Here is a 288,358-nt window from a genome sequence, read left to right as displayed (position 1 = left end):
CAACAGAGACAAAAAAATAGAACGCAATTTCTATAACAGGCTCACGGTGCTGTGCAAGATCTTTTTTACTTCATTTTTGTACCACTGACAAAGCGTCCAACTTTTTAACATGTTTGACCCTGAAGCGAAGGCGTATCTTATTCATTGCATTCACTCACTGCAACCAAAGGGCAAAAAAACTGAAGCTCCTAACCCTTCCGCCTTGTATCACGTGCACGGTGGAGTTTTGTTAACGTTAGGTAATGGAAATTTTAGAACATTTTGTTTCACTGTTTGTTTGGTGTGAGTGTTGCAAAAACCAAACTTCGCAAAACAAAAAAAATCGTCACGGCTCTATGTCACGGATCAGCTTCATCATTGATTCATGGAGCGAAAGAATCCTACTTCAACGGTGAAACACACCTGCCTGTGGTGCCGCACTGTCGACGCGATAAGCTTTGGTCGAAAGAGGGAATTTGAGCTCAACGGTGGCCACGGGTTTTTGGGAGATAAAGTAGAACAGGAGCAAAATTCGTCAACAGCGGCGATTGAGTGTGCTGTAGAGTTGTTTTAATAAATACAAAAAAACACACACACACACATACACACACAAACTCCACCATTCGCAACGTGCCTGGGAAACGTGCACGGGCCTAAACACAAGCGCCAACCGAAAGCAGTAATCAAACGCAGCGAGCTGGAGGTTGAAGTGCCGCAGCCGAACCTGGCGCCCGTGTGGAATGTTTCGATAGCATCACAAACCCATCCCGGGATCTACCGAAAAATCGAAATGCAAGTGGAAAAGCAAACACATCCACAACGCCGAATCACGACCGACTCCTTGCCCAGGAGATAGGAGATGCAGCAGCAAGGAATGAACCGAAAAAAACACTCTCTCCATCACCATCCACCATTCACTTCTGCTGGATTCAGGATGGGATGCGCCTTCTCTAAAACAACCCTTTCGAATTCCACCCAGTGTTGCCACACCGGCAGTGGCCGGCAGGAGGGTCCGGAGGGGGTTGATGGTTTATTCATGCACTCATGCTTATGCTATGGTGGCTGGAGATGAATTTAGAATTCCCGACGTGCGTTTTCCGGTGCTCGCGCGATTCTTCCGTGCCCGCCGGTTTGAAAGGATTCAAAATTGAAGTTGAGTATTGGACCGCAGTGTGTGTGTGTGTGTGTTTTTTTTTTGTTACTAGCTCACTCAAAAGCAAACACAGCCCCCTCTTTCCCCCTTCCCGGTCGGTGCGAAATGAAGATTGCGCACCCGAACTGGTGCCCCGGGACGACGACTGGCCACTGTTGTCACGTAAATGTTAGTGCACAGGAACGCACAGGACGCGGACTGTTGGCATCAACGCACGTGTGCGCTATCGTGACGGACGCATTCCGTTCGGCTTTAGCATCAAGCTACGTTCTGTTTCGTGTGGTTGTGTGTGTTTTTTTGTCCTCCCTTTCTCCCTTTCGACCCCTTACGCAACCAACTGCAGGATTTTAAGGGGTTTTTTTTCTGATGGTTTGAGTTTTGTTGGTTTTCATGAGATTTCTGTGGTTGTTTGTTCATTTGTGCCTTAGGCTGCTCGTCATTGCGGGAGTAAATTTTTGTCGAGTACACTGTTCATTGTTTAAGGTGTTACTGAGACGGTATTCAGATAAACATAAAAACAAAACCCCATAAACTAAGGGGTTTAACAGTTAACTATGATAACACCGGGTTAAGAACAGCCGTCTTTAGATAGAAAACTAGAGAGAGATTAATGAGGTCCTGAGCATTAATGTGAAGCAGACCTATAATAACGAACATATTAAACCTCATCGGACGGATTTGTGTATGAAGTCATTAACTCTAAAACTTCTTACATCATTGTGAACTCATTAAAACTGTTAACATTATCTTCAAAACATTAAGGTAGAAACCTCGTTGTAGATGGTTCAGCATTATTGTACTTGTGTATAACAAATGACATTTAATTTGTTTAAATGAGGTTTCAAATGTTTAGAGATGATGCAATTTCTAAAATTGTTTCGTGTTTCTAGTCCTTATCCTCATTCTTTACATTCCGAAAGACTAAATATGACAATGAAAACAAAACTGACATGAAGCATAAAGGAAAACCCCCGATGAACGAAATATTTTGTTTAATTCTTTTAGAGGTTTATCGTACTGGTTACACGATAAAGCGATAACTTTTTTTCTTCTTTAAGATTGTGTAAGTTTATAATTTTAACAACAATGGTTTGAATGTTATTATTGGATTATATACATAATAAAAATTATCTACGTTACAGCATGTACGCTAGCTAACCGATTTCTTACTATCAACATCCATCGTTCCTAATGGCAGACATTTATCATTCATCGATTCAGATCATCGATAGTGGACGCGTCATTTGTCACACAAACCAAATAAAAAAATCCCCTTTTTAACGTTCCTTACGAACGCCAGCCTCGTGTCAAAACATTTCGCGCAATATAAGACCGTGCAGAATTATGACATCGTTGTCGTCTATAACAAAACAATAAAAACATGGAACTTGTGATGGTAAGAAGAGCACAAAAAAAGTCTTCAACCGAAATAAAACCGTAAACTGAACAGCAAATCGTAACCTCCCGAAAAGAAGAACAACAAAAAATGCTGGACACTTGTAATAAAACCGAAGGCGAGCAGCAATGTGGACGTTGGGCAGTGATCCCAAACCAAAGGAACCAAGCGCGGGCGGTGGTGATGAAATATTCACCATAAACAATCAAGACAAATGAACAAGATCATCTCCGCTGCGAATGGACGCACTGACGAAAACTATTGCACATTTTCAATCACACTCAAAAGCAACTGACCCCCAACGATGCGCACACATCGGATCATCGGACCGTCGGTGAGTGAAATGGCTCATTTCCTTGGATGGAAGAAAGGCGACACAACGGTACGGACCAAACGGGGATTTGCGGAGACGGAGACCAAATCAGTGTCATCAATCAAATCAACCGAAAGGACATTCAACGAGAAAGGTTGCCGTTTGCCGGAACGAGCTGTGGCTGTGCTTTGGTATGAATTATTTATGATACTGGCTTACGAGCCGTTCGCTATGGTTTGGACCAAGCGCTGGTTTGGGCCAGCGACGAGTGTCACTCCAGTGCTGGTGTCTGCATGATGACTGCAAGCGTTCAAGTGTTGCAAGTGTCGCAGTTGTACGTATCAGACCTCAATTGAGCAATTCACTAACCAAGTAAATTATATTCACAACCCGAAGAGCCTCTTCTCTAAAAATCCTCATTTATAATAACCACGGATAGAGTTTCTAATTATTTGTCCAAAACATTCGCTTCGTTGCATTGAAAAGTGCATCAACCCGTCTTCTTAATTTTAAAAATAACAAAATTTTGACCAAAGACCCTCATTCACGATTGTTAGGTTATCTTTCTATCACTATAACAGGTTAATTTAATTGTTTCACAGCTCCATCATTATCAAACTTTACATTTCTATATCACAGCCCCTCGCCGTACCCATACGTGATTGGGTAGGCATACGCGAGGCGGCCATAAATTAGCCCTAATCACCATGGTGTGTCCTAAGCAAACATGCCAAAAGCCAGACGACCCATGGCCACCATAAATAGCAGGATCACGTCAATTGACGCCATCCGCAAGCTGCCCGAAAGCCTAGATGCTCCATCACCGTGTACTCCTCGCGGAAGGCTCAAGGGATCTTGGCTCAAGGCATAATCGACAGAGCCTTAGCTCTTCGATTGCTCATTCGCGTTCGATACGCTACGCGTCAGAGCGAAAAATCTCCCCTTTCGGCGTTCGCTATGAGCTACACTCTGGAAAATACGCTTTTCCATTTGGTCCCGATTGTCGCCTTTCCTGCCAGATAAAAATTTGCTCCTCACGAGGGGAAAGAAGGGTCGCCACAACATCGCCTGGAGGCGTGTAACGGCTCTCTGGACGAGAGGAAAACACGCAAGGAACAAAAAAAGACATCACCTTCTAATCGTTTATTCACGTTCGCCCAGGCTTGTTGTTCAAAGTGTTTCCATTTTTAACGATTTATGTTCGTTGGAGGCACTCCACCCACCTCCACCCCGTCAAAGAGCAAACATTTGTGCACGCCCGCCCGTAAACCATTTTTATGACGAAGCATCGAAATCGTTTCTCAGCATCCGCGTAACAACCGGAGGCGGCGGCGGCGACTGCTGTTGAGAAGCAAGAGAGTTCTCCCTACCGGACAGGAACCAAGGCGACGACATGTTTTTTACATAAAATCGAAATAAATTGATGATAATCGAATGCGCAACGCACTGGCCACATTTTACAAGCGCCAGAAACATGACGGAAAACCTACCACGATTTTTTTAAGTTCTTTTGTGGTCCTTTTTTATATTTTGGTTTTTGTTTTCTGTCCCGAGGGGGGGTATTATTTGCGGAAATAATTTAAAAATTTTAGATGCAGTTAACCCACTTTGGCAGTTTGGGTTTATGTGCTATCGGATAAGGGTTGGTTTTGACGTTGTCGTATTTTTTAGAATAATAATTCTGTCACACACGTTGCCATGTGTCTCGAATAATTTAGCATAATGTAAGCCTAAAATACGACCACAATGTTGTCTGTGAATTTTCTACTGGTTAGCTTATTTAATTTACACACGTAAATTTAGGAAGAAAATGTTTAAAAGATTAAGCTAGGCTAGTAATAACAAATATTTTAAACAAGCTGCTAAGCAGCACTTTGCTACAACACATATCAAAGAGAACATTTAAAATACTGTTCAATGTTTTAAAATGCAACAGTAAAGGCAAAACATTACATTGCAAATACGAGAACAGTCTACAACTACCGGACGCTTGTTTGCGTACGATGATTGGCTTCATATTTGGTCCGATTATTTGTCCACCTGCCAGGACAGGTCGATTAAAAACCGAACAAATTACTCCTCGATTAAACAACAAGGTCCTGCATGGAAAATGCTGGCATTCGGTTGACTAAAAATCAAGCCCCACTCAACTGTGTGCATGTGTGTTTGCCCTACGTCCTGTGCACAATTAGCTTTTCCTTTCGGTTCACGTGTCCACCTGTGTGTGTGTGTGTGTGTGTGTGTGTGTGTGTGTGAGTGTTGTGGCTGCTCCATCCTTCCTTTTGCTGAGGCTTTCCCGCGCTGCGACAGCATTAATTTCTGTCCATGCTTTATCCGTCGCCGGCCCGGATCGGCAGCAAAATGATTGCAATTTATCCTTCCACCAGCCAAATACACCGCCCATCATGCCCTTCAAGCACCGCTACGCTCCCCGTTTGACCCAGGAAAATTGGTAAGCGAACACACACACACAGATATTGCCGCCGTGAGGGACAGTTTTAATAAACATAATCGAAAGTGAAACCGTATGCTTCGCTCCGCTATCCACCGGGCGTAGAGAGGGCCAGCGAAATGGAACTAACCGGAACCGTTACCTCTGACCGCAACAAATGGCTGTAACATGTTCGGCTGTTGGAGAGTCCGGGGCATGTGGAATGCATGTTCTAAAGGATGGCCGTGTTTCCAGCTAGGCAGCCGACCAGCAAAGGACCAGCGAGCGGCGATGTGCGAAATACCGGGAAATGAGGATGAGCGCCAATGAACGCAATTTTCTCTACTTCCATTTTTCTTCCCGCACTGTACCGAGAGGGAAAGAGAGTGTGAGTGCGAGAGAGGCAGGGTAGCGAAAACCTGGCAAATGGCCTGTCCGCAACGAAATTGGGAATATTTATCTGACTACCTTTCTGTGTTCGGCAGCGCTCACGGCCTTACTCCGGCACGGCACACAGTACGACACATTTAGCCCGGTCCCGTGTGCAGTCACGGGGCAAGGGGTGGTGACAACCGGAGGCATGAGTTTCTAGCATACATTCCAGTGCGAAGGCAGCAACTATTATGCTCGGCACTATACAACCCGTGCTCCCCCGGAACAACTAATCGCTCGGCACAAGGTGATAGTGACAGCGCCCGTGCCCGTGCTGTGTATTGTAGATTAATAAAATCTTATGAAATAATAATAATTACAATTTTCTCGCTCGGTCGGTCCTATTCCCTCAGCACAGGAAACTAGCCCCTAGCTGACTTTGCCGTTCCCTCTTCTTCTCCGTGCAAAACCACGCTCATGCTCCAACACGTTAATGGCGCGCTGATACCCGCCCGTTTAGCGAAAACGACCTTCTCCTTAGTTTTGGGACGGATTTTTCCCTTCACGGAAAGTATCTAGCGGAGAGGGCACACCCACCCTCTCTACCAGCCAACGGTTACTTAGCACCACAAAGGAAGAGGAGTGTAAACGAAAAGGGGATGGTTATTTAAGCATACGAATACACGCACCTCGCATATGTGACCACCACTTCCCGCAGTCGTCTCCTCCATTCACACAATTAAAATCGAAAGGAACGCGAGCAACGCTGGAGTGGCAAAATTGGAACCAACCAAAAAAGCAATTAAAATTATGCTAAATGAGCTCAGCCCCATCATACACCTCCCCACTGCGCCTGACGACTGCTACGAGCGTCCTTTGCTACGAGCGCACGTATGCGGAAGGTGAATTATGAGACTTGCTCGCCACGCCACCGGCATCTTAATTATCATAAAAGCACACACTTAAAAGGGATAAATTCCTTTGAAATATCGTCTGGCCGGGGTGTGCTCCAAGCAGCACACTTTACTGCTGCGTGCGTTTTCTAATATTATGTTCCATGTGTCGTTTCAAGACGTGCTACCAAACGTGCCCGTTGTTTTGCATGCATTTTCATTATCTACCGTGTATCGATGGCTTCCATCGATATATGCAGACGATCCTTGACAAGTCTGTGAGCTTTGTCGTCGTGTCTGCCAGCTGCGTGCATCGTTTTATGGTGGTCTCCTTCTAAGTACCAGTTTACCCCATTTACCCATCGCAAAAATGAGCTCGTCCAGTGGGTGCCCCATCAGGTGAAAAGTCTTTGTTTGACGTTTCAAATTAGTGCTTTAATGAAGATGTTATCCCTGTTGGCGTGATTGGAGTGATGCACCAATACATTGCATCGAGGGCACATTAGTTCAGCATCGTACGTTTTCCTGTTTTAATACATGATTGCTTACAGAAGATAGTTCTCGGTGGCTAACAGACGATAATACAGCTCATCCTAGTTTGATAGAGTGGCTTCACAGTTACCTTCGGAATTGATGGAACATTTACATGAAATTGAGTAGCTTTCAATTTTTACTCGACTAATGTTTATTCTAAGCTCCCTTTTAGAGCTGTTCGATACAAATATTTGAGTACTAAATAAATCTTTTGTACTCATTGGAAACAGTCACAAGCCTTATTGCTGTTACATTAACCATAACGACATTTTGACATACTTTAAAATACTTGTCTAGTTCCACCAATCCAATCAAACCAATCAAACCATCGATTAATTACATAGACGAAACCATCAAACTTGAAGTCATTTGTTAGTGTCCATAAGCAACAAATAAAACCGTAGACCTTGGAGATGTTATAAATAAAAAAAAAACAATAAAAGATCCGTACCTGTTTTGGAATGGGTATGAAATCACTTAACAAAAGCAATCTAAACATAAAAAAGACTCTAAAAAAGGCTAAAATTGTTAGACAAAATTAAGCTGTTAGATCCTTAGAAGTTAACTTATAGTACTAATCGAATGCAGTATCACCAGTATTATTCAGTGAGCAACTGTAAATCGACAACCAAGTTAAGAATAGTTGTCCGTTTGAATTTTAATCCATAGTCGCCTCTCTTTGCTTACAACTCCGCACGCCTTCGTATTTGTTTTGCTTTATAATTTTGACCAGTTGTGTGCAGTCAAGTGTAAATTGATTTCCCAGCTGCTTCCTAGCAAATAATGTCCCTTCCACAATACACACACATACGCGCTCTAGTGTAGATTAAAACTTTAAACTCAACTCACCCACTGACGGGCGGATGAAAGTGGATTAAAAAAGGGACAGTGCAAATCCCGTCACGCAAATACCATTTGACAGGCCCGCTGCCACCGAGTCACACTAGAAAGTTTGACATTTACACTTTCTGCCCATCATCAAACTTCACCTACCAACCAACCCCGGACACGAATAGGGCAGGGGGAGCGGTTCAAAACTGTTTGCAAACCTCACATTCGCAGCACAATTACGCCTATGTGGCACACATGTGGCCGTGTTTCACGCCTCACCGAATCGGTCAACTCGGGTGAGGACGCTTCTACACGCTCTCCTCCCAGCAGGGAATCTTCACGGTGATTTTCATTGTGACACCCCCCGCGGTGGTGCAGAGTCGCTCGGGTCCTGCTGCCCCGTCGAAAAAGAATTCAACCTTGCGTTAATAATTCACTTAAAACGAGCGAACCATTCCACTCCCATCCCGCCCTTCGCCTGAGGCCGAACAACACACGCAAGAAGCGGCGATTGTGTGATAACGGTTGAAGTTTTGCTTTGAAGTTGAAAGCCAGGGTCCAGGAGTTTTCGTGTGGTGGATTACTGTAGACGCTGCGTGCCAAACAGGTTCCGGTTCCGATTCTAATTGTTCGTTATAAATTTTTGATTGACCTGCAGCCTGCGTCCATCGGTCAGTCAGCAGGCCAGTGGGTTGGGGCGTGTGTTTGAAGTGGTCAAGCAATCAACCCGATTAGCCGGGAGGGAGGATTGTAAAACTTCCGAGAGCCGTACCCGCCACACGCTCCTCTGTTTACGATACTAAAGGCTACGGTAATTTAAGTTTGACGATTATTACCATGCAAGGATTAGGCCGGATATTGCTGAGCAGAATATTAGGCAAGAATGTGGTGCCGGACGAGAAGATGAGATGTTAATTACTTTATTCCAGAATGTTGAGGATTAGCAGCGTTTTGGCGTGGAACCTTTTTGAAGCACACGCTGAAGAAGGATACAACGGCAACCATTTCCAATCGTTGGTATCCCAATTAAATGCATCTCAAACATATACATATACGCTGCTACTTAAAGTAGCAAACAAACATTCGCTACATGATTTACGACATCATGAAAAAGCACGGTACGGGGGTTTGTGTTTGTGAAATAAATTCAATTATAAATGACAGTTCTTTTCACATCATCCAGCTAACTGCCGGAACGTCCTACAATCCCACCTATCTGGCCCTTATACGGCCCCCGTCACCAAGCAACACACAACATCAACGCGAAAATGAAACACAATTGGGCGATGACATCAAACAAAGCCAACAAGGAGGACCAACCAGGAGATTAAGGAAGCACGCAGAAGGACACTGTTTACGGTAAACAACAATCTTCACCTTCCCCTCCCGAGCGAGCGTATTGACCGGAAATGATGCCACATGTGCACGTACAACACACAGCGCAACGAAATAGGGCACGAATCGGGAGGAAAATTGGAAAACACTCTAAACAACGGACGGAATGGGGATGAGGTAGTGATGATGGTGGACAAATGCTTCATCACCTTTTTCTTCAGCTATTTTCACCCTGTTTGTTTCTTCGCAAACACACACACACACACACTCACATGTAAGGGTTTTAAAGGCGTTGAAGCGAACAGAAGCCCTGCTAGGATGAACCCGGCCGCAAACCGAGCACAAAACGTAAACGCAGAGCAAAGATCAAAGGACTGTGGGGAACGTGTCGGATTTTGAAAATATTTTCCAAACAACACCCAATTTGTGTCCGGCTGACCGCTACTCGTTTGTCGGGGTGGCGGAGACAAGCGACGGAAGGTCGCAAGACAAGGTTTGCCTTCGGTTACTGCTACTTGACCTAATGAGGTGCGTGTCGACTTCGACGGAAGCATCTGTGTGACTGTCAACGTGTGTGAAGATACGCTTTTTTGTGTAATAAAAGACTTTTTTTCATGGTTTAGCTGTTTCCGAAAATTCCACAAAATCGATTAAATGTTTTTCAGCACATCGTAGTACATCGCAATATTCGTTGGCCGCTTATAAATAGAATGTACCAGAAGAAGTATTAAAACACTTATTAAACCAGCTCATATTACGCAATAACAGTGAAATTATGCAAACGAACAAGATTATCTGTGAATGTTTATGAAATGATCAAAGATACGAAAAAGGCAATATCTCTATTGACCATTTTGTACACCAACAACAGCTAATAGCACAATAGTATAGATTTGATTATTCATCGTGCTTGTCTGTCATGAGGTGAATAAAGATGGAAACATTACCCGCACACAGCGATAAACAGGACCTGCCCGAGTGCAATGTTTTCAATTAAACTCCCAAACAAAAGAACATTAGCACCAGAGCTCGACCAGCTACATTTGCTGTTCATTTTTCGTGGACAGCTTTCCACGACCGTTTGCGTTTACTGTTGGAAGAGGAAATAGCAATTTTCCAAAGGAAACCCAACGAACAGAAAGGCAGCACACAGCATCGCAAAAATAGCGTACGTGTATGTGTGTATGTGAACGTGTGCTGCGAAAACATAAAACGGGCCGTTACCAGAGACATTCGTTACACAGCCATCCGAAACAAACTCATCCAGCATTTCTCACCCGTCGCGCCCTGTCGAGGAATCTTGCTGACCCTCGTCCTGTGTCCAGTTGTTACTCTGGGCGACCACAAAGAAACCTCACAACAATCGAGACGACGACCGGTAAGGAGTCCTCGCATCCTCGTCCGTTTTGGGGTGTTCTGCAATGGCTTCCCTCAGTTTTGTCAGTTTGTCACAGGCAATAATCTGTCCGTTCGGGACTTCTGCAGAACTTGTACCTTGCCAAGACACAGTCACACCGTCACCTACACCACCAGACCAGACGGTAAGGATCTATGGGACGGGTGTATGTGAGCTGCCGGATTCTGATTATTTATTTATGCAGTCATTCACTCGCTAAATACTGGCCAGCCATTAAGAGGACAACCGAAATCAGGAGGCAACCGGGACAACCCGAGCAACGACAATACCGCTACCGGGGCTTCACTCTTGTGCAGCAGTGCTGGAAATTTTATTTACGACTTGTCACGCTTCACTTGCCTCTGGCTGCTGAGCGCGGAGCAGGAAAGGAGTCATTCGGCGAGAATGTCCAGCGCACTTACACACCATCCCATCTGGTTCGTTTCTTTCAAACTAATAAGTTAATTGTGTGCTCAGTGTATACACGGGACACGGCGAGCTATCCTGCTTGATCTTGCTTTGTTACTGCAAGACCATATCCTGCTGCCCTTCCGACATTAATTTGTCTGGAACTGTGTAGAGCTCGAGTTCTTTCCGAAGCCGCGCCACACACACCCAACTCTCACACTGTTCCGAGGGTCGGGGATCATTGCAAACAAAGAGACCACACACGTGTGCAATTATTGCAGCAACTAACCCGCAACGAATGATTATTAAAAGATTCTTCCAGAAGTCTTCCATCCGAACATCGCTGTTGGAGGAGGAGGATGAAGTCCTCTGTACCTGAAAGCAGAGGTACGGGTAAATCAAAGAACGTTTGCCGTCACGTTGCTTTGGTGCAAAGCTTTGGGGACGAAATTGGGAAGCTATAGTGCCAGCGGTTAGATGTTAATTGTAACCCGGCGGGTGTTTATCATCTTGCATACGGACACGGAGCTGGACTGTCAAACAAAGGCTAGAAACTAAGCTGGACGTAATTGTATTCGACCGAACATTGCATCCAGAAGCGTCTCGGCAGCCGGGAAAAATAATTTGATTTTGGAGCTCACCTCAAGTGGACGCGGGGAGAAGTGTGCTAGTATAAGTATATATGCAGTCATTTTACTGTGGGGAAGAGAAGTTTAAGGAAAATAGATACCTTATTTCGAAAAACGAGGAAAATTGTGCTATCATAAGCAAGATAACGGGAAAAATTGGAATTGGAACATGACATATGTATCGCCATTGTTAAATTTATAGACAGTACAAAATTAGATACCTTATCAATACTCGACTCATAAACATTTCAATAAAAATATAAAATGTTTCATTACCAACAAATTGTGTTCCAACTCCAACACACTCCAAAAATTTGAGCATTACGGTGCTACCAGACATACAGATACAATTTCACGCCAAGTACACATAATAGCCACAATAAATATGGCTAAAACATTTCACGCCTGAATGGATGAAATGGCAAAATTTTCACGCAACCCACACATGGAGTGAAAATACTCGCCGTGAACCTGATTGTGTGTGCATGAACCTGTCATCGAATATCATCAAATGTCATCGAATTTGGCTTCACGCTAAATGGGGCACCTCGATTATCAATAATCAAACATCTCTAATCTCCTTTTACTTCGTGTTCAAAGGCGGGAAGGATATAGATATTTTAATATTCTACTAAGCAAGCGAGAGGCGCGACTGATCCTGTGGCTGACACTAATTGCGATAAATATGGAAGCTTTCATCTGTGGTCTCTTTCTCGCTATTGTACTTTGCAACTAATGAAATGGATGCTGTGACCAATTAAGTGTAGGTGACCTAGAAAACAACACATGTTTCGTTCCTCTCTTTCTATCGATCTATCTAATCGATCCTGTTAATCCGTTTGTGACGCTGTCGCTAGTGTGAGAAGATTTTAGCTTTTTCTCTTTCACTATCTCTTTCTCTTTCTCTCTTTCTCTTTCTCTGTCTCTCTATCTCTCTATCTCTCTCTTATTGGGCGCTTATCACATGCTCTTAGCATAGGAGCGGAAAGGTGACGAGGATAGTGAGTACCATTTCTCTCTCTCCTTCTAAGGAGCTCTCAGGGATGCTGCGACCAATCGAAACGCTACCAGCGCGGACCCAAATACCAGGCATCGTAACAGGAGATCATCCAAATCAGGAGGTATCTCTATCGATCCACACTCTCACCATGTCTCGCTCTCGCTAGTGTGAGAAGATCGAAAGCTCCTCTCTCTTATTGGGCGCTTATCACATGCTCTTATCATAGGAGCGGAAAGGTGACGTGGATAGTGAGTATCCTTTCTCTCTCTCCTTCCAAGGAGCTTTGTGGGATGCTGCGACCAATCGAAACGCTACCAGCGCGGACCAAAATACCAGGCATCGTAACAGGAGATCATCCAAATCAGGAGGTAGCTCTATCGATCCACACTCTCACCATGTCTCGCTCTCACTAGTGTGAGAAGATCGAAAGCTCCTCTCTCTTATTGGGCGCTTATCACATGCTCTTATCATAGGAGCGGAAAGGTGACGTGGATAGTGAGTACCATTTCTCTCTCTCCTTCTAAGGAGCTTTCAGGGATGCTGCGACCAATCGAAACGCTACCAGCGCGGACCAAAATACCAGGCATCGTAACAGGAGATCATCCAAATCAGGAGGTATCTCTATCGATCCACACTCTCACCATGTCTCGCTCTCGCTAATGTGACAAGATCTAAAGCTCCTCTCTCTTATTGGGCGCTTATCATAGGAGCGGAAAGGTGACGAGGATAGTGAGTATCCTTTCTCTCTCTCCTTCCAAGGAGCTTTGTGGGATGCTGCGACCAATCAAAACGCTACCAGCGCGGACCTAAATACCAGGCATCGTAACAGGAGATCATCCAAATCAGGAGGTATCTCTATCGATCCACACTCTCACCATGTCTCGCTCTCGCTAGTGTGAGAAGATCGAAAGCTCCTCTCTCTTATTGGGCGCTTATCACATGCTCTTATCATAGGAGCGGAAAGGTGACGTGGATAGTGAGTATCCTTTCTCTCTCTCCTTCCAAGGAGCTTTGTGGGATGCTGCGACCAATCGAAACGCTACCAGCGCGGACCAAAATACCAGGCATCGTAACAGGAGATCATCCAAATCAGGAGGTATCTCTATCGATCCACACTCTCACCATGTCTCGCTCTCGCTAGTGTGAGAAGATCGAAAGCTCCTCTCTCTTATTGGGCGCTTATCACATGCTCTTATCATAGGAGCGGAAAGGTGACGTGGATAGTGAGTATCCTTTCTCTCTCTCCTTCCAAGGAGCTTTGTGGGATGCTGCGACCAATCGAAACGCTACCAGCGCGGACCAAAATACCAGGCATCGTAACAGGAGATCATCCAAATCAGGAGGTATCTCTATCGATCCACACTCTCACCATGTCTCGCTCTCGCTAATGTGACAAGATCTAAAGCTCCTCTCTCTTATTGGGCGCTTATCATAGGAGCGGAAAGGTGACGAGGATAGTGAGTATCCTTTCTCTCTCTCCTTCCAAGGAGCTTTGTGGGATGCTGCGACCAATCAAAACGCTACCAGCGCGGACCTAAATACCAGGCATCGTAACAGGAGATCATCCAAATCAGGAGGTATCTCTATCGATCCACACTCTCACCATGTCTCGCTCTCGCTAGTGTGAGAAGATCGAAAGCTCCTCTCTCTTATTGGGCGCTTATCACATGCTCTTATCATAGGAGCGGAAAGGTGACGTGGATAGTGAGTATCCTTTCTCTCTCTCCTTCCAAGGAGCTTTGTGGGATGCTGCGACCAATCGAAACGCTACCAGCGCGGACCAAAATACCAGGCATCGTAACAGGAGATCATCCAAATCAGGAGGTATCTCTATCGATCCACACTCTCACCATGTCTCGCTCTCGCTAGTGTGAGAAGATCGAAAGCTCCTCTCTCTTATTGGGCGCTTATCACATGCTCTTATCATAGGAGCGGAAAGGTGACGTGGATAGTGAGTATCCTTTCTCTCTCTCCTTCCAAGGAGCTTTGTGGGATGCTGCGACCAATCGAAACGCTACCAGCGCGGACCAAAATACCAGGCATCGTAACAGGAGATCATCCAAATCAGGAGGTATCTCTATCGATCCACACTCTCACCATGTCTCGCTCTCGCTAATGTGACAAGATCTAAAGCTCCTCTCTCTTATTGGGCGCTTATCATAGGAGCGGAAAGGTGACGAGGATAGTGAGTATCCTTTCTCTCTCTCCTTCCAAGGAGCTTTGTGGGATGCTGCGACCAATCAAAACGCTACCAGCGCGGACCTAAATACCAGGCATCGTAACAGGAGATCATCCAAATCAGGAGGTATCTCTATCGATCCACACTCTCACCATGTCTCGCTCTCGCTAGTGTGAGAAGATCGAAAGCTCCTCTCTCTTATTGGGCGCTTATCACATGCTCTTATCATAGGAGCGGAAAGGTGACGTGGATAGTGAGTATCCTTTCTCTCTCTCCTTCCAAGGAGCTTTGTGGGATGCTGCGACCAATCAAAACGCTACCAGCGCGGACCAAAATACCAGGCATCGTAACAGGAGATCATCCAAATCAGGAGGTATCTCTATCGATCCACACTCTCACCATGTCTCGCTCTCGCTAATGTGACAAGATCTAAAGCTCCTCTCTCTTATTGGGCGCTTATCATAGGAGCGGAAAGGTGACGAGGATAGTGAGTATCCTTTCTCTCTCTCCTTCCAAGGAGCTTTGTGGGATGCTGCGACCAATCAAAACGCTACCAGCGCGGACCAAAATACCAGGCATCGTAACAGGAGATCATCCAAATCAGGAGGTATCTCTATCGATCCACACTCTCACCATGTCTCGCTCTCGCTAGTGTGAGAAGATCGAAAGCTCCTCTCTCTTATTGGGCGCTTATCACATGCTCTTATCATAGGAGCGGAAAGGTGACGTGGATAGTGAGTATCCTTTCTCTCTCTCCTTCCAAGGAGCTTTGTGGGATGCTGCGACCAATCAAAACGCTACCAGCGCGGACCCAAATACCAGGCATCGTAACAGGAGATCATCCAAATCAGGAGGTATCTCTATCGATCCACACTCTCACCATGTCTCGCTCTCGCTAGTGTGACAAGATCTAAAGCTCCTCTCTCTTATTGGGCGCTTATCATAGGAGCGGAAAGGTGACGAGGATAGTGAGTACCATTTCTCTCTCTCCTTCTAAGGAGCTTTCAGGGATGCTGCGACCAATCGAAACGCTACCAGCGCGGACCAAAATACCAGGCATCGTAACAGGAGATCATCCAAATCAGGAGGTATCTCTATCGATCCACACTCTCACCATGTCTCGCTCTCGCTAGTGTGAGAAGATCGAAAGCTCCTCTCTCTTATTGGGCGCTTATCACATGCTCTTATCATAGGAGCGGAAAGGTGACGTGGATAGTGAGTATCCTTTCTCTCTCTCCTTCCAAGGAGCTTTGTGGGATGCTGCGACCAATCGAAACGCTACCAGCGCGGACCTAAATACCAGGCATCGTAACAGGAGATCATCCAAATCAGGAGGTATCTCTATCGATCCACACTCTCACCATGTCTCGCTCTCGCTAGTGTGAGAAGATCGAAAGCTCCTCTCTCTTATTGGGCGCTTATCACATGCTCTTATCATAGGAGCGGAAAGGTGACGTGGATAGTGAGTATCCTTTCTCTCTCTCCTTCCAAGGAGCTTTGTGGGATGCTGCGACCAATCGAAACGCTACCAGCGCGGACCAAAATACCAGGCATCGTAACAGGAGATCATCCAAATCAGGAGGTATCTCTATCGATCCACACTCTCACCATGTCTCGCTCTCGCTAATGTGACAAGATCTAAAGCTCCTCTCTCTTATTGGGCGCTTATCATAGGAGCGGAAAGGTGACGAGGATAGTGAGTATCCTTTCTCTCTCTCCTTCCAAGGAGCTTTGTGGGATGCTGCGACCAATCAAAACGCTACCAGCGCGGACCTAAATACCAGGCATCGTAACAGGAGATCATCCAAATCAGGAGGTATCTCTATCGATCCACACTCTCACCATGTCTCGCTCTCGCTAGTGTGAGAAGATCGAAAGCTCTCTCTTATTGGGCGCTTATCACATGCTCTTATCATAGGAGCGGAAAGGTGACGTGGATAGTGAGTATCCTTTCTCTCTCTCCTTCCAAGGAGCTTTGTGGGATGCTGCGACCAATCAAAACGCTACCAGCGCGGACCAAAATACCAGGCATCGTAACAGGAGATCATCCAAATCAGGAGGTATCTCTATCGATCCACACTCTCACCATGTCTCGCTCTCGCTAATGTGACAAGATCTAAAGCTCCTCTCTCTTATTGGGCGCTTATCATAGGAGCGGAAAGGTGACGAGGATAGTGAGTATCCTTTCTCTCTCTCCTTCCAAGGAGCTTTGTGGGATGCTGCGACCAATCAAAACGCTACCAGCGCGGACCTAAATACCAGGCATCGTAACAGGAGATCATCCAAATCAGGAGGTATCTCTATCGATCCACACTCTCACCATGTCTCGCTCTCGCTAGTGTGAGAAGATCGAAAGCTCCTCTCTCTTATTGGGCGCTTATCACATGCTCTTATCATAGGAGCGGAAAGGTGACGTGGATAGTGAGTATCCTTTCTCTCTCTCCTTCCAAGGAGCTTTGTGGGATGCTGCGACCAATCAAAACGCTACCAGCGCGGACCCAAATACCAGGCATCGTAACAGGAGATCATCCAAATCAGGAGGTATCTCTATCGATCCACACTCTCACCATGTCTCGCTCTCGCTAGTGTGACAAGATCTAAAGCTCCTCTCTCTTATTGGGCGCTTATCATAGGAGCGGAAAGGTGACGAGGATAGTGAGTATCCTTTCTCTCTCTCCTTCCGCTAGCTCTCAGGGATGCTGCGACCAATCGAAACGCTACCAGCGCGGACCCAAATACCAGGCATCGTAACAGGAGATCATCCAAATCAGGAGGTAGCTCTATCGATCCACACTCTCACCATGTCTCGCTCTCGCTAGTGTGAGAAGATCGAAAGCTCCTCTCTCTTATTGGGCGCTTATCATAGGAGCGGAAAGGTGACGAGGATAGTGAGTATCCTTTCTCTCTCTCCTTCCAAGGAGCTTTGTGGGATGCTGCGACCAATCAAAACGCTACCAGCGCGGACCAAAATACCAGGCATCGTAACAGGAGATCATCCAAATCAGGAGGTATCTCTATCGATCCACACTCTCACCATGTCTCGCTCTCGCTAGTGAGAGAAGATCGAAAGCTCCTCTCTCTTATTGGGCGCTTATCATAGGAGCGGAAAGGTGACGAGGATAGTGAGTATCCTTTCTCTCTCTCCTTCCAAGGAGCTTTGTGGGATGCTGCGACCAATCAAAACGCTACCAGCGCGGACCCAAATACCAGGCATCGTAACAGGAGATCATCGAAACCAGGAGGTAGCTCTATCGATCCACACTCTCACCATGTCTCGCTCTCACTAGTGTGAGAAGATCGAAAGCTCCTCTCTCTTATTGGGCGCTTATCACATGCTCTTATCATAGGAGCGGAAAAGTGACGTGGATAGTGAGTACCATTTCTCTCTCTCCTTCTAAGGAGCTTTCAGGGATGCTGCGACCAATCGAAACGCTACCAGCGCGGACCAAAATACCAGGCATCGTAACAGGAGATCATCCAAATCAGGAGGTATCTCTATCGATCCACACTCTCACCATGTCTCGCTCTCGCTAGTGTGACAAGATCTAAAGCTCCTCTCTCTTATTGGGCGCTTATCATAGGAGCGGAAAGGTGACGAGGATAGTGAGTATCCTTTCTCTCTCTCCTTCCAAGGAGCTTTGTGGGATGCTGCGACCAATCAAAACGCTACCAGCGCGGACCTAAATACCAGGCATCGTAACAGGAGATCATCCAAATCAGGAGGTATCTCTATCGATCCACACTCTCACCATGTCTCGCTCTCGCTAGTGTGAGAAGATCGAAAGCTCCTCTCTCTTATTGGGCGCTTATCACATGCTCTTATCATAGGAGCGGAAAGGTGACGTGGATAGTGAGTATCCTTTCTCTCTCTCCTTCCAAGGAGCTTTGTGGGATGCTGCGACCAATCAAAACGCTACCAGCGCGGACCAAAATTCCAGGCATCGTAACAGGAGATCATCCAAATCAGGAGGTATCTCTATCGATCCACACTCTCACCATGTCTCGCTCTCGCTAGTGTGACAAGATCTAAAGCTCCTCTCTCTTATTGGGCGCTTATCATAGGAGCGGAAAGGTGACGAGGATAGTGAGTATCCTTTCTCTCTCTCCTTCCGCTAGCTCTCAGGGATGCTGCGACCAATCGAAACGCTACCAGCGCGGACCCAAATACCAGGCATCGTAACAGGAGATCATCCAAATCAGGAGGTAGCTCTATCGATCCACACTCTCACCATGTCTCGCTCTCACTAGTGTGAGAAGATCGAAAGCTCCTCTCTCTTATTGGGCGCTTATCACATGCTCTTATCATAGGAGCGGAAAGGTGACGTGGATAGTGAGTACCATTTCTCTCTCTCCTTCTAAGGAGCTTTCAGGGATGCTGCGACCAATCGAAACGCTACCAGCGCGGACCTAAATACCAGGCATCGTAACAGGAGATCATCCAAATCAGGAGGTATCTCTATCGATCCACACTCTCACCATGTCTCGCTCTCGCTAGTGTGAGAAGATCGAAAGCTCCTCTCTCTTATTGGGCGCTTATCACATGCTCTTATCATAGGAGCGGAAAGGTGACGTGGATAGTGAGTATCCTTTCTCTCTCTCCTTCCAAGGAGCTTTGTGGGATGCTGCGACCAATCAAAACGCTACCAGCGCGGACCCAAATACCAGGCATCGTAACAGGAGATCATCCAAATCAGGAGGTATCTCTATCGATCCACACTCTCACCATGTCTCGCTCTCGCTAATGTGACAAGATCTAAAGCTCCTCTCTCTTATTGGGCGCTTATCATAGGAGCGGAAAAGTGACGTGGATAGTGAGTATCCTTTCTCTCTCTCCTTCCAAGGAGCTTTGTGGGATGCTGCGACCAATCAAAACGCTACCAGCGCGGACCCAAATACCAGGCATCGTAACAGGAGATCATCCAAATCAGGAGGTATCTCTATCGATCCACACTCTCACCATGTCTCGCTCTCGCTAATGTGACAAGATCTAAAGCTCCTCTCTCTTATTGGGCGCTTATCATAGGAGCGGAAAGGTGACGAGGATAGTGAGTATCCTTTCTCTCTCTCCTTCCAAGGAGCTTTGTGGGATGCTGCGACCAATCAAAACGCTACCAACGCGGACCCTAATACCAGGCATCGTAACAGGAGATCATCCAAATCAGGAGGTATCTCTATTGATCCACACTCTCACCATGTCTCGCTCTCGCTAATGTGACAAGATCTAAAGCTCCTCTCTCTTATTGGGCGCTTATCACATGCTCTTATCATAGGAGCGGAAAGGTGACGTGGATAGTGAGTATCATTTCTCTCTCTCCTTCTAAGGAGCTTTCAGGGATGCTGCGACCAATCGAAACGCTACCAGCGCGGACCAAAATACCAGGCATCGTAACAGGAGATCATCCAAATCAGGAGGTATCTCTATCGATCCACACTCTCACCATGTCTCGCTCTCGCTAGTGTGACAAGATCTAAAGCTCCTCTCTCTTATTGGGCGCTTATCATAGGAGCGGAAAGGTGACGAGGATAGTGAGTATCCTTTCTCTCTCTCCTTCCAAGGAGCTTTGTGGGATGCTGCGACCAATCAAAACGCTACCAGCGCGGACCTAAATACCAGGCATCGTAACAGGAGATCATCCAAATCAGGAGGTATCTCTATCGATCCACACTCTCACCATGTCTCGCTCTCGCTAGTGAGAGAAGATCGAAAGCTCCTCTCTCTTATTGGGCGCTTATCACATGCTCTTATCATAGGAGCGGAAAGGTGACGTGGATAGTGAGTATCATTTCTCTCTCTCCTTCTAAGGAGCTTTCAGGGATGCTGCGACCAATCAAAACGCTACCAGCGCGGACCAAAATACCAGGCATCGTAACAGGAGATCATCCAAATCAGGAGGTATCTCTATCGATCCACACTCTCACCATGTCTCGCTCTCGCTAATGTGACAAGATCTAAAGCTCCTCTCTCTTATTGGGCGCTTATCATAGGAGCGGAAAGGTGACGAGGATAGTGAGTATCCTTTCTCTCTCTCCTTCCAAGGAGCTTTGTGGGATGCTGCGACCAATCAAAACGCTACCAGCGCGGACCTAAATACCAGGCATCGTAACAGGAGATCATCCAAATCAGGAGGTATCTCTATCGATCCACACTCTCACCATGTCTCGCTCTCGCTAGTGTGAGAAGATCGAAAGCTCCTCTCTCTTATTGGGCGCTTATCACATGCTCTTATCATAGGAGCGGAAAGGTGACGTGGATAGTGAGTATCCTTTCTCTCTCTCCTTCCAAGGAGCTTTGTGGGATGCTGCGACCAATCGAAACGCTACCAGCGCGGACCAAAATACCAGGCATCGTAACAGGAGATCATCCAAATCAGGAGGTAGCTCTATCGATCCACACTCTCACCATGTCTCGCTCTCACTAGTGTGAGAAGATCGAAAGCTCCTCTCTCTTATTGGGCGCTTATCACATGCTCTTATCATAGGAGCGGAAAGGTGACGTGGATAGTGAGTACCATTTCTCTCTCTCCTTCTAAGGAGCTTTCAGGGATGCTGCGACCAATCGAAACGCTACCAGCGCGGACCTAAATACCAGGCATCGTAACAGGAGATCATCCAAATCAGGAGGTATCTCTATCGATCCACACTCTCACCATGTCTCGCTCTCGCTAGTGTGAGAAGATCGAAAGCTCCTCTCTCTTATTGGGCGCTTATCACATGCTCTTATCATAGGAGCGGAAAGGTGACGTGGATAGTGAGTATCCTTTCTCTCTCTCCTTCCAAGGAGCTTTGTGGGATGCTGCGACCAATCAAAACGCTACCAGCGCGGACCCAAATACCAGGCATCGTAACAGGAGATCATCCAAATCAGGAGGTATCTCTATCGATCCACACTCTCACCATGTCTCGCTCTCGCTAGTGTGACAAGATCTAAAGCTCCTCTCTCTTATTGGGCGCTTATCATAGGAGCGGAAAGGTGACGAGGATAGTGAGTATCCTTTCTCTCTCTCCTTCCAAGGAGCTTTGTGGGATGCTGCGACCAATCAAAACGCTACCAGCGCGGACCTAAATACCAGGCATCGTAACAGGAGATCATCCAAATCAGGAGGTATCTCTATCGATCCACACTCTCACCATGTCTCGCTCTCGCTAGTGAGAGAAGATCGAAAGCTCCTCTCTCTTATTGGGCGCTTATCACATGCTCTTATCATAGGAGCGGAAAGGTGACGTGGATAGTGAGTATCATTTCTCTCTCTCCTTCTAAGGAGCTTTCAGGGATGCTGCGACCAATCAAAACGCTACCAGCGCGGACCAAAATACCAGGCATCGTAACAGGAGATCATCCAAATCAGGAGGTATCTCTATCGATCCACACTCTCACCATGTCTCGCTCTCGCTAATGTGACAAGATCTAAAGCTCCTCTCTCTTATTGGGCGCTTATCATAGGAGCGGAAAGGTGACGAGGATAGTGAGTATCCTTTCTCTCTCTCCTTCCAAGGAGCTTTGTGGGATGCTGCGACCAATCAAAACGCTACCAGCGCGGACCTAAATACCAGGCATCGTAACAGGAGATCATCCAAATCAGGAGGTATCTCTATCGATCCACACTCTCACCATGTCTCGCTCTCGCTAGTGTGAGAAGATCGAAAGCTCCTCTCTCTTATTGGGCGCTTATCACATGCTCTTATCATAGGAGCGGAAAGGTGACGTGGATAGTGAGTATCCTTTCTCTCTCTCCTTCCAAGGAGCTTTGTGGGATGCTGCGACCAATCGAAACGCTACCAGCGCGGACCTAAATACCAGGCATCGTAACAGGAGATCATCCAAATCAGGAGGTATCTCTATCGATCCACACTCTCACCATGTCTCGCTCTCGCTAGTGTGAGAAGATCGAAAGCTCCTCTCTCTTATTGGGCGCTTATCACATGCTCTTATCATAGGAGCGGAAAGGTGACGTGGATAGTGAGTATCCTTTCTCTCTCTCCTTCCAAGGAGCTTTGTGGGATGCTGCGACCAATCGAAACGCTACCAGCGCGGACCAAAATACCAGGCATCGTAACAGGAGATCATCCAAATCAGGAGGTAGCTCTATCGATCCACACTCTCACCATGTCTCGCTCTCGCTAGTGTGAGAAGATCGAAAGCTCCTCTCTCTTATTGGGCGCTTATCACATGCTCTTATCATAGGAGCGGAAAGGTGACGTGGATAGTGAGTATCCTTTCTCTCTCTCCTTCCAAGGAGCTTTCAGGGATGCTGCGACCAATCAAAACGCTACCAGCGCGGACCCAAATACCAGGCATCGTAACAGGAGATCATCCAAATCAGGAGGTAGCTCTATCGATCCACACTCTCACCATGTCTCGCTCTCGCTAATGTGACAAGATCTAAAGCTCCTCTCTCTTATTGGACGCTTATCATAGGAGCGGAAAGGTGACGAGGATAGTGAGTATCCTTTCTCTCTCTCCTTCCAAGGAGCTTTGTGGGATGCTGCGACCAATCAAAACGCTACCAGCGCGGACCCAAATACCAGGCATCGTAACAGGAGATCATCCAAATCAGGAGGTATCTCTATCGATCCACACTCTCACCATGTCTCGCTCTCACTAGTGTGAGAAGATCGAAAGCTCCTCTCTCTTATTGGGCGCTTATCACATGCTCTTATCATAAGAGCGAAAAGGTGACGAGGATAGTGAGTACCATTTCTCTCTCTCCTTCTAAGGAGCTTTCAGGGATGCTGCGACCAATCAAAACGCTACCAGCGCGGACCCAAATACCAGGCATCGTAACAGGAGATCATCCAAATCAGGAGGTATCTCTATCGATCCACACTCTCACCATGTCTCGCTCTCACTAGTGTGAGAAGATCGAAAGCTCCTCTCTCTTATTGGGCGCTTATCACATGCTCTTATCATAAGAGTGAAAAGGTGACGTGGATAGTGAGTATCCTTTCTCTCTCTCCTTCCAAGGAGCTTTGTGGGATGCTGCGACCAATCGAAACGCTACCAGCGCGGACCCAAATACCAGGCATCGTAACAGGAGATCATCCAAATCAGGAGGTATCTCTATCGATCCACACTCTCACCATGTCTCGCTCTCACTAGTGTGAGAAGATCGAAAGCTCCTCTCTCTTATTGGGCGCTTATCACATGCTCTTATCATAAGAGCGAAAAGGTGACGAGGATAGTGAGTACCATTTCTCTCTCTCCTTCTAAGGAGCTTTCAGGGATGCTGCGACCAATCAAAACGCTACCAGCGCGGACCCAAATACCAGGCATCGTAACAGGAGATCATCCAAATCAGGAGGTATCTCTATCGATCCACACTCTCACCATGTCTCGCTCTCACTAGTGTGAGAAGATCGAAAGCTCCTCTCTCTTATTGGGCGCTTATCACATGCTCTTATCATAAGAGCGAAAAGGTGACGAGGATAGTGAGTACCATTTCTCTCTCTCCTTCTAAGGAGCTTTCAGGGATGCTGCGACCAATCAAAACGCTACCAGCGCGGACCCAAATACCAGGCATCGTAACAGGAGATCATCCAAATCAGGAGGTATCTCTATCGATCCACACTCTCACCATGTCTCGCTCTCACTAGTGTGAGAAGATCGAAAGCTCCTCTCTCTTATTGGGCGCTTATCACATGCTCTTATCATAAGAGTGAAAAGGTGACGTGGATAGTGAGTATCCTTTCTCTCTCTCCTTCCAAGGAGCTTTGTGGGATGCTGCGACCAATCAAAACGCTACCAGCGCGGACCCAAATACCAGGCATCGTAACAGGAGATCATCCAAATCAGGAGGTATCTCTATCGATCCACACTCTCACCATGTCTCGCTCTCACTAGTGTGAGAAGATCGAAAGCTCCTCTCTCTTATTGGGCGCTTATCACATGCTCTTATCATAAGAGTGAAAAGGTGACGAGGATAGTGAGTACCATTTCTCTCTCTCCTTCTAAGGAGCTTTCAGGGATGCTGCGACCAATCGAAACGCTACCAGCGCGGACCAAAATACCAGGCATCGTAACAGGAGATCATCCAAATCAGGAGGTATCTCTATCGATCCACACTCTCACCATGTCTCGCTCTCGCTAGTGTGACAAGATCTAAAGCTCCTCTCTCTTATTGGGCGCTTATCATAGGAGCGGAAAGGTGACGAGGATAGTGAGTATCCTTTCTCTCTCTCCTTCCAAGGAGCTTTGTGGGATGCTGCGACCAATCAAAACGCTACCAGCGCGGACCAAAATACCAGGCATCGTAACAGGAGATCATCCAAATCAGGAGGTATCTCTATCGATCCACACTCTCACCATGTCTCGCTCTCGCTAGTGAGAGAAGATCGAAAGCTCCTCTCTCTTATTGGGCGCTTATCATAGGAGCGGAAAGGTGACGAGGATAGTGAGTATCCTTTCTCTCTCTCCTTCCAAGGAGCTTTGTGGGATGCTGCGACCAATCAAAACGCTACCAGCGCGGACCCAAATACCAGGCATCGTAACAGGAGATCATCGAAACCAGGAGGTAGCTCTATCGATCCACACTCTCACCATGTCTCGCTCTCACTAGTGTGAGAAGATCGAAAGCTCCTCTCTCTTATTGGGCGCTTATCACATGCTCTTATCATAGGAGTGGAAAGGTGACGTGGATAGTGAGTACCATTTCTCTCTCTCCTTCTAAGGAGCTTTCAGGGATGCTGCGACCAATCGAAACGCTACCAGCGCGGACCAAAATACCAGGCATCGTAACAGGAGATCATCCAAATCAGGAGGTAGCTCTATCGATGCACACTCTCACCATGTCTCGCTCTCGCTAGTGTGACAAGATCTAAAGCTCCTCTCTCTTATTGGGCGCTTATCATAGGAGCGGAAAGGTGACGAGGATAGTGAGTACCATTTCTCTCTCTCCTTCTAAGGAGCTCTCAGGGATGCTGCGACCAATCGAAACGCTACCAGCGCGGACCCAAATACCAGGCATCGTAACAGGAGATCATCCAAATCAGGAGGTAGCTCTATCGATCCACACTCTCACCATGTCTCGCTCTCACTAGTGTGAGAAGATCGAAAGCTCCTCTCTCTTATTGGGCGCTTATCACATGCTCTTATCATAGGAGCGGAAAGGTGACGTGGATAGTGAGTACCATTTCTCTCTCTCCTTCTAAGGAGCTTTGTGGGATGCTGCGACCAATCGAAACGCTACCAGCGCGGACCAAAATACCAGGCATCGTAACAGGAGATCATCCAAATCAGGAGGTAGCTCTATCGATGCACACTCACCATGTCTCGCTCTCGCTAGTGTGACAAGATCTAAAGCTCCTCTCTCTTATTGGGCGCTTATCATAGGAGCGGAAAGGTGACGAGGATAGTGAGTACCATTTCTCTCTCTCCTTCTAAGGAGCTCTCAGGGATGCTGCGACCAATCGAAACGCTACCAGCGCGGACCTAAATACCAGGCATCGTAACAGGAGATCATCGAAACCAGGAGGTAGCTCTATCGATCCACACTCTCACCATGTCTCGCTCTCACTAGTGTGAGAAGATCGAAAGCTCCTCTCTCTTATTGGGCGCTTATCACATGCTCTTATCATAGGAGCGGAAAGGTGACGTGGATAGTGAGTACCATTTCTCTCTCTCCTTCTAAGGAGCTTTCAGGGATGCTGCGACCAATCGAAACGCTACCAGCGCGGACCAAAATACCAGGCATCGTAACAGGAGATCATCCAAATCAGGAGGTAGCTCTATCGATGCACACTCTCACCATGTCTCGCTCTCGCTAGTGTGACAAGATCTAAAGCTCCTCTCTCTTATTGGGCGCTTATCATAGGAGCGGAAAGGTGACGAGGATAGTGAGTACCATTTCTCTCTCTCCTTCTAAGGAGCTCTCAGGGATGCTGCGACCAATCGAAACGCTACCAGCGCGGACCCAAATACCAGGCATCGTAACAGGAGATCATCCAAATCAGGAGGTAGCTCTATCGATCCACACTCTCACCATGTCTCGCTCTCGCTAGTGTGACAAGATCTAAAGCTCCTCTCTCTTATTGGGCGCTTATCATAGGAGCGGAAAGGTGACGAGAATAGTGAGTATCCTTTCTCTCTCTCCTTCCGCTAGCTCTCAGGGATGCTGCGACCAATCGAAACGCTACCAGCGCGGACCAAAATACCAGGCATCGTAACAGGAGATCATCCAAATCAGGAGGTATCTCTATCGATCCACACTCTCACCATGTCTCGCTCTCGCTAGTGTGAGAAGATCGAAAGCTCCTCTCTCTTATTGGGCGCTTATCACATGCTCTTATCATAGGAGCGAAAAGGTGACGAGGATAGTGAGTACCATTTCTCTCTCTCCTTCCAAGGAGCTTTCAGGGATGCTGCGACCAATCGAAACGCTACCAGCGCGGACCAAAATACCAGGCATCGTAACAGGAGATCATCCAAATCAGGAGGTAGCTCTATCGATCCACACTCTCACCATGTCTCGCTCTCGCTAGTGAGAGAAGATCGAAAGCTCCTCTCTCTTATTGGGCGCTGATCACATGCTCTTATCATAGGAGCGGAAAGGTGACGTGGATAGTGAGTACCATTTCTCTCTCTCCTTCTAAGAAGCTTTCAGGGATGCTGCGACCAATCGAAACGCTACCAGCGCGGACCAAAATACCAGGCATCGTAGCAGGAGATCATCCAAATCAGGAGGTAGCTCTATCGATCCACACTCTCACCATGTCTCGCTCTTGCTAGTGTGAGAAGATCTAAAGCTCCTCTCTCTTATTGGGCGCTTATCACATGCTCTTATCATAGGAGCGAAAAGGTGACGAGGATAGTGAGTACCATTTCTCTCTCTCCTTCCAAGGAGCTTTCAGGGATGCTGCGACCAATCGAAACGCTACCAGCGCGGACCAAAATACCAGGCATCGTAACAGGAGATCATCCAAATCAGGAGGTAGCTCTATCGATCCACACTCTCACCATGTCTCGCTCTCGCTAGTGAGAGAAGATCGAAAGCTCCTCTCTCTTATTGGGCGCTGATCACATGCTCTTATCATAGGAGCGGAAAGGTGACGTGGATAGTGAGTACCATTTCTCTCTCTCCTTCTAAGGAGCTTTCAGGGATGCTGCGACCAATCGAAACGCTACCAGCGCGGACCAAAATACCAGGCATCGTAACAGGAGATCATCCAAATCAGGAGGTAGCTCTATCGATCCACACTCTCACGATGTCTCGCTCTCGCTAGTGTGAGCTGCTCTCTCTTATTGGGCGCTTATCACATGCTCTTATCATAGGAGCGGAAAGGTGACGTGGATAGTGAGTATCCTTTCTCTCTCTCCTTCCGCTGCCTTTGAGGGATGCTGCGACCAACGCTACCAGCGCGGACCAAAATACCAGGCATCGTAACAGGAGATCATCCAAATCAGGAGGTATCTCTATCGATCCACACTCTCACCATGTCTCGCTCTCACTAGTGTGAGAAGATCGAAAGCTCCTCTCTCTTATTGGGCGCTTATCACATGCTCTTATCATAGGAGCGGAAAGGTGACGTGGATAGTGAGTACCATTTCTCTCTCTCCTTCTAAGGAGCTTTCAGGGATGCTGCGACCAATCGAAACGCTACCAGCGCGGACCAAAATACCAGGCATCGTAACAGGAGATCATCCAAATCAGGAGGTAGCTCTATCGATGCACACTCTCACCATGTCTCGCTCTCGCTAGTGTGACAAGATCTAAAGCTCCTCTCTCTTATTGGGCGCTTATCATAGGAGCGGAAAGGTGACGAGGATAGTGAGTACCATTTCTCTCTCTCCTTCTAAGGAGCTCTCAGGGATGCTGCGACCAATCGAAACGCTACCAGCGCGGACCCAAATACCAGGCATCGTAACAGGAGATCATCCAAATCAGGAGGTAGCTCTATCGATCCACACTCTCACCATGTCTCGCTCTCGCTAGTGTGACAAGATCTAAAGCTCCTCTCTCTTATTGGGCGCTTATCATAGGAGCGGAAAGGTGACGAGAATAGTGAGTATCCTTTCTCTCTCTCCTTCCGCTAGCTCTCAGGGATGCTGCGACCAATCGAAACGCTACCAGCGCGGACCAAAATACCAGGCATCGTAACAGGAGATCATCCAAATCAGGAGGTATCTCTATCGATCCACACTCTCACCATGTCTCGCTCTCGCTAGTGTGAGAAGATCGAAAGCTCCTCTCTCTTATTGGGCGCTTATCACATGCTCTTATCATAGGAGCGAAAAGGTGACGAGGATAGTGAGTACCATTTCTCTCTCTCCTTCCAAGGAGCTTTCAGGGATGCTGCGACCAATCGAAACGCTACCAGCGCGGACCAAAATACCAGGCATCGTAACAGGAGATCATCCAAATCAGGAGGTAGCTCTATCGATCCACACTCTCACCATGTCTCGCTCTCGCTAGTGAGAGAAGATCGAAAGCTCCTCTCTCTTATTGGGCGCTGATCACATGCTCTTATCATAGGAGCGGAAAGGTGACGTGGATAGTGAGTACCATTTCTCTCTCTCCTTCTAAGGAGCTTTCAGGGATGCTGCGACCAATCGAAACGCTACCAGCGCGGACCAAAATACCAGGCATCGTAGCAGGAGATCATCCAAATCAGGAGGTAGCTCTATCGATCCACACTCTCACCATGTCTCGCTCTTGCTAGTGTGAGAAGATCTAAAGCTCCTCTCTCTTATTGGGCGCTTATCACATGCTCTTATCATAGGAGCGAAAAGGTGACGAGGATAGTGAGTACCATTTCTCTCTCTCCTTCCAAGGAGCTTTCAGGGATGCTGCGACCAATCGAAACGCTACCAGCGCGGACCAAAATACCAGGCATCGTAACAGGAGATCATCCAAATCAGGAGGTATCTCTATCGATCCACACTCTCACCATGTCTCGCTCTCACTAGTGTGAGAAGATCGAAAGCTCCTCTCTCTTATTGGGCGCTTATCACATGCTCTTATCATAAGAGTGAAAAGGTGACGTGGATAGTGAGTATCCTTTCTCTCTCTCCTTCCAAGGAGCTTTGTGGGATGCTGCGACCAATCGAAACGCTACCAGCGCGGACCCAAATACCAGGCATCGTAACAGGAGATCATCCAAATCAGGAGGTATCTCTATCGATCCACACTCTCACCATGTCTCGCTCTCACTAGTGTGAGAAGATCGAAAGCTCCTCTCTCTTATTGGGCGCTTATCACATGCTCTTATCATAAGAGCGAAAAGGTGACGAGGATAGTGAGTACCATTTCTCTCTCTCCTTCTAAGGAGCTTTCAGGGATGCTGCGACCAATCAAAACGCTACCAGCGCGGACCCAAATACCAGGCATCGTAACAGGAGATCATCCAAATCAGGAGGTATCTCTATCGATCCACACTCTCACCATGTCTCGCTCTCACTAGTGTGAGAAGATCGAAAGCTCCTCTCTCTTATTGGGCGCTTATCACATGCTCTTATCATAAGAGCGAAAAGGTGACGAGGATAGTGAGTACCATTTCTCTCTCTCCTTCTAAGGAGCTTTCAGGGATGCTGCGACCAATCAAAACGCTACCAGCGCGGACCCAAATACCAGGCATCGTAACAGGAGATCATCCAAATCAGGAGGTATCTCTATCGATCCACACTCTCACCATGTCTCGCTCTCACTAGTGTGAGAAGATCGAAAGCTCCTCTCTCTTATTGGGCGCTTATCACATGCTCTTATCATAAGAGTGAAAAGGTGACGTGGATAGTGAGTATCCTTTCTCTCTCTCCTTCCAAGGAGCTTTGTGGGATGCTGCGACCAATCAAAACGCTACCAGCGCGGACCCAAATACCAGGCATCGTAACAGGAGATCATCCAAATCAGGAGGTATCTCTATCGATCCACACTCTCACCATGTCTCGCTCTCACTAGTGTGAGAAGATCGAAAGCTCCTCTCTCTTATTGGGCGCTTATCACATGCTCTTATCATAAGAGTGAAAAGGTGACGAGGATAGTGAGTACCATTTCTCTCTCTCCTTCTAAGGAGCTTTCAGGGATGCTGCGACCAATCGAAACGCTACCAGCGCGGACCAAAATACCAGGCATCGTAACAGGAGATCATCCAAATCAGGAGGTATCTCTATCGATCCACACTCTCACCATGTCTCGCTCTCGCTAGTGTGACAAGATCTAAAGCTCCTCTCTCTTATTGGGCGCTTATCATAGGAGCGGAAAGGTGACGAGGATAGTGAGTATCCTTTCTCTCTCTCTTTCCGCTAGCTCTCAGGGATGCTGCGACCAATCGAAACGCTACCAGCGCGGACCAAAATACCAGGCATCGTAACAGGAGATCATCGAAACCAGGAGGTATCTCTATCGATCCACACTCTCACCATGTCTCGCTCTCACTAGTGTGAGAAGATCGAAAGCTCCTCTCTCTTATTGGGCGCTTATCACATGCTCTTATCATAAGAGTGAAAAGGTGACGAGGATAGTGAGTACCATTTCTCTCTCTCCTTCTAAGGAGCTTTCAGGGATGCTGCGACCAATCGAAACGCTACCAGCGCGGACCAAAATACCAGGCATCGTAACAGGAGATCATCCAAATCAGGAGGTAGCTCTATCGATCCACACTCTCACCATGTCTCGCTCTCGCTAGTGTGAGAAGATCGAAAGCTCCTCTCTCTTATTGGGCGCTTATCATAGGAGCGGAAAGGTGACGAGGATAGTGAGTATCCTTTCTCTCTCTCCTTCCAAGGAGCTTTGTGGGATGCTGCGACCAATCAAAACGCTACCAGCGCGGACCAAAATACCAGGCATCGTAACAGGAGATCATCCAAATCAGGAGGTATCTCTATCGATCCACACTCTCACCATGTCTCGCTCTCGCTAGTGAGAGAAGATCGAAAGCTCCTCTCTCTTATTGGGCGCTTATCATAGGAGCGGAAAGGTGACGAGGATAGTGAGTATCCTTTCTCTCTCTCCTTCCAAGGAGCTTTGTGGGATGCTGCGACCAATCAAAACGCTACCAGCGCGGACCCAAATACCAGGCATCGTAACAGGAGATCATCGAAACCAGGAGGTAGCTCTATCGATCCACACTCTCACCATGTCTCGCTCTCACTAGTGTGAGAAGATCGAAAGCTCCTCTCTCTTATTGGGCGCTTATCACATGCTCTTATCATAGGAGTGGAAAGGTGACGTGGATAGTGAGTACCATTTCTCTCTCTCCTTCTAAGGAGCTTTGTGGGATGCTGCGACCAATCGAAACGCTACCAGCGCGGACCAAAATACCAGGCATCGTAACAGGAGATCATCCAAATCAGGAGGTAGCTCTATCGATGCACACTCTCACCATGTCTCGCTCTCGCTAGTGTGACAAGATCTAAAGCTCCTCTCTCTTATTGGGCGCTTATCATAGGAGCGGAAAGGTGACGAGGATAGTGAGTACCATTTCTCTCTCTCCTTCTAAGGAGCTCTCAGGGATGCTGCGACCAATCGAAACGCTACCAGCGCGGACCCAAATACCAGGCATCGTAACAGGAGATCATCCAAATCAGGAGGTAGCTCTATCGATCCACACTCTCACCATGTCTCGCTCTCGCTAGTGTGAGAAGATCGAAAGCTCCTCTCTCTTATTGGGCGCTTATCACATGCTCTTATCATAGGAGCGGAAAGGTGACGTGGATAGTGAGTACCATTTCTCTCTCTCCTTCTAAGGAGCTTTGTGGGATGCTGCGACCAATCGAAACGCTACCAGCGCGGACCAAAATACCAGGCATCGTAACAGGAGATCATCCAAATCAGGAGGTAGCTCTATCGATGCACACTCTCACCATGTCTCGCTCTCACTAGTGTGAGAAGATCGAAAGCTCCTCTCTCTTATTGGGCGCTTATCACATGCTCTTATCATAAGAGCGAAAAGGTGACGAGGATAGTGAGTACCATTTCTCTCTCTCCTTCTAAGGAGCTTTGTGGGATGCTGCGACCAATCAAAACGCTACCAGCGCGGACCCAAATACCAGGCATCGTAACAGGAGATCATCCAAATCAGGAGGTATCTCTATCGATCCACACTCTCACCATGTCTCGCTCTCACTAGTGTGAGAAGATCGAAAGCTCCTCTCTCTTATTGGGCGCTTATCACATGCTCTTATCATAAGAGTGAAAAGGTGACGTGGATAGTGAGTATCCTTTCTCTCTCTCCTTCCAAGGAGCTTTGTGGGATGCTGCGACCAATCGAAACGCTACCAGCGCGGACCCAAATACCAGGCATCGTAACAGGAGATCATCCAAATCAGGAGGTATCTCTATCGATCCACACTCTCACCATGTCTCGCTCTCACTAGTGTGAGAAGATCGAAAGCTCCTCTCTCTTATTGGGCGCTTATCACATGCTCTTATCATAAGAGCGAAAAGGTGACGAGGATAGTGAGTACCATTTCTCTCTCTCCTTCTAAGGAGCTTTCAGGGATGCTGCGACCAATCAAAACGCTACCAGCGCGGACCCAAATACCAGGCATCGTAACAGGAGATCATCCAAATCAGGAGGTATCTCTATCGATCCACACTCTCACCATGTCTCGCTCTCACTAGTGTGAGAAGATCGAAAGCTCTCTCTCTTATTGGGCGCTTATCACATGCTCTTATCATAAGAGTGAAAAGGTGACGTGGATAGTGAGTATCCTTTCTCTCTCTCCTTCCAAGGAGCTTTGTGGGATGCTGCGACCAATCGAAACGCTACCAGCGCGGACCCAAATACCAGGCATCGTAACAGGAGATCATCCAAATCAGGAGGTATCTCTATCGATCCACACTCTCACCATGTCTCGCTCTCACTAGTGTGAGAAGATCGAAAGCTCCTCTCTCTTATTGGGCGCTTATCACATGCTCTTATCATAAGAGCGAAAAGGTGACGAGGATAGTGAGTACCATTTCTCTCTCTCCTTCTAAGGAGCTTTCAGGGATGCTGCGACCAATCAAAACGCTACCAGCGCGGACCCAAATACCAGGCATCGTAACAGGAGATCATCCAAATCAGGAGGTATCTCTATCGATCCACACTCTCACCATGTCTCGCTCTCACTAGTGTGAGAAGATCGAAAGCTCCTCTCTCTTATTGGGCGCTTATCACATGCTCTTATCATAAGAGCGAAAAGGTGACGAGGATAGTGAGTACCATTTCTCTCTCTCCTTCTAAGGAGCTTTCAGGGATGCTGCGACCAATCAAAACGCTACCAGCGCGGACCCAAATACCAGGCATCGTAACAGGAGATCATCCAAATCAGGAGGTATCTCTATCGATCCACACTCTCACCATGTCTCGCTCTCACTAGTGTGAGAAGATCGAAAGCTCCTCTCTCTTATTGGGCGCTTATCACATGCTCTTATCATAAGAGTGAAAAGGTGACGTGGATAGTGAGTATCCTTTCTCTCTCTCCTTCCAAGGAGCTTTGTGGGATGCTGCGACCAATCAAAACGCTACCAGCGCGGACCCAAATACCAGGCATCGTAACAGGAGATCATCCAAATCAGGAGGTATCTCTATCGATCCACACTCTCACCATGTCTCGCTCTCACTAGTGTGAGAAGATCGAAAGCTCCTCTCTCTTATTGGGCGCTTATCACATGCTCTTATCATAAGAGTGAAAAGGTGACGAGGATAGTGAGTACCATTTCTCTCTCTCCTTCTAAGGAGCTTTCAGGGATGCTGCGACCAATCGAAACGCTACCAGCGCGGACCAAAATACCAGGCATCGTAACAGGAGATCATCCAAATCAGGAGGTATCTCTATCGATCCACACTCTCACCATGTCTCGCTCTCGCTAGTGTGACAAGATCTAAAGCTCCTCTCTCTTATTGGGCGCTTATCATAGGAGCGGAAAGGTGACGAGGATAGTGAGTATCCTTTCTCTCTCTCTTTCCGCTAGCTTTGAGGGATGCTGCGACCAATCGAAACGCTACCAGCGCGGACCCAAATACCAGGCATCGTAACAGGAGATCATCGAAACCAGGAGGTAGCTCTATCGATCCACACTCTCACCATGTCTCGCTCTCACTAGTGTGAGAAGATCGAAAGCTCCTCTCTCTTATTGGGCGCTTATCACATGCTCTTATCATAAGAGTGAAAAGGTGACGAGGATAGTGAGTACCATTTCTCTCTCTCCTTCTAAGGAGCTTTCAGGGATGCTGCGACCAATCGAAACGCTACCAGCGCGGACCAAAATACCAGGCATCGTAACAGGAGATCATCCAAATCAGGAGGTAGCTCTATCGATCCACACTCTCACCATGTCTCGCTCTCGCTAGTGTGAGAAGATCGAAAGCTCCTCTCTCTTATTGGGCGCTTATCATAGGAGCGGAAAGGTGACGAGGATAGTGAGTATCCTTTCTCTCTCTCCTTCCAAGGAGCTTTGTGGGATGCTGCGACCAATCAAAACGCTACCAGCGCGGACCAAAATACCAGGCATCGTAACAGGAGATCATCCAAATCAGGAGGTATCTCTATCGATCCACACTCTCACCATGTCTCGCTCTCGCTAGTGAGAGAAGATCGAAAGCTCCTCTCTCTTATTGGGCGCTTATCATAGGAGCGGAAAGGTGACGAGGATAGTGAGTATCCTTTCTCTCTCTCCTTCCAAGGAGCTTTGTGGGATGCTGCGACCAATCAAAACGCTACCAGCGCGGACCCAAATACCAGGCATCGTAACAGGAGATCATCGAAACCAGGAGGTAGCTCTATCGATCCACACTCTCACCATGTCTCGCTCTCACTAGTGTGAGAAGATCGAAAGCTCCTCTCTCTTATTGGGCGCTTATCACATGCTCTTATCATAGGAGTGGAAAGGTGACGTGGATAGTGAGTACCATTTCTCTCTCTCCTTCTAAGGAGCTTTCAGGGATGCTGCGACCAATCGAAACGCTACCAGCGCGGACCAAAATACCAGGCATCGTAACAGGAGATCATCCAAATCAGGAGGTAGCTCTATCGATGCACACTCTCACCATGTCTCGCTCTCGCTAGTGTGACAAGATCTAAAGCTCCTCTCTCTTATTGGGCGCTTATCATAGGAGCGGAAAGGTGACGAGGATAGTGAGTACCATTTCTCTCTCTCCTTCTAAGGAGCTCTCAGGGATGCTGCGACCAATCGAAACGCTACCAGCGCGGACCCAAATACCAGGCATCGTAACAGGAGATCATCCAAATCAGGAGGTAGCTCTATCGATCCACACTCTCACCATGTCTCGCTCTCACTAGTGTGAGAAGATCGAAAGCTCCTCTCTCTTATTGGGCGCTTATCACATGCTCTTATCATAGGAGCGGAAAGGTGACGTGGATAGTGAGTACCATTTCTCTCTCTCCTTCTAAGGAGCTTTGTGGGATGCTGCGACCAATCGAAACGCTACCAGCGCGGACCAAAATACCAGGCATCGTAACAGGAGATCATCCAAATCAGGAGGTAGCTCTATCGATGCACACTCTCACCATGTCTCGCTCTCGCTAGTGTGACAAGATCTAAAGCTCCTCTCTCTTATTGGGCGCTTATCATAGGAGCGGAAAGGTGACGAGGATAGTGAGTACCATTTCTCTCTCTCCTTCTAAGGAGCTCTCAGGGATGCTGCGACCAATCGAAACGCTACCAGCGCGGACCTAAATACCAGGCATCGTAACAGGAGATCATCGAAACCAGGAGGTAGCTCTATCGATCCACACTCTCACCATGTCTCGCTCTCACTAGTGTGAGAAGATCGAAAGCTCCTCTCTCTTATTGGGCGCTTATCACATGCTCTTATCATAGGAGCGGAAAGGTGACGTGGATAGTGAGTACCATTTCTCTCTCTCCTTCTAAGGAGCTTTCAGGGATGCTGCGACCAATCGAAACGCTACCAGCGCGGACCAAAATACCAGGCATCGTAACAGGAGATCATCCAAATCAGGAGGTAGCTCTATCGATGCACACTCTCACCATGTCTCGCTCTCGCTAGTGTGACAAGATCTAAAGCTCCTCTCTCTTATTGGGCGCTTATCATAGGAGCGGAAAGGTGACGAGGATAGTGAGTACCATTTCTCTCTCTCCTTCTAAGGAGCTCTCAGGGATGCTGCGACCAATCGAAACGCTACCAGCGCGGACCCAAATACCAGGCATCGTAACAGGAGATCATCCAAATCAGGAGGTAGCTCTATCGATCCACACTCTCACCATGTCTCGCTCTCGCTAGTGTGACAAGATCTAAAGCTCCTCTCTCTTATTGGGCGCTTATCATAGGAGCGGAAAGGTGACGAGAATAGTGAGTATCCTTTCTCTCTCTCCTTCCGCTAGCTCTCAGGGATGCTGCGACCAATCGAAACGCTACCAGCGCGGACCAAAATACCAGGCATCGTAACAGGAGATCATCCAAATCAGGAGGTATCTCTATCGATCCACACTCTCACCATGTCTCGCTCTCGCTAGTGTGAGAAGATCGAAAGCTCCTCTCTCTTATTGGGCGCTTATCACATGCTCTTATCATAGGAGCGAAAAGGTGACGAGGATAGTGAGTACCATTTCTCTCTCTCCTTCCAAGGAGCTTTCAGGGATGCTGCGACCAATCGAAACGCTACCAGCGCGGACCAAAATACCAGGCATCGTAACAGGAGATCATCCAAATCAGGAGGTAGCTCTATCGATCCACACTCTCACCATGTCTCGCTCTCGCTAGTGAGAGAAGATCGAAAGCTCCTCTCTCTTATTGGGCGCTGATCACATGCTCTTATCATAGGAGCGGAAAGGTGACGTGGATAGTGAGTACCATTTCTCTCTCTCCTTCTAAGGAGCTTTCAGGGATGCTGCGACCAATCGAAACGCTACCAGCGCGGACCAAAATACCAGGCATCGTAGCAGGAGATCATCCAAATCAGGAGGTAGCTCTATCGATCCACACTCTCACCATGTCTCGCTCTTGCTAGTGTGAGAAGATCTAAAGCTCCTCTCTCTTATTGGGCGCTTATCACATGCTCTTATCATAGGAGCGAAAAGGTGACGAGGATAGTGAGTACCATTTCTCTCTCTCCTTCCAAGGAGCTTTCAGGGATGCTGCGACCAATCGAAACGCTACCAGCGCGGACCAAAATACCAGGCATCGTAACAGGAGATCATCCAAATCAGGAGGTAGCTCTATCGATCCACACTCTCACCATGTCTCGCTCTCGCTAGTGAGAGAAGATCGAAAGCTCCTCTCTCTTATTGGGCGCTGATCACATGCTCTTATCATAGGAGCGGAAAGGTGACGTGGATAGTGAGTACCATTTCTCTCTCTCCTTCTAAGGAGCTTTCAGGGATGCTGCGACCAATCGAAACGCTACCAGCGCGGACCAAAATACCAGGCATCGTAACAGGAGATCATCCAAATCAGGAGGTAGCTCTATCGATCCACACTCTCACGATGTCTCGCTCTCGCTAGTGTGAGCTGCTCTCTCTTATTGGGCGCTTATCACATGCTCTTATCATAGGAGCGGAAAGGTGACGTGGATAGTGAGTATCCTTTCTCTCTCTCCTTCCGCTGCCTTTGAGGGATGCTGCGACCAACGCTACCAGCGCGGACCAAAATACCAGGCATCGTAACAGGAGATCATCCAAATCAGGAGGTATCTCTATCGATCCACACTCTCACCATGTCTCGCTCTCACTAGTGTGAGAAGATCGAAAGCTCCTCTCTCTTATTGGGCGCTTATCACATGCTCTTATCATAGGAGCGGAAAGGTGACGTGGATAGTGAGTACCATTTCTCTCTCTCCTTCTAAGGAGCTTTCAGGGATGCTGCGACCAATCGAAACGCTACCAGCGCGGACCAAAATACCAGGCATCGTAACAGGAGATCATCCAAATCAGGAGGTAGCTCTATCGATGCACACTCTCACCATGTCTCGCTCTCGCTAGTGTGACAAGATCTAAAGCTCCTCTCTCTTATTGGGCGCTTATCATAGGAGCGGAAAGGTGACGAGGATAGTGAGTACCATTTCTCTCTCTCCTTCTAAGGAGCTCTCAGGGATGCTGCGACCAATCGAAACGCTACCAGCGCGGACCCAAATACCAGGCATCGTAACAGGAGATCATCCAAATCAGGAGGTAGCTCTATCGATCCACACTCTCACCATGTCTCGCTCTCGCTAGTGTGACAAGATCTAAAGCTCCTCTCTCTTATTGGGCGCTTATCATAGGAGCGGAAAGGTGACGAGAATAGTGAGTATCCTTTCTCTCTCTCCTTCCGCTAGCTCTCAGGGATGCTGCGACCAATCGAAACGCTACCAGCGCGGACCAAAATACCAGGCATCGTAACAGGAGATCATCCAAATCAGGAGGTATCTCTATCGATCCACACTCTCACCATGTCTCGCTCTCGCTAGTGTGAGAAGATCGAAAGCTCCTCTCTCTTATTGGGCGCTTATCACATGCTCTTATCATAGGAGCGAAAAGGTGACGAGGATAGTGAGTACCATTTCTCTCTCTCCTTCCAAGGAGCTTTCAGGGATGCTGCGACCAATCGAAACGCTACCAGCGCGGACCAAAATACCAGGCATCGTAGCAGGAGATCATCCAAATCAGGAGGTAGCTCTATCGATCCACACTCTCACCATGTCTCGCTCTTGCTAGTGTGAGAAGATCTAAAGCTCCTCTCTCTTATTGGGCGCTTATCACATGCTCTTATCATAGGAGCGAAAAGGTGACGAGGATAGTGAGTACCATTTCTCTCTCTCCTTCCAAGGAGCTTTCAGGGATGCTGCGACCAATCGAAACGCTACCAGCGCGGACCAAAATACCAGGCATCGTAACAGGAGATCATCCAAATCAGGAGGTATCTCTATCGATCCACACTCTCACCATGTCTCGCTCTCACTAGTGTGAGAAGATCGAAAGCTCCTCTCTCTTATTGGGCGCTTATCACATGCTCTTATCATAAGAGTGAAAAGGTGACGTGGATAGTGAGTATCCTTTCTCTCTCTCCTTCCAAGGAGCTTTGTGGGATGCTGCGACCAATCGAAACGCTACCAGCGCGGACCCAAATACCAGGCATCGTAACAGGAGATCATCCAAATCAGGAGGTATCTCTATCGATCCACACTCTCACCATGTCTCGCTCTCACTAGTGTGAGAAGATCGAAAGCTCCTCTCTCTTATTGGGCGCTTATCACATGCTCTTATCATAAGAGCGAAAAGGTGACGAGGATAGTGAGTACCATTTCTCTCTCTCCTTCTAAGGAGCTTTCAGGGATGCTGCGACCAATCAAAACGCTACCAGCGCGGACCCAAATACCAGGCATCGTAACAGGAGATCATCCAAATCAGGAGGTATCTCTATCGATCCACACTCTCACCATGTCTCGCTCTCACTAGTGTGAGAAGATCGAAAGCTCCTCTCTCTTATTGGGCGCTTATCACATGCTCTTATCATAAGAGTGAAAAGGTGACGTGGATAGTGAGTATCCTTTCTCTCTCTCCTTCCAAGGAGCTTTGTGGGATGCTGCGACCAATCAAAACGCTACCAGCGCGGACCCAAATACCAGGCATCGTAACAGGAGATCATCCAAATCAGGAGGTATCTCTATCGATCCACACTCTCACCATGTCTCGCTCTCACTAGTGTGAGAAGATCGAAAGCTCCTCTCTCTTATTGGGCGCTTATCACATGCTCTTATCATAAGAGTGAAAAGGTGACGAGGATAGTGAGTACCATTTCTCTCTCTCCTTCTAAGGAGCTTTCAGGGATGCTGCGACCAATCGAAACGCTACCAGCGCGGACCAAAATACCAGGCATCGTAACAGGAGATCATCCAAATCAGGAGGTATCTCTATCGATCCACACTCTCACCATGTCTCGCTCTCGCTAGTGTGACAAGATCTAAAGCTCCTCTCTCTTATTGGGCGCTTATCATAGGAGCGGAAAGGTGACGAGGATAGTGAGTATCCTTTCTCTCTCTCTTTCCGCTAGCTTTGAGGGATGCTGCGACCAATCGAAACGCTACCAGCGCGGACCAAAATACCAGGCATCGTAACAGGAGATCATCGAAACCAGGAGGTATCTCTATCGATCCACACTCTCACCATGTCTCGCTCTCACTAGTGTGAGAAGATCGAAAGCTCCTCTCTCTTATTGGGCGCTTATCACATGCTCTTATCATAAGAGTGAAAAGGTGACGAGGATAGTGAGTACCATTTCTCTCTCTCCTTCTAAGGAGCTTTCAGGGATGCTGCGACCAATCGAAACGCTACCAGCGCGGACCAAAATACCAGGCATCGTAACAGGAGATCATCCAAATCAGGAGGTAGCTCTATCGATCCACACTCTCACCATGTCTCGCTCTCGCTAGTGTGAGAAGATCGAAAGCTCCTCTCTCTTATTGGGCGCTTATCATAGGAGCGGAAAGGTGACGAGGATAGTGAGTATCCTTTCTCTCTCTCCTTCCAAGGAGCTTTGTGGGATGCTGCGACCAATCAAAACGCTACCAGCGCGGACCAAAATACCAGGCATCGTAACAGGAGATCATCCAAATCAGGAGGTATCTCTATCGATCCACACTCTCACCATGTCTCGCTCTCGCTAGTGAGAGAAGATCGAAAGCTCCTCTCTCTTATTGGGCGCTTATCATAGGAGCGGAAAGGTGACGAGGATAGTGAGTATCCTTTCTCTCTCTCCTTCCAAGGAGCTTTGTGGGATGCTGCGACCAATCAAAACGCTACCAGCGCGGACCCAAATACCAGGCATCGTAACAGGAGATCATCGAAACCAGGAGGTAGCTCTATCGATCCACACTCTCACCATGTCTCGCTCTCACTAGTGTGAGAAGATCGAAAGCTCCTCTCTCTTATTGGGCGCTTATCACATGCTCTTATCATAGGAGTGGAAAGGTGACGTGGATAGTGAGTACCATTTCTCTCTCTCCTTCTAAGGAGCTTTCAGGGATGCTGCGACCAATCGAAACGCTACCAGCGCGGACCAAAATACCAGGCATCGTAACAGGAGATCATCCAAATCAGGAGGTAGCTCTATCGATGCACACTCTCACCATGTCTCGCTCTCGCTAGTGTGACAAGATCTAAAGCTCCTCTCTCTTATTGGGCGCTTATCATAGGAGCGGAAAGGTGACGAGGATAGTGAGTACCATTTCTCTCTCTCCTTCTAAGGAGCTCTCAGGGATGCTGCGACCAATCGAAACGCTACCAGCGCGGACCCAAATACCAGGCATCGTAACAGGAGATCATCCAAATCAGGAGGTAGCTCTATCGATCCACACTCTCACCATGTCTCGCTCTCACTAGTGTGAGAAGATCGAAAGCTCTCTCTCTTATTGGGCGCTTATCACATGCTCTTATCATAGGAGCGGAAAGGTGACGTGGATAGTGAGTACCATTTCTCTCTCTCCTTCTAAGGAGCTTTGTGGGATGCTGCGACCAATCGAAACGCTACCAGCGCGGACCAAAATACCAGGCATCGTAACAGGAGATCATCCAAATCAGGAGGTAGCTCTATCGATGCACACTCTCACCATGTCTCGCTCTCGCTAGTGTGACAAGATCTAAAGCTCCTCTCTCTTATTGGGCGCTTATCATAGGAGCGGAAAGGTGACGAGGATAGTGAGTACCATTTCTCTCTCTCCTTCTAAGGAGCTCTCAGGGATGCTGCGACCAATCGAAACGCTACCAGCGCGGACCTAAATACCAGGCATCGTAACAGGAGATCATCGAAACCAGGAGGTAGCTCTATCGATCCACACTCTCACCATGTCTCGCTCTCACTAGTGTGAGAAGATCGAAAGCTCCTCTCTCTTATTGGGCGCTTATCACATGCTCTTATCATAGGAGCGGAAAGGTGACGTGGATAGTGAGTACCATTTCTCTCTCTCCTTCTAAGGAGCTTTCAGGGATGCTGCGACCAATCGAAACGCTACCAGCGCGGACCAAAATACCAGGCATCGTAACAGGAGATCATCCAAATCAGGAGGTAGCTCTATCGATGCACACTCTCACCATGTCTCGCTCTCGCTAGTGTGACAAGATCTAAAGCTCCTCTCTCTTATTGGGCGCTTATCATAGGAGCGGAAAGGTGACGAGGATAGTGAGTACCATTTCTCTCTCTCCTTCTAAGGAGCTCTCAGGGATGCTGCGACCAATCGAAACGCTACCAGCGCGGACCCAAATACCAGGCATCGTAACAGGAGATCATCCAAATCAGGAGGTAGCTCTATCGATCCACACTCTCACCATGTCTCGCTCTCGCTAGTGTGACAAGATCTAAAGCTCCTCTCTCTTATTGGGCGCTTATCATAGGAGCGGAAAGGTGACGAGAATAGTGAGTATCCTTTCTCTCTCTCCTTCCGCTAGCTCTCAGGGATGCTGCGACCAATCGAAACGCTACCAGCGCGGACCAAAATACCAGGCATCGTAACAGGAGATCATCCAAATCAGGAGGTATCTCTATCGATCCACACTCTCACCATGTCTCGCTCTCGCTAGTGTGAGAAGATCGAAAGCTCCTCTCTCTTATTGGGCGCTTATCACATGCTCTTATCATAGGAGCGAAAAGGTGACGAGGATAGTGAGTACCATTTCTCTCTCTCCTTCCAAGGAGCTTTCAGGGATGCTGCGACCAATCGAAACGCTACCAGCGCGGACCAAAATACCAGGCATCGTAACAGGAGATCATCCAAATCAGGAGGTAGCTCTATCGATCCACACTCTCACCATGTCTCGCTCTCGCTAGTGAGAGAAGATCGAAAGCTCCTCTCTCTTATTGGGCGCTGATCACATGCTCTTATCATAGGAGCGGAAAGGTGACGTGGATAGTGAGTACCATTTCTCTCTCTCCTTCTAAGGAGCTTTCAGGGATGCTGCGACCAATCGAAACGCTACCAGCGCGGACCAAAATACCAGGCATCGTAGCAGGAGATCATCCAAATCAGGAGGTAGCTCTATCGATCCACACTCTCACCATGTCTCGCTCTTGCTAGTGTGAGAAGATCTAAAGCTCCTCTCTCTTATTGGGCGCTTATCACATGCTCTTATCATAGGAGCGAAAAGGTGACGAGGATAGTGAGTACCATTTCTCTCTCTCCTTCCAAGGAGCTTTCAGGGATGCTGCGACCAATCGAAACGCTACCAGCGCGGACCAAAATACCAGGCATCGTAACAGGAGATCATCCAAATCAGGAGGTAGCTCTATCGATCCACACTCTCACCATGTCTCGCTCTCGCTAGTGAGAGAAGATCGAAAGCTCCTCTCTCTTATTGGGCGCTGATCACATGCTCTTATCATAGGAGCGGAAAGGTGACGTGGATAGTGAGTACCATTTCTCTCTCTCCTTCTAAGGAGCTTTCAGGGATGCTGCGACCAATCGAAACGCTACCAGCGCGGACCAAAATACCAGGCATCGTAACAGGAGATCATCCAAATCAGGAGGTAGCTCTATCGATCCACACTCTCACGATGTCTCGCTCTCGCTAGTGTGAGCTGCTCTCTCTTATTGGGCGCTTATCACATGCTCTTATCATAGGAGCGAAAAGGTGACGAGGATAGTGAGTACCATTTCTCTCTCTCCTTCCAAGGAGCTTTCAGGGATGCTGCGACCAATCGAAACGCTACCAGCGCGGACCAAAATACCAGGCATCGTAACAGGAGATCATCCAAATCAGGAGGTAGCTCTATCGATCCACACTCTCACCATGTCTCGCTCTCGCTAGTGAGAGAAGATCGAAAGCTCTCTCTCTTATTGGGCGCTGATCACATGCTCTTATCATAGGAGCGGAAAGGTGACGAGGATAGTGAGTACCATTTCTCTCTCTCCTTCTAAGGAGCTCTCAGGGATGCTGCGACCAATCGAAACGCTACCAGCGCGGACCCAAATACCAGGCATCGTAACAGGAGATCATCCAAATCAGGAGGTAGCTCTATCGATCCACACTCTCACCATGTCTCGCTCTCGCTAGTGTGACAAGATCTAAAGCTCCTCTCTCTTATTGGGCGCTTATCATAGGAGCGGAAAGGTGACGAGAATAGTGAGTATCCTTTCTCTCTCTCCTTCCGCTAGCTCTCAGGGATGCTGCGACCAATCGAAACGCTACCAGCGCGGACCAAAATACCAGGCATCGTAACAGGAGATCATCCAAATCAGGAGGTATCTCTATCGATCCACACTCTCACCATGTCTCGCTCTCGCTAGTGTGAGAAGATCGAAAGCTCCTCTCTCTTATTGGGCGCTTATCACATGCTCTTATCATAGGAGCGAAAAGGTGACGAGGATAGTGAGTACCATTTCTCTCTCTCCTTCCAAGGAGCTTTCAGGGATGCTGCGACCAATCGAAACGCTACCAGCGCGGACCAAAATACCAGGCATCGTAACAGGAGATCATCCAAATCAGGAGGTAGCTCTATCGATCCACACTCTCACCATGTCTCGCTCTCGCTAGTGAGAGAAGATCGAAAGCTCCTCTCTCTTATTGGGCGCTGATCACATGCTCTTATCATAGGAGCGGAAAGGTGACGTGGATAGTGAGTACCATTTCTCTCTCTCCTTCTAAGGAGCTTTCAGGGATGCTGCGACCAATCGAAACGCTACCAGCGCGGACCAAAATACCAGGCATCGTAGCAGGAGATCATCCAAATCAGGAGGTAGCTCTATCGATCCACACTCTCACCATGTCTCGCTCTTGCTAGTGTGAGAAGATCTAAAGCTCCTCTCTCTTATTGGGCGCTTATCACATGCTCTTATCATAGGAGCGAAAAGGTGACGAGGATAGTGAGTACCATTTCTCTCCTTCCAAGGAGCTTTCAGGGATGCTGCGACCAATCGAAACGCTACCAGCGCGGACCAAAATACCAGGCATCGTAACAGGAGATCATCCAAATCAGGAGGTAGCTCTATCGATCCACACTCTCACCATGTCTCGCTCTCGCTAGTGAGAGAAGATCGAAAGCTCCTCTCTCTTATTGGGCGCTGATCACATGCTCTTATCATAGGAGCGGAAAGGTGACGTGGATAGTGAGTACCATTTCTCTCTCTCCTTCTAAGGAGCTTTCAGGGATGCTGCGACCAATCGAAACGCTACCAGCGCGGACCAAAATACCAGGCATCGTAACAGGAGATCATCCAAATCAGGAGGTAGCTCTATCGATCCACACTCTCACCATGTCTCGCTCTCGCTAGTGAGAGAAGATCGAAAGCTCCTCTCTCTTATTGGGCGCTGATCACATGCTCTTATCATAGGAGCGGAAAGGTGACGTGGATAGTGAGTACCATTTCTCTCTCTCCTTCTAAGGAGCTTTCAGGGATGCTGCGACCAATCGAAACGCTACCAGCGCGGACCAAAATACCAGGCATCGTAACAGGAGATCATCCAAATCAGGAGGTAGCTCTATCGATCCACACTCTCACCATGTCTCGCTCTCGCTAGTGAGAGAAGATCGAAAGCTCCTCTCTCTTATTGGGCGCTGATCACATGCTCTTATCATAGGAGCGGAAAGGTGACGAGGATAGTGAGTATCCTTTCTCTCTCTCCTTCCGCTGCCTTTGAGGGATGCTGCGACCAACGCTACCAGCGCGGACCAAAATACCAGGCATCGTAACAGGAGATCATCCAAATCAGGAGGTATCTCTATCGATCCACACTCTCACCATGTCTCGCTCTCACTAGTGTGAGAAGATCGAAAGCTCCTCTCTCTTATTGGGCGCTTATCACATGCTCTTATCATAGGAGCGGAAAGGTGACGTGGATAGTGAGTACCATTTCTCTCTCTCCTTCTAAGGAGCTTTCAGGGATGCTGCGACCAATCGAAACGCTACCAGCGCGGACCAAAATACCAGGCATCGTAACAGGAGATCATCCAAATCAGGAGGTAGCTCTATCGATGCACACTCTCACCATGTCTCGCTCTCGCTAGTGTGACAAGATCTAAAGCTCCTCTCTCTTATTGGGCGCTTATCATAGGAGCGGAAAGGTGACGAGGATAGTGAGTACCATTTCTCTCTCTCCTTCTAAGGAGCTCTCAGGGATGCTGCGACCAATCGAAACGCTACCAGCGCGGACCAAAATACCAGGCATCGTAACAGGAGATCATCCAAATCAGGAGGTAGCTCTATCGATCCACACTCTCACCATGTCTCGCTCTCGCTAGTGTGACAAGATCTAAAGCTCCTCTCTCTTATTGGGCGCTTATCACATGCTCTTATCATAGGAGCGAAAAGGTGACGTGGATAGTGAGTATCCTTTCTCTCTCTCTTTCCGCTAGCTTTGAGGGATGCTGCGACCAATCGAAACGCTACCAGCGCGGACCAAAATACCAGGCATCGTAACAGGAGATCATCCAAATCAGGAGGTATCTCTATCGATCCACACTCTCACCATGTCTCGCTCTCGCTAGTGTGAGAAGATCGAAAGCTCCTCTCTCTTATTGGGCGCTTATCACATGCTCTTATCATAGGAGCGAAAAGGTGACGAGGATAGTGAGTACCATTTCTCTCTCTCCTTCCAAGGAGCTTTCAGGGATGCTGCGACCAATCGAAACGCTACCAGCGCGGACCAAAATACCAGGCATCGTAACAGGAGATCATCCAAATCAGGAGGTAGCTCTATCGATCCACACTCTCACCATGTCTCGCTCTCGCTAGTGAGAGAAGATCGAAAGCTCCTCTCTCTTATTGGGCGCTGATCACATGCTCTTATCATAGGAGCGGAAAGGTGACGTGGATAGTGAGTACCATTTCTCTCTCTCCTTCTAAGGAGCTTTCAGGGATGCTGCGACCAATCGAAACGCTACCAGCGCGGACCAAAATACCAGGCATCGTAGCAGGAGATCATCCAAATCAGGAGGTAGCTCTATCGATCCACACTCTCACCATGTCTCGCTCTTGCTAGTGTGAGAAGATCTAAAGCTCCTCTCTCTTATTGGGCGCTTATCACATGCTCTTATCATAGGAGCGAAAAGGTGACGAGGATAGTGAGTACCATTTCTCTCTCTCCTTCCAAGGAGCTTTCAGGGATGCTGCGACCAATCGAAACGCTACCAGCGCGGACCAAAATACCAGGCATCGTAACAGGAGATCATCCAAATCAGGAGGTATCTCTATCGATCCACACTCTCACCATGTCTCGCTCTCACTAGTGTGAGAAGATCGAAAGCTCTCTCTTATTGGGCGCTTATCACATGCTCTTATCATAAGAGTGAAAAGGTGACGTGGATAGTGAGTATCCTTTCTCTCTCTCCTTCCAAGGAGCTTTGTGGGATGCTGCGACCAATCGAAACGCTACCAGCGCGGACCCAAATACCAGGCATCGTAACAGGAGATCATCCAAATCAGGAGGTATCTCTATCGATCCACACTCTCACCATGTCTCGCTCTCACTAGTGTGAGAAGATCGAAAGCTCCTCTCTCTTATTGGGCGCTTATCACATGCTCTTATCATAAGAGCGAAAAGGTGACGAGGATAGTGAGTACCATTTCTCTCTCTCCTTCTAAGGAGCTTTCAGGGATGCTGCGACCAATCAAAACGCTACCAGCGCGGACCCAAATACCAGGCATCGTAACAGGAGATCATCCAAATCAGGAGGTATCTCTATCGATCCACACTCTCACCATGTCTCGCTCTCACTAGTGTGAGAAGATCGAAAGCTCCTCTCTCTTATTGGGCGCTTATCACATGCTCTTATCATAAGAGCGAAAAGGTGACGAGGATAGTGAGTACCATTTCTCTCTCTCCTTCTAAGGAGCTTTCAGGGATGCTGCGACCAATCAAAACGCTACCAGCGCGGACCCAAATACCAGGCATCGTAACAGGAGATCATCCAAATCAGGAGGTATCTCTATCGATCCACACTCTCACCATGTCTCGCTCTCACTAGTGTGAGAAGATCGAAAGCTCCTCTCTCTTATTGGGCGCTTATCACATGCTCTTATCATAAGAGTGAAAAGGTGACGTGGATAGTGAGTATCCTTTCTCTCTCTCCTTCCAAGGAGCTTTGTGGGATGCTGCGACCAATCAAAACGCTACCAGCGCGGACCCAAATACCAGGCATCGTAACAGGAGATCATCCAAATCAGGAGGTATCTCTATCGATCCACACTCTCACCATGTCTCGCTCTCACTAGTGTGAGAAGATCGAAAGCTCCTCTCTCTTATTGGGCGCTTATCACATGCTCTTATCATAAGAGTGAAAAGGTGACGAGGATAGTGAGTACCATTTCTCTCTCTCCTTCTAAGGAGCTTTCAGGGATGCTGCGACCAATCGAAACGCTACCAGCGCGGACCAAAATACCAGGCATCGTAACAGGAGATCATCCAAATCAGGAGGTATCTCTATCGATCCACACTCTCACCATGTCTCGCTCTCGCTAGTGTGACAAGATCTAAAGCTCCTCTCTCTTATTGGGCGCTTATCATAGGAGCGGAAAGGTGACGAGGATAGTGAGTATCCTTTCTCTCTCTCTTTCCGCTAGCTTTGAGGGATGCTGCGACCAATCGAAACGCTACCAGCGCGGACCCAAATACCAGGCATCGTAACAGGAGATCATCGAAACCAGGAGGTATCTCTATCGATCCACACTCTCACCATGTCTCGCTCTCACTAGTGTGAGAAGATCGAAAGCTCCTCTCTCTTATTGGGCGCTTATCACATGCTCTTATCATAAGAGTGAAAAGGTGACGAGGATAGTGAGTACCATTTCTCTCTCTCCTTCTAAGGAGCTTTCAGGGATGCTGCGACCAATCGAAACGCTACCAGCGCGGACCAAAATACCAGGCATCGTAACAGGAGATCATCCAAATCAGGAGGTAGCTCTATCGATCCACACTCTCACCATGTCTCGCTCTCGCTAGTGTGAGAAGATCGAAAGCTCCTCTCTCTTATTGGGCGCTTATCATAGGAGCGGAAAGGTGACGAGGATAGTGAGTATCCTTTCTCTCTCTCCTTCCAAGGAGCTTTGTGGGATGCTGCGACCAATCAAAACGCTACCAGCGCGGACCAAAATACCAGGCATCGTAACAGGAGATCATCCAAATCAGGAGGTATCTCTATCGATCCACACTCTCACCATGTCTCGCTCTCGCTAGTGAGAGAAGATCGAAAGCTCTCTCTCTTATTGGGCGCTTATCATAGGAGCGGAAAGGTGACGAGGATAGTGAGTATCCTTTCTCTCTCTCCTTCCAAGGAGCTTTGTGGGATGCTGCGACCAATCAAAACGCTACCAGCGCGGACCCAAATACCAGGCATCGTAACAGGAGATCATCGAAACCAGGAGGTAGCTCTATCGATCCACACTCTCACCATGTCTCGCTCTCACTAGTGTGAGAAGATCGAAAGCTCCTCTCTCTTATTGGGCGCTTATCACATGCTCTTATCATAGGAGTGGAAAGGTGACGTGGATAGTGAGTACCATTTCTCTCTCTCCTTCTAAGGAGCTTTCAGGGATGCTGCGACCAATCGAAACGCTACCAGCGCGGACCAAAATACCAGGCATCGTAACAGGAGATCATCCAAATCAGGAGGTAGCTCTATCGATCCACACTCTCACCATGTCTCGCTCTCGCTAGTGTGACAAGATCTAAAGCTCCTCTCTCTTATTGGGCGCTTATCATAGGAGCGGAAAGGTGACGAGGATAGTGAGTACCATTTCTCTCTCTCCTTCTAAGGAGCTCTCAGGGATGCTGCGACCAATCGAAACGCTACCAGCGCGGACCCAAATACCAGGCATCGTAACAGGAGATCATCCAAATCAGGAGGTAGCTCTATCGATCCACACTCTCACCATGTCTCGCTCTCACTAGTGTGAGAAGATCGAAAGCTCCTCTCTCTTATTGGGCGCTTATCACATGCTCTTATCATAGGAGCGGAAAGGTGACGTGGATAGTGAGTACCATTTCTCTCTCTCCTTCTAAGGAGCTTTGTGGGATGCTGCGACCAATCGAAACGCTACCAGCGCGGACCAAAATACCAGGCATCGTAACAGGAGATCATCCAAATCAGGAGGTAGCTCTATCGATGCACACTCTCACCATGTCTCGCTCTCGCTAGTGTGACAAGATCTAAAGCTCCTCTCTCTTATTGGGCGCTTATCATAGGAGCGGAAAGGTGACGAGGATAGTGAGTACCATTTCTCTCTCTCCTTCTAAGGAGCTCTCAGGGATGCTGCGACCAATCGAAACGCTACCAGCGCGGACCCAAATACCAGGCATCGTAACAGGAGATCATCCAAATCAGGAGGTAGCTCTATCGATCCACACTCTCACCATGTCTCGCTCTCACTAGTGTGAGAAGATCGAAAGCTCCTCTCTCTTATTGGGCGCTTATCACATGCTCTTATCATAGGAGCGGAAAGGTGACGTGGATAGTGAGTACCATTTCTCTCTCTCCTTCTAAGGAGCTTTGTGGGATGCTGCGACCAATCGAAACGCTACCAGCGCGGACCAAAATACCAGGCATCGTAACAGGAGATCATCCAAATCAGGAGGTAGCTCTATCGATGCACACTCTCACCATGTCTCGCTCTCGCTAGTGTGACAAGATCTAAAGCTCCTCTCTCTTATTGGGCGCTTATCATAGGAGCGGAAAGGTGACGAGGATAGTGAGTACCATTTCTCTCTCTCCTTCTAAGGAGCTCTCAGGGATGCTGCGACCAATCGAAACGCTACCAGCGCGGACCCAAATACCAGGCATCGTAACAGGAGATCATCCAAATCAGGAGGTATCTCTATCGATCCACACTCTCACCATGTCTCGCTCTCGCTAGTGTGAGAAGATCGAAAGCTCCTCTCTCTTATTGGGCGCTTATCACATGCTCTTATCATAGGAGCGAAAAGGTGACGAGGATAGTGAGTACCATTTCTCTCTCTCCTTCTAAGGAGCTTTCAGGGATGCTGCGACCAATCGAAACGCTACCAGCGCGGACCAAAATACCAGGCATCGTAACAGGAGATCATCCAAATCAGGAGGTATCTCTATCGATCCACACTCTCACCATGTCTCGCTCTCGCTAGTGTGAGAAGATCGAAAGCTCCTCTCTCTTATTGGGCGCTTATCACATGCTCTTATCATAGGAGCGAAAAGGTGACGAGGATAGTGAGTACCATTTCTCTCTCTCCTTCCAAGGAGCTTTCAGGGATGCTGCGACCAATCGAAACGCTACCAGCGCGGACCAAAATACCAGGCATCGTAACAGGAGATCATCCAAATCAGGAGGTAGCTCTATCGATCCACACTCTCACCATGTCTCGCTCTCGCTAGTGAGAGAAGATCGAAAGCTCCTCTCTCTTATTGGGCGCTGATCACATGCTCTTATCATAGGAGCGGAAAGGTGACGTGGATAGTGAGTACCATTTCTCTCTCTCCTTCTAAGGAGCTTTCAGGGATGCTGCGACCAATCGAAACGCTACCAGCGCGGACCAAAATACCAGGCATCGTAGCAGGAGATCATCCAAATCAGGAGGTAGCTCTATCGATCCACACTCTCACCATGTCTCGCTCTCACTAGTGTGAGAAGATCTAAAGCTCCTCTCTCTTATTGGGCGCTTATCACATGCTCTTATCATAGGAGCGAAAAGGTGACGAGGATAGTGAGTACCATTTCTCTCTCTCCTTCCAAGGAGCTTTCAGGGATGCTGCGACCAATCGAAACGCTACCAGCGCGGACCAAAATACCAGGCATCGTAACAGGAGATCATCCAAATCAGGAGGTAGCTCTATCGATCCACACTCTCACCATGTCTCGCTCTCGCTAGTGAGAGAAGATCGAAAGCTCCTCTCTCTTATTGGGCGCTGATCACATGCTCTTATCATAGGAGCGGAAAGGTGACGTGGATAGTGAGTACCATTTCTCTCTCTCCTTCTAAGGAGCTTTCAGGGATGCTGCGACCAATCGAAACGCTACCAGCGCGGACCAAAATACCAGGCATCGTAACAGGAGATCATCCAAATCAGGAGGTAGCTCTATCGATCCACACTCTCACGATGTCTCGCTCTCGCTAGTGTGAGCTGCTCTCTCTTATTGGGCGCTTATCACATGCTCTTATCATAGGAGCGGAAAGGTGACGTGGATAGTGAGTATCCTTTCTCTCTCTCCTTCCGCTGCCTTTGAGGGATGCTGCGACCAACGCTACCAGCGCGGACCAAAATACCAGGCATCGTAACAGGAGATCATCCAAATCAGGAGGTAGCTCTATCGATCCACACTCTCACCATGTCTCGCTCTCACTAGTGTGAGAAGATCTAATGCTCCTCTCTCTTATTGGGCGCTTATCACATGCTCTTATCATAGGAGCGAAAAGGTGACGAGGATAGTGAGTACCATTTCTCTCTCTCCTTCCAAGGAGCTTTCAGGGATGCTGCGACCAATCGAAACGCTACCAGCGCGGACCAAAATACCAGGCATCGTAACAGGAGATCATCCAAATCAGGAGGTAGCTCTATCGATCCACACTCTCACCATGTCTCGCTCTCGCTAGTGTGAGAAGATCGAAAGCTCCTCTCTCTTATTGGGCGCTTATCACATGCTCTTATCATAAGAGCGAAAAGGTGACGTGGATAGTGAGTACCATTTCTCTCTCTCCTTCTAAGGAGCTTTCAGGGATGCTGCGACCAATCGAAACGCTACCAGCGCGGACCAAAATACCAGGCATCGTAACAGGAGATCATCCAAATCAGGAGGTAGCTCTATCGATCCACACTCTCACCATGTCTCGCTCTCACTAGTGTGAGAAGATCTAATGCTCCTCTCTCTTATTGGGCGCTTATCACATGCTCTTATCATAGGAGCGGAAAGGTGACGTGGATAGTGAGTATCCTTTCTCTCTCTCCTTCCAAGGAGCTTTGTGGGATGCTGCGACCAATCGAAACGCTACCAGCGCGGACCAAAATACCAGGCATCGTAACAGGAGATCATCCAAATCAGGAGGTAGCTCTATCGATCCACACTCTCACCATGTCTCGCTCTCGCTAGTGTGACAAGATCTAAAGCTCCTCTCTCTTATTGGGCGCTTATCATAGGAGCGGAAAGGTGACGAGGATAGTGAGTATCCTTTCTCTCTCTCCTTCCGCTAGCTCTCAGGGATGCTGCGACCAATCGAAACACTACCAGCGCGGACCCAAATACCAGGCATCGTAACAGGAGATCATCGAAACCAGGAGGTAGCTCTATCGATCCACACTCTCACGATGTCTCGCTCTCGCTAGTGTGAGCTGCTCTCTCTTATTGGGCGCTTATCACATGCTCTTATCATACGAGAGGAAAGATGACGAAGAGAGTGAGTATCCTTTCTCTCTCTCCTTCCGCTACCTTTGAGGGATGCTGCGACCAACGCTACCAGCGCGGACCAAAATACCAGGCATCGTAACAGGAGATCATCCAAATCAGGAGGTATCTCTATCGATCCACACTCTCACCATGTCTCGCTCTCGCTAGTGTGACAAGATCTAAAGCTCCTCTCTCTTATTGGGCGCTTATCATAGGAGCGGAAAGGTGACGAGGATAGTGAGTATCCTTTCTCTCTCTCCTTCCAAGGAGCTTTGTGGGATGCTGCGACCAATCAAAACGCTACCAGCGCGGACCAAAATACCAGGCATCGTAACAGGAGATCATCCAAATCAGGAGGTATCTCTATCGATCCACACTCTCACCATGTCTCGCTCTCACTAGTGTGAGAAGATCGAAAGCTCCTCTCTCTTATTGGGCGCTTATCACATGCTCTTATCATAAGAGTGAAAAGGTGACGAGGATAGTGAGTATCCTTTCTCTCTCTCCTTCCAAGGAGCTTTGTGGGATGCTGCGACCAATCGAAACGCTACCAGCGCGGACCCAAATACCAGGCATCGTAACAGGAGATCATCCAAATCAGGAGGTAGCTCTATCGATCCACACTCTCACCATGTCTCGCTCTTGCTACTAAAATCCATTTCATTTTTTATTTGTATGTGTGATATTTGAAGAAAGAAGCATCGTTTATACAATCGAATAAATCTACAATGGAACTTTTGTAATGCAAAATGAGGTATTTAAAACCTTTTTATATTTATATTTATTATAAAACGGAAGAGAAGAGAAGAACACTTCGAGATGTTTTATGAATATTGTAATGTTTAGGCAAATTCTCAAAATTGTCGTTTACTTACCTCATCTTTCTGTGATTAGAATTTATTTGATTCAGTATAGTCACCAATCAATTAAAACAAAATCATTTTATTATTATTTTCCAGTGTTTTATTCATATAATCATCCTGCAAACCGAGAACTTGACATCGATAGGTAGCACACTGTGTGGCGCTTTTGTTAATTCTAACATTTTTTTATTCTTCTTATTTATGTATTTTCTTGTTGTTCTTTTTATTCCGAGCCATGTGCTTTATATTTTCTTCTTCTTTAAGTTGGTGTGGGTGCGTTTCTTTTTGCTGTCATTGTGTGTCATTTGAATTTAGTTCAGACCAGGTTTGCTGTGCTGTTGCACTAGACTTGCATATTCACTAGGACCTTTCTTTAGTATGCTTAGTATGCTAGTGATTCTGTTCCGGGTATATTTTAAGCAGTTACACTGAGTCCTACTCGTATGACACCATAGAGAGCTCACATCTTTGCATTTGTCTGTTAGACATGTGCATTTCCAGTTGTTATTTGTTTTTTTTTCTATTCGTACTCTGACTTTGACAGCATTTACCTGTGCAACTTTATTTCAAACCCACAGTGTGCAAAGATCTTCTTGCCATCACACCATCTTAACTAGTACACAGTGGAAAATTGGATTTGCTTCAGAAGAAGTGTGGTTTTGCGCTTCTTACATGGCTGTTTTTTGTGGTTTTTTAAGTTTAATTTTAGCATTAATAAGATTTTGTGTTGTCGTATATATCGTATATATTTTGTAGAATTAACATTCATGTGTTCCTCACTCGCCCTTCCAGGACCATCTTCCCATTTTTGTCACACACACACACTCACACAAATACGTCTGTGTACTCTTGTTTTTGTTCCACATCACGCCCATATACTCAATATAAAAAAGCCTTCTTTGTTTGGTTAGTTCTCAAAGGACAAATAACATCCTACACATTGTTTCATTTTCTGTGTTTTTTCGTGTGCCTCCATCCTCATGTATCTGTTCATCTTTCACCTTCGGCTTTCAGTCGGTTCCGATAGTTTGCTTGTATGCATACTTTAAAATAAGTAAAGTATTTGATAGTGGTAAAGAGGGGTATAAGAATTTATTATTTTCTTCATTCGTTTTCCTGCCACACTTGCACTTTTTGTCTCTCCTTTTACCATTTTTACTTTCTGACTTGTTGCATGAGTTTGCTTCTTGTGAGGAAATAGATTTTGTATTTGTTTATGTTCTGTTATTGTGTTTGCTAATTATTTTACCTCACCACCGTTATTATTATTATTATTTTAAAAAAAACAAAGAAACATTTTTCCTATGTTGTACACTTGTGTTTGGTTTTTCACTTATTTCTTGTCGTGAGAGTTTTCTTTGTTTTTGAAGTTTGTTTTCTGTTCCATTCTCAGTTTTGTTTCATTAACACACTTACATATGCACTTGCAATTTATTGGCAAACATATTCGGTTCAGTTACGTTGATCAATGTGTGAAGGTGCGCATGGTGGTGCGCGTTAAACTATCGAATTTCACTCAGACTGGTACTTGCAACTAGCGAAACATTTAGAGAAAAAAAAATCGTAAGAAAAAAAACGGAAAACGTTCCCTTGTTTCCCATAGCTAACTATTACCCACTGCTACGCCCTTGGCACGCATGTCTACAACACATACGTTACGCTCCAAGAAAATCCAATCCACGCGTGATTGGAAGTTCAGTTGAGATTGGGATGATAACTCGAACCGAGAAAGTGTCTTCAGTGTCGAAATGTTTATGATAGAAGGGTGGTGATGATTGATGAGTGATGAATTTTTACCAATAGTGACCAATTGTGATTAGCTTTACAAAACAAAAAAACAGCACATAAATCAAACGCAATCAACAAAAACCAATGCAACCACTGCACAAACCAACACAGTGAGGAAAACAACTCGCTTATTTCTTCCACTCTACCACCCACCCACCAACATCTTCTGCTCCCGCTGCTGGCCCTGCTTTATGTGTTCCCGCATTTGTTCACAATTTGTCAACAGTGAATAAACTTTGTCCTGTGCTTTTCTCCCATTCCCTGCCGTCTTCCTTGCTTGCAAACGACCATCTACCCCCGCCGCCCGTCCATATCTTCTCCCGCACCTAGTTGTACCGTTGGTTGAGTTTGTTTGTATTTCTGCTTCCATTTTTGGCCTGACTGCTGCTACACCTCCTGACACTGTTCACTTAAAAAATCCACGTTTCACAACAAATTACACTGCACTCTAATATAGCATTCTTTAAACCTGCTTTCTCTCTCTCTCTGTACCGTCCACCAATAGCGTAATACATAAATTGTTTCTCTCACTGTGAAACATAATGCTGCATAGGTTTTGTTTTGTGTAAGTGTGCGACATCTAATAAACCCTACCCACACACACACTCACACACGCACAACGTCGAGATGTTTGATGCTGCATGCAGTTTTGTATCTTGCTTTCTTTTTGGTTTAAATATAATATATTGGTTTCCCACAGCGAAACTGTTTGTATGTTTGTGTGTGTGTGTGTGTGTGGGGAAAAGGAATGAGAAGCTCTCTATATTAGCAAGCAAAAACAGATTGGGAGAGAAAAACATCGATAAATCTACTTAAATTCTTTTTTCCATGGTCAATTATATGTATGTTTGTTTGTATTAAGTGTTGCGTTTGTTTGTTTGTTTGTTTGTATGTTTGTTTCATTTTCTTAAATTATTCGAGACTGTGGTGTACGTACCAACAACTTTCACTCAAAAACCATACCGTTTGCCTTTAGCAAACTCATCCATCTCTCTCTATATGTCCATCGTTCTCTCCTTTGATGCTAATAGTAGTAGTTGTGGTAGTAGTAGTAGTAGTAGTAGTATAAGTAGTTGTGTAGTGTAGTAGTTTTAAAACTCGATCTGCGCCTTCAAACCGGCTCAACATGTGTCTATTCGTTTAGCAAAAAGGTACAAAGTATTCTCCTTTTATTACATTTTCCTCCTCTCATTTAGTTGGCTGAACATCATTTCAACAGAAAACAAAACAAAACAAAAATACCAAAAACCATTCTTTCCTACTACACGGTGTGCCCCTTTGGTTGTGCCAAAATGTGGTTATTGAAAATGCAAACACAAACACTCTTAACGGAACCGTGCTCTAAATATAGCTTTACTCCTCTCAATAACTTTATGCTAGCGTGCGGAGGAGCAGCCCCAGCAGCTAGGGTTTAACGAACAAAAATTGATAGTAGTAAATGAGCTATAACAAAAATGCTAAATGTTCATGCTTAACACACGGGCGATAATAGGGATGACGGTTAAGTAAAACTCTGCTGAGAGTTTATCACTTGTTTCCATTCCCTTCTCATCCCTACCCACTCATGCATAAGCGCGTGTTCGTTTTAAGTGTTAGCGCGCATACTAAGCGCGCTTTCCAAGGTACGTGACGTGTGTGCGTAGGGAGAACGCTCTACAGCGAAATGAAGAGACAAACAAGGAGATTAAATATAATTCACTAAAACGTTTACTATTGGGGGGTTTGCCTTCTGTTCACACGATACGACGACACAAACGACTGCCGTTTTTTTTTTTACTAATACTACCAACTGCTGTCCTTCACCTGCCATTATGTGTAGTGTTTCACCATGTATAGTAAAAGCATTCAGGTATGCTCGAATAAAGATTAATGTTTACTTACGTAGCTAGTGTAATACGCTCGGCAAAGAGACAAGCGAAACGACAAACAAAAGTTTCTAGAAAACGTGAGCTACGGGAAAAAAATTAAAATTAAAAACAGTAACCGTTCTTGCTAAAGCTGGTAAGGGGACACGGCGAAGGTTGGAGGTTTTTCTTCTAAGGTTTATATATCTTCGCCTATGCAGCCACGTGCACAATAATTGTTCCCCGTCGCCCCGTTCGAGTGGGTAAGGAAATAAAGTGACGCATTAAAATTACACTTACAAACAAATCGTCAAATAACGCTTGGTACTAGGACCGTACACATAGGACACACACTCAGCTAGTTACTTTTGCATCAAATAAACAACGTATGCAAAGAAATGCAAATTGAACGAAAAATGTACAAACGTTCGTATTGTTGTTCACGCTCATGTTGATTGTGGTTTACAGAAAAAAAACGAATAGGAAACATAAGTTATGCTTATGCAAAGCTCTAAATCCACATACATACATGAAAAAACATGCCGCAATCGCATCATTCCTTTACACTCTCAAGTCCGCGTTTAACCTTCTCGGCCACACTGGGGCCTAGCCTTAAATTGTATAGTGTAGTTTACTTTCGGTAGTTTAAAGATTCGATTATATCTCGGTAATTAATAATAATCAATAGAATTAATAATTTGCGATAATGATAATAATTAGAATAATTAGTAAAGTAATAAAAAAACAATTTGTACTTTCAATCAAAGAATGATACACATTCCTTCATCTTTCTTCGCTCGTCTCACGGGGTACCACCACCATCTCTTGCCCCCTCCTAAGCTGTCCTTTTTCTTCCGTTCCCTTCTCCTCTTCGACACTTCTTGACTACTTCTACGCATCTACGCTTCCTCCGCCATGTATGTGACACGCTCGCCCATAGTATACACGTCTGAAATTCCGCACGCTTCCATCGAATCAAACTACAAACAGTGTGAATTCTTACTGAACTTTACACTCAATTTGGAACTGTACTTGTTAAACCCAAGGACACATTTGTGTAAGAAACATGGAATCGCCCCTGAGGCAACATAAAATTCCACTTAAACAAACATCCAACTAGAACAAGGAAAAGGAAAACAGTGCGCGTCACTACTAGCCAGCGACAAATAAAAAAATGGGATTTTAAGTGGGTGATGGGATTGATGTGTGTGCTGCCAGGATTTTGGGTGTGTAGTAGGGTAGAGTTACGTAATGGCAATGGCATGCATGAACGATGGTGCAGTAAAACACAAAATAATCCTTTATGTATTCATTACGTACGTTCGTGTTTGTCATAACAGGAACATATTAGAATCATTTGTTTCGGTAAAATTCTTCCCACCAACATAAAACATGACTACCCCCCCTTTCCCTACTCACGTCGACAAACTGACACTATGAAACATGCAACAACATTTAATAAAATTTTGATAAATTAATGACAGAAATAGAGGACAAACGTATAGGGACGGTATGTGATTCTGTGTGACTTGCCAGGGTTGTGTAGTAATGCAACTCACATGCTCTCTGATATTTTGTTTTGTACACATCGTGAAGATTGTTGCGTTTTGTTCCTCGCTGCCCTTGCTTGATTATTTGTATTGATCTGTCAGCAACTGCATTTGTTTTGAATTGTTTTTCTTTTTTTTCTATACATAAATTAAACAATAAAACGATCAACAAAAATTTGCTAATGAGGTAATTCTGGTAGTTTCGTTTAATCGTTTTATTCTCCATCCGTTTGTGTACTCTGTGCATGCTAAGTTTGTATGTTTTAAAAAATCAAATTTTCGAAAAAAAAGATCAGCTTTACATGAACTGAAAATGGCATTGAAAATAGTAAATGAAAATAAAAGAAATACAAAACTTTGGCATTACAATAAAGTATCCGTTAGTGCAAATGTTACCAAAAATATTTCCTTGAAGATGTTCTTGCACTATCCACCTTCTCACTTTCCGTACTCTTCCGCTCCTTGCTTTCGAATAACAGTTTTTTATTGAGTTGTGCGTTGCTTTTATCGAGAGCAACTCTATTTTAGAAGGCCATCGTTGGATGTTTCGTATTGTATCTTTTTAACGCACGAGAAGTTCTGATCATCTGCCATTTGTGCAGCAAATGTCAAAATCACTTCCGCGCGAAGGGAAATCCATACTGAATGCACCCGAAGGGGATCGACTCTCTTTGAGAGTGCGTAATCGCCCGCGCATTCGTATCCAGATTATTATTCACAGTGACGAGCATGAGAAGTTTGTTTTTGTTTTACAATTACAATCACCACAAAATTTTGATGTGTGTTGTTTTTTTACGAATGATCATCTTAAATACTATGGGAGCAAAACGCACTACGAAAAAAACCAACAACGAACACGAACAACAAACAGAAGAAACAAATCGTTTCTTAGTGCTTAATTTTTATCAAATAGGTACAGCTTTCTCTCATATATGTCACACGTCTAGAACACTCACACAAACAAATATTAAAAAGAGTTATTATGTAGAACGTTCAAAAACGGACATGTGTAAGCCTAAACAAACGTATTTGCAAGTATCAGAGTTTGACAGTTTGACAAACGTTCATACTAACGTTTGGAATGGTTAATGTTAAATACTAGCCTAAAATGACACATTAATTATGAAGAAAACATTAAATCTAAATTTTGAATTTTGAAAGATTTTTGGATATCGGAATAATTTTAATTCTTAAGCATTCAAACTCTCACACAATTTTTTTTTGTTATAACCACACAAACACGTTACATAGATTTTTCTTCTTATAAGATAAAAGGATCGAAGTTGCCGAAAATTACACGCCAATTATTAAACAGGAATAAAAAGAATCGAATTGCCCGCTGTTGGTTCGCGTTCGTCATTGGTAAGTCCGCGGAGGTTTGCATCGGATTCACAGAGTGCAAGAGTTCCAGATTGAAATGAACGCGTTAGAGCACAAACAGCACTACGCCCATTGGATCACAAACTGGGAAAAGATCACAACGATTTGATGAGGAAAGGGAAAAAATTGCTTTTATTCGATGCTTGTTAGCTTTGCTTGATGCGCCATCGAAACGGTCACAGAATTTGCGCGGAAATGAAACTTCTCCTAGTGAAGCATATGCATTCCTTGATCACAATATGAATTACAGAGAAGTAATTGCTCACAGAGAAGTAATTGCTCACAGAGAAGTAATTGCTCACAGAGAAGTAATTGCTCACAGAGAAGTAGTTGCTCACAGAGAAGTAATTGCTCACAGAGAAGTAGTTGCAGGAGGTTTGATTTGAAAGATTGATCACAAGAGATTGAGTTCCGAAAAGGGTTTGTTTTAAAATCCCACCGTGGAAAAGGAAGGATCGATCACGCATTCTGTGTTATTATCACACTCTTACAATCACTGCTTCGGTTACGGGATCACTGGGGTGGATTTTCTTGGAAATGAATCACACAATACACGACGACGTGCGCGCGCTGTTGCTATGCACGAAATTTTGATTTTGTTTGCCGCTTCAGAAGCAAGCATATATCCTTTTAAGGAAGTGTTGTTTTGTTGGTTATTTTTTTGGTATTCCGAAACCCGATCACACACTGTTATGTCATCACATCGATTAATGCTTTGCTTCAAAGCTCTCCCCTGCACCAGGGGTAGAGATATTGAAATTGATCAATGCCTTTCAAAAGCGCTTACTGGAGTGGGCACCTCAGCAGCTTGAGCACAAGTGCAATCGGCACTATCTCTCTGCAAATCTGCAAGGCAACTAACGCAAGTAAAGCATTTGAAAGGATCATTGATCGATCATCACAACTGTGCTTTGCTTAGCTTTTTTGTTGTTGTTGGTGGTTTAAATTTACATCCAATTTTGGATAATCACAACGATTGATAGTGTGTGCTATCGGGGTGGTGGTGCTTGTTTAGATTCGCTCGGAAGATGGCGACATTGCGTCACAGTTGGTACATGTTTCACATCTCTACCGAAATTCGAAGCAAGTGCGAGGAGGTGGTGGTACGAGAATGCCACATTTGACATATTTTTGGTAACATTTGCCTTACACATACAGATGGTTTTTGCCCTTTATGATGCAGCTGTTTTGAAGGAGTAACACACGAACATAGTTAGGATAGTACAATAATCATTAGAAAATAAAACCAAATTGTAAATAAAAAGCTGTTCAAGGAGAGGTCCATTGAATTCATGTGCTGAAGGAAGGTTCGATGCAAGCGTTCTGCGAAACAATCTTTTAGACATCTTTACGCTCATTCGTCCATTAGTGGTACAGTGTGTGTGTTGATTGTAGTAAAAATATGGATTATTTTAGTATAAGTTTGCAATGATGGATACTCCGCCCGCCACTGGGCAAATGATTTTGTTCATTGCTTTGCGTTGCAATTATTAGTAGTATCAAGCTATCGCAAGCTATCGAAACGTATTGCTAGTTATACTCCACACTTTACATGTAAACGTAAACTTCCATCCAAACACATAATGATTTGTTATAGTGGAAAGGTGGTAATTGAACATGTAAAAATGCGTCGCAATCGAGAGCAGGAGAATGGGTAAAAATAGTTCGCTTCTGCTCTGCGTGCTGAATATTAAACGATGCAGTTTACCAACACATATATAACTTCATTTTTTTTGGGTTTTTTTTCTTATTTTTTTTTAATGACTTAAATATGTATAGCATGCGTGTGTATCGACGACGTGTCGTTTAGGTTTAGTGATAAGGTGCATTCGGACTAAGATCTACGAATAAAAAATGGTACTACAATTGAATACATGTGCTAGTGTTTGTAGGAATATTTGTTCGTGCCTTTTTCAACCTTCCCAAAGAGGGGAACTTTCCCCCTCTTCGCCTATGCCTAACCGCTAACTTCTAGGTACGTGTGGTTGTGTGTATTTAAACATCTCGCTATCCTATTCTTAAACAAACGAAAATGGAGTAAAAACAAACGAAAACTAATCATGTACACATCTATAACATATCTTAAATCTAGAGAAATACGTTTCTCCCAAAACGTCAGATGCTGTATAAATTATGACATACAACAGTGGTGGTTATGGATAAATATTGTTGATTTAATTGAAGTAAGATTTTGTTTAGGAAACGGATCAGTCCCCCAACACGGAGGACACACAGTGCATACCAGAGGCTAACATAAGTGGCCACATTAAATGGTTTTACTCAAAAAAATAGCCAAATAAAAACACCAATAAAGAAATTCTTTCAGGACAAGGTATGACCAGTCGCAAACTTAAAAACATGTGTGAGTGCTGAACGTTCGTGTTTGTGTAACTTAGTAGTGAATATGTGGTTTATATGCGGTGATCATGATCTTAATGACGGATGAATAATGATAAAGAAAATTATCATCTAGGGTGATGATGATCGTGATGATGATGAAGATTGTGATGATGATGATTATATGAACAGGATGAAATGTGATGATCTCTCTATTGATTTTTGTTGCGTGTTGTTGACAGGCGTGCCCACGCTCACTACCTATAATCTCACTCTCCAGTTGTGCTTTTGCTGTGTCACTTCTTCCGCACACAGTGTTGTGTATTAATGTTATTGTTACTACCCTTTGCCAAAAACTATCTTCATTTTATACATTCGTATCATGCAATGATGAAATTCAAAGATTCGAAAAACAAAAACTTATTAAATTCGTTCCTTTCATATATATTTGTTTTTCGTTGCCTCATAAACAAACAAAAACAAAGGACTTCATATATTGCTTTCCAAAACACACTTATTACAACATTGCAACGCTTGGAACTGTCCAGTCTTTCGCTGATTACGTCTTTTGTTTCACAATTTTCTTGTATTTTCCTGCTATTTCTCTGTGTGTTTTGAACTAATTACATCATTTATTGCATTTATGTTTGTCTGGTAGTTATTCAATAGTTACGCACTGCAACTTTGGAGCGTTGTGGTTCTATACTCATGCGCCACAGTGGTTTCACCCTGAAATATTCACCTGATTGGTTATGGTTTGATTGATTACTTGTTTTTATCATATACTACTCAAACCGTTCTGTGTGATTTAGCAATAGTACAAGATTCCTGATTTTTTTCTTCTATTTAATTATGTAGCTCCATATCCCGCCACACCTCCACAATGAGAATGTAAAGGCGGATGAGGGGGTTGTTTGTTAGTTTGACCCAAACACGCCTATATTCCTACATGCTATGGTATTTTGAATGTCACATAGATTTCTAATGGTACATACATTTGTTAGCAATTTGTGTCTATAGTATATGGTATTTATTATCAATAAATATTTTCAAATCACTTTCGTCTGCGCTTCCCTCGCTCTCAGCAGAAATGCATACCACAACACATACGCCCCCCGTTTGCTCGCTTTCTTCGCTGTACCTATTTTGATGATTACCTTTTATCATATTTTGTTGTCACATTGGTTGAAGTCCTTTCGTTACTTCTAATACCTAGCAGTATTTGTTTCAAGTCTCTTTGCATCAGTTCTTTGCCATACCGATTAGATTTAGGGGGGGATAAGTAAATGCTCCACTTAGTGTGTTAATTTTGTAGGTAGTATTGGTATTTGTGTGTATGTGTTTGTATATTTGTCGTTTCGCAACTTTTGACATTGTTGAGTGTTTTTGCATTCCCTTTTAATTTGATCGGTTTTGAAATGTGTGCATTTGAAGTAGATCTTCCATTCTGCCAATATAAAGTGTACTCAACGACATGAGCTTGATTCTGATTACTGTTTGAACAGTGAACAGATCGTGTATTTAGTGTGTATTTCTGTCTAATTTGTCGGTATGTGTCATGGGGTATTAGTGAAAGACGAAAACTCTACTGACATTTATCAATTTCAATGTATATATTTTAGTTAAACTACTATCAGCAGCTGTTTGGATTTTGGAGTGAAGAAAATAGAGAATGTCACTCGAAAGTGTTGATCACATCATCACACTAATAAGACGATCGCCCTTCAATGTTTCGCACTCGTGATCAGTGGGGCGTGTGAATCAAAATAGTGTTGCTATTCTTTTAATCAATATCTCTTTCACGTGCCACTATTTAAAAACGACAAGCTTAGAACATGTTATTAGTCTGCAAAGTATATATCACCTTTTCGCTTGCTTAATGTCGGGATTGGGGGCCGTTTTTTCATCACACGTGAATATCTGTCTTAATTTGGATTCTCATTTGCTCCTACTGAAAAGATTTATTCTAACGGATCTCATAATATTAAGTCTTTTTGACGAACACTTCATCGATTAGCAAGTAAAATGAAAATGATTAGTGTTCGATGCATTTTTGCTCTGGGTTGCCATACTAGTCGAATACATTTACATCATTAGTCCACATTCATGGGTGAGGGTGAAAAAGGATCCAGTCTTCTGTATTTCCGTTGTTGTTCCTAAATATTTTTTTTTGTTCAATGCTATACCGAATTTCGTGTTGTAGTACGCGTGTCTGTCTAAATTCCTCGATTGATTTACCTTTGCAATGATTCACCCATATCTATTACTGCATTTTAAGTATTTTTTTACGATTTGAATTTTTCGTTACGTTTTTTTTCTTCTCTTCTATATCGCGCGTTTGCTTTAATCAATTGCATGTTCACTATTGGGTGCTGAGAAAAGTTTCGCATCCAAAACGAACCGCGTCGTGTTCGCTTCTCCGGACGTTTTGCATTGGAATCCCTTTCTAAATTGTATATTTCATTTAAATACACACCTCCTTACAATAGAAAAGCATTCGCACACAAAAGTTCCTTACACAAGCATGTATGGATGTGAACTTCCGATCGAGGGAGTACAATTAGTAGAGGGGGATCGAACAGGGCAGGATATAATCAAAATGCACTTAAACAGTACAACAATGTGAGACGGACCAGAGACAAACAAAGAGGTACATAATATTTATACTTAGTTTTAGGTATGCGTTTTGTTTGGAAGCATTCATGTTCCAAGGAGGGCATTTCTCTGCTGGTATGCTCCAACAGCATTGGAAAGTGTAATTTGAGAGATTGATGCGCATTATTGTAGGAAGTAGAAGCAGATTTTCACTCAATTTGGTCCGCTTACCAGCTCTATGTTTCGCACACACATACGCACACACACGCTTCACCTTCGTCATTCAATCTTGCGCCATATTACTTGTGCATGTTGCTTGCTTGTCGACAGTATCAGTCGTTCATCAATGCACTTTACTCAGCCATTGGACCATAGGTAAAATCGTGTTTTACCTTCATTTTTTTAAATGCAAAACGGTACATAGAAGAGAGGTTTGTTGATTGAGAGTTCAGTAAGTAAAGTAATTATTATTACAAGCATTTTTGGATAGGAATGAAGGAATGAAAGAGATGCATCAATTTAGTTTCTGTGTAATAGGGGCGTAATTTTGCTCATCTGCGTAATTTTGCTTCTCCTAATTTGAAACACATTTCGACAAAAGTTTCGCACCTTAATCAAAGAGCGAAGGAGTGTTTTTGTTAGCGTTGAAAACGGGATTATTGCAAAACATCGTTGCATGTGATGTTTTCGTATCTCTAAAATTGAATATCAATTATTCTAGCGATAATATATTTATTATACCTGTTCGTTTCTCATCATCATCACACCACGTCAAATCGTCAAGTCAAAAAATGGCAGTAGTTTATGATTTTGCTTTTACTTTTGCGCGTTTGGGTTGGTATTGCGTTCTATTCGACCGTCCGGAAATATCCTTCAGTGTATCTCTATCACACCCATCATCAAGACAAGATCATGATCGCTTATAGCTACACACCAACGAACGTTCGCACATAATCAGCACACATTTCAGCACACTGTGTAGCAGCACTGGTTTTTCGAACTCTGGTATACCACCACACGTGCGAGTCCTTTTGTTTTGCAGAAGAACCTTAAGTATCACAATTTAAATAATAACGCACATCACACGCCTCACAGAATTGATTCCATAAAGTAGTTTTAGAAAGGTCGTGAGATTTACTTTTTTATGTTCACCTCCCCCACACCACTACTATGATGAAGTTGAGTCCTTATGTCTGATTTTAGAAGCTTTATGAACCCTTAATGGCTTGGGCAGGGAGGTTTGCTTCACCATTTTTACGCATTTATTTTCCCCCTTTACATTTCTCTCCGAATAAAAATGCCGATTAGAACATTCAATCATTGCCGTTGTTGAACAAAGGAGTGTGTTTTGTTGAAATAGATATTTTTTAATTACCTCCGGTTAATTTTAACGGTGCGCGGCGTATGTTTCTGAAGCGATTAGTTCTCAATATATCTCCTCTCCAGTCGACATAAACTAGTGATCAATAACCAATCTCCTCGCAGGAAATGTATACCTTGAACTGCTGCTTGAGGTAATGGATACATCCCCATTTAAAAAACAAAACGTCACACACATCATTCCTCATTACTCTAGTGGTAAAACTGATTGTGCGAAATAATTTTACATAGTAGAAAAACAAATGGCATCTGTACCAAAAACGAAAAATAGTTCAATCGGGAGTGCATATTCCCCTTCTTCTATTAACGAGAGCAAAAAACAAAAGCACAATGGACTAAGAACAAATAGTGCTAGTTTATATTTGATTTAATTTGTACTTCAAGCATGTATGTGTGTGTCTGTCTTATTTGTTTCACTTGCATTTTGTTTCTCTCTATCATGCAAAAACTGATTTCCTTCTACTCGGCTTACTCTGGCAGAGAGGAGGCAAGTACAGAGCAAAATACAAAACAATAGCAACATACATGCAACTATGCGCAAAGATGCTTTTTGCTTCATACCCCCCTACAAAAAACCAGCTAACTTCCAAAACATGGACCCGTTAGCTCCAAACACGCACGGTGGTGCGCGTTGTTCTGGTCTTTCATTTTCGGTGTTGTTACCGTCCGTGGAGAGTAAACGGAAATGCCAAAAACGCCCTTGGATAACGGAAAACATATTTCTTCTAGCAAAAAAGCTGAGTGACTCAACTCTTTCCGACCGCTCCTCCCCTACTACGCATGTTTGTACACATATTACTCTATCGAAAGCAAATTTATTGAAAAAAATGCACAAACAATCGTAAGAATACACGATATTTTGTCCGGTATACTGCTAAAAACAAAATCCATTCGTAAACGACGCGCTCGTCGTTCCTCATAGCAGATCTCATATATAGGGAGAGGTTTTCACAATTTACTAATATTACCTGAGCTATGTTTGTATTTTCCTTCCTGTTCAACAACTATTGCCCTAGCGGGTTTTGTAAATGGTGTTGAATTATTTTTTTTTTATTTTTGTTACCGAAGCATATGATGGCGCAGCAGATAGATTTGGTCGTCATAGAAAAGAAATCTTTCCGCAAAATACCACACAGAGACACACGCAACTCGAGTTCAAGTGTTGAGAGCGTGTGAGGCGCGCGCACTGTTCATTTGCTTTCGGAGTGAGTGTATTATGATTTCAGTTGCAAAAGAATGTATAACATTTTTTCTTATCAGTGATTGTTGCGTGGAGTGTTCTTTTATCCTTCAAACAACTCCCTATGGTCTGCACTTCGTCGAACTATTTACTCGTGTAGATTTGCTTCGTCTTGAGGTATATTGGTGGCATGTTTGTTTTTATTTTGTTTTGTTTCGTTTTTGTTTGTAAATTGGTTGTTGTTTTCTTCATGCAAGCAAAACTTCCTACAAGCAGGCTAGAGGTTTTAATCGGCTTCATATGTTGCAATGTATGCGGCGCTAGAACCAGAAGTAAAGGGTTCTGTGTGCTTGTTTTGTTTTTGCTTCGTTTGTTTTAGTTCGGCTGTATTGCTACAATCACCCACTTTTAGTTTGTACAAAATTTGAGGTTCAATGTGTTATCCATGTTCTGTTTGTTGATTTACTCTTCCCTTCTCTGACGGTATTCAGCGGTTATTGGTAAGTTGGGGCTTCGTACGTTACATATAACTACTACTTTAAATTTTTCTAAACGGCGTACACTTCAGAAAGAAAACGAGTCAATTCTGGGGTTGAATGTTTGACTAGTGTATGATCATTCGATTCGAAGCATGATGGAAGTATATCCAAATGCTACATTGCTTCTTTGCGAGTCAAATGTACAAACCGCGCATCGCAAACAACACACGAGACACGCGCGGCCCGCGTGCCAATATTCGTGATTAAGCCTTTCATAGTCCCTCCGCTGCGCTTCCACTGCCATTGTTATGCAGCGTAGGGGGGAAGGGGAAACAAAGTTACAAAACCTATGACTGTGACTCAATCAAATCTCGTCTTCCAATATATGGTTAGCACTAAACAAAACACTGAAGTAGTAACGAAAACTATATTAAACTAAAACGACCCACACACAGATCGTGCCACCGGCGTGTCGCATATCTATCTATGGTTTACTAATTGATTGAAAATATGAGATGAAAAATAACAGAAACAGCATTCGTAAAAAGACAGTATGCAACATCACACACCGTAAACTGGGATTTGCTTCTACACTTTAAGATAGATTTTCTAGTAAATGTATTAAATGTGTATTAGTATGCTCTGCGCTTATGTTGTATTTACCGGAACTAGCATCTACATGCAGAGTATTGGTGCGAACGTTTTATTCAGACACACGCCCGCCCAATGATTATATGCACTTCCGATCAATACTGCGAGGATACGACAAGAAAGCGAAACTTAAGGTTCGAGACAAACTAGTCAAACAGTTATGAAGTATGTAATCATTCCATCTTTTTTTTTATAGATAACGTATCTTAATTGTATCTGCTGCTTACTAGAAGCAATTACACCCCCTATTGTGCCCATTCGCCTTCAGTGGGTCGGTCGAGCAGCCGTATTTGTACGTGTTGCCATCAGATGATCTGAGTTGTAGTAAGAAAAGCGATCCCTCTCGTAGTAATATGTTCACCACATTTTACACACGAATTTCGTGCGATTTGCGCGTGTAAAGCGAGGGAAATTCGCTTTGTTTTTTGTTTATATTCATTATTTAAAACATTTTAAAACATAAAATTAACACATTTGATATTAATTTATGCATTCTAGCTGCGTGCAGCCCGACCCACTGAATACGCGGCACATATAGGGTGTGATTCTTACGGTGACAATGAGTGAACGGCTGACACTACCTCTTCATAGCGCCTCCCCGAACACAATTTGCCGCTGCACGACGAGAGAGCATGATTTAGAGCTAATTTAACTACATATACCACAACACCGTTCCGTCGGACGAGCGGTGGTAAGTAAGATGAATGGTTGTTGGGGCTGTGTGTTTTGTTCCTGTGATTTCATTTAAGTTTAATTAGACACGATGCAAAAAGGAATTATTTCTCTTACTTTAGTTAATCCTGGTACTTTTGTTTTAATTTTTTTTCTTGCATTAAGAAACTATGCTTTTAACGTACTTAACAAGGATATGTTCCAACAAATCGCTTTCGACCGAATCAATAGATAGTGCGCGCGCGTTTGGCAGAAAAGCTTCACTTGGGTGAAACTTGCGCTTAAATCGCCTATTCTATTCCACTTACATTCTAGGTCCTTGTTAAACAACCAAGACTTGTGTGTCTGCTTAGAATCAATTCGCCTCAGCAATTCTAAACGTTATTTACAGGCAAATTTGAAACAGAACCAAAACAGGAAACTATTTGGAAGAACTTAACTCTCCGTTATTGTGTTATTGCCGTTAAACAAAAGCCCAGCAAAAAAATAAATAAATACTGATCGCATGAACCTTCATTATCGCTGTTTGTTGGACTTATGCATTCACCCATACCTTTACACTTTGGTACTATGTAACATCCAAATTTTGTTTTCGCTTCGTGGAAGGGGGGACTGTTGAAACTGAATTTTGAAACATCCAATTAGTGCTCGGAAAAATGTTAAGGGACTGATGACAGTTTTCGTGTTTCCAGTCGGCATTTTTTATTCGTTCGAGAAATTTAAAGTTAGATCGTCTAATCTAAAGCGTGGGGTTTCACACTATCGTACATTCAAAACAAACAGAAAGTGTCATACAATGACAGCGTAACGCATCTGAAATTTATATTTGTTGTAGCATGATGTAAGTAAGTGAGGTGTGAAGGTGATAGTACTTTTATGCTTAGGTAAATTACGAGTCTAAAACTGATCGCTTTATCACTATAAATTCCAATTTCTTTTCGAAAGTTGTACAAAACAATGTTGTGTATGATTGTTGCCAAATAGATCTCAATGTAATGTTAACTGCCTGTTTGGCTGATAATGATAGAGCAACTACAAGCCAATCTATTTTGAAGATAGAGAGAGAGAGATTGTAAACGGGATATTATTACACGGGGATCAATCAGTCCTTTCGATTCGCTGCGAATTTCATTGGGAGTTTTATATTCCTTTTATTTTTGGCATTTTTTCCGAGCATTTTCCGAGTTGGCCACACATAGAGCCTAATTTTGATTTTACGATCTAATCCAATTTTTTATTCCGCATCCGCCTTCTAACAATCATTATTGACGACACACAGTACCACAATGTATGTTATTTTTCTTGTATATATTCCCATCCCAAAATATCTCAAAAACGCAAGTAAACCAGCTTCGCCCATTCATCTCCAACTATTCCCACTCATCCCCAACCCATCTACACACGTCTGGTTTGCCGTCAAAAAAGAACAACACAAAAAAATACCAAGTTTTAAAAACTCGCCTCTAAAATGCATCGAAAAAGGAACATCGTCCAAACGTAATCACCGCTAAAAGGTCATAGCATTCGATCACTGGTGGGACACACCGGCCCGAGATTCCGGGCGAGATTGTCTGAATCCACCATCGTCATATCGGTTTTCCTTACTATCAAAAATGTACATCAGTGTAGTGTGCTCACACCACACCACACACCGTCCCTGACCTCTGATTATTTTCCCTTGATCACAAGATGCTTATTTTTTGTCATTTGATGCCGTAAGTTCGTCCAAACCCATCCCCAAATTTTCGCTTTGATTTTTGTTTTTAATTCTATGGCGTTTCAGTTCGATCTCTCGCACACATACACAATTACACATAGCCGATGTGTCTTACTATCAAAGGAAGAGATGAAAATGGTTCCACGTACAACACAAAACGGTAAGTAAGCAATGCAAAATGCAAAACCCACACAAACATTCTCACACACATATTAAATTGCCACAACTACTGGCGACTCCATTCACACCCTAGCCGTTCGGGGAGCTACACCTCTCAGCAGTAGCTCTCTCGTGGCTCGCGAATCACACAAACAAGGGAAATTTCTCTTGCGAGGAAACTTTCCGAGCGCTTTCATACATATTGCTTTCTAATCGTGCACTGAATTCGTACGCTATTTACAAGTAAAAATGTACTCCAATTCATAAGAATGTTATATTACGCCTGGTTCACCACTACGGTACACTCTCTTTAAGGGTGAGAATACTACTCCTAAACGTTACCTTATCTGCTACGCCTTACACGCTAAAGCATTTCGCTTCAGCACACGGAGGACACGTTACTACGCACTCAAGACAAGGAGTGGTTTTGGTGTGTTGTGCTGAAGCGTAATGTTAACCTGACATTTTAGTTTCGTTTTTAAACTTATTGCTAAACCGTTCATTGCTTTTCATCGTCCATTTGTTTCCCTCTTTAACAAACACTACGGCATGCAGTGTTCTTCCTGGCGGCGCCGGGGCGGGGGTACAATATGTACAAGCGCCTTGAGAGGAGAAACAACCGCTCCCGAGGTACGCTATACACATTCACACAGTTTGACGGTATATGGTATTATTAGTAATTACACGTAGCTCTTCTCTCACCGTCTTTCTTCGCCGCAATGAGTTTCCACCCTTCAATGATTGTGTGCATTTGTCGAAACGCAATTCCTAACCTCGTCGTGTAGACCAACAGAAAAAAGTCCGACACACTTTTGGTAGGTGCGCTTGTGTGGTGCGTGGCTTACTAAGAAAGCTTGCCGTTTTCCCTCGCACCACCGCAACACCGTAGCCGATAAGCCTGCCGGACGAGATATATAGTCCCTGAGGTTACGAAGTACATAAAACTAAAAACAATAAAAAACGTTGTTTTGGTTTTCCCTTATTTTTCACGATTGTATTGTATTGCTAACATGTTGCGAGCGAGAACAAGCAATACAATTTTAATCCTAAAACCTTTTTTCTGTTTGCTTACGCTAAATGTATATTGTGTGTGTGCAGCGGTGGTAGATGTCGCTTAAAAGTACTGTTACAAGACACATAAACATTTAGATTTGCTTATGCGTTTTTTTTTTACGGAACCTAACTGTTAGCCACTGTTTGTTCGGTTTACTTATCCAAAACCGGAGGAGTTACAATGATGATTTACACCTTATACATCTTACGACTAAAAACGATCAATTTGCGAGATAGTTGTTGAGATGATAAATGCTTACAAACTAAAGGAAGAAACGATATTGTGGGAAACAATATTACTTTAACTTTTCGTTTGCTTTTCTCTCTTAACCATCTACTATAATAGGATAACTATGTAATATATGGTATATAAACATGGTGAACGACGGCTTTCGTTTGAGATAAGTTGTACTAAGTAAACAAAAAAAGTGTAAATAGTTTTTTTTTCAACAACAGAATTACACGTCTCCAAAAAGAACTATCGAAAAAATAATTAAAAAAATAAACAAACAAAAAATTAAACAATCTAACGAACAATTCTAGGCGATTCTTTACTATATTGAAGAATGGAAAGAAGATACTTTGAAACAAAAACCATAAAATAGAACTAAATAACAAAAATTGCTCTATGAATGAATTTCACCTTCGCATTCGCAAAAAATTCAAGCAAAACTGGACAGACAGCAAACAATAAAAAGGAGACCAGTCAAAAGAAACAAAAAACAAATTGTCTAATTAAATATACTGAGATAGTTCATGACATCTTCCGAACCCGCGGGCAGGAAAGATTTGGTGGACACTTCAGTGTTTTCTCCCGGTCGCTCGTTCGATTCCAAACCCTTGGCGACGGTGTTGCCGGCCTCGTTGCTGCTGCTCGGGACGTTGGTGGTGGAGCAAGCGGACCCGCCCATACGTAGCGATCGTAGGACACTTATATTGCTACCACTGTTCGCTGCACTATCGACAGCGTTCGACCATGGTCCCGGTGTCCAGAGAGAACTAAGCTTTGGTGTAGTGTCGATCGCCTCACCCGTACCACCGGGCAGTCTACCAGCACCACCAGCGCCCTTCGATTCGTCTGCTCGCAAGAATTGAGATCCAATCGCATACGGATCTCGGGCAGCGGACGGAACATCGGATCGCCAAGCATTTGCTACGGCATCACCAACCCGCTGCTGCTGCTGCTCGCAGCCTGTCAAGCCACCGATCATGCTGGCGGCTGCTGCCGCCGCTGACGAAGGTTCCGGTGCCGACCAGATAGACTCTAATGGCTCCAGACTTTGCTGAGGGCCACTGACCAGCCCGAGCTTACTTTCCCAAATATTCGTACTAAGATTGCCGGTCGAAAAGATGGAGGAGGAGGATGAGGGGGAGGTAGTTTTGGGAAGGAGTGCGTGGTCATTATTCTGCGCGGGTGTGATGGAGGGTGGCAGTAGTGATGGCTGCATTTGTGACGGCACCATCGTTGACGGTGTCACATAGGCAGTGGATGTTGTTGTCCAGGGCGTGTACAATTCTTTACTTAAGCTAGCATACAACGCGTTCGAGGTAGGGTTTGTTGTAACTGCACTAGAAAGAACCGATGGCGGTTTTAGAGATGCTGCTGCTGCTCCTGCTACTACTGCTGGCAGTGTCACTAACGTAGATGGCACCGTTGCTACCGACGGTGAGGGAGGCGGTGCCGGACCCCACAGTGATTTGTTGCCCCAGATGATGCTGGACATTGCCGAATTATTGGCGCAATCAAGTTTCGGTAACGTACCTGTCGGTTTGCAGTTTGGCTGTGGTTGGTGCGAATTCATCGCACCGCTGCTTGGCTGTATCTGTATGTTGCTGTTGTTGTTGCTGAGGTTGGTGGCAGCGGCCCGGCCACTGCCGACGTTGGAATCGCCACAGTAAGAAGTCGAAACGCCCGAATCGTTGCTCGTGCAGCTGATGTTGCTGATGGTGCTGCTGTTGCTGAGATGGCGCAGCTCCTGGATGAACGAGCTCATCGCGGCAGAGTCCGCGGATGCCTTGTCAGCAAGGGCGCTCGTCGACGCGGAGCACGAGGCGGACGATCCGTTGAACGGTGACTGTTGCTCCTGGCGCCCGGTCCCGTCCGCCAGCGAGCCACTGTTCACACTCGACTTCGGCGATTCCAACGTGGCCTCATGTTATGGCCACTGCTGGAAGTACTGCATGGGCTGCTTGGTGTAGCAGTAGGACAGCGGCTTCACGAAGTGGTTGTCCTGCGCCGAACAGTACGGACACGACACACTGTGGCTGTAGTCGCTGTAGAAGTTCAGCCGCTGGTGCGGCGACAGCATCAGTTTGAAGCAGTTGTTGCACTGTTGGGAAAGAGAGAGAGAGAGAGAGAGAGAGAGAGAGAGAGAGAGAAAGACACACGCAAATGCAAGTTGTTAATCGTCATGTCAATTTTGACTGGCAGTACACGCTTCACCTACCTTCAATCGTTCCGTGCAGCATGGCATCGCGGCAAAGATATCGTAGGAATACATGGTGCCCAAAACAAGCGACGAACCGTCCCATTTGTTTACGCAAAATCTGTTTTTAAAAATAGCGGAGAAAATCAAATTAAATATAATTCCAATGGACAGAGTGCGCACGAGGAGAACACTGACGAGATGTGTAATTAAAAATTAGTTTCGCCATTTTATTTGCCACCTGCGCGGCTCACAGCGAACGAAACTACCAATTGGAAAAGCCATCAATCATCCAGCATCGGCGAAACAACCGAGCAACGAGTTAACAACGCTGCTAAAGAGAAAAAGCGGAGACTAACGGCAATATGGCTCATGAATATTCGGGTTAATTGACCGTTCAGAACAAGAATTTCCATGAAATTAATTCGCTGATAATCCATCGCCTGCCGAGTGCGACGTTCGTTCGTTGGCATGATGCAATTTGATCGTTTTTCGTTTATTTTATCCACCCTATCCCCCCCTACTGCTCACAGCCAGCGCGTCATCTTCTCGATTAATTCACATCTCATCAGAGCCCTCGAGCCATCCAGTGAACGACGCTAAAACGGAAAAGTTTTATATTTACCTGCACCGTACGATACGGTTTGGCTCGACGCCTTCCAGGCACGCCATGCAGACGGATGTCAGATATTGAACACGATTCTCGTACTTCACCTGTGTGCAGACAAGAAAGAAAACCAATACAGTCAAAACATGTCCTCACGCTGCTGGTGTGTTATGTAAAGCGATCTAATAAAGAGAAGGTTCAGAGTGTGGTACGAGCGTGGTCGTACCGTTTGGCGTAAAGCATTTGCATAACTTTCAGGGGCAACACTTCCTTGCCGGCAGGTGGCCTTGCTGGCGGCGGGTGGGATGGACCGTTACGTACTTAATCGTTTATTAATTCATCGTATGGCAACATACATACTACTGCCCAACCCCACCCACCAGCAGTCGCCGTTCAATCGTCTGGTCTTTGTCTCCTTCTTTGTTCATGTTTCAGCTACACCTATCTTCCGCCCCCGGGGAGACGGGGCGGAAGCATTAGTAAATCATATACTGCCATCATAATCAGCTCATGGCTCACCTTATACCTTACAATTTTCTCAAACTACGATGGCAACGACGCGATATAGCTCTATTTGGTCATTATTTGATGGCGTTATGTACGTTTCAATGGAGGATTGTCAAATTTGGGTCACCGGTGACAATGACATTTTCGTCTAGGACTATTAGAAGTCAATCGTCTGCCTCCTCCTCGTAAGTCATCGTGTTACTTTTGCAGGTAGAAAGAATGTTAGCTCATTCTTAAGACGACGCCAGCCAATCTGGATTGATGTAGGAGTAGTTAAAATGGGGCACTTACCTCAATGCATCCTTTATTGTGCTGTTTCGGGCTGAGGAAGAACGTTCCATCGACCAGAGGGTAGCGGTCAAAGACTAGCATCGGTTCCTCGCAAAGTACACAGGCGACGCGACTCTTGTGCTGGGCAGCTAGCGACGACAGAATGAACAGACGCGTTTCATCGTTTCCGTGATTGCCTTCATCTTCAATCTGGAGTAGAGATAAAGAGAATAAAATGTAAAGCAAACATTAATAAGATATAATCGCTTACAAAGCATTGGTTATGTGGTTTAAGAACACGTAGCTATCTTTTAGTTGCGAGTTGTTGTGACATGAAAACCAATAACGGAATTATTATTAAAAAAAAACTATATTTAAGACAAAGTCTACAAAACGTTACGACATCATCCTATCGTATCACGTGTTGTTACCGTTCTTCTCCAGCAAGGGAAATGTCAACACAGCAGAATGGCAAAACCATCCCACGAATTTATCATTTCTGGATGCATTTTTGCTGGAACCAAGCAATGGGTCTGTCTGGCCTGTCAAGTGCGAGGCAAAGGGCAAGGAACGATTTGGCCGATGGAAAATCTGTTTCCGCTTGCAAAACAAACACGACTAGACCAGAAGAAATGGCAACTAGACAAAGTTTTTCTACCGTTAACTGCACGTTATCACTCGAAACAAACTCGGAGCAGTCAATTTTCATTAAAACCTTTTCTCTCTTTCTCCCCCTCAAGCGCCGTTCCGTTCCACATTGAACTCCTTTCTGCATTTCAACGACCGGATATGGACCGGCGACAAGAAAAAAGATAAACGACTGCTCCCACAACATTTCATAAAAGAAGGAAAAACACTTTCAAGTATTTTCCATGACTTTTAATGCTCTCCTCCTCCTCCCCAACAGTTTTCTTTCCTTGTGTCCGTTGCTTGTGTTGACGCCGGCGGTCGAGTCCTTCCGGCAAGGAAGCTTGCTGCATTGAAGGGAACACTATTCGAAAGGAAATTGAAATATCTCATTAAAATGCGTTTCCGTACAGAAGCGTTAAGCTGCTTTTCGAGCAATGGCACCGGGCATTAAACGTTCGGAACGGTTCATTGGCACACCGACAGGTGCCTCTCGTAGCGTTCAAGATGTCTTGGTTGATGAACGGAACATGAAATTCTGCCTTCTGGAATGACGAGGCTGCCCCGGCTGCATAGAACAAAGGCGCGCCACTAGGCGCTAAAAGTCGAGACAGTCAGATTCAAATAAACTGCTTCAGAACAAACGCTAGGCTCGATGGAAGGGACGAGCGTTTAGGGACTTTCGCAATGCGCGGAAAGTTAACCCAGAAAGGAAAAAGACGCGAATTCGAATCGAGCAAACTTTCTATGACTTCAAATCAGCTTGACTGTCCGAATGTGGAGCTTTTCGTCTCGCAGCTGCATTGTCACGCCATACCGTCATTAAGGTTAAGAGATACCTTGTGTAAGACATGGCGGCAACGCCATCTTGCTGCCCTTTCTTTGTTACTTTTAGCGAAGGTTCGTTTGCGATACTTCGATCACGAATGTGGTTATTATTAAAATCATAAATATCAGAATATTTCTCCGTAGGACTCTCTATGGCTTATGACAAAGAATGTATGGAATATTAATTACGTCGAATGTCCTGAAAAACGACAACCAAATACAGACGTTTATGTTACGCATAACGAACTATTTCTTGTTTGTGACTTTAACTCGGAGGAGATGTCGCAACATCAAAAGCGAGATGTAACCACTATTTAAACATAGGAAGACGATTAAATTCTGCTTTAATGTTCTATCAATAAAAATGTTTGATGTTCTTTATGCTATTACACTTCCTTCAGCACGCTCTGGCTTGGGACAAAACATCGATGGCACTAACCGTGCAAAGCGAGCAGGAAACTACCCAATAGCAAATTGGATCTGGAAAACTGTCACCTTCAGCGGAATGCACACCACCAGTGCCTCTTTTTTATGTGTCTGGAACGCTTCATCCCTTTCGATCACAAGTCGCATCCCACACGCGCGCACATACAGCAACACAAATACCTTTATGCTTCACAAAAATGCAACAGACAAAAATAAAACTCTATCGGAAGAGCAACGGCAAAGCATAGCACAACTGCACAAAGGTTTTTTAAGGAAGAAGAGCCAAACGACAGATGTACACCAGACGCAGAGAGCACAACATACTGACTTCCGTTACTGTTCGCAGGTCGATCGGTACGTACACACACTCGAAACGAAGAGCATCGTTCGCTTTCATTTTCTTTATAAGTTAGTTTATGCTGCTTCTATTGCAATCCATTCGCCGCTCTCAAAAACCGATCCGGAAAATGACTCAGCCAAAATAATGGACGCAATTCGTTGAGTGTGCAGCTTGAAGGAGGGAATGGAACTCTGAAGTAATACCATTGGCACAACACAACAAACACACGATAGCATCCTTTTTCCTCCATCAGGCAGCTTTCGTGTGAAGATGCGCCAGGGAAAATGCTTACGTGTATAAATAAAAGCAAACAAAGGATGCAATTTCAATCTATTTCTGCAGAATCAACTGCAAAAGATAATATTTATGCAATGTGTAAAGACAATATATTCTGAAGCATCGAATTTGAAATGAATACATTGAGCAGCAAAGAAAATCCATTTTTGTCTAATTCTATTGAGGACATTGCTGTTTAATCCCACCGAAGCCTTACCAGCGACAAGCAACAGTGCGTGCCCCTGAAGTATAATCGTCACAAAGCGCAACACAAGAAAATCATTACAGACATCGTAGTAGTAGTAGCAGTTCGATAAAACCGAAAGCAAAATAAAAGACAAACTACAAGTGTGTACACTTAAGCTCGCACAAAGCGAATAGCCAAACGAGGTGAACGGCACAACCAGCACAGCAAAACGGTGGGTTAATTTTTCGCTAAGCTCAAAATTAAACGATTTCGAAATCTGATTACGGTTGCACCGTTACGGTAGGATAAAAAGGACATTCGAGCGGAGGGGGGTGGGTTGGCCCGTAAATAAATGGTGCTTGGGGCGCATCTTATTTTGTTCATTTCACTACCAGCACGCCCTGCAGGTAAATGAGTGTACAACCAACCACCACAACACCACCATTCGCTGATTCCCAGAGCAAAATGGCAGCAAAGCTTTCCCTGAATCTTTGCAGCAATGATGTTTCCTCTTTTTATGCATTCCTTCTTCCTCAAAAACCGAAAGCGCTTTCGTCCGTCCGCAGTAGGTACACAACACACAGGTTTTGTGAACCCTACTTGAGAAGTTGTTTGCTCGTACAGCACACACCTTCATTTTCCCGCCAACAAAGAAAGGAATGGCGCACCACGAAGCTGCAGAACAGTATTCTTGTGCAGTTCGCCAAAACCACCCCGGCACAAACGGAAATGGAAATCAAGCAAAGAAAGGACTTGGCGGTATGGATACTCTGTGCTGCTCCTCCTCCAGCGAAGAAAACAAGCGGAAAGGAATGGATAAATATTATTTTAAATTCTCGTCGAGCGCATTAAGCACCTGATCTTTTGCTTTTGCCACTCAGGCACCATCACGCCATCCCCCCACGCCAACCAACCAACCAGCTACCTAGCTTTCGGCTGCTGCAACTCATGTCAACAACGGAGAAGCGTCGTACCGCTTTCAACTCCGCCAAACCATCTTTACCGAAGGATGGAGAAGGATGTTGGCTGTACGGTGTTTTTCCTTTTTGCGATGCAAACCAGACATTATTATTTTTCTTTTCTTCTTCCTTTGCGACAGAGTCCGAAGAAATGGGAGAAAATCGTAAAGAAAATCTCATTCCACCTGGCATTTTAGGTGCATGCATTTTGCAAGCGGAGTGGGGGTGGGAGGAGGGGTCGGAGTGTGACCTGAAATGGAAACCCGAAAGCAATCGGCAGAAGGTGTAAATGCTGTAGCAGCTATTTAAATATTTTAAACTCATGCTATGCATTTTTAACGAGGTCTTTTAAAACGACCGCTCACTTTTCCCAACTTCCACACCATTTCTTCATTCTCTTCACGGGGCTGGTAGTAAACTCATACCATCGGTTTTTGTGTTCGCCTAAGCATTGAGAATACGAGACCCGCTTGGTCGTTGTCTTCCGTCTGAAACGAACCATGAAATGGCAGAGGGAAATGCACCAAAACCCAACCAAACCAAGCCCCGGGCTTTACTGTGTGTGGTGGTGGTGACTGCTGTAGTATTTCTGGTGCGGTTATCGGATTTTTCGGGGGGCAACGAAACCGATAAAATCGTTTACCCCGTTTGCAGGTTTTAGCTTCTTTCTGTTAGTATAAACCAAGCTTCCACAATCGAAAGGAGCTACTTTGCCGCTAAACAAACCAAGCATCACAACCATCCTTCCCCAACACACAGTTTAGCCACCGACAGCAATGTGTTCGACGAAAATGGGAAATTAAGTATCGTACCATTCCCTATTCGAATGCTGGCGCTTATTTTCTGCTTTTCAATAAGGGTGGAATAGCAAATGAAAACTTTGATGTTGGGCTTTAAAGCTTCCCACCCATACGATTCAATATAGAACGGAATCAAGGTATTTCAACCAATTAAACCCCAGTGAGCCAGCCAGACCTAGGGATCAGCACAGAAAGTGTCCGATTTTTTCATCAGAATATTCCCAACGGAAGAAAGACTGAACAATTCATCAACTACGATTCCACCACGCGTAACTTGGTTGAAGGAGCACAGTTGAGAGAGAGAAAAGCATGAAAATGAATATGTTATGCGTCATAAAAATCATCATCAATGTCGTTTTGGAAAAAAGGAATCCTGTTGCTTCCAGAACGTGTGAAGAACTTACCACTGCACTTGCACGGGGGATAGACAAGATGTTCCCGAAATCTTCAAACTCTACTAGCTAACACATCTCTTAGAAGGCAGCACACACCACGAGAGACTCGCTGCTACCGAAGGCACACAGACACACTGTAGGAGACACATTTTTCACTCTCCAACAAGAATACCCGTCTCTACCCTTACCATCAAGTTACTATGAAGGTTCTTCAGAGTTAACACTCGCCCAACCATGTTGCGTGAGGTGCACACACACACACTTACACACCAAAGCACCATATTGTCACAATGGCAGCTTTCGAGAGCCGATTTTCTTTTATGAAATGTGAGCTCCAACTTCTGTGGGCCAACCATTGTGACGACACGTGGAGCCAAACCCCGTATGATTGGCACCGAGAGTACAGAGCACGCCGCCAAGACGAGAATAGCAGAGAGCGAGAGCAAAAAAGAAGCTGCAACAGCAAACTAACACGAAAATGATAGTCATCATCGTGAGTTTTAGTGCCATCTTTCACTCCCCGTTATGGTGCGGCGCACCAAAGGGAACTAGACAAGACAGCGGGTGTTGAGAAGTGCACAGGAAGCCGCAGAAGAACGTAACCGAAAACTAACCATAGTGTAAAATAGCGATTCCGCGCGCAGAGCGCATGCATTACACTTGTGGCTGCTGCGGAAAGTTTTATCTCACAGAGAGGGGGGCGACGAAGAACACAGCAGACGCAACGAATCTATGCGGACTAGGACTTGTTGCAGAAGGATGTGCCCCGGGACACACAGTTAGAACGAACTACTAGGTTCGTTTGTCGTTCGTCAATGGTAACACGCCCCGTTACGCTTTTCCAAGCAAGCTGCTTTCATTCTGCAGCTTCTTCACATTGGAGCAACGTCTTCTTTTTTTGTTTTCTCTGCACACAAAACGATTCTTATGCAGTAAAGAAACTCCCGAGATTTCTCTATACCTCACGATGATCCTATGATCGACCATTTCTCGTTCAATCTCATCATTTTCACTCCTCGTTGATTTCGATTAGAATAAAGCTGAGTGAAAGGAGTGTTTCCCCTCCCCGGACATCAGTCGCAACAGACGCCAAGACGTGCTGCGAAACGGGAAGAAGCTGACTGTAAAACCAGCTTGGGATTTGTGGCGTGAGAGTGTCGGAGCAAACTGGAGCAGGAGGCGAACCATTTTCACACGATAAAACCAGTCAGAGGGAAAGTGTAACGTGTTGCCTTCGATGGGATGTTACGACGCCACACAGTGGCATCAGATTTTCTGTGCCTTGGAGCAAGGAGAGTGTCCCTGTGGATGGTTCAGAATGAAGCGGAACTCTTCTAGGAATAGAGAAAGCCATACACACACATATGCCCGACTACACATTCTATAAGATAGCCACGCTTGAGAAAGTAGTTGATTAATAAAATCAATTTTAATGCACACAAAGAAACAAACCAGGAAGAGACGACTTCCCGGAAGTAAACAATTTAGTTCGTCGACACCATTGGAACTACTTTCTTCTCCCAATTCTAGATACAGCAAAACGAGAGTTCGCCAACACTACTGCTGCACTCGTTTCCACAACAACAGGAAACGGTATAAGTCATTGACTAAGCTTAAAATGCAATCAAGAGTAAAGTGTTATTGTTTGAGCGACGCCCGTCCAGATTATCGTCTGACGATGTTAACGGACGATAGCTTTGAATGGCAGCTATCGGAATAAACATCCTTAACCGTTCATTCGATGCTGGCACTACAACAAAATACACTGCACTGTTCTGCCATCCAAGCGATCTTTCCTAAGCATTTACTCGCTCCGATTTCCCCCGCTTGTTGTGTGTTCTTCAGTTGATCCGGAGTTCAGAAACTGCCTTTGTAGGAAAAAGTTTCATAGTTGAAAATAACTTCCAACGGACTCCGCGCCTGTTACCGGTATAGCTAGATTTGATAACGAAAGATGCACACAAATCGAAAGCGACTGCACGTCACGAAACGAAGAGAGTATCGCCTCTTCAGCTTGATTGAAATAAGATTACTAACCATTTCCTATATACCGATGTTGTGCTGTGCTCAAGCAGGCTTGTGTTAGTTTTTATCCTGGTGCTCTTTCAGGAAGCTACTGAACACGCGCATTGGGCGTCGAGACACACAATGACTCTTCACGACAGACAAGAAGCGTCTGACAGACAGATGTGTATTGAAGTGCAGGAGAGTTGGCATTTGCTGCTACTGCTACTACTGCAGTTTCCTGTGTCAACGACGTGAGTCATGACAATTCGACGAGCGAACGAGTTTCAAAAACATGATGCATTTGCAAACATCACACATTCTTCAATAAACAACGAGGTAACAACACAAAAAAAAAACCCATCACTGCCAGAAACATGTCTGCGTGTTCAAAAAGTGCCTCTTTTTGAGTTGAAAAGCACACGTTACTTGATTTCGCTTGTTGAATTTGGTGACAAACAGATCTTTCCAAGCTATTGTTGATATTCAGAGCTTCAAGTTTGTGCAGACAGTAAACGCATCGAAACGAGGGAGTTAAGTATATGGGTTTTCAAACGTTGCGTGATCGTTTAAGGATAAAACAGTTAAAACCTGTAGTACACAGCGCACGCAGACAACAGCAGAGCACAAATCATTCACGCAAATCCACTTGAAACAAGTTTCTCATGAAACCAACCGTTCGTCCATCCACCCGGGTGTGCGGAGAGGCGACGACATGCGAAGTCTTCACATCAACTGTAAGCCGCCGCCACCACCCAGAAGATAGTAACAGAAAAAAATGTAAACGAGTTATAACAAAACCACACAAAAAAACGAGAACTTGGTCCTGTGCCTGTCGTATTCCTCCTTTTGCATCCTCCTCCTCTGCCCAAGTTTGCGTGAAAGCGCGTGAGCAAAATTTTTAAAACATAAACCATCGCACACAAAATGCGACACAAACAGACGACCCTCTGTTTGCTGGGCTATGAGGTCGTCGTAAAAGGACAGCGAGGTGCAACGTCAGTGTGACAATCGGCCGGGTTGGGCTGTGTGTGTGGGGTGTAGTTTTCGTGGGTCTGTCTCGCAGAAAAAAAAATGCCGACCACCGAAAAGAATCGCTGCAAAGGATGAGAAAAGCATAACTTCATAAATATATTAAACTTTGTCTTTGGTGCCGGGTCGACGCAGCGACTGCCAACAAAGCCTCACTATAAACCACGTCGTCGCTGACAAACCAGAAATATCAACTTTCGAGTCCCCAACGCTTCGCCGCCCGCTGACGAAACCGGGCGCGCTAAAGACGTATGACACACGATGATCGTGTTCTTTTCGGTTTCAACGAGCCGGTTTCAAAAACTGCGCGACGACACACCGCATACATAGCGCTTGTGAGTAGGAGGGGAAAAATATGATCTTGACAGAAAGGAGTAACCCCTGGCTTCGGTACGGTTTGTTGGTGGAAGAAGCGTCCGCAGGGGAGGACCCAAGGAGGTGACAGTGTACAGGGACAGTTTGAAAAGTGGCTTTGCGTCTTTTTTTCTGTTTGTATTACTCTGCCTTTGCTGCAGCACTACAACAGATACTTCGGTAACGAAGGGCGTTGTTCTGTTGCAACAGGGTAGAGAGCAGCATAATCAACCATGAACGCATAAGCGGTGAAGTGCATGTAATGAGGTTTTGTAACTTTGTGGTATTATGTGGATGTGTAAAACACAACATAATATGATTCGTTCCGGACAAAATTATGATACGTTAAATGGTAATCGACTCGCCAGCTTTTTTCTCCCCTTTTCTATGTTGAACCACAACTAAAAATCACTATAAAGTAAAATGATTCTTCGTATCTCGCTTTTCATGTGGATAATCTGTGCTTTTGCCCACTATCAACACGAACACTGGAGCTACACGGGAAGCAAAACAAAGCACTGCGCAGCGCAGCAGGCGAATGTAAATGGTTTCATTTTAATGTGCATTTAATTTGATGGCACCGTCACAAAACGTGGTCGTGTACCGAGACACGATCGCGCACTTCACGGATGGATGTGTGTTCACCACCATCGCCGTCAAAATCGTTTGTCCGTTTGCGGTTTATCCGATGGCGACAAAAATGCTCGTAGAGAGTACACATTTCCCGTTTGATTTCCCCGTCCCCCAAACGACGACGCATCATCGGCATGTAACTTTCTCCCACCACACGCGCAATATCGCCTTTATCTCTCTCGGTCGTGTCTCCGGGTGGGGATCCTGGTGTGCATTTAAACGAGCAACATTATCCCTTCCACCGGTATACTCTACCGCAACACCCCCATCAGATCGGTGGTATTAGTGGCTTTTCAGAGCTATACCACTATCTTTACAGGACGACATTTTCATACCACAATTGTGAGCTCTTTAACCTCGGTAAGCGGAGGAAAACAGCATCCATCCTCTTTTTCTATCTCTCTACCTCTCTCTGTTCTTCTTGGGAATAGGAAAAAAAACAAGGCAAAGATTAAAAAAGGTTTACATTTTTCTGCATCGATGGAGACTGCAAACAGCAGCCGGCAGCAGAAGTGACGAAAAGCAAGGCAAAAAGGAGACGCCCGGTGATTCAGTTGATGAATTCAAATGACACTGTTTAAGGGGAGCACGTTTGCTGCACACTCACACGCAAACACTCACACACCCAGCTCGTTCCGCGGCGACATCATGCAGCAAAAATTATTGCCGGGTAAACGTAATTTGTTCCACCTTCACTCTCTTGGGGCCTGCCCCTGCTGCCTGCTGGGTTGCATTAACTTCGCCCCGCTGCTTCTCCCCGCCCAGCGATAGGAGGCGGACTCTCTGGCACGAACGAGCACGAGATGAGGTGACGATTGAATAATATTTAAATCAAAATGCAAATGGGTAGTGCGCGCCACACCGCACAACTGCCCACCATCATCAGGCTCATGCTGCCACAGATATGAACAGCGCGCGCTCGCCAGTGCGGTTTTGCAAAACTGAAGAAGCGCATTCATTATCATACACACAAAACTGAAACGACGTTGCACCGGGGAATGGAGGAAGCGAGAATGAAAATATTACCGCGCCAAAGCAAGTGAATTCACTCTTTTACTGTAATTTCACCCCTCAGTGTGAGTTTTTCTCCACCGTGTCTTGTGCATATAATTGAATGGAAGAGAGAAATGTTCACTATCCTAACGTAATCATCAATTATGACAGGGAGTTCATTGTAGCCGTTCCCATGCGCTCTATTTATAGTACGTACACTATAAAGCACAAGGACGATGGCCCCCAGGGACGGGCCCCGCGGCGAATGAAATTGAATCAGGGAAGGAAACTTCACACTATGCTGGCGTTTCTGTCAATATTGACACCGCTGCTGGCTGGCTGGCTCTACCAGCAGCAGGTTCTTGGGCGAGGGAAGTGAATGTCCCTTTCTGACGGCACTCTCTCTTCCACCCAATCCACACCCTGGAGTTCTATAATCGATCAAAGAGCTTCGACTTGCCATTGTTTCGCTTTGTCAATCGACCCAATCGATGGCAAAGGGGAGAAGCCGTTACCGATTAAAAGTAAACATACTTCACCCGAGGAGTAGCTTTAATTATTTTCCCGCCAGCCCTATTTACGTCGTATTTCAGCTACCAATCTATCCTCTACACACTCCTCCTCCCCGCTTGGTGTCAATTGCTAGCCGCTTTTGTCCGACGATAGCGACACACGTTCCCATTCGATACCCGTTACAATCTCGGGACGGATTGTTTAGTTACTTCTTCCCCTGCGCGGTATTAGAGAGTACAGACCCGGGGTCCGATAATGGTGTCGATAATTTATTACAAACCGCTCTCTCTCTCTCTGTTAAAGACAATATATCACTATTGCCGGGCTTCGTATGTTTTCCAAACCTCGCAGCAGCTCCGTATACTCCCGCGGCGCGACCAGGCATTTTCTTCGCATTTCCCCCACAACAAGCCGTCCTTGAGAAGCGCTTCTGAGATGACGTCCGGGTGGAAAGGGAGCCACAGTAAATTAAATCTCGACTGGCACCATCAAAGAATCGCCACGTTTGCTCCCTCTTTTCCAATTGATCTCGGGCTCAGGGAACGTGCTGGACCGATGGTTCCGTGCTAAAGCTATAACGCTTGCCCCGGGATCGTGGAAAGGCAGAAGAAAATTGAACACGAACAGCACACAACAACTTCCTTTCATTGAAACAAATTGTGTACAACTACCAGAGCACCACCACCACCCACAGCATCGAGTGAGTCTTTCTGACGCAGCGCGCAGAAAAGGGAAGATGAGTTGATTTTGCCGTATTATCTTTATTACTTTCGCCTCACTCCACCACTTCTCCCCCGACACACTGATCACACCACGCACCGGGGTTGTGTCTATCGGCGGCACAAACGACTTCGGTAAACATACCTGACAGTCGTGGCGCGCGGTGGTAGAAGACAGGATGACGTCTTCTCTCCTTCGCTCTCTGGAGCTCTGACACCTGAACACACCGGGCAATCCTTAGCTTTAAGCGAATTTCGGTAGCTTCGTTTCAATGGATAGGTAAACAAACGTGGCTCCTACCGCCGCCGCCGCCCAACCACAAAAACCACACAATATCCCCATGGCTCTGGTCGGTGTCTTGGTGGGGTGTATTCTAATCAGGGGGGCAAAGACCCATTCCATTCCAGAGGGGGACCAAAAACACACTCCCTCTTCACCACGGTTCGAATACGGTATAAGGGCGAACGCTGATGAGCGCAAAATCAACAATCTAAATCCCAATCCGGCTCCTCTCCCCCTTCGCTATATTCCATCAACCTCGTCCCCCACGCAGTGACGACACAATCGATTGGAAACGAGGAAAATTTCAGCCACGTCCACATTCCAATCGAATACGTGTCTCTTCTGCTGTAGCTTCAATATCAACCCGAGAGGGGAGGATGGACTGGTAGAAGTGAAGCACAAGCGTGAAGGAACGGCGGAAGCATGAAATACAAATGCAAATACGCCCGGCCACAGGACAATGTTCTTATTAGCATGATTATTTTTCCGCGTGGCGTTTCACAATATCGTTGACTTTCTTTTCAAATAACAGGGCGGAGAAAAGGTGTGCCAGCAGCACCGTGTCTTCCCACTTGCCGGTCGCATAATGTACATCATTCAAGTGCATTCGATCGTGTACCGATAACGAGTGGATGATGATGGTGATACGCAAACGTAGTGTTTGATTAGCATGATGAGAGGGGAAAAGGAATTTTGATTATTGTACGTGCAAAGCAGAGAGAAGTGAAATGTTTCTTTCGTTTTTTTTTGGAACAGGTACAACAATTTGGTGTTGAAGCGGCAAACAACAAAAAATGGCATCTAAAAATAAAGAAAGCTATTTTTATCATCAAAACAATCGAAATCAACTAACAGCGTCAACAACTAAATGAAAGGTAAAACCTCAATTCAACATCATTTACTATACACGACAAGTTCATCCACCCGCGTTAATGTGCTGTTCATTATTAGCGCCCGTTGGAAATGCTCTAACCTCCCAACAGGCGCTAAATTCTTTAAAAATATTCATCACATCCACAACACGCCCGAAACACACTCACATGTGGCGCACAGAAGAATGCAAAGTACCATCATCCCATCAACACCAATGGCGAGAAGGTAACAGCCAACAGTTCTTTTTCCAATCGTGTTCCAACGCACTTGCTACGCTTCCGTAGTATACAAAATCTCAGCCGAACAGCCGAAACACCGCGGTCGTGCGAACCGAAACTCTTGCTTAAATATTCATAACCGCATGGGCGAGTGAAAAATCCACACAACGTTGTCAAGAATCGGGTTAGTCGCTTTTGCTGCGGCAACCGTACACGCTTCATCACACATACACACACGGGGCGCTCTCCGCATAAAGCTCTTTTTCGGCACGAGTTTTCCATTCCCAGCATCAAAGAACCCCACAGAACCACCACAGGCTCCCGGGGAAGAAGACCGCGCGAGAAAACGTAAAAGGTATAAATTTATTTTATTTGCGTACGACGCTCAATAACTCAAAAAATGCATGATTCAAAAACGTGAAACTTCTCTCTTCGTCCCAACCACGCGGACAAGGGAAAGCACCGGCTCGAGAGAGACAAAAAGGATATCCACGGTCAAGCCCCGTCGGGTCTTCGTCTGCGGGTAAGTGGGAATATGTCATAAAACCCGGGGTGCGCTTTCGATAAGCAGCAGCGGGGCAAGCGCTTTTACACAACCCCGGGGACGGCGCGGGCTGTCTCTCCCTTTTCCTGTCAAAAGATCATTTCCACAGGTATCATAAACTAAACCTCGCCTCGTTGGCTCGTTGCAGGATTTGTGGTGCAATCATTTGCACTTCATTGAAATTCGCGACGCAGACACACACTCGGAGAAGCCCGGCCGGAATGCAACGTGACACACAACACCGCCACAGAGGCAGGTTGTAAAATTTACAACCGCACGGAATTGGGCACCGACACAGGGGATGATTGGGGAATGATTTGTACGACATATCGATTGAGACATTTTTGTGTGCTCCCCATTATACTGCTTTCCAACTTAAAACGTGTACGAGAAAAGAAGAAAAATGTTTAAAATGCGTACAAAAATTAAAAATTCTAAACCAAACCTGGTTGAAAACTTTTCAAATAGACGCTTAACCCTTTACACGCCACGGGACGTTCGTCGCTTAGTCAACACACTATATACCGCACATATCACATTAAGGCGATGGTCCCCCCATGAATACATTAATAAATGAAAACCGGCGTTCGTTCCTACGGCGCTGTGGGGTTCAAACTTAATCGATTCTACAAAATTTTACCACCCAACATGTCACGTGGCTCACTGCTGAAGCGTAAAACATTTAATAATACATTCACCCTCTATCGTATGTCACGTGATAATATCGTAGTGTGCCAATTAAATTTGATTTTCCACTAACGAAGCACCACACATAGCAGCCGAGCCGCCATCATCCAAGCCGCTATTTCAAGTGGTAGTTGAAACAGCACTCCCTCAATGGCGAGAGATGCACCTTCATTAGCTACAACTTTCCACCCAGCAATTGCATACCTTGCAGGCGCATACCACCATCACGATCGTGCACGAACGCGCGCGCCCACATTCACCTTTGCGTTTCACAGATACATTAGGACAGAGTGCAACTGCAACCAGCAGCAGTTTGGGGCAAAATTTATCGCACCCGAGCGGATCTCACATCCCACTCACATTTCAGCCGCCTCTCACTCCAAAGCGAAACAGAGCGCGCACAGGACAGACAAGTTCAGGAACTCTCCTTAAAAAGATTAAATTTATCTATCTTGCATCATATCTAGCACAGCCAGCACCACGAGGCAAAATGCAACGCTATAAAAAAGAGAGAGGAAGTAGTCAAGCATCCAGAAGAGAAGATCCTACACTTAATGTCTTACAATATTTCGACGTTTATGAGCGGTTGTCATGCCATTGCGCTTGGTGCTGGTGGTTGTTCCACTCTTGTTCCTAGGTGTTGGACTACTATACTTCGGACGGTACACTCGACTCAACCAGAAGGGACCAGATGAACGAAGACAGCAGCGTGCTGGGTGGGTAGAGATGAATTGTTGGTTGACGTTATTAAAATGTGATAACAAACTACTTTTACCCTCGACGTGGCACTCCACACACCGTTGAATGTTTTAACCAAGCGCAGCGCTGCTCCTTTGTCTTTGGAGCTTAAAGGACCCGACCCGGGCCGCACACGCGCTCATCCTCCTTTTTCCCGTTGTACGGCATTTTATATAGCCCACGATAACAAGTCCAAACTTCAACTGTGAGTGAAGCCAGTGCGCACTGGGGATGGAAGAAATCGGTGTTGATGCTTTCTCCCCCCTTTAGTCGATGCTGCTGGTGTACACAAAACAGTGCTACAAACGCCTCACTCAGTTTGGTAAGAGGTGAGTGAAGTGTTTCTCTGCCGGTCCTAGAGCACACCCATGGAGCAAATATCTCACCAGCATAATGCACCCTCTACCCTTTCTGCCTTTCTTCCCTTTTGCTCCACACCTCCATTCTTGCCAGCACGGCGGTGAAGCACACTCGAGAAGTTAGCATCCTTTTGGGAGTGTTTTACCGCTTCACTTTCCAGTTCATTTTCATTATCACAACGCAATGCCGCCGCTGCGCTACCGCACGTCCTCGTTGCACGCGCATCAAGAAGCCTCACACAGCCGGGCACCGGTGTCCCTGTGCGGAGTACAAAGCGCGTCGTTGTCCTCTTACCTCCAATTCTCTGTGCGGTGTTGGTGTTTTTTTGTTGGTGTCCCTACCACTCTCTAACGCTGAGTTTTGCAACAAGCGGAATTCGTGTGAGCGAAGCAGTAAAAAAGCACACAAAACCTGAATTTGCAAACGAGGAGTGCCGGGTACGGTTCATTTAAAGGAAAGGCCACTACACGATAACCGCAAAAAAGCTCACACCGGATACAGGGGAAGGGCACGCATTTCCCCCATCTTCTCTCCTCAAGCTGCAGCAGAAGACGGAAGGTAAAGTGTGATGTGGTATTATTTATGAGACTTTTCGCCGGCGTGCTGTTGAAAAAAGGGTTGGAGAAGTTGCGGCCGTTACCACCCGCGCGCGGCTCACCGGCGGGGGAAAAGTTTATCCTTCTCTGCCAGCTTCCGCGTCCTCCTGTGCATCCGGGCGGCTCTCGCTTTTTGCCATTCTGGTCGACGGGCACACAGGTTCGAAGGGTAATGGCACTTCTCTCTCGCTTTCGCCGTAGCAGTTGGTTGTGGTAAGAGTACCGAAACATTCCAAAATACCACACAACACTGCTCTTGAACGCTCCCAGACAAACACGCACACACGTTTCTGCCATTCATTCTAAATACCAGCCCCCTTGACACTTGGCTTTCCATTGGCGGCTTGGCTTCTGTCCGCGCGGTTCATTTCATGGCGCTCACAATGCTTCGGGCAAGAGTGCGTTGTTTAATGGGAAAAATATGAAGGAAAAGGTACACCGTGGAATCGAATCTAGAAAAACCGGGTAAAGAGTGGGCAAATACCATTTAAGTTAAGCACAAAGTGCATTTTCTCATATAAATGCCTTTGCCCATGCCGAGAATAAGCGAGTGATTCTTCCAAACCACTTATGGGAAGTTTTGGAAATTTTCATCGATAGTTCGGTACCCTTCCTTCTTCGTGTTTCTTCTTCTTTTCGTAACGACGTATCCTATTCCTATCACATAGGACCGCATATATCTATCCCCTTCGGGTATTGGAGTCGCTAATAGAACACTGAAGTACTCCGCAAAGAGCGTCGTCGTTAAATCCTTTTCATCTCCTACGTTCGAAAGTCTTCGTTGCACGTGAACAATAATAAAAGATTTTGAAATAATGTATAGTATCCTTCGATGTACACTACCAATGATAGGAGCAGCTTCCTCTTACTTTCGATATTATCTCAACCACCTTTTTGAGAAATATATGAAGATAGATATGTATGAACACACATTCCGAAGTGATGTGATAACTACGTCTTTCTTTCAAACGTGCAGATGTTCCTCCGAAACGCCACACACGTACCACCATAATTTCCGCTACCAATCATCCAACCAAGCGCAATATTCCTTCTGTCGATGTACGCATAAAAATAGCGTAACAAACAAACACACACCAAAAGAGAGAAAAATGCCAACAATATCCTGGGAGACAAACATCACTTTCCATAACAAATAGATATGATACGAGACGGCGATGGTGTTATGTCGCCCCAGACGAAACGACGAGAGATCGAAACACGTACATCCTCTCCGACAACTCACAGCCAGCCAGCCTCTGCCCGAGACGCATGTTCCAAGAATTGAGTGCGATCAGGCACCACAAAGGATCAACAGTCCGATAACGATACACGGTAGTAGTGTGGATATGGCAGGACAGGTGTAACAGTGCTTACACCACACAACACACACACACGACGCGTACCGAGGAGTTTAATAGTAATAACAGAGATGGAAGGATATAACATACCCCGGTATAGAACGAACGAACGAGTACTTCTTCCTGGCGCACATCGGAAGCCAAAAACCTGGTCTTGACGTCGTCGATGGGGAATTTATCGCCACGCGTGCCCGACGGACAAAAAGCGGCAGAGGGCAGGTATAGCAAGAGGGATTTCGTTGAATGATTTTCGCATGGCACTATACGAATGATCAAGGATTTCCTTTCTCTTTTTGGTGCAAATCCCAAACCTAAAAGGACGTGTCGATCCAATACTGTCGCACACACCAACCACCGAACCAACGAACGACATCCGGCGAAGACAATAACGATTATTGAGTACGGTGTGTGTGGGGAGTGTGCTGATGACGATGTTATTGAAAGTAAAGTTTCCTATACCGTGTCTTCGCTATTACACCGATCTCCATGGCAGGTGTGAGATGGTGTCGTTCATGCGGCGGATACAGGCAGCTTCCTATATAAAACCGAACGGACCCAGGCGGACATTCGCTTTGTTTGCGCACAGGTTTCCTTTGACGTGAGGGGAGGAGATCCTTTTAAGGTGCATGAAAGCAGGCTAGACTTAGTAAGAGAGTCTTCGCAATGCATGCCAAGTTTAGGTTGTATCATAAATATTTGGCTAGATGAGTGTCCGAATTTTATTGAACCCGATAGATGAAGTAATAAGATCAGTAAGTATTAAGAAGGGAACTCGACATCCAAATAATTTAACTCAGTTCAACATTACATACAATCTCCTCTGGCATAAAGCAGACGAAAACATAGTCTAGTCTATGATCATTGCAAAAAAGTGGTACTGTTTTCAATACTAATGGCTGGCATATTTCAATTTCATGCTATTGCTTTTTGCATGACAGATCAGATTTGTTATTTCACGGCAAAGCATTGACCTGCTAGGACCTAACAGCAGCTAACCAAATATGCTCCAGCTGCACGTCCTCTGTTCCTCACTAGCTTCCTCTCTCCTGTCCATGGCATACGGCGACATATATGACACTGAAACAATCTAATAAACTAAATTCTTATGAGGCACCGTAATTACAAATGGCATCTGACAGCTAGTAGCGCGCGACGTCCTTGTTCGCTCCCGAGGCGACTTTGGGGTAGTTCCTGGTGCGGTGGTGATGGTGCACACCATCTTCCGCATTCCACCTTCTGAAATTCCCAGCGCCAATGCAAAAGCTTCTGTTTTCCCTTTTTTGTCGGTTCCATTTATTACCCACCCCCCAAACCACCGGAACGCTGGAAGGGAGGAGAAGCGTCACAACCAGCTGTGGCCCACAAAGGACTTTGCCCAGCGTCTGGGACGCTTGCAGAGAGCAGAGAGTTTGCCTCCATTGCGCTCCCACCCTGCCTTCGGGAGTCCCCCTTCTTTGTCGCTTCGCCTCGGCACTCTGCAATGATGAATGACAGAACGGCAGCGAACACCTACAGCTTTCGGAAAAACCAACCAGACACCGCTCAGACGAACCCGTCTCGTGTCCCTTCCCGTCTCCTTGCCCGCGCCGCCTCAACCGGAACCGGAAGAGTGAAACCATTCCGCACACCGAAGAAGAGAAAGAGTTCCGGGTTTTTGTTCCCCGCGTACGATTTTCCCAAGCGGTACTGGCCGAGTGAGAGAAGAGCGCTCTCACCGAATGACGTTCCACTCTCTCTCTCTGGCTGAGAGCGCTGAAGGATACCGCTCCCGCTGCCTGCACAAGGAACAAATGTGAAACGAGGTCAAAAACCTTCCTACAACGTTATTAGGAACGGAGCGCGCACAAACGAGTCTTCTTCGTTCCTTGTTCCGGGGTCGGTAAATAGTGTGCGGCTGCGATAGAGTGAACCTTCTTCTTCCGGCTACGAGACGTTTGCGTCCCCCCCCCCCCCCATCGGTATCGTGTGCGTCCGTGGTGTATGTCGTTGCCCGCGTGGGGCTGCCCAACGCAGGTCTAGAACGAGTAAGAGAGCGCAACACACCGAAGCGATTTCCATCCCATTCAGGCGTACAGATCAGACTGTCTCTCGTGTGGGAGGATTGCAGAAAAATCGCATTTAGTGGGAAACTCTCGTGGAGAAGGGAAGAAGAAAGCTTGCTACACTTTTCCAAGCGTGGTAATGTGGTCCTGTGTGTTTGTGTGTGTGTCTTTGTGCTTCGTCATCGTCTACCGAAAGCCAACGAGCCGTATTTTTTCCTACTCCGTATGGCATCATGTACACGGGGGAGAACTATTGCTGCTTGTTTTGTATGCTATTGCTTTATCCATGTCCAAAATGAAGCTTTTTCACGTGTTCATTTTTTTTTCATCCCTTTCCTATTCCGGTTGTAGCCTTGATCAAGCTAAACGCCACGAAGAATCTACCCGTATCTCTGATTGAGGTACCCATGCAGAGGGAATGGGAAAATCTTTGCAAAACCTCTAGAATTGGTCCTCATCCGACATATCCCCTATTGAATGACAATTACGAAATGGAGAATCCATCGCAATAGAGGGCTTATCACAAAAAGTAGAAGTGCATATCGAGTAGAAGTGCGTACTAGCGACTAAGTCAAACGAATGACTTTTGAACTACTTTATCCAAGGTATTGCAGTATTGAAATTATTTTTATTTATTTATAGAACATGTATTAATCCTATCAGTCGTTCTGTGCTACACCGTCTGGTGTGCTCAGTAAGAATTCATCGAAAAAGCAGGAGGACCTGATGACCAATGGGACAAGTAATTCCATTAACTCACTTATCGGAATTGCGAAAAGGGAATTGGAAATAAATCCAGGATCTTGCGCAGGACCGAATCGAAACAGGAAAAAACATCCAACAGAGCACGTGTATCATGGTACTGTGCTTTCCTTCAAATGCATTAACGATCTCAACATACGCTCACTTGAAGTACGAGTGAAGAGGGTCGATATCAATTATTATCTTACCCTTACTACCAGTTGAAAATGTTACCAGTTAGGCGAATCAGAAACCAGTCGTACCTGTAAAGAGAGAAGAAGAAGCCAACGCGTCTATTAGTTACGGTGCTATACGATTCTATTAGTTAAGGTTCTTCATGCTTTAAAACAATAATTACAAATTCAGCACAGATATAATTTTTCCACTTGATACACAATAGCGCCGCGACGGCACTGCAGAAATCATTTCCATTCTTTGCCACACACGAACAAACCCATCTGCCTCGAGTGTACCGGGCGTGTATTCTGGGTTCGTGTTCTTCGCATTTGCAATTTAAATTAACCAAAACCCAGAAACTCTACACCCCAGGAACGAAGAGGAGGAGGAAGGCGCTATTCTGCCAACGTTTGCAAAGTCTGGAAAAGAAACTTTATCGTCCTTTTTTCCCGTCTTGCCTGTCGAGACACACACACAGACACAGGCACGCGAAAACAAAAGCTAACCGAATAAGAAAAACGGAAATCCATTAAAGTTGTGATTGATTAAATTCATTACGAAGGTCGCGTCCTTTACAGCTCCCGGCCCGAGGAGAGTCCGTCTCCGCACGTCTTCGTACAAGAACCTTCAGACAAACGAAAACCTCCTCTACCCGTGTGTATCGTGTCCCCTCTCTCCCGTTGGAAGATAGAGAAAACATTGCGCGCTAAACGTAATTAAACAAAACGTCAACCCGAAAGAACACACCTCCAACCCATAGAGCCTCACCACCACCTACGCACACTGTGTACAACGGGGAGAGGCCAGAACAAGCACAAGAAAATTGAGTTGTAACGGCGGCTTCTGGTTGTCGTTAGAACAGACGGGAAGCTTTTCCCCCCTCCGTTCTGCAAAGCTCCGAAAAGAGGAACGGAGCGTTTCGGGCAGAAGCGAGGCCGTGTTATCGCTTAATCCGCACGGCAAGACGCGAATGAAAAGCTTCTCATCTCATCGCGGTCAATTCGAGAGGTTGGCCACAAAACACCAAACCGACAAAAAACGGCACCGGAGGAAAGAGATACCAATAAAACTCTCGCTGGGCGCTGCTCTGACATTGACATTGCCACCTTTCGTAACTTGATAGGCCGCGCCGCCAACACTGTTCACAGCAACAGCACCACCACCACCCACCACACTCTTTGCTGGCAGGCGCGAGGTGGCTTTCTGTGGGTGGCTCTGGTGGTGGCTTATCGCGAACCATCATCCATCCAACACCGCAAAAATGAGGTTGTGGGTGACTGTTGTGACTGGCTGATGGTTGGAAAGTGCCAAATCTAGAGTGAGAGAGCCCTCTGCTGGGAGGGTGTTGATGGCAAGCTGCCCGTGGCGACGCAAAGGACAGGCGAAAGAAAAACAGCTGTTTTGTTTACTTTTCATTAAAACCGATTTACGCGGTCGAAGCGCATTTCAATCATGACGGGGGAGGTGGTAAAGGAAATGGTGGGGAGATGGTAGAATGGAGCACAACAAACACCCACGTAGACACCGGTGCAGAGACGTGGCGTCGTGTCAGAGAAAGAGCTGCGCGATGTGTGCAGCATGACGATTTCTACATCCCACTTGGAGTGAGAAGAAATTAGTTTCCACTCGAGCGAAGCGCGTCCAGAGCTGGAAAGCAGGAAAGACAAACTTTTTTGCTTTGTTTACTAAGCCTGCGCGCTGCTGTCGGTCGTCTGACAGAACGGCATTAAAATAAGGAAAGCTCAATTCGTAGAACATTGTTGAACAGAGTTCAACAATCAATTAAAAATCACTCGAAAAACATCGAATTGTTTAAGCAAAACGTTTCGAGCAGTGAGCAAATCTTCAACTCTTTACAATAAAATCATGGCCATTGTGAGAGGGCAGTAATAGTAACAAGACAAAAAAAAGTTACACCTAAAAAACCACCCATCCTTCTATATGTCGAGTGAAACACTGCACAATCCATGCTCAAACACTCCACACACAATCGGTGATTCTAAAATTACACCGCGCAAACGATGCCGGATTCAATTAAAAGTTATAAATTTTTATTGTGTTCAACAACTTTTACGACTACGGTGTCGTTAGAGCTCCTGGTTGAGGGGTTACTACTATGACGGGAGGATTTCGGAAGGGAAAGACGACAGATTTGTTTAATGAACTTCGAACTATGGCCAATTTGCAATTCCCTCAGGTTAAGGGCTATTGATCGACCCGTAGAATCGGTCGCCGTCGCTGTAAGGACGGAGCATCAGCTTTTGGGTGCTTTTCTTTTCAATGCTTTCGTTTTTTACTTGCGACACAACCAAAAAAAAGGACAATCTCCACCGTTGCTCAAATTAACCAATCTAGAAAGGGCACACGATCAGCTGATGGCGAAGTGTAGGGGAAAAAAAGGAAGACGCTAACAGTACGCCTGAAGTTGAAGAACCGGTGAGGTGAAGCTTCTCACTTTTCGTTCCCTGCGTTATCTTCTTTGCCGGGGAAAAGTTTTTCCTGTGCCCTGAGCGAAGTGTTCCGTTCATGGCGGTGGCGGTGATGGTGCTGGTGCCAAACGCTAAACGGATTTGCTTAATCAAGTATTAATGAGCTGTAAAATATGCTGCTGATAAATGCACTGCGCTGAGAACGCAGAGTGAGGAGGCTGAGGGTGTGCAGCATCCGCCAGAGCGCGCTGGCGGCCATCGAGAAAAAGTCGGGAAAAAAGAGATTAAAATAAAACCGAAATCTATAATGTGGGAGCAAAAAATAACTTCAACAAAGTCTTGTTGATGAGCTGCTATTTATGTTAATGCTACCGGTACTATTCACCCCACTGCAATGCCGGAAGCAGTCATTGCAACTAAAAACATTAAAATCAATGTTGGGAAAAGTGCTTAATAAAGCTAACAAACTCTCAGATATGAGTATCATTTTGATAATTTTGAGCTCGATAGATCAGATGTAGATGTAAGGAATGTATAACAAAACTGCAACATTTCAAATCGATTCCATCAAATTAATCACTACCAGTTGCAACAAACCATTTGCTGCTCGCGTTTGAGACAATTTATCGTTCGCTTGTTTCGTCTTATTTTCGCTAACTACACACAATTAGCCATTTCATGGTCTGCTCTCCTCGTCGATACTTTTACGATCTTTTTCGCACGCTCTCTCTCTCTCCTGCACTAATGATGATATAATTTCTAAAACATTAACCTTCCCGAACCATTTTCCAACACGCTATCGGTGTAGACGACTCGGAGAGCGCCGCTAGCATTAAGGGAAACACGCGGAAAAAGGAAGAAAGCCATTGGGAGGGGGTCTTCTTTTTTCCCTCTTTCAAACGTGATAAAGGTGTCTGGCAAACGACCCCATCATTCCCATCTGCCGGCAAGCAAACCAGAAGTCTCTACACACCCCCACTCACACACACACGCACAGCAAACTTTTGGATTGCTTTTTTGGAAGAAGAGGTCCTTGACGCGCTTCCTTCTCGCTATGGCGCAAATCTCTCCCGCAATGAAAATAGCACACCTAAACCATTTCTCCCCTTTTTTTGTGCAACACAGCAACACAGCTTTATGTTGATCCGGGACGGCCAGTTTCCACACATTTAGAAGGAAGCACACCATCATTTTCATCACTCGACCTCACCCATAAATATGAAACTCTAAACCCCCGCGCGCCGGTTTATAGGGAGAAGGAGTTCATATATGCGGACAAAAGGCAAAATAAAAAGGTGAAGCACAAATAGCCGCTGGTTTTTAAGCATCCAAAACCGTACACGTTGAAGAGTTTTGAACACTCATCCCATCCCAGCATCAGTCTCTATGGTAGCTTAGGGGACGATTGTACACACTGACCACCGTCGCCGCCACCGCCACAACAACACACACCTTTTTTTGGGGTATAGATGGAGAGTGAATGGTGCGCCGCTGCTTGTCATTAATAAATCCTTTATCATATTTTCCTTTGGGTGGTGGTGGTGGTTGTGCCTCACCGAGCGCCCGGGAGGAACAACTCTTTCAAACTTTCATCGCTGTCGAACCGATGCCGTGTGCTCAAGTTGGAAGGATTGTGTTGCCCCACAGCAGCACACGAGAAACAGACACATCACCACTCCTTCTCATCCCATAGTTCGTTTCGCCTGCCCCATATCCGATCGTTAAAAGGTGGAACACAAGATGGTGAGCGCCTCCTGCTGCTGCTGCTGCTGCTCCATCTTTTCGAGCGAGAGACGATCTCATTTAGACTGTAATCACGAAAGTATAAATCACCGATTCGAGCCATACCCTGGATACCCGGCTGCCAGCACAACCCCGTTTCATTCCACACCCTGTACACTGTGTTCGTCCACTCGATCTCAGGGAAGAGAGCTTTGTGTGGGGCTTCGTTTTTCCGGAAGAGAAGCAAAAAAATATCCAGCCCTGGAAAACGGTGTCTGGCCGGGGGAGGAAGGGAGAAGGCACCGTCGAGGAACATCTGAAACTGAAACCGAAATTTGCCATTGCCACAGCTGTGCCACACGGCGCGCGCACGTCCTGGCGATGCCGGGGCAATAAATTTTCAACACCCCATTAATCCATCGGAATGGAGCACCAGAAGCAGCGCCCGTAAGCGGTAGCAAATCTAGGGGCGGTGGTTGCCGGCAGTATCCCTCACCCAACACACGACTATGTCCCGAGGGTCTGTGTGTGTAAGTGTGTTTCTTATTCAGACGTAAAAATCTACCAAATTCCATGGTCAGCGATGAAGGCGGACAGCACACCAAGCGGCAAAGAAGGCACACAGCAGCCCAGACTTCTTCCCCCCGATTGAACCCGGCGCACTGGAAATGGATGGAAAATTCAGCCAAAACGATCATTAACCGACCCTGGCAAACACTCATGGGCGCAGCCCCCCTTGGACGGTGTTGGACGGTTCACCATCATAAAGCTTTCACACATCTGCCTGCTTCAAGCCGCTTGCTGGCCGCGTTTCCCCCCTAACGCGTGTCCTCTCCTTCCCAAGTGTTGGGAAAACATTGGGACCGACCCATGCTGGAGCGCAGGCGGCAATGACATGATATGGCATTTTCTTTTTTCCGGGTGTGGCGCTTCCATCGCAAAGGCAAATGACCTTCAACACTAGTCGTTGTATCGCTGCAATTAAACCGATAAAGAAATGTGTTTATGTGTGTGTGCGCGCGCATTTCAATAACACACAAAAGCCGCAGTTATCGTTTAGGCAAGAAATGGGAAGAAAACAATTGAAATGCATTAAATGCAGACGACGATTTGGAGGGGAATGAACATTGTGTCACCTGCTGCTCAACCTCATTCTCACATCGCTGCCCTCTCTTGCAACCCCCACATTAAAGACTTCCCATTTCTTTGGCATGCAGCCACCATCAGGCCGTCCTCCTGGCACAATCAAATAAGGAAATCAATTAGCTATGAATAAATTGTACCCAGTCAAGGAGCGAGAGGTGGTGGTAGTATTCAAAAAGTCAAATCAAACGAATCTTGAACTTGCACAACGTCAGCTCCACACACTACACCTTAAGAACACAACCCGCCCACCAACGACCAGCGGAAGTGTAAACCTCGTCACCTCGATGAAGAAAACAAACACAACCACCCCACAACTACGTGTTTCTCACCTTTAGAAGAGGGGCGCAATGTTGGAGAATTAGCGTCCATTAACAGCTTCTCTCCCCCCAACGGTAATGGCGCACACGGTCGTAACAATTGACTTGATGTAATTGTCATCCATTTCGTCATGGGCAGTAAAAACAATTTGGGAATGCTTTTAGCCACCCAAATGACACATATTAGAGCGGAGCCGACCGATTTAATTATCCATCCCACCACCACCAGAGCTGCAGTAAGGGAGGAGAGTGAGTCCCGAAGCTTTTGTGCTACGATGGTTTGCACTAACTGCACACAGTGATATCCTGCATGCACGCCAAAGAGCTTAGGTTCTACAAACACTACCAAAAGCAGACAAATTTGAACCATTTTCACGAGTTTTACGACCGTCAGACAGGGAGCAGCAGGTGGGGTGGTAACGATTACCCAGGATGAGACAGGCGGATAACCCTCGCCAGGTTGGGAGAAAATTAAAATCGTTATTTTTACTGCATCCTACTGACAACTACCACATCTGCGCTGAACCAAGCGTGGACGCTCTCTACCTCGCCAACTGCTAATCTATATTCCGAGAATTCTTCAGCCCCGAGCTCTCCGGGATCATTTTAGTCAATTGCATCCGAGAAAGGTGATGCTGTGGTGTTAATCTGCCTCTCTCTCACTCTCGTTTCACGTAGAATGCACGAATTCTAAACATAATTGAATTTATTCGCCCGGAACTAACGATATCCAATCCAACGCGGAGGGATGGAGGATCGATTTGGCACCAGCAAACCACACACCAAACGCTCAGGAAGTTAATGCTTGCGTGTGGAAAATGGAAAAAGATTTTCGGGCGCAAAATGGCAGTTGCTGAAAAACTACCCGTGGATAATTCCCATTTTTACAATTACAATTATCACTGGAATGGAACCATCAGAGTTTTGGAATGTGTGCTTAAGCACTTCGTCCCGCTTCTATCCTTACGATCGATCGAAGGTAGACGCGTTAGAAATAAAATTTACAGTAGCGGAACTTGGGGCAAGTGTGCCACCTTAAGCATTTCAAGTTATAACTCATTAAAACATGTTTTTCAAAAGCCGGTTTAAATCTCATAACCATTTTACATCTATTTTCTCACTTATAAATGAGTTTCGCTTGAAAAAAGTGCAAACAAAACAGTTTTTGAAGTGTTTTAAAAAGGATCCAAAAAGACGTTCTTTTTTGGGCTATGGGGCAAGAGTGCCACTCGTATGGGGCAAGACGGCCACCTGGTTAAAATAACCGTATTTCTTAGATAATTGGAAATTATTACGTTTGTACCACTAGTGTATGTATTCCTACATGTATTTAGTCACCAATGAACCCTTTTTGACCACCAATTGTACCACAATATGGTTTGTTACTGTTCTGTTTTTCTGGCGTGGAATCCGCTCACAATAGCGCATCATTCCGCAGCACGCTACAACAATGTTTACATTTTTGACAGCTCGCGCCTATGAAAGATGGTGGCACACTTGCCCCAAAAAGAGATGGCTCTTTTGCCCCAAAAGTTGTAACTTTTTTGAAATTGAATTTTTCAGTGACAAAAAAAAAAGTTTTTTTCAACTAACCCCACAAAAAATTATACGTTTTCTCAGCTATACGGTGGTGTAAATATTTTCTCGGTTGATTGTTCGCATGATTTTTGAGAGCTTATTTGGTTGGATGAAAAAATTATAATATTCTGCACAATTTTCAAGCTCAATATAAATCAGTTCAAAACAATGGGAAATATCGATTAGTCTATATGAAATTAGGCTCAGAATACTTGGTCATTGGCAAGCAACCAACTGTATACACAATTGATCATTAAACTAAAGTTTTTAAGAAAAAATGCTTGGTGGCACTCTTGCCCCGTATGGCACACTTGCCCCAAATTCCGCTACAAAACAAAAAAGGCTCCAAAACACACCGACCGACCTTTCCGAAAACAAAATGCGCGCGCTGGTGGCTCATGAAAATGCGATATGCACACGGAAAAACCCATCAAGAAATACATTTTCCCACATCGGGTCGCGGGTGGGGACCATTCCAGGGAAGCAAAGTTGTTAGCAGTTGCCTCAACACACCCACAAAAAAACCTCTCCTCTCTCAAGGTCCTCCCATCCTCTTAGAATGGGTTTGAATATTAAATTTCACAATATGACGCCCGTTAACGTTCTCGTCTGCACCTTCGCAGTACGGGTGAGATTACCGGGAGTGTCTGGGGAGGTCAGATGAAGAGGCTGGGTGACGCACAACATTATTGCCATTATTATTGGCTAGAAGAGATGATGCCAACAAAACAACACACAAAAAAAATGGGAAGCGACGACCCGAACCGCATAAAAGCCCGTATGGCTGCCGGCGCCACACCAAGAACAGATAATCCTGTCCAGACACCGGTACGCGGCGGGGTACATACCACCTCTTCTTCTTCCTCGGAGCAGCATTCGCCGCGGCTGGATGGTGTCATCAAGTTTAATTCCTCCCGCACGCCAGAGAAAAGGGTCCAAACAATATGGCTGTGCGCACTCGTCTCTCGTCCCAACTGGTGCGGTGGGTGGAGCGCATTCTCACAGTACAATGCCATTCATCAAGGAAGGAAATCAATATCACGGATGGAAAAGGAAAACTGGCGCTTGCCAACAACGCACTTACAACAACATCAACAACAACTGCTTTTTAAAACGATAATAGTGAATGCCTTTAATGCAGGATATTTTTCATTCAAGAGATTCTTATAGAATGTGAAAGGATATTTTAATTGAAAGGTTGAATTCCTGCACTGTTAAATGCAGTATTTAGGGGTGTAAAAACCTCATTGCAGTACATTAATAAAAGCACACAAGAATAATCATTTCAACTGTTGATTTCCACAGCGTCAAGATTGAACTCAGACAATTGAAATCGAATGCCAATCTTGGATCCTCCTTGGCCAATCGGATAACTTCATTCCAGTGCCATCAGCCCGAGGATGGAAAAGCTATGCCTGCACCACCCCCTTCATCATATCAAAGGACAATCGCCCAATCGATTTCGCACAGTCACATATACCAATTTAACTCACACGACGCGCACCACGTCAACCGTTTCCTAACAAACGGAAGAAGGATTTTCTTTGTAGCGAGTCACGCACGAGCGGACCTCCCAAACGCATTACACTAAGCAGACAAAAAAAACCTGAGAGAGCATATTCATCCTGTGTTCCTAGGGCTTAGTAAAAAAAAGGAAAACAAAAGCTTCGATGAGTATAAATAAATAACCAGCAGTGACCGATGGCTAACAGTGTGTTTGTTTGCGGAGAAAATGAAGTCTTCGGCTACAGCTAGCCGATCCTCCTCTCCGCGTATTTGACGGTTGGAAAATTCACTTTCACACGTGGAAAAAAGGGGACACGCTAGCCGATTGTACCACCCGTGCGTGTGTGAAAGAGCTTTTGGATTCGTCTTTAGAATAACAAACAAGCTCTCCCTGCTTAGGCAACCCGAATCAACTGAATTCAACCAAGCGAACACAGAACGAACGCATCCTTTGCTACGAGGACTTCCAGTTGGATGAATGGAAATCGTTGACCACATATCTCATACAAAACAAGCACCTCCTGTTCTTCGGGAAGCGCACTGTTCCGTTTTTTGGATTGTATTGCTAAGGAAACCTTTTTATTTAATATCCAGAAAACCCCTGACCCTGATATAGATTATCTTTACCTTCCCTTTGGGGTGCCATAACGCCGTAACGCGCACACACATTCATATTAATTTATTTTCATCTCCTATTGACTTGCTTGTTGATCCTATTGCTAAGCAGGAGGGCTTCTCCACATTGGTTTTAATAGTTAATATAAAAAAATCAACAACACAAAATGTATTCAACAAGATCGAACCGGCAGCCGTATCTCCATCGGCGAGATTTAATTAATTGATATGAAAATTGATTTCCATCATCGCACGACCATTGATACTTCCTCCTCCCATCAACCACACGTGTAAATATTATTCCGCTTCCGTACAAAACGTTTCCTCTGTCAATCGGCTTTAACGCTGAAGGAAATTTTGGCCGAAACGCTCTTCCGCAGCGCCGGGGATTTAGGCAGGATAAAAATCAGTAACCTTTTGACGTGTAATCGACCCTTCTCTGCCTCTCATCGTTTCGAGTCCACATGCGTCCACAGCTCACAGACTGATCATGCCACAAAACGGAAACCACACTAAACACACAATAGCTGCAAAAGACTCACCGGAAAAAAGCGAATCTAATGTGCCCCTATTGCCGCTTTTTGCACACAACGCACGCCCATTAGCTTCAGTAGAAAAGGGAGCAACATAAGCAGGATTACACGCCCAACTCGACACGAGACACACGACAGTACTACTGCTCCTGATGACAAATCCGATCGACCGGGAGTACAAAAGGCATGGGAATGTATGATTGACAGTTAGCTACTTCCGCTACGACGTTCGATTATCGATGCGCTTGTCATTCAATCATCATCAAAGCATGGTTCAGCTGTGTATTTTTGTTTTCTCTTTTTCTGTTGGTGCATATTTTTGTCAAGCAAAACTGTTTTTTCACTCTAAAATTGTTATCAAAAAATTGTTTAAATCTCTAAATATCTTAATTGTTATCGATATTTGCTGAGATTAAAAAAAAATCTAAATTGAGCTGAAGAAAACGATTTCAAACGCCAACTACACGAAAACATTGCAAGCATGAAAATGAAGGAAATTTATGAACATCTCTTATATTTCTTTTTAAATCTATATCTCAATCCCTCTACCTAAACGGCAACAGTCCCCGGTTCCACGACATCAAAACGCCACACACCACACGACGGAATGCCACGGACCAATCAATGGTCCCCCAAAGTCCTGAGCCTCGTCAGGAGTGCAATGAATCGAAACCGAATCAACAACTCAGCGCACTGACACGATTATGACGGACGGCAAAGAGATCGAATGTTCGCGCGCTGCCCTCGCAGACATCACCATTTGTGTCCTGTCAATTCGTCACCTGAAGGCGAATCCAGCTCCGGCAGACGACGACAACAGCAGCAGCAGCGCGACGGCGACCATCATCAATAAAAATCAAGCCCTTTAGTTTACAGGCAAAAGGATACATTGTAGCATACCACATCGGCATATCTCTCCGATCTGAAAACATAAAACAAGTGAACGTGGAGAGGAGAGGACACACATAGTCAGGACCTTACACACACCACCAGGTTGCTGTGCTGGCGGCAGCATTGGCATGGAGGGGATGAGAACACATGGAGGGGATGAGGAACACTTACAACGCGGCGCAGTGGTGCGCGCTTGACAAATTGGAAGCGACCACATGGCAAAAAATATCGACACAGCGAAGAATCAATATCCGCGTCATGCGGCGAAAAACCTGACAATCCGAGAGGACTTTGGCCCCGACAAAGTTGACGGCGTCGTCGGCGTCGGACTCGAGATGCCCGTCGGAGGTGTGGTGTATGTGTGTGTGTGTTAGGCAACAAGAGCATAACCGAATGATCTTTGCGTTTTCCTCTTCCACTGGGACGGGGAGCATCGGAATGACTGAAAACCAAATTGGATTCGATTAGACGAGTTTTTTGTTCGTTTTTATTTCGCCCGTACCATATCACTCAAACTCTTAACTTTTGGCTCCGGAAAACAAGCGAGCAAAACACAGCAGCAGCAGCCCCCGCCCGCAACGACAGGAAACATGGTAACAAAAGGTCGTAAAATTCAATATCGATTTACGAATGGGACTCCCCCCATCGTAGGGTCAAAAAACAAATGGTGGCGCAATAGTAGGGCGAGAAGCAAGTTTCTCCATTATGTTTGAAAGAGCGTGCATCTTCTCGTCCAATAACCAGACAGCCAAAAACAACCGATCCAGCCGCTTTTCAAATACTTCGACGAAAAACCGAAAAAAGGATTTATGTTGTTGCGAGATTAAAAAGGTATACAACAACTCACACACAAAAGCCCTTTTTAAGTGCTCTCTGCTCCCTCTGTATTGGTCGTTTTTCGAAGGAGGGCAATTATCGCCAACTGCTGGGAATATATATCCCCGAGACCTTGATCTCTAATCTTATGCCACTTAGCAGCAGCTTTCATGCAGGATCACCACCATCAGCAGAAGAGAGCTTCAGTATGTTTTACTCCAAAACTGACATTTACCATTGACAGAATCACACACAAAACCCTATCCCCCGAGGGGAGAAAAAATAGTTCTTGCCACCAATGAAAGCTAAGTGCTCGGAAACGAACGAGAATCTCCTATTTATCCTTCAATGGCTATTGTGTAGCAGTTCGGTTAGGAAAAGAGATCCGAAGCAGCATACCACAGCACTGTGCTCGGATGATGCTGGCAACAACACTACCAGCCAGGGAAGCAAGAAGCAAGCAAAGCTCTGCGGCTGTTGGCAATCAATTTTGCTAACGACCACAATAATCTAGCCTCAACGCTGAGACTCTATCGGTGTGTGACTCTGTGTGCGGCAGAGGGTGGTCGTCGTTTTTCCCGTCTTTCACATTTCATCACAACGCGCGTGTAAGAGTGTTGTGTGTAAGAAGATTGTCGAATTGCGCATACCAACACACAGAACACCACACTGCTAGACGCCGGTCGGACACACATGAATTAGCCCGCAAACCCACGCGACACACAGGACACCACACCCTTCTTTTCCCTACCGAAACGAGCCAAAGTAATGGCAGCATCTCCACAACATTAACATGTTATCAGCTGAAAAGATAATCGTTCTTCATCCTCCGCTTCTCTGGCACACACACACACAGCTCATACCGCAAAGCGACGTGCGAATGCGCATGGAGCATGTAAAGGAACCAGAACCACGACGAATTCCACCACGCGTGCTTGCCGATAAATTCTTGCTCCATAATGCACCAACAAGGGCAAAGAGGACGAAATGGGGGGAAGGATTTATCTTCTTGAGCTAACGGTCTAAAAAACAACAACAAACAAACTCAACACACCGTGCCACACCGACCGCGCCAAAAGCGATTTTGGGTAACGCCGCTCGAGAGAAAAAAAAACTCTTTTCTTCGTGCACAATATAGCATAAAGCTCATATTTACGTGAGCACATGCTCAAACAGGCACAAAAATGCACACACCAAAAAAATCAACCGTAAACGACCATTTCCATTCTTCACATTTTCCATTCCATCCAATGAAAAAGTGATAGCAACGCACAGAAACACTGAGCTTCCGGCGGCACAGTTCGCGCGCCGCCTTCTACAACGACTAAAAGTTTGGCCGTTGGCGTTGAAAATACAAACACGAAGGTGACGACGAACAACCCTTACCGGCCGCACTTGCCAACACAGCTCGGAAAAACCAAACCGAAGTGGAAAAGCCTTGGCATAGGCCTACAAATATCCACCATGCCAGAGAAACCAAGAGAGAGAGAGAGCCTACCGCCGGCATTGCGCTCAACACACATGCCAGCGTCTGGCCGAAGCGCCGAGCACACACACACACCGTCGCACGGGTGTTGTTTTCCGGCTTTTCCTTTCGCTTGGCCTTGAATGAGAAAACGGCGGGCCTACACTGTCTCCGGCCTGTCCAGACAAAGTCGTCTGGCTGGGCTGTTGTTGTTGTTGTGGGTTGTGTACATCGAGAGAGCAGCGAGAGACGAACGAACCCGAAACCTGGTCGGAAAAGCGCCCGCTTTTTCCTCTCAGATTCAAGCGAATGTTCACTCAAACGCTCCCCCGTCGTGTTGCTGCCGTTTGGTTGGGGGCTTATGGGTCAGGCCACGCCAACAATACTAAAAGAGGCCTCTACCGAACAAAGTGATGACTCGCGTATGTGCGCTGTGGCGTGTGCTGAAACGTTCGACCACCACCCCAAGACACAAACGGTGTGACATGTTTAACGCGATTTTTACAATCGATAATATTAAAGCGGAAGTACTGCAAGCGGATGGAAGGCGTATGAATAAGGATTAGCGCGCAGAGTAGTTAGAAGCATAACCAGAGCTAATGAATCCATTAATCGGTGTAATTTAACATTTCAAAGGCCGTGTGGTTTAAAAGGCACAAATTAGGCGCATGTTGAAAGTGTCATAATATTAAACTCTTTAACGCGCGCTGGTGGTGAGAACAATACCGACAGAAGGTGTTCTGAGCTCTGCTCCTGATGTTATGGAAATAAATTATCCCAACTCATTTCACGCCGGCCGCTTATGGAGTTTGTTTAGCTTAATATTATAAGCGTATGAATATTCTCTCATTTAATCACCCACCGCCTTTTAAAGCTCTCTCTCTCTCCTCGCTTTGCGACACGAGGTAGAATTGTAGAACGAACTTTTTACACCTGGCCGCTACCAATCCTTTCCCTTTCGAGCCCGTTCAAACATGTGCAATGCTATGAATAATTAATAAATTCTCCGATTTCATGCTTTAGCGTTGAATCTCGCACGGCACTGGCAGTACACTACTGTGCGAGGTTCTTGCTCGCTCGCAGCAATTTAAAACGACTCCTTGCGGGGCGCTGTTCGATTTAAAGGTAATAATATGTACAATTTACAGACCTAACCAACATAAACGATGGTTCTACCGATATCCAATTGTATAGGTATCGTCGTTGAAGTCTTGTGGAGCTGCCATTTTAAGCATTACGTTAAAAACCTTCATGTGTTTAAAGCCTTCGCAGCATAGCACCGCAACACACGAAGATTGTGATGCAAACTCCCATGCTAAATAATTCAAGCTTTCACAAGTCCCAGTCGCGCTACCGCCACCACAATGAAACAACCTGTTGCAAAGAACGTATTACTTCCAACATCGGATATTTTCAAGTGCAGATAACTTGAAGCCTTGGTCCTTTAAATTTTGGTAGAAATGTTGCAACTTCCGCCGCTGTTGAACGAACATGTGCTTGTAAGTAATTTAAACTCCAACAAGAGCTATTTTTGGCCGTTCATCAACCCACCCTCGCATTGGATTAACGTACTCGGGACTTGATTCGGGAGGCGATTGCTCCCAGAATCAACTTCCTACACCGTACATCACTCTAATGGATTTGCATATTTTATCATCGATCCCTCTCGTCCTGGCCCTGACCCCCCACACAGCCATACCTTCATTTCCTGAGAATAAAACGAAACGACACAATGTGTATGCACACAATATTATTTCGTATTCCGGGATCACTCATCCTTTCTCAAAGCCGCTCTGTCTCTCCTCCAAGGTAGGACCAACCGCAGAGGACACAGAGACTTGACGTGTGTACGGGGACGTCCACAGCACTTTGTTTTGCACAGCTTGGGTTTCTTGTTTTATTTCTCCGAATTCCCACGGTCTCTAATCCTCTTGGTCGGATGTTGTCTACACACAGCGTCCTACCCAACGTCTCCACATACCTGCCGCCCCCACCCACTGTGCCGGAGCTGTCCACAGCATTCGATGCGAATGGCATTTAGAGGCTAAACGCATAAGCAAATGGACATTTAAATTCCTGGCATTGCCTTGACTTCTCGGGAAGGAAGAGGAAGAGGTCAAACACATCTAATGTCAGTGACACTTTGGAGCTTACCAAAAAACCGCTCAGAAATTAAAACCCAGCCGAGCAGAGGACTGTTGTCGCTTTCCACCACCTTCGCTTTCATTTAAAGGGTCTCTTCTTTTTACGGAAGGGGGGTTTCGCCGCTGGGGCTAGTGGAGGGTATATGGTGAATAATTCAACTTCACATTATTCCGCTATCGGTGCCGTTGACCGAAAACGGAAAGCCCATGCCTTCAAGGGATATCAACATTTGTCCGGGGGTTTGGGTTTCTCTCTTGGCGGCTGGGAATAGAATTGCATATCTTTCGTACCACGGTCGTGGGGCTTATACTTACTTTTCAGACGGTATGCAAACATTCCCTAAGCAGAAAACTTCCGCTTCATAGTTGACGAAGGTTAGCTTTCTTTAAAGTGTGTGTGTTGGTTAAATTCTTCAATTTCCGAGCCTTAAATCGAGGTTCTTACATCCAACAGATTTTTTTAATCAATGCACAGGAATGTATGCAAAGCTCAACAAAAATGCGTCAGGAGAGGAGCGATTCAAACTACGCCGCAGACATATCGCATCCTGACGCGCGCTTGACGAATTCTAAGTTCACTTTACATGTTGCGCCCCTTTAAAAGATCCACATCTCCTCACCATCTCCCATCACTACTCGCATATCGCGCCCCAGCCGAAGAGGTGTTTATGCAATTCAAATGGATGTGTTGAACGCTGGAATTCGCTGATGGACGTACGCCGCGCGCGGCCGATAGCGTAAGCGTAATATGCTGGGGCCGAGATTGAGGCCGACGAATTGAAATTCGCTCACCTTGGCCGCCGGAGACAGTGGAATGACCGCAGTCGCGTTTGCAAGAGGACGTTAATGTACGCGAATGCGCGTCTACTACGAAAGGCCCCGACGACGTCGCCGTCGTCTTCGTCGTCACTGGGCAAATTATGCACCGCCAACAATGCAATGCGCGCGCCCTAAAGTATGTCATCTCCGTTGAAACGAATGACCAGAGTAGTTGTTGTGCAACAATCGTCCTGCCAACTTTTATCTCTCACCCGGTCACTTACGGGCGCGGGGACAAGCTCTGTCAAAACTCACAAAAAAGGGCGTGTGACGGATGCTTCTCTTCATTCGGTGATGCAATAAGGGAGGGGGGACCAGGAGGGACCATTTGTGAGTCATAAAAGCAACTCCGCACATCGTCACAAACAGACGATTATTTAACAACTCTCCCTCTCTCCTCCATAAAACTTCCACTCTCGGTTTCTTATCAAGCCCAATTGCATGATGTTCTTGTGTCTTCGTCTTCTTCCTTCCTTGCACCGCGTGTAACCCACTAAAGATTCGCATGCGTTTCACGCAGGCATACAATATATGAGGGCGCGCGCGTTTGCATCTATGTAAGGCTACCCCCTTTCGTAACCGCTGCTGCGCCTTGCGTCGGGGTTCAGCTGAGAGGTTATCGCTAGCGAACGAGTGATGCCTACGCCCAACCATGCGCGATTATGCACCAGCGACGACAGCCATCAGCATGGTTCTCTCAACAATCGCTGCCAAAATGCCAAACTTTTGTGCATACCGGCCCCACTCTGAACAACACACGCTTGACACACAACGAAGGTTTGATAAGAAAAAGACGGACACAAATCAAAATGTGCTCGTTGCCAAACTGGAGCAACAGCAGTTTGATGGGAAAGCTGCACAACAGGCACCGCAGCAAAGCAAAAGGATCAACAAGTTCAACACCTTGATTAGATTAAAGGTTCGAAATATTGTTTGTGTTGCTGTATCGATGATCTGGAAACAGTCACGGGTTGCAGTCACGCTCTTGGAGAGCTGTCACAGACTGAGAAACGTTGTTCTGATTCTGTCTGATTAATTATATCCCTCCCGAACTCCCCCTCTGTCTCCATGCCGCGCGCTACTGCATAATTTCAATCCCCCTGAAGGCACCTGAGCGAAGCATACAGCTCAACCTCGCATCTATGTACCTCTTATTCTCACCTGTCGCGCCTTATGGCCTGAAGTTGTGGGTTACTACACTAGCCCATTGGCTTTGAGAGCTCCAAGAGACAAATCGTGCTCACACACAAATTGCATATCGAATGAGATAATATTTTAATCCGACTCCCGCGTTCACAACCCGCTGCGCTCCAGGGGAATGGTGGCTCACAGGACGACTTACTTGGAGGAGAGGTCCGGATCTGCAATTCTTCAGTTTTGCAGCGCCAATGCATTATATGCACACGAGAGTCGGGGCAAACAAATGTACCTTGCTGCTACATCAACAAGGGCACCTCCGTTGCCTCACAACAGCCCGTCCCCGCCAATTCCCACTTTCTTGTCCACGGGATACAGAGCAAAAGGTACACACAAAGGGTGGACACACACACACACTCTGCGCGAAAAGAGTTGCATACCTTGACTTTTCGATCGATTTGGAGCATTCGGCTGGACGCGGATAAACAAACAGCAGCAATAACTTTTGCAATGCGAGCAAACACACTGATACGTATCTTCGCACAGTCACACACATATACATTCACGTCAAAGCTGTCGCTGTCAAAAAGGTACAGAAAACTCGATAAATCGTGAGATCGTTCCCATTGCTAGTCGTGTGGCACTGACAACAGTTTTCACGAGTGGAGCGGGGGAGGTGAGCTGCTGTGGCAGGGGAAAATATTCTAATGTATACATTTAAATACGTATGATTAAGCGAACCAGGCTGAAGGGTGTGTTCTAATGCATGTGAGAGATTGACCTAGAAAAGCGTCTTGTTTTGTTTTGTCGCCGTGCATTCGCGGTTAATAACCAACCCGCAGTCTCTCTCTCTCTCTCCCTTGACTTCAAACTTCAACTGCTGTAAAGTACATACCCCATCATCGTTACAGCAGCCTCTCCACACAACTTCCACACACCGCAACGGTCAAGTGATTAGCCTCCTCTCCTCGTGTGATTGCGTTCTTCGCACAAATATCAAGAGAGCCTCACCCAGGACTGGTGGTGGCGGTTGTTACATGTCATCTGGTGCACGATTTATGTAATACAGCGCACAGAACTCTCCTCCTACGGACACATCACCACCACCACCGGCGCTGCTATACTCACGGGCCAGTTCACGGACGTACATCACACGTATTGAGGTCGGTTTCGGATTTCTAAGACCTTCTGCACCTCCTCCACGCCCCTTCTGCGTTTTGTCTAATAGAAACGGTTCAGAGTATGCCCAGCCGGGGGCAGCCCAGCAGCAGCAGCGGCATCGGGCAGGAGAAGCTTAGGCCTTTTACCTTGAGCGCGGCCAATGCCCTCCCTGGGGGGTGTTTGTGCCGCGCGTATAGGCCCGGCTGCTGCACCAAAGTGCAGAGGACCTGTGCAACTCACCCCCCATTGCAGCAGCAAAACAAGGGGTGGTGGTGACCGAGAATAGTTTGCAAAAGACACACAACGACAACAACAACTAGCCATACTGGCGCTTGACCGACTACTAATGGTACCCCCGGCGGAATGACGCTTTTGCGCATAGCAAGCAGCGCGCCGGTTCAAGTGCTTGGTTGGAAAAGCAGTGTGTGTGCGGGGGAAAGGGAAGTCGACCTACTGAACATTTTACTAATAAATTTCAATAGTAATATCATTTTTACGATCAGTTAAGCTTTCCGAGCGGGACGACGACGACTTCAGGCCGCTCATATGCCCGACGATTCTCTCAATGGTGACTGTGTGGGCAGATCGGGAGAGGTCTATAAGGAACTGAACACCTTTTTGTCTAGCGGTGTTTGCCGTCTATCTGGAATGTGTGCCTCACGCTTGACGTGCAGTGCACAATCGGTAGTTGTTTCACTAATTAATCGTCCATTAAGGATAATTCTTTATTGCCAGCTAATTACAGTTGCACAGCATGAATTAACAAAAAAAAGTCACCAACCCCCACCAAAAACATAAAGCGCATGGAAATGCACTATGCATAGAGAATAATGGTGACACTGACTTTCAGGGTGCAAGTCACACACATAAATTTACCTGCGCCAGATAAAATGTTACTCGCGCAAAGCAAACGCACCAAACAAAGTTCACGCAGGTCTATACTCCATACATTACATATTACACCCCCCTCCTCCTCGAATGGGACGAAAAACTCCTGCGCAGGCCAATGCACTCTCATCACATAGGGTCGTGACTTTTCCTTTTCCCTCTCCTTGCATGCCAAATGCGCTTCTCGCATACTTTACGCAACGCAGCGATGACACACATACAACACACGGTACACACCGGCACTGTCAATATCTTTTTCGCACACCGTTGGGCGTTAGACGTTTGATGATGGGGACACGGAGGATGACACAGGGCGGGCAAACAAGAAAACAAATTGCATCGATACAAATAGCACCATTTCGGGGTGGGCGCGGGAGACGCATCAAAACGGAAGTGCGCGGTCGGCGGAAGCTATTTGTCTTAGCCCACTTTGCAACGCCCCTCCCCCCTCTGTGGGAAGGTGAAGAAGAGCGACACAACGCGGCATAGCCGGGGTATATACTTGTACAACCGTCGCATCGACAGCTGACAGCTTCACCGCCGGCCCTACGGATGTTCGCCGATTGGCAATGATGATGTCATCATTAGCGTGGCGAAGACACCGTTTTAGCCGCACCGCTCCCCCCGGTATGCAGTTTTATTTTCATTACGCTGTCTCGCTGGCGTGAGTGAATGGTAAATATTGAATTATACCGCCACACACCAGGATCAGAGTGGTTGCAAATATTGGGAGAGGTTTAAAAGATCAATTTGAAGGAAAAGACACTTTTTTCTTGTTGCAGACGAGCTGCAGTCGACGAACACACACTTTATGTCACAACATCACCTCATTAATGAAATGATGTTTTTTTAATCACGCACAATTCCTTTGCTGCATACAAGAAACAGAAGAAAAAACACACTAAAACCATAAGTACCTTGTCATGCGAAATTGAACAACGCTTCAATTAAAAATAAAACCCATCTGCTGCATCCAACAAGCACGAATTGCCCCCACAACAGCAGCCGCATCTCCAAAATTGCCTATTTTTAACGCTGTCAGTCAGTTTTAATGATCACTCTATTCGCGCTACCGGATCTTAACGTTTAACATGCGCTTAACCCCCTCCAAACACGGCAAACCAGACACTTGAAAGCGAAAACAATAAACAAGCAGACGACAGGCAGCAGCAAACAAACAAACAAAAAACAGCACTCCCAAATACAAGAATCGCTCATCAATCGAAGGGTGACAAGCGAGCGAAGTCTTCTGCAGGAAGAAGATTAGACAGAAGTAAAAAAAATGTAAAATAAAACTCTCCTGTTCAATTGGGAGTGTTTGTGTAAATGGGCAAAAACAAATGCAATCGCGACACTCGCTTTTTGCTACATTCTTCGTCCACAACCACACACGGAATACCCAGTACCCCCTCCTCCCCGCTGTACTCTTCTTTTGACTCCGACGAGAGATACATTGTAATCAGCTGTGTTTGCGTGTGCGACATCGGTCGCGTCTTAGGATTTGATTCCAAATTAGCGTCGTCCGTGTGTGCTGCTCTCTCTCTACGCGGAATTTCGCGCCGTCAAACACTGCCGAGTAGAGGCTAATGGCCTCCCGCCGGTGTGCAAAAATAAAAACAACAAATCCAGAAGCCGCTAGCAGTTCGATTTAGAGTGTGTGTCAAATCTAGCAAAAAGAAAGCAAGTCATTAACCAAACCGACTCCTAGATGACTCCTGGTGCTGCTCTGCTCCTTTCTCATTACATGCCCCCCTCCCAGCCCGATGTTGTAACGATGTTTCGCCGGAATGATGCCACTGCTGCCGGCGCTTCGTCCAAAGAACACGGGGAGAGATGATATCGTTAACCTGAAGTAGTACGGTGTGTATGAGTGGGGAAGGTTTGATTGCGTCTGGCACCGATCATCAATCATTTGCGAAACGATACGGCGGCACCCGGCCACACAAAAATATAAAATAATAAAGCTTACCATGACCTGGGTGGGGTCATAGGGGCTTACGCCTCTTGTTCAGGGAAGTGGTGACTTGAATGTTTCGTTACTAATCGGCACCAACCGTCCTAGCCAACGGCATTTTTTCCCACGAGGACGGTGGCAAGCAGTAAATGTAATCGATAATGTTTATTGAGCAGCAGTGATTAGCCTCACACACGTCCCAACAAACTGGGTTGGGGAGAGAGAAAGAGCTGGTTGGAAGGTCCTGCTATGGAGATCAGTGATTCTTCCTACCGACCAGCAATGCTCACTCGACACTCGAGACGAAGAGAAATGGAATAAAATTACTTCATCAGCGCTAATTAAGAAAGCGCAGAACAGTGCCCAACACGCTTGCTTTGGCTTTGGGAAGGGTACCTCGGCCGAGTCCTACCGCGCTAGTGTGTTGCATTCAATTACTGCCGCCACCACACACACACACATCCCTCGTTGACATACGCACTCCATCCTGAACCGAAATATCTTGTGCAAATTGGGAAACGAAAAAAAAACAGGAAACATCAAATTCTGCAGCTGCACTTTTGGGGCCAGTCACGTACTTGGGTGGTGGTGCACACATTTAAGCCACACATCCATTGGCGAACGTTTTCAGCTCTCGTCTCTCGTCTTCCTCCCTTGCCCCTCTGTCCTGTTTCTTCTTGTACACAGGCGCGATGTCAATTTTGCAAATATTTAAAAACGAAAAATGACACAACTCAAAAATGTGGCCGCCGGCAAAGACGCGCCGCCGCAGCAAGCGCACACACTTCAATGTCCGCCTGAATCGTTTATTCATCTCACTCGCGTACCGCTTGTCTTAACCAAGGGGGTTACACGGGCAGGCAATGGGGAAGGGATGATGAAACACTGGTGCGGTTACACAAACACACTCCACACGGCCCCTCTCGTTACCCACAAATCCTTCGACAAACACAAAAGTACCACAGCAAAAAAAAAAAAGACAACAAAAAAACTTGTATCCTCGCAATCCCTTTGCATATGGGCGCGACCGACTCCGGGGACGAGAGCAAAAGGGGGGAGGGAGGCAGGATTTATTTTACAAACAAATGAACCACCCAAATGCATCATTTTAATAACAATGCACATATACTACACCCCATGTCCCCCCGTCGGCTCCCGTCCCGTTTGACAAGCTCCTCTCCTCTTCTTCCCTCTTCTATGGTACACACCTGCTCCTTACAACACACTCTCTATGTGCGAGTGTCCTTCCCTTTCCAGCCCGAATCGCGCGCGTCTCGTTGAATTTCAATGCATATGCAATATCCCACCAACAGTGCGCTCACTGCACGCACAGTAAAAGCAGCAGTCTTTGGGTAACCGTAGGCTGGGTGGGTGGAAGGCAACCACATCACCAAACAGCGTTGACAAGCCGAAATGGAACATAGCGGACCATATTTTAATGCTTTTTTTCTTCTTGAAAACAAAAAATACGAAACCACACGCATAAGCCACAAAAAGGGGGTGTGCTGCAGTGACAGTACGTTGCTACGACACTAGGTGAAAAGAATCAGGAAAGCACCGGATGATATGAGACCGCGTACCAGCAGACTCCTGTCCTCCTCCTTCTTCACCGTTGAATGTTTTTGACAATGATTTTGAGTCGTTTGCGCTGTCTCGTTATTACATCTGTTATTACCGTGCTCGACGAAAATTGTCATTACTTTACGTTAACCAAAAAAAAAACTGTGGACGATGAAATAGGGGAAGGTGGGTGTTGATGCATTGTGGAGTATACATACTACCCTTGTATGGTTCACGCTCGGGGAGCTCGTACTCCATATTCGAATAAAATGTTGATGACATGTACAGGGGGAGGAGAAGAAACCACAGCTTGCAATTCACACACACACATACAAATGTACAGCTATGAGTCGGGTTGGTTGTCCAGAGCTAGTCCTTTCCGCCCTCCAATGGATCCAAGTAACAAAAAAAAACCCCACTCAACTGCATGTCCTATAATCCCCGTTGTTCATATTTGTGCCCCGGCCGTGTGTGTGAGTGCACTTCAAGAAGGGTTTTGTGGATGCACTTCTAGAAACCATGCAACGCTTTTAATTGTTTTCCTCCTTCTTTTTGTTTGGTCCCCGTTTGGCTTACTTACAATTGTACAAAGTGCCTGTCAGTGGCACGTACGAGAGAGCAAACATTGCAGCCCAAAACTCCAAAAACCGAAGAGGTTTTTGACGTCGAAAGGAGGTTAAATAAATAGCACACGGAGGAGAGTAGGGGGAGGGGGATATAAACGGGAAGGCACGGAAACATTTGCTGTCCAAAAAGAAAACCGCAAAACCGTTAATAGAACACTTCAACCAATTTTTTTTTGGGATTCCCGAAAACAAAAAAACATATCTACAATGGATATACAGGCGTACCCCGAGTTACGACCCTCTCGAGTTACGACGATTCGCAGATACGACGATTTTGATTTTGACAGTTAAAAGTAGTTATTGACATGAAATTGATACATATTTTTGAATTTCTGTGCAGATAACCGATACAAACATATTTCCTCAGATTCCACAACTCCCCCATCTTGAATATCTATATTGTGTAAACGGCTTTTGGAGGAAAAAAAATACATTATCGTTTATTGTTTTGAATAAAATATACGATTTCATAGATTCCGACTCTTCAATTTCGGTTATAAACTTTATATTCACAGATATTCGACATACGACTATTTCGACTTAAGCCTTGCTTTGGGACATTTTTTCGGTCCCAAATACAGTCGTATCTCGGGGGACACCTGTACAATGTAAGCGCTGCACTCGAAACACACATGCAAGACCAACCGGGTTCTCCGGGTTAAAAGCAATCAGCAGTGAAGGCTTACAAATGAATCGCATATAAATCATCCTTTCGATACGGGTCAATAAAGTGCGGGTTCGCCGCCTCTTCAGCGTTCAATATTATTTACACACGATTTTCGTCTTGAAGGATAAAAAATGTAGCCATTTTTTTTCAACCCTACAAAAATCGTCGATGGGACGACACCGCATATAGCACACCACACTCCACTCCACAAGTTCGATGCGCAGACGACGAACCCTTGAAAAGAATAAGAATGCGAAAGCGGATAAGGATCCCCCACCAACAGAAACTCGGTCACACAGAGTAATGCATTCACAGTGTAGCTGCACTTTTCATCTTTGTAAACCACCTCCCCCCCTTCCTACGCATGCACATTGTAATTTATGTTAAACAAAAAAACAAGACATTTTGATGATTCGCTCCCCTTCCACGGTGTGTTGGCCCGCGCACTAAACTAACTCTGACTGGCTCTGAGTGACTGACTGACTGACTGACTGGCTGACAAATGGGTATGCGTCAAAATGGGGTGGTGAAACAGAGCACACCCACTCCCCATCACATTCAACCCCTCCCCAAGGTGCCAAGTGGTAGCCAGCTCCACATGGCACAGTGCAGGTTTTGTGCACTTACAGAAAAACAAAACGATCACACGACGTCCATCCTTAACTAACCGAAAATGTGCTGCTGGCTTTACCACACCGCACGACCGTGGGGCACAAACATTGATGAATGAAACGCAATCATCATCAGTCATATTTCGGTGTTCGGTGTGCCGTACTGTGCCCCAGCTGCAGCAGTATTCTTCAGTGTCGTTACGTACACATCGTGCGCGCGCGGATCTGCATTTTTTATGGGCCATCTGCATGGTTGACAGTCGCATTGAAAATTTGCATTTCCCACACCCCTTGGGGTCGCGGCGAGCTGTGTGCGTACAGTGTCCCCACACACACGCACATCATGAATGCGCACACCGTACACACACGCACAGGAGATGATCTCTGGGCCTTTTTTTTTATTTTTTTAAACACAAACAATTGCAATGTTGCAAAAGAGATGTATGACACGACAACGACGAGTTTTCGGTTTTATTTTGCGTTTTCCTTTTTTTCTTTCTTATTTTTCGTGAGCCATATAACACCACTTCGAAAGAGCCAACCTCAATTTGTGCAGTGTGGTAAAGGAAAAGGCATACGCATACACGTACGTATACCACACAACGAGGCAACATTTTGCAACTGTCCCTACGAAGGCTGTCGTCTGCACAAATGCCTGCCCCGCCAGCCAGTGGGGAGGAGGGTTCATTGGCGTTCAAAGGAGAGAAAGTCAAAAACCCGAAACCCACTTTTTGGGAACCTGCAGCATATGTGCAACAACGGAAATGCATCACCCGCCTCCCCCTACCGCATTCGTCCTCAACCATTCCTATGTGAAGATGAGTTTTTTTCCATTGCTCTTCTCATCTCCAAAAAAAATAGTTCAAAAAGATGTCAACCGCACATCGGCTGCGCCGAGGAGGATCACATTGCCGGGAGTTGGATGTCTTGCGGCTACAAACAGAGTTGTATTTTTAGCATCCAACCAAGATACGCGCGGTGGGAAACTGCATATTGCCTGGGTTCGTCCCACCGAAACACACAAACAAGTTAGAGCCCGCTAGATATGAGGCCATGCCGCCGCCCAGTCGTTTTGCGAGATAACACAACGTTTTCTTTACCGTCCATCCTGAGAGCTCGAAAGCAAAGCAAACATTACAGACAGTCACAGCTAGAAGGAGGACGAGAGGTCGTAAAATCAATCACAAATGCGCTCGCGAGGAAAGTTTTGACTTGCATATGCTGCATCCCTTTATGTTCCCCCCTTCTGGATGTGAATCTTGCATTCCCACAGATCGGGCGTGTATCATTTCACTAAAAGCTTCCTATGCATGATCGTATCGTAAATGTTCATTGCTTTGCTCCAAACAACCGGAGAACATATTGGCCAACCAACACAAGAACGCATCTCTCGCGTCCCCAGAAGACATTTGAATATTCCCATGATGCGCTGGGAACTACACTACTACCCAAGAACACAACACAACTGGTAACTATTTCCATTTTGCATAAAGCGCATAGAGTGTGATCATTGGGACGGTAAAACTATCGTCAACGATAAACATCGTTATTCAGAGTTCTTCCGCTGTGGACAGGGCAAGCGGAGGCTAGTACATTCGGGAAGAGTAAATCGGTCTGTCAAACAATTTCAACTGCCGTTAGTGAAAACGGCTCCTGGGGGTAGTAGAGCGAGGGAGAGAGAGCGTTTTGTCAAGTTTGTTCACAACACACACCAGTTTTGACCCTTCCTTTGATATCTTGACTTCGAGCTCGAAGTGGGAAGCTTTTTCTAGAACTGAAGTCAAAGCCAATGATGTCGAACGAGAGATAAAGAGAGAGAGAGAGCTTTACTTCTAGCACCATCATTTGCATGCAGATGATTTTTTCACACGCCTCTTTTCGTCATTCGACATGTGGAAAAACGGAAAAGTGAAGCCGGCAAGAAAAAAAAAACACCCAAAGGATAACGACGCCTCACATGAAGTGAAAAGATATCGTTCGCCCCAACCCTTTCTGTAGGTTGAAGCATATGAAGCTAGCAGCCCGGGAGAATATCCTACGGAACCCAAAGAGAAATGAAGCCAAAGGCACACACACACACACTCTTTTCTGGCTTATGCTTTCGTTCCATCCGGAAGGACCGTAACTCTTTACTTCGCAGAGATAGCAACGGCAAGAGAAAGGCGCAACACGACTTAGCAACTGTCATTCTTGCGAAAATATTTCCCATACCCACTGGGCCGCCAAGCACTGCGCCATCCCCAGAGTTCTCATATCTACAAAGCCCATAAAAAGTTATAGTATGTTTAAAAGTTCATTCATGTGATAGATCTCGCACACACACACACACTGTTTCATGGCGAGGAAAAAGACGACACATAACGAAAACAACAAGTTTTCGGATACTGGAGCGAAGAAGACAGTTTGTTCCTTCCAACTTCTCTCCAGCCCAACAAACTGTGCCGAGGCGCCGCCGCCGCCGGAAAGGAAAGCTGGATCACGCAAACGACATTATTTAGAACCCTTTCACTAATGCCCATTTCTGGATGATCATATGTGTGTGTGTGCTATTCCTGATGCGCTCCCCTTCTCCAAAGTTTCGCTTTCAGTGCAGGCCATCTCTTCCAACCCAAGCAAAATGGTATCTTCGTGGTATTTTCTCTTCCAATGTACACATTTTGTTTCGTTCCTTTGAAACCTCCCAAATATAGCTGCTGCAAGGCACCTACCTCAATAGAGGATGGTGTGGTGCGGGCTGGTGTTACGGTGGTAGCATCGGTGAAGTAACAGATTGAAATTGATCCTTCCCGAAATCGTTTATTTATTCAAAATGGCTTTTTAAAAACACACACACACTCTCTCTCGTCTGTTGCCCTCCTAGAACAGAATATCTCTCTCGTTCGCTAGCAATGAAGATGCTGATTCGTTTTCAGCATAAGAATTTATTTTTACGATCACTTTTTCCACCACTTAGCTTAAGAAGCAGAGCAGCGTCGCGTAAAAGAAATCGCCAGGGCGGAGAGTAGGAGGAAGAGGACACCAAAACCATCCCGAAAACCGTTGCCCATTTACGTGCTTCATTCAATTTTTCGCTAGACTGCGGAAATTGTACCACTGTGTGTTTCGAATGGTGGCTGGGGAGCTAGTAGTAGTGCGAGAAAATGGCCAGTCCATCGAGGGGTCGCGTCAGGAATTTTCTGCACACGTAACAGAGGTTTGATTGCAAGCCCCGGATACGACTCAATAGAAATTGTAAAGATAAACAATTCGTGAATGAAACGAGCCACAGAGAACGGTGACTAACTTCAAGCTATGTTGATGAGAATGCAAAACATCAATGCTTGCAGAAGGGAGATATAAGCGACGGTTTAATATTTTTGACATCATCGCAGCAGAATACAACATGTCGTTTACTTAGAAGAGCGTATGGTTTTCGCGTATTTGACAATCAAATCATACCTGAAACGAAAAAAAAAACAAAAATGAAAAATTAGCAAATGGCTTACTAATCTGGTTCATCTTTAAACAAAACAGATAATGAATAATTTATTGCTCCAGGGATAATATAAAAACATTGCTTTTGATCAATGGCTGGACGACGACAGTTGGGATGAAATATGGAACACATCCTTGACCACACAACACACTTTGCCCAAAACACGTGCCTTAAATCGGTCCCCGTTGTAAGTGTTAGCCGAAGATCCTGTATCATCATTACAAACGCGCGGTTGTTTCCCCCGCGTGTTCCAGTGCAGCCCGGTAATAAATCACAATTCACACACCGCCAACTTACAACATATATCGCCGCCCGATTGTATCCCTTGTTTTTCGCTCACCCTAAAGGTATGAGCGGCACCACACTGCACACCCCAATAAAGCCAAGTTTCGGGAAACTCAATCTCAAACGATAACCCAATAATTGATTCTCTATTGAAAAAATTAACCCCACTATCATCGCAAGAGACAACTGCGCACCCCAGCCACTCTTTCCGACACCGGACGACGACGACGGAGCAACAATTTATGTGCTTATGCTTCTCACAAACCACACCACAAGAGAGGGAGAGACAATTGTGCTGGGAATTGTGGTCACGTAACAACACACTAAAATCACACTTTCTGGTGCCGGTGGACAATCTTCGCCTTGGGAAAATATGGAAGGGGGTAAAAAGGCAGCCGCGTTCAGGCAACCCATTCGCGTCGATACAACACACGATTATCCTTCTTTCTGCGCTTTCGAAAGCGACACTATTCCATTGGTGTGGTCAATTACACCACTTCCGGACAGCGAAAGGATGCACACAGACACATCTCCCCTTCGGCAGAGTGTGAAATATTTACTCGATATAGTGGCCTTCGCGTTTTTTTTTTCTCGTACTCTCCCTACACACCACACCAAGGACGAAAAGCTGCACCACACCACCGGGGTGTTGGGTGGTGGGTCATTGTTGTAGCTTATCGGTGGACGATGGCGCTAAAGTGCCACACGCGTGGAATGATTTACTGACATTGACCGCTGCGCGTCGTGTGTTGGCCCCATCGCACCGGATATTGTTGTGTATGTAATCTCTGTATGTGTGTCCTCTGTTGATCGCGATCGTAAATCACGTTCGCTCAGCAGTGGCGTGTCTTGCTGGCTGGTGGTGCTGGTCCTTCATCACCACAAGGATTTCTTTAATTTGGTGAAGGGAAGTAGTGGGCAAGGAATCGGGCGAAGAAAAGAAGCAAAATACCATAGTCATTGGCATTTCTTTTCACTTTGCGTGGTTAATCAAGAAACACACAGCCAGAGCTCCAACGGTGAAAAAGGATGTTTTTTACATGTTGTCATTACAACAACTGAAACGCTTTTATGTGGCAATTATTCCGAGCTCGTAAATCTTTTTTCCCCACTTCTACCCGCTTTGTGCCTTTTCTCGTGCTCTTGTTCGCTCTCTCTCCCTCGGATTTCCAATCTGCTAAACGTTCGAATTGATTGGTTCATTAGCAATCGATTTTTGGCTTTCGATAAAATATAACTCCACACACACGCACAAAACACCGGCTGTCATATAAGTAATACTGAGCTGGCAAAATAAAACAGATAAAAGGAAAAAATCTAATATCCGCTCGGTTTCAATTGAACACACAAAAACAAATTTAATATCCCAAGCAAACACAACCGGCTCTCTCCTCCCGCTGCTTAATACTTTCCAAAGCTCAACCATATCGAACCTTTTAACTTTGTGGCCATTTTTTGTTCCATTTCTATTTGTGCAAGCAAAATGAAAAAAAAAACGAAAAATCCACCAAACCGAACAAATCTATACACGATATATCCATAACAGTGACGGGTAGGGTAGAATAGATTTTCCAGTAGTAGCCAGTTTTCCCCGATCACCTGAACATGCTGGCTCGTGCGTGTGTGTGTCCTGTGTGAATACGATTGAAAGAAAACTTTCACCTCTAAACAAACACACACGCGCGCGCGTCCCGACCGACAACACAACAGAGGCTTGGTTCATTCGGTTTCTTTATTAGAGCTTTTTTTTTTTTCTTTTTAAAAGATGTGATTCCTCCATTGCACAAGCCTTATCCGTATCCTATTCGGAAGGGATAATCCTCAATTATGGCTGTTTTCTTATGACTTCTATCGTTTGCTTCGTCGTTCGATATTTCTCTAGCACCGATGCTGCGGCGCACACACACATGGAATGTTGGCCGGCCCCTTCGAACTTCGAACTCGAAGAGTTTTGCTTTATTTGGTCCTTTTCTATTGATTCCTTCTTTATATTTTTTTGCTTCCTCACACAGTTTTGCCCGGCTTGAAAGCGTCTCGAAAATGGCACATTTGTCCGATAGGAAACTTTTGACACAGCAGCAATAACCTGTGTCTTCGTTCTGCTTTCCTTCTGCCTTCCAGTTTCGCTGATGGTTGCGTGGGAAAGGGTCTAATAATGGTTGATCCTGCTGGAGAAAAGTTGGCAAAACAAACACGCTCTTTTCTCTCCCTGGCAGACGCCCACCGCACAGACCACTTCCCCACCCCTCCAACTGATTGCTAGCTCAATTCAGCTTCGAATATGAAAAGAAATCGTCAGCCACAGACAACGCCAATAATCGTTGCCCACCCATTGTACGGCGCCGCGTTGTAGTAACCAAAAATCAATCCGGTTTATTAATTTCCGATAATAACTGACGCAATTACACGATTCAAGCAGCTTAGAAACGGGTTCCAGCAGACCAACTTTTGCTCATCCACCGTTCGCGGCTTCGAAAACTTCCACTTCTGTGGAAGCAACTAATCGGCAATGTATGATGTTAGTAGAAGTACGGACTACTATCGTAGATGCTTGCACACACACAGCAGATGCATACACACCCCAACTCAACATTGGGAGACAAGCATTACGAGGTTGCTAAATTGAAAATATTGTCTGCGCTTATCGCTCATCCAAGACAATTTCAGCCTCACTCAACTTTAAGATCGTGCCATCAGCCATCTTGACCGTTTGTGTTTACCCAAACGAGCTCCTATTGCTTGACAAACTCAATGGGAGTCAATTTCTTGGCAAGCAGATGTTTTCTCATCTCGACGTCCCCGCCGCAAGACGACCACAAGTCGTTAACCTCTTTGGCGCTGTTCCAAAAGACGACACACACAATGCACACACAGCTCCTCGCCGCGCTTCTGGGAGGACGCTGCCTCGTCAGAGGTACTACTCTCAACCAAAAAAAAAATGAGTCAAGGAAGGAAACCCATTCCATACCGAAATAAATGCATTTTCATTAATTTTATCATCAGCAGTTTTCCGTCCGTCTCGGGCCGCACACACGCACGCCTGCAATAAGCCACCTATAGCAACAACAACGAGCACCAAAAATGCAAAACCTCGTCGCCCATCAATCGCCTGTGGCAAATGGTTGGGTGTGCTGCATTTCGCAAACCCTGCAAAAGGGTGTGGTGATGATGGTGGCGCGCTGCTATGGTGTATGCATTATGCGCATCGGTTGAAGAAGCCAATAAAACTAACGGGGGGACGGACACACAGCCAAAGCGACTTGTTAATAATTAAGCTTTACGACACGACGAAGATACAACTTTCCAGCCATCCAGACAGTGCCCCGCACTCGCAGTGGTGGTACACACATAGCAGAACGAAGAACGTACACAGTCCTTCGTCCGTCTGCGTTTCGAGCCGCGTTTTACTTACCGAAAATCACCCTGGACTCGTAAACTAGCTCGCGGAAACACCCAACTCTCCTTCAAATAGTCGGTGGCGAGACTTTACTTTAATGGTTACATTTTCCCGCCCTGTTGCTCTGCCCGACCAGCAACCGCAACACACGCTACAACACACCCAACTACGCGCGGCCACTTAACGTCCGCTGCAATGTGACCCCACTCGTTCTTCTCACCCAAGCGACCATCGTCATTGAGCGGTATAATTGAGTGCGTACAAACGATTTTGCATTCCATGCCGCTGGCGGGCAACGTGAGACATTTCTCTTGTGGACCAAAATTTCACTTTCCGCCAGTGTCCTGATGGTTATGGGTGATGATGATGTGGCTAATTAACACCACCGTGGACAAGGAATCATCGAACTCAAATATCGAGTCGTGAAGCAAATGGAGGACACCATCATACAGTGCACAGAACATTATTGTTTTGTGTAACTGAAGCAACATGTAAAGGCGAGCTAAAATTATCAGAAAACAACCGGAAACAAGCTGCTCAAAAAAGGAAAATATTGATATTTACAAGATGAAGTAACCATGGATAAAAATGTCTATTTGAAGATTGAAACACGAATGTTTGTCTTTTGTTTCAATTTATTCTTCTTGTGACAAAATTAAAGTTTATAAACAAATCCTGCACAATCCAATAACAAAGACGTCTGCCACACGCATGTACCCGTTTTCTTGCACACCTTAACGCTTGACAACGATTTTAATGACACTCCCCAAGTACCGGTGCTTTGGCCAGCACATTTTGGACGTTCTTGCAGTTCATTTACGAGTTCCTTCACCGGAAAACGGAAATTGTCATCCGTTTTTTTTTTGTCACATTTTTCCCACCGCCAACAACTTCATTATCCTGCGGTGTGTGCTTTTCTGAACCCCAACGTCTTGGAACATCCAAAGAAAAAACACACACGGAACAACTGAAGAAGAGTCGGCAAGACATTCGCGTGAGGAAATAAGAATAATGTTCCGAAACATTAAATTTATGATCCTATGGCGTGACAACGACTGTGGCGATCACGATGACGACGCGAATGACTCGGCATTCACACAAACACACACACACACACCAAAACCACTGTGCCAACGCACACTGTTTGGGAGATACGAGCCAAGGACTGCAAGGACCAAACGAACAGCAGCCAAGTTACCTTACACCAGCTTACGGAGCTACGCCACCACCCAGGGACACTTCAGACATCCCGGGAGTTTGGTTAAAAGAGCATCTACACCACTAAAGCACCGCATTCGCCTCCGGTTCACCACACGTTTATGATGTCAGGCGTCTTTGGTCGCGAGGAGCAATGCGAGTAGAAAGCGGATCATAAAATTACACTTACTTTGAATCGAAATTAAAGGTTCTCCTTTCTGGTTTATGAAAAGTTCTGGCGAAAGACATTCGTAGTTGTTACAGTTTGTTTACATTCAAGTACAAAACTATATCACACCCAGTTAGATTCAACTGCAACACAACTATTGTCTTCAACTAGTCATCAATTCTTGCCACAGAAATATCCTAGAAACATCGTGTGATAACCAGAGAAACTTCAAAATACTGCTTGGTTGCGTTTCTTCACAATCACTAATGCATCCCCCAATGGAAAACAAAAACGTCTTCCATCTTCAAAAGCTTAAAGTATAATTCATTGCCCTTCGGTGCTGTTTCCTACGGAATATCATTCAGCTACTTTTAAAATCTTCAACTGAGGAAGATCCTCTTCATACAACCGATTCCTACTACACACAAACTCCCATCATCCGGCGTAAAACGAGAAAAGGAGGAAATGCCTGAACTGCCAGACGACAAAGGCAACGCGTCCTGTCACTTCAAAGCGCTCTTCCAAAGTCATCGTCTCAATAAACAAACTCTAGCGGCAAGTCCTCGGTGTTGCGGTATGTTTCGGAGATGTGTCGAACCAAAAACGACGTACACACAGAGAACACTCTGAAGTCATTTGCACGTACGAATAATTAAATAGGAAAAAAACTATTCACCCCAAACGAGTGTTGAACCGGTTGTGTTGTAGTTTGGTTGCTCTTCTCCAAAAAGAATATCACACAATCAACTACAAAAATGGCCCTCTCCTTTCTAACATATCCCCCCTCTCACAGCGTGTGTACACTCTGAACGGGTAGAAATTAAGCGTCAAACGGCTCCGGATAAGGACGAAGTCCGCACACGGACGAACTATCGGATGGATCAAAGCGAGAAGCGACCTCTGGGTTAGCAGATAAGACCTAAAAACCACACCGAGAAGCACAATGGCATGTCCAAGCAATTATGGCATGTTTATACCGAGCTAGATTGTGTGATAGTTGAGGACTTCAAATTGTCAACCACTTTATAGGAGAGGTTAGAGAAAACAAAGCGCAAAAGCTCGTTAAAGCTGGGCGCTGTGTCAGTATTGTGTTGCAAGGTCCCGTCACACTCACCACACTCGTCCTCCCGGCTGGTATGCATCTTTTATCGGGGAGTCTGGGGGATTCTTTGAGCGTCGGGAAATAGCACATTCCACATTTTGGATTCAGTTCATGAGGACAAAGTACTTAGATAACGTCTAATGGCAAGCGTCATTGGAATTGTTAAATTATTGAATTATGTTGTACATCTCAGTGCATGTGCCTGTAATCCTTAAAATTCCCAGCAGAACAAAAGAAGTACAAAACAAAAATTCGCATTTTCTCATTCCACACGGAAAAGGAAGTTCTGTAATGTAAGCCATACGTTAAATCGAGCATCTAACCACTCGATATCGACCAGATAAAATCGTTGCCCGAGCGTGAAGAACTTTGGCCATTATGACACACCCGCGCGGTCAACAGACAACGATCCTGACCGGGGGGGAGGTAGTGAGACGAAGCATGTGGAGAGTGTGGAATCGATGCAGAAGGGCACACAAAGCAATCAATCGCTTTTCCGATGCCACCCACACCAGGCAATCCTCTGACAACCAAACCTTGGGACTTCGCTCTGGCTGCAGCAACCATAAGGATAACAAATTGTATCGCAAATCTGATTAATGAACGCACCAGACATACACACACATGCCACAATCCACAGTAGTAACAACAGCGAGTCAGCGATACGCGCTCAACCGATACCCCCACACGCCGGCAAAAGGAGGTGTCTAGCCGCCAGCCGACGGGAAAATTACTCAACCATAAACTAGCATCATCGTTCATTTTCCCACAGTTTCCTCTTGCACCATCATATAAACGCACGTACATACGCACACAGCAACCACACATCGGCGGTCAGTGATCGCAGACCCGGAAAATCCTCGACCGTGTGGATTTCATTTTTTTATCGGTTAATCCAACTGCTTCTCCTCTCCGCTGTATCCCCCTCTTCTTTTCCTCCTTGGACTAGGACCAGAGCAAGAAGAAATGACTTCATTGAAGCTTTTCCGCCGAACCTGTTTTGCTTCCACCAAAGCATTGCGGGTAAATAGAAATCCTTGTGCCCGAAAAGCAAGCAACCAACTCTAGCAGCATGGTGCTCTACACACACCTTTACCTTTGAAGGCACACCGCATCGCTTCCTTGGGCATTCGACACGTTCCTTCCTTCCTTTTTCTGTGGCTGTTAGAGAGACGTGAACAAGTTACGTGAAAAACATTTTAATGAAATACACTTTCTCACTGCGGAAATTGGCCACACACGTATATGACAAGAGCACGAAAACAAAACCAAAAAAAGTGGTCGGTGAAACCCGTGGGCGATCGTTTCCTTGCCCGGAATAACAACACACAGGGACCGCTGGTGGGATTCCCTAAATCACCAAACGACCACCTTTTTCTCTTCGGCAATCCAATCGGATGCTTGAAACATTCAAGATATACACGAACCGCGTTGGCGCGCGTCTTCTGGTGCCGGGGATAGGAGGAGTATAGGAGCAAAGGTAGTTGAAACCTAAATTACATTTTATCAGTTCGTTAGTCCCGATGTACGCGCGCGCGTTTAGACTTCGCTTCCTCTCAGAAGCATGCGGGAGAGAAGCACATATGTGGGAGGCGCAGGATATATTCGGAAAACAGTTCGATGATTGGCCGCAAGGACTTTTCCTGCGAATGGAATAAACGGAGACAACTGTCTGCGTCTCTCTTGCGCAAAGATGATATTATGGCTAGTTATGCCGATATTGAGCCGGTCGGTGAGTTGGGTGCTTTGTTGTAACAGCTGAAGTTAATTAATTCAAATATTCAAGCAAGAGTGAGTCTCTACGCATAAAGCAGACACAGAATACACACTCTGGAGAAGTAATATTGTAGAAAAAATAATAGAACTTCTCTGCGGTTTTGCTCCGATCGCATTTCGAAAATGGTTTTCGCAACTGTAATTGCCCCATTAAACCTCTGATAAATGGCACTTGACAACAGACGCTGATAATGAACAGCAAGTTGTTACGATTGTGGTTGAGACTATCGAGACTATGCTCCATATCTCGCCAATTCAAAGTAGGTGAACGAATTATTGAAACTGAAGGAAGTCATTTCAATTCGGCAAGTAATAAAATTTTATCCCCAGCGGCACAAGAGCTGCTGTGAGAATAATTAAACATAAACAGGTTGTTATTGTTGAATAATGGAATTTTTGTCATCATATTGTTCCAATTGAAAGTCTTAAGAAAAAAAAACAATTGCAAACGCGTAGTTTCTGTTCTATATCTGCAAATAAGCATACTTTGTTATCTCTGCTCCAATAAAAACACTCTTCTGCAGATCTGAAGTACAATCTTGGGGGAAATGAAGTAATACTTCAATCACATTTTCCAAACAAATGCACCCTATTTACTGTCGTAAAACTCTATAGCCATTCATTTAAAGCTAAATTCTGCGCAAGGAAAGCAAATACTCCTACCCTGATTCAATGTATTCTTCTTTCACCGCACTGCATTACAACGGTTGGTGTTTCCATGCTCCCCGGGGCAGACGGACCACGCCACACGTTTGCTGTTCATTGCAAATAAAAATAAAGCAAATAAAAACCTCGGATGCAAAACACAGAGCGCAAACAAAAATGAGCATCAAAAATAACACAAAGTAAAATGAATTATGCTACACACTTTACTTTATGCAAGATTGTTTCATACCCAAAGTTGCACTTCACGATTCCACATCCCGTCGCACCGCTAAATTCGGCGTGAAAAAAGTATAGCGAAAAACAAAGTGAAGTCATTTAAGCTTAATTCATTCTTTTTGGTATAGCCCTTAATGAGCTTCGCCTGTTGGCTCCTTTCGATCGGTTGGCACCCCCCCTTTGCTACTTCGAATACTGCAAAAAAGTGCCCAAGACATCCGCGAAAGGACACCTAAAAAATGTCTGTGTTTCGGAACTACCAGCAGAGATAGTACTCGAATGGCTCGTGCCCAGACGAAGGACAACATGGGGACAACAGACCGTGAGAATACGATCACAAATAATCGTCAGACTTCATTCAGCGACAGTACTACCCTTCTACCACCCTCCATCATCCCCCCCCAGTGGAAGATTACTTGGATAGAGACCTCACTTTAACGTTACGGAGTCGAAATGTTTTAGCGCCTTTATAATGCAAAATGAATGCTGCAGGACAAAACGACGAAAACCGGCCACCACTCTCGGGTGTATTGCAACTTGTGACAATCAAATCGCACCCAAAAATTCATGCCGCAAAAGTCTCATCAGAACAGATGACTGAGCGCGCTCTTACTCCTCCGGATACTGGCAACTGACTGGGCAGAAAGGATAATTTAGGAAGTTTTTCCAAGAGCTTCCACCACCCATCCGGTTTGACACAACGGAAAAATGTCGCATCCCCAGACCCGAGAGACAACGGGGAGAAGGAAGTGCGCTCCTGTTGTTGTTTTACCTTCTATTTAATAATCACAATTTAGTTGAAGATGCTCGCGCACTTAACTACCGTAGACACATACAGCGCCGTATCCGGCAACGAACGACTGTTCCGTCCATTCCCAAAACAGTTCCTTGTTCAGGGTTCCTTTTTTCTTATGATGCTTGTGATTACATAAAGCAACGCCAAAAAACGAACTGCAGGGAAGTTTTGCGTCCTTTTGTTGAATGGAAGGAGCGAAGTATGATGTTCGCTAGGAGCGCAATGAGGATGGGTTGTTGAGAAATGGTTAAAAGAGCGTCTTTTTTTTTCTCCTCTCAGCAGAGCTTCCCCAAATGAACATGCCATTTTTCTGTCCCTTTCTCCGCGAGCGAGTGACTTAAATGACGCTTGAGTGAAATTTAATTTAAGTATTTTACTCCCACCGTTTACGTGCTGCTGCTGCTGCTGCTGGTTCAAGCGTATTGCTGTGATTGTATATTGCATGGAAAGGTTCTCTCCGCAGGACGAAAACAAAAAAAAGCGCAATACCCGAAACGACATCATTCATCAGCTTTAAACAATTTATAATCTTGCTCATTTATTAAACGTACTGAGAGGTGCACACTGATAAATGAACAACCCTTCTCTACCTTTTGGCCAGCACAACGCGCTAGTAGTACGCGGCCCAGCTAACGAACCATCATCCCCTCCTCTTTGCTGTCGATAAATACCGCAAAGTGGGGAGAGAGACCGACGACCATTCTCGCCCGTCGGTGCATCATTAACCCCGCTTTGGGGTGGATTAAATAGTGAAACCATCGCTGCAGCAGAAAGCATGTATAAGCACAGTACACACGCCACACGAGAGCGCGCATATTATCCCTGTTGATGATGGTGGCCGACGGCAGCAACGATGTTCATTATCATTAATATATGCTTCTCGTTCGATATGTGCACACGGAGCAAGAAGCGCCCTTTTACTCGCACCAAAACACACATTTCGAAAGATTTTGTCGAAATAACAACATTCCGGTAACCGTCGATTGTCAAAAGCAAGAACAGGAGAGATAGCTTGTGGGGATACACCCAAGCATACACAACACAGAGAGGTTATTTGCCCATATGAAGCATCGTTAGCACACGCCACAATCCAGAGAACAGCTTCCTCTTCCATCGCCAAAAACCAACCAACAATTCGATTGATGACTTCACTGCACCAAAACATATACCTCCCTTGGGCGAAGTTGGTAGGGCATTATTCTATTCTTGGCTCGATATTTCGCTGACGCTATGTGCCTGCTGCTGCTGCTGCTGCGGATGCACTTCCAGACTGTGTGCGACAGAGGTCCATATACCCAACCCAAGCGCGAAGATATTGGGAGGTCGAATTTTCGCGCACACTCATAATAACGTTGATGATGATGCTTTGGCGCCCCAAATGTTTGCGTTCCGCTGCTTCCTTACTAGCTGCTTTTCCTTTTACCCATCAAATTATCCAAAATACACACACTCAAAACGCAGCCAAAGCATATGGTTCTCCAACAGCCAAAAGAAATGCTCGATATGGATTTTCTTTGGGGCGAATATTTTCGGCGCGTCAAACCGATCATTCAACAAACAATAAAGAGAGGAAAAAAAGCAGGAAGGAAGAAAAATGCCAAACAGCTGTTTTTGCGTCATTAATCCTGACCCTTCGCATGCGTCCTCTTGCTTCTCCTCCTCCTGGCCACTGTGCGCTTTCACTTTATGGTTCAACCCATCCATGACCCGTCGACGGCGGCTTAACCAAGAGGTCAATGAAACCATATAAACGTGACCCGCCCCGTCATTGTGTATTGCTTTTTGAGGAAAGTAACACACACACACACATACCAATGATGGCGAAGGGGGAGGGGGAGAAGGTTGTAAGCTGTAGCCCGCCTCGTCCTCAAACGGCCTCCACGCCAAAATGAGCTGCGGGTCGCGCCAGATCGATTATCCGATTATTTACCCATTAAATCCAACTCCCCTGCCCCCGGGCAGCTGGGGTGTGTGTGACTTGTGTGTATGTGTATGATACTTACACCTCTTTCGCTTTTGAGCTCGTTACACGATTCGCACATACAACGATACACATCACCCCGCCGGCGAACAACACAGCAGCATCCTTTTGCGGGGTGTTCGGGGGGTAAGTTTCATCTCACCACCGCAACTCTCCTCCGGTGAAATTGCCACCTTCACAGGATCTTTTATGTAGACGCGAAATTGCGTAACTTGCCAGCCATTAAGGCGGCGCTGCTCAAAACGCACGCACTGATCATAAATTGCGCCTGTCCTCCTCGGAATATGACATCAATTCTTTTTTGAATCCTTTTTTATGTCGGCGCTCATGATGAACAATCCCTAGGACATGATACGGACACAGATGTGCAATTTAGACGGCATTGAAAGTCGAGACCAATGTTGATCAAGTATTAAAAGAACAACTTTTCAGCCAATGCGCTACCTCCAATTTAGAAGTCCATAAATACCGAGATTCTCCAAACAGTCTGCCAAATTAGTGAGCTTATTATCGTACAGTTAAACACTTCCGACGGATAGCAGGAACCTCTCTTCTCCTACCTATACACACGCTTTGCTTGCTACTCAGATCACATCTTCTGTCAGAGAAGCGCAGAAGATTTGCAAACATTCCCTTCAGCTCCTAAACGAACACCTCTGGGATGATGCGATAATTGAATTTCATCTGTCGAATCCCGACAGCGTCGAGAATGAGGGAGAGAGTGCCCTGCCCTGATAGTGAAAGTTCACTCACTCACCTGCAAAGCAGATCTCCTCGCATTTGCAGTGGAGAGTAAGTACACGTCACTCAAGTAATCCCTTAACTAAGTAACCCCCACAACTTACTTTCACCGGGCGAACTACCTTGGTCTGTTTACTATCTTCCGACAATCGTGCAAGAACCTAAGGAATGCTGCAAGGATATCCATTCCACCGCACCTGACTGTCTGCCATCCTCTATTGCCACTATAATTTCAGCTGGTACTCTTCCATGCGCTTTGGAAAGAGGATTATAATAGGAAAAACGGAAAAGCTTCGATTGTTGTGGGTTCTTCTTCCGACAGCGCTCTGCTTCCCGTCCCGTGCGCCCGAGACGACGCACACCCCTCCAGCAGAGGTTAAGAATTCATTAAAATCTCACACGAGACTGCTCTTTTGAATCGTCTGCGCGAACGGGAGCTTGCCTAATCCCTGCAATCGTTTAGCAAAACTGCTCCCCATACGCCATGTGTGGGTATGTGTGTCGTATTTACGATCTTGTGATGGCCCGGAACGTCATCCCAATTCCTTCCATCCTGTGACACACCAGTAGCACCAGGAGCACCAGTAGCAGTTCTCCAACACTGGAGAACATAAACTCTAAGGACATGCACCACTATCATGTACGAAACAAGCAGCTGCTGCTAGTGTTGCTACCGTTCCCTTAGTTGTTAGATGGCGTCTTGTACCACGGATACACAACACGCCGTTGTAGTGCCAGGTGTGTAGTGTGCGCGCATCGTAAATTAGATTGTAAGAAATTTAATTAAACATACCTAATTATTGTTCTCCACATCGTGCACAAGAACGAGATGCCAAGCAACATCGGTGCGGAATATCTCGCGGTTCTCCTGCTGTGTGAGGGATGAGAACTCGTCAGGTATCAGAGACGAGCAGGGTGGCGGCAGAGCACTCTCTCTAAGCCTGTGCTATACATTGCTACAGCTGGCTCACATGGTGGAGTAAGGGCATGGATTGTCGCAAAATTCCCTTTCAGCCAACCAGATATTCAAGTCCCCCAAGCGCGCGAGGCACACCACGCAGCGAGTTGAAGGTAATAAAACTATTTCCATCCCATAACGTAAAGCGCATCGTGTGGGTTTCAAAGACACGATGGTACCACACACGCTTTCCACAGCAGTTGCGGCTATAGGATAGTAAACGACGAGACCACGAGCCCCTAACGACAGGCAGGGCAGTCCTCCAATTCGCTGAAGTCGTTATCCTGAGATTTTAATACCCAGGCTATACTTTAAAACGATTAGTTGTTTCGCGATTACCACCGTGTGCTTGGTATGGTAGTTTGAAATGATTCATTCACCACCGTTTGGGGATATTGAAAGATTTGTAGGTCTACAGACACATTTTATTAGGTTTTATCCATCTGCAGTGCAATTTTTCCAAGCACAGCTCTACGTGCTCTAAACCATGGACGGTATACTGAACATCTTTTTATTAGTATGTACATTATGGCAATTTATTGATTAATGCTCCTTGGAATCTGAGCACAATTATCACTTATAAGTACTAAAAAAGAAGAGCTTTATTATTTATCTGCACCATTAGCAAGTGATTTCCAAAGCAAACACCGACGCTTCGGTCTGCTTTAAACGGCAGCAACAGCAATGAGAAACAACCACCACCAACCAACCAAAAACTCATAACAACATTCCACGTCTCAAGTCAGCTGTTTTCTAACGACTTCCTCCCACCGATGAAACATTTATGTAGCGTCATCCATTCCCAAAAGCTCATCGTAAAACCGCCTACGCAACTTGGAAAACCGCACCGCCAAAAGGCAAAAAATAACTTTTCCGACATCCTGTCGCCCTTCCCTTCCTACTCCGCTACACGCTCAACGCGCGCCTAACGTTAACATCACCTCTCATCGTTTGACCTTGTCCTTGAGACGTAGTCGTAGAGCAAGGCCTATACGAACCCCGCCGACCCCACACACTGTGTCGGAGGAGGAGCAGGAGGAGGATGTGAAAAATGTCCAAATTTCGGCACGACCCAGACGAAAATTCAAACCCTCCGGTTTCGCCCCGAATGAATAATACAATCAACAAGATGCGAAGAGTCACGCACCTTCTCCCTCACTCTCCTCCACATGGCGTTTCTCTTCAGAAACCGAACACCATTACTCCTCGGCACAGTCTTGGCTCGACCTGACCCCGCCGAACAATTCGCCATGACGTTGAACACGCGTATACGTAGGCGTCTACCCGCTGCAAGGGAGAGAAATTCGAGGGACAGGATCGTGGTTTGTAGCGGAAAACTGTCCAAAAAAAGGTGCGTGAGATTGCGTGAGAGCGTATTTCGGTGCAGACAGAATAACAAAAAATACCTTCGCAAACAGACAGAGACAGCCGATGCCGCCAGACAGGCCAGGGGAGACGAGCCGCTGAATGCCTCCACCAAACTTGAGGTAGGCTTTTCCGAGCCTCACAAACCTTGCTCTCCTACGGCCTTTCCACGGAAAACGATAATCAACCGAAGCTTTCCTCGTGCACGCTCGGAAAAGCCTGTCTGGGCACGAAGTGTTGCCGAAGTGCGTATATTGAACCCGGCAAGAGGCCTAATGCTTTCCTCGAGCCTACGGCGAAAAGGCTTTTCTCGTTTCTGAATGTCTAGCCACAAAGTTCACTCGTTCGCTCGCCAGTCAGAGACGATGGTCCCCGCCGGATATAAAGGACCACCAGCCAGACACACAAAGAACCATAGGATGTGCCTCCCAGGAGGAGGTGTTAGAGGTTTGGACAGACAATGCGTGTCTCTCGTCATCTGGCGCGTGTACGGAGAAAGAGAGTGAGCTTTTTGTGAAGGCTCTCCCCAGACGCAAGTTAACCGACGCACGAACGTTTTGAGTGCCCCAGTCGGTTCGAGTCCAGGAGGGGAAAATGACTCTGTTCACCCCAAGAATGCATGCATCTTTGCAACACGTGGGAACGCGGAACACGCATAGAAGACCGATGAAACTCACGCAGTAACGAGAACTCCTCTGTTGGAGATGTTAGAGCAGAGCGTGACTCAATGATGTGAAAAGGAGCATGGAAATTCAGCAAACAAGACCAACTCTGAGAGGTAGACGCCAAACGAGACACTGTCTGAAAGGGCAAAAAAAAAAAGAAAAGACCCAAACGAAGCCTAATCGGATAATCACCCTTAGGATTTTACCTTTGGGACCGAAGGGACTACACACTACCAGAGCTTTAGATGACACAGCACCAGACACATTAGACGATGCAGACGCAACAGCAATAACAACAAAAAAGGATCAGTACGGAAACCTCCCAACCGAAGATTGATACCTCGGGCCACCAACGTGTACGACGGTGTTAGAAGACGTATAAATAAAGGCTACAGAACCCCCCGCACAATTAATCATTCGCTGTAAATGAGTCGCAGTCATGGTGAATGCCCTCCCGCCAGACAGAGAGAGCTTGACACTTTGAATTGAAAACTCTTTAAAATAAATCGGACGCAACCTCACAGAACACATTAAAGCCCTCAATAATGTACAGCAAAAACGAAACTTTTTGTTCGACATTGGTGTACCATCTCGCACAATGAATAAAAGAGCCATCAAAATCTGCCATCGCACACCCCCCACGCGCCTTTCTTGGTTGCCCTGGCTCTGTCTGCTCAGTGAGCTGACATTCTGCAGATTTTCTTTCGAAATTGGCCACTTGTGAATCTGAATGCCGCGACAGATGCTCCAATGCCCATAAATAACCATTCCCCGTGACAGTGGAATGTACTCACGCAAGGAGAGAGTGAGTGAGGAAGATTCTTTCAAGATCGTTTCATTTCGCCTAGCATTCGCTTTCAGGAGGTGGAGCTGCTGCTACTGTGTTCGACACACCAGAGGGCTACACCAAATAGTGGCAGTAGAGTATAGTAGAGTACTAGGGAGTAACAATTCCGGGAATTGCGTAATAAATTACCCAAAAGCGTCGAGGTTTTCCACCCGAAAAACCCCTGACATAAGTATGGCGGACAAATGAGGAAATGTTTGATGACGGCGGTTCACGAAAATATGCAAGCTGCTCTTGCCGCCTGCCATACTCCCGTCTAATGCTGCTGCTTCGTTAAAAAATTCGTTTTTGGATTAACAAGTATGGGAGAGCCAACGGTGTGCATTGCGCTTCCTTCTTCTCCGAGGAGAAGGAAGGAAAACTCATTTTTAATCTGCAGATGGCGAGCTTTGAAAATTTATTTCCTAACCACCACCAGCAGCAACAGCATCACTCTCTAGCTGTCTAGCAGTAACGGTGTACTAGCTGCTACTGGTGAGTACACTACTTAAGCGTATAGACGTCCATTCGGCGTACAATTTCGCTGAATCTTTCGAACCGTTGCAGAAGAGTCCTCTTGCTCCTCTTCTTCTTCTGAAGGTCGTCGCGCAGTTAACGGACAAACAGCAGGAACCATTCTGCAGAAGCAAAAAAAAAGGCTCTATTCCAGGCGCTCGGGCACGTATATCCTGATCAGGAAGGTCCCCTGGATCATTCTCCCCCACTTTCACGGACCGTTTTTTGGGGGGTTCTCATTTTCCCATGCAATTCTGTCGAGTGAGCACAAAAAAAACACTACGAAAACGGACGGCAACACAGAGCGTCGTCGTCCCATGCTCAGTCATGCGTAAGTTTGAACGATTGCCTGTGATGAGTGTGTACTTGGTTTGAAAAAGCATAACTTGGACGACCTCAACAGAGCTAGCTAGGAAGAAAAGCATTCAGAGCGCAAACAGGAAAAGGAACGATCGAGACACAGGCGAGCCCCAGACGAAAAGCGGGAAAACATTGGTGAACCCACACCATCCATCTCTCGTCGACAGTGGAAAGGGTCTCCCTCCTCTCGCTCTTCACGGCACGCCACAGAGCGAACACGGAAAAGTCAGTGAACTTCCTAGTCTCTGCACACAAACACACACACACCAGGGCCAGCCATGCGTACCGCCCACCCGGTGATCCTCCGTTTGTATTCCGGGATGCACGCCTCGGGATTTGCCTCCTTGTCAAGGACCATATTTTTGCCCGGCCAAGCTTGGCGGTGGGGTGGCGGGGGTGGGCTAAAGAAGTATAACAAAAAAAAGGCCACGCAGATCCTTCACTCTCAGGGGTCGCGCGTTCGGTGCTCTCTTTTTCTATATTTACCCAATTTATCTATGTTTGTCTAACGCAACGACTCCGCCCCGCTTCCCTCAGACTTTCCCAGTCTACACCATCCGTAATGCGCGCACACACACACACACATACACACACAAATCGAACTCGGAAACGATTTTGGGGAGGGCGGCATAAGAAATTCCACCAACGTGAGCTAAAGTGAGCTTTCAAAAAGCTATAAACATTCCTATTCATGCCAAAATCGGAGGAGCCAACTCCAAACGAAAGAAAAACGTCGGCGTTACGGGCGGCAGGTGGTCGTCGGTGCCGTGCGAATGGAGCCGGAAAAGCAGCATTTCAAAAGAGAGTGAAAACACAGATGAATGCGCGAGGATACACACACACATTCATTGCTTTCCACCACTGAACGGCGGGTTTGTCGACGAGATTCGTCGTCTCATCACAGACGCAGGAAGAAGGACGGTGGTGGCAAGAATGCATAAATTGGTGAGTGCTGCTCTCGCTCGCCTCGCTCATACCGCGGCCACGTGCAAAGCGCGTCTGCGTGTACGTTGGGAGGCAGGAAGTATTATTCAAAATCATATACAAACACATTCACATTCTTATGAAAGAGCACAAAGAATGACAAAAAAACGCACCTTCCAATACAACGATCGTTGCACCACACTTCTTCCTTCCCAAAATCCCCAAAAGCCAGACATCGCGACGCGCGCCTGACTAGGTGGGGTAAGGGTTGCTCTGCTGCTGTCACTGTACGAACACCGTAGGAAAAAGCAAAACCGATCCCGATGCATGACAGCTGTCATCGTTCAAAAACTTTTGCTCCCCAAAAACCCTTTTCAGTTGCCCTCTGGTGGCGCGTCTTCGTCTTCGTCGTCGTCGTCGTTAGATGCCCGCTCTGTTTTTTGCACTTCAGATACCCAATGGGACTTTTCTAGCGCCGAAAATGTAGGGAGGACCAGAGCAGGGAAAAGCGCGATTCCGGAAGTTGCATTCAGTGGAAAAATTCAATTTCCTCCCGTGAGTTGCAGGCAACATATGCTGCTGCCTCCCTGTCGCTACCCGGTGATCATTTATTAAGGCAAATATAGGTGTGAACATTATACATCAAAATACATAAACCCCACACACACACATCATTTGACTGAGAGGAGGAGTCCTTTGAAAATGCCAAAGCTAGTGCAATTACACACACATAGATCGCGTTCAAATGATTGATGGCGAGAAGCGTGCACAAAAGAAGGGCGGATATGACGAAATGTGCACCAACAACTAGCGCTGATTGAAACGAATGCATTTCTGTCGAACCATGCCGAATGATCGATGTGAAACGGACCACCACACACAGCGAAATAAAATTCCACGTTTATTGCATATTCGAATTCTTCTTTCCTTCTGTTAAAAAAAACATTCCCAGTCGAAATTCGGTATATTTTTGAAACCAGATCCGGAAAAATTAAGTTATGAGATATTGAGATCCCAGAATATACTCGCGTTTCGGGGTGCGATATAATGCAATTGCACTTTGTCGATGTGTCTTTTTCAATGAATTTATCTTAAACCTCGGGTTCAATAAAACTTTGCATCATCGTGAAAATCACCGCAAGGCACACCATCATTTCCCTTCTACACCCCAACGCATTCAACCATCCATTTCGAACGAGAGAGGATTGGTTTATCCGTGTGTTATTTCGCACGTTATTCAGCCCACACCAACCAAAAGGACGTGGCAACGATGAGGTGGTGGTGTTTTTGCCCGATCGGGTGCCGTTGGGGGTGGCTGGGAAAGACCGGCACACAACACACGATTCAATTTTCAATTCCATTCGAATTTATGGCCGCGTTTGCGAACTTTTACGACCATCAACGGTACTCTCCTCTGCTGCGCGCTCCGAGACAAACCGCCCGACACCCAAAAAGCTATACCACCTCCCACAGCTCGCGCGAGTAATCCGTTCGCTTTGAATTCAATAAATATCATCGTTTCTTTCTGGTTAGCGAGAAAATTATTCAACCTTAAGACACCCTTCGCCGTTGGTGCAGGAGAAGACCGCCACCAGAAGTATACACGCCCGGAAAATAAACAAGAATTCGATCATGGTGCTGCTGCGAAGCACCACCACCAGCGTTCCCTTTGCTGGGTGTGAAAAACTTCACAGCATTTTCCGTTCGATGGTTTTCCACTTTTTGCACAGCAGACTAACGGATGGACGGCGAAGCCCAAAAAAAAAAGTGACTGTATCGGACACCATTGACTTTATTATATTTTACAGAAAACAGTCATCACAGTCTGGCAAATTCAAACTAACGGCGCTCAAAGGCACACAGCCGGAACACCGGAACGATAGCCAGAGCAAAGGCAACAACACCCACGGCTGCATATCTCGGACTACGACGAGAGAGTGTGTGTGTGTGTGTCGGAAAATCGAAGAGGATTTAATTTTCTTTTAATAAAATCACGTACGAAGGATTTCCTCGGGCAGCTGTGGGGAGGGCGAAAAACAGCGCTTCACCACTCTTTGAGGCGGAAGGTAGGGGGTAGACGACATGAGACGACAGCAAAAGAGTAAAGCTAACAAAAAGCCCTCAGAGGAAAAAAAAACACACAAAATACGAAGATGCCCGGGTGTATCGATGAAGATGAACAACACCCCCGGTCTCTCTCTCTCTCTGTCTTTCCCGCACTTTTCGTATTTGCTGTCATTCTTTGCATTCGGAAGCTCGAAATGTGGCGAAGAAGATCCACAAAAAAGCTTCTTGATATAAATTTTTAAAAACATCATTTTCCCGACGTGCGAAACCGGCCAACCGGTGTTGTACGCGCGGCGTCCCTTTAAACGGGAACAGGAAGGAGGAGGGCACAAGCAGCGAGAAACCTTTATCGATATTAATATTCAATGAATATCAATGTCAAACCGTGTTTCCTTTTCCCGACACATCCCGAAAGGATCTTTGTGAGGTGGGGAGGCGTGTACCTGGCGAGGTTGATGTAACGGAGACGCGCATCCGTTTGTCAGTCACGCGACGAGCTCCGACCGAAACCTTTCTTGGGGTGTCGGTGTGCCCGGCGTGTCGGGGAGCGCGCGTGAATGATCCTTCTCCTTGCCCGCGCACACTGCCCCCCACACACTTCACCCCTTCCTCACAGCGCGCCAAATGCACTTCCTTCATTGAGAGGGCAGAGGCTAACGACCTTTCCGTTAACACGAATCCGGAGCTAGAAGAACTGCCTAACCATATCCCACCAGCTTCCTTGCGCAGTGCGCTTGTGAAGCTTCTCGGTTGGCGAGTTTTCTCTTGCACAGGCATAGTAAGGCTCCCCCCAAGCCCAATCGAGACAGAAGAAAACCGAGAATACAGGTGAGGTCGCGTCGGGACCTGTCTCACCGGCAAGCAAATCCAGCGCGCGCGTTAAGCGGAAGGAAGCGCTAAACCCCGGACACGCAGGACACTACCGAGACCAGCAGGCAGGCGGCAACAACAGCACACAAAACCGAGAATTAAATTGATTGCTTTCGTTTTGCTCCTACCAACGGGAGGAGCGGGGGAGGCTAGACGACGAATGAAAAAGATACCACAAGGTGTGCATACACAAAAAAAGCGCGCTTTTACTTGTACTTCTTTTCTCGCAGTAAGACCCCGGGGTAGCTCAGACGACGGGGATGAACGACTCCAACGCTGGCCGGTGTGCGCCGACGACCGTCATTATCATTATTCATTTTGGCGCTTTACTTTCCGGTGTGCTCTTATGGCGGCGGCGACACACAGACATGGAGTGCCGGAAGGGAAGCGCATTCGCAGTAAGCTGGTTTCACCGCCAAAGAATTCCTCCCCAAATCCATCTCCCCGTCTGTCACGGAAATCAAAACATAACTTTCCTTCTTGTTCAACACAAACGGCGCGAGATGGTGTCGTCGGGAAACGGTTGAAACATTTCCACACCCACACACACACACAAAAGGTGTGCACTGGCGTGTGGGCCGCTCACAGAGACGAAGAAGCACGTACCATTTTCGGAGAAAACTCCAGCAATCCACCCTAACGACAAGTGATGAGACCGCAAATGTTATCATAACAGTTGTGTGTCTCGTGTCCCGGGGCCGGCAGTGTCCTCTCTCTCTGATTGGATCCGTGTGCCGATCTCGGATCCGGCCCGGCTTCATCATCAGACACTCCACACACCACCCCGCGCGCTGGACCAACAGACAACCGTAGTAGAGTGGGAGAGCAGCCAAAATCCTTTTCCGTAGCCGATCCGGATACGGATCCTAGTACCCTCGCGCACAAACCGAGCGGTAACAAAAATAAACTAAATCCCAGAGCATGAAAGAGGACACGATTTCTTGACTCAACAGTAGAAAAGGCAAATTTCCACAATTTTGAATAACGATTTGTATCAAACGCTTTAACCTTACGCAGCAGCTCTCGAAAGAAGCTTTAAAACGGTGCCGCAATGCCGAGCGACTTTGAAGATGACATTAATTCTTGCACCGTGTCCCCCCGCCGCACTAGGCCTCGAGAGCCGTTCATCGAACGATTATGATTTTATGGAATTTGCTATAAAACTTTGATGACTTCATCAGCGCACGGCTCCTCGTTTCTTGGACAGTGAGCTTGTCGTCACCACCAAACTGATTCGGCGTGCGGTGGTGGTCGGGGGCTAGCAGAGGTACGACGACTTCAAACCGTTTGTGAAATTTCTTTCGCAAACTGTGTACAACGTGTTGACACCTTTCTCGGGGGAGCCATTTTCCGCCAGACGCAACCACACACAATGCTGACGCTGGGATCTCCCCCAATGTAACGCCAGCGTGTAACGTCTCTCTCCCCTTACACACCACCGGGGGCGTTTCAAGCAGGTGATTCGAGCGACAGTAAAATATTACACCTAATTAACATCGCATTTGCAACGAGCGAGTGAGCGGTACATCATCGTGACACACGACTCCGGGGTGATGTTGCTGCCGCGAGCCGGAGCAGCGCTTCTGGATGAAGATTTTGGACAAATGTAACCAGCCCACGCTGGGTGTTTTTTAGTCAACGTCTTTATTTAAAGACAAGATAAATCAGTCGCGTCGTTACCCGTTGCCGAGAGCTTTGACAAATAGTGGATCTGTTAATCACATCCCAAGATACTGCCCCCAACATTAGTTGCTGCCAGTTGCTGTTATACATAGAAACAGTTGCTGTTAGTACAAGAAAATAAAACTGATCAAGTGAAGCTTCTTTTTTCTGTTGGTTAATAGGATTGAACAACAGCATCAAACATTGGCCTAAGTATGTACTGTAAGTACAATGACCTAGCCATATTCTGGTACAGGTAGTGGTTCTCACTTCAGTGCACAACAAAATACGGCAGCAGGTGTGAAAGTGTATACATTTATTATCTCCAACCTTTGTCACACTACTGCTACCTACTTTATACGCCCTCCTCTCTCTGTCTCTCGTTCTTGCTGCCTAATACACATGGTAAAATCTTTCGAAGTCACACTACCGGACACATCAAACGAATCCTTTCGGTTAGCACCCGTATTATTAAAGCTGCTGCAGTGTCGTATGCTACCAATACACATCAACCGTACCCAATCGAACGGGATCCGACTAGGAGACTGTGGTCCCGCACACCGCACACCACATAAACCACCCTCAATAGGAATAAAAAAAAAACATCCCGCATGTCTATGTAATTTCTTTTCCTTTATTATCACCACTCGAAGCTGAACTGCTCGCTTTTTGTGGATTAAATTGTGCTGAACGTACACCAGGACATCCAACCGAAAAATGAACAACACAATAACACAACGAAAGCTTCGTAGCTTTATACGAAAGAAGAAAAAAAAAAGTGCGGAGGTAACACACACAGAGACTTGCGAGGTACTGCACCATTTCTGCTGCTGCTGTGTACGAGCAGGGAGCTTTGGGATTAGGATACGCCTGAGAGGCGTAGACCGCCGACTCTGGCAAAGCACACATCCCACGGTACGGGGATACACATATCCCCAGAAGGGACGAAATATATCGAACTTCTCTACTGAACCCCCGGAACGACTACATCAGGTGGCGATGGCAGTCAGAATCTATCGAGACCAACGCGCCGTCGACGAGATATCAACGATTGAAATGCCGGATCAAGATGAAGCACTCTTGAGCAAGCTTCACCCCCGGGGGGAGGAGAAGGAGGAGGGTTCACCAACCCAGCGGCGCGATAGACCGTGAAAAGTGTTCTCGTACGTTCGAGCATAACAAATGTTTGCATAGCCAGAAGAGTATGCGCTACTCCCGGACCCGACGACACACACACTATGCGCTCTTCCTGTTGGGTTGACTTCGTCGTGCACACATTTTTTACGGGAGGTAGGTAGGGAGAGAGAGAGAGTGTGATTGTATACAAAGCATCCTATATGTCGTTATCTACGGCTAACGATTAAACGTAATACCACTACAGCCTCAGCAATATCTCTCGCACATTGTGTGTTTAACGGAAATATCCTGAGAAACGTCCTCCCTGCCGCAACCGTTTCTCGCTTACACCAGCAATCGACGACTAAACGGTACGGAGTGGCGGATGGGCACGCGAAAAACTTTGCAAAAGAACCCCTTGCCCCCACAAGCTCCGCCTCTTCTGATGAAGCTATGCAAATCGCCTCCCAATTGCTTGCCAAGATTTGTGCATCACCCCCACCCACACACACCGGAGTCATGCCGCTGTGATCAACTGTTTAAAATCGACAGTTCCAAAGCCCACACCAAAGTGTGTTCGATTTACCAAACAAAAAACGACGACCTTAAACAGCATTTGTCTCACTCAATGTCTGTGTATCTGCTCTTTGTCCTTCCGCAAGTGTAAGCTCTGGTGCCTCCCCCGATAGCAGCAAAGCCGAGAAAAGGCACGAGATAACAAAAAAGCACCCCGAAATGACAGACAAATTCCTGCGCAGCAACTTTTTTCTCATTAAACTTCTTCGTTTAATTTATTGTCGTTCCGGGATTGTATGTTCACGGGAGCAGGATGATCTCCGGCTGTCAATGCTTCAGGAATGAGAAGAGGGAATGTACATGTTAGGAAATTTCGCGCGAGTGGAATGACACCAGTGAGCAAAAGGTTTTGATAAAATGGCATTCTTGCACACTCACGGGATGGGGCTTGGGTTTCGTTTAAGGATTCACCACTAATGTGACGTCGTATCGCTCGTTTCTTGAAGTTTGTTTTGAAATTAGGACCTTACTTTGGTTTCCAAAATATCTATATCTTATCTATATTTGTTCAAATATGCTGTAGTTATGAGAATTACAAAGGCGCTAATCAGGAATTAGTTGTAAAGTACTTTATTCTTTATTACTAATTTATTATTATTATTTATTATAGGATTTATTATTAATTATATAAAGCAGCCAGAGAGAGAGGTTCAACCAAACTTTTCGATCACATCGCAACAACTACCGGACCTGCAGTGATTGTATTACACCTAATGGTTAAACAAGCAACTCCTCTAGAGATTGAACACAACAGGATCCAAAGTACCATTCAACCAGAGACGGTTTTAATTTCTTCTCCGAAACAAGATGCACAACGTTTTTGGAAGCCAAAACATGTTCCGCGTAGTTGGCTGCTGCTCGTAAATCATACCAACATAAAACTCGCTCTGTTCCTATAGTATACCCTCGCACAGGACGAACCAACTTCGCGTCGTTTAACGCTTCTCAGAATCGACACACGAACCTTCCGAACGTAAAACTCTCAGGTCCTGCCATGCACCGTAAGGTCGTTACGTAAGGAAGTTTTTGGGACCTATGGCAATTCAAGGTGCTTTCCCCAATGCCCGTAACTATCGTCACACGGAGCGCGCCGCTCGAGATATTTTTATGGGATTTTCCCAAGATAGAACGCATCCAACTCGGGGATCCATCTTTAGGGCATGGCTGTGCAATGGTGCAAAAAAGTAGCTCTCACGTTTCGGTTAGGGATACATCAGACCAAGGAGAGCAGGACGACACACACGTTATGCTGTATTTCCGACCGTGAAGTCATCAAAATTAACTTCTCTCTTGCCTCGCATAGAGTTCGGTTTCCGAAAATCTGCATCGGAAAGCAATATGAACTTTGAGAACCCGCTACACCCTTCTTCAAGCTAACGTAGGGTCTCTCTCTTAGTTTATCCGTGAACTTAGCGCCTCATTTAAGCGCTCGGGCGATTGGCCGCGCCGCGGCATGCTAAAAGGTTTCTTTCAAAAGGCAAAAGACAAGAAACAAAAAAAAACTTATGCAAGATGTTATGCACAACTGGAATTCCTCCTCAAACCCTCTGCTTCTGAGTAGTTGCCCGCTTGCAATGACACATAAACTCACCTCTTCCTCGCAGATAAAACCTAGTCTGTCCCCGGCTAAGAGTGTACACGGTCAAAACTCCGACACTAGATTATGTCGTAAAAACTAACGAAGCAGATGGAGACGAGAGCATTATATGCGAACCCGACTCCTGAGTGACGATGACGACGACGACGACGATGAAGTTTGCCTTTTTTTATGTGTGTACATTAAATTATGTGTGCACCCCCACCCGCTTTGGACACACAGAGGACCCAAGGAGTACGCTCTTTAGGTACGCTACACTCCCGACTTCCACGCTGTCGTCCATCTACAGACACAGCCGTGAAATGAAGCTCCAAAAGCAATACAAACTCTGCGCATAGTACGGATAGCACACAAAAAGCAATGCACCATCATTTCTCAGCCCATTGTTTACTGCCCGCGCCGTCGTCGTTTCGCCTGCCTGCTCTTGCCGATGCATCCGTCCAGTAGAGGACGGACATCAAGCTATCCGGAGACTTTTAACTCGACAAATCAATCTTGCGCTTGGGTGTCCGAAATGTTCAACCAACTTGGCCACCAACCCCACTGTGCACCCCCAGTATTTGGGTGATGAATGATTTTATGCTCCGCTACGCGCCACACAACGGGCAGTAGGGAGACACACAAAGAGATTAAATCCAAGATGTGAGAGCCGAGCCGAGCCGAGGGAACACAAGAAGGCGATACACAAATTATTCCGGTAGCTATTGAAAATAACATTTCGGCGGTAGCAATTAGCATAGAGCGGAAGAACGTTCGTACCAAGCAACCAACGACAGCAGCTGCGTCTGCATTGTGCCGACTCTATCAGAGAAGGGGAACCTCCAACCAGCTCGCACACAGTCTAATTCGGATAGTGTGCGAGCGCGCGCTCTTGATTGCAATCGTTTTCTGAAGATAAGCTGGACGGCAAAAGATTGATGAAATAATGCGAGACACATCAAGTTTAATCTTTCGGGACACTCGGCCCCCGAGCTCGCTGGACTGTAAAACTTTCGGCGCGAACGTCGTCCATTAACAACGGACTTTAAAAAGGGCGCTCACAAAAAGAGACAACAGCAGCTCGGTCGAAAAGTAAGTAATAAGACACACGATGTCTCTAATCCTCTCCACTGCCCACACGCCCGCAAATTAAATGGATGGACAAATGATAAAAAAGGGTTCTCGTTCCACAGAATCTACACGTTGCTATACTACTTCTCTCTCCCAAAATGAACTCCCTCAAGCTAGCCCGAGACTAATGAACCCCAAATTTTCCCAGGCGTACCCGTCCCCCCACTGGTAGTTTGAGAAGCAAAGTGTCCGGTTTTAACTGCAAAACTGCTCCGACGTCGCACAGTTTTGCATACGCCGTACACCATTACCTTTGGCCCCATCATCAAGAACAGACACGCGGACCCTAGCATTGCAGAAAAATCGCAACGAGCTAAATTTTTCATCCGCAATTAGCTTTAATTACTTTCATTATCATTTTTATGGCGAGAGGTGCTAACACACACAGACACAGTACCACAGTTACTGGGTTCTCTCTCCCCGGTTTAGGTTGGTCACAGGGCGATACCTACCAACCGTTTATCAGTAGCAACAGGCTATCTCCAAAATTGCAAAGAATACTTTTTTTACATTTTTCTAATTTTTTAGGACATAAATGTTTTTTTTTCTGTTGCCACCTGAAATTCCCACGAAAATGACACCAGAAATAGAAGACAAGTTTGAGGAACACCTTCAGCAAGTATATCGTTATTTTTTCACAGCCCTGTATAGCAGAGAAAACAGGTTCGGAAAAAGGACAGATTGGACGTGGTAACGGCAACAAAACAACCCTTTTCTTGTCATATTGTCGCCGTACAGGACAACACACACACCAACCATTTGTTGCGTCCATCTAAACTGATTCCCCTACACGTTCGTTCGCCCCCGCGCTCCACACATTGTGTGTCTGAAGAGGCCGCGTGTTTGATGAGGTGATGAATTATTTATCCTCCGTTAAACGAAAACTGAACTCCTGGTCCACTAGCTTCGGCTGGGTGATCGACTAACTTTTGGCTGGGCAGCGAGAGTGTGATAAACTCTTCTGTTACTCGTCGTGATCATCTCCTCTTCAGGTCCATGAAGATAGCCACAAGCTACCAGATATTTATTATGATAAACAGGATCGATAAATGGAAGGTTTTTCCTTTTTCCCTGTCACTGAATCCACAAACACACGCACGCACACACACGAGAGCGTAACACACCCGAGGAGTGTGACATACCGAAAAGGGGAAAGGGATAATATCCTTAATTCCAGCTCGGCTAGCAAAGGTTGACCTTCGGATGATGCACACAAACACACACATACACATACATGTGTATACCAAAAAGGAGAGCTTTATGAGGCGTTTCGAAGCTTTACGAGAATGTAATTGAATTTTTATGATTTAATTGGACCGAGACACATCATAAAGAGGGTTTTTGATGGAATCTTGCCACCAACAGTGGGAAGGGGGGCAAGTGAGTGTTTGTGTGTGGGTGTGATAATGAAATCGTCCAAACACGCCGACGACAAGCGTTGAACAAAAACGAGTATACCAACATGAAACACGATTTATAAAAATAGTGTAATACAGTATGAAGTGTAATATAACAGAAGCCGCTCCTAAAAAGACTCCATTTCCACTCTCCAAAAATCAAAAATTCCTCTGTCCCATAAGCAAAACCAGACGACAGAGTGAGATAAGTAGAAAATTAAACTTTAATTACACTTGCCACGTTCGAAATAGTGACAGTTAACTAACGATCCCTCTGCAGACAGTACTCCCCCCAATCATTTTGCCAATTTCGCTTTGTTGGCCGATTTCTCCTTTTGTGCTGGTGTTCCCTAATGCGCTGGCAGATCCACCACAACATCCCCACAGCCCCCCCGCGATAAGGACGACAAGCGTGCGACAACCCACAAAACATTACGCAAAGGACATCTCTCTGTCGAACGACGACGAATGAGCAGACGAAAAAGGAAGGAAAATTGTCGAGAATTGATTGCTTATCGATTGTCGTTCTCGGCAGCGAACGATGGGTTTTCCTTCCATAATTCTTTTTGCACACTCTCCTGTTGCTTGCTCACCATCTCCTGCTTCCCTCTTTCCTGTGTACGGGGTGGTTTCCAAGCTGGAAAATGGAAAACTTTTACACTTTTCTTTTCCTTCCCGGCTCTCTCCTTCCACAGCTAATGCTGTGTTATGGCTGGAGCTACAACAAACAGCCCTACCATCCGTTCCCCAACCACTGTGTTTCGTGTTTGTTATCAGAGAGAGAGAGAGAGTTAACGAAACTTGAAGCCTCTTCCCCCGTCGTGCACAGTGCAAAAAAAAAAGTACACACAGAAAGGTCAAGCACTATGGGAGGGAAGTACCTTTTTTCTCTTGGCAGCAAGCGAGTAACCCCACGATAACACCAGTCTGCTAGCACCACGATGAAGGGAGCTGCTCCCGATGCTGAAGGGAGAAAGGATGCAGAGAAGTCCATCCCACACACCCACTGTGTGTGCTCCTTGTGAGTGTAGAAAAAAAAAGCTCCAGGCAAAAGTTCGAACTTCACAACCGGGCGCGCCAAAACTCGTATCAAACACTAATAAATCACTAAGGTTTTTACTTCAAGCGGTGGCAGCTTTTTTTGTCAGTGCCACTTTTGGCCACGTTTTTCTGGCCGCTAGAATTTTGGGAAATTGACCTGAGCGTTTTTCTTGCTTAGCAAGTGGAGCTCAAAACGCTGCAAGAGGTAAAATGCTTTTTTTTATGAATAATTGAGCACTTATACAAAGGCAAAGAAAAGCTTTTTCGTCATTGTATTGCTGCATCTTTCGTTAGTTACCCTCTTATCTAACATTTCAACGTGCATTCGACGCATACAAATTCATCCCGAGCGTACTTAAATTTTATTTAAAACATAAACACTCAATTGCACCCATCGATAATTGTTCCAGCAATACAATATTTGCACGGACAAACGCCACATTGACCTCTCAGTAGAGTCGTAAATTACATGCAAAACAACCCTCAAACCCTTCTACACCACCACACCTGCCCGGTCGGAGGAACAGAAATCATCATTCCCCAGGCAAAGGTCAGTAAGTGCCGATGAAGGGATTAATTAAGTGCGCGTTGTTAAACTCCTACGAACGGTGTGTGTGTGGTGTCATTGCATTATTTCCATAATAAATCGATTACTTAACGAATCTCACCAGAGGACGGGGATGCCGCGGTACACACGAAAAGCGGATCCCAAGTAGTTGCATACCTCTGTACCCTTCCAACTTTCCCACACGGTCCCCAACAAAACCTGAAGTGCGCCCTCAAAGCGGTGGTCATCGCATGACGCGCAATCGTTACTCACACACTCCTCACGACGTGTCAGCTCCGGGGGTAGCCGGCCGGAACACACCTTTTACGGGACCAACCACTGGAGACGAGTTCCATGACCAAATCGCTTAAAAAAGGTCGCTTAAAAACAAATTCAACAACTCTCGTTTATTACAACGCTCTTAACGGGAGAGAGCCACTAGCCGATGCGAAGCAAAATTCACATTTCAGCAGCCGTGCACGCGTTGGAGATCGCTTAATATTGGCATTATATATTCGCCCGATAAATTTGCACATGAATCACCGAAAACACCAGCGCTGTTCCACCTCTTCTCCGGCCCTGATATACCCCTGATAGTGTGTGTGCGCATGAAACGAGAGAAGATTTCATTAAACGAGTTTTGAACACGCCCGATGGGACACATTTTTATGCAATTCGTCGGTGGTGGAGGCGCGCGCCAAACAAGTTTCCGGAGATTTCGCAAAGACAAACGCGGAACCTGAAAAACAGGGCAAACCGAAACAATCACAACAATGTCACACACTCCACGCGCGTTGTGGTTTTAAGAACCTTCCCCTTTCACCACCGTTCTTCCAGCCCCAGGCGTGCAAAAACGTGACTGTCATTCATTAGCCAAATGCAGCCCCGGCAAACGCCGTCGTCGACGTCATCTCGGACAGCAACTGTGCACACACACACACACACACACACACATAGCGGCAGGCACGGCGAGGAGAAAATGCAACAGTTGGCAGGGCGGCTCGGTGTAGCGTACAAACAATGCGGAAACTACCCTCACCTCCAGGAGAACATTAATGCTTTCCAACCCCCTCTGGTGGCATACAGCCGAACCACCGAGATTTTGTACGAAAAACCTAACCTACACACTATTTCTCGCTATCCACACGCACACACACTTGTGCTCAAAAGTTATCTAAGCTGTCAAAATAAGCATCATTTTCAGAGCGGCATTGTGATGGGTCAGTTTTAGGTCCATATTCCCAAGCACGCGAGAATTACTCTACACCACCCCCCAAGAATTTACTGCAGTGGAAGGAAGCGAGAAGCGGGAGGAAGGAATTTGTTTTCCTCCTGACACCACACACAACTTGACAAACTGCCAATGGAGCCGTTTATTTGCCAAGACACGTTTCCGTTGCTCGAGAGCGCGCGTTGCATGCGACTGAAAACGTGCAAACGAAGGTGATGTGTGTGTGCGCTTCACACCATCTATCCTCCCCCTCTAGCGGCTTGCAGTGTATGGTGTGGTTTTATTGCACATGCGGTTTTTCCAGGAAGTCAAATCGAACCGATGCCGATGGGAGGAGAAGAATGGCTATTACTGTTTTGACGCTAACGTTGCCGAATGATGCTAATTACACTGCGCTAGCTTCACTGACACCGCGACTTAGAACGCGTGTGCGTAAATGTATACACCTTTAACCACATGTGTCACACCCACGTATGGGAAAACCGCAACCACAACACACGGCAACGAACCAAGCCCATAGACTTAATATTTGTCAGTGCTGTTATTTGATACCCGCGTACCCAAAACCTTTCCAACGATGTTTTTCTATAATCAATCGATTAGCATTAACGCGTACATTTTTAAGCTTCAATTATCAACCATCCCCCCTCGTCGTCTATATCTCCATCCTCACCCCTGACGGGTTTCTTCCTTCAGAATGCACACGATCACACACTTACCTTTATGGAGTAGGAGTTTATTCGCTGTCGCGGCAATACGTTGAACGACGAGAAGTCCAAGCGGCGCGAGAAGATCCCGTTGGCACCAGATGTAGCTCTGCAAGAGAAAAAAATGAAGGAAGGAACGATGAGAGGATGAAAATTGCATCAACATACACACAACAGGACCATGAACAGGACCATGAAGGGGATGAACGGAGTTTCTCGTACTCTACCATTGTCATTGCGCCGTGGACAGTCAGAGTAAACACACCCAAACACTGCGAAACAGATAAGACCAGTGATACGTCAAAAACAGGCAAAAGGGTTACCCCAACCCTAAATACTGCCCCCCACACATTCTCTTGCACGTGTATGATGTGCTACGAAAAATGCATAAAATTCCAGGAAAAAGCGCATTGTTTACGTGGAAAACGGAGACCACACGACCGAAAGGCTCAACAAAGCATAAACCACAGTTAGTTTCGTACTGATGCCATGTTCTTATCGCGCTATATCGATGCGCACGTTTTAAGAACAAGTACAAAAAGACCGCTTTGATATATATAGAATAACAATGTTTCACCCGTTCGGATTTCGAACCGAGCTCCTGTGTGAAGGCGTGCAATTTTGCAGCGACAACTCCAAGAACTTCCACAAAACCGCCATACAGCGCGATTGGAACGAAATACGATGCTCAATGAGTTTATAACCGTACCGTTCCTAACGATACACAGAAGAGTTTGGGACTTGCTGGGCAGTATAGCCGTTTTACCTTTCGTAAGAATGCAATTTAAGATTACAAACGGTGAAAGCTTACTTTTTATTCATTCGTTCAGTTCAATTAGCGGAATTTTCCGTTCCGTATATGCTTTACTTCTTCCCACAATTTATCATTAAAACAGCTTTCTTTAAGGCAGTCCAACATCAGATTTCCTTTTAGGATTTAGATCTTCTTCTTCTTTTTTAGGGATCTAGATAACCATGTTAATATCAAAAGGTGGATATCACTACTGGAAAGCAAAAGAGTTGTCAAGATTCAAAGAGGATGGGTGTGAGGATGTTGCAAAACAGCTTGAACAGATAGAGTATAGTTGCGAAAACCAAAAGGCATACTATTACACTGCTATATTGCATAACAAGAAAATTGCTGATCATCTTGAAGATGCCCCAGGGTACGTAAAACTTTCGCTGATGATTCAACGATGATCTTTTGCAGTGGTTTCGTACATCGCACTCTCTTCTAACACTATTTACCGGACCGATTAGAGTGGACGACGTAAGAAAAGTTATTTGAAAAGCGAAATCTCAGAACTCGCACCACTAAGAAAGAGACACAGCAAAAGGTGTGGATGTTTGTCTAGCTAAAACTTCAGCAAGAACTACCTCCAATCCGGCCAGCTACAGTGTCCTCCAAACTAGTGTGTGCATAGTTTTGTTCTGTTTAGTTTAGAGATAGCGATAGAGGAAGATCGATTGATTTTGAACATTTTGGTGTGAAGAGAGTACGACGCCATGTATGCAACAACAAAAAACAGTTGAACATCTCAAGGTTCTGCATGTGTATCTTCCAGGTTAACCATTCGCACATACAGAAAGGGAAACACTTCTACAACTCTCCAAATACGATCATATAATCCCGCAGATACACCACTCAGACCGATTTATCACACATACTGTATCCTAACATCTTCCCATTCATGATACGTGAACAACAGTGTCTAGAGTACGTAACTCAAAAAGAGGCTCAAATAAAAGCTAGGTGGATGCTTTTATTGCAAGATTTATTTAAGCATTACCACCCAACAAATAGCTAGCAAAAGATCTCCCTGTAAAACACCTAAAGCACACACAAAAAATTAAATGCTTCGTTTCAATCAAGATGCGGATACTGGAAATGGGCAGATACTCGCCCTCACTGACTTCACCACCTTCGATCTCCGCATACACGCGCTACATGGACTTGGTGGTGGTGTGGACATCTTTTTAGGCAATCGGTCTTTCCGCGCATTCCCCCCCCCCCCCCCCCACACACAGACACGCAACACAGCCACACTCCATGGAACAAATCGTGATTTCCTCTTTCCTAATAAACGCCCAAGATCGCTCCCGATGCTACTACGGTCACCCGGTTTTTTTGTTGGTACGTGACTTGAATCCATTTGCAGTGCCGCATTTTATGTTACACGAATGGGGGTGGGGGTGCGCATATATAGCTGGTTAGCTGACCCACCAAACGAAAAGGGAAGGGGCAGTAGAAGGGCCCAAAATCTTGAATAATTTCGTGCGGAGTATTCACATTGGGCAACAAAAAACCAACGTAATTCAAAGAATGCAGGAAGAACTTCGCAGACATCGTCGTGACGATGTGTGGGTATCGCGAGAGCAGTCACAACACACGTACACACACACACAAACAAAAATCGCGCATATTATCTAATCTGCTGTTTTGTCAGACTCTTTGCTTTTTTGATGGTTTGCTGTGTGCATTGATTTAAAAGAAGAAGGAACCAAAGCAAAACCGAGAGACTACGAAACATATATGTGTTACTTAACGCACGAACACACATACACACACACGTGGGGGCCACGGAATTCGACGGGGCATTGTGGCCACTCCGTTCTTTGACGGCGAATTCTCCCTTAGAAGATACGTAAGAGGGAAAGGGAATGTGTGAAAATGTGCCTCCACTGGCAAAAACTCTCACTACACACACGGTTAGGAGGAGGCCCATTCATGGGTACACATCTTTAATCCACATACTACCACCATTGCGACCATCTCCGAGGCTGCTCCCTTTGGGATTGGATTGGAAGGAGTGAATGTAAGAGGAAGAAAATGCTCTCGCGTCGCATTTGACTTCGACGCCAGTTGCTTGATTTGAAAAAGCAACTCAACCAAACCCTGCCACAAAACCAAATCCTCCAACCCGACCCATACCTAAAGATATTTGATTCTTGCCAGCAAATCCGTATCATCCAAAACGAGCTGCAAAATCAACAGGCCCAGATCAAGTGAACAAGAGCGCTAGCCGTACCAAGCGTCTCAAGTCTTACGCCAAACACCAACAAAAAAGCACGCGCTGGCCAAGCAAACGACGGCGGTCGGCAGTATCTGCAAGAAAACGAAACGCCACCGGAACGAATTGCGCGAATGGCATACAAACACACACACATACATATATATATATTTATACATGCAGTTGCCCCATCATAACACGCAGTCAAACGCCGCTAGCAGCGGAATACACACACGCATGCACAACTTTGCTCAGCACACTTTTTAACCTTGACATTGAGCGTCGTCCATCCACAACACAGCAAGACGCGACCAAATGAGGAGTGAGGCAGTACCCTACACACCAATATGAAATCGGTGGGGTTGAGGCGAAGTGGAGCACCCCATACGCGTCTCTCTGACTCTATTCGCATTCACCGCATTTACTCTTTGGTGTTTGATTCCAAAATAAACGAACCAACAGCACACATCACCAACACCACCCAAACAAGAGAGACCACGACGACCACACCACCTTCGCATCAACGCCGTTGGCATACATTTATACGTCGCCGTTAGACGTTCGCTTTTCAGCGTGCAGAGGGTGGTGGGTGGGCGCAGCAGATCTTCTCAGCATAACACACAGGCCTCCCCCATGAATAACAACAGAAAAGAAACGCCACAACACCGCCAAACCAGCAGAGGTGCCCGCTCCGAAAAGGGAGAGGAAGCGAAGATATAGAAAACAGGTCTTAGTCTTATCCCCACATATTATCAAATCCTCATTCTTACCAGCCCCAATGATCACCAGACACATTCTTGGACGTTAGGCTCGATTGATTGCACCGTCTCCAACAAGTGTCACAATGTATTAGCGATTGGTTGGAGGAAAAGCGGATTTAGGACCACCGAAATCAAATGTTACGAAATACGATGTATTTTATTTTTAAGAAAACAAACGTAAGTACGAAACCTTTCTGAAATAGGAGGAAGTTGTCGGGATTCCAATCTGATCTGTGGAACACCTTCAACAACATTACAGGCTTTAGCTGCCTCTGGACCACTAAAAAGATCGAAGTAATCACCGCATCGGAAAACATCAAAACCGAAACAAATGTTGTAACTCACACCAACAACAGAGTCCCCCCCCCCCCCCCCTGCGCAAACACGGCACAAACGTGACATTTGGACCGTTCTTTAAGCCGGCTTCAATGACATAAGCTAGTTTTTAATCGCTGGCTCTCCTCCTCTAGCAGTGGTGCATGATCGTTTCCCTCCCAATTCTTGTCGAATTCTTCGCGGAGAAACATATTCCTTCCACATCAGTGTAACTCGTGCAGTCGTCTACAATATTACCTACATCTTATTACATCTGGGATGGACCACTATTTATACACAACGAAAAACGCATACACTCACACCCTCAGCCTCAACGTCCAAACAGTTTCCCACTGGGCATGGATAAAGCCGGGACAGCGCGCGCATGTTTCTTCCTTTAGTTCCACCAGCTGTGACCTTGGAAATAATCACCATCGGACCCGGTGGATAATTTGACGATATAAATCACAAGCGTTACGGGCGTGCTGGACCCAATATCCGACACACCATTATCAGATATATCCCCCGGAGGCCAAGTAGAGAAAGAGTTCGCTCATACACACATTCGATTGGGATACATCTTTCAAACTTCGAAAAAAACGGCTGAACGCCGACGGACAGGCAAGTCGAAATTATGGGAAGTCTTCGGAAAGTACCTAGGTAAGAGAAAGAGGAAAAAGGTTTCTTCCCAAATAGAGGGGAACAACTCACACACACACACACAGCATCTTCCAACTCGATTCGCTTATGCTTCGAGCAATAATATATGGGACACCGCTCGCGAGACGACGTACCGGAGGAGCCAAGTTTATACTGCACAAATGGATGAGGAATAACCTTCTTCCGTGCAATTCATCCTGCGTAAAAATAGACACCAAATCACGCACCCAGTTGAAAATAAAAACGCATTCATTTCGCACCCCATTCCGACGCTAATTATATATCGTTTAGCGTAGCCGCTCCCCTTGAAAATGGATGTTGGAATCCTCAATATTAATAAAAACACACAAGAAGCAAAGGAAGAAGTTGTGTGCCATTTTATTGCATTATCGATTGCGTTTAGTAGCAATTGCTGGAAGCACTCGGCAGAAGCAGTGGGTGGGAAATAAAGGTAGATGCTCTATCACCTTTTGTGCAGCCAGTAGTGGTGACTGACCGAAACACGAAAAGGTAATTAATCATTCGCCCTGAACGCAGCATCATCATCTTCAGCATTCGTGTGGTGGTTGTGTTTGTACAGGAAGAAATGAAAGAGGAAGATACTCCATACTCCATGCACAGTGTGGAGAGTGGTTTATACAACAGTTTGCTCCTTTCTTTTCCCTCGCAGCATCGTACGCACGAGAAAGATCGCATACCGTCCGTCCGCCGGCTCGTGTTTGCCAATCGTTCTTGGCTCGAGTGCCATTCTTCGAATCGATTGCTACCACCACCACCGGGAGCAGCGGCCCATGATGCGGTAGCGCAAGAGTGACGGAACCACTAATACAAGCAATGACTGTCTAGCGGGCCTGTCTGGGTCGTGTGGTTAGATAATCAATCATCCGCTATACATTGTTGCACCAGCCCGTGGGGTGCAGGCGGCACAGTATTGGGTGTAAATAATCTTACCCCGTTCTCTTCCTACTCCCACGATGAGAGGTTGAGACACCTGCCCAGAACCTGCCCCAAAAGCCCCTGAGAGAGAGGCATAGACACGTCGCGTTCAGAGTGCAGTGTGGCCAAGAATGGCAGTAGCACAATAGAATGGTAAACTACCAGCAACCCACGGCTCCATTTTTGTCACGGGTGTCACAACACTGGCGCAACGCTGCGGACTCAAAATACACACCAGAGACACCTAAGTGCTCACCACACAGAACCAAAAGATTTAATGGCTCACGTGCAACAAACGCGCGCGCGCCTCGTTTCGCTGTTCTGTCGCTCAAGTGCGTGAGTAGGACGCCAATGATGTCGCCCTTCAAGGGAGCTGGTGGGTAAGACACAAGGTCCGGAAAGCACCACCATAAAATCATACACCATCATATCCGACGAGTCTCGTAGACTACGTTGCTCACCTACACCCGCGTTCTACTTGCGGCGCATTTTCCTCGAGGGGCCAATTGTGAGCGCAGGCGAGGATACAAATGAACGTCGTGACGACGGTGTCTAGCCACCTCCGCCAGCAGAGCTTGCCAATTCCCCCGAGAAGGTGTGTGCAGGAAATGATTGGTTCACTGTGTCTGGTGTTACCAATCTCATAACTAGGTTAACATACGAATCTTCGTTCATATCCGGCAGGTATACTGAAACATTTATTGGGATCTAGTCTCGTGTACGTTGTAAAGTGGACAATGATATTCTAGCTGGAGGCGGATTCTACGATATACATTCAACGACACAGCAACCACTTGTTCGTGGGTATTAATTAGACCGCACAAGTAAATGAGCTGGAAGTTCAGCTTAAACCCAATCAATCATAGATGCAACCTATTTTGGCTATCTTTTATATCGACCGGCACTAGATACCACACTAGATGCCACTCAACAACAGTTCCCAAGATCTTAAAACTCGCATGTCTCCGCCACTAACAGCGCGTCTGGTGTAGACCAACCAAGGCCAAGAGGTGACTTCTCTTCACGAAAAAAAACCGCCCGCGTTCGCGAATAAAACACACACGCACGCTCATTGTTGGCCTATGATTTTGGGATACACAAAAAAAACGGCCCAAAATGAAAATTAACCCAAATCACCATTAATGGCGGGTAGCTTCAGTCCCCAACAGCCCCCAGCGGTGAGCAGTGATGGACACGGTGCGGTGCCTTAGCAGAAACTTCGCACGAAATCACACAAAAAAGATCCTTTTTCTATTAACCAGTCGCTTCTAGGCAACGACCACGACTCTCATCATTACAGATCGTATCTATTCGATACGGATCTCGCCACATTAACTCTACAAACAACATATTTATTGCCACCGTAGCGAACGAGTTCGGACACCGGGGCAAAACGCGTTCTTCGTGGGGCCGTGAATGACGCACGCGCAACCTTTATGCATGTCAGAAACAACGCACCAGCGGCATTGGCCTCGGAATTTAACACTATATATGCGTCGACGGCCTGACGACCCAACTCCGCAGAGACGACTCCACTGTGAGTGTGCTCTGATTTTGAAGACTGCAGCACACGCACGTGGAACCCAAAAAAAAAACAAGATTATGCAACATGCCACTAAATTAATGTCTCCAACACACGAGGACCGCAGAAGAGATTCATCTGCATTTGATCAAGGAAATGCTGTCACTAAACATGAACATTCACAGACCGAGTGTCCGTATGTGTTTCCTCACTGATTGAACAGTGGAACGAATCCTTTGACAAAGGCATCCCAAGTCGTGTCATCTCTTAGGTACCATAAAAATATAGATATAAAGTTTACAACACATCGCGACTAGACTATCGAGAGCGCAGGGGTTGAGAATCAATAGCAATCTTTCCAGGGGCCCCAAGTCCTTACTTTACGGCTATACAAACCGGTGGGATTATAGCTTTCATTCCAAAATATAATTAAAATTGCTACCTCGTCTAGTCTAGTCCGAACACCAATATCCTAATCCCACTTCTCCTTGCAGCCCAAACTCACAAACCACCGTTCTTTTATTTGTCCCAAAATCTACCTGAGTCCACTGGTTACGCTTCACACTATTTAGATGTTGGAGATCTTCGAACATTTGCTTCTTTCCGTAAAGATTTATGATGCCGTACAACCCGAAACTCTCAGGCAAATCCACATAACAATCGCAACCCCAGAGCCGAGCCGATTGCGGAAGTTGCTGAAGCGAACACCCCTGAAAATCCAGCGTGCCTTGGAGCCCCCCCTCAGCATTCGATAAAACCACTCATTTCGTAAGGTTTATCTGACCGCATAGCAGCCAGCAGCTGGGTCCACAACCACACATCGTACGTACACGATCTCTATAAGCGCGCACATGTGTCCCTGAACCTCCATCAATAAGTTGCGTTCCGCCTCCTTCTGAGAAGCCGATGATGACTGTTGAAGGAATTTAACGCTAACCAATTTTTCTCCTCCTGGCTCCTAACGCGGCAAAGCATGGTTTTATTAATCGCGGAAAGCGCGCTTGTACGATGATCGGGGCGGCACTCTTCTGCGAATGAAACGAGGCAACTTAATTATTATGCATAACATATGAAGAGAGGCCCCCTCATTCAATCGGCGGCACACCACTTCTTGAAATGGATGATGAGCTCTCCATATTAAATCGCTCATCGGAACAACCGAAAATATTGTAGCCGTCAGAAAGAGCACATTGGCAAGTGGTGACATGTTTAAAAAAAAAACACACACACACACCAGAGAGCATCGAAAACAATCGAAAAACACCCCACACCAGTCAACGGCTCCTCTTTCACCAGTGGGCGAACAATTGACGTACTTGCGCCACCCGTCCCCGGGCGACACCGAAAAGTAAGAGACATCGATCGTTGGAAGAAACTTACGGTATTATTTATGTGACGTCGCGATCGGGGGCGATGGGCGACAGTAGTTACAAACAAACAACTAAAACGCCAACGGTCTTCTTCCACAGCGTGATCACACGATAATGCACCCAAGAAAGCCACGGATGGTATAGGTTACTTGTGGCCTCCTTTTTTTGTTGTTGCTATTGTTTGATTTCACCCCTCCGATGTCCAGTCCATCGGGGGACATAATCAACTTGTAAAACCGAAGAACAATAAACAGACAAATGTCACGGCGGAATACCTCCAAAAGCGGGTCCGACGGCGATGATCATCACCGTGTGGCGCCATCTTGTCCGTAGAGGAGAGTGCATAATCGAAGCGGCGTGTGGCTCTCGTCCATTAACGCCGAAAAACGTTTAAGTCGCAATTCTTGGCTGAAAACATTCCTTCTCTTAGAAGAAAAAAAGGTTTTTTACGGAAACAAGATAACCGGAACGCCTAGTACAACCAACAGCACAAATACACAACCCATGAAACTCACTAGGCACCTTTTCGTCGATCAATATTTGATCAACCAGTGAGTATTGTCACCGCAGCCCCAGCCAAAGTGTTCAAAGTCGCAAGAGAGGGTACGTGTACACTGCCCTCCTGTTAAACAAGGAATTAACCAATCTATGCGTCGATGAACCACTCCTCTCGCACCGAAAAGGAGCTCTGCCCAAGATAAGACCGTTCCCGACACGTGACAGCACACTTCGATGAGCTGCACCACGCGGCAAAATACATCACTAGAGCTCCCTAGTATCGTCTCCCCAGTGGCGACAATGAGCTACATTCATAAGCTGCCCAAGGGTGGAGGGGAAACAGAGCGGCGCAATAAACACTCCAACATCTTTCAAGACGACAAAAGACTTCTTCCCTTCCTTTTTGGTATTATCAATCATGCTGCGCATATATGCTGCGACGTCCATGCTGGATTTCCAGTGCAGCTGCATACACAAAATAACCTTTTTTTTCTTCCCATTCTTCATGCGGCGAACATTATAGGCGCAAAACTGGGTAAAGAGAGCTTCTACAAAGGGGGACATTTGAAATAGAATCCGCGCACTGGACACATTCTTCACCACACACACACACATACACAAATGGAACCACCGCAGGCGGAATCAATTTTACAGCCTCGATCAGCGCTTTTTTGTTGCTCGTGTTTGTTTATTTACAATACTTTAAAGGGCTCGTCCGCGGGCAAGCCGGCTATCACATTCCCCGGTACAGCGATACTTTGGGTACACACGCCTATCTTCCAAGTGCGTAGATACTCAGCCACACACACACACTAACACATATCATTGGTAAGGAAACCGCACTAGAATTAGGTGAATTCAGACACTGCGCACCCTCTTTTTTCAAATGATTCAGATATGTTTAAATGGTCAAGATTCGTTTCTTGAATGCTGCGCACGATCGCGCAACGTACGTGACACACAGTGGGAGAAGAGTGTGAACACGTTACACATCTCCAATGGGAAACACTCTCGCCTCACTAAGTTACTGGTTCAAGCGTGTGTGTTGTTTACTGTTCACGTAATTACACCAAACGCCAAAAAATCGTGACCAGTCCTTCCCTCTTTCCACACCGATATGCTGACGTTTGCGGAAATGGCAATCAAGGTTTAAATGCACTCGCGGGAAAGCACACACAGAGATGCACAGGGCTAGGGTGCATTCGAAGATTAGAAAAGTGTATCAAAGGCACGTCGTCGTCTCTTGGCGTCTCGTATTCTCGAGAGCTCAGAAGTAAACATTTCCTATTTCTTACAATAACATAACACAGACGACGTCGACAAAAGGATTTGAATGTTGCAAAATTAATAAAAGCACTCTTCAAACAGTACAAAAATAAGAGAATAAACCAAACACAACAAAACTGGATGGATTAGAAGAAATGGTAAAAATGTCCGTAAAACCATAAACCGCTGTACAACAAAAGCGGTACGACATTCTGTTAATTTTCGAAAAAGCAGCGTTAGCGGACAGCAGTCGCTGCCCAATATAAAATGGTTTCAATTTACAACACACTTGTTATCAGCGCTTAAACCCTCTCCCACCGCTCCCCACCCAACATCTATATCGCAGATGCCAAATCTTAATTAAATGCAAGCGTGACACCGTGACAAAACGCGCGAACGCACATAAACAACAGAAAAAGGTTGCCTACTGCCGCCCCACCATCCGACGGTGTGTGTGTGTGTGACGCCGCTGCTGGCGGAGAGGAAGTTGCGTCAACTTTCTTTCCACCCCATTTCCGGGGGGCCCACACAGACTCTTCTGGGGGTCGCGCGGACCTCACAAAGAGTCACACTGCAGCAGTCACCGGAACACAATGAGCACGGTTGTGTATGCGCCCCATCAGCAGCACCACCCAGCTGGTCACACACACACACACACCGGAAAGCGTTCATAAATCCATCCGATCCTCGCGCGATCGTGTCGGGTATTATTGGGCCGCAACAGCAACAAAAACCTGCCGCACACACACACACACATGACTGATTTCGGCTCCTTACAAGACGCGATCAGCGCGGGTGGCGGTGTGGATGTTGGTTTGTCCTCCACTCTCACCCGGGCAACCACACCACACGGTAGTTGATCCACCCCCCCTGACAAGCGCTCCTTTGGATAAGGCAATTGAGCAGCAGCAGCACACGAAGCAGAAAGTAATTGGGTGTTATATTTAATTTAAATTGGATCAACACGATGGAGAGAGACAAGTGCGATAAAAACAGGACCGCCCCAGCCCTCAACAAGAACAACCCGGCGCGCACACCCCCGGCGGCGACGACCGGACATTAAAACACACCGTCTCGCTTTCCATTTCGCGGGGACGTGGCGGACTACGCGAGCCGACAGAAAGCAAACGATCGTAAATTATGCAAATTGTATTTTCGGGGCCGTTGTTTTCACAGTAGCCGCTCGCGCAAGCCGCCCAAAAACTGGGATCGTTTTTACGGTTGCAATTTATATATTGCACCGTGCAACGAAACGGTATTCTTGTGTAGGGATCGGAGGCTTACAGGAAGCACAGGGAACGGGGTGGTGGTGTGCTTCCATTTCCGCTAGTAGCAGAGCACACAAAGGCACCTAATACTTTCCACCAGAAAAAGAAAATGCATTTGCCTACTGAGAAAGGAAAACAAAGGACCACACCACACTACTTCTTATCGGCGGTTGGGAATTTATTCACGCTCTAATTAACAATTCCCATCTTTTTCGCAGGAGGAGAGGGAGATCCCCCAGGCAGAGGGCATTAAAACAGAAAGGCTGATCTAGGCTGTAGTCTTGTAAAAACTACCCTTCTCCCCTTTCGCACTGAAAAGGCCACTGAACTCCACAAGGACACTGCAATGCACACATGAGTAGTCTCAAAAGCACGATCATGCTTTTTAAATGCCAAACGAGTGCAAGTGTGCGAGGGAGCAACCCTGCCGTTGGTAAAGGCCTGAAGTGTGTCCTTCTCAAAAAGAGCAACTGAACCAACACGTGCAGAAGAGAGCAAGAAAAGGGTAAACTACGAATTATATACACCGATAAGGGTAGGAGGGTTGGAGTATGGTTGGAAAATTGGGTCATCATCATCGCGAAGGGAAACAGGTTGTAAATCAGGCGGTGCCGGATGGTGGGTGGGTGGGTGTGTGCAATCTGCGTCATATTTTTACTGACCAAAGAGTAGGTACACGCCGCCCTCCCGCGTGTAGTTGTTATATGATTCACGAAATAGCCAAACGAACCGTTGGGTACTATAAATACCCGTGCGGGGACACCTCCCAAGACCTCAGGCGGGAGAGAGAACGTGTTGTGTTTGGTGGTGGTGTCGTCTCACCTTTCAGTTTAAGAATTTATAGACGAGCCAACTTTTACAAAAACCCACCAAAAACACAATGTTCCTCTCCCCACACAGGAAGCCGCCATCGCGAGAAGTAACCCAAAACTATCGCGAAAACAACTAACCTTTTAGGGTCCCCCCCGTTACCAACCAATGGAACCGGTTTGTTGTTGCTGGAGACAGGGGATCGCGCGCATTAACGTCGTGTCCCTGTATCGACCAGGCCATCTCTTTAAACGAAGAATGCACGCGCGCATCTACTACTCTTAAATCCTCTCCTTAACGTCAGCGCACTCGGTCGAGTCATTATTGTGCCAGCGAGGGGTGAGACGTTCTTGTTAGTTCACACCAGCTGTCCCCCCCCCCTCTTCTTCATCATCTTTAACTGCAATCAGCTCCAAACTCTTAGCGAGCGGTGTTGTTATTGCTGCAGAGCAACGAATCCATATGTTCATGTGCATAAAACATGCACAAACACGAACACACACACATCTAGCTGATTACAACAGTTTTCTCTAGCATTAAGGATTTCCTTTACCGCTTGCAGCCTGCAAAAGCTGATTACATTTTGCAGATCGGTGGCGGCAAAAACTTTCCTCGTAGCAGCATCTTCCTAACATTTGCGCCAAAGTTTGTGCAATATTGCGCTCTTATACACCACCATCGTCCAACGATGACACATTTGCATACGCATTTCAAACAATCAACTCACCCAGGGGGACACAGTAGTACTGTGTCGTATCATGCAGCCAAGCCAGTGCACGCTGCAATGCTAAGGAATTGAGCAGAAGACGCGCAGTAGTAGAGCAAAGCTAAATGTTTTTTTTTTTTCTTGACTACTCTTCGAGTTACGACAAACAGAGGGCAAGCATGTTGAGGCTCGCGGTATATGCAGAAGGAAAGTTTTTTGATCAACAGAGGGACCAAAAAAACTATGTTCAAACTGTCGTTGCAGTCAATTGTCCGGGTGGGAGCCGAGAAGGGTCGTCTAATGGAATTAGTTTGTCGTTATCTGTTGGTGTGTACAAAAGAAGCATTTCTATGATCAGCTGCAATTTATTTGGGTAAAAAAACTGTAGTTGTTTATGTCCATGTAATACAACATGAAGATTATTCCGTTAAAACGACATCACTATTTTGTCAGTAAAACATTTTACTAACAATTATGGATTTAACATAAATGTGAAAATGACTGTACCCTAGTATATAAATAAAGAATCCTGTGTAACATCCGCGTAACAACGAATACTACAATTAATCCACAACAGAACGACCAGTTCCGCTGTGTTCAAAAGCAACAGGATCGCCACCAGAGCGCTCCGCATGAGTGCCGGGGCAGACGATGTCCGGGTCCTACAGTTTTCCAAAACCCATCAAGCCCTTGTTATAATTACCTTGTTTGAGGGGTGAAGTACAAATCGTCAATGAAATCCACTATCGATACGGGGACGCTCCCCATACATGACTGAGCCGAGATACACGGACCTACGCAGTAGCAGCGGGTCGATCCACCGTCCAGCAGGCAAGGCGAATTCAATCAATATGCAAATGAGATTAATTTTTCCTCGGCAGGAGACGGAAGGAACCTAACAACCGTTGCATATAACAAAGCAGTAACACACCAAAGGACTTGGGTGCTGTACGGCAATAAAAAAAACGCAGCAGGAAAGAACAAAACACAATTATAATACCATGCAACTCAGCCCCTCTACCGATCTGCAATCAACTTGTTTCCCTCGCACAAAGGAAAGGTAATAGTAGAAAGGTGGAAAAATCGTAATGAAAGCCGAACAAAAAATCACAAAATTCAATTGTCAACCTAATCGAACCGACCACACCAAAACCAGAGGGAAGAGGACCCGTTTTTTGTGCGCTACCAGAGACAGTTTTGCATAAATCATCATTTACCTACCCGCCCGAAACAGCTCTCATCATCATTATTATGCAATCGCTCACAAGTGGGTGTGTGGGTGACGACGGAAACAACAACAAAAAAAACAATTACTATCGTTCGATTAAGAAAGGAACTCATCTTTATCATCGCCGAAACAGTCGCCGCCTCCCGTGTGAAGGAAGGGAGCATAAAGAGGAGGGATATTGAAAGAGCCTTAGTGATATAGCCAGGAAAAAAAGCATTAACACTAAATAAACAAGCAAAACGGATGAGAGCATGGTATGAAATGTCCTTTTCCCATTTAGCATTTAGCATGCTACACCTGCTGGTTTCTCGCAAAGGGAAGGCCGCTCCCCGGACCAATGCGCACACACAAGAAGCATGGATGAGGAGCGCATATTCGCGCTTTAATCGACCCGTTTCTATGCTTGCAATTCCAACAAAGCAGAAGGCAGAAACCAGGCAGCAAGGGATATGATTATTATAAGAAAAAATCCCTTCGAAATAAAGAACCCATCCCATATATCAGAGAAGCGTAACCCGGCGCGGGGATGACCTCATAAACCTTCCCATCACACACACGCACGGGAACTACCGTCTTATGATTTATTGGTATCTCGCGCAAGGAGCGATCCCGTTGTTGTTCGCTTGCCTTGTGTATTGTTCCTGTTCCCTTCCGTTGCCGCTATTGTTTTCCTTTCGGCTATCTATATTGCACCGATCGCCCGAAGAGCCCTGAACAAGAAATATCCTTCTCAGTTTTCGCTTTTGTCTTGCTGTAAGTTTTAAGAGGGATTTTATCCCCAAAAAAAAATGCCAAGACTTCAACCGGAACTGGTATCGTCGCTTCAAAACCCCGTCGAAGGGATGACCTTTCCACGCAACAGGAAGATTATGTGGAATACTCTGCACAAATAAAACTCTCCAAAAGAAGCGACGAACCTTGTCGGTCCCGATGTGAGAGATAGTCGACCCCCCGCCGTGATGCGAACGAATTTATTTGTAAAATGAAAAATAAATCTCTCAGGTAAGCATCCGATCCGTACATTGCATCGAAGTGTTCTTCCTTTTCTTTGTAAGATTTGAAGCAAACTAGATCATCTATAGAATGAAGAATAGATCAGTACACTGCATATGAAAACGGTTTCATGAACCATCCCAAAACCCAATTTCCAGCTGCCAAACAAGCGATTTAAAACCGCCCCCATCCAACCTGAGAAAAGATGATTTTAAAGGGGCAAAACAAAAGATCCCATTAACGGGATATTCTAACGCAAGGATGTATGTTCATATGAATTAATAACACATCGTTATAGCACTGAGCAATCGAAATTAATTTCTACAAACCCGTCGAGCGGTTCCGCAGGTTTTCGCAGGCATTTCTTGGCCATACACAGCGACTCAATTTGAGCACAAAAGCAACTCGTTTCGACGTCTTAATTACCAGCAAAAACCTTCATTTCCGGACGCTCAGCGCATCCGAGTGAAGCATTCCAAGATGAAACAATCCAATACGGGCACAAACACGATGAAGATTCGGTTGTGTGCGCCCAATAAAACATGAGGGCTATTACGCACGAGACATGTCGCATTACAGCGGACACAATTTTTCACTAATTGCTCGCGTCGAAAGAGCCACACACGCACACAGAAGCACCACACACCCGTCCTCTTCTGTTAAGCAGGTGATAAATTTGATTACTCTAAAATACGAGCCCTCATCATATCAAACTTTACAGTGGTTGCGTTTCTTCTGGTCATTTGCTCGGGGTGTTTTTATTTTATTTTTATTTTTGTCCTCTCTATTGCTGCTAGAGAAGAATTTTACCTTCCTATAAACACCCTCACTTCTCTTTGTGATAGAGGGACTAACACACACCGCCCCCTTCACTCCGCTGCCGTGCCTCTCTCGAGCGAGGTCAAGCCGTTTTACAGTCCAAAACCGCACTCGACCCCTAAGGGAGACATACTAAACGAACGGGTGGCCACTAAGTTTACGGAAATCGTTACAACCACACAGCTGAGGGGTGAAACACAGTTAAGTCATCGGAATGTGCGTACACCTCCTCCTCCTCGCGGTGTGTGTTAGCGTGCCAGCCCAGGCGTGTTAAAGGTGCGCAACGATAGTTAAGCAGGCGTGCGCGCGCGCTGAGTGTGTGGCGCTCATTTTGGACAGTTTTTTTTTGGTCACATGCAAAATAGAATCCGGTTTCGAGGTCAGTGGGTATGGTAAAATTCATGAGACACAACACGGCTCATTTCCCCGATTTTTTTTTTTTTTTTGCTGTTGTCTTCCGTTTATACTTTATTTGATTCCCAAGCGACACACAGGTCTTAGAGCGCGATTTAATGCACACACGACTTCTCTTTGTCCTTGACTTGGCCCGTGCATCGATTAGTGAATATGCATTTGGGCAATCCGGTTTAATTTATTACCGTCTGCTCCCTTGAATACGCGTTTGTGCCATTTTTGTCATCCTGGTGTCAACTTAATAGCACTACTGATTTGGTATATCACAAGATACAGTTCTCGATGAAGAACCTAGATAGTTGGTATCGTCAACAAGAGCAGATGGTAAAATGGTTCAATGCCATATGCTCGGGACTGGTATAGCAAACGTCGTGAGATCAAATCCAACATGGACTAGGACACCATTGGGTCTCCAAACTTTTCAGTTCGCGGGCCACAGTGTGTGTTGGTGTGTTATCATTAGCTATTTGGAACGTTTAAACCAATTTTTAATAAGAGAATGCTTATATCATTTATCGTATTTTGCTTGTTGAAGCTTGATTTACGTCTGTAAAAAATAAAAATTGAAGTTTTCATGAAAACAATCAAAATTTAAAACTAATAATTTACTCGCTAAATCATTTCGGGACGCATTAAATACTTTCGAGAGTCGTAATTACACTTGTTGCTCCAGAAATATGAACTCAAAATAACAAAATATATTTTTTTAAATCAAAATTTATACAGCAAAATAAAACGTCAAATGTTCAAAACTAGCTATCAGGAAAACCATTTAGGAGTCAGTAAATTAAAACTACACCTCCCCCGGATACGCGGTGCTCCAGATCTTCAAGGTTATCGTTTGCCTGCACATCCAAACCCCCAACAGCAACAACAAAAAGAAGAAGAAACCTACTTTTTCCACCAAGCTAATTATACATTTTGCCCAAAACCGGGCACACACACAGCAAGCGGCTCATTATCATATCCTCTCCTAAACCTTTGGTCATACCCTTGCAACCCCTGCAGCAGCAGTTCAACACAAGCACTGGGTAATTCTCCTTCTAGCGTTGGGAACGAGCGTTTGGCTCCGAAGTCAGCGTGTCGTCCGTGCACCTTCACATCGCAAAGAAAGAGGGAGCACACGACGCTTCAATAATATTGCACACGCTCTTGACAAGCAACAAATAAAATAGATCCACCATATAACACACAGTAGTTGATAGATTGGGTAACATTACAAAAAATAAAATAAAAAACATTAATGAAACTCTGAGTAGGTTTCGGGGCGCCCTTCGTACTGGGTTGCGTGCAGGGGGTGGTGGGCACATATTGTTTTAAAATTTACCCCCACCCCAAATTCGAATCAAATGACAAAAGAACCAACAAAAACACATACACACAAACGGCACCATACACCCCCCTCTCCGTTGGCGTCAAAAGCGCGCGAACGATTCTTTTGACAAACTTAAAATTCAAGGTTAGCACATCATATGGTTGAAGGTTGCAGCAACAGCAGAAGAACGCGCTACCACCACCACCACCACTCACACAGGCCCGCGCCGCGGTGCTACAAAAACGTACAACACACACCGAACGTAGCAGTGCGCGCGAGTCGACGATGAAATGCTAGTGTTGGTTGGTTGGTGTTTGATGTAAGCGAAGGGAAGCAGCAGTTGGTGAGGGTTTGGTGTGTTAGTGCCCGGACGAGTTTAGTCGAATATTTAAAACTTCGTTCTCGTGCACACAAAAAAATGCGAGTAGATGCGTTAATAATTGCGTGTAAAATGGCGCTTTCCGCTGGATGAGGTGTGTGTTGCCAAACACGGTCCCCGACCACCACATCCGTCCGCCGTTTCTCTGCTGTTGGCCAGAGATCCAATTACACACAATACACACAGTTTTGGGTAGAGGAAAAAAAGGCAACTAAAAGTGCAATAACGATCCCGAAATTATTACCCAAAAGCCCGCAGAACAGTGACGGCGATGTACAATTTAACATGCATCGTGTGTAAAGCTGCCGAAAAGCTAACAGCAGGTGCAGTGTGGTGCAGTTCTGGCGTTGGAACAGATCATTAGCAGCAGCAGCAGCAGCAGCAACACACAGCTGGAAAAAGCCAACACGAACCGGCATGACACGCGCTTGCAATTAAACGTTTTCACCATCGATGGAAAGCGATCATCTGCCCTTTTTTCGGGAATTTATTGAAGACAACTCGCGCGCCGAATTTAATGCTGCTGAAATACTTGCCACCGTGTAGAATTTTGACAAACTCCAAAGCTTCATCTATAAACAGAAAAAATAAACACTAAAAAGCAAACAGAAACGGCCAGTTTTAAACAAATTGACAAATTCGTTTGCATCATATCTCATCCACTCCGAATGCGGAACCAGATCCACTACTAGAGCGAGCCGGTCGTTCTACGGACTTGACTTGCATAGCTGGGCACCTATATTTTCACACGGCTACACTTCGTTCCGTCCCTACTGTATTCCCCTCCCCCCTCCCCCCCTTCTCTCTAACTCCGGGTTTAGCTGCCGTCCAGTCCAAAAAGGCTTGTTTGCGGTTGGTTCCTGGGTAGGATGAAACCGGTTTCGGTAATTTCTAGGTCATTACCATAACCGCCCGGGCCCACGGCCCCCGCGGGCAGCGTATCATCTCGTCCCGTGATAGATGATGATTTGTCCCACCGGCATCCCCCCCTCCACTATTTAGTAGGGGGAGAGAAAGGGGGTGTTGTTTGAAGTAAACAAAAAGCAAACACCACCACTTACACAATATTATTATACCGGTTTCTTTTGTTTCGTTTTACGCTTGCGTTTCGTGTGCTTTTTTTTGTTTTGTTTTGCATGCGTTATATACACGCGCACACTGCAGGGGAATGGAATTTGCATTAGAAAAAAAAGAAGAGGAATAAAACTCATTTCCATGGGAGAGCTGGTACCTGTGGCTAAATGAAAACAAAACCAAAGAGGATTTTTATTTCGAACAATTAACTAAAACTACAATCAGTAGTGCGCTCGCGCAAAATGAACGCAAACGTACACCAACAAGAAGACATTTTCCCGATTTTCTTTAAAATTAAATCGGAGAATCCTTCATCACCAAATAACGCGAATCATCCCGCGAAAAGAGCGATCGCCCGAAAGCTGCCAGAAAAACAAACTCATCCGTAAGTAAATATGTTCCTCATTTCTTCACTGTTGGTTAACGAAAAAAGGACCGCAAATAGTAACAAAAACGAGCCGGAAACAAAATTCCTTCTCTTCACGAACATTACAGGGTTTTCCAAGATTTCTAATAGCTGTGCGACACTTTATTGACTCCTTCTTACGCGAAATGAACTTATTGGGAATTGAACTCTCTAGCACCCTTGTTGGAATCCAATAGGAATTTTCAATGAGCCTGTCCAAAAAGGATGCCATAGAGTCGAATTTCCAACAAATGAAGTTCACTTCCAATAGGAAAGAGTCTAGAAAGTGTCCCACAACTATGAGAACCCATGGGGAAAACCCTGTATATGCCAAAAAGGGAAACAAAGTTTATGTGTTTGTTTTGGTCCAACATGATCTAGAGCTTGTCCGCATTCAATCATTGCGGGGAATTGTCAATTCATCGGAAAATGGGAACCTGGCAGAGAGGAAGCAACAGCAGTGTTCTAGAGCAGAGCGGGCCACATCGTAAGAAAATTCCAAATTACAAACGCTCTTTCTCGGTTTTATTTTACCCTCAGAGGAGAGAAATTACACCACCAACACAGCCTGCCAAACGTCGATGAGTTGTTCATCACTTCAACGACTGTTTTGGCCAACTATGGCAAACGATTGGCCAACCCAACCTTCTAATTCGGCCCAGTGCGATAAATGTTGTGCTTATAGTACTCTAGGACCGAGTTTCATTGACTTCAAACGTTAGCTTTAAGCTTTAAGCCCACTTGCAAAATATATCTATTGCTCAAAATCTGTGCTCTAGTCTGGTCTACAACTCCTTCTGCCCTTAAAAGCGTTATCTTATCCCAATTTTATTAGCAAAAATACGCAACACAGCACCACAAAAAGCGAATGAAAAATCCAACTCCTTCCTTTTCTTATCAAATCGCTTAAGCCTTGGGACAAAAAGCAACACACCGTAGAGAATGCCAAGGATCATTCCGTGACGTTTAATATTCAACATTTACTACACTCTATATATTGCCGACCAGCACAAGTAAAAACGGAAATAGACTTTCGCGTCGGGCATGAAAAAACGTCGCGCCTGCTCCAAGGTCAATCAAACCCACTTGTGGAAAAAGTGGTCGAATCAGTGTGTGTGCGATTTGTGGCACCCCGTTCGATACAAACCACCCAAAAGCACACAAAGAAAACTGTGTGCCATGCCGAGGAAAGGAAACACGAAGGCACCCACCTCTTCTCCTAAGCAAGACAGGAAAAAGGCCTATTTTGGAGCAAAACATGGCCCGCTCACGCAATGGATATGAAAAACGACACTTTTCTCCTTGACCTGCCTTTTTTTGTCTTTTACCTTCTCTAATGCAGCCTCTGCCCCCCCGTGCGCTGCTACCGGGAAGGCCCACCACCACCCCGACGACAGCGGGAAATCTCTCCGAAGAAAAGCGCCCGCGAGAGCGAGAATGTGGAAGTAAAAGCAACAGAGAGTGGGTGGCCGGAGAAAATAGAACCACCCACCACCACCTCCTTGTGTACAAAAAAAGGGGGAGATGTTTTATAAAGACGGGGAAATTTTTACACCATCACATTACACCGCCGAGAAATGAACACTCAAAACCACACGGCTGATGGTGAGTTACTTCTAGCAGCTCCTGCGTGCGCGCCGCGAGAGAGTGAGTTCAGTTCAGTACAGACACACTAGCCAAAAAAAATGGAAAAACATAATCTATCAGCTGTTATCCAAGGTTAGAGAAGACGTTACCAGAAATTGCAGGGTTTCCCTTCCCATTGCATAAAAAACTTGCGTAATACCTAAAATAAAAAAAAATGAATTTCAAATGCCTCCTCTTTCACTGCTACTACAACAAACTCCTCCTGCTCGTCGAACTTACCTGACACGCTCCGAGTACAGCTCGACCTTCGACTTGGGCGTCAGCGGCAGCTTGGCAATGCTGGCCGGGCTCGGCGGCTGATTGTGGATCGGCGAGACGGACTGTTCCGAGCCGCCGCCGATCGACGAGGCCGGTGGCGTGCACGACCCGTTGCTGATCGACGACGACAGGCTGTTGGCACGCATGCGGGCCGAGGCAACGACCGCGTTCGTCAGCAAGCCGGGCGACATGATGGATGCACCGCCGCCGTTGTTGTGAAGGTGCTGCTGCTGGCGCTGCATTCCCATCATGGGCAGGACATTCAGGTTGGTGAGATCGACGCGCCGACCCGGTGTAGCCGCCGTCGTGTTCAATGCCGCCGACACGCGGATCTTGCTCAGAATCGATAGCAAGTCATCCGCCGCCTGCTGTTGCTGCTGCTGCTGCTGCTGATGGTCCTGCTGCTGCAGCAGAAGATGCTGTTGTTGGGCCAGCTGCTGCTGGTGTAGCTGTTGCAGCTGATGCTGTTGATGCTGCTGGTGCTGCTGCTGCTGCTGGCTGTTGGGGCTGCTGGTGGCGCTGCTGTTGGCGCTGCTGCTAGCACTCATCGAGATCGCCAGCTTCTGGTTGTGGCGGTTTTTCTTTTTCTTCTGCTTCTTCATCGTCTCATCGTCACCGATCGGTCCCAGCATTGTTCCACCGCCAGTTCCAATCTGGACATCTCCACCAACACCACCACCACCACCACCAGTACCAACCAGCGCTCTGCCAAACATGGTGGCCGTGGTGGGCGCATTCCAGTCGAGATCCTTCTTCAGGCTGCCCCGGCCACACTTGCAGCCGCACACCTTCTGCACCAGATCGTAGCCCTTCTTCGTCCAGAGGTACTGCTGGCGCTGCTTGTCCGACCACGAGCGGGCCCGCCCGGTCGACTTCAGGCAGGCGAGTGCCTCATCCTCCCACCGGTCGAAGCACTCCCGGTGCATGTACTGCCCGGCCGTGCACGACTCGTTGCTGCACTGGACGCGCACGCACTCCCGCAGATCCTCCAGGTTGATCATGGCGCCCAGCTCGGAGAATGGGTTGTTTCCGCCCGCACCCTTCGGCTTCAGACATTCGCCGAGCGGCAGGCAGCACCGGACCATGCCGGCGCCCTCCGAGCCGGACCCGTCGCCCGAGTGGGACGACTCGAAGCCGTGGTCCGAGTCGCCGGCGCTCGAGCTCCAGTAGTACTGCGGTTCGTACATGCCACCGATGGTGGTGCTGCTCGAGGACGTGATCGTTGCCACTGGTCCCTCGCTGCCCGGGACGGCCCTACCGGAGCGTAGCGGTGCCATGGCGGATCGCGACGACGACCACCCGCCGAACAGAACTTGGGTATCAATTTTCGGTGCCTTGCTGGAGTCTCCACACAATTCCCAACACTGGGTTCCCCGTCCGCCAGCAGGAGATGATGCTTGGGGCTGCGGTTTTGGACACAAACTCGGGGACAGGAGACACACTCTAGACGACACTCAGCACACCAGATGACAGAAGAACACGTTTACTTAAAGTCACTTGTTACTACAAAGATCTCGATCTCAACACACATATTCCCTCTCTTTTGGGGGGAAAAGTTTGTCCTGCTCTGGAATTATTAGCCTTCCGATTCTCTTCAGCTTTCCAGGAAGCGCCCGGACATTTGGAGGCCTGTAAAAAGGGCCAAGATAGATTTGCCGGAAATCTGTTTTATTGTATCGACAGCAAGCAACCAACAATTACACGGCACACGCATACATCGAAACAGCACACACTTGCACACAGTTTCGCTTCGCTTACACGCGCCGCCTTTGTGTACTTCGATTTTTTTTTTCGGGAATTGTCTTCACCGGCAGCACAATTTAGTCTTCCCGGAACCAAACAAACGTCTTCACTCGAGTCTTTCGCACACACGCGCGCATACACACAGAAGAGCATAAACAAAAGAACTCAAAAAAAACGGAGCGACGGGTAGAAATTCTGGGGGGGGCGTTTTAGCTTCAAGTTCTCGAGTTGATTCCCTGAAGTTTCAAAGAATAACACACAGTGGCGAAACACAACACAAGTCGTCGCCTGCTGGGGTACGCGTTGCGGCTTTTGTTCGTTGGCTAAAACGAGGTTTTCTGTCTTCTTTTCCTGGAGCTTTTCCTCCAAAAAGGTAGCGGATATTTGCTGCAAAATTCTACTTGGACAGGCAGTCGCCGCGTGTGAGTTTTACTGTTGTCGTTTCTTGCTTCGTTCTTCGTGGAAAATCATCACGTTTCGGTGGTGTTCATTTGCAACACGATTCTTGGCCGTCTTTCTCGGGACACTCTGTGGCGCTCCTCCTTTTAGCCTTTGTATTTTTATTTTTTTTATTTTACGTCACCGACGATTTCTTCTCAAATTCATCCACTTGAACCGCTTCTCCTGCGAGGAATTTTTCACCCTGAAGAGGTAACTCCTCTCGCGAGCTTCGTCCAAAATGCCGTGTCACGCACTCTTTTCTCCCGGCTGCTCTCACAGCAGAGCCGAACCGATAACGCACAAGGGGCAAGCGCGAGGGGGGTAGTATAAGGAGGAACGTACACCAGAAGGCTGGGAAAATGCTGTAACATCGATTTTTGCTTTCACTCACACACGAACGCTGACACGCCGAAAGTTCAATCGCGCGGGAAACAGAGTCGTTGAACGGAGGCCGCACACAACACCGTGGCGAAAACCGAGAAAAACTGGGACAGAACCGGGGGGAGTTTTTTTTGTTTAGGAAAAAAGAAGCATTCCGTATGATAGGATGGATAGGACGATGTTCTTCCCGATGACAACTAGAACACACTACACCACATCACACACACGCACGCACACACACACACTGCACACAACACCTTTTGACCGTGACGTGCTAGAGAAGGGTTTGTTGTTCGCTGTGAACCGTGTTTTCTTCCACCGAAAACCGAGAAGCCTTTTCTCTATTGCTGGTTTAGTTTTTGCAGCTCTTCTTGCTTTTCTTCTGTTGTAAAAAACAAACAAACTGGTTCGAGGTAGATTTTTGGCATTGATTCCTGGAGATGTAGCGCGCGCTCACGGTGCTGCTGCTGCCGATTGCAGCGGAGGTTGTTTACCGCACAGACGACGACCCCGGCCTACTACTTTTCGGCTGGCTCGGCCGATTGTTGCTTCTCCGCCACCGTTCAGGCTCGCTGCCAGTAATAAGATGCTGCACGCTGTCGACTTCTGCTGCGGTGGCGAGTATTTCAACTCCATTAAAATGGTTTTTTATTAGTCTTTTGAGCACCGCACACAGGCAACCGGCGACCGGGTTGGAAAACACACGAGCACGCACGCAGAGTATGTGCCACACAGGACGACAGAGGCGCTACCACAGAACGCAGCAAACTGTTGACGGAAAAACCAGCCTCGACGACGGCGACGAAAGTGAACGCTCGCTCGCTTTGGTCATTCCTCCGTGTCACCAACAATTGTCTAACACCGATAAAAAAAAACACACACACCACACACTCAAACTCTTTGCCGTTCACTCCGGCTGCTGCTGCTGCTTCTTCGCACGGCGGCGGTGTCTTGCTCTGTCGCACACTCTCACACCACGCACTCACACTCGGGCTGCTGCTGCTGCTCCAGCGCTTCCTTTTTGCTGTCGACTTGCTCCGATGAAAGCGAAAACGCAACTAACGCAACCGCCGGCCAGCACGCGCGATCGATGCCGGGACCGACTGGACCGCGGTGACGGCAGAGTCGACATTCGGCACACGCACACCACTCCAACCGGGAAGGGAGCGAGCGCTCGCGCGTGCACGACAGGGTCGGCAGATCGTTTCGCTCACACCGGTTGTCTCGCTCGTGCCCGCCCCGTGCAGCACCAAAACCCGAGGCAGAGAATTTTTGGATGCGATAGAATTCGCATTCACTGCGCGCGTGTGTGTGCACGCATACATGCAACACCGTTGTCGAACAGAGCGCGGTTGCCGGTTTTTGCCGGTATCGTACACGGTCGGTGCATGTGTGTACGCTCGCTCGAGTGAGCTTGTATGGGTGGATGAGAAGGTTTCTTGTTTTTTTTTTTGTATGTTTTTGGGGGAAGTGCAGCAATTCATCGAGCAGTTCGCAGTTCGCGCACGGAAGCGTCCGTGTTCGTGGAAATTCGTGGAAAAGCTGCACGAATTGGTGAGTATGCTTGCTTTCAGTTGCAAGTGTTTTTGCGTTTTTGCTCAAATTCCTTTGTATACGATGGGTGGAATAGATGCAGGTGAAATGTTTTATTTTCGGAATACATATTACGATATTATGTTTGGTATCAAAATGGTTAAGGAATTAGCTATTAAAACAAATCGCCACTTTCGACATGAAAATTGCTAAACAGCATAAAATTTATTAAAAAGTGTTTATAAGATAACTAAACTTAAATGAACTTCAATTGACTTTTAAAGTACAGTTGATATATTGTGCCTTTAATCTGTATATTGAAGTAAACTTATTTTTTAAGGCAGAGTTTGTGCTAAAATTCACATTCTTATAAATAAATTTAATACATTTTGTACACAAAACCATATTCGCTGTGCGATACTGTTGGCTTGAAAGCAATACAATTATTTGATTTCCTCCAAACATTTTAGCATTGAAAACATCCTTGTTCTAGCACTTTTAAAAAAGCAATATCTAAAACCCAAAACGAATGATACTAAAACCATGAAAACCCCCATTATGCACCACGGAAGAACAATTAACTTTTAATGAAATTATTTATCTACGCTTAATGCACTCCACAACACATCGCTTGAGCTGCTGTGCAAGCAGAAAAGCCCACCCATTTCGCAGCCCAACCCAAGGCCCCGACCAAGTTGGGAAAATTCGGCCCTAAAGCCTCGGCCAGTGCAGCCCCAGTGAAAACCTCCGACCAAGCGGTGCCCATTAAGCAGCAATTCAACGTTTACGTGTCCTTCGATTGGATGAAAACGAAAGCAACAGCAACCAGGGATGACACCCCCATGCCAACTTCCCCCCCGCTCACCCGAGTAACCCCACCGTTCGGCGTATCCTTGTGTGGCCTTCTCGATGTAGCACATCTCTCTCCCGCTTACTCACACGCGATTCCACCACCACCACCAAGTTTCAAGGAAAACGCCCTTTCCCCCGTCCGAACGTACGTAGTCCGTTTTCGCTTTCACTCTGGTGAGGGGTTTTTCCCAATCCCCCCACACGGTGAAAGGAGCGGGACAACAGCAGGACACACTTTCACGCCAGCCGTCGTCCTTGTTCGTTTGCTTGTGCGTTTAGGAGCAAACCGCGGAAGAAAGTGAACCTCCTCCTTCTCCTCATACGCCCTCGTGATACCGTTGCCACCAGGAACGCATCCACGCATCCAGTCCTTTCGAAAGGGGGGAGGGGATATTTTTCCGGGACCTTTTCCCGGATTTCGATCCTTGCTGAGTTGTTGGACGGACGGGAATGGACGGGATTCAGAAGCGCTGATTCGAGCTGTTTGTGTTAGTAAGGACGATTCCATTGTTTGGAGCAGCGGACCAAACAAAAAAAGGGAGGAAAAATGTGGCAAATGCTTCGTAAATGTCCGTGGTAGTGGAAAAAGGAGGGCAAGCATTTTCCACCCCATGGTCCCATATGAAACAGACGAACGTTCTCGGGGGGAGCATTGAAGGCGGTACTTTCGTGATCTGTGAGTCATTTTAAAATGGTTGTAGGTAGAAAATTAAACTCTCACTCATCTCCCTTGACAGCCTTCCACCACACTTTTCACGGGTGTGGTGGAAAAGTGCCATAACTAAAACTAACAAACCTCGCCCCTCCTTGGAAGGTGCTGTGTGTGTGTGTGGAAAACCAAGGAAACCACGGTTTGGGAAAAAGGACTTCCTCTCTCACACCCGCGCAATGAAGTGGAAGCTGAAAACCACTAAAAATTATTAGTTCGTGTGTGTGTGTGTGTGTATGTGTTTGCCCTTTTTTCTGTGGCGCTTCATTTATACGGTGACCATTTCTGTTCGTTGGTACTGCTATTTGTTGGTTCTATTTTCCCGGGGAGAAAGCTTTCCCCGGGTGACTTTAATTATTTCTTCGCTTCACTTCATTTAACTTCAAGTGAGGTGCAAAAGAGATGCAGAAAAAAAGCTCGCAAAACTTTCGTCTATGGTATGCGTCGGGGTTCAAAACTGTGTAGCGAACGGTTTTTGGTTCGCAACACTGCCACTGCCAATTTAACGGGCAGTGCTTTAGTTTCAGCCGTTGCCTGGTGCACCACACATTGGGTTAAGGCAAACGCTTCCAGGACAGCAACACACCCAAGGGGGGGACCCACGGGACACCGAACAGCAGCGGGCAGCATAATGTATTCTGTCAGCACATTTGTCGAATTTGCATTCCGGGCGAGGGAACACACGCTGCGACACAAATGTTTGATTGTGGTGGGACCCCGGGATGGATTTTGGGATTGGGGGTTTTGCCCGAATTGCCAACAGCAGGAAGGAGGAAACTTTTATGTCACAATAGAGCAGAGACAAAACTAATTAAAACTGGAGGAAATGCATCGAATGTGTATCGTATGTGTGGTTTTCATTCTTTCCAGAGGGGTGTACATTTAATTTGATTGTTTGCTAAGCAACGCTGTGTACTATCGATGGAGGTAGAACAATTGTTGAAGAGTTTCAAATTACTTTATAAAACCAACACAACTTATTGGAATGTGTAAATATAATTAATATTATTTTTCCTAACTCATTGTTTGTTAGTTTAGCTGAATTATTTTTGAAACGAAGCTGCATTAACACAGAACGCTCTGGAGTGTACAAAACAGGGATGATTATTCAAATACTAAATTAAAATCAACCAATAAGCATGCATCGAGACAGTCCTTTATGAATTTGTTGTATTATCCATGTGTGTAGATCCCAGGACTCTAAACTAAAGATTCCAGGACTCTAAAAGGACTCTAATCGTTGTTGAGAGTCATTTTGACAATACCTTTAGCTAACGGAGGAACGATTATATCTTCTTTTAGTAAAAAAAAACCAACTGAATATACCAAAACAGTACAGCTTTCTATTTTTAAAGCTATTATTTCTATTTCCATTACATTCCACTTCCAAAGTAAATAAATATAAAATAATCAATATCATAAACTTTTTGTTTTAACCTTTACAAAGTCATCGCTGGTCCGCATGCGGTCCGTAATTTGAAGATCCCTCTTGTAGGTGTTTTGTCAAGGATATTGTTTTTATTAACCAAAAGCAATGAACTGGATTAAAAATTCAATGCTGCTGCTTTTACAAAACATTACAAAAAAATCAGAATGGTTCAGTAACATGTTTAAAGTGTTACTTTACTTAAGTGAATCAATCAAATAAGATATTTGTAGAAATCAAAATGAGGAGAAAACAACCATTGTTTTAATTGAACAAGCACTACCTAAACAAGTCTAATTATTAATATTTATTGTTGCTGCCCAATGCTTATTACAGGGTTTTCCGAGTCACTTTCAAATGTCAGCAGTCAATATTTTTCAATGCTTAGATATTTTTCAACAGCTGTCAAATGTTTTATTTTCATCACAATAATATTCCAATTCATTAACAGGATTTTGAACACGTCTCAAGCTGCATTGAGCTTAACAGTTCTTTGTGGTGTGATGAAAATCATGTGTAAGAACTGAAAATTAATTATCATTTAAACGCACCAGTTGACAGCTGTTGAAAAATATCTTGGAGGTAGTGAAAAATTATGTGCAAATTCGAAAGTGACTTGAAAACTCCTGTATTATAAAGTTTCATGCTTTTTAATACAATGCTCATGCTGTTTCTGCATCTTGCTAAGGTCTTAAACTCTTGATGTAACATTCACTGGAACCTAAAAAAAGGCATAATTTGTAATAATAAAATAACAAGAGGGAGAGAGGGAGGAAGAGAGAGAAAGAGACAGAGAGAGAGAGAGAGAAAGAGAGAGAGAGAGAGAGAGAGAGAGAGAGAGAGAAAGAGAGAGAGAGAGAGATCGAGAGAGAGAGGGGGAGAGAGAGAGAGAGAGAGAGAGAGAGAGAGAGAAAGAGAGAGATAGAGAATAATAAAAATATCGCCATAAAAAATAATTGTGTTTTACAAGGTTTTCTAGGTCTGTTTCGAATATAAACGTTGCTATTCATCGCGTGCAAGATGTTAATCCATATCAATCTGATATTTCATTTCCATCATCATAATTTTTGCATTTCTTCAGCATGATTTCCAACACGACTCAAGCAGGATTGAGTTTGACAGTTCTTTGTTATATGTTGAAAATCATGTGTTAAAACTGAAATTTAATCTCGATGCAAATAAACCTTTTGAAACCAGTTGAAAACCACCTTGGAGGTGGTAAATTATGTGCACATTCGAAAGTGACTTGGAATACCCTGTATCTCCAAATGGTATTTTTTTACAAGAATTTTAACTTTCTATGGTTTCATTGACAATCACAACAAAATCGCTGCAAAGAAATTGCTGCACTGCCGGATCCATTTAAAACTCCTACCACACAGCAGTTGTTGCATCGCTATCCCCACACCCGGCACCAATGGACATACTTACCGGTGTGGCATTGCGCCCACTCGCAGCAGCATCACACCCTGCCCGGGGGACCCGTTATTACATCAATCCACCGACCCGGGCCCGACCGTTCGACCCACTGTGCCATATAATTATGACGATCGTCACCTGTGGTTTGGGAAAATTCAGTCAATGTCACCTCCTGGCTACCACCACGCGCTACGATGCGAGCAAGTGAGGGCAAGCAGAAAAAGTAAAACGCACACTTGCATCACTCACGTACCAGCGCTGCACCAACACCAATCCAAGTGCAAATAGAAAACCCCCGGTTGCATAATTGCAACCCCTCAGGGACTCCCGTCAACCCGTCCGTCCGCCGCTCGTTGCCGGCAAATCGTTTTTCCGCAAGCCACGATAATGATCAAACCTCGTCTTTTTTTTTTGTTTCCTTTTCAACATTGTACATTGTGCAAATGCACGGTGGAAACACGCACCACTCGGAGGAGCGGTTTCGTATCGATTTTGCATCCCGACACGATCACCTGTACTACGATGCCAATGTGCAGTAAATTCAGTCGATGCAATTTGCTGCATCCTGTGTCGATGGAAAACGAGCAGCAGCAGCAGCAGCAGGACGCTGGACGCCGTGTGCCCGTGACCGTGAGCTTGAATTATGCTGCCGGCATAAAAACACGCTCACAAACACACACACACACACAGCGCGAGAGGGACCCCTGCTGGCTGGCACTGCAGCTTGCAGCTGGGCTGACTCTGGGGTAGGAAAAACCCACTTTTGCAGTTCTCCTACAAAGCAAAAAGAAAAAAAAAAAGAAATGTGCCATCAGTTCCAGTGGGAATGCGCGCGTTTGCATGTAATGGAGCTCGTATTACACACACACACATACACACCGACCCGGTGCATCGTAATGGTTGTAAAACCGCGTACCATCATCATCCCCCATCAGCAGCCCATACACACGCACACAATGTAATACAATTTTCACTTTCCTTTACAAGCGCCGCGCACAGTTGCATCGCGCGAAACGTCATTTCCTGGGGGCACAAAATCGGGGTGGAAGCGGTGCGGGGCCGAGTCCCGGAAAATTATATCTCCTCTTCACTCCTCCAACCCCTGTTCGGAGTCAATCGTTGCCGCGCTCGTGTGCCATTGAACGTTGGCCGACGTGGGTGCATTGTCGTTGGTGGTTGGCGCTTTTCCCTGCTAGTGGCGCATCGGCCATATAGCGGCTACCAGGGGAATGGGAAACATTTACCCCGTACCCTGGCCATACCGGTCAAAGTGTATGTGTGTGTGTAGGTGTGTGTGTGGTACGTTTTGCCGGGGGTTTTTCCCGTTGCACAAACACCGCCGTGATGTACTATGGGCTTATGTATTGTTCCGTGCTGCAGCAGCATTTCCCTTTGTGCTCGTTGATGGGGAAAAAGGGGCAGCCCGCAGCAATTGAGATGCAGGGGAAGGGGAGCTGCTAGATGCACATTGACTCCCTGGGTGGCAAACGGCAACGGCCGCGGGAAAGCCCGAACGGCGAGCTTCGGGCTGCGCAAACGCGCAAAAGCTTCCCCGAAAGCAGACGACGAACCTTTTTTTTTTAATTCTTCTTTTTCGCTTCTAACTACACGCGCGTGCCTTTGGCGTGGTGGGTGCATCTCGCGGCTGATGCACCACGCAGGGGGGATGCGGGCGGACTGATCGACGACCACAGAGTGGGGAGCATTTCGACAGTTTTCACTATCACTTGTCGGCTAGACTTCGGCTAGACGATGTTTGCTAGCCTGTTTTCGCCATTTGCAGTTTGCCATTTGCAACCCCGTTCGGGTGCACACGAACACGAGTGGTGCGTTTGCGGGCGGTTGTGCGCTTTCGTGCAGCCACGTTCGTGCGGCACGTTTCGTGCGGTGTGCGAGCGACCCGACGCACTGACGGCGAAATGGAAAGCGAAATCACGACGCGACGATAGACGACTTTCGCTACAGGTCCACCCCAGGGCCACCCACCCTCCCTTGAAAGGGGGAGGGGGGGGGAGGTGGCAGTTGGCGTGGGGATGGAAATGAATTGGTAGAATGATAGCGCCCCCGCGGGTGACCCCCCCCCCCCCCCCCGGTAGGAGATGATTCATGTTCACGTTCATGGTCAGCAAACGCGTGAGACGGTGTGAGCCGGCGTGCGTTAGGCTCACTGCCGGCGTGAGCAACGAAAGTGAGAAGTTGTTGGTTTTGTCGTGCAGTGCAGTTGCCGCTTCCCCCAATTTGTCAAACAAACACCAACGCACCAACAAAATTGCATGTTTGATGCCGATTAGTGACTGAAGCCCCATTTCCTGTTGATCGAAATTTAATGATTACGGTTCTAGTTAATAATAATGGATTTAAAATACAGGCCAATGTCATTATTATGTTTATGTTTTATGTTGTGAATAGCCTTATAGAAAAATAGGCCATTAAATATTTAAGCGCTTATAGGTTAAGGATACTTTAACTACAAAAACCTTTTCTTTTAAACAATAATGTTTAAATGAAATTTTCTTACATAATAATTCCATCAAAAGGCACAATTACACACACGCAAACACAGGACGCATTAAAATGCTTTTATGCTCACTTTTAGTGCAAACTAAGGCGGCACAGTTTGAACTTGATTTATCTCGTTCTTGAACATGAAATTGCCAGTTCTGGAACTGTGCCGTACCAACCTTCCGATGCAATTGCAATTGCAAAAGGTTCGGCTACTTGCTGCACTTTCCCCCCATCCATACAAAAAAAAAATCACGCACACACACACACATTATACACCCATACACATGCCGGTAAACTACCTTGCTAGCAGTGCATGTGTGTTAGTGCACGTGTCGGTACACGTTCGGTTCGGGTTTTGCTGCACACGCGAGTGTGCAAGCGAGACAACCGGCGGCCGAGTGACACGACCATCGCACTCGCTCACCCGTTCTAGGTTCAAGGCTGCGAGTGTGCGTGCGAATGTCGACTTTGTCGCCCGTCGCCCGGCACCAGTGGCGCTGCATTAGTTGCGTTTTCGCTTTCATCGAGGCAGGCCGGCGGGGTGGTCGGGCTCTCGCCGGGCCAGAGTATGGGTGATGAGAAGGGTTGGGAAGCGCGACACGTTCACTTTCGTTGCGGCACGATTTTCACGGCGAAACATTTGCACGAATAGAGCGAAACTGTAGTTATATTTGCTGATGCATTTTTCACTTTAAAATAAACCATTCCATGCTACAAATGCTTACGATTTAGATGCTTATAACCAATTGAACGCTTGAATTACATGAAATAGAATATTGTTTAACTATGGAATACAGTGAAATCTCTCCAAGATGTAGTCTCTTCCAGATGAATTGTTTTTTAAAGATGATTATTTTCACGGTCCCGTCATATTCCATACATTTTATGTCTCTTAAAGATGAAAATCTCTCTAAGGTGGACTTTCTATAAGGTGCATATACGATTTGACAGCCGAAATTCTCTAAGATAAATTTTTGAACGACAAGTCACAAAAATATTGGTCCAAGGTTTTTTCGGAGATGCCAGGTTTTTTTTCGGTGATTACTTGGAAACTTCAGAGTAAAAACTTCATTAGTTTTCCTCAACATGAATATCTCTCTAAGTCCCTTGAAGACTCACTTTAGGGAGATTTCACTGTAATCCCTTAAATTAAAAAAAAAAAAAATATATACGTCATGATGGTAAATCTTTGAGAATTTTAAGACACTTTTTTATGGATGACTTTAAATGATTTGTTATAAATGTTTAACCCTTTAATGCTTATTCCTTACCCTAATAACATGGAATTGGGCTGAGCGGTGACAAAACCGTCCTGTTAAACCATCTCAAAAAACGTTTGTTTTCTGTGTAAAAACCCCTCCTCCTCCATACAAGCGGCCATATTCTTCCAACTCGCAAGTGCTAAGTGGACATTTGTCGTTGAAAAAGTTCATTTAAAGTAATTTCTACCCTTGCCCAGACAAGCCATTGTACACGGCGGACATGATCCGGCTCGCAAAAAAGAAGGACTTTTTTGAAAAAACTAAATATAAACTTCCACTCCAATCATGATATCAAACACACACACACACACACTGTCTTATAACCAACAACAAAAATCCAGGCCCGTAAACATAAAACTCCAGCCTCTTTTTCACTAACACCACAAAGCGGGGAAAAACGCTCTTTGAAATAGACGTTGGAAAGAATTTACTGATGGATTCTACACAAAAAAAAACTCTGAACGCTTAACAAACGAGTTAGGGAAAATCTCGGCTGCCCATTTGTTCGAGCATGTGAGCGAAATCGATTTCGAGCCTGTACCACGTGTGACCACGTGTCCTCCGTCGAAGACTATGACCAACAACAACAACAAAAGCAAACCAACAGCAAACCTGGAAAGGGAAAACTAGTCCTCAGCGGAAGTTGTGGTGCAGTGTGAAAGGCAACCACCCGAAACCCCATCTCACCACCAACCCACATGGTGGGCCTGGGAAAAGCAGTCCACCAGGACAGTGGACGGCAAACGAAAGCTGCTGGGTATGGGCCCGGGCAGACAGATTGTGCGGACCTTGTTTTGTCGCAGCACACGTCCCCCGAAGGCAGCCCTACATTTCAGCACAAATCGGTTCACCAGAGAGTTTCGATTCACTTCCAGCACCCCCCCCCCCATACCGTCCCATTCGGCTTCTATTGCGCGGTGTCCTTGCCACTAGAGAGACACCGCTTCGCTGTAGCGATACACACAACCACACACAGACTGTAGATAGAGAGAGGAAACAACAAACAAAAAAATGTGACGCAGTTTGGCAATGCACCGGGACCGACCGGGGGTCTGGGAAATGGGAAAGGCATGGAGAATAGCGCCGTGATCAGGTCGTCCCACAGGCACACCCTTGCCGATGCGCGGCTCCCCATCCAGGACAGCAACACTATTTTAGCCCCATAATCCATTTATGCTTCCATTTGTCCTTCCCAAACCCACCAAGGACCGGGAGAAGACCGGCTTATGTGTGAGTTATGTTGCTTTCCCACTTCTTCCCGACTGTTCGCCTCTCGTTCTCGTGTGCGGTGCGCAGACGAGCGTGTGTATTGGTATAGCGTTCGGATGGTTCGATGGCGTTCGGTTGGGGCGTAGCCCGGCCGCTTCCCGTATCCAGGCATTCCAGACCGTTTTCCGCACAAGGCAGCAGGGTCCGACAGCGTGTACAGTTTGAAAGGAAAAGTTTCGAAACTGTCTCCAATTCGGGGGGTATGTGCAAAGGGTCGTGGGAAACTGGAAGGTTCATTTATTTGCACTTTCTCTGTCACTCTCGGGTGGTCCTAAGGGAGAGAAAAGCAAGGGAAATGGTAGAGACATAAAAAAAAAACATACCAAGCAAACGAGAGGAAGTGGAAATTCATTTATTTATCCAACAAATGGCGCTCCGGAAATAGACCCAAACACACGCACACATACATACCAACCAACCAGCCCAGCACGGAGGACATTAATCAATAACAGCAAAATTACATAACCGCTTGCGAGTCCAACATCAAGCCGAGTAGGTGTTTATGCTGGCATTATGCTCAACAACACATCGCAGGGTCCCTAATTCCGATGCGTCATTTCTGTCGCGTACACGCGTGTGGGCCCGTGAAGCATCACGAAACACACTTACACACAAACACCACACAAACACACACACAGCAAGTGCAAACAAATTTGAATTTTCAAGCACACACTTCAGCGACTGAACAGCGCACCAACGCACAACGGACGGGCAGAGTAAGTGGCTTCATGGGTTGGCAGATGAGCTTCAGGTCCCTCCGAAAATTTGCCCAAAAAGCGGTGCCCCATCAGGCTTGACCGGATGACTGCGAGCATGATGCCGCTGAGGCCGATGCTGGTGGCGTCAAGTGGTACGGTTGGAGAGCAAACATGAGCTCTTCAGCTTGGGTGACAAAATTCGCATCCAGACATGCGGGTGTTTGGTTGTGATACGTCGGGACGCTTACTCCTGCTGCTCGGCGGTGCTTGTCCGACGGAAGGGACGCACACGGCTCGGTACCGTGGCTTTGTGGAGCAAACAGAGCGCGCACACAATTCAGCACACGAAGCTTCCCCCTGGGGGAGGTTTGTCCCCGAGGAAGGGCGATACACTGCTCGAGAGCGAATGGTGTTGGTGCGAAATTAGATGCACGCATCAGTGCGCTAAAATTGGGGATCATTGTAAAGCCTTCCATTCTTACGTGGTCCATCATGTTGATAAGGGATAGTGGTGTCGGATGATTGAAACACGTTTGTGCAGAATATGATGCATAAACATGGTTAATACACATTAGTACTGCATAGGGTTGGCAGCATAAATCAATAAGAGTGTTATGTTAGAGCGGCAGGACATTGTAATAAATTCCGAGCTGCATCTGAACTCCTTTAAATACTGTTAAACTGTAATTGGGCTCTGGTAAACATGGTAGAATGCGTATTTGATAACCTTATTGAATGGTCCTCTGGAGTCTTGTCCTACAGAACTGGGTTTTGGGTGCTCTGGCATATCGTTTTTGTAAGAATTTCGTGGTCCATCCTGATTTTCCACATGTCAAAGGTAGATAGTATCTGTCGTCCTCGATCAATACGATGCAGGATTTTGAATGTCTTGCTTTTCGTATCTCTGTGACTTGTTGAGATACGACTTTTTGAGCTTGTAGTATGTGCAATCAGCTTCTTAGAACTCTACGTTAGTAGCACTAGACGCGGATAAGGCTCTACGAAAATTAAGCGGAAGCGTGGGTCCTCAGCTCTTGGAGGCTCACCGAAACAAATACTAACCTCCAGCGCACTAGTAAATCAATATCTTGATATTTTTTCAGTTGAACCTTCCTTATTCAACATCCTTATTCGCTTCGTATGACCTATTTTAATGCTATATGATTAGTGAGTAGTGCAACAAAAAATATTTTTACGCTTATGGATTTCCCCAGAATATTACAAGAGCATGAAGTTGAAGCTCTAAAGTAAAAAAACGGCTTCATAAAATGATTGGATCTCATCCAAAATAATTCCACACTAGTATGTGAGCTTTATTTCTCACTTGTATGTTACATTCTCTTGTCTTCATTATCTTCATTTTCTTGTCATGTATCTATCTACCGATTTCTTCTAGGAATTACAGATGGTTACCAAACAGTTAGATGGAGGAATAGTCAAACCATGAAGAATTGAAATAAATAGAAAGTATATCAATATTGGCTTTATATTGAGCGGAAATCATTTTAATCTATTGAAGAAATATACGATCAATTGTTTGATGCATAAAATTTCATATTTCAGCTTGGTTGGTATGGGAAAACAAAATTAGTCATTTTAAGCTACGCCTAATCACTTATATCTTTTACTGCTCCATTTTGTGATAGAGTAAAAGTGGATTTAAAAAAATGAATTTTAATAATGTCTGGCCAAACATTCTTCCAAATATTGAGCATTTAGTGATTATATGCTGACCTCAAATTAGCGAGATAAATTGTAATTATAATAAGTTGTGTAGGAAAATTGAATTGTAACTAATTCCGGAATGCTGTTATATTTATGTTGATGTACAAAACGTCCCATTTTGATAAAAACTACGCAAAATATAACTAAAAAAAACATTATAATTTTTTCCTTTAGTCGTTTCCCAAGGCCCGGGTTTAAGGAAATGTTGTCGGAACATTTGTTGCCAAACCGTATGGACGAACTGTCAAACTCATGTTACGGGAACATTTTTGTTGCAAGAGAAACAAATCGATTTGTTTCATGTTTATCTGTTGCATGAACATTTTTGGACTTGCTTGCACACCAAAACGGATAAAAAATAATTGCAACTTAATTTTAAAATGTTTGCGTGAGTGAATATGTGCAAAGTTTTTGAAATAAATAGGAAAATCCAAAAATGTTGCCATTGAACAAATGTTGCCGCAACATGTGCATAGACCCAGGCCTAAATGTGCCTTTGAACGAAGTCGGCCATGCAAACAAAACAATAATATAAATAATATAAGCTAATCCATGTGTTTCTTAATCGTAATTGAAAACAGTAACGAATGTTGAATCTTACCATTCCAGTCGGGTGATTATTTAGTAAAGTGGGTAAAAAGAACGAATAGAGCAATAAAACAAAACCTTGGCATAATTGGAACCGAAGCTAATTCCCACAAAACCCGGCCCAAAACAAACCAGCACGCAGCTAAATTATTCGATCCGATTTGGTAGCGTTCCCGCTAGCAAACCCAAGGTCATAACCATAAATTGTACCACCAGGCGCACCGAAAACCACGGACCATTGCTGTTGATTTTGCAAACCACCCCAAACAGTACCCCTGTAAGGCTTAGAATGGTTCGTACCGAGAGTAGCGTAGTAGTGGTAGTAATAGTTGTGTCTCCTCATGGCTAATCATATTTAACATTATTCTTAAACATCGTTCTTCCCTCTTCTCCGAGCGGACACTGTCCCGTGGCCAGGACGGCCATTACAAAAAAAAAAGACCCCATCCCTCAGCGTCCACCAGTTCGGCCATCTTCCAAACAAACAGCAATACACAATACACTCTCTGCCTAGGTCTTGATTACATTTTACCCCTCGAAAATGCTACTCCCTTCGCCGAAACCCACCCTCCCTGCTCCCTGCTACTTCCCTGCTAGCAATTTGCCAATTTAGCAGCCATCTTTAAATCCCCCGCTGCCCCGTTTGTTTCCACCCTTCCTGCCTGGGCCTGCTCGAGCCGAGTTGGGAAAGCAGCAGGATAGGAAGCTCTCGGCGAGGCCAACCCGCCCCGTTTCCCTGTGTGGTCTATTCCGGCGCGGATTTTCGGCGCTTCGGAGGCGCTCTGCTGCCAAAGCGGGACGTATGCAAGGGAGGCCATTTCGGGAAAGGAGGCGTATTTTGCTCGGTTCGCTTGGCAACGTTCGGTCCGCAAGAGGCCTAGGGAAGCATCACATGCCATATCTCTTCCATTCCCCGGCAATAAGGGGTCTTTTTCATCCTGGTTTTATCCACCTCTTCGCACGCCGTACATCCCGTTTTCCTTTTCCCGGGGTTTGGCGTGTGGTTGCGTAACACAAAACCCCTTGCCAAGAGTACAGTTATTCCGCTTCCCCGGATCCTAATGCCGAGTGGGAAAGGGACTGCGTGTGCGTAAAAAATGCCTTTTTATAGCGTGCCTTGGAAAGAGAGAGAGAGAGCGACGAACAGATAGGAGGAGTGGGAAACGAAGCCAGGAGTGTTCCGGCCCGGCCCAACTGTACACGCACACGCACTCTGGTTCCGCTCGCCGGCACATCCGGCACGACCGTCCAACCTACTTTTCCGTGTCCTTCCCCGGGGACCAAGACAACGGGGATCGAGCGAGCAGGTCAGCGAATGGGAAACCGCCACTGGAGGAAGCAGCTCAGCAGAGCGAGTCGGTGCGTACGTGTGTGTGTGTGTGTGTCTGTGTGATGCGTTGCCTTGCGCGTTTCCCTATCCCGAGGTGCGTACACGCACTGCCGCCGACGTGTGTGCTAGAAAAGGAAAACGGAGCAAGCGAGCAAAGGAGGAAAGAAAGCTCAACATTTCCACTCTCGCTCTCGTTGGTCCGGAGTGGGCCACACACACACACACACATATACACAGACACAAGCCGTATAAATTGTGCGTTTGTTGCTGAAGCTATAAAATCCACACACACACGCGCGCGCACGACTACCTTACCCTTATGGGCGGAAAACCGTATTTTCCTGCTTCTCTCTGTATGAGTGTCGTTTGCTTTCTGTTTCACTCTGTTCTTCATTTTTCAAACGCCCAAAAAACCCGGAGCTTCCGTTTCATTCACTCGCATCTGCTCGAATTTTGCCACCCCAGAATTTAAAGTCACACGCACGCACACACACACACAGACACCGTAGGAACTGCTCGAATTTTCCGATTAAGGGGAAATTTCCCGCTAGTGAAAGTGAATGGAAGGATAATGCTCAAACCGACAGGCGATGTTTTTGCAGGGGCCGTGCGCGTGTTGGAGGGATTTCCCTACCAAACGCTCCGTATGCTTTACGCGTTTGAGTTTTCCACGATTCAAGCGCCGCTCTGGTGGTGGTTGTCCCTTTTGTCAGAACTGTACCAAAGCTGACACAGAACAGGCGCGTCGAATTTTCCATCGAATTTGTGCGCACACACAGACAGGCGTCTTTGTGTTGGTTTGCCCGCATTCCTTCCCCTTCTTCTGTATACTCCCTTCGAACCCCGATTTTCCTCCTCTAGCAACCCGCTAGAAAACAGTCCCGCAGAGTTTAATGCTGCCAGTGGGTAATAAAATCTCGCGCAAACAGAGACAAAAACTACCATAGCGGCGCTTTGCCGGGATTGAAATTGCTAGGAAAACACACTCACACATACTTCACCGTTCCGTGCCAGAGCAGATCCCTTCGGGAACGGTTTTTCGACATGGCACCTGCCAAGCGAAACCGTTTCTCGAGGGCAGCTTGACCTTCGAAGAGGACGGCAACAACGCGTTTTGCGAAAATCCATCCATCGATGGCATCTTCAAATTCAAACGCTTCGTCAAACGCTGCTCCGCTGCTCCCCCTAAACAGCATTGTTTTACGACCTTGGCCGGCAGTTAAAAATCTGCTCCCCGGCTCGCACTGTGTGGAAATAATCGAAAACGACATCACTTCCGTGAGACTGGCAAACAACGGCGACTGCGATGATGACGATGATGATGATGGTGGGGTTTCGCGTACGAATTGTTACTATTCCGGGCCGTCGGTTACGTTTGGGCGCAGGGGCAGTTTGGCGAGAGGCCGGTATTTTTAATCATCCGGACCAGCCAAGACACTCTCCCTCCGCTTCCCCGGAACAGAAACAAAACCCAAAACGATGCAGTACAAAAGGTAAAACGCGACGAAATGTAGAAATAGACGAGCGAAATTCGCAAACGCAATCTACGGGACGGTTTCATCCATCCGCTGGGTTTCCGTCGCGCTTCAGGTAAATGATAGACACCGGGGCAAAGAGAGTACGAGCGAAGAATGGAGCGGGAGTCTGGTTTACATGAAGATTGTAGCCAAGGTAGAAGGAAAATTAAACCGCGGATGAAGACCCGGGCTCATCCGATCAGCCTTAGCGGCTTCTATTGTGGCTGTGCTGTCCTATTGTGTTATGCTGCCAGTACCTGGGGCCACCAGCGTCCCATGATAATTGAAACCCAAACGCTCCCATCTTGCCTTTATGAGGTAAATTCTCATAAAAAATGTATTCTGCTGCTGCTGCCGTGCCGTTGCTACTGACGTACATATCACTGGCACTGTAGCGCCTTCGACCACCGTTAAGAATGGTCGACCAAGCCGACCTACTCCCTTTGCACTGCAGTCTTTACTGACTTACCTGGGGCGTGCAGGTGCGCACACACCACGCACCGGTAGAAAACCGCGGACAACACAAGTTTTCGCACTTGTTTGCTTAACATAAATTTGAAATTAGTTCAATAGTGCTTGGCTGGTGGGTTGCGCCGGCTGACACGTGGTAACCAGCAGCAGTGTGGTTACGGTTGGTACACACAGCAGCTGGAAAACGATTGTTCCCTGCCACGGGGTAGCGTTTTAGCAGGTCACCGTGATTTTTCGCGTGCGGTTTTTGGTTTCGTTCGGCACAGTAACCGGCACGGCACGCTCGCCTTTGATTGCGGTGGCAATGGTGGTAAATTATGGTAAAAAGCGGAGACGGGGCTTCACTTTAGAGTGATTAAAATTTGAAAATAATCTGTGACAATTATGCGCGCGTCGGCACAGTTTGCCGACCGTTCCCCGGGCGCCGGATCAAACCGTGTCATCGGACCCGTCCTTGAGCGGGAGCTTAATCAGTTGCGGTTGAAGTGGGTTCACGTTCGTTCACTCATTCGGTATCGTTTTCTGTTTCAATCCAATAATATCGTTGCTTACATGGCATTGATAGTAACGTAAAACGTTAATCATTAGTAACTGTTTGGGTAAATTGTACAGATATGGCATTCAACCATGTGACCCAATCTTAAGTGAAAGAAATATAAAACAATAATATAATCGATTAGGCCAAACTCGTGGTACAGTTGTCACTTCGTACGACTTAACAACATGCGCGACATGGGCTCAAGCCCCGAATGGACTGAATGGACTGAGCTGGAATACTAAGGACTGACTATCCTGCTATAGGTAAATCAATCAATCACTGAAAGCCACAGACAGGCCTTGCCCGACAGCGCTTGTTGTGCAAAAAAGCTGTAGGAGACTATAATCGATAACAATGCATAGATGAAATTTCTCGAAAAACGTTAACGATCTATAAAATTTTCACATTTGTACGATAAGAATGAATCACAGATTTTTCCTTCTTTCAATACTTTCAATTTTGTAATTTTAAAAGTTTTGATTAGTTACGATGTCTCGAACAGCCATAGATAACAGGGTTACTACTAGCTACTACCAAGAAAACCACACGCAAACTTTCAAGATGACCATAGGTATAACAACGCCATATACGGCCAATTAGCTTGTTACGCATAATTGGTTAAAGATTTTGCTCTTTCATGTCTAAACCTTTGTCTTGTCTAATTTTTCGTGGAAATGTGAAGTATAGGCGACCCTTGAGATACGACCTCCTCAAAGTTACGACCATTCGCTGATATTACGATTTTGATTTGGACAGATAAAAGCTGCCATTTAGAAGAAAATGATGTGTTTTTACAGATAACTGTTATATACACATTTTGGAAAATTTCCCAACTACTTAAACTTGAATATTTATATCGTGTAAACGACTTTTGATATAAAATGAATACATTATAGAACATTGCTTTAGTTAGAATACACGATATCATAGATTTCGACCCTTCAACTTGGGTTATAAACAATATGGTGACAGATATTCGACTTACGACACTTTACAACTGTATCTTGGGGATCACCTTTAGATATAACTGCACCTAATGAATAGCAAATATTAGATTCATACAGGAAAAGAATAAGAAATGATTCAAATCGTTTATCTTTGTTTATACGATGTAGTTCAATGATTCAGTACATCATTTCACAAAACAATGCATAAGTATACAAGGCGAAGACGATTCACGCCCAAACGTTTGATACCACTGACGTCTCTACCGAGCCTTCGCAAACTCCAGGATATTCGGTTGAAACTAATTAAGCATTAATTAACAGATAAGTCTCACTGACAGGCATCTATCATTTATCATTCCTTTTATTGGTCTATTATGCTGTTTACTAAGTGTTTAATTTTACCAAGTTGTTTACCAGGTGCCTCGAGCCGTTTGGTAATCGTTAATGTCCATCAAATAGATAGAGCTAGAATGTAGGTAAACAGTTTTAAACGGTAACATTAAATTAAACATTAAATTTTACATTTAAATTTTGCGAGTTTTGTCATCAAACAATTAATCAAAGTCTGAATAGAGTGCTCGAGGAAATGCCCAAAAAAAAGGTATCAAAATCCTTGCCATTTATTTTAAGCAGCATCATTCAAGATTTACGCAATTATGTAGCGTTACCATTATTAGCTCTTGTTTGTTATTCTTCTTCTTCATACTCAAAACACTGGCAATGGTATACACGCTGCTTGGTGTTGTTCTGTTTGTGATCGCACAGCTCCTTCAGCTCCATCAGCAAGGTTCACAGCTCAATCTCGAACTAGGCAGCGTGTGCGCGCGCATAGGTTTCTGGTTTTGTAAACGATCAAACAATCGCTTTTCGGTACAATCGCCCCCGATCTGCGGCCTTGTACTATCAATCATTCTAATTCACCCGAACGACCGAAGCTTAACGAACTTCCTCGTGCCTTCTGAATCGTGTAAGATCGAAACCGGCCGCGTCGGTTGAAGCTTCTCCGATTACGTTTAATTGCCGTGTGGTCGCGTTTCGCTAACCAACACAGCAGCATGCGGCAATGGCTTGTTTGTTTCTGTTGTGGTATAGCAGAGGAAAACCTCAACTTCTTTAGAAAAAGAAGAAAAAAATACAGCAAGACAAAACGCAACCAACAACTAAGCCAGTGGCGCTGATTTTGAAAATTAGTGTTTAAAGCAGTGGTTCTCCTTCTGTTAGTGGGGAAGAACTATTTTGTGTGGGTCCGTCTGTGTTTTTATTTGAGTCTGCTCTCCTTCTATCGCTTCCAACGCCGTTGCGCCTTATGCTAGCGGACTTATGTAACATGATATGGCAAATTTCCTTAATTCAAGTGCCTGTGTCGATCGCACCATGCATTCCCCCTTGGCTCCGGCTCCGGGGGAGGAAAGGGATCACTTTAATGGTTGATTCTGTGCGGATACGGAAGGCGTACGCTTGCCTGGCGATCGTGGCGGATTGAAATTGATATGCCAAAAAGTGCTAGCGATGCCAGTTTTGTTTTCTAGCCCGCCGGTGGGCTGGAAAATGGAGCAAAATAATTATAGTGAGTCGAGATGCTGGCTGGATTTGCGATCAACACGATTGTGCTTAGGATAAACTTCAAAAACAAACATTCAGGCACGCACACACACAGAAATATTAGGGAATTTAAATCAGGAAGGAAGCAATTCTACGTTTCCTAACACACTCATACGGAATATTTTGGAAACGCCAGCAGAACGCTCCGCTGACCTTCTAACACACATTCCAAATCTTATTGTGTGATACGCAGGCACTCACACACACACACACACACACACATCATCTCATCGTAAAACCTCTTCAATTTTTGGTACCTTCTTTTTTGTTTTATATTGTTTTTTTTTTGCGCTTCAACTTCATTGTTTTTTTTCTCTCCTTGCTATTACGAAATCTCATCTCCGGCACACACCCGGGAGATGATTAGCAAACTAAGGTACCAGGGCACAAACGCCGAACCCCGAACTGCCTTCCCTTTGCGTGTGCATGCGTCACACACTGCCCTGCAGCTCCACGGATGCACCAGCAAGCATCGAACGAACGAACGAACCGAACAAGTGGTTCTCACTGCGGGACTGCAACAATTCGGTCCTTGCAGCAGGCACTACTCGCTGCTGCATCCACTGCAGGAACGTACGACAAACACACACACACACACACACACACGGAGTAAAAAAGGGGTTACCGAATCCGAGGGGCAAACGGGGCAGCAAATAATCGGACTAAAGGAATAAAGGAAACTAGAACAAAACCCAAGTGGAGTGTTTTCGTCGTTTCATGTGGAGGTTTTTTTCCCTTGTTGTTATTGTGCATTCTGGTTGGTGGTATTATTTTTCAATGCTTTATTTTGGAACTTCGTTTTTTGTTTTGTTATGCATTGCTGTGTATGGGAATGTAAAGTTTGTGAAGAGTTTAGCGTGTGATTTAGAAATAATTTGTTAAACAGTGACAAAGGTTTTCTAATTGGAAATATTTAAATTATCATTCAAGTAATTTATTAATAATTTTAACTAGCTTAAGTCTAAAGATTGTGTGGACTTTTTGACTAATTTTTTTTCTTCAAATTTATTTAAATTCTTACATATTTGATTTACTATTTCAGGTTTAATTCTCCATTAAATTTGCATCTCAGCTTTGCGCCCCTGCTGGTGGGTGGTTTCCATTGGAAATAGTACGCCTTGTACGAAAGGCGACCGTTTAATTAGCCCGAGGCACCAAAGACGGTAAAGGAACGAATTCTTCGCTTCCAAAACCGACTCCAGAAAGCGTCCAATCAACCGTACGACCTGCTGGCATGCTGGCCAAGATACATCGTTCACACACCGCTCGTCCAGTTTCGCCCCCGTCACAGCTTCAGCACGGCTTAACTCTGCATCTTCAATCCAACCTTCTTGCTCTTTGTGTGTGTGTTTGCTGCTGCTGCTATCAAATTCTTTTGTCAGTTGTCAAGTGGGATTCTAACAGGGTGTACCGGGGGGTAAATGGGGGATATGCAAGAAGATTACTTTTATGCATGAAACAGGCATCCCCGAGATTCAAGATACGGCCCAAATTGGGTGTGGACAATGGAGGTGCCTCCCGTACGAACCCCTTCCTTCCCATTGCAGCCCAATCGACGACGTAATCCGATGGACCCGATCTTGGGCGGCCGAGAAGGTGCTGCTAGCTGGTGCGTGCTTTTGGGCCAGTTTTCGCTTTACGCTTTCCACGCAGGCCGCACACACACATTTCTGTGCACACTTTTCGTGATCTCATCCAGTCGACAGGCACGCACACTGAGAGAGCGAGACCCCATAGCCGCGTCCCCGCAGGCCGTCAGCTACTGTGCCGATCCGCCGTTCGGGCGACACCGAGACGAATTCTGCCCTGCTGCCCTCTATATGCCATCTCGTTTCGGAAACGCCCATGCCGCCACCCTCTCAAACATCCATCTGTCCCATCATGCATGGGGGACTCCACCGCTCAACTGGAGCGTTCCTCAACTGTCCTCCGCGCTACGCCCGTAATGTCCCTACCATCGCTCGCCAATCTTATGCGTACGAACTTTTCTTATTCTGTCTCATCTTAAATTAATAACATCTGCACGGAGGTTTCGGACCACGAACGAAGTGTGGTTTCTTCGCCTTTTTTGTGTGTTTTTCCTACACAACACACACACAAACAAGCACGCAATATTGCCCTGCTTCCGGTGCTAAAAAACATCCGGCGATGAGGCTTGGAGGAAACACCCAAGGGAGGGACATTCTGGAGCCAGAATTAGAACGCAATATACATGGCTCGATATGATCGTGCTAACACGTTTGGCCGGCCTGGTTTCCAAGTCTAACAAAGGAAGCATCCACTGTGCTGAGTGGAAACTCCAAGCCTCCCCCCTGACTCCGAATTCATGGGAATGGGAAGGAAGAGGGAACTGTTTGAATGTTCGAACGGCGGTGGTTATGTAATTTGAACAATCTGCCAGGAATTCGGCTTTGGTGCAGTGCGCTGCTGCTGCTGCAGTCCTTGCGTGGACGACCATTTGGCATGTTTTGGAGTTTGGTCGGATGCATTCTTCGAACTACAATTAGGTTATGACACAGTAGCCTGGAGAGCAAAAAGGGAATCCGTCTGCCGATTTCCTTTACTCTCGAGGCGTATGGAATGGGACAAAGGCAATCTTAAAATACGCTTACAAGATTCTTTTTATTGATAACATATGTGTGTATTCCTGCGTGGTTCGTCTGCATGTGTGGGGCGTGTGTCTGCTAATAATAGAGAGCGCAGCATGTAAAAACCTCAAATTGGACGGCGAGGAAGACTGGCCAACTAACTGTGCAACATCGGCACCTGCTGTGGTTTTCACGATGCACCAAGCAGATGGAGTTGCATTGCAACCAACATTGGTAGTAAGAAAATATGAACGCAAGATATGATGAGAAAGGCACTGCTAACATACCTAATGTTAGACCTTACTAGTTTGAACATGCATGAACAAAAATGTTTGTGGTTTCGTGCTTGACTGTTGAGTTGTATGATGGACGTTGGATATGGTGAATAAAAAGGTTACAAAAAATGTCCAAAACATTTCACAATCCAAATTGAAATGAATCGCTTGAGGTATGCTTAATAACTCCATCACCACCTTCCACTAAATGTCTTTCTGTCAAAGCTTCCTCGTTGGTTGGCATATCATCCTACAATTGAGGTTCCAGCTACTGAGTAACTTCACTAAAACAGATCCAGCCAGTGAGCTTTGACAATAAGCAGACATAACACTTCAATGAAGCCTGTAGACATAAATGAGGTGCCTTGGATAAACAATAGATGAGCAAAACTGATAAATTATAAGGCTACGTTATCGCAAGACATTATCTTCAGATTTTCTGAAAATTGAGTAGCTAAATGACACATTTGAAGGTCATGTTTCGCATGATGCATTCATGTCATCTTACTGTGTTGTTAGACATGTATAAAGTTAGGTTTGTCATCTTAATGTGATGCATATTAAACCATCACTTGGTGTCTTTGTGCTCAAAACAAACACATTTTATCATTCAACCATTCTCCATTCGGAGTGCGTGGAGTGACACCAGCGTACCGAAACGATCCATAACTCACCCGGTCGATGTGTGTGTGTGTGCGTGTGTGCGCGCGCAAACTGATCGAGTGACCTTTTTGAGGCATTCTACCGCGCGAACCTATGGACGCCACCGGCCACAAATCATCGCCGCTGACAGGCTTCTGCAAGTGGTGGCGTAGTGCGTGATCAAATCAATGGTTCCTGCGGTTTGGCTTCTCCTTTTCTGGCCTCTATCAACCCCTAGGCACCTAGGCAGCGGGGGAGCCATTTGTGCGCTTCCAAACAACTTTGTGCCAACTCGGATCACCTCGCGGCGGCGTGTTTACGGCACCTCTGCAAACGTTTTATGTGCATTTCAAGTATCGGTGTCACCATTGGCACCATCAACTATCCTAGCATCGGGGCAGATGAGCGCAGCTGAGCGGGCTCCACCACCGTCGGGTGTTAACCATAATAAAAAAAGAAAGAACGGAACCGTGTGACCCCTGTTCTGGGAGCGCGAGGAGCTCACATCCGGTGTCTCGGTTGACGATCGTTCGCCCTGACCTGATTCCGTGACAACCCATTACGGAACAGTTTGTCCATATACACATACACACGCGCACAAACTTAGACACACAATCAGTCGCACTCAGGCGGACAGAAGGGGTCTCGACTGCTGCGCCAAAAGGGTCGGCGTAAGGGACGAAACAAAGAAGTTCCAGCCATATGTTCCTGGTGCGTTGGCAAAGAACATGGGAAAGCGAAAGCGTGCACGCATATTTGGGACGCGCTCTATAACCATCGCGTACGCAGTTTTGATCGCTGTTGGTGTGACGCACTGGCCATTAGATGTTCCTTCTTTCTTTTTCATTTTTAGTAACGCGACTTTGGACTACAAATCGTTGGATGATTTAGACGCTCGATGTTTTGCAGCACCAGCAAGCCACCCGGTACGGTAGTGGAGCAAGAGGGCACTGGGATACATTTGGGATGGTTTTCATTAAAAAATAAATTCCACGTTTCGATTCACACGATCAATGGCAAGCAAGAACCGGCCTCTGCCTTTGGCACACAAACGCCACATGTGTTCTTTAAAGTCACGGTTTCGGGGGTGATGATTTCATTGAAGCTAAATCAGTTCGTTTGTGATCACAAAGTCACAAAGCAGCGTTCTGGACTATTTTGGAGGTGTGGGAGATCAGAATACAGCAATGGAATGGTTTTTTGTTCTTGCTGTTGTTGAAAATAGGTTTTTAGTTTTAAATTAAGAAGTGCCGGCTCGGCAGGGTGTGCAGTAAATTATACAGAAGCTGTCTTTTTTAAGAGGAAACAGATTGAAGCATGTGCGGACACTTTAGAGAAAATCTAATTCTTCATAGGCCACTTTTTTTAGTTAAATTCTTGACATTATTTTCACAGTGTTTTTTAAGTGTGTATGCGTATATTTTACATTATTTTATGGAAAGGAGAATGCAACAGAATGCGTTGATTTAAATTTGGGAACGATCCAGTAAGGTCGTAAAATACGATCGTTTTTTCGTGAAGATCGTTCCCGAAAAAAGATCATTGCCGTCATAATAATGGTGTGTATTGTTGAAAATAATTAAAAAATAACTAGCATCATGTTGAACAAGTAAATCAACGTCAGGATCCGTTTTATGAAACGGAAATGATGTTCATAAAAAACCTATTTTTACTATCAACTGTTTTCATTTCTACGTATGCAAACAATGGTCGGTATTTATAAACTCTGTTTTCTATGATTTTTATGTCCGCTGTGGTACATGCCACTTCTAGCCTCGTTTCTAACACTCAAACCCATTTTAATAAACATAATTTTACGACCATGACGATCGCCCGCTGGTGTTTGTGGAAGGCGCTGGAGTGGACCCTTAAACCCGGTGTCATGTACGGGTCAAAAAAAGGCCTAGAAAACACTCCTTACCCACAGCTAATCAGTTCATCAGCCAGTTGTGCCCGTAGCAATTTTGGAAGGCTTTTAAAATAACAGAAACAAAAAAATAGTCTCTCCTCCACGCACTCCACTCCGAAATTGACATCCAGCTGACAAAAGACGCGGCCGGTCACGTTTCCTTTCCGGTGCAACGTGAGCCCGGTTTCTAATTGAAATGCGGTTTCTTGCGGGTTGTTGCGCTATCATGCTGTAAATGAAACTGAGCAGCTTCTCGGTCGGCCGAAAACCCACAATTAAGCAGTTAGCACGGAATGGTAATTTGAACATAGCGATAGATAAAACACAAAGCGGCTGTTGATAGTGGAACCATCATCCGTGCGGAGGATGGTGAAGCGTTGAAATTCGGCAAGCTGCGGCGTAGGCAGGGATGCGTAAAAAGCAAATGCGGGTAAATGGCGATGTGGCTTCCACTGAAGAATCGCTTACTATCTTGAGCCGTTAAGAGAGAGGGGGGAAACATGAACTCAAAGTAAAACAAACAAAGCACAAAAAAAAACACCCCGAACGGGACAACAAGTAATGAGCTGGGGTTGTCCGTAACGCTAATTATCGCTCATCAATTATTAAGCTGACACTTTCTTCCGTTTCCACCTTTGCATTGTCATAGCTGCCACTTCTCACCTAAGAGAGGTCGTTTAGGGTGTTTATCAAATTTGAACCGCTTCAGGTGATAATTGTCCGCAGCCGCAGTGTCACTTGCGCTGTGGGCGTGAAGCCACTGCTTCAACCACATCCAAACCCATCTGGCTCTCCCAAGAGATAGCTGAAAATTACATTTCCACTGCAGTAAAACTGTGCAGCAGTGTTTTATAGTGTACGATTTCGCAATAAGGAAATATTGATCGATTTTCTTCCACTTCCATTTCCCCGCGGTGGAGAGGACATGAGGCGAACTAGCGCATAAACTAGCGCATAGTTTCCTGTTTCCTGTGCGCTTTTTTGCTGTTCCTCTGTAGAGTAGTTTTCATTTTCCATTGGGGATGAGGGAAGCATATTTTCGCTTTCACTAGTGCCATCGGGAAAATGGATGCGCCATTTTCATGGTCATGAAGGCGAAAGCGTATGTGCTATCAACATCATCATCATCATCATCATCATCATCCTCAGACACAACGTTCTAGCTCACTCGAAGAAGAAGGTCAAGAGGAAACTGTGTGTGCGTGTGTCGGTCGATGATTTTATAGAGACACAAGCTTCCGCCTCATCGCCTGTGTCCTATGTCGGGAGTGTTATGCAACGATGTTCGACACACACACATTGAGGATGGAGTTTTTCCACACCAAAACAAAAAGTAAGGAAACCGTCGATCCTTCTGGAAGCTTCCATTTTCTGTACAAAATGTAGAAAAGGAAAGTGGTTGCCATCAAAAAGGGCATCTAAAATGAAACAAAATCCCCCGCTTTTCCATAAAGCAAAAACATAACGACTTTTATATGCTCCACCGCATACACACATATAGCCCTTCACGGGGCACTAAAGCACTCTCTAACACACATACTCGCACAGCACCGGCATTACTGCAGTGCAGTATTTTCACCCTATTCGTCGTCGAAGTGTGTCTGTCTGTGTGTGTGTGCCTATGTGTGTGTATGCGTCTGTACAGGTCCTGGCGTCCCGGACTACGATCACGGGTACAAAGTCAAGGTTAAGCAATTGAAAAGCGCATGATTGCGCCGAACGACGATGCTTTCAGCAAAGGGGGGAGGCCTCCCGAGTTGCATCAGGGTGCTTCCTCCCACACAAACTGGCCCCCCCCTCCCCTTCCTATTTTAGCTCAGATGGCGGCAGCATAAAGCAACCCTTGCCAGCTGAAACTGGAGCTGGTGGAGTCTAACCGTAGCAAGGCGCCGTGGATGATGATGATGGCGCTGAGCGTACGAACGCTTGCCCGGGCACGTTCCTGGACAGCGCACACATAGACATACAGAGACATACACCCTGGGCAACCATACTTCCCGTGCACAGGAGACTTCGAGCTGTACAGGAATTGGCATGGCAACGAGCATAATAATAATGTCGCCTGGAGGGCGTAGCTAGTTCGCACGCGAGTATGTGTAAGTGAGTGAAATGTTTTTTTTTTTTTTAATTTATGTGTGCACTTGGGAAACATTTGCTCAACATTTTCGCAAAGCGTTTTCACACCCCCTCACACCTTGTGCCTGCGGGACTGCCAGGGCAAGCAGAGCGGGTCTTACTTACCGGTAGCGTTGGTCGAGAAAGTGGAGTATGCTGCTACTTACCATAAAAGCGAAGGATAACAAATTGCGCTGCAGCTTTATCGATGTAAATGTGGAGTTTTCGTTGCTTTGGTCCGTCTTTGGAGAGCGTAGCTTCATTGAGTGATTTTATTGAGCGATTTTAACGATCATCTTCCTGCAATGGAACGAACATCAATGAGGTGGAAAAATCTGCCAACAATGTATGTTTAAGCATGCACGAAAAAGCGATTACTATCATTATTACTAAAGGAAAGCTTCGAACGTAGATCATCCTGGACAAGGGCACGATTGTTGATGATGCAACGGGACAGAGCAGGAATAAATTATACTTCGCAAATGTGTAGATGACTCTACCTTATATTTTAATTCGTTACTGAAGGTAATTTATTCATTTTTTATTTATGTTTGAAATGTTTAAAAAGGAAAAGTGTTTAAAATGAATCACTCAAAAAAGTATTTGGAATACTTTGATATCCTTTTATATTCATAATATAGTTCCCCTTGGTTTAGTTTAGTTCCAATTAGTTTAGTACCAACAGGGCCAGCCAGGTTTTAAGGAATGTATGTTCAACTCAAAAGGCAGACATATTGAAAGTAATAAATGAAATGAAATAAAATGAAATGAAACAATAGTCTTAATATTCATCTGTAGGGTCTCTTTTCTTACTAGAGAAACTCATACGGCTTTGTACGGGAATAGGCAAAAAAGGCAATCGTTTTTCTGATTGAGAAACTTTTCAGTTTATTTTTATATTGGACATAATTAGTATAATACAGGTATTCCCCGATATACGCCAAACTCGATATACGCGATTTCACTACAGTCTGTTCCCGAGTTACGCGGTTTCTGCGTTCCCGACGAATCCGCGTAACTCGAATATCCGCGTAAGTCGAATTTCATGTTTTTTTGACTAAAATACTATTTATTACTCGCAGTTTTTGATTTAAATTAATACTTTTATACACTTTATCATTTATTCGATATGATTCGTGCAGAAAATTCTAATATTTCTGGCTTTTAAGCGGTTTCAATTTGTTAGCAAAAATGCAGTTTATACCGAACTTGAAGCAAATTGTACTGATTTGACATTTAATCTGTCAAATTTCGAAAACCGCGTATCTCCGAATCCGCGTAAGTCGAGAACCGTGTAACTCGGGAACAGACTGTATTTGCATTTTTTTTAATTTGACAGTTATTTAAGCAAATTGTACTGATTTGACTTATACAAATGCCAAAACAAACTAAATTCCCTTTTGGTCCAATTTTAAAAAGCAGTTTAAAATGTACAAAATTGAAATCTTCACTTGAAATCAGATCAAATAAATAATTTACTGACTAAAACCTACCACTTTAAGCAATATTGTGCACGAAAGTTAGCTTCAATTTGACCGAAAATCTCGAAATTCGACTTTTGCTAATATTTTACATCCGCTATTGCCTCCGGTCCGCAATAATTTGCGTATATCGGGGAATACCTGTACTGTGCTGCATCCCTTAGAACTTATTAAAACGTCTTTGCGATGCTTGGATGTCAGCGTAAAATGACTTTAAAATATGTTTAGTGTAAGAAACCGTAACTTCTGAATAAAAAAAATCGTTCACATCTAATGGCAACGAATGTTTTAAATATTCACTACTCTGTGACTGTATTCCGGAAAACTGTTAATTTAAATTCTAGTGTATTACACCAAAAGGTAATCGTGTCTTAGAAACACATGTTCAAATAAAATTCATTAAATTGTTATGAGTTTCTATACGTTATCCTTTACTTTATTGTGAGTTTTGTTCATTGATGACAAGGAAAAATCATTTTTACAATATGAAATATATCACTTCGCTTGGACAAACATAATCACTAGTAAGTAAACGTAATCACTCCATCGAATCCTTGCGCAAACATGCGAGCAAATGCGATTTTATTTTTATAATCCTTTCCCATTTCGGCTCTCTGTCCGTGGTGGTTGGGAAAGTCGAAACAAAAAGGCAACAAAAAACGCCTCTTCCTGCACGGCGGCAGCAGCTGCCACCGGGGGACTGCTGTCGCTGCCTTAACCAGGGCGGGTGCTGCCCAATCGCGCAAGCTGCACATTATCTGCCGGAACACGCAGATCCGGAGCTGGCTGGCTCCATTAGTGGCACCTCTTGCTCCGGCACCTGTCCCGTAGCGAGGGCCACTGTCAGGGCCGGCTGTGTTGTTTTTTTGGCCTTGCTGCTTGTTTCAATTTTACACCGGACGACCCCCGAAAAGAGACGTCAAACAGTTGTTTTGGGGAAAATTAAAAATTCTCCAAGCGCCACGATACAAATTCCGAACCCGAACCTAAAAAAACGACCAAACTGTTCCCAATTCCAGGACGTAGGGGCCAATGTTATTGTTTTATCGATAGGGGGTCGATTGTTTGTGTGTGTGTGCACGGGCGGCGGGCTTTAAACCTAAACCCCACCAGGACCGCACAGGAACGTTTCCAACATACGAAAGGTAAGTGCGAGCACAAACTCAAAACCCAACAAGATGGCCAACATCACTTTCCTAAATATCGTTTGGCGTCGCTGGAGCTCGTACCTCAAACAAACAAACGAAAGAAACAAAAAAAAAAACCTCTCCTCCCGTCAATGCTGACGCCGTCGACGACGTGTGGCGTTTGATTGCACGCATACCAAGCCGTGGCCAGTATGTGCCCCCGGCGGGAAGACATCATATCACGAATGCATGCTGTTTGCGTGTGGTTGTGTCTCTACTTTTGCAACAGTATATGTGCTCTTGAAAATGCGGAAAAGCGCACCGCAAGGGCCAGCAGGGCAAGGTTGCACAGGAGCGTTCGCCCGGAGATGTTGCGATTATGCAATATATTATGAAAGCCATCCGGCATGAAACCGGTTCGGGGACGGATGTTGTTGGGGGGCGGGGGGGTGGGAAAGGAGTGTTTCCGCCCCTTTTCCTTTCCTCGTTTTCACGGTCTCGTCTCTCTCTCTCTCTCTCGTTCCTCACCGTTTTGCTCGCATCAAATACCGGAATGGCGTTGTTTATGTTGCCTCTTGCGCGTTTGTCGGTACGCTTTTCGACCTCTTTGTGTCCTCTGCACGGCACATTGTGGACACACACACACACACAGGCGGGCAAGCTCCACCGGGAATGCCAGGGCGCAATAGGGGTGTGTAAGATTCTATATGGCTGATAGGGCCCTTTTCGTCCCGTGCAATAGCAGACAGAGATCCTTTCCACCTGCTCCCGGCCGTACGGCGCACTACGCTGGATTTTATTTTGTGTGCGTGTGTGTGTGTGTGTGTTTGTGTGGGGATGAGTTTTGAACACGAACCGCCCGGCGTCTGAGCGTTCGCGAATTTTTGTACGTTGATTACCCAAACCCCACCCCACCATGCCATTTTCGCCACTTTGCATTAGGCGTAGGGAAATTAATTTTAACGCACTTCGGGGGATAGGTCTGTTAATGAATTCGCAACTGTCGGTGGTGGTCGGGACAGAGCAGGCAGTGAGCCCCGTTTCCTAGGCAAGGATTATTCGGCCCTACTCGTCGAGTGTGGTGGTGGAGTTTTTAATGGAAAATTCGATTCGTTCGGTTGCCGTGAGCGGTGCGCTCGGAAAAACACATTTGCAAGCGGACACGGAGCGGGACCTGGTTTTACGGGGCAATTCGTGCGGGAGTGAAAATGACAGTTCAATTTTCACTCTTCTAACTGGTGTGCGTTTCCTTGTTTAAATTCCCTACCAGGCGTCGAATGTGTGCTGCCCGATTTGAACGGCTCCAAACCGTTGTATGGGAAGAGGGAGGCTTATCGATCGATCGAACGTACCCGATTTGGTTCGAATTTTATGCTGCCAGTGTGTGTATGCTTCCCTCGAAATTTCCTCCCCAGTAACGTGCAGCATTATGCATTCGAATGCATGTAAAGTGGGTTGTGTTAGTGTGTGTGCAGAGGGCAGTGATGGTGCAGCGATGCTACTAACATACATTTCCAATTGGCACTACTACAGCTGCCGATGAGGGTGGGCTGGGCGTACATTTGGTTACACCAGTACGCGTGTGAGAGAGCGTGACGGTAAATAATTTGTGTTTTTGTTTAAACTCATTTTAATCCTTCATTTCATTTTCAAAACCACAAAATTGTTATTAAAACATCATTATATGCTTTTTGAAAAAAACAAACAATCCAATCCAATGTTGTAGACCGTCGTGCGTTTTGCATCCGAATTTACGTGCTGCACCATTTTGACAATGCAGTAGCAAGCGGGAAAGAGACAGAGAGCAAAAAAAGCAACACTTCCCCCAAAACTAAATGCATGAGGTGCATTGCAAATAACCACCCCAAAAATGAGGCACAACACACATCCGACAAAAAAACCCCAACACACACACACACATACGACGTGCTAGGTAGAAGCCTAAAGAATTGCAGTTGCATAGCGCTTTGACTTTGAGGTGACATTCAAGGTATTCCAGAGTTGGTTGTGTTTTGCCTGTTTCCGAGGGGAGTTGCATATTGCAACTTTGGCCGTCGAAAGCCAAGAAGCAAAAGCCAGCACATGCACTGTTAACTCGGAGGAGAATTTCGGATAAAGTCTTGCGCGTTTCTTTCTGTTTTCTATGCTACCAATAATTACCAATCTTATAACGACGATTTGCCAGAGAAGAAGAGAGCGAAAAAGCCTTTTCGCCATCTATTTATTAAATCTAAACCGCTAGTGATGTCAGCGTAAACAAGTTCAAAAAAATGAACGGATTTATTCCGATCCGCTCCGAACTGCTCGACTCCAGCAGTTGCTCCAACATGCACATATGCAGCTTATGGAGCGGCGGTGGACGTTTTCGGGTAAAAGTGATTGGGAGGAACAAATGGGAAGACCGAAAATGGAAATATGATTCCAGCATAACGAACCCAAAACATCGATAGTGCTTCATGTTTGAAGTGCTCAGTGAGGGGGATTTTGTGCGAAAAAATACATGCTTCAATTGTTTAGGATTATAGATTATAGTTAAAATGTATAAATCATTGGGTAAATTTAAAAGATTAATATAAGCATGACAAAAAAACATAAAAATGTTACTTTTATAATACAACACTCTTCAATATTCTGTGCAGACTGCTAATAAAAAAAACAATTGTTTGTATTACTATCATAAAAAGAATAACTTAAACAAATACACATGATGAAGATTCAAAACCTATGGTGTATATTTTAAAAGTCCATGTAAAACCTTTTCCTTCTGCTAAAATTATATAATATTTCATATTCCTCTACATCCACTCATCCCGCCTCGCCCGACCGACTGACTGACTGACTGACAAACATTGTATCATCGTGGCACTTGAAAAAAAAAAGACTCCCCGCACACTTCTCGCTCCCACCTTGCATCCTTTAGCGCGGCATTTGCTAATGCTGCCTAACGTTTCGTTTGCACGTTGTTTCCCTTCGCTATTTTCGCCTGTATTGCCGTGGCTGTGGGATGCATTTTCCCAAACAAGCAGCAGCTCCCCCCCTATATTCACCCATTCCCGCAGGCCGGTCCTTTGTGCACCGTGCGCTCTCGCACATACGGGACGCCCATGACCATGGCTCGTTGACGGTTGCACTGCTAACACACTGCACTGCAACGAGCGAAGCGAGACATCCGGTGTCTGCCGTGTTGGAGCACGAGAAAGCCAAAGGCAAAAAAACAGAAAAACAACCAACAGAACCAACCAGCACGCCATCCATCGAAAGCAGCGAAACTCTAACGCACAGAAACAAACGATGCGAATGGGATGGCAGACCTCGTGACAAGGGGCCAGGGGGTGGATCACGGGAACCGGAGCGCGTCGGCGTTCGTCTGCACCGCCTGTGAATGCAGCTGAAAGGGGGTTTTGGGTCCGGGAGCTGCACTTGATGCACTTACTGCGTGTGTGTTTGTGTGCGCGCGAGCGGGGTTTTTGCGTGACAGTGGCATTGCCATGTATGGCAGTGAAGAAGGCCCGGCGCGAAGAGTTACATGCAACATGTCTCAAGAGTAGGCTGAAGCGCAGCGGCTACCGGGAGCAGGGGGAAGAGGTTTTGTAATTTTTGGACCGATTTTGCGCTGCGAAGCTAAAATTAGATCATCGAAACGGAAAGCCGCCAGAGCCGCACTTGTGCCCGAATTCGCTACATAACGCATCGCATAATCTCCAAACGATTCCAAAGAACCGCTGGCACTGGGTTCGGCTGGCAGAATGTTGACATAAGATTGGTCGATGCAAAGAGTGCTCGCCAGAGCCGGCACACCATGCCGTGGGGAGGGGCAGGGGGAAGGCACTGAAACAGGGCATTAATTAAATTAAATGACTACTGAAGTGGCGGCGGCGGCCCAACGTTCTGAGCCATTGGGAGGCCCAGTACGTTTTTTGCGCTCCTCTTACGCTTCTTCTTCTTCTTCTTCTTCTTCTTCTTCTTCACAAAATGTGCGCCGTGGGACAGCATCGTCTTGTGCGTCCCTCCCCCCACCCCCCGTGAAGACCGGCTGGAAAGTGGTCTAATTGTCTAATTAAAAATGTATCTCCAACTTTAGGCTGGGTTTATTTTTGAGTCTCGTAGAGTTGCGGTGTGGATTGGTGCGAGGGTCATGTTTTCGGCACTTGGCACTGGGCACTTTGCTAAATGTCAGCAATGTGGGGCGAAGGTTAGGAGGGATGGCTTGGTTCGCGCTGGGAGCTATTTCTGCACCCAGGTTCGGGCTGCGAGGCGCAAATGGCAAAGAGGCGTAACAGACGCGAGAAGTCACAGCAGTCTTACACAAACGATTGCATTGTTGCATAACACAGTCGGGTGGATTGTTTCAGGAATGGTCTGCTAAGTGACTTTATTGCTTCATTGTGAATCTATCATCAATTGCCAAAGATTTGACCAAAAAGAAAAATGGTCTGAAATAAGGTGACAGGGAAGAGGAAACATTTGAAAATAAAACTTTTTTTTTTTAAAGATGGTGTATTATATCAAATTTACTTCCATGTTGTGATATTTTTGAAGTCCTCGGAATAAAGTTTTTTTATTTTGTACATGCTCTAATTGCCTTAGCAACCATAGGAAATCAATTAGACAACTAATCTATCAGAGAACTACTCGCACAGAGTTGTTAACAAGAAATTAAGTAAACAACAAATTCAAAAAACGTAGACTGATGCAAACGCTCCTTAGTCCACAGTATTTCCCCGAGTTACGCGAATAATGCGTTCCGGAGACATTCGCGAATCTCGGGCTTTCGCGTAAATCGGGTAAAAAACTAAATTTTCATCCAAACTATTGTTCATTAATGGTTATTTTTGATTAAGTGTAGTGCTTGTATGCACTCAATTACATATTTAATACAAATCGTATAGAAGATTAGATTATTTATGTATTTTTAGCGATTTCAAACTTTCAACAACAATTCAAATTATTTTGGAGAGTTGGAGAACATTGAGCTGATTTGACATATGAACTGTCGAAATTAAAAATTCGCGTAACTTGAATCCGCTTAGCTTGGGCAAAGACTGTAGTGGCGGTAGTAGTTCTCATCATCTATTACTACCTTAACAGAATGTTTTGTGCATGATGTTCGTGTAGTAGACAGCTTTAAAAGTCGATAGTGGCACTGCAAAGCTCAATCCCCGTTGCTATGTGGGCAAGTGCTTTAACGCTGCAAACAATAAACGAACCCGCAACGAGCAAGCTCCAAGCATGAACCTGGAAGTTGGTTAGGATTGCCAGTGGAAGTCAAAAGTGTGCACACAAAGTACTAGGCACATGAAGCACTTGCCACCACAACGCAGGTCAGCAGGGCAAAAGGATGCACAACTAGCACCGATTTCAGGACCGCGTCGATGTGTATCTGTCCGTGTCGGGGAATGGAAATGAAACAAAAAAAAAAAAGAACGAACGATAAATGTGTTAAACAGGCATAAAATATGACAGAAGCAAGAACAGAAAACAGAACAAAAAAACAATTGCAACAAACAAGTGGAAAGCAGCTGAGACAAACACTCACACTCCCTTTTCCTCATTTGTACCGTGTGGGAAAGTGAGTTTGAAACAGTTTTTAAGGACTTTTTTGTGTGCTCGTGCCACTACAAAACGGAGGAAAGGTTGTGCAAAGAAAGGAAGAAAGGCAGGACGAGAATGAGAGAGAGAGAGATCTGCACCGACACTTCCTGCCGCGGGAAACAGTAACAAGCAAACCCCCTTCCGGCTACCCGGCCAGAGCCTGGTAACTTACTGACTGAGAGAAGATGGAAGTTGCACGGTGAAGTTGTCGCGGGGAGAGTGCAACCTCTGGTGGAGGCATGGAGGGCATGACTTTCAAATATCAAGAATCTGGTCCAGGCCAGTCGACCCGCTCCCCGGCCGGCTGGACGGGCGCATCCCATATGCCAATTGGCGTGGCGTGCGTTGGCGTCACGCCTGTACGGGAGGCACCGATGATATAACCGGTTCCAAACCCCCCAGTTCCCCTACCGGCCAGGAGCAGTCCCGGTTATCGAGCAAACGGAAAGTGAAGATTGCGACGGAGAGGAAAAGCAAGTAGCAAGAGGATCGCGATGAGAGACTTGCTACAGAGAGCGCACACCGCACATCGTGTGCTGAAACTGCAGTTGAAAGTGGGCCCACCCCGTTTTGCAGCTTCCCCCCTTGTTCGGGTGGGGAGGGAAAGGAAACCGGATTATTATTCGCTTGCTCTTCAAACAACCCTCCCTGCCTCCCGTGACCCAACTACCCCCTTTGTGCCCTGTTGAAGGCCAAGGGCATCGCGGACATTTGAATGGCGAAAATAAGAAGTGGAAATAACAGAGAAGAAAAAAAAAACGCGGAAAAGAAAGGAAGGAAATTGTGAAGATTTTCCGAAAGTGCGCTGGTGTGAATGAAAGAGAAATGCTGTTGCTTCGCTACAATAGAGTCTGGTTTAAAGGGAGTGCATGGAGCACACACACACACACTCATTAACTCAGCATCCATCAGGCATCATCATCATCATCGTTTCCTTCGTGCATTGCATTTGTTGCCCAATGCTCCAGTCGAATGCTGTAATGATGGATGCGGTCCGGACCGGCCGAGAAAGAAGCACCAGTAGGCCGTAGATGGAACGGTCTAAAAGCAATGAAGAAGAAGAAGAATAAGAAGAAGAGGAAGTAGGCGTATGTACACGATTCCGTTCGTTCCGGCGGCGTACATAAGCGAATTGTGGTGCTGGATGAGGAGGCCACGCAATAAGGTAGGATGGAACACATTCTCTCTATCTCTCTCTCTCTCTCTCTCTCCCCCCGAAAAAGGGTCGCCATTATGGAATTTTTCCATCCCAGTTTGGTGTGCGAAAGCCGGCAAGAGACGCAGAAGACACACGGGAACGAGAACTCACGGTACGGGGCGGAGGATGAGGCACAGAACGATAAAAAAAGGTACGAGCTGGGCCGGTCCTCTAGGTAAAAGGTTCTGCTTCAGTGTGTGAGTGTGTGTGTGTCGAGGAACAAACCTTAGGTAGAGCGTTTGTCCGGGGCAAAACAGCAAAAGCAAAGACAGCCACATAGCAACTGCACCAAAACGCTGGCGCACGATGGGTGAGAGTGACGAAAAAATGGCGTCCTCACGATGCCGCCAGGGAAAAGTAGCTTCGTTCGGGAATGTTGTTTGTGTACAATATTTTGGGAAGCAAATAAAGCAAACAAAAATCCGCCCCACCGCTTCCCAGGTATGCTCGTACATGTCCGTATCCTTACGCCTTTACACCGCTGCAAAGGTTCTTTGTAGGTCAGAGCAATATATGGGGAGGGGGGGAGGGGGAGACAAAAAAACGAAAAAAAAAATCAAATCCTTGTCCTCTTCTCCGCACAATCGCGTGGGATTGAGTAACGCCCGGCGGTGGCGCCGGTAGAATCACGCGGTGCGGGTTTCTGTTCTTCACGCCCGTTCAGTTCTCTCTCGCTCTATCTTGCTCCTCCGCCAGTCTAAGTGACGGCGAATTGAGAATGGAATGGTACTGCAGACCCAGTGCCAGGGGTTTGGTCGGCAAGTTCGGGGCCAGATTTATGTCAGTAGAAGGGAAGAAGGCGGCAGGGGGATGTGGGGGCTGTAGAGAGGGGAAACGGTTGGAGAATGGGCTAGAAATAGATCAGATTTGAAGAACAAGAAGCATCCATCGACGCATTAGCGGAAGGCGTAACTGGTGTGAGTGTTTTCGCGTGTTCTCTCTGCTGGAGCATGTCGTACAGTGAGGTGCAATGAAACAAAGTGCACACCAAGGAGAGGGTTTTTTTTAAATAACATTTTTTGTTCTAAATTAGTAACAAACTGTCATTTAATGTATGCTATTTACTAAAAACGAAGTTAGCTTTATGCAAGAAAACATAGCATGGAAAAATGAGGCTAAATACCTAGGATTTCACCTAAAAAAGCGTATGACATTTAAGACCCACGTAGATAAACTACTAGAAAGAGTAGAAAAATTGCTAAGAATATTATATCAGTTTCTAAGCAGAAAATTGAAACTAAATCTGAAAAACAAAAAAAAAAAAACTTGTGTATACGGCCTATACACGCCCTATCCTGACTTACGCAATTCTTGAATGGATCACTTGTGCATATTTGCATCGAAAAAAAAAAACTACAAATTAAACAGAACATATTAAAAATATTAAAAATGATTATGAACTTCCTTCTTTGGTATAACCCAAATGATTTACGCAACTGAATTAATATAGTAAAAGAAGAATTCATAGGAAATTTAAATGAAAAATATATCAAAAAATGTAACCAGAGCTCTGACAACATAATTAATCAACTAAGGAACACCTTATAGGATAGCATACATCACTAGTTTTATATTCTCTGTATATAGCTCACCTCTCTTCTATCTAGTTAAGATATAGGTTTAATAATGTAGGTTGGGCATTAGGGTAGTATCTTTGTAGATTAGTGTAAAAATTACATTTTTTTGCACTTTTTCTCATATACATAAAGGTCTAATCAAGTAAGGACACATTCTAAGATAGCTATACTATTTATATATTTCTAATTATAATGAGGAAAGCATTATAGCAAACCCAATTTCAAGAAGAAATCTTAATATTGTAAACAACTTTTTATTATATCCACAGTAAATTTTACTACTACTACTACTACTACTACTACTGTATGCTATTGAATTGTTCTAATTCATAGGGAAGGAACTATTTAATAATTTTATTTCAATATGAAAATTCAACAAGTTTTAGGTTTTTGTTTGCAAAAATGCAATGTAACGAAGTTACTACTATTTTAAACACCTTTATCCTTTAAATTAAAAAAAAAAATTCCAACCAGAAGTACTTTTTTATTATATTCTTAAAATTAAAACAAACAAATTCTTTACCAAATAGCACTGGCACCAAATATTTATGAAAATTATAATTTTTCACATTACGATTTTGTACAAGTTTTTAAAATCTACAAATATTTTCCAACATGCTTCCACATTTCCGCACCGCACTGTATCATTTTGTCATATGAAAGAGCAAACTACATGCTCCCAACATGAAGATTATGAGTGAAAAACAACATATTCTAAAGCAGTAACGTCTTGATGTACTCCTATCAAAAGGGGACTGTTATGTAACAGTTTGCGCGTTTATCAGTAGATGTTTTCTACGCTATGAAACACACGCAGAAAAGACATTAAAAGAAATGTTTTAAAACACATTCCAAACTACAGCAAGCTTTCCACCCTGATGGGTTGGCTTCCATGTTTTTTTTGGCGAACGCCCTTTATTTTTGCATTTAAATATAATAACCACCAAACGCGGCCCTGTGCGTATGCGCTAAATTCGCGAACCGATTCAAAACCCCCGGCACAAGGGACGGAAACATTGGCATCACAGTAGCACCACGCACGGCCAGGGAAGACCGGAAGACCGGTGGCCAGGTTGCCGGGAGGACGGTGCGGCAGTTTGTTGCAAAAATAAACGAGTTTCCAAAACTCGTCGCCGGAGCAGAACGAGCGCGCGTGGAACCATAGAGATACGGGCGCGTGGTGGCGTTGAGGGGCCGTAGAACCGGCGCGTACTTCACAACAGAAGCAGACAGAACAGAACAGCCCGAAAGAGGTAAAATAAATTGGCAAAACGGCAAATGGCCAGAGTCATTGGGGGGGGGGGAGGGGAAGGGTTCCGGGCGTTCCGTGGCTGTGTTTGTGAGAAGAGAAGTCGCGCATTTTTATTTAGCTCGCGAACGGCAGCACTGCGTATAGTTAAAAGAACAAAAAAGACCCAGCGACTGGCATCGAAATCGAAAGAACGCTTCCCCGGGGTTTGCATGTTTTCGTAGTTGCTTTTGCTGTGCGGATGGTCAGCGATTTCGGTGTCTTTTGCGAAGGGAAATTCGCAAACATAGACCAAAATCAGAAAAGGGACGAGTAGAGTGTGTGGTGTGAATGGGCAGTGTGATGTATCAACATGAAACGTTACTTTGCCGATTTTGGCAGCATCAAACTGAAGGGGGCGACATGTTAAATGGTAGGGAAGACATTAAATTATTTTTTAAAATAAAAAAAAAAATGAACAAAAAGAAATGAATGAGTTAGAAATACAATATAAAAATTTCAAAATATATGCTGCATTTCTGGCCATTTAAATGACAGCAATGAAAAAGAAGAAAAAAACATAAAATACAAAACCGAACCACAGGAAGAGAGAAATCTTAAAAGACAAACGATAGTATAACATAAGAAACACCGAAACTTCGGGCTACTATTAAATTATGAAACGGAAGAAAGCGAAACGAGCAAGCAAAGAGTGAAAACCAACCAACCTGACAGGAAACGCACTGGACCACAAAGGCCCGAGAACGGTACTTTTTTTGCAAAAGAAACAAAAAAAACCCTCCAGAACACATCGTAACGAGAACAGCAAAAGAGAGGAAAAACGAAATGAAATAGAAATAAAAGTGCAGAAAAAAATGCACTGCGCAAACACAGCAAACGAAAAACGCGAACAGCGAAGGGAGAGAGTGAACAAACGCGAGTACGAATAAAACCGGTCTAGAGAAAGGGAGAAACGGATGAAGGAGTGCGTTCGTATAGGTACCAAGGGAAGAGCAGAAAAATGGGAAGCAGCAGCAGTAGCAGGGGTTAGCGAGGGGTTGATTTTCAAGGACAAAATGTTATTCTGCAACGCATCAACAAATCTCGAATGCGTTCGAACCTGGCCGGAATGTGCGCTGGGGAAGCGGTAGAAGGGAGCTGATGGGCCGGCGGTTGGAGCCGTGTTGGGTATTATTTTATTCCTCTTCCCTCTTGAATGTATGTAGAAGTGTGACGGGTTGTGTGCGTTTGTGTGAGTATTTTGTGCAAAATTAAATAAGAACGCAAGCGGTGTACGGTGCACGCAACATGGTGGTGCGTTATCTTAATGGAGGAAGGAATGGCGAGTGTGTGCGCGAACGAACAGAGAAATTCGGACCGAAATTTGCGTACCGTTTTCGAGTGGACGATTTTAAAGCGATTATGTCATATTATCAGGCAGGCACATTAAAAGGGCCACTCCAGGCACGAGATTCATTGGGTTTCCTTTTTACTCTCTCTCTCTCTCTATCGCTGCCACGAGTGCAATTAGGTAAAAATTGCCTCATCGGAAAAATGGGTTCTAATTGTCTTTTAATTTTGGAACGTCAGCTGGTAGTTGGAGTATAACTTCTAGCAGTGTTTCCGAATGAAATAGAATGAATAAAAGGAAAGAGTAATCGTTTAAGTTCGTGAGACAAGTAGGACAATCATAGAAAAAGAAATCAAGTGCAACAAAAAAGGGTTAAAGTATGTTTTAACCCTGATAATAACACTTAGATTCACAATATGTTGCTTTCAAATAAGAATTTTGTATTCTACTAAAGAAATCGTGTCTAAATAGTACGCAATAAAACCTCTCTCGTTGTTTTAGATTCTCACTTGAGAGTACTTTTCCATTCAGTTGTTCAATGTTTTTGATCCATGTTCCATGTATTGTTTAAAAATCAAAGTTGACAATTTAAGTGTTCTTTTTTCTCAAATGAGTGTTTTGTTCTTAATAGGATTTACATATCTTACTTATTTTTATTGCTCAATTATCGTTTAGATTTATTCTTTACTCTAACATAAATTTAACATTTCTATCATTACGTTTAGTGACTGTTGTGTATTTAGATTTTATTTGTACCGTTTTGAATCAAATTACGGACAGCTTCAAACTTCGGACAATTTGCATGTTGCTTTTTATTTTTTTCATAACGAGTCCCTGGTAAATTTCGCTTTTTAATTTTACATGGTTGCCATGATGAACTAGAACCAGTTAAAAAAGGTATTACACCTCTAGATAATTATTTTCTGTCGCCCAGTTTCCAACCGTAGGGATTCTTAGCAGTTTGGTTTCAAAACGATTTCAAAGTAATTAACTAGTAGGATAAGTAATTCCTAAAAATGTCGGGTTTTCATTAAAATAAATACTTAGATCTGTCCAGAACTTGAAGCAAGATTTTTTATGTTGTTTTAAATTCCAGACAACCAATGTAAATTGTTATTAATTGCATAAAAATATAATTTCAGACATTGATAATAATAATAAGCGAACGATATTTGTGTGACAGTACTTCGGTTCAATGCATCAACAAGTACAAAAGAAATACTTCACTTAAACCCTGTCGTCAGTACGTCCGTCGTATTGTCGACCCAGGAGAACACTGACACTCAGAATTTAGTGTTCAGCTATGAAAAGAAGTTAAAAATTAAAAAGGTATAGTTAGTGTGTGATTATGAAGTTTATTGATGCAATTTTGTGGATGAAACAAATTTAGGAATTAAGGACATTATTGTAAACCTTAATTTTTGTCTTGAATAAAGAAGGTTCGCTGTAGTTCAGTGAATTTTGCAGTGATGTGGCTATCATATTTGAATTAGTAAGAAATTATAAAATTCCAAAAAAGCTTATGAGTCCGTAATTTGAAGCACTATAATTTAAACATAAACAAAAACATAAATCTTCTATTTTTCGTCATATATATGATCCTCTTTTTGCTTTCTGAAATTAAAAAATATCTAGTTTTATCGCTTCTGAAATGATTCTGATGCATTATTCCCCAGCTCTTTCGTGCATGTAAAGCAGCGATTATGTACTTTAATCCTCGTCATTCATTACTCACAGCTACCGTTCGCAGAAGCTTTATAGTGCGTATAAAAAATTTAATGTAGACTCGACATATCACGTGATTAAGTAAAAAACTGTTCGTATTTTAATCCCATTTCCCATGCGCTGCCGCCCAACGCAATGCAACGCCATTGCACATTAGGATATGCCGCCCGGCAACGAGAATGCGTGGGTAAAGCAAAACCCCCATGAATTCTCCATTCTTTGCTGCATTTAAGGGGGGGATAGCGGAAGAGGATAACTTTCACCCAAAACCGAGTGCACGCAATCCAGAGAGCAAATTGAATGCATTTACACAATACTCCTGATTATGGAAACGGTTCGGCAAGGGTAGGGGATGCATACACCCACACACACACACACACACACACACACACACACACACACACACACACACACACACACCCATGAATTTAGCAGCCCAGCAGATGAAGCCTTCCTTGCTGTCCTGTGCGTGAGGGTTGCTCTGAGCCTCATCAGAATCTCATCAATGCGAACGTATTCCCGCTCGCCCGCCCGAAGTTGTATGCACATGCACATCGAAATGCATCAGCAAAAGAGGGTTGCAAACACGGCCAGCGATTAACACGTGCGTGACGATCGGTGATGGTGGGCCTGCACAAGCACAGTGAATGTAGAAGAACGAATCACCGTTGCTCCGTTCGCCCCACTCCAAAGGCCCCATCATCATTCTGGCCGATGTGCAGTTGAAAAGAATGAATTGTTCGTTTGCATGTGCAACGCATCGTGGCGGTGGGATGGGAGACATCAGTTAGGGGGAGTGGGGCAGAAACAGTCCGGACCCTCCCACGAGGGTTTTTTTTTTTTGCCCAACCGCAAATTGCGCTTTCGCATGATGCGAATTTCATTTTCGTTGCCATAAAATTAGGGAACCAACGCCGGCCGACGGGAATGCGTGCGAGTTGCGAGCGCATCGTTGCACTTTTGTTTTGCGGTGGGGATGTCGGGAGAGTTGCGGGCGAAACGCTGCAATACACAGTCATGCTACAGCCGAGGGCATGGGGTGGATTGTAGTGCGCGCATCAACAAGCGATATGCACACATGCACACTTGCAACAGCGATGCATTTTTACGAAAAATCTCACTGTCAGGGATTGTTTTTTTTTTTTGTTTGCTACCGAACAGGGCTGACCTGGTGATGGTTTAACAAGGATGCTCGGTCGAAGGGAAACGTGCAAACTGGCAACATTATTAACGCCAGGGTTGGGTCGGTCGGTGGATGGTGGACGCGGCTACGGAAAATATCGGTTATTATATCATTAGGTAGCGATCGAGCGAGCGCTTCGTTACATAATTTTGTGGAACGATGCATCCCGATGCACACCAGGATACGATCGCATCGGGATGGATGGGGAAAAGCGAAGAAAAGAATAGCAGAAACGGGCAATATTTTGCACTGCTCTCTTGACACACACACACACACACAAACCGAAATCCCACCATCATGCACAAATTTGCAACAGGGGTCGGTGGTGTGAAGGGTTTTGTTGGTTTATGCGAAACAAGTTGTGTGTGTGTGAGATAATCTTTTCTTCTTCTTATTCTTCTTCTTCTCCATAGAAACATGGACTTTCGGTTACGCTTTCACGATTTTCGTTCGGCATCTTTTCTTGTTCGTTTGAGCTTTTTCGTTCTGGTACTACGCCTCCTCCTGGTTAACCCTTTTGCCCTGAAGAAGAAGTTGCACTCGGAGCGTTGAATAGAACGTGAATTCAATGAAGAAAAAAAAATGCACCGGTTCCACAGTTATTGAATTTCAGCAAGCAAACTTTTGTGTGTGTGCGCTGTAAAATGAGCTTCTCATGTTCACGTTGGCGGACAGCAGAGTCGCTGATCCAAACAATGGTGATTGGTGATACAAATGTCATTGAAAGTTGGTCTCTTCATCATGGTTCGCTGTAAAGGCGTTGTGCATTTTGGGTACGGTGGGAGTACAATAAAATACGTACAAAAGTAGGTTCACATGGGAGATTTGGGGGATACTCGTTGCTCATGTCTTTGTGATAGTGATATGCAATTTTGTTGCAAGTGTTTGATTTTTTGCAAAAAAAAAAAACAAAGAATGAAGCAAAAGATTGACTCTGACAATGGCGACGTCTGTTAGCCGATTCATAGATCATCCACGGAAAGGAAATTGTACAGCATACATTGACATATATCTACGGTGAAACTGCTCAATACCTACAGAACAGAGCGAATTTAATTTTAGGCGTCATCCATAAATTACGAACTACCGAAAATGATCATTTTAGACTGCATAACAATGTAACGTGGGCCGGTCTGGTGTAGTGGTGGGTAAAGTTGGCAAAAATCCGGAGTCAACTCCGATCCGACTCCGATAAATTCGGAATCGTCTCCGGAAGATAGGTCCGCGCTGCAATATCCGGAGTCGTCCGGAATCGTACGGAGTCGGAGTCGTCCGGAGTCGCCCAAAGTCGTCCGGAGTCGCCCGGAGTCGTTCGGAGTCGTTCGGAGTCGTCCGGAGTCGTCAGGAGTCAAACGACTCCGAACGACTCCGAACGACTCCGAACGACTCCGAACCACTCCAAACGACTCAGGACTACTCCGACTCCGGGCGACTCCGATCGACTCCAAACGACTCCGAACGACTCCGAACGACTCCGGGCGACTCCGGACGACTCTGGCCGACTTCGAACGACTCCGAACGACTCCGAACGACTCCGACTCCGAGCGGATCTAGTGGTTCCATTTTGCCGGAGTCGGAATCGAACTAACAATAGTCGAAGTCGGATCGGAGTCGTGGGTGCGCTCCATACAGCACATCACTAGTCTGGTGGTACAATCGTCAACTCGTACGACGTAACAACATGACCGTCATGGGTTAAAGTCCCGAATAGACCGTGCCTCCATGCGCAGGACTGACTATCCTGCTATGGTCAATAAGACAATAAGTCACTGAAAGCCAAGCTTACTTCATTGTGCCAAAGAAGAAGAACAATGTAACGTAACGCAGCGCTGCAAGCAACATCCCTGCAGTTCCAAGTCTCTATAAAAATAAAGAAAAAAAAATCATCCATGCAGTCATGAAATCTTTTAATTACGTTTTGCTTCCCATATCCTATAACAGAATATAAAAACTGGTAGTTCAAGAAAGAAATTTGGAATATATGACGGATTAGAATTTAACTGCAAATACTATCATCAACGTTTTTCTAAAAACAATCAAATTAATCTTCACATCTTACAGGGTTTTCCAGGGGTTCTCATAGTTGTGGGACACTTCCTAGACTCTTTTTTTATGGGAAGTGAACTTCAAATGTTGGAAATTGGACTCTATGGCACCCGTTTTTGGACAGGCTCCTTGGAAATTCCTATTGGATTTGTCCAACAAGGGTGCTACAGAGTTCAATTCCCTTTACAATAAGTTCATTTCACTCAAGAAAAAGTAAATAAAGTGTCCCACAACTATGAGAACTCCTGGAAAACCCTGTATACATCTTTCACATTAAAAATGGTTGTTATACAAAGGAAAATATTAAAACGAAATATAAAGGGATTTCAAAATAATCGAAAAATTCAAACTAAATTAATATATAGGGATCAAAATTCACCACGACTCCTATACCCCTTTTATTTGTAAAACTTCAATTAAGATTTCTAAAGTAAAGAAAACACCTTGCTCATAATGCACAATATCGGCCACTCCTGCCACGTGTGTCACTTTTACTCTCCGTCTCGTAGTTACACATACATTCCACTTCCTAGCAATCCTGGATAATGGTATCTTGCACTACGTACGCTTTGATCCATCATCTCCACCATTGCTATTTGCATATTTTAATCTCCTTTTTGCCAAAAAAAAAAACACACCCATCAGTCCATCATCCTGCCGGCACACTTCAGCGGGCCACACAGTTGCACGCCTGATGTGTAGCAAAAACATTCCGGCTTATCGACGCAAACATTACTCATCAACCGACCGACCTCCCGGCGGACCCCTGCCCGACGTTGCCATATCGAAAGTGAAAACATAAAAATCACATTTAAAAATGTGCATAAATCGTACCACTGCGCGCGCGTTTCCTATCTTAATGCCTTTCAGTTAGCCTGACGGGTAGGAGAGAAGAAAAAAACAGACACACACAAATACACATGCACAGCTGGTTTCTTTGGACTCACACAAAAAAAAGGACTTTTGCATACACTGCTCTCGAACCAAGTGGCAAATCGTTCATCACTATCAGGGCGGCCCCCCCCCCACACACAGGTACGACAACCGCACGAATGAAGCACGAATCGGCTTAATATGCTTTAAATGAAAAATATCACCTAGAAACGGAAAGACCGCCGGCAACGGAACTCCGGTGTACGTACGGCGCATTTGGGGCCTGGGGGACGCGAAAACGAACACAGAGAGAAAATGAAAAATAAAATTTTTGACATGTTGAAAAATGGCACAAACCCTTTTTCGGCTTGTTTGCGAGCAAGGGCATATTGGGATATGGGGGAGGCAAGTGCGTCTGGTGGTTTGGCGAAGCATTGACAAAAAAAAATCGCACATCCTCGCGTCCCATTCTTTGGTCGATCTTGCGTGTTCGAATCGATGGACCCACCGTTACCTACAACATCGTAAACCGGAGTGCAGCATTGGGTGCTTTGTGCTTGTATGTGCACTAATGCGTGGGTAATGAAAGTTATTGAGCTGCGGGTCTAAAGGAGAACGAATTGTGCCACGAAAAACCGTCCCAGAAAGTTTTCGAATTGACACCGGCGCGATAATGTGGTGAGGTGCAGGACGTCCTCTGCAGCCGCGTGTCGTCCTCTACTTCTACTTTCTGTTTAGTCAAGTTTTCAAAGCAAAGGGCACTTGCGTGCTGACAAAGTGTGGGCCGCACACCAAGGGACACCACCAAGCGTTGCCTCGCAGCAGCAGCAGCAGCACAAAGCAGTCTGCGCGGTCACAGGGACGTAGCTGTACGGGTAGCTGTTGGCAAAAATCGATTTTTGCACTTGAAAACTGGTTTTCTCCCGGCTCCCGGCCCATCACAATCCCTGGGCCAAAAATTGGCCCACCCTCCTCCTCGCGCAATGCGTATGTACGCGCCCCGGAAAAGGTTCCTGCCGAGATAGGGGCTGACAAAAAGTTGGCAAAAAAGAGGCGTCCAACAGGCGGAACGTGGCCGGATGGCGAGCGACGATTATGTAATACATAAAATGCTTCTGGCTTCCCGTGTGTGTGTGTGTGTTTGTGTGTATTTGGCTTGCAGCTTCTGCCTTCTAAAATGCCGCTAACGGTAGGCCACGGCAGAAAAGCGAGACAGCAGCAGCAACAAGACCGATAGACCTATCGCTTGGTGTGCGTTATCGCCAGACGAAGACGGAGAGCAGAGCAGGATCTCGTACGGGGCTGGCTGTTGTTGGGCGAAAATATGCTCCTCTTCACGATGGCAGGACCTTCCTCACGACTCGACACCGTACCCCTGGAGTGGTAAGTTTTACCATCCCGCTCTAACGGCCCCGGAGCGTGGATGCTGGAAAGCGCTGGCCGGGAAAGCGCAACAAGAAAAACGCAGTGCTCTGCGTCTGCCTGCCTGCCTGCGTCGTGCTGCCGGGTGGTAAACAACAAACAACAGAACCCCATGCCCAAGAACTTGAATGCTTGAGAACCTTGCGCTGGGGACGGAAGTTGATCTCTAGCGCTGACACGGTCTGTGTATGTGTGTGTGACGCACCGTAAGCACTGTCGGATGGGGTCAGAAAGGGGATGGTAACAGGACCAAAATGGGAAGACTCCGTTTGCTCCGTGATCGATTCTTGTTGCTGTGCGATGTTGCGTGCCCCACTAGGAAGCTAATTCTGCGATAGGATAGAATTTCATTACCAGCGAGTATCCAGGCATTGTTGCCAGCATGTCGTACATTTGTGTCGTTCGATTGTACTGCGTTTGTTTGCAGCTATCCATGAGATTTGTTGTTACATGGTTCAGAATATATTATGAGATGCATGATTCTTTATATTTTTAAAGTCGATGTTTATATTTATCGATGGTATTTTTCTGTAAACTTTCATTTGTAATGGTTTTTTTGTACAGTTCATACAATATTTATAAAATTAGAAATTAAAATCATCAATTATGAAAAAAATAATTTACAGTTTTCAACCAATATTCTTCATGATTTTTAGTTCTTAGTAAGTAAGTTTAGTTTAGTAAGTATAGTATTATTACTATTAACTTGTTTGAGCCTAATTGGAATATCCCTAGGCTAATACTCCAAGGCTTTAATAACGATTTCATACTTTCATGCTCAAAAGTAAAGAATGCTAACTCAATTCTTAGTAATCTAAACACTTACTAATATTGATATCTTACATACGCGATGAACGGTTTTAAACAACTGAAGAACAGGAGCAAAGCTGATCCATTTTGTCCCCTAAATTGAGCATAACAATCCGCGAAAGAAAGCGACGACTAGGGTTTTAGTTGACATTTTTCCATCCCCCAGTCCAGTTAAGAGCATACTTTTGACTTGTTCGATGAGCGCTCAAACACACAAAAACAAAGCAAGAATAATGTATAAAACCCCACCCCGATGAGTGAAACGCTAGCTGCTGCGTAAATATGCTCCCCAGAAAGCATACGACGCGGACGCTTCTTGCCGTTAAGATATAAGGGGGGAAAGCGGATTCGATTCTGGCTAGCGAAAACCATCCCCAACAAGATTCCGTTCCCGTCGGGTCATGGGAGGACCGAGTGACATTAAATGCCGCACCACGGACGTGCTGGTAAACCGTGTGCCGACCGGAGAAACAGCCGACGGACGGGATAAGAACTGTGGCGACGCCATTCTTTTCGAAACCAGGCAGCCGCAACCGGAAGTAGCGACGTAACGTTGGTGACGGTATGCGGGCATCCGGGCGATTCTTGCCGGACAACAAATTTCTCTACAGTTCCTCCACACCTTTACTTCTCGACGTCATCAAAAGCTGGTGGGCCAAACTGCGTAAAACTGGGCAGGTGCGTATCAACTCTGCACACTCTACCCTAGGCTAACCAATTTCTCCCGCATTCTGGCAAGACGAAGAGGCCGCTTTTCTGGAAAGACATGAATGTTTTATGGCACTATTTGTTTTCCTTGTTTCCTCGACCCACTCGTCCTTATCAGTGCGTCGTGTCGCGGTTGGTGCGCGCCTGTGGTTTTGCAGAGATATTAATTGCACTGAAAGGTTTCATCTGCCTGCCGGCGTCTCAAGGACACAACACTGCCGCCACCAATGGATAGCGAATTTGTCTCCGAATGCGTTAAATTTATAGTTTTCCCTAGCAAAGGAGCTTGTTTCGATAGTGCGAAGGAGGGTTGCCCATTATTTCACTTTCCCATAGGCCGCAGTTGGTGGCAGCAGAGAGTGATTCCTGGGGAATGATAAAAGTCGCGGTTTGGTGTCTCACACCGGCCAACACATAGGTCGTCTAAAGACGCACACCGAAAGATCACAAGAATCATGTGATCCTTCCCTCTTGCGGCGTTGCTTCCCACCATCATATCGTACAGCAGAGGCCACGATGACGAGATACTTTCACCAGCACCGCTGCAAACCGCAAAGACCGAACCGAGAACGAAATGAAAAACGACTCCACGCACCGAAAAATTGCACAACTCAGCGGAGCAGAACGGAGGGCACCAATTTTCTTGAGACTCCTCGCGTCGGAGATCCTATCGCCTCCGTCTCCATGCCGGTTGTTTGGGATGAACTAGCAAGAACTTACCACACTAAAAGTGGGGGCTGCGGGGGGGAAACGGCGACACTACCCTGCAACTCGCAGATACCACGCAGTCGAGAAAAAAGGCAGGGCGAAGATGGATTTTTGAACCGGTGAACGGTTGGATGACGTTTTGCGATGGAAGTGTGGTTGGTATTTTGGGTCTCTTTTTTGCGTTTGGCCTTTTCTGGTTCGTTTGTTTTTCGGCGATGCTTGAACATGAAGCTGCCTAGCGTGCAAACGGTGAATGAATGCCGCCTGTTTGGCGATCAGTGGAATAGATGGTTCGACTAACGTTTCATTAAGTTGGCTATGATGACCACCGTAAATAAGCCTCGTTCGTTGCAATGTTCAATTGTTGTACTATTGATGAACATTGCATTCTTCCAAAGATTTTTAAATTTATTTAAACATATTTTTTACTTTTAGTTTAGTAACTTATTGTAGTATTGTAGTAAGACGTTGTAGTATTCTTAGTCAAATGTGCATTAATTATAATTATTAATTCTAATTATTAATGTAATTATTAATTCTATCAAAATATCATTTTAACTCTCCTTCACTCTCAGAAGACTGATGTGATGTGCCGGTTTGTCAAAATGATCGTGTCGAAATAAAGAAATAAGTAAAAGTCAATCAGTAATTTATTCATCATACAAATTGTCCACATATAGTACCGGACAAAAAGATAAGGCTTTTTTTTAACGCATCATGCCCGTTGGAACAGGTTTTTGTGTGGTTTGTATGTGTTTGTGTGTGTGTGGGCATGTGTGTGTGTGTGGGCATGTATTTGTGTTTGTGTGTGTGTGTGTGTGTTTGTATGTTTTTATGTGTGTGTTTATGTTTGAGTGTGTATTTGTGTGTGTGTGTTTGTGTCACAAGTATGTCGTTCCGGATAGATTAGTTAGTAGTTTTTTGTTTTTTGGGTTAGTAGTTTTTGGTGTAATTAGCAGGACCACCACCCTCGCGAGCAGTGATCCCTTTTCAAAAATACAATTAGCTCAATTCTTGATCTTATTGCCGTCGGCCACGATGACATCGATCATGCGTTTACGCATCGACCTTATCAGCTTCCGGATCGTTTTCGATGGAATGTTTTTCCACACCTCTTGCATTTTGTCGAAGAGTTGATCCAGTTCGTCTGGTAATTTTAGTCTGCTTTGGATCTCTGGTGCCGAGCTAAACGGATGTTTCTTCGATATGTTAACAATCTTTCGGTCCTCCTCCGCCGTCGTCTTCCGAGGACGTCCGGGTGACTTGCGCGTTTCGGTTGTCCGAATCGCGTTTGCTACAAAAGTGCGCGATCGTTCCATCACGAACTCGATCGTTTGGCGCTCAATGCCAGCAGCCGCCATTCGCTGTATGATACGGCGCTGATAATCGGTACAATGTTCACCTCGACTCATTGTTACAAAATTGCTTGCTTAGACCGTCAAGAACGCACTGGTTAAAAACTTGAACAAGACTGTTGTTGTTTTTTTGAATAGTTTATAGAGGCTATGGCTCCAACGGAGTTCTTTCGCCTCTAAAAACTTGGACAAGACTGATGCCGTGCACTGCCTGCATTCTGCTTTTATACGCGATGAATCACATCGTTGTCGAGCAGCAAAAAAAGGATATGGATAAAAACTATCAATGAGTAAGCGAGTGAGCATCTACCCATTCAAAATCAGAACAGAATACTGCTGCGCTCATGAAACAACACGCTCATTGAAAAGAACACCTGCGCGCTTGCTCAATGCACACACAAAGTTTCCCATGCGCACACAACGTTCAACGCAGAGATGCACGCAGGCCTTTCAATGGCGTGCACTGGCGAAACACCTGTGAGGGAATGCCGAGTTCCTTGCTATTGTGCGCGTTTCCATTTCGCACCGGTGTCGCATTCACATTCATGAAACAGCACATCTGCGTTCTAGTCCGAGGAACAAGCGCTGCTGTCGATGCAAACTTTAGCTTTTATCAAAGTGTGAACGCACGCTGTTTCACATGATAACACACATAATCAGAATGCGTTCAACGCAATATGAAACCATGTCAAGCTACGTTTCTTCAGACAAAAACCCGCACACACACACACACACACACACACACACACACACACACACACACACACACACACACACACACACACACACACACACACACACACACACACACACACACACACACACACACACACACACACACACACACACACACACACACACACACACACACACACACACAGAGAGGCTCGCGCACAGAAACACAAGTAACGCGGTATACAAGTGCACGGTGCGATGAAAAAAAATGCCCTATCTTTTTGTCCGGTACTGTACCTCTCATCCGATATCCTAACTTGCTTTCGAAGTTTTGTTTACTGTATAGAAGTTTAAGTTCTATTGAAAGAAACAAAGATTACATTTCAAGCCAGATCAATATTTGACCTCATATTTGAAATTTGAACGAAATGTAAAAACAGGATTCAGTTATTTTAGTTTTTGATTTAGATGATCGTTTGATCTTGGTTTATATTTTTTGAGTTTTATTAAAAATTTCAGTGTTAAGCTCCGTGTTAAACTCAGCTGCAATAACTAAATTTACTTTATAACTGGAATGAAATACTATTCGTGTCGCGTAAATAGTTCGTGGTACATCTGAGAATGTTTCGAAGGGTCAACGTCAGTTCCAGAACTCTTCAGAATTAAGACAAATGAACGGATCTTTCGCAATGAGGAAACCCTGCTGACTCTAAATTTCTTCGTCTAATAAACTCTTCAACCAATTGGCATTGAAAATTGAATGTTTAAATAAAGGTTATATACCATCCGGATTGGGCAGTTTCGCTAATTAATTGCATTTACTTTCAACCTTCCCGGTGCCCGTTGCGTCCCTTCCTCGATCAATCTTTACGATTCGGTTTTACGCCGCAATGAATAAGTCTTTGTGAGATTCTCCACATCATCCCCGTCCCCGTTCGGCTTCGTTTCCTTCGTTGCACTTGCACGCTTTCCCTGGCACTTTCCCTCACGCTACCCTTCTTGTGCTAACACCATTGGTTCCAGAGGTGCCATGGAGATGATGATGTAAGAAACAAAGAAGCGATACCAAATAAAAATCACTCCACCAGTACCTTAGTGCCCGTTCTACATGAATGATGCGATTCGCTCGCATCTTTTCTTACATTTCCTCTTTCACTCTCGATCGAAAGTTGGTCTGCTTCTGCCCGTTTTGTGCACCTTCGTATTGCGCTATTTTCGCCATTATTGCGTGTTTTGCTTCGTATGCCCGGCACGTCTCGCTACTTACTTATTGCGAAACAGTTCTTACGAATTCTTGAGCGCATTTGCTTTTCCTTTTCCGTTCCGCGCTGTGTGTATTGCGCGCGTTTTCGTTAGCGGTGGCGCGTTTTGCGGACTCACAGCACCAGGCACACACACACACGCACACACATTCGCGGCACACCACGGCGTCAAACGTTCAAAACAAAGTTGGCCTTGGAATTGTTGGAAAAAGACGGCCGTCTAACGCTCCGAACCGTTCCCGGCTAGCCAGCTGTCAATGGTGGCTCACCGGCATTAGGCGAGGGAGCGTACACATCAGATTGTTTCGGATCGTGTGGACATCAGGGCGAGACAGGAACATCGTGGAAGGAAGATCGTGTGTGTGTGTGTGTTTGATGCAAAAATAAAACCCGAAGAACGCTTTTTGTTGCGTCACGAGCATGGTGCGGTGCTGAGGAAATCTGAGGTAAGGAGGAATGCGGTGTGCGGTGTACGCATTCCTCTTCCAATCTTCCATCAGCAGCACTGGCATTACCTTAACTCCTTTCATCAGTGCGGGGGTTTGGGCAGGGTAGAGCGGGAGCTGTACAATCTTCCCTGGAGTAGGCCCGACCCGATTCTTCAACGTGTAGCCCGCTAGCCTGATTGCTGGTCGCACGATGTTTTTATGTGTATGTTCCTTTTTCATTTCTTATAAGAACTTCTCGGCAAGATCTTGAACTTGAAGCTTCTTCCTGCAGGTTTACTTACCTGCCAGCTTTTTTTTTTTTTGTTCTCCTCGTAACTCCATTTACCATTCTTGCTGTTTGCCTTTGCTGTACTGTTCGCTTTACGTTCTCTTTCGCGTGTTTTATGTACGCCACATTCTATGTTACACTCTCCTTGCGTTCCGTGCAGTAATCTTGTATGTATTACCGAGTTTCATTTTCATCTTCTGGTTCTTGTGTACCGAGGGATTCGCTTTGGTGGTGTTCGTTTTTTCCCATCTTGGCTTCGCTCATTTGCTTTCCCAGTTTCTTCTTTTGCCGTTTGCTGCTGCTACTTTTCCTGTCCGTTGATATACTCCACTAACTTCGTTTTCCATTTTTTCCGGTTTCTGCTTCTTCTTTCGTGCGTTTGACTATTCTTTCTCTTTTCATGAGCAGCAAATTGTGCAATCGTTCTTTTGCTACTTTCATTCTTTTGTACACTGCCACACCATTTGCGATTTTGAACATTTCTTACAAAATACTTCATTTATACTTCACTTTTCTGTTTCCACGCTTTTTCAAATCTTTTTAGTTGTGAATTAAAGCAAGTCATGCAAGATTATCGAAACAGTACCAAAATATGAAAATAAATTGTATTTCAAAAAACTTAAAAAATACAAGCAATGCAATGCAAACAAAACAAACAACGGAAGTAATAAAAGAATAATTAAAACTTCAACTGTTGCGCCAGTTCTTTAACGAATAGATTCTTATTATGTATTGAGTGTTGGCAATATATCAAATTAAGGTGAAAATTTCTCACATTTTGTTTATTTATGTGTCACTATTTTACCTCACACTTCTACCACAACCATTGTCCTTGTCCCCTTCAATGAAACTCATATATTCTTATATTGCAGCCCCATAAAGATACCGTTAATGATGTACAACATACGTATGCGCACAAATTGGTAGATTGCTAGTTTACGTAATCTACTGAATCAGGCAAGAAAACAAGAACAAAAAAGTGGTAAAATATTTCAACAAGACGAAAACAACTCAAAACCTGATTTCTCAAGCAAGTATTGGCTTAGAACAAAATGCTTATCGAGGCGAAGAAGCAAAACATGCAAGTTGCGAACGTAACGAAACAAACACACGACGAAAGAAGAGACGAAAAGTGAATGTGAAATAAAGCAACAAAAAAAAAAAAACAAGATCCAAGCGTGACGTTAGAACGTTGTGTGTGTTGCGATTTATCTTCATGCTTGGCCAGAGTATGAGCTGCACGAGGTTGGGGAAGTTTTCACCTGTAGGAAGCTGGTACGGTGGGCAAGAATGAAGGTAGAACACGATGCAAAACCGGTTTTCTGGAGCAGCAGAATCGCCTGTGGCATTTTACGCCGGTGGTTAGAATAAAACGAAAGCGAAAATGGAGAATTTTAAAATCAATTAGTTTTAAACAATTCATTTTCCATTGCTTTCACTGACAAAAACGGACACATTTTTGCTGTCTCAATGCTTCGGATGATTTTCCTTTCAATAACTAATAGTAACGTTCTTTCAACAACTAATAATACAGCATGACGAACAATGTTGTGAAAGTAATGCGCGCGTAAACAAAATTCTGGGTGTGCGTGCACACACCAACAAGCCTCCTTGCGCTAAAAGTTGCCTGCCGATCCGATCCTAACCTACAATTATCAACCATTCCTCATACCGGGCTCGGCATATTGTTGGTGTGGAGTTTCGGTATAGTTCCGGTCGTTTGGTCGTATGCTGCTGCTGCTGCTGCTGCTGCTGCTCTTTTTTGACGTTTGGTCGTGGCTCCATGCTCAAGGTTTGTTTTGGGTCTGCTATTATACGTTCTGTCCACCTTCCAAATGATTGAATGGCGCACGGTGGCCGTCCCCCCCACCCCCACCGAAACTACACAGAACAAATGGGATAGGTCTCAACGCCGGTCTGTGCGCACCCTTTCCCGTTAAATGCGGTGGGTGGAGGAGAACTTACGATAGAGAATTGATGCGCTAAATTACGAAATCTTGCCGGCGGATAATTATATACCACTGGCAATGCGTTCGTCCTCGCACTGGATTCGGAACGATGGCTTGGATTGTTACCTGGAGCGAATGAGGCGAAATGAGGGGTTTTTTTTTCGGTGATACACATTTTTGTGGTCGTTAAAAAGGGGAAAGGGGGCGATGAAGGAAGTTTCCACCTAATCAGGGTGAGGCATAGAACCTATTCTATCATTTTCCGCACATGTGGACGCTCCAGAACTAAATTATGTAGGTTCCACAAACAACGGAACATTATTGGAAAAAAAACCTGGGATTGGCAATCGTCCTTGATGCGGAATGCATTTCGAATTTCATGTCCGGTTGTGTGATGTTTTGCCTCGAAAGGTAAACCGTTATGGCTGCGCGGTGACGTGATCGATTGCCATTAGGTTTTTGGCGGTTCGATGTTTTAGCAAATTGCTTTCGAATAACAGCAAACGGACCTGTAGGGATGAAAACTGGAAGGGTGTTGAACATTTATTACACCTTTTCGAATAAGTTTGGGCAATAAATAACTCATAATTACGTGTGTTGAAACAGGGATGGTTAAAAACAATAATATTAAATAGAACGTCATGTATACAAAAGTTGATCAAGTTTGCAGAAAAGTTAATAATCAGCAGCGCAGTTAGGTGGGAGCAATTGTACTAATGGGGTTATTATGAGCACGCCAAGGTGCCTTGTCAATGAAGCCGAAGTTTATGTTAGTTGGAATAATTAAAATAGTAACCCGTATATAAGCAAATAATCGACTAATTCTATCCTATCAGCTCGTATTTTTGTAGTCAACAAGCTCCAATAATGTGAAATTTATAAAGTCGCTGACGGTTAGCGTATGTAAATAACTTCAAACATCATTTATTTTCTTTTTTTCTTTCTATAAGATCATCCAAAATGAGTGGTGCTGAACATGAATCATGAGTCTAGTCTAGTGTGGAACAAGACACATGCGAACCCCCTTTTCAATATTTATGCAAATTAATAAGATTTTGAGCCATTTAACGATTAGCGCTTCTCCGACCGATCGGATACACACTAAAGATTGGGAAGATTTATCGCCCTGTGCAGGAAATCGTCTCGAAAACCCCACTTGAAAACCCCCCCTCAACATCAAAGCCCAACCAACTGTGTTGGGCCGGCAGGTAAGAGCCGGCCCGCGCGCTAATGGTGCCGGGCTCATCGAAAGACGTTCGATTTCAATGCCACGCCGAGCGACAAACGCAATCGAAACCCAATTACCTGAAACCGTTTCCGTGGGGCCCCAAGAAAGCCCTCCGCGGTCGCTTGGTGGCTAAAACACGCTTCGCACCAAAACCACTCGAAGCGTGCGTTCGTGTGTCAGCATTAGCCGTACGGTAAGGTTGATATGATGCGAAAACCGCTCAAAAAGGCCGAACAGATCCAAGGCAGTTTGAATGCCCACCAAAAGTGGCCCAAACTCAAGCGATTGACCATTCGGGGAAGGAAGCTAGCACGTGTATGACGTCCGTGTGGGGCTCTAAAACATTCATCCCGCCGTCTCTGTTTGGCTCTCCGATTCTGGTTCTTCTTCCTCATCAAAAAAGCAGGCCTAGATTATCGCGGTAGCGAATGTGTGTGTGGCAGCGGTGTGTAGTTTATGCTCACCCGTCCCATTAGACTAAGCAAGGCCCTAGAACATCACATGAGCGAAAGAGAAGCATTCAATGGAGGGGGCAAGCAAACGCAGTCGGTTCGCGTGGGAAAAGCAGAGACGCACAGATACAAAGAGCAGCATAAACATTGCGCAGCGCCCTGTTTGTGAGGGCACCCAGGGAAAGGGAGAGGGGACGTTTTTTGGAGCTTCTCCGAACTGAACGCCCCCCTCCCCCCCCCTGTCTGACCCGTTGCCCTGATCATCTTTGCGTTACGTTTTGTTACATCGTTCATCATCGGCAGCATAATGCTTCCCCGGGACGGGTCCGATGCTGTGGATTGGCCGTGAAGGACAAGGAAGGGCAACACTTTATGTTCTTTGACTCGTGCACGGGTTTTTCGGGGCACCGGTTCCGCTGTCTCCCGCTTCCCTCCCGTGGCTTCGCTTTGGCGCTTTTGTCGCAAAACTCCGTTGCCATGCTTCACCGCACCACCACCGCCAGCAGCAGCAGCAGCAGGTCAAACCTTTGGCACGGTTGAGGACCGCTGTTTCGGACTCGGTTTCATTTTTGCAGCCTGATGAATATATTAAATTACTGCTGCGTGATGGACCACGGTACCCTCTCCCGGGCGCAACATCGTGCACGGGCGTTGAAAGAGAAACCGATCGGAGAAGCCAAGGGAGAGATAAGGAGGAGAGGGAAAGGGCGCTCCAGTTCTACCTTCGTAGTAACATTAGGGATGGAAAGGGAACGCTGGGTGTACAGTGCGGAACACGAGCGAAACCCGGTCAAGTTTGGACATCTTGATAGCGGGCATGTGTGTGTGTGTGTGTGTGTGCTTGTGTGTTTGTAACATTCTTTTAAGGGTTACTATTTTAAGGAACATACGCAGGTTGTTATGTGGCCCCCCATCCACCACTCTTCTTCAGAATACGGGTGCGGCAAAAGGACTGAATATAACTGGAATCGTATAAGGTAAAATCGAATACGATCCGTTGCCAAATGGGAATTGCAAAGAGTATGGAAGGCAGGGGCACCGCTTGGGCCATCGAAATGGTTGCTGTATTTAGAAATTCATGTTCTAACATGGGTTTATTTTAAAGCTATCATTTTACAGTGATGCCCGATTTGCCAATCGCCGATTTACGTGTAAAGGATTTTTAGGCGATAAATATTCATATTTAAGGCAACAAGTAATAAAAATGTGAAATTGTAAGTAATAATATTTAACTTAAAATTTTACACTTTTATATGATAATTGGATAATAACATTAAAACTCTGATAAATAAAAGTAATAATAATAATAATAATAATAATAATGAAAATAATAATAATAAAAATAATAATAATAATAATAATAATAATAATAATAATAATATTAATAATAATAATAATAATAATAATAATAATAATAATAATAATAATAATAATAATAATAAAAATGATAATAGTAATAATAATAATAATAATAATAATAATAATAATAATAATAATAATAATAATAATAATAACAATAATAATAATAATAATAATAATACTGATAATAATAAAAATAATAATAATAATAATAATAATAATAATAATAATAATAATAATAAAAATGATAATAGTAATAATAATAAAAATAATAATAATAATAATAATAATAATAATAATAACAATAATAATAATAATAATAAAAATAATAAAAATAATAATAATAATGATAATAGTCATAATAATAATAATAATAAAAATATTAAGAGTAATAATAAGAATAAAAATAAAAATAATAATAATAATGATAATTTTATTAATAATAATAATAATAATAATAATAATAATAATAATAATAATAATCATCATCATCATAATAATAATAATAATAGTAATAATAAATCAAAGTTATAATATTTCCTGACAGCTATTTCTGGGAAAGTTTCCTTAATATTTTTTCTTTGCAGCACAGCTGTACAATTGGGAAAGTAATAAATCTTTCGGCAGTTCAGAAAAATAGTTTCAATTGACATGCAATAGATTGATTTTAATTGGAGAATAATAGAACACCAAAATTCCATTATTCAAACGCTTTTGATACTTCATTAAAATATTCAATTTTATTCACTATGTTGGCTAAGTCAGGTTTTGAAAAAGTGTGCTAATATCGGCGGTATCTAGGGCACGTACACGCATGTGGCTTGTGAATAAAAAGTCCTTCATTAATTATGGTAACACACTAACATGCACTCGGCTGGCGGCGTTTATTGAAACCGCTCCCAAGGGACGCACAGGCGCAGGCAAATGAAACGCGCTTACCCTTCGCTCTGACGTATGCCACCACGCGGGAAAAAGAACTGGCACGATGAATCACCCCAGCTTGAGTGCAAAATCAACGCCCAACCAAAAGGGATGGGCCATCGCGCGTTTTATTGTGATTAAAAATATTATTTCCTAGTTGCTGGCAATGGTTTCGCGTTTTGCGATCCAATTCACTCAAAATGCGGAGTTGGCAACGTAGAGCGAGAAAAACACAAGCGAATGTTTTTATTCTAAAAACACAATTGAGCGTAGAGGTACTTGCTTTATATTTCAAAACAAATCACCTACAAGTGTCTCGATGGGTGCGCATTTCACTGCCGCTACAGCCCGCAGGCAAATGGGTGAAATCTCAAGAAGTTTGAAACGTGTTCTTCGTTTTAATATTTATCTTTGAGACAAGCCGAAATCAAAATTCATTATAAACAGCTTGACACACCGTGTACTTCGGGTAGACGCGCGCGCGTTCGCGCTCGCAAAGTCTACCACCGCCAAGAAAGTAATTACAAATTAATTACAACCACCCTCTTTTGCGATCGCCTTAAGAAGTATACCATGTTTTCTGTACGCACCCATACGCAGCCTCTTGACATGCTCCACGCATCAAACAAACAAATATTGACGAACTTGCGTGTGACGTACGCGGCGCGATGCCCGGAAGCGATACCATTTCCTGTTCGCGTATCGCTTTTCGCGTGTATGTTGTTTAACGCGCGAGACATGCAAAATAACAACACTAGCGATGTGTGCTCTTTTGGACGCGCCGTCTGCTCGGAATGTCCGCCGGATGGCAAGACGAGTTTCAAGAGAGTTTTGCAAGCAATTTTCCAACGCTCATGCGGGAGCCAAACTTAACCGTCGCTTGTTTACTTTGCCTGCCAACAGCTCGAGTAATTGAAATTCATCGGGAAAGGGAAGTTCTTGCAATGCGTCTGGTGGTGATCGAACGAAGTGGAGCGTCACACTGAGGGGGGAAAATCGACTCTAATCATGCGGCAAACCCCTAGAAAACGGAAGCAACCCTGGGCCCGGTGTGCAATAATTCATGTGGACCCCGCGCGAGTGGCCCACGGTCACCGACAGTAAGAAATCTAATCCTTTTTTCCCATTTTTCCCGCTCCCGGACATGCCCGGCCGGCCGGGAATGAAAGATTTATAGAATCTTCGGTCCGTCCTCCTGCTACGGGGCTACTGGCGATGGCCAGGTTCCGGTCGGCACGTTGAGGCTCCCGGGTGCGTACCATTAACGGCCAACGCAGCCGACGTATCGGCGGACTGAGCGGAGGGAATGCGGGGAGCGGCGGATTTGCGTTGCCTTGTGTCCCCGTGAGCCATTTTAATGGCGTTTGCAGTGCAGTAAAAGTGATTTACATCTATCGATGCTTTGCCCGATGGTGGTCGGGCGGTTCGGTGTAAGGCTTAGGCAGTGGTTGCGAACTTGCGTCGTTGCTAAGCAAATGGACACTTAATTTAACTGGTGTTACAGTCCGACTTTCGGCCGGTCATTATCTAAATGGTTACTAATGGGTTTTGCTGGCCAGCTGGCTCTGGGTCGAACGAAGTAGGGGTGAAAGCGAAGGGTTAAGGCGAAGGATAAGGAGAGTTCTAAACGGATACTGGTGGCAGTACAATACAAGATAAGATGTTAAATATTATGCTCCTACATCTTTACCTCATCATGGCGGTGTCAGCTTGAAGGTATAAAACTGTTTCTCACGTTATACAAGCTATATGGAATACTACATCGACTAATAACTCAAATGTTTCGATATCCAATTTAGTGTTTCCAGAAAGGATCTTCATTTTTTATTCAGTATCATTAGCATGGCAAATATTTAAAGATTTATGGTTGAATTTGCGGCTCTCGAAACAAAATCAAGACCTTTCCAACAGTCGAACAGTCGAAAAATATATAAATCTTTCCTGCTCCGTTAAGGATCCACCAATACACCTTAAATTCCTCGACAACGAAGAAATGATTTATGGATTTTATGACCGATCTTTTTGACCCACCGGAGCAGACCTTCAAAAGCAGTAGAAGTTGAACTATTGTAAGCCCTCCTCAAACTGCTAGGATCCGCGTCTTCTACGAATTCGGATTTCAATCTAGGATAAAGCGTACGATCGTTAACCTTTGATGGCGATCGAAAGTGGAGAAACCGCGCGAAAAAGATTTTACATGTAAGTTTTACAGGCTAAACGTGCCAAGTAGAAAATTGCTGAATGCACATAGTTTGATCTTTTACATAACCAAGCTTTGGCTCCAGAAAAAAAACGTTATTATGCAATCGGTAGGCATGTTTAATTTATCCATATTCCATTTATATCATTCTGTTCGCTGCGTGTAGAACTTTAGAACCAACAAAACATCCTTTTTGCACAGGAGAAACAAGCAGAACGTTACGAAACACGCGGGAAAAACAGAAAATAAGCAATAATGATTGCGATCAAAACAAAACTGCGCATAAGGCAGGCTGTAATGCCAAACGCGCGCGCGTGGAGAAAGGGAAAAGAAAGGCTCCGCACGCTCCGCAGGATCCGAGCCGGCGAATGGAAGCGGCGATCAAGTTACACCTAACCTGCGGCTGTGTGTGCGTCGGCTTTTGATGATGGTGCATCGATCGAAAGGGGAATGTGCAAACCCTCCTGCAAACCCTCCTCCGACCATGTTTTGCGTTCCTTTCTTTCGCCCTCAGTTTTGCCGGTGACGAGGTTAGGTGGTGTTTTTCTAACACACAGACCTACTTTTGGCAATATGTTCTTGTTCATCGAATACACACATACGCATTATGTTAAGGTATTTTTTGCCTGCTGCTGCTGTTGCTATCGTTGTTGTTTTGTTCCGTTGCTTTCCTGTTGTTGTTTGTTGGTTGCGTTTTACCACGCCGGAGAAAACATGTGCATATTCGGTCGAGAAAAAGGATGAAGAGAAACAGGGAAGCCGAACATGCTTGATGCTTTGCAAAGCGACAAAAATAGCAAAAAACTAAAGAAGCTATGGGTAAGAAGTTGTTAGGGCTTTTGAAGGATTGTTTAGGCGCCGCTTAAGTACTGTTCCCAAAAAAACATAACACATACACACGCAAAACCGTACACTTGAACGGTGTTAGAAGGGGGTTTTATGCTGTAGCATTGGGCAGGAAAGGCATGTGTTATGTAATTGGAGTGCTTAAAGGAGTTTTCGCATATTTTTTTTATTTGGTTTACGTTTTCTGTTTTCATTCTTGTGGCACCTGGATATGAAAAAATGGGTGAAATTAATGTTTTTTTTTTATTTGCTCTTTTCTACTCTTAATTTTATTCCTCATTAGTGATAATAATCATGCAGAATAATATTTTGAATGTTGTTTAGTAACGGACTCTAACGGATATGCTGATCTTGGTGTGATTCTTGATTCATCACTATCCTTTCGCGAGCATTACCACTCTATTATTACCAAGGCCAATAGGATGTTAGGATCTGTAATCAGGCAAACTCTTGAGATAAAAGATCCAATATGTCTGAAAGCATTATATTCCGCATTAGTACGTTCCATCCTAAAGTCTAATTCAGTTCTTTTCTCCCCATACTGTCACGTGTGGACGGCTAGGATAGAAAGCATACAAAAAAGATTCTCCAGAATAGCAATACACCGATTACAATGGGCTTTATCACCACAATTAGATTACCTGTCACGGTGCCTTGGTCTACAAACCTTAGAACATAAACGTCAGGCATTACAAGCTACTTTTGTCGCGAAGTTAATCAGTGGGGACATAGACTCTCCCTACCTGCTAGAAAAGCTGAATCTTTATGCTCCTGAACGACCTCTCAGGATACGTGAGCTGTTAAGACCTACGTTCTCAAGATCTGCACATTCCTACAATGCGCCTATTAACCAAATGATACATAGCTTCAACAAATACCAAAGATTCTTCGACATTAATATTGGTATAGCTCAGTTTAAAACCCATTGGTTCTCGTTCCCTTATTGATAGCGCTGTAACTAAGTTTGTAGATGAATTAAGGATTTATTATATAAGTAAGTGTCCCAGCAAAACTATGCAAGATACTAAATGACAAATAAACAAATAAACAAATGTATAACTCTTTTTAACTATTATCAAAAATACTACTTAATCCAAAACGGTTATGATACAAATTTGAATCAGTATACTATACGAAACAAAAAAATAGAATAAAAGGAATCTTTTTTAAGCAAGTGGTATAAATTGAATTAAAAAACAGAAAAATATACTAATGACGAATTCGGAAACAGAAATTTAACAAAAACCTTCAACCAAACACGAAAATAAATTTTAAACCAATAGAAGCCATGGCATCATCTAGCAATACCATAAAATGAAAAGGACAGCACCAAAGCTGGTATAATGCAAACAAAAACAAACAAATAATTATCTCCAAACATTATTGCATTGACAAAACTCGTCCAGATCAATCGTGCCATTTGATTGATGGTGTCAATATTCATTTATTATTTTACCAATGCGAGAACGCGAAAGCATTCGCCCGCCGCTGGTGACCTAATTCTAACCCCAATTGCACGTTCCCTTTACCCAAAAACCCAAAACGATCCCTGTCCATTATACCACATGCGACAACGGAAATTTGGCTCAACTTCCGTCCTTTTATCTTCACCATCGCACACGACACACAAACTCCTTAGTCCCTGTTTCACATTTCCCTCCCCGTTTGGCATCAAAAAAGCATCCCACTGCACACAGGCTACGGTGGACGGGTGGCGGGCAGCGAAGTGAATGTGTGTAACTGTGGGATATTTTTATGATTTATTTCAAATGCAAACGGGAAATGGACAAAGTTTCCGGCCAGCAGGCGCAATCGTTTCGCAATGTGCCCGGGCCTATCGGAAGTACCGACCGATGGTGGTTTGCTTGCGAAAACAGTGCGAAGGGTAGTAGGAGGGTCGGTAGAGTGGAGTGAAAATTAATGTTCTGTTTCATTGTGCGGCCAGTTGGCGCCTTGACCCAATGCTTGTCCGTTCCTAGCAGCCCGATTGTGTCGATTACCACTAGTTTTATGTTTCTTTTTATGTGCTTACGATGACATCGATAATATCGATCATGAGGGTTGGAGGGTAACGATGATGGCATGTCGATGGCATCTCAATCGATTTCTGCTAGTGAATTGGTGCCTACACTACACTAAAACACAAGCCTACGTAGCCGAGCGTAGGGCGCAGGGATCTTCGTTCCTAAAATCAGCCAGCAAAGTGTTGCAATGTAGCTTCAAGCAACAAGCCACCGCGTACCGATGCTGAATGACCCCAGTGTATCGTAATTTATTCAAAGTTCACCATAAATAAACTGTGGAAATGAAGTTGTTGCGTCTGTATTCTGTATTTCTTCAAACGAAGAGGGCAGAGAAGGGCATGCGTGTTTTTCCTTATCGCAACCACCTCGAGGCTATTTAGCAATAAATGTTAAATGCTAGCCAAACCGGTGCCGGAGACAATTTTCCACTTCGCTCCAGCGCAGAGCAACGAAAAACAATGGCTCGAAATCCTTTCAGCCCCGTGAAAATCCTTCTCCTGGGGCATCCTTCCTCCCGGTGCTGCTCTTTTTTTATCGCTTTTTTATGCGCCGTATGTAGATTAAGCGAACGTGTTGCGTAAATTTTCGAGAAACTCGTTTTTCTTTTTCCCCTTCTGCTGTGACACAAACAAACACACACACACACATGCTTTGATTCAACCGGCTAGGCAGGGATATGGCCATGGAAATGGGAAGCTGTCGGAATGTTGTCTTACTTTTGGGTAGAGTTTTGGTTCTGGAAACGCTAACAGCAACACCCTTTAGGAAGAGGATGTAGGCTTGAAATGATTGCACCGAGTTTTAGTGCCGGCTGTTGGTTGGCTGTCTGGCAACGACGGGTGCAGCGTCATGAGTTGGTCAAAGGATATCGCACACCTTGCCCTTAGGTGTGCTTACTTAATCGGTCTTTTGAGGGTGCCGAAATGAGTGTCAGGAGATTGCTTGGCTGGAGGATATAGGGCACAGCAAATGTTGGGTCTCCGAGGGGCGGGAGGGAAATGGCCGGATACACGCATTGCGAGCCATTTGAGGATATTGAGGTTAGTGGGATTAAGGAGGCCGAAGATGAAGTCGATGGCAGCGTGTACGGACAGCAATTTAGGATAAAAACATAGGGATGATAAAATTTGCTTTTGATCACTTTTTTATTATATTGCGAGAGAAGGAGAGAAGGATAAACATGTGCCGTACATGATACATGACGCAAGTGTTACATGGAATAAGAAAAAAATAACGTAATTGTGTCAAATGTAAAATATAGCACAATTTAAAATCTACTAAATAAATATAGTTAATTTAACTGCTTTTGAATCATACAATTAACATGAATAATTATTAACAACTTGAAGCTTCTGCAATATAGTTTAACATTTTATATCGTTTTTTTACTTCTAAAACGACTGATGGAAATTCGCGTCCAAGCAGGTCTAAATCACTATTCGCCTAAAGTTATGCAATGCGCCTAACGCTGCTCCACCGCGTTGAGCTACAGTGCGGTCCACGCAAAAGGGTCACCAACAGCAGTATGCCATTTTGCTTTTTGCCATTGCTTGCACATTAAAATTCTACATCTAACAAGCTTACTAACACTATCTTAGATTCTTAAAAGATTCACCATAGTCAAACCGCATTGCTGCAAACAACACAAATCCTATCAACAGAACTGGTTTTATCACTCAACACCATCAGTCACCTCGATTCAACCCACCCAAGCCATGCTGGACATGCCGGGGGATTCCGGCACTGTTTGGCAAAATTCTAATCGTCCCAGGAAATGTCCCCCGTCCCTATCCAGCTCCTCCATTCCATCCAAACATTGACTGGCGCATCTCCCGCTGTTCATTTTATATCCTCTCTGGTTATGCTACATTTGTAGCAAATCTCATAAAATCTACCCTTAGCCTTAGCACCCGCTCCCGTAACCACAAAAACCCTCTGACCAGACCCCACGCGATGGTCGTGATTTTCATGTAAAGTTTCCCCCAGTGGCCAGCGATTGTTTCTCGCCCCGAAATAGGAAAAAACCACTACATCGCCCTGCATACCGCCGCCGGAAAAGCCGGCCCAAAAAGCAATACCACACCGTCCTGCTGGCTCGCTCCCCTCGGGCAAGTTGGTGAATCGTTCGGTCGTGTCTTCTTTTTTTGTTACTACTTCCTCTGCGGCTCCCAGTGCCGGAAAAGGTGCCGGAAGGTTCCACTGGCCGGGTGAGTAGGGCGGACCGTACCCGGTAGGCCCGGTTGGGGGCTTGGCAAGATGGCGAAGATGGCCAGGGCGAAATAAACAACACCGGAAAACCGGAGGCACCCGAAACACTGCCTTTTATATTTATTTATTGTTATTGCCGGGTTTTTTTTTCGAGTCCCTGCCGGGGACATCCCCTATTCCCAGCTGCTCCCAGCAGACACGAACGGAGTTGCGGCCGACCGGGGACACTGGACGCCACCACACCAGGGCAGTGATTTCTACCACTCTAAGGTTAGTGTCAATCCTTTAACAATAATTCAGGCAAAACAGAAATCGAACAAACGCCCACCTCGAAGATCCAAACTGCACAAAGAGATTCGTATTTTCCGGTCCAATGTGGGCTACTTCCTTCCATCGTCTCCGGGTTTGAGTTGTCAGTCGTGAGGTGTACTGCTGCTGCTGCTGAGGCCTCCCATTGTGTATTACGCCCTTGTCGTGTACAGAAGCTGTTTAGCTTCGAGCAAAAAAGCCAAATGGAAGCCAAAAATGCAACTCGCCTACTAATGAATGATACATTGTTTTCGGCCTGACGGCACCCGTTCGTCGCCATTCCGTCCATACGGGGAAGGGTTCCGTGGTACTGCGTCCCGGTATGGGAACTAACACTCTGACTATGACCAGTGGAAATGGAACGAGAGCACACAAAAAAACGGGATGCACAGGACACAATTTTCCCGTCGATCCAATTTTTTTCCAGCCCCACCCGAAATCTTATTTATTGCCCCGCGGGGACGAATGGTGCAAATGAGCGGAATAGTAATACGGAGCAGGGAGAGAGAGAACAGAAACGAATAAGAAAAAAAAACCCTTTCCCTGTCCTGGTAGGTTTCAATGAGACACACGCCGCTCAACCCTTTACCGGCTTCGGCGAACAATTACGGCCACGGCGTGGTATGGTGTCGTCATAATTTTCCCTTTTTCCAGCGCGTGCAGAAATTATGATAGATTACCGCTCGGCTCGTGGAGAACGGAAATGGTCCAGCCAGGCACTTAACAGCACCCGCGGCAGTTTAGTTAAAATACTTGAAATATTTCAATTCCATGTTAGGAAAAGAAAAGAAAAAAAAAGAAACTGCCCCAAACAAAACATGCTTGTGAATAAAACTGTAACTTTAACGATTTTTTCTGCCTCTGAAGTAACGGCAAGGACAGTCAACAAAAAAAAAACAAGGATATTTTAATTATTCCTGCCCAATAGGCGGCGAACAAAGCGTAATTGTCGCACAGCACGCGATTTGCGTGCAAGTGACAGGATTTGTTTCAATCGTGTTGATTTGTGTTTTAATGATAGTACGGAAGGGTGCAATTTCTTCCGTTTTCCAGTGGGATAACACTCGAACGGTTAAGCTGCGTGAGAGAGTTTTTCATCGCGAGTTGGGTTTAAAAAATCACAACAAAATAGAGATTTTCATTGAAGCATGATGAGAAGTTGAAGTCTCCTAGAAAGTCATACACTTGTTAAATACCCCTTTTTATGAAGAATGTTACATTACGATAACAACTCCAGGGATGGTTTCTTTCCAAAAACCTCACTTTTAGCATGCCATTGTCTACGTTTGTCCCTGGATGGCCGCTCATCCGACATCGCTAACGTTCATTAAGTGGATCCTGATTAATCGTTTTCCCCGGGAAACCTCTTCAAAACTTGATACGCCCTGTGGAACTTTCACTCCTCTTTGTATCTCTCGCTCTCGGCATCATCTTCCACCCTCCGTTACGAGCGCGAAACCCAGTGGAAAACGTTAATATGTTACAAAACATCACAACCCTAATGTGCAGCCGTGCATACCTCCTTACCCTAAACACATATCGATCACATTCTCGCTTTGCACATCCAGCCACGGGAAGCGTTTCCCACGATCCGACCGTGTTACCGACCCGACCGACAAGTGCGTACACTTGTCCGCTTCCCCCGCTTGCGCAAATGCGCTACCCTTCCAATGCAACAGAACTCGCGACCCTATACGCCTGGCCGGGTATGTGGGATAAAAATCGTATCAGCATAAATCACAATTAAAATTGGAAGAAAAAACGATACATAAACAATGGCAGTGCGCGAGTGATACGCGAGCGTGCGCGATATTTACTCCCCTTTCCCGTCCGGCTGACAATGATAAGTGACAAGCGACGAAGGTGTGGGTGAGTAGAGGTCGGAGAAAGTAAAATATTGTGCCTAAACAAATCTTCTACACGATGGAACATCTTCGTCTCTCGGGGGAATTTGCTAACCGTCACGTTAGACGCGTTCGATCGAGCGATTATTTATGGAGGTAAAAACAAAAAATAAATCTTCTAACTGTTACCCCGTTGTTCTGCGCTGCGTACACGCGACCATATCATGTCAGGGCGACGGTAATCAGTTTCGCATTATCTAGTCACATTCTGCTCGGTTGAGGACCTGAACAGTTTAATATTGTGCTAGCAGTTTGCCACGTTCTGCCGTCATGTTGGGCGTAACACATTTAGTAAAGGGGTAAAACACACCCATTATTCACTAATTTCATTGCCAGGTAATGGGTTAAGCACTTAACGTGATTATTATTTGTCATTTTGAAATGGATGCCTGAAAGGATGTGCTTGAATGTTTCGGATAAGCAGCAACATGTGAGTATTTTGATAAGCGTAAGCACCACTTGAAACATGCTTTAATTAATATTCGACGGTCTAATTCTAAAGGATTTTCCCTACTTTTCAGTGATATCCGTAAAAAAAAGAACTCGAGATAACTTTTAGAAAAAAACGACCTATTGTTATAGCTCAGAATTAAACTGAGATAGCCATCGAAAAGAACATTTCTGAAAATGATATCAGCAAAACTATTTTGAGTGTCTCAAAAACCGGTCCATTTGAATTGAAATTTAAAGAAAAAAAATATATATGAAAACTTGAAAAAGAACACACACACACATACAAACGCATACAAACTTACAACCGGTAATCAAGGAACCTGCCGGGCAGTCGTTTGCAGTTTGGATATTCAAATTGGAAGGCAACAAAACTATAATTGTTGCGAGAAGTTTTGTAATACTGTTTCTCTATATGTTATAAAACATGTTCTAAAGATGCCTGCACCACAACACATTTTTATTAGGTGCCCAAATTCTGGAGGTAATTTCCAACACAGAACAAACATTTCATATCCTTGAGTTGAAAATGAACATCCTGAAGCAAACAAAATAAACGGAGCAAGCCCCGAAGCGATACGACTGGTAAGCCTTAAACCTGTCTTGGAGAAATCGTTGGAGTTTGCGAAAAAACAACCAAAAAAAACTTTCATTTTCTCCTTTTTTTCGTTTTTGAAAAGCAAACGAGCACCTACGATGGAACAATATCTCTTCTAACATGATTGGTGATTTTTATTTATTTTTGTTTTCCTCAACATTTGAGTTTCTCGAAGGTTCAAAGGATGTTTCTTGCAATCGAGGCAAGTTGTATTTTTAACACCGTCTTTATTCGGCACATTTTACTGTAGAGCCGAAGGTTTATCATTTAAAAAAAAATCTCTCACTTATAGCTGCGTGAATTTTCATTAGAGTGAATTTCTCTAAAACAGGTTTATACAGAGATTCTGATGTTCTTGTGCCATAAAATTATCAAAATCTCGACCATTCTTCCATGGCAGCTGTGACGGTTGACAAATGAATTCTTTCGGTTGGATATAGTAAACCTCTTAAATGGTATATCACTTAAAACCTGAGATAACGTACCATTCCCGAGACTTTAATCCCGAGCAAAGATTGGTTCTGTAAACCCTTACCCATTGTATGCTTAACACTATAGTGGTTTATATCACCGTAAATTAGCATGTTTGGAACGGATATTAGCGAATCAGTTTTATGTTGGTCGAAACCGGTCTGTAGGAATTGAAGTATTTTTTAACAAAAAAAAAAACTCACCCTCACACACCCACTTTTACAACCGGCATTCAGGCTCGAAACCTGCCAAGCAGGCGTTTGCAGTTTCGGTATTCAAATTTTCAGTCAGTCGTGCGTCGGCTTCCCGTGCAGGAAGTGTTTCATTTCGGGTGTTGGTGACACTATCGCCAGAAAAATGGTGTTCCCTTTACGGTTGAGTTTTCTCCTCTTGGTACCACTAGCGGGAGCCTTTCTGTTTCCCGATAATCCGATGATAGGACGCGCGATGAAATCCGACGAGATACTGGCCCAACGTTACGATGTTCACCCGCAGCAGCATCAAGAGGAACAGATCGAGGAATCCAGTGATGTTCACGTCGGTAAGAAGTTGGTTACAAGTTTATTTAAAAAAGAAGCGGCAAACAAAAAAAATACGAGCAAAGTAGATTAGAAAATGGTGCGAAATAAATCATTGCGGCTTGTTTCGACGCAAAGGACTTTTCGTGCAGTTTTTAGTAAATTAACTTTCCCCGGTGATGTGGTGGAGTAGGAGGGGAAAAATGCTAATTATATTTTTTTTATAATGCGAGTCTATGTGATGTAGGAAAAAAAAGTGTTAACATTTTCATTAGATCCACCAAGTAATGTATGGTGTTGCGGAGAAGTAAAGCTACCTGCCAGTCCCAAACCCATAAATCTTACGTATCGGCCTCTGGCCGACTGTGCCACAGAGGGGTTGAGGTTAATGCAAAGCGCTGCTTTTTTCTTGCCATTTCCTATTTCTTTTATTACCATTTAGAAAAAACCTATCCATAGAATTAAAAAAAAATAGTAACAAGATAGGTCCAATAATAGAAAATGCGTTGATTGTGCAGAATAATCAGCATTTTGAATAATACTAGGCACACAACCTGAACATCTTGAATATCTATAATCTTTCAAATTAACCCTCAAACTATATTAGATACAGCCTTCCCATGTATGATGTTTAGTTATTCGACTACGAACCATTATGCATATGCATCTTCTTGCTAATATCTCTTAGAAAAGCAAACCCAATATGATTAAGCGATTCCTGTGCTGCATCAATGAAGCTCTATGAAGCCTCAACCGAGTCAGTGAGTCATGTCGCTGTTAATCGTGTGAAGCTTTAAATGCTTATACGCGCCACCCCGCACAGTTTACCTTGCACTTGTGTGGTTAATGCTCTTCGGTATTGTACTCGAGGAAGCCGGTTTTTTTTAATAGCTGCAAAACAAACACCCCATTCCCCTGCTGCTAGTTTCATGAATATGCAATACACCTAAGCTTGTTTGCTAGACGGCGCGCGTACATCAAGCGGATAACAAGTGCATAATGATAGACCGTAGCCGGTGTTCTGGTAGACAGGTTTGGAACATTAGTTTTTGACATGTATGTGTGTGTGTGTGGCTGTGTGTTTAGTACTAGTACAGCTTCGTTTGTCTCATTACAAATGTTCTGAAACGCAACAAATCTCTCGCGCTCGATGGGCTTATCATTCGCGTAGACGCACGCCACGGTACGGTTCGCCGTATTTCGTTCGGTACATTCCCAGTCCAATTAACTTAGATTTGTCGTTCGTTGGCTGTGTGTGGTGACGTTAGGATGGGACTTTCCTTTACCGGTAACGAGAGACGATTGTGAGGAATCTGTTCCAGCTTTTGTAAGTAACCCTTTGTATGTTTGGTGCATCAGTACCATCCTATTCCGGTTAGTCAGTCGGGCAGATAGAATTGAACAGCATTTTCGGCGATTCTCCGAAGCGCTCTTCTTCAAACACAAATACTCACCGGGGTGAACTGTGTGAGATCGAGAGATCGTCCGTGTTGGTTGCGAACTGCCGTTATTAGTAGCTAATCAGAGCTCGATCGTGTCGGTTGTGCTTGGAGCAACCGCATCATCGTGTATCTCCGTTTTTTTTGCAACCCCTGTGGCCTGTGGAGGTGTCTCGAAGGCTTCTAGCCACAGTTTAGCCACGGTGGTCTGCAGAAGTTTTCCTTACCGAGCCGAGTTCACTCGAGGACGTGCAGCAGACGGTGTTGTACCGGAAGCCGGAAGAACTATGACTAGCTACAATCGGTCCGTAGCTTGGCTTACGGTCTGCGTACTGCTTGCCCTACACATCGGCGGTTCTCACCAGCAGCAACAGCGTAAGTCGAAACCGTGTGTGTGTGGTGTGTCTACCGAAGGTCTGTGAGAACCATGTGTACACGTTGCCGTGCATGCCAATAAACCTGTATTTCAGGTTTGTCCAAATTCTTGCACTACTTTGTGTGTCGAAACCCGCTTCCATTTGCTCAGCTGTTTGTGGTCGTTTGTTCGATCGATCATACGCACGGCTGGGGCTGTGATGCAGACCGAATTGAGTGACCAGAGTAGTGAGTAGCGGCGGTTTCGTGAGCAGCCCGCTCGATCGTGTGTGTGTGTGTACGTGCAAAGTGTGTCTTCTTTTCTGGGCGGGATCAGGTAGATCAAGGACGAACCCAGTGATAACCAAATGACTGTCAAAAGTCACAGCTTCGCTCTAATCAGTAAATTCGTTGATTTTGTGAATCATTTGTCCACAAAAGAATGGCCCGCGTGAGATGATGGTTCCTGTGTTAGACATGATGCATATGAGGTTTTATTTCTCCCTCTCGCCGAAACAGAATGCACGACACCGACGAGGTTACGGGGCCGTTGCATCTCCATCTACGAGTGTGACAGCATACTGGACTACTTCAAGCAGCGCATCCTCACCTGGGAGGAGCGTGAGTTTCTGCGCAAATCGCAATGTACCGGAGCGACCAGCGGACGCCAGCCGTTCGTGTGCTGTCCCGGCAACGGTTCCAAACCGGTCGTAGCACCCGCGACGACTGTTCCTGCTGGGACGGTGTCCACCACACCCGCTGGACCGGCGGCGACTGCACCGAGCGGTGATGCTGCGCTGGCCGATCAGCTCGTCGGTGGTTTGCTGCCCAACCCGAAGAAGAACGAGTGCGGCGTTAGCATCGGCATGCGGATCTACGGTGGCCAGAACGCGGACATCGACGAATTTCCCTGGCTGGCGCTGTTGCAGTACGAAAACCGCAAGGGCGAGCGAAAGTACAGCTGCGGAGGGTCGCTGATCAATCGGCGCTACGTACTGACCGCTGCCCACTGCGTTATCGGGGAGGTTGAGCGCAAGGAGGGCAAACTGTAAGTGGCACAGAACAACAAATGAAGTACGTGTCTCGTGACGCACTAGCTCTAACGTGTGCCCTACTCTCTATTTCAGCGTCTCGGTACGGCTCGGAGAGTACAACACCAAAACCGAAATCGACTGCGTGACGGAGGAGCAGGAGGAAATCTGTGCCGATCCACCGATCGATGCCGGCATCGAGTCGGTCATCGTACATCCGGGATACCAGGATATGGCACACGCAGACGATATCGCGCTCTTGCGGCTGGCGCAATCGATTGAGTATACGAGCTTCGTGCAACCGGTTTGTCTGCCACTGACCGACTTCCGGGCGTCGAAAACGGGCGAGGTCAACTTTGTGACCGGGTTCGGGCGTACACTGCAAGGTAGGGGAGGACCAGTTGGGACGACATGTTTCGATGCCAGGTCGTAATGCCATCTGTTTCTCTTATTCATGTCCTATACAGAGAGCCGAAGCGCGGTTAAGCAAAAGCTGGGCATCAAGGTGTACGATCATGCCCGGTGCCAGGAGAAGTACGCTACGAAGAATTCGTCGATAACGACCAACCAGCTCTGCGCCGGTGGCGAGTACGCGAAGGACTCGTGCCACGGCGATTCCGGTGGTCCGCTGATGAAGCTGCAGAAGGTTTGGTACCTCGAGGGCATCGTCTCGTACGGCAACCGGTGCGGGCTGGAGGACTGGCCGGGGGTGTACACTCACGTGCCCGCGTACATGGCCTGGGTGAGAAGCAACATCAAGGAGTAACGGTGGTGCAGCGGGAGGAAGGAGATCTTTACCAGTGTAATGACATCTAGGAACAAATTCACAACGAAATTAATGACAAACTAGAATTAATGCTATATTCTACGATACTAGTGTGCGTAGGCAAAGGACAGGGAAAAATTAAACTGGCACAAACAGCTAATAGGGCAAGGGCAGTCCCTTCAACATATCTGATCGATGACGACCAACAGTAATGTCGGCTAGAACGCTTCGCTCTGTAATGTGAACTTTACTGAAGCGAAACTGTGTTAACTGTGCATTTTACTTTCACCGCTTCTAGAGTAGCACTGCAAAACGACTGTAGAGCTGTAGGTCAATGCTAGATAGTTTGAACCGATTATGTACCTTCACTATGGCAAAATGTTTACAGAAAATATGACAATAAAACAAACGATCGTTTACAACCCTTGCTCGTAGCTGTGATTAGAACATGCTACTTCAAATGCTGCACGGCGTAATACGCTCCTCCGTAACCGAGCTCATTCCGCCAATGTATTGTTTTCGCGCGACTGTAATCAAACAAAAGCCGTCCCTGTATGGGTGTTGCTGCAAAGGGAAATACCTCGCGCCAATCGAAATGCCAACCATTGGCGCGATGGTCACCCAAGTTCACCACTACAGGCTGACCAGCAGCAACCTGTTTTCGTTTGCACATTCACCTTGAGCGGATCGCGGAGCTGCTAGACGGTTGCTGTGATCGTTCGCGGCAGCAGCAATCAGTCGATCTTGATCCTGCCTGGCGTAACGATCGTCATGGCAAAGGTGGTGGATTGTGTGCTGCTGCTGCTGCTGCTGGCGTTCATTGCCGTTGTTCGTGGACAAGAAGCTTGCCGGACGCCCGATCATCGCGATGGAGTGTGCCACCCGGTACAGCAGTGCCCGAGCTTAAGGGATGAGTTCTTCAATTCCGACCGGGTGCTGAGCGAGGACGAGATCGACTACCTGCGCAAGCTGCAGTGCAAAACGAAGGACGTGACCATCTGCTGCCCGGACGGTGTGACGACTGTGGACCGTAATCCGACGGCCGTGCGCGACGGCCTGCCGAACCCGAAAGCGTTCGAGTGTGGTTTGGACACGCTGGCGGATCGGATCATCGGCGGTAACTACACGGCGATCGACGAGTTCCCCTGGTACGCGCTGCTCGAGTACCAATCGAAGAAGGGCGAGCGGGCGTTCAAGTGCGGCGGCTCGCTGATCAACGGACGGTACGTGCTGACGGCGGCCCACTGTCTGGCCAACAAGAAGCTGGACGAAGGCGAACGACTGTAAGTTGAACGATCGTTGCGTATGGTTATGTTAGCGTGTGTGAGTGTGTGTGTGTGCGGAAATTGCTTGATTTAAACGCTACATTGTTGCGCTTGCAGGGTTAACGTGCGTCTCGGAGAGTACAACACCGCGACCGATACGGACTGTGCGGACGGCAACCCGGACGACTGTGCCGATCCGCCGCAAAACTTTGGCATTGAGGCACAGATCGTTCATCCGGGGTACGATAAGAACGGACCCTTCCAGCATCACGACATTGCACTGATCCGGCTCGATCGGGACGTTACGATGAACAACTTCGTTTCGCCGGTATGTCTTCCGCCGGATGACTTCCCGCCTACCAGCCCCGGTCTTAACGTTACGGCTGTTGGATTCGGACACACGGGACGCCAGCGTAAGTGATTAAGGCCCGTTTGTCGATTCATGAGGAAGATCTTACTTAAAATGCGCTTCGGTTTTGTATTTTGTTACACTCACAGGACACAGCGGCATCAAGAAGAAGGCCCAGTTCCCGGTGTTTGCTCAGGAGGAGTGTGACAAGAAGTGGAAAAACATTGAAGTCATTGGGGAGCAGCTGTGCGCGGGCGGTGTGTTTGGGATCGATTCGTGCAGCGGCGATTCCGGTGGCCCGTTGATGGTAAAGCGGTTCTACTGGATACAGGAGGGTGTCATTTCCTTCGGCAACCAGTGTGCACTCGAAGGCTGGCCCGGTGTGTACACGAGAGTGTCGTCGTATCTGGGCTGGATTCGGCAAAACATTCGTCGTTGAGCGGTTGTTGTAAAAAAAAAAACATTGATAACATCGATCAACTTTACATAAAAATTCTAATTAGCTTCTAATAGTGTTTAAGCAAATAAGTTGCAAAGTAGCAACGACACATGTCAAAAACAGCCGTTGCTGAGGCAAAATGATTTTCAATATTCAATAAATCTTGCAGAAACGAAACACATACTTTCAAACCGAAGCAAACTTGTTTGTATTTTACAAGTGTGATGAACACAAACGTTGTTTGTAAACGAACGCCTGTACCAGGGTAGCTTGCAAAGATTAACTCTCAAAGTGCTAACTGATTAGCATAGTTCCATCAATCCACGCCAGAGATTTGCAATCTTGATTGACCTTGATGATCTGTATCGTACAAACCGATCAATTGATCGTGATAGTGCACGGTGTTTGCTGTCATAACATTAATTATGTCCAGTAGATGTTTAGCAAAGCTCAGCATCTTCCTTGCATCAATGTTTCTTATCACACACTGAGAGGAAATTCCATCCAAACCTGGGTATGTCCGTCCACTGCCAGCAACATCACAACACAGATCCAAGGTTCATGGAGCTAGAAATTCCCACCGCTCTCCTGAGTTCCATTTACTGACCCGCTCGATTACACCGGCACCGTATCTCCGTATCCGTCTCCGTGAGAGCAACTGCCAAAACAGCAAAACAACCTGCTCTTTCTCTGCACACTTCACACGCCCTATGCTTGGCAGCACGGGTCAACAGTGTCGGGAAATCCCAGGCGATCTGTTAAAGGTGTTTACCCTACGATCTCACGTGTAGCCGTATATGTTATGAGCGCAGCACAGCGGCATGGATAAATACAGAAAAATCACTAAACCGGTAACGTGCGCGGCAGCGGGGATATACCTGTCCATAGGTCGCAGAGGCAGTTTTATCCACTCCCTGCACGACATCGCCCAAGAAGCACACACGGCGTTCAGGCAGTGGCTCAAGCGGTGAGTCCCGTGCTGTAATGACTGGCTTTGCTATATGTTCGATCCCGTGCCCGGTGGTTGCTCACAGAGTGGATCTCAAGTTCCAGTAGGGTGGTGGATTTTGCTCGATCGAAGGTGATCTTGAGGAGTGGTTTGAGACGAAAAGCTAACAACGACATCATCATTATCAACAACAATAACAGCAATATCAACAAAACATGTCAACGACTTTATCCAAACGATTCTTGGTGAGAAAGGCCGACACCAACACTTGCGTGAGACTCTCGCCTATTAGACAGGGATGTCAGATGGCTTTTTTTTCGGTAAAGTTTTTCAGATCTTTTGCTTGACTGTTCATTATTTCCAAAAATGTACAGTAAATAATATGAAATAAAGAATACATTCTTATTAATTATGGAAAAGTTTATAGAATTAATAACTAAATAAATTGGCATTACATTGAAACTTGAAGCGCATTGTCTAGTGGCTTATAACAGAAAAAAAAGAGTTCCTGTTTGCAGATAATACTATATTGGCGGACGAAAAAGATTAGCAAAAATAATGTACTTAAAATAACTAATTAAACTTTTAAAAAACATTTACATACATAAACGGGAACTTTAATATTCCCTACACTCAGCTAGTCATTTACAAATTTGACATGCCTGATCGACCAAACGTCTCGAAGATGAGAAACTCTCGATTGACCACCCCATCCTCTCTCTCTCCCTTCAGAGCAAACCATCCACTCCCTCCCCCAGGCATTGCGCACACCACACGACCCGCACCGTGGTGAGATCCCGCCCGGTCGGTTCGATTTGATTATGCTGAGCTACCCCGGCCACCCGCCCCGGGGTGCGAAGGGAGCAAGCTTTATCAGCTGCTCTCGCGGGGCCGTCGCGTTCTATTCGCTAACGGAAAGCCGAATACGCCAGACCTCACTCACTCGTCTCCAGGAACGGTACTACGCACGAGCTTCGCTAACGGAAAGTGTCGCGCTTTGAAGACCTCACCATGTCGTCCGCGGTGCTGCTGCTGCTGCTGGTTTGCGGCTGTGCGCTTGCGGTTCTGTCGCCGGTTGCGTACGGTGCGCCCATGGACACAGGTAAGAAGAGCTAAGTTGGGTTGTGTGGTGGGGAGGAGGGCAGAGAGCGCCTGATCTTGCGACACGATCTTTCGCCGTGTTAACGTGCTAACTGGCAGGCCGCAAAAGAAGTATGCGCACCATTTCCGGTTCCAGCAATCCGCAGCCCGACTGCGCGTCGCGTTCGCTCTCGATCGGTGGTGGTGGTGGTGCGAAAGCAAGAATCTCGAAGCTGAATTTTGGCTTTGTTTTTGTTTGCTTTCGTGGCTCCAAGCTGCATTCCATTCGGGCGACGGTGGTGAAGATAGCTTTGCGACGAGTTTTCAATCAGTTTTTTTTTGTTTTGGAAGCTATCCAAAAGATTTTGTCGTGGCAAAGGCGATACTTAGGTGGTTTGGTGGAGTTAATTACATACTTTTTTGTTCTATCCCGTCTGCACAGATGATCGTCCCGTGTGGGACTCGATCCGGCTGTGCGACATCCCGAACGAGCCCAACCCGGGCCAGTGCATGCTGCCGGCCGAATGTGTCGCCTACGGGAAGATCAACGACGTGTCCAGCCTAAGCTCGATCGAGCGCTTCAGCTTCATCAAGCAGATCCAGTGCAACGGGTCGGACACGGTGCCGTACGTGTGCTGTCCCCGCGACAGTGACGCCTACCGGTAAGTGCGGGTACATTCAATTTCAGGCTCCGATCAAGTACCCAAACGGGTGGGAGGGAAATGTTTGCGATTGACGCAAACACAAACGAAAACCTAGCACGGGGAAGTCTAGAAGCATCAGCGCCATCAGATGCCTACAATTAGAGCCAGGGCCCAGGGCAGTAGGGGAGTTTGTTTTTTGCTTCCTTCTTCTGCTTCTTGTTCTTTTTATTCTCTCTGTGTAACTCTTTCTTTCTGCGGCGGGGGAATTTCTTGCACTTGGCAGCTAATTGCTCCCGTGAGCCAGGCCAGGTGAGCCAATCAGACAAACGATTCAATTGATCGCATCCTGCCGCTCGCAGGCACGTAGCGGGGGAATGGAGCGAAACACGTTACTCCATTGAGCAGAAGCTCTCAACTCCCGAAAATAAATCGTCTTAAAGTGGCTGGTGAATCAATCGCATTCACGATTAAATGAAGTGGACCGTACAATGAAGCGCGTCCCGGTGGTGACGTATGCTATTGTAAGCCATCTTCAATGCGCAACATCCCTTTCATCTTCCGAGAATGCACTTTCACGGAATACATGGTTTTATGAGTGAATGAAAACAAACATGTGGTCGGAGACAAACGCAATGGGATTTTTATTAGTAGTAGTTGTGAGTCAACAGAGGTGCAGTAGAAACTCTACAATTAATCGTGAAAACTCTGCAAAAAGCCCCAACATTACAGTAGTGAATAATGCAACGGAGTGGAAGAAAGGCACGTGAGTGACGTTAGCAGACTTGCTGGAGCCCCGGCGCAGCGCCACGTATATCGAACAGAGGGCGCACTATTAAAGTGTTCTGAGATCCTTTGCTTAGGGTTAATCGATGCGCGGTCAGCAAGCACACCGCCCTGCCACAAACATATGGTAATGAGATTAATCATCGCTCATTACGCCAATGCGTCCGTGCCAGCGCACGTCAATGCGTGCCGATTGGCTTCAGCGAAATGCATTAATGCTATTAATAAGCTGCAAATTCATGGAATAACAAATTGGATAATCTAGACAAGCGATGCCGTAGACCATGGACACCCTACTGGGACGTAGTGTCGTGCCACTCTACGGGTGTTGTTGTGTGTTACTTAATATTTCTACGGAACACACTGATAAGAAACAGCACCAGGGTCATACGATTAGCTGCCGGGCAATCCAAACGGCTGTTTTCTTCTTTTTGGGTTGAATTTCTTTCACTTTCACACTTTCTTCTCAATCATTTGTTTGCTGCTCTTTTCCGTTTCCCGAACAGCGAACCTTATGTGAATGAGACGATGGTGCCGAAGAATCGGGTCGCTAGCCGCATCGCATTCGATGCCGACTCCTGCGGCATCCAGAGCTACGTGGCCAAGATCCGGGGCGGCCAGCTGGCCGAGATCGACGAGTTCCCGTGGATGGCAATGCTTCTCTACGAGCGGGGTAAGTTTCAAGGGTCAATCAGTGATCAGTGTGTGTGTGTGTGTACTATCTACCCAAAAAAATAATGAAACCATCAAACCTCCGCTGCTCACTCTCACCCCGTTCCGGTAGACAACAACGCACTGACCCAGGGATGCGGGGGAGCACTGATAAGTCGCACGTACGTGATCACCGCCGCGCACTGTGTGACCGGGAAGAACTTTCAGCAAACCAAGGGCCGGCTGTAAGTTGTGAACTGGTTCCGTCAATATTGCTCAATGCACACCGACCAGCGTCTCACCCGCTCAGCTTGCAATGTTACAATGTTACAGGAAGTTTGTGCGGCTGCGCGAGTACAACATCCACACCAACCCGGACTGCGTGTACGAGAACGACCTGAAGGACTGTTCGGACGATATGATCGATCTGGTGCCGCAAGCGGTCATACCGCACCCGGAGTACGATTCGGAGTCGAGCAACCAGCAGCACGACATTGCGCTGATCCGGATCGAGCAGACGCCGCCGTTTACCGACTTTCTGCGCTCGATCTGTCTGCCGGAGCAGAACTTTGAGAGTAGCGCGACGCCGGGCAAGAAGCTGAGCGTGTCCGGCTGGGGCCGTACCGATATCTGTGAGTAGTGTTTGGGGTAGCGAACTAAAACCAACTTCCAGCTTCTAATGCACACTGTGCGTCTCTCCTACCAGTCAAGGACAATCTCGGACCGGATGTGCTGAGCCCGATCAAGCTGAAGCTCAGCCTGCCGTACGTCGAACGGGAAAAGTGCAGCAAAACGTTCCGGCCGTGGTCGTTCGCGCTCGGGCCGGGTCAGATGTGTGCCGGCGGCGAGCGGGCGAAGGATACGTGCGCCGGGGACAGTGGTTCGCCGCTCATGAGCTACGATATGAAGCGCGCCATCTGGTACATTACCGGCATCGTCAGTCTCGGGGTGCGGGGATGCGGCGTCGAGGGCCTGCCCGGCGTCTACACCAACGTGCATCACTATCTGCCGTGGATCAAAATGTACACCGGGGCGTAAGTGGCCGTCGGTCCACCGTCACCGGTACTAGCATGTAATAAATCTAAGCAAATGTGTAGCATACGGGATCTTTGTCGTTGATGTTGTTGTAGTTTTGAACCACCCACATGCGTGTGCCCTGTGTGACCGGGCGCGTCGAACAATTTTCACATCGGTTAGGTTTTTCGCTTCCTGCTGCGGAGCAGTGGGGATTTTGTTTGACCTTTGCTCCCGTTTTCGCAATGTCACACAAGGTCACACACACACGCGGAGCGGATAACACGTTAATGAAGTTTGCTGTTTTGCTGTGTCGCTGGGAAAGTGGTTCACTTTCACTGTTCTGTCAGCGTGATCCATTCCGGTGGTCCTGCTGCGTATCCCTTTCGATGCTTGTACAGTAGCGTGCCGGGGTTTATCGATTTTGTTCGATTGATGTGCCATTTCACGAAAGTGGGTCACATCATTGCGGGAGATGCAACAGCCTTTCTTACTTGCTAGCTGCTGGAAATCCCGGTGCAGCGGACGAATTGCACAAGGAGCCTTTTGTTGTGCACTAAAGAGAGTTGTTTTTAGGTAGGAAAATATTTAGATAGACGTGAGAAGCTATATGTAGCGCTGTAAACGTTAATGAAAAATATGGAAAGATAGGGAAACATACATAAGGGCATTCAATAATGGTCGATTTCAGAACATGATACGCATTTGTTCAGTGTATAACTTTAAATAATTGATTTTGAACAATGGAACAGACATAATCTTATAATTCTCAAAAAATCAACTCAATTACTTGCAGGATTGGTGATCTAGGAAGGAAAAATAAATGTTGATACATTTATGCGATGATTTACAATGAAAATGAAATGTTGAATGTTAATTTAATTTTAAAAGTATTTTAATTTCTTCATTTAATATTATAACTTTATCTTTAATTTCAATTGTGGTCTAGAGACTGCAGGGTAACTATGAGATATTTATATTTGAAAACAGTCAAAATAATAATTGCACGAAGGGGAAGGTAGGTAAAGACAGACACAGCGGGTAAGATGGACACTTCTCATAAATGCATGAAAAAGACAATTTTCGAAAAAATCAACAATGCAGCATCCAGATTTAAAGTTAAACAACATATTTGAAAACATTTTTGTCATTATATATGCAGAATTGTTTAAATCCACGAAAAAAAAAAATCAATCGTGTGCACCCTTGTGGATCTAATTTGACTACTGAGGATCTTAAGCTCTACAACTGGTATTGTTTATATTTCCGGAAGTTTTATTTCATGAATGAATTGTCGTGATCATTAATTAAAAAACTGGCGGAAGAACGAGGGTAAAAGCAATACAAAATATTGTTTTCTGGTGGTTTGAACATCCTGACAAGATGGACACTTTGTTGTAGGGAAAGATGGACACCGAATTTATTGATTTATTTTATTTCTTATATCAATTGGTGATGAATAGATTTCATCAAATACCTTAAATAGGGGTATTCCGAAGATATAAAACATCCAGCAATTAGAGAAAGTAGTGAAATTAACGAGAAATGAAACTCCGGACAAAATAGTAGTCATGCGTTATGCTATTACTCGCTCGACGATTGTGAGGCGCTTCACAAAGCTCAATTGTCACGACTTGGACAACTTTAAGCAATACAAATATGAGGCATTGATAGAACATCGTTCAGGAATAGATGAGAAATTCTATGGTATTACAAATATCAAATGTTTAATTTAGACATGGTATAAAACGGCTTAAACTATCAACAAGTCCCTGTAAAAATACTGGGGTCGTGGACTTTTAATTTCCTAAAAGGAAGTTCTAGGCTGTAGTTCTGTAAGCAACTGGAGTAACGTCAGCTGTTAGTGCGCGATATTTCAATAATGCTTTAGATGCTGCATTCTACGATATATTACAAGCGGCGCTTACAATTTCTAAATTCATTCGCTGAATGACCCGTCGTCGCATTTGACCTAGAATTGGTTTATGTACGCACCAGGACGTGGAAAGCAATAGGATATGTTAAAATACTATAAAACTCTGTATTTCCAACGTTTTGTACAGGTGTATCATCCTTCATAGTGTCCATCTTTCCCATATCAGGTGTCCGTCTTACCAAAACTTTTCAAAACTGCACGAAAAAAATCATGCTTTTCATTCATGAAAAAAAACTCAAAAGAGTGTAAGATAATGTATGCACATTTTCTTGGTCGTTGCACTTATTTATCCCTACTGTTGCTACGGATGTAGCTATCTATTTATTATTAGTAGCTTGGTAGACGTTTTTAGAACTGCGCAATAAATAGAAACATACATAGCCAGTTCTAAAAACGTCTACCAAGCTACTAATAATAAATAGATAGCTACATCCGTAGCATTTTTACCATTTCTTTTAACGTGTTCGCCTTTACCTACCCTTCTCTACTCAATGACGTTTTCTGTTTGGTCGCCAAAACTTATGGTTAAGTTGCCCTCATAGATTTGTGACTAGCCAGAGTTCATGTGAAATTTCAAATGTAGAATGTCATTAGCTGTAATGTAAACTCTTCCAAATCCTTAACGGAATATTGTAGAAACTGTTGCATATAACAAGAGATAGGAAATTATTCCTGTTACTATTTGTTAAACTATTTGTTAAAAAAAAACAAAATAGCTAACCTTCTACACTTTTCTTATTTGCCATAATAAATAGTAAAAATAGAGCTAATACTAGAAGATTAAGTCTCTAGACATTAAATAATGCATCATTTTAGCATTTAATCTAGAAAAAATAGTCAAAGGTAACTACTTTCTTTAGTTCCTCTTGTTTCTAGCAAAAATAAAAGTACGAATTGCTTCATCATTAAACGAGACAGATCATATTCCAATGACGGTAAAAAACGGCGCCTGTGAAAACATAAATACAAACACATTAATCCAAATGCAACACTGCGCAAAGCAACACGAAAAACCCGGTAACAACCAGCATAAAATTGTTCGTAAACAAATCAGCCACTGAACGCATTGAAAATGGTTTCTAAAAAACGCAGCTCACCGACTGCTTGTCCGTCCACTGGCCGGTGGAAATTCTCCCCGACAAGCAAGTGGTCGAAAGCTGCCCACCCACTGGGGGGAAAAAAGTCAAACCTTGTCGAAACTAACGTCCCACATTGCGTCCGTGCCGAACCGCACTGTAAACAATTTGCTCCGAACCCTTAGAATGTCTATTTTTCAATTTCAATCAAAACCTTGTCACAACAATATCGACCTTCCCTGGCGTACCCTTCGCCCGACGGCTCAGGATTGTTGGTTGGCAGTCAATCTACGTTGAACGGTGGTTACTTCTAGATTCAAGATTTTACACACCCCCCCAGCCCTTTCGCACGCTCGGTGGTCGTTCGCCACGGAGACGATTGCGCAAAGTTTAGCTCTGGCGTGAGGAAAGTGTGCCGGTCAGTATCATCTTCATCAACGTGATTACCGAAATGGGTGTGTTACGGGAAGCGTGGTGGATTGGGACGAGTTACAGAAACTGCGAAGTTGACCACAGTAAAACGCACACTCCTGCTAACCCCGCCCGAAGGCACCACGGACGACTGGAGTTTATCGATTCGGTTCGGTTGACGGATCGTCCCTCATTCATTGAATCGGCTTCGATTTTCGGATCACTTCCTACGCAACATCCGGTACGGGGAGAGTGGACAGGAACAGCAACAAAAAATGAACCAGAAAACAGGAAAGATGAACACAAAAAAACACACACCAACCCCATACACGTATGGTTGCGTACCGATTGTCCAACAATGTACCAAACGAATGGAAACCCTTGAAGGCGAGAGTTCACGCGCCGCAGAGACGGGTAGGGGCAAGTAAATTAATCTAGCAAAAAGGTCCATTTTACCGGACAACCCTGGACACGCTGTCCACGCACGTTCCGGAGGGTTTCTTGTTGAAGAAAGAAGCAAACACAGATAAAACTGGACCGTTTCGTTCAGTTACAGCAGGGGGAAATGTCTAGCAGAAATAGAAAAGAATAGAATCCATCCTCCCCGTCCCTTCTTCCCGATCCTTGTCGGCGGTGCAAGCTGTAATTATGGCCGTTCCGATTTGAAAGTGACGCAAATGTGCCTGCTGTTGAATGCCCAGAATACACCTGAGAAAGGACCGGCAGCTGGACGGGCAAGCCCAGCCAAGAAGTCGAACTGCCCGCGTTGAATCCTCCAGAGAAAACTGTCGCACCGTCGTTTTTCCAATCAATTTCTCACGATTAGCAACGGTGCCGGCGAAGGGTGCCAGTGGAGAAGTTGCGTGTAGCAACGCACGCTTTCCCCTTACTCGTGGCCCACCGACCGGTGTGACCATCATTATGTTTCATTTGCTGGAAATTGGTAATGAATTAGATGAAGTCTACGAGCGTGCGAATGTGGAGCGGGGGCGCTGAAGATGGTCACGTGTCGGTAGCAAAAAGGTTCAAGTAGACACATTTCCCGGTTTTGACCGTTGGGCCTTTTATTTTTCGAGAATCCTGTACTGCGTACTGCTGCGCGTCGAGTACACCACTGTAACGATCTGGTGAGAGCTCTTGCCCTAAAAGTAGGTCCTGGAAAATGGGAATTGTTTCACTTGTTTCGTTTTTGCAACGAGTCTTCAAAACCTAGCGCAAAAGTCTCCGATTGTGTCCACGTCGCTGCTGGACGGAGTCTGTAAGCAAACCTTTATTTTCCAACGAAACTTCCGTTTCCCCTAAAACACTCGACCAACCCTTTTCCCACCCCATTCTCAGTTCTCAGCGAGAAAAAGCGCAATCGCGGTGTAGAAAAAAGAAAACCAGATTAAACAGTTAGCTAACTCAGTTAGGAAACTAGTTGTGCAGAGAACAGCGCTCCCAATTAGCATTCAAACCGGGTGGCTGGTCGGTTCGGGTGAAAGTTACTCCCAGCACCACATCGTGGCGTGAGAGAGCGATGCCAGAACATTGCAGCAGCATTGGAGAACCCGTTCGCCGAGCCAATGAATGACCCCGTCCCCCGGCTGAAGCCTGACCGGTCACGTATCGCGGCAGTTTACGCTGTTAGGCGGAGCATTTTGATAAATTTAATTACCTCAATAATGCTCTCACATTTCACCATTTTCACCCGTGGTTCAGTTTCGGGCTGACCGGGCCAAACTTGTGGCAGAACTTGCTTGGTTTCGGCAAGGAATCATTACTTCTCTCTTTTTTTTTGCTGCTGTTGGTTGACAGGAAGAAAACAGATCAAATTACGGCACTAACGAGCTGTTGGATAGGACAAGATGCTGCGTCGCGGTTACCTTCCGATCTGGAGGGGTTGGTCCAGATTGGTCCCTTTGAGAGCTTCATCTTTCACGGTAGAGTGAGTACGTCAGGAGGATCACACACAAACAACCGACTGCAGGATATCCTTAGGGAGCATAAAATCACTAGCCGAAGATGGACGGCTGGCTGGACCAGCGAGTCGTTAGGTTTGCATTTTAAAGCGAAGCCACAGCACTGTACAACCGCCGGCTGTCATGGATACGGACGCCACACACGGCCCGGTCTGTGTTCACATGCTGATAAGACACACATGCCGTCGTCAAGGTAGCAAAGGAATTGAATTTCCAGGATCTAACAAAAAGTGCGCCATAAATTGAAAAATATTATTATGATTGAATTTGGCGCGAGTGTGTTGTGTGTTGTAATACGATTCAAAACTCGGACAGGATATCAACTCCGGAGGGATTTTCCTTGCATGTTGGTGAGGTGTGCTTACCAACCTTTTTAGTTCTTTGCAACCTTTTTAGTTCTTTACTCGGGCTAAATGGTGCTGAAAGAACAAAAGACTGGTTTGCTTTGCTCAAAACCGTAACATCATACGAGAAAAGAAGATGTCATCCCAACAAAAATCGATTTAAAAATAGCTGCAACATATCTAATGGTTTCACAAGAAATGTTGTGAAATGTTGAATTTTAAACAAGAACAAAACAATGATAACGAAAAACAGGAATAGGAAAAACCGGTTCCTCAAGGCGTTTTATCGTTTCTGCAAAGACAGGCGACTGATTTCACGTTCTAGCGCTCTAATCAAACACGTTTGATTTACCAAACCATGTGACAACGGGCTGTTTCTTCCTCCTCTTGAGGAGGGTGAGATCATAAGCCTGCCAGCGAGAAAATATCATCCAAACGGCAGAGAATTACTAAATAATACAAAAAAATTATTTTGCAAACCTAAAACACGATCCAGCTTCAAGCGTGCCCTTTCCAAACCCGTCGAATTTCTTTTGTTTGGTTCATTACTGCTCGGTTTATTGCTTTTCAATGCAATGCGTTGGATTCGCACAAACCAGCTATTTGTACAGCTGGATGTGATCGAGATCGGCTTTTGTTCCACCCACCCCGGTCGGTCGGTGGTGAGTGGGGGAGCACTCACGTCGTTTCGCGTCACGATCTTCGCGCACCGTGGGACAATACCCGAAGTCGCGCAGTACGAATCGGGCAGAACGGCGCGGTTTGGCTGGATTTTCTGGCCACTGCATCGCTCCACACGCAGCACGCACACGGAACGTTTCGCCCGGCTAATGTCACACGCCTTGCGCCAGACGGTAGATCGGGGCTAATTTTAGCCATACCGTGGTTTGTTTATTTTTGCCTGCCGCCTGCCAGTCGGCTCGCCGAACAGTTTCGTCGCGAAAATCATGCTGCCGTGCCTCCGGTGTCGGTGGTTCCGGTGTCCGGTCCGGGCCGGTCGATTGCCAACGGGTTTGCAGTACGCTTCGCGACACGATCACGCTCGGGTGTGTCTGTTTAGCTTCAGGCGTGGCAAGATTGGCGCTGTGATTGGGTCTGATGGAGCAGCACTTTACGATGGCGAGTGGATCAGCTGATCGCGGAACAGAAAAGTGTTACATCTGTGGCGAACAGTTCCCGGCAGGGCCGGAGCTAGATCATCATCTGGACACACAGCATGCCGCGGGCCTCATACCGTATCGCTGTGCGACATGTGACACCGATCGATGCTTACCGATCCGTTCGATGCGTGCTATTAATAAACATTTCGCCCTGCACGATGCGAACGAGCGGATGCACCAGTGCAGCTACTGCACGCTGCGCTTCCGCACCGAGCGCAATCGACAGTTCCACGTGCGGCTGTACCATCGTGGCGGGGCACACAATGTGGGGGACGAGACGGGGACAGCATTGACGGAGCAGGATTGCTTATCGAGCCAGCAGAAACCAGCGATCGGGCGTAGTGAAAAGGATCGCTTCCAGTGCTGCCACTGTGGCCGCACCTACACGTCCGCGAACGCACTAAAGCGGCACGAAAATACGCACACGCTGGGGGTGCGTTACGCCTGCCGGCAGTGTGGGAAGGTGTTTGCCAAGCTGGATTGTCGCGCGCAGCACGAGCGCATCCACAGCCAGACGCGACCGTACGGGTGCGATCAGTGTTCGCAGACGTTCATTCAGCTGGGCCATCTACGCATACACAAGCGCGCGCGGCACAGTGGCGAACGGCCCCACGTGTGCGCGGTCTGCAATCGGGGGTTTCGGTGCCGGACGGCACTAACCGTGCACGGGCGCACGCACACCGGCGAGAAGCCGTTCCGGTGTGCGGTCTGTTCGGTGCGGTTTACTGACGCGGGCACGTTGCGGAAGCATGGAGCGGTGCATCGCGAGAAGCTGGTGAGCAGTGCTGGTCGAGGAAGTCGCGATGCTGCTGCAACGGGGTAAAAGGAAGACTATCGTAGACAAGATGATTGTGATAAATACACTCAATGCGTATGCGTAGCTCCATACAACTCGTAAGATTCTGCGTAAAGTTTTTCTCCGAAATAAATGGTGCTCAAGCAGGTAAGTGAAGAGCCTCCAACATCGGTAAATCCGCGCTGCAAATGATCCGAAAGAAGGCCAAACATTAGGCAGAACATGTAGTGCAGTGGTCTATTTCTAGTCGATTGGGACGGTTTGGAATGAATTCATTCATAAAAAGTGCCAAAACATGTGTGTTAGCGTACAGCGATGCACTTCAACAACGAATGCAGTGACCTTGGCCAGAGGTGTAGTAGTTTAAGTTGGCATCGAAAAAGTTTGGACAGATGCCACCGGGGCCATTAATGAATGAGACGTTGACGAATAGCTGCATTCGGGAGGATTGATGCATGTGCCAAGTTGACAGAGCATTAAACATCTTTTAGTATGAAGGAATGCGTTACTAACATCAAACGGTTTGTGCACAAAATATGGCGCTTAAATGTCTGAAATGCAATTTTGGTTCTCTCCTTCTCTTGCTCTCTCTTGCTCTCTCTCTCTCGCTCTCTCTCTCTCTCTCTCAAAACTATTTTCGGATTTTTCTGTAAATTATCGGGAAACATTTCAAATTACAACTAAAGACATAAAATATAATTTGACATTACATTAGCGTACAAAACTACACCATTTTCACAAACATTATTGTGATTTTTGACCTCTGCTTTTCGTATTGGTTCTAAATATCATGTCAAATGTCATCTGAAATGTCACCTTTTATATACAGAAGATGCAAAACTCTTCCTGCTTGTAAGAGCCGAACCAACCAAAAGCGGCTCCAAGACATCCTGGACTTATTTTCCTTTTGATGCTCTAGCAACAGCCTGATACTAAGCATAGACAATTGTCCATCGTGGAGAAACGGACTCGTCTCTCTCTTCACCACTGTAATGGCTCTGGACAAGCTAATCGTTATGGGTTGCTTGATTTATACTCTGATCTACTCTGCTCTTGCAATTATTGTGCTATTCTGATTGCTCCAAAAATCATTTACGCGCCGGCAAAACGCTTCGGACCTGGGATTTTATTGCAATGGAGGATCGTTGTTCACGTTCTGCCTTCTACGTGACACTATATGTCATGTCTCGACAATTCAATGTTGCATGAAGTTCTTTTAAACTCTTTAACCGTCTTCGTCATCTGCGTAATCTTCTTCTTCTTTGGCACAACAACCGCTGTCGGTCAAGGCATGCCTGTACCCACTAGTGAAGTGAGCTCGTCTTTCAGTGACTTATTGTTACCATAGCAGGATAGTCAGTCCTACGTATTGAGGCACGATCTATTCGGGATTTGAACGCATGTTGTTAAGTCGTACGAGTTAACGACTGTACCACCAGACTGACCCAATCTAATATAAGAAATTAGAGTGAAAAGAGACTACAAGATATGTTTACGCAACTGTCACAATGAAAGAATGGTTCATTAATTTTTTCAAAAGCGCTTCTGGTTTAGCCTAAGTTTTTTACACTTAAAGTTTTCTGTTTTAGTAATCAATGTATCTGGTTAGGGTTTTCTGTATCTATTATTAGGTGATGTATCTCTAATTTTAGGTTAATTTTGGAGTACGCTTTTACGACAACGATTTCAGGACCATCGTGCTAAAGCACCTTTAAGCGATTTTCCATTTGCAGTCAATTGTGCAAGCTGCGATTCTCACATGCTTCACTTACTGTTTAACATTAAGATTAAAAACAGAAGGGTGAAAGTTATAAAAAAATGATCAACAGCTAACCGTCACCATAATCCTCAAGCAATGGTACGTTGTTACAGCACAGCGTCAGTGACAAATTACCGAACGCTGGTCGCAATTTGCATACGCAGCAAAAACATAATAAACCACGCGAGAAGATTATCCTTTTCTGCAACTTTGCAAGTCCCTCTACCCAAAGTCTAACACACTCAGGCGGCTCCCTCATCCAAATTGCACCAGGGCGAAATGGCAAGAAGTAGAGCAACAGCTGTTTTTCGCCGAAACCTTTTCCCGAACATGGCACCGATCAGTGGCGCACAAGTCAATTTGTATCTGTCAGTTGGACGATTTAATAACGACGCCCAGTGCATTATGGGCCCTTATGTTGCGTGTATTATTATTGTTTTTTTCTTCTTCTCTTTGTTGCCGTGTGGATGAGAAATGAACTGCACGAAATCCAGCCCGCATCCCGGAAGTCAGCAGTTAGCGCTCCATTATTCGTCGATAAATTAACATAATGCGCTGACAAATATTAACTTTCCCCGTTCGATGATGCAAATCGCGCTTCCCCCGGCGCTGTATCCGTTGTGCCACTTGCGTCTGCCCTCGAGGTTACAGTGCTTCATCAACCGCTTTCGGATAAGCGGAGGGTTCTCGATGATGAGGTTGACCTAAAATTCATAACCAACGCGCAAAACTCGCGCATCCACACATCTACCCGTGCCTTTTGCGGCAACCACTTGGGTCGATTATTTTGTCCATTAATTCGCAAACCACTCTCGCCGTAGGCCCGATTTCCATACTGCAATTGATTTTCAATAAAATATTCATTAATTTCTCATCAAGCAGCGTGTGCTGGGCTAGATGTTACCGGATGCAATCCCGGAAGCAGCTGAAAGAACGCAACGTGTTCACGGGTGCAGAGTTTTTTTGGTTCCTGTTGTTGTTCCTGTTCCTGTCGTTGCTGTAATTGTTTGATTTGATTTACATTTTGGGAAGAAAACTCAACCGAAAGTGAGGGCTGTGTCGATTGGTTTAGATGCAAAAATCGATTGCTCTTTTAGCATACACACGGATTTGCCCACTTCACCGTTCCGTGGCGTTGAGATGACAAAATCTTTAATCCGAACATTATCCTCCATGCGGCCACGATGTGAATTAAAGCCTCGTTTATCGTGTTCCCCCGCTCTGTGCGGGATGCGAGCTCGTACGTTAAGCATAATAGTTTTGTTCCTCGCCTGTGCGTGTAAATAAAAGATGAAAACGTCATGTTTTCTTCCCCTCCCGTGATTTGGTCTGGCGTAAGGGCAGCTTTTCTATCGTCCCGATTTGGCCTTGTCCAGGGAAAAAACCCAAGCCATCATCGAAAACCAAACGGGCCGAGTGTGAGCGACCACTTGAGGGGAAAACAAAAGTCCGCTTTCTCCAGGTTGTTGGCACTTTCAGGATAAAAGGCCTACGATGGAGTGGAGGTGCCTGCCGTCCTGCACCAATTTATCTCGGGAACATAAAAAGAAATGGACACTTCACACGTCATGGTATTGCGTTTGCGTTCGCACTTTGCCTGGCCTGGCCAACACTTGAAAAGCCTCTGATTTGCGAGCCAAAGTGTCCTTTCGCAGCATCCCGCTGGTAGTGTTCGAGAGGTCGCAACACACACACACATCTTGGGACGGAATGGCTGGAATATAGCGGCCTTGGAACAACAAGAACACTTGGGCTTAGCAGAAGAGGAAGACGCACGGCATTCCCCGTGCCTCGCAAATTACGTCAAAGACATACGCGTTGTGGCGTTGAAAGGTGCGATGAAATAAGGAGGCACTCGGGCGCTCGCTGGAGGGAGAAGTTGGGAGCAGCACGACAGCAAGACAAAATAGCAGGAACTAATGCCCCATTACTAAGGCTCAAGTGCTGCTGAGGTAGTTGTTGAGCTGGTTCCAATAAAGGGAAGATTTGACAGCTGGCAATTCTCTTTCATCGTGCATCAAATGTCATTGACGTATTCGTGATGATTACAAGTTGATGTTAATATTTAATAGCAATGTATTATTGTAGATTATTTTTATCAATATTCATACATTGCTTTGATAATCGTTAACACATAATAACTTTTGGTTTGATGTATTTTCTTTTCAACATATTACTTGGAGTTATTGTTGTATTATCAGTTATGTTAAAGTTAAGGCATGATTAATTTTTGATAGTAAGATTATCAAAGAAACAAAGAAAGAAAAGAACACTTTAGACCTTTTTTAGGTAAATGAAGAACTGTTCATTGGTTTTCCCAATATTGAAGACTTCAAGAGAAATTTCAATTAGCGTTTAATTGTGCTGGAAAGAACCACTCCGATAAACAGCAAATCCCTTACGATTTTGATTGATCTCATATTTCTTTTTCTTCCCTACACACTCTGAGTTCAATGTTCATGAAACGTTTCAAAATCCAAGCCTCTGTCCGTCTTGTTTGCCTTGGGGATTAAGCCAGCGGACCCAATCATCAGTCCATAAGCTACTCAAGTACTAGTACAGCTTTTCGTTCCTTTTCCTCAATTACTGTCATTCATATGGCATCACATACGCGCAGACAGTGTGGCACCATTATTAAATACAAATCTGACCTCCCCTGGGACGGATTTACCTAGCCAACGGTGGACACATCTGCCGTGGACGCATCCAATCCACGAACGAAAGCGGCGATTCTTGACGTCGATGAAGTGCGCCTACTTTATATGCGTTTTAGGTTTTGTTTGCTTCATCAATCACGCGGACTGTAACACAAAAACAGCAGGCAGCTGGCCTCAGACCAGACGCGAACTGTTTATGGGCGCGAAACAGCGAATTTAGTCCCACGGTACCATGCAGACGGGCGACCATTAGCGTACCAAGACGCGGTCCGAGTCCTTAAGACTGATAGTGATTAATAATATCAGCCGGGTCAGTGTCCCTGATTTCACCCGAAAGAACGACCTTCGTGCCTTGCGTGTTAACAGCTAACGTATCGGATTTCCGCACCATCGCCCAGGTAAGCGTTTGGCGTGATCGTTGGAAAGGGATAATTATGTTGCGCCAACGGAACGGCCGGTCCCATCCACTGACCCTTCTGAGTGAAATGCATTTCCACTCCAAGTAAAAGGGAAAGTATCCCTTCATCGGCCGTTCCACTTCGCGGTGCAATATGTTGTGATGTTTGCGTGTTAATATCGTGCAATGGCTTGTTGAGATTCGGTTGCCCATGAACCAAAAGACTTTCGCTTTGGGAAAACGGACGGGTCAAGCCGGGTTCTTTTGTGGGTTCTTCATGTCCGAGAGGGAGTTCGTTTAGGCTGATTCTTTGGCGGCGCACATCGTAATAAAACGGTCAATAAAGTGTCCCTTTTTGTGACTGTGTTGCCCATGCAAACAGAACAAAGCTCCCTTTGTCGCCAAATACAGTCCTTTCCGATACGTTTAATGACATGTTCGATGAGCCCATCAATAATCATTCTCCCGAAGTCCGCAGCGAGAGAGGGCACTCTCACGCGGCACAATAATGTTGTCAACAGCGGGTCACTTGAATCACGATCATAAATAGACTGTTAGCGCTGTATGCTGTCCATGCCTGTTGGGCATTAGTTTTAACAGCGGTAAGTGCTCCGACCCGAGCCTTTCCCCGTCGTTTTCAACCAAGAATCGAAGGACCGAGCGTCAAACGGTGTTGCAATCTGAACCGAAGCGAACTTACTTTCCCCTGCACAAACTTACTCTCGGGGACTGGCTCTACTGTTCGCTTTCCCTCTGCCGCGAGCCGCAGGGAGGATATGTTTGTCCCTACAGTACATACGCACAGTTGTCACCTATTGTACGGCCTGCAGCCGTCAACCGTTTAACCGGCTGCCATAGCTTGATTGAGGGGCGATGATTAATTGATCGCATCACGGTTCGCAACAGTGTGTTTTTATTCTCCGTTCCCATTGCTACCAGCCAGCAAGGCTTCGATGTCACTCCGACGGTGCCGTGCAACTCTCCCATGACGCAGGCCGTGCACATGCTTTTGGCCCGCGGTTTGCAGATTTTCCGTACATCACGATCTGTGCACAATGTGCGGCTGGTGGTTCGTTGTTCATATGCAAAATCGGGAAATTCAGCAGGAGGGGCAGAAGAATCCGGGAAAGCAATTGCCTTGCCGTTCCGTACGGATGCCACCGGCGCAAGAGGATATTGAAATATTTTAATATTAATAATTTCATCAATCCCGATTATCGTAGGTGCGTGTCGGTGCCGATAGCGCCGTCGGCCGAAACCGTCACACACAAACCGAGTGCAAAGGTTATAAAAGTGGGAAAAGCGTGCGAAAAATGGTCGGAACGCAGCGCAGGCTAATAAAAGATCCTTGATGCGGAGGGTGTGGTGGTAGTGGTGCTGGTATTGGTGAAAGTAGCGATTAGGGAAAGTCACCTACAGTATCGGAAAAGATGCCACGGTTCAGAGCGCTGATTTGCAGGCGGCTATGGAATGTTTCATTACCGCACTGATGCTGCGAAGGGGATGCTGAGAAGTCGTTCCGCAGGATTTCCGTTGCTAGGTGACTTAATAAAAGTGTGAAAATTGTTCCGAATTGAATTAGAAAGGCGGTGGAATTTTCGTGGTACGGATGGACGACAACTTGTTCTGTATGTTCAGAAAATGATAGAATGGAAAGCAATGTTTGTAGACTGTACTTTTGCTTGTGCTTCTAACACTGTTCCTACATTTAATACTTTCGCTTATTGCAGGGAACTATAAAAGAGCTAAATTGTATCTTATTATCATATCTGTTTTGTTGTTTATTACTAGAAGATTTAGGTAAAATTCCCAATAATTTGCTAATGTTTTTTTGCTCAAATGACGCTTTTGTGAATGATTTCAGTAAACTACCGTTTTTCATATTCATCATTGTTGTGACATCCATTAAAATACACGTTTTGTATGCCTCTTACCTTCTTTAAATTACAAAATTATTTGAAAAAAGTATTCCCACGCTCCAAACCTTCCAATTTCGATTTCAACCTCTCCCTCCGAAAAAAACCCCTCTAATTTCTCACCTCTCATCATTAGCATCGAACAAAAACAAACACTACACCTTAAGCCCATGACATCAATCCCGCCTCTTCCTGTTCTGATGACTTTATAATCCACAGCCAGACACCAACAACGCTCCAAAAAAAAAAACCAACACCGGTTGTGAGGTTTCCCGTCGCCCGTCGGTTTGTTCGTGTATTACCGTCGCACGCATCCTTCTGTCTGTCGGGTGAAAGTGATTGATAAGATTTTCCACACCACGTTGACACCGCGTCGATCACAGTGCGCGCGATAAAGGGGAAAAATGTGGCGGACATCTAAAAAAAAAACAAACCTCACAGCTTATCGGTGCTCGGCGGTACCATGTACGTGCAAACCTCTTGAGCGAAGTAATTAAAGAAATTTACATATCAAAACATGCACACGTCGCGGTGCGTCACGCCGATGCTAACGACGATGTTGCGGACGGGCGTGCGGCAGGATAATGATTGTGCTGCAAAAAAAACACTCACAAACACAGATCCTGTGCAGGAAAAGTGGCTGCAACCGCAGAACAGTGCGCGAAAGTGGCGAATGGGCTGATGAGGTAAGTGAGGTAGGTGTCACTTTCACCCGAGCAGCGACCGTCGTTAGGTCATGCGATAATTGAATTAGCCGAGAAAGCAAACGGTCGCCTTCCACTGGGATTTTTATTTCCACCGCTAAAAACATTCCGCTTTCCTCCTCCCTCCTATCTCTTACTGCCACTTTACACAGAAACCGGCAATCCACCGCCACCACCACGCGCGAAAAGGGGTGGACGAACGTGTTGATTGCTGCGTAGGGTTTTTTGATGCTATTTGCCGCTTTTGATGTCGCGCCCGAAATCTAATTGATGCCGTTTAGATAGTATGAGCGATAATTAAGTGACGCGACACGTCGGAAGTAAGTTGTCTCTTTTATTCGTCAACCGGGCAAGGGGGAAAGCGCGGTTACGCGTGATCATTAGCCACCGAGGCGCAAATGATCAATCACGGGATGGATAAGGCTGCCCAAACCTTGGGCCCTCGTTAATGAAGGGTTAAATAGATACAGCACTGTATCATTATTCTTCCGCTTATCTTACGCTAAAGTGTTGTTTTTGATTTAATGCTTAAGCGCTTTAACGCGTTTAGCTGTTTAACTACATCGCTTGGCGTGTAATTGTGCTGTTGAGAAATGAACGCAACACAACCTCAGCCCAGTTCAATGGTAGAAGAGGTAGAAGAGCAAACAAATAAAATAATGTTTACTCGATCGAATAAAATCCCTATCCCGAAATCATAACGCTGGATGGTACAACTTTTCATCAACATTTATGATCGAAGTGAAACCTAATGCCGCCCGGAAACCGATCCTTCCCAATCCCTTCCCGGGGTTGGGGTGGGCAAAATGAAATCAAAACGATTGTTTAACACTTTTGTTTACACCCGATGAACAAACTCACCCGCTTGGCGTACAAAAGTTTCGCATAAATTGTATCCCGACTGGCAGCCGGCCTTCCCGTCTAATCGAAATCGGCAAAAATCCACCCAAATTGCGGAACCAGCAACCTGGCAGACCTTATTATGATCGGTACGCAAGCAGAGGGAGCGTTATGATTTTTCGGAAAATGTATTATTTACACTTTCCTTTCACGCGGCTCAATCCGCCGGCCGAAGGGAAGAAAACAAGGACAGAACTCCGACCACCGAACAATGCACGGAAAATCGATGAATGGCAACCGGCAACCGGCAGTAATGAAAGGCCCGTCCGATGCACTTAAGACGCTTCATAAATCTACATCCGCACTTGAATGGGAAGCGCGTCGAGCTATATATTCCTTCGCGGTTGTTTATTTTTTAATGCCACTCTTTCCCCTCGGAACGGGAGCGTCGGAGGCATTGTGTAGCCGTGGTAGCAGGAAACGGGAAGAAAGGAAAGCTGCTCATATTTTGGGGATGATTTTTCCTTCGCTGAGGGTAGCATTTTTTATTCGCGCTTTCTTTCCGCTATCATAAGGCAAACAGGAGCAGGTGAGGGGGGGGGGGGGGAAGCACAGGAGAAAGCCTTTCCAGCAGCAGTCCCGGTGCTGTTTGAGCAGCATTGAATTTGAATAATAATAAATCGTCATTCAATAGAAACCGACCGGCAACCAGCGAAGCAGTTTTCTTTTGTTGATGTTCTTTCGAGAATGCTTAATTCTTTCCACGGCCCTGCGACGGCGATGCTCTTGCGCCTTTCTCGATTGCTTCCACTTTCTACACGGCGAGAGAGAGAGAGAAGGTGAAAAGGGTTGACTTTTGCGTGAGGGGTACAGAGCGTAGCACACGTTTTGTTGGCGTTTCGGGCTGAAATAGTTTTACACACTGGGAGGATGCCTAACAACGCTGGGCAGAGCACAACATCCTGCGGCGCCACGGGTGCAAACTAAAGAAAGGTGGGCCGTTTTGCTTCCCCCTTTCCCCGTATCAGTGCGTGTAGAAAGATTCAATAATTTATAGATTTTGATTTATTCATTTGCATAAGAATTCGGGTTCGCGGTAAGCGCGTAAACCGAAACCCTGCCGGGAAAGCGGGGTTTGGCTTTCGGAAGGGCCTCGCGACTTCGCGGACAACCCCCGGGGTCGGCTGCTGCGGTGTAGCAATGTCAAGCTATTCGAATGCCAAAAGCATCAAGCAGCACGAATACAGGTACCGGGCAGGGGAAGGAATTTTCCCGCACATAGGTAACTTTTTTTCCCCCTTTTGCCTGACATGTGGAAGAGACATTCGGTGATGCTGCAGGAATTCGCGAAACTGTGCCGCGGAACGACGGGAGTCCACCCGGGATTTTGGGATGCGAAACGGTGCCGGACGGGTGGAAAGTGGATTCGTAACTGGCAGGCAACTAATTTTCACAGCTGTCGTATGCAAATGACACTCGTGCGCGCCTGTATGGTGGCAGTTGCCGGGGAGGAGTGGTTTGCAAGGTGAGTGTGCCGGGGTTGCAGGAGAATTGAACCTTTTTCGCAATCGGTTCCGTTTTAAACTGTCACAACTCTTTGGCGAGTGTCACAAGCCCGGTGGCTCTTTGGCGGGGAAGTGAGGAGGCAATATATGTATCACACACGTCGAGCCGAGGGACTTGGCAGGGGGTAGGTCGATTAGAGAAAGCATGATTTTTCATCGTACTTTGGGGTTCGACTAACGGAAGAATCTATAGCGTAGATGGTAGTGATTAAAACTGAGTCTAAATTGGATTTGGAAAGGTTGTTCAAGAGCTTCAGTTCGGGTTAAGTGGATAAAGTTTAACGATCGTGGTGGTGGGCTCGAGACAATAAATAGACATTCTACTGAATTGGTTTATTTGTAGCCGCATGTAGTTTAGTTATTGCTGGAAGATTGAGATAAGCTTTTGTGCAGCTGTAGTATGTACAAGTAAAACAAACCTTAGTCAAATTTATTTACAGGTGGTACATGGTATATGGACAGTCCCGTGGTACAGTCGTCAACTCGAACGACTCAGTAACATGCCTGGCATGGGTTCAAGCCTAGAATGGGATGTTCCCCCGTAGCAAGGATTGACTATCCGGCTGCGTGGTAATGAATCAAATCTCGAAAGCCGGCATGTCCGCGTAGGACGTTTACGCCAAATAGAAGAATAACATGGTACAGATGCAATTTACAGTAAAATCTTTCTAAGATGCAGTCTTTTCAAGATGAATTGTTTCTTTAAGATGAACATTTTGACGGTCCCGTCATATTCCATACACTTTGTGTCTCTTCAAGATGTCTTCCTAAGGCAAATGTTCTTCAAGCTGCATATGCGATTTGGTAGCCGAAATTCTCTAAGATGAATGTTTGGATGACAGTTCACAAAAATATTTATCAAAGGATGCCATGTTTTTCCCGTGGTTTCCCGGATATTTCATAGCAACAACTTTATTAGAGTTCCTCAACATGAATGACAACATGAACATGAAGCTGACGATTGCTTGAAGATTCACCTCGGAGAGATTTCACTGTAATTCATGTAGCTATCTCAAAGCAAATTTCCTAAAATGGTGGAAGCTTTTTTGGTCATCGAGGGTATGGTCGTGCCGGATCTCAAAATAACGTATAAATTTCATCGTTTTTCGACGCGAGAATGGCTGAAATACTTGCACAACATATCTATCGCTTGCAAACCTTTTCTAGTCCAGTTTAAGTAAAAAACATGGAAAAATAACATATTTTCTGAAGCGGCTCCAAATTGTTTGGCAAAATGATTCGGTCAGCCGCCGCAAGATGCGCTAGTGAAAATCGAAATTACACTAGCGAGTACGGGCAATGTTCCTAGGCCTTAAAAGTTCTTCTCTCTAGGCCAAAGTTTCTGTAATGTATCAACTATCAAGTCAGTGCTGTAAGCGATCCATTTATTTCATATTATTCGTATATTTAGCTATTTATCCAGCGCTTTCATACAAATAAAACAAATCAACAAATATTTGTTATATCACAATCCTGATACTGAAGATTCAGCAACGTGATTTTCTACGTTCTCAATAGACAGCAATACGGAAAAGAAGTAAAACATCTCCTACCAAATCGATACATATTTGATTTGTTAAGCTTCCTGCAATTTCTTTCCCCTTCAATACAATGTTCCATTCTTCATCGATATCCTTACCTACTGCATCGTTACTCGATCATCGTCGAAATCAGCCACCAGGGACATCCGTCAACAATGAAATGAAAAACAACGCTCATTACAAGCCTCTGCCCCGGCCATGTGTGTATACGTATATCCATCGCACGGTTGGAAAACCTGCCGCCGGGGGGAATTGTTACGCTTCAACTCAATCACCTTACCGGTGGACTCTGCGTTCTTGTTTTTGTTTCCTTATTTTGAGTGATTTTTCTTTGTTGCGAATTTTATTCCTGACAAAAGAAGGGCTACAGATTTTCCACCAAAAACCGAGTGCACCGTTTCGCGAAACAGCAAAGATTCTCCCCTTCTCTCCGAGTCACTACAAAAAAGGTGGTCCATAATACGCAACGGCCTTACGCCAGCAATTACGCATCCGGTGCAGGATATTGCGTACCTTCGCGCTTGCTACCATTCGCAGTTCGCATCTCATCCCCAAAACGGAACCCATATTACGCTGAAGCCAGTCTTCATTTCACATCCGTTTTTTTCTTCACATTTTGCTTCAGTGCAATAAAACCTCTGACACACACGCACGCACGCACACAGGCGCACTGAAAATGTAAAAGGATTGCCCGTCCCGAGGAATCTTCAGCGATCGGATAGCCGGAAAATACCGGGACCGCTTCGCGTGAAGCATAGCAGTGAGCACGCAGCTTTACGCACACCGACCGGAAACATTTGGTTGAATGGCAAACCCCTTTTTGCACGGTGTGCACGGGCAATATCGTAAAAATAAATAGCAATAAAGTGATTTTTGCCTTTGAAGCGCGTAGATGCTAAGATAGTTCGCCACAAAAGCAGATCAGCGAACGGAACAACACCCCTAGTCGGCATGGAATCCAAAAGCCTGCGTAGCGCGATACGGATACAGCGTGCGTTTTCCTCCTAATGACTGCTGGGGATGGAAGCGTGCTAAGCAGCGATTTCGAAGCGATATTTCTTTATTTATGAACTTCCGAAAGCGATCGAAGGAAGGATAGTTTGCATGGCTCGATGGCTCGATAAACCCTTTTCCCTGCCGGCGCTAAACTAGCGCTCGTAATGCTCATCCGTAACATCGTCGCTATGTCATCCCCTCTCCCCCCTTTGTGCAGCCCTTCCATTTCCTTTCGTACGGATTTGCTGCCACGCTAAGCAACTGTAATTGACATCCTTCAATTTAGCTCGGAATGAATGATGCTCCCGAATGGGAAACTTCCGACGTACGAGAAGGGAAAACGGGGTAGGGGAACGGGGAGCGTAGAACAGCGATAAATGTGGAAGCATTTTTCGCAATATTCGATTAAAACCACGTGACGGAAATTACATCCCATTTAGATGTTTCGCAGCGAGAATCGTTTGCCTTTCCTGGGGGTGTCTTGCCCTTCTTTTGGCTAAGAAAGCGAAATCTCTTTTTAAAGGAAAGAAGAAGATAGATTGAAGAATAGGTTATAGCGTATCAAGGAGGTACATACTACGCCAGTGTGCTTTACTTTAACGACATCGAGTTTGAAACCGGTAAGTAGTATTAAAAATTGCTGTTAAAATGTGTAGCATCATATACAACCTGAGTTGAAATACACGCATTTTTGACCGTATTGGACATAACATGTAAACTAACAGCAAGACAAATTAACCTTAACGTAGTTTGGTTTTTGTGTCAAGTAAGAAGGATAATCAAATTGAATTACTATGTAAGAGCTTATGGTGGAATGCTTTTTTCCACAGAAAACTATAACAGACCAAGAAAAGCATGGTTTTTTAAAGTATCTTCCATGATTTATGAACGAGAAAATTGATTATAATTATTGTCAACATTCGAAAAGAATATCTTAGGACAAAAGAAAGCAAATTCAATTTTGCTATGAATACTGTGCAGACAGCACCATTGAGAAGCGCCAACAGTAACAAACCTCGGCAAAATAGCCAAGACAAACTGATAAACTTTCGTCGTACAACTCCCGTCATCAATTAAACTCTTTCTATTCGATTTGTTCAATCAAACCACAAAAAACAGCTAAGAATAGCCATAAAACAATACACGCGAACGGCTCGTATTGAAATTTGGTTGTAAATTAATAAAACTTTCCCCGTCTAATTACCCGTGCGGAACTTTTCGTCCAATCAAACTCAACGCCACACTACAATTTTATTGCACAAAACTTTGCGTCAAGCCACACGCCGTACGCTACTGTACGAAGTATTTTAACAAAAAGAGAAGCCAGTAAAAAAGCACCCAGCTTCCGGCACGCTGATGGTGCCGGAAAACGATACCACCACTCCAATCGTGATAGATCACGGGTATCCGGAGCCGTGAAATGAGCAAAGATGCTAAGGAAGCGAAGAGACCGCAACGATTCTTCACGCGCCAGCCTCAATAAATGCACCCACAATTAAACGCCACGATCGGCCCATTGTGTCAACTGGTGGAATGCGCCACCAATGGGTCTAAGGGGAACAGAACGTGAACCGTGAGGACAGAAGAAATAAAAATAAAAGAATGAAAGCATTCCGATTGTTCCTGGCAGCATAAAAAAGCGCATTGAATTCATTCCACCATACCATGCCATAAAGTACTGGTAACAAGGGGCGGGAAGATATCTTCAAATAAGGGTTGGTCTGCCGGCACAATCTTTCATTCGCGATCGTTTGAAAGCGTTTCAAAAAATCTACGACGGAATAAGTCATCAAAAAGTCGGTCGTATAAATTATGATTCCGCCTGATGTCTGTCGTCAAATGTCTGATGCTATCGATTGGTGCTTCGTGCTGCGCGATAAATTATAAGTGCCTTTTGGCTTGTAGTTTGGTCAGGGATGCAAGGGATGTGAAAACTCGTGAAAAGGATACCAGAACGAGCAGTAACATTTTGATGCTATTTATCTTTTCATTTATTATAGTGAATGCCATTGCTTGTTCAATCAAACGATGGTGCTTCAATCAAACGGGAGCGAGTTGGTGCTAATGCTGTATTTATTGCATTTATTACAAACCTTGGAAATGAAAGTACTTTCTTCACTGTATATTAAATTTACTCACAGCAGTGTAATTCACTCCCCAACGATGCCTTCCTGCACTTAGCATCGGTGACAGTTTGGAATAAACGACTCAATTTAGCGAATTGCAGCGTCAAACGCATGAACCCAAAATGGACACATGTGTTCGCAATCGCACCTTCTGGTGGAAGGCAAATTTCACTCCCGTACGTGTCGATTCCATCCATTCACGGTGAACAACAGGGAACAAGAGGCAGCACCCAAAATGGGAACAAAATTTATTGACATTTCGCTAGCCCATCCATACTGCAAAAACCGTTCTTCTCCGTGTTGGTCCTTCCCAAAGGTCCAACGCACAGATAAACACACATTAGCGCAAAATGCGTGTGTGTGTGCTGGCAAGCATCGTCGCCCAAAGAGTGCAATAAATATGCGGGCAAATTTGATTACAAGGCCCTCAGGAATCGAGCGCTTATCCCCCGGCGTGTGTGAGAGAGCGACGGAACAGATTCCTGCTGACGTGGACAGCGAACCTTTTTCGGCTTGGTTGACGATTTCCATCCCACGAAACCAACCCCAGTGCACCTTTCACCTCGGGCAGGCAACAACCGGACACAACACAACACCGCGAAGCGAAGGCAAAACGGAACAAGGCGTCCGGGCATTGTCTAGTTCACTGGAACGATGGGAAAAATAAGAAAAAAAAAACATACACACACACACACACAGGACATTATTATTTATTTTTATGGGCTGGCGAAAAGATTTATCGGTTCAATTTTGCTAATAGATTTTCTATTATTAGTTACTGTACTGTTACTGTGTTGCGTACAGCAGCGGTGTCAGGGCAGTCTCGCCGTACCTTGGCAAAGGAAACGTTCAATTCTTGGTGGTGAAATTCATCCTCACTTACTAAACTCGGCCTCGGCAGCAACTACCACTGGCACTGGCTTACAACAATCGCTCACAGAACTTTTCCCTCCCCCGAACAAGGATGTTCGCTACCTTTTCCCCCACCGGCAAACAGAAAAGGGCAGGACACTTCCTCATCGGGCGGGTGGGGGGTAGCATCAGACGCTGGCGAAAAGTTGCTGATTGCTGTTGTTTTATTGTTCTCCGAAGGGCGCAACCAGAGGACAATGTCTTTATCTTAATGGATTCGACCGATGTACTTGCTGGCCCGCCGGTGCTGGTGTTTGATTTGGTGGAAAAGATTTGTTGTGCTTTTACGGTCATCGTGTGTGTGTGTGAGTGTGTTTACAGAGAAGTGGAAATGGTACACTCCCTGAACGGTTCTACATTCACACGGCCTAATAGTGTCGGTCGCTTTTACGTCTTAAAACGAATTAATAAAATAAGTTCGCACAAAAACGGCTCGTCACCTACTGCGTGACCTAGTTTGCAATCCGCTGTTTTCTGCAGCGGTGTATAATTATTATGGAAACGAACAGCGAAACGCAACACAGGCTTACGAAATCGGCCCGATAGGCACTGTTTAAAACGACCCCATCCCGTTCGATTCGATCCGTCCTCGTTCCGTACTCAACCCTACACAGGGACAGTGGTTATTGTTATTGTTGTTGTTTTTGGTTGCCTTAATCCGCTCTTCCCCGCTCGGAAAAGCTGGGCCGACGACGACAAAGAAGGCCGTGTAAGGGGGCACACAAAATCCACCCATTGCGCA

At 45.5% G+C, this 288,358-nt stretch overlaps 5 protein-coding genes across 6 annotated transcripts; 3 read left to right on the top strand and 2 right to left on the bottom strand.

Moving 5' to 3' along the window:
- Positions 1-74,436: 74,436 nt before the first annotated feature.
- Positions 74,437-75,699, bottom strand: LOC120897924 (mucin-5AC-like). The gene has a single exon (XM_040303139.1). It carries the CDS (start codon positions 75,697-75,699, stop codon positions 74,437-74,439), a length of 1,263 nt encoding a protein of 420 aa, XP_040159073.1.
- Positions 75,700-75,833: 134 nt separating this feature from the next.
- On the bottom strand, positions 75,834-182,403 carry LOC120902748 (headcase protein-like). The gene is made up of 6 exons (XM_040311744.1): positions 178,757-182,403; positions 157,152-157,248; positions 77,537-77,725; positions 76,757-76,845; positions 76,153-76,252; positions 75,834-76,035 (listed from the first exon to the last, which is right to left on the bottom strand). Exons 1-6 carry the CDS (start codon positions 180,070-180,072, stop codon positions 75,862-75,864), a joined length of 1,965 nt encoding a protein of 654 aa, XP_040167678.1. The 5' UTR covers positions 180,073-182,403; the 3' UTR covers positions 75,834-75,861.
- Positions 182,404-253,542: 71,139 nt separating this feature from the next.
- On the top strand, positions 253,543-257,779 carry LOC120893284 (serine protease 7-like). 2 transcript variants are annotated; one of them, XM_040295083.1, is made up of 4 exons: positions 253,543-253,778; positions 256,068-256,596; positions 256,676-256,965; positions 257,047-257,779. In XM_040295083.1, exons 1-4 carry the CDS (start codon positions 253,595-253,597, stop codon positions 257,343-257,345), a joined length of 1,302 nt encoding a protein of 433 aa, XP_040151017.1. In that variant the 5' UTR covers positions 253,543-253,594; the 3' UTR covers positions 257,346-257,779. The 2 variants fall into 2 exon arrangements, with proteins under 2 accessions (XP_040151017.1, XP_040151018.1); XM_040295084.1 differs by lacking the exon at positions 253,543-253,778 and adding an exon at positions 255,146-255,569.
- A 273-nt stretch (positions 257,780-258,052) lies between these two features.
- Positions 258,053-265,378, top strand: LOC120897911. Its single transcript, XM_040303106.1, has 9 exons — positions 258,053-258,628; positions 258,728-259,023; positions 259,109-259,396; positions 261,330-261,449; positions 261,870-262,089; positions 263,361-263,527; positions 263,639-263,750; positions 263,839-264,137; positions 264,212-265,378. The coding sequence occupies exons 1-9, from the start codon at positions 258,117-258,119 to the stop codon at positions 264,541-264,543; spliced, it is 2,346 nt and encodes a 781-aa protein (XP_040159040.1). The 5' UTR covers positions 258,053-258,116; the 3' UTR covers positions 264,544-265,378.
- Positions 265,379-271,247: 5,869 nt separating this feature from the next.
- Positions 271,248-272,299, top strand: LOC120893285 (zinc finger protein 135-like). Its single transcript, XM_040295085.1, has one exon. It carries the CDS (start codon positions 271,346-271,348, stop codon positions 272,228-272,230), a length of 885 nt encoding a protein of 294 aa, XP_040151019.1. The 5' UTR covers positions 271,248-271,345; the 3' UTR covers positions 272,231-272,299.
- The last annotated feature ends 16,059 nt before the right edge of the window (positions 272,300-288,358 follow it).

This window comes from Anopheles arabiensis, chromosome 2 (assembly GCF_016920715.1).
Source record: "Anopheles arabiensis isolate DONGOLA chromosome 2, AaraD3, whole genome shotgun sequence".
NCBI lineage: Eukaryota > Metazoa > Arthropoda > Insecta > Diptera > Culicidae > Anopheles > Anopheles arabiensis.
The sequence above is the reverse complement of the archived record's forward strand: the minus strand, read 5'-3'. Positions and strand labels throughout refer to the sequence as shown.

Bases quoted from the DNA above. Each gene is read 5' to 3' on its own strand.
- LOC120897924 (XM_040303139.1), bottom strand. From the start codon at position 75,699: ATGAGCTCGTTCATCCAGGAGCTGCGCCATCTCAGCAACAGCAGCACC.
- LOC120902748 (XM_040311744.1), bottom strand. From the start codon at position 180,072: ATGGCACCGCTACGCTCCGGTAGGGCCGTCCCGGGCAGCGAGGGACCA. The intron at 76,846-77,536 runs GTAAGTGCCCCA...GTCTGCACACAG, and splicing joins ACAATAAAGGATGCATTGAG to GTGAAGTACGAGAATCGTGT. The intron at 76,253-76,756 runs GTAAATATAAAA...TTTTAAAAACAG, and splicing joins AACCGTATCGTACGGTGCAG to ATTTTGCGTAAACAAATGGG.
- LOC120893284 (XM_040295083.1), top strand. From the start codon at position 253,595: ATGGTGTTCCCTTTACGGTTGAGTTTTCTCCTCTTGGTACCACTAGCG. The intron at 256,597-256,675 runs GTAAGTGGCACA...TCTCTATTTCAG, and splicing joins GAGCGCAAGGAGGGCAAACT to CGTCTCGGTACGGCTCGGAG. The intron at 256,966-257,046 runs GTAGGGGAGGAC...TGTCCTATACAG, and splicing joins GTTCGGGCGTACACTGCAAG to AGAGCCGAAGCGCGGTTAAG.
- LOC120897911 (XM_040303106.1), top strand. From the start codon at position 258,117: ATGGCAAAGGTGGTGGATTGTGTGCTGCTGCTGCTGCTGCTGGCGTTC. The intron at 263,528-263,638 runs GTAAGTTTCAAG...CCGTTCCGGTAG, and splicing joins AATGCTTCTCTACGAGCGGG to ACAACAACGCACTGACCCAG. The intron at 263,751-263,838 runs GTAAGTTGTGAA...ACAATGTTACAG, and splicing joins CAGCAAACCAAGGGCCGGCT to GAAGTTTGTGCGGCTGCGCG.
- LOC120893285 (XM_040295085.1), top strand. From the start codon at position 271,346: ATGGAGCAGCACTTTACGATGGCGAGTGGATCAGCTGATCGCGGAACA.